The 288,358-nt window shown below is 37.8% G+C and overlaps 3 protein-coding genes across 5 annotated transcripts; 1 reads left to right on the top strand and 2 right to left on the bottom strand.

Annotated features, from left to right (window-relative positions):
- The first annotated feature begins 50,588 nt into the window (after positions 1-50,588).
- Positions 50,589-156,241, top strand: LOC131197194 (histone deacetylase 5-like). The gene is made up of 7 exons (XM_058180938.1): positions 50,589-50,915; positions 51,241-51,338; positions 86,117-86,235; positions 112,812-112,945; positions 120,469-120,553; positions 133,153-133,300; positions 154,258-156,241. The coding sequence occupies exons 2-7, from the start codon at positions 51,307-51,309 to the stop codon at positions 154,295-154,297; spliced, it is 558 nt and encodes a 185-aa protein (XP_058036921.1). The 5' UTR covers positions 50,589-50,915; positions 51,241-51,306; the 3' UTR covers positions 154,298-156,241.
- Positions 107,644-228,799, bottom strand: TWIST1 (twist family bHLH transcription factor 1). 3 transcript variants are annotated; one of them, XR_009154901.1, is made up of 3 exons: positions 227,824-228,799; positions 198,273-198,364; positions 107,644-111,854 (listed from the first exon to the last, which is right to left on the bottom strand). XR_009154901.1 is itself a non-coding variant. In XM_058180937.1 (2 exons), exon 1 carries the CDS (start codon positions 228,519-228,521, stop codon positions 227,859-227,861), a length of 663 nt encoding a protein of 220 aa, XP_058036920.1. In that variant the 5' UTR covers positions 228,522-228,798; the 3' UTR covers positions 223,037-224,260; positions 227,824-227,858. The 3 variants fall into 3 exon arrangements, 1 of the variants encoding a protein (XP_058036920.1); XR_009154902.1 differs by lacking the exon at positions 107,644-111,854 and adding an exon at positions 167,300-167,902; XM_058180937.1 differs by lacking the exons at positions 107,644-111,854; positions 198,273-198,364 and adding an exon at positions 223,037-224,260 and having other exon boundaries at positions 227,824-228,798.
- Positions 228,800-268,048: 39,249 nt separating this feature from the next.
- On the bottom strand, positions 268,049-268,522 carry FERD3L (Fer3 like bHLH transcription factor). The gene has a single exon (XM_058182741.1). The coding sequence runs from the start codon at positions 268,520-268,522 to the stop codon at positions 268,049-268,051; it is 474 nt and encodes a 157-aa protein (XP_058038724.1).
- Between the last annotated feature and the right edge of the window lie 19,836 nt (positions 268,523-288,358).

Raw genomic sequence — 288,358 nt, 5'->3', positions numbered from 1 at the left:
GATGGTGTCCCAGGACATAATGGTGATAGACGACCCCGTGTCGACTTCCATTTGGCACTGCACCCCTTCAATGTGGACCTTAGTGAATATTTTCTTCTCTAGTCGTGTCGATGCGTGGCCCACTCTTACAGTGGTTTGGTTTAACTTCGCGCCCTTTTTAAATGGACCAATCCCAGGCCGCTTCGCTGCTCCTGCGCTCTGATTGGTCGGTTTGAATTTTTGGCGGGAAGGTTGGGGGGCTCGGCAGGCCCTAGCGATATGTCCTTTTTCTCGCATCTCCGACAAACCGCGTCTTTAAATCTGCAGTTCTGCCGTTGGTGTTGACCCCCACAACTCACGCACTCGTCCCGGTCACCTCTTTCCAGCCTCCTGGTGTGGAATACCTCTTCCTCTTCCTCACCTTCCGATTCGGCCTGGACTTCCTCGCTGTGGACCAGTGTCGTCTTTGCTCCGGTACCCTGGGCGTTTGGCTTCTGTAGTGTTTCTGCCGCCTTGGTAGACATCTCATGAGCTCGGGCTTCGTCCAGAGCTATCGTCAGAGTCAGATTGCTCTTAGACAGCAGTCGCCTTTGCAGTCTAATGTCCCTGACCCCACAAATGAGTTGTTCGAGTAAGGAGTCCTCCAAGTCCCGGTACTCACAGTGGGTTGCGGCTTTCCTCAATGCTGCCATGTACATGCTTATCGATTCGCCCTCTCGCTGTACCCGTTGCCTCAACTCGAACCGTTGGACGAACTTCGAGGGTACCGGTGCGTAATGCGCCCGAAGGGTAGTTTGTAGGGTTTGCCACGGTACCGATTGTACTGGCGTTGGCTCAGAGAGTGACTCTGCAGTATCGAAAACTTCTGGACCGCAGTGGCTCAAGAAGTACGCTCGCTTTCAATTGTCCGAGACTCCCTGTAGTTCGTTCGCTTCGAGGAAACACTCGAAACGAGCCATGTACGACCCCCATTTCTCCTTGGCTGGGTCAAATGGCGCTGGCGGTGTGTAGCTGGACATCGCCTCTCGAAACGGCTGGGTTCGCTAATTCCTGGTTACTTCAGCTCTTTTTTCTTAGATCGCTGCCTCGAGATCCCATCCTCGTCGCCACTGTTAAGTTCGGGCAATAACGAGGCAGGAGACCAGTGACATGCAACAGCTCTTTAGTTTATTGCGACCCCAGCGGCCAACACCGGCAAAAACCCCTCTTTAAATACTCTTTTGGTTGAGGCTTCAACCAATCAGCAACGTGCAAGTTTCCCGCTTAAATTTCCCTCCCAAAGTTCAAATACATTACAAACATGGGCTGTTTTCAAGGCAAATATGTCTCTGAATGTATCCCACCTTTTGTAATGAAAACCTTATTTTAAAGTTCTGTTGTTGCTGCATTGAGAGATTTGATAAGGAAATATCTCTGAGAAGAGGCATCTAGTGTTGATTAAGAATGATGGACATTGCAGAATGAGATATCTGTAAAAGACTAATATTAAAAATATCAATTTGGACTTTTATCCAAGCCATTCTACTACCTCACTGCTGTATTTCTGAGGGGGGGAAAAGTTACTTTCAGAACATATTACATAGCCTTTTTATTTCCATAGGGAAAAACAGAAAACCTTTTGCATGCTGTAGGTAAAAATCCAGTAGCTTCCACAAAGAATAAATGCAAATTAATTTTTATTTAAGCCATCCAATCTCTTTAAATAACTCCACATACACTTCAGGGACAGGTAGTTTAATTTCTATCATCTGTGACTTTATTAAGGTCTAGTTTTGCTACACATGTCAGTGATTGAGCTATGCTGGAAGTATTTGCAAAAGCTTGCAAGTGCTATGTTCATTCAGGAAACTCTGAATGAAGTAAATCCATATGTGCCTTAAAAGTCTTAGACTTCAGAGTGGGATTGCATATTCTGGTTTGTAACATTGTCATGAATGATTCTGACTGTTTAAAGTGTTACTGAAACCTCAACAAGCTTGATGTCTCAACTGAGTGTACTTGCATTTCAAAACTTTCTGCTTTTAAAAAGCCTGTTGATGTTAATTATTTCATGGTTATTTATAGTATATATTATCTACTGCACCAAGCTACCATGTATATGTAATACTGATGAAGCTTCAAAAACCTCTCAGAAACAGAACAGAGTTGATGTCAACAGGTACATTTTCAGATAGTTACTGATGGCCAACAATTACTAACATTACAGTTTGAGGCATATGTGACATTAGAATTTCTTACAAGTCCAGAGTTTATCAGGCAAGTTAAAACTTTATATTAAAGCAAGCTTTTCCTGAATCTGTGGTCCCGGAATCTGTAGTCACTCAAGCCCTGGCCATCTCATGTTTGGACTACTGCAATATGCTATATTTAAAAAGTATTCAAAAACTACAACTGGTGCAGAATGCAATGGGTGGGCAGTTCTTAGGCTTTCTGCAGTGGCTCATGTTATTCCATTGCTCCATGATTTTGCACTGTCTGCCAGTTTGTTTCCAGATGCAGTTTAAGGTGTTGGTTATTATCTTTAAACCCTGCAGGGAATGGGTCCCCTGTGTCTCACTACAATGGGCCTAGCCTACCCCATCATGCTGGCAGAGGGCCCTGATAGAGCCTGTGGGCCCTATCAGTAAATGAAGTTCAGCTGGCATGGTCCAGAAGAAAAGCCTTCTATGTCCTGGCTTGGGACTTTTGGAACTTCTTATCCCTGATGAGAGATTGATTCCCACTCTTCTGACCTACCATAATGGCCTGAAGACTTGATTCTGCCAGTTGGCTTGGGGCCCAAACAGGAGAGTATCACGCTGGAAGTTGTGGTTGATGGATTAAGAGAAAATCCCACCTCCACCATCACCACCATACTCCCTGTCTCATCTTTTAACTGCAATCTTATTTTTGATTGTAATTTTATTTTTATTGTTTTTAGAAATATTTATCTTTTATGATTTTAATGCTGTAGTGTAAGCCTCTCCAAGTCATTTCAATAGATGGCAAACACATTTAATAATAATTAATAAATAAGGCCCAGATTCTAGTTGCCTTCTGAGCTCTTGATCCTAGCTGCGTCAGAAGAAGCTTTGTATCAAAGATACAGGACATTATCATTTCTCACTATTCTTCAGAGATAAGACTACACCTGCAGTACTGGGTAAGATTCTGAGTTGAAGATATTTGACAGGGAAGGTTCAAAGGAAGGCCACAAAGATGATGAAGAGATTTGAGGATATTTAACATTAAGGTTTCATCAAAGGCTAATAACATCCTTATGGGGCAATCAGTGATTTCTAATCAAGCCAGAGAATTTTTCCTCAGTATTTCAGCAGGAAGGGAAAGGGTTAAATCCTGTCTGACAGCAAACCAAAACATTATAATCACCATCTCTCTGTTGTGCTATTTGCATTTTTAAAAATGCACTTAACCTCATATCCAGTTTCCTTACAATTGTTCTGATCAGTGATTTCTTTTTTAACTCTGGCAACATGCAGTTTAAAAGAACACTTGCAGTAAGATGAAACAGTCTTCTTCACATGCCCTAGTCTTGTCCAACACCTTGCAGAAAAATATACCATGCACAATCCCTTCCAACTCTTTTATTTTGTTATCCAACAATAACGGCTGTGTAGTAACAGCTGTGTAGCACTGCGTATGTAGGTAGATTTGGTTGAGGAGGGGGAATCTAGGAGGGTTAGAAAAAGTTGACCATGTTATCGAAACCATTTCCTTCATTTCTAAGTGTTCAGGGTATAATGCACATTTAAAAGAATGGGACCCCAGTTATATAGTTGCAGCCATTATTTTGATAGCTTTGATTTCTCTTTGATTATACTAGTTTTGATATTTACATGGTGATGTTAGCGACTGAAACTTAGTTTTCTTGTTGTAGTCTAGCTTGTTAGGCACTGAACTATAATAACCTTCAAATAATTACAAGGAGGCCATGATATGCACCTGTGCATATGTGAATGTCCTGCCTTTCATTGTATCATCATTTCTCAATGATTTGCAGCATTCCTATCTTCCCATGCTTTTATTAAAACAAAAATAAATCACAAAAACCCACAACAACACTATAATGGGCCTTTTCCAGATTGCTGAATATAGATATCCTGGGGAAGCTTCAGAATGGTTAAAAAACATGTACTGGTAGTTGGAAACAGCAATGCCAACAACAGGTTCCTCCATCACTTCTGCCAGTTAGGCAAGCTCAAAAACAGCACAGAGTAATGCAAAGATAATCTTAAATAGTCTGAGAATAAGGAAAAAGAATGGAAGAAACTACCACAATTTGGCTGTGAAAATCCAGATGACAACCAGGTTGAGTGTTTCCAGTATGCCATGGTTTAAAATGTGTAGGCTGAATATGGTAGCTCTGTTCTGTAATCTGGGGGTGGGGGATAAAAATGCAAACAGATTTTGAATAGCACTGCTTACATCTCAGAAGCAAGAGCAGATATTAATTAGACTATTAATTCTATACTGCAAAATCTGAATAACTACTAGGCAACAATGAAGAAATGCAATTTCATGCTGATTCTAATGGTTATCTAGATTTATCCAGGCTTTTTAGTCTTATCACTAGCCACTATTTGATATGTGGACAATATAAAATTTCAGATTAAATGAAATGAAACTGTGTTTATTTGGTCAATGATCAGCAATATTTAAAATTGTACAAAAATATAGTCAGTAGGTAAAATAATATACTAGCATAACAAGGATCTCGGTAATAAAAATGTAACATATGCTACTATAATGGTTTGTTATAGTACCATAACATAGTTCCATACTGTGGAAGTAAAATATTACAGTCTATAAACTAAAAATACATGTCACCTAAAGTGAGATAGCTAACTTGTAGTAATTTTAAATTGATGAATAAAACAGAAGTGATTACACCTATGACCACTTATGCCTTATTTTCATTTTTGGTAACACAGAATTTGGGTACTGCATAAGAGATAAGGTATTTAGAATGTTTTAAAAGATGATTCACATAAAAATTGTCTGCCCTTCATGTAAATTTACATATTAGGGACAGAATGTAAACAGACCGAATATCTATCTAGAATTAAAACATAATAATACTTACGATATGGATTTGATATCCTTGTTATTATGTGCGCAGTTATGCTTAATTAAGGGTTTTTGGAATATTTGCCTTGCAGCAATGAGAGTGTAAGATGTTATGCCTAGCTTTGGAAAAATGTATCCTCAGTTTGGGAAACATTAGATTTTGTAGGTTCCTTGTTAGTTCCCTAGTGCCCTTATTTACTCAATTTTTGCGATCTTAGGACAAGCTATTAACTTTAGTGTAAAATTCCATATCATTTATTTTTGGATGAGCAGTTGTTTGCTTGGTAATACTCTAAAGAACAACCATATAATGCAGGGGCAGGTTTCAAAACCCGTTGCTACCGGTTCGCTTGTGTGTGCGTGCATGCTCACACGCATGTGACACTTCTGTACATGCTACCATTGCTACCGGCTTGCCTGATCCGGGGCAAACTGGTAGCAAACCACCACTGATATAATGCTAACATTTGCTCCTGTTTCCAAGGAGAAGGTAAATTATCTATTCAAACTATAGGAGCCAGGACAACTGGAAAGAATTGCATTTTCAGCTAGTAGTATATCATCTTCTTCCAAGCCCTGATCTAGATTGCAGGCATTCCTGTCTCAAGACATGTTCCATTAAGTGCAGCAAAGACTGAGCCACAAAATTTTGTCTGCACTGATTCCAGGGTATCCTTCTTCACATAAATTCCTACTTGTGTTCTGTAAAAGTATGGCCTCAAAAAGTTTTAAATGCTGTAGGGTTTAGATTAAATTCAGCACTGGTATATATTAGATTTCATTTAGTTCATTTGAAATGTTATGCCCCCTTGTTACTATGAAATAAAAAAAGTCTGAACATACCAAACTTTACAGTAAACTCACGTCTGATATTTGTTAAACTTCATGTCAATCAATTTTGGAAAGTGATTTTGATTTGCCTTTGTAGCTAGAGTTTTGCATTATTGATCTTGGACAATAAATTCCTTGTCATTTCCAAGGTTCAACATTCCTTGCTTATTTCCCACTTATAACCCCTTTATGCTGAGCAAACTTAGTTTCAGTTTGTGAGGAACAATCCTTGTATTCACCTCTGTTCTCTTTCATCTAAATCATAATATTCAGGACTGAAAGCAGTATGCGTTTTGTTGGAGGCCATGGTTGAGCCTGAATTGTTGCCCTTGTTCCTTTGGACTCTTCCCATCAGTTCTGAATCCAGGAGAAAGAAGGGTTCATTCAGACTTTGTATCTGCCTTTCTGCTTCATGCAAGAATACGTATTAAAAGTCCTGGCAGATAATTCTCTAGTCTAGGTCATGCTTGATTACATCCACTGAAGGTTGGCAACAGAATGAAAGGCCATTAACCTTATCTAGCAAAGTTGCTCCTATATTTCTGGTATATTGTACTTCATGGTTTGCCCCATGCATGACATACCACATAGATGTGTAGATCAGGGCCAACTATAATCAGAGGTCAAAAACTCTAGACAGTAGGTGCAGATCCATGTTTATACCTGTTATTTTTACTTTTTTGACCATGACCCATTCTTGGGAATGTGCCTAATGCAAATCTTTCAACTTAAAAATATTATATTATATTATATTATATTATATTATATTATATTATATTATATTATATTATATTATATTATATTATATTATATTATATTATATTATATTATGACTTTTTTGTTTAGTCAGGCATTGTAATTGTCTGTTTAAACTTAACCCTTTTATCTTAATTATGACATGTTTTCTTTATGTTATGTAAATGTTTTAATATGCATAACAATATAAGATGGTTTTGATATGTTTAAATATAATCAATAAATCTTTTGTGTTATATTTAATTTTAGGTATTTTCTGTAATAAGTATTTTTGTGCATGTACTCTTCATCACATCTTTTATCAAATATTAAACAGAAGAATAAAACCAGAAATGCATATACACACAGATTCATACATGAACAAAGAAAAGACATAAAAGGAAAAATACATTTGTTAGCAACATTAATAGTTGCCAGAAAAGTGTACACCACAAAGAGTAAAGGTTTGGGAGTTTTGTTTTGCCTCTGGCTCTGTTTTGATGTATGCCAGTTATATGCTGGTTTCTTGTGTGTTTTTAGTTCAATGCTGGATTCTTCATCAGATTTTATGGTCCTATTTCATAAGGTTCATGTATTAAGTTGCTGTTTAAACATTGCCTCCAGCAATTAAGATAAGATTTTATTTTTTAAAAAAAAAACATGCTGTGAAGAATTGTTCAGTAATTGAAAGTAGTGTTTTTTTTCTTTTCATTTTTCTTTTTTGTTCATAAACACAGTAGAATCATAAACTGAAAAAATTATATCATGAACTACAATAGAAAATGTAAATGTTTTCCATAAAAATGAATGAAATGTAGATTCCATTTGAAAATACCATACCTAATATTTCAGGAATTATTATACCCAAACACATTTTCTACATAAAACCATTTAAAATATCAGTATCATCTGAACTTGGCAATAATTACCTCTTAAGACATTCTAGGAAAGTTTCATAAGATGATTTCAGAAGCCACATCCCAATTTCAGAAAATGGATATTTTAGAATGTTTGCAATAAATTCACGAGAATATTAAGAGTATTTGCTCAAAAATCACCAAGCTAAACACGTTTGATTCCTTTATCATTCAAATGATGGGAAAAAATATTACAGGGGCATTAAGCTTTTGCCATAACAAAAGGAATGGGTAAACTTTTGTTTATGTTAATGCAAAACAGAGATTGCCAGAAGCAACACAGGGATTTGTAACATTGCTGGTGGCATCCATAGGTTCTTAAAAATAAAAATTAACATTCATTTAGTAGCAGTGGCTGAAATTTCAGATCACCCTATCCCATGATTTGATGTTCTAGCCTGAAAGGCTAGCAGAGTTTGATCTAGAATGCCAAGAGCTTGTTAGATGTTTAATAATATTTTTAAAAATAAGCTTAGATGGTACAATTTCAGGAGACTTTGGCCATTTGCTAATTTTTGTAACATCTTTGCTGTTATGAAAAATTGGAAGTAGTACATGGTCTTTATAAAGATTGCCAACATCTGGTGCTAAGTCAACATTTGGATTAACCTAGAATAGTCATTGTACGATGTTTTAAAAAAATTGCATTCAGGACTATATAATAATAGTATCAAAGTGACTCCTTTATCCTATAGTTTTTAATAAATGACTCACAATCACATACTGACAGTATATTAGAAATATTCAAGAAAATTATGTTAGCAAATGTATATGTCAGGTTCATCTGTTGTTGCTTCAGAAGAACAGGTACGAATACAGGAATGATAATTTAAGCATTTTATCATTAGTGCTTACAGAGTAATACGTTAATGATTTAAACTAATATCCTGAGGAAGGTAACACCCAAGGAATTTCTCTTCTTATTACGTAATTGTTTTATTGTCAAATTACCTGCATGAACTGATCATGCAATTCAATATAATACATTTGCCTTATCCTGCATGTTCTCAAGTGTTAAACTGCTGAAATTTTTTTTAAATCTTGGATTAAAAATATCCCTTATTTCAGGATCATGCTTTACAATTGCTTTTCCATCTTTTTTTTAAAAAAAATCCAAAAAAAACCCCTGAACTTATTCTGTAGTAACCTTTTTGACAGTCTATACATTGCACTATTTTGTTCTGCCTTTTGCAAGACCTTCAAAGGACAGACCAGATATGAATATGAATATAAATATGAATATGCCCATACACGCATGCACAACAGATATATTGCATTTCTGACTAAGGCCTACTATCTTCTAACAAATTCATATAACTAAACCAGATCTGGCCTATGTAATACCGTTTGTAATGAGAAATCTAAACAGGGAATGGCAGTGAGGCATGACAGGAATGTGTTTCCATTGGAGAACTCAGTATAGAGAAAAAGTATAAGCAAGCCCATGTCCAGAAGGCCTTTTCAGCTGGCCAAGACGGAAGACTAATGTTATTGTACATTTGTTGTCACTGTGCCAGCCCTCCCTCACTGTTTTCTCTTATTTTCTTTCTTTCTTTCTTTCTTTCTTTCTTTCTTTCTTTCTTTCTTTCTTTCTTTTTCTTTCTTTCTTTTCTTCTTTTCTTTTCCTTCTTCTCTCTCTCTCTGTCTCTTTCTCTCTCTCTCTCTCTCTTTCTCTTCACCCCCCTTCTGCTAACTGTTTGCTCAGGTGGACAGTGACACCATTTGGAATGAGCTGCATTCGTCCGGTGCTGCACGCATGGCTGTTGGCTGTGTCATCGAATTGGCTTCCAAAGTAGTCTCAGGAGAGCTGACGGTGAGGTCTGGGTTGCATTGTGTGTGGGAAAAGTAGGGGAGAAGCTGAAAGCAATGTTGTTCTGGGATTAGGAGGAGGGAAGGGAGAAAGAAGGATGGGGGAATATAGAAGGTCACTACAGAGAGATAATCAAAATGGCCTTGTTTGATGGAGGATTATTTTGTTACTTCACCAAAGACAACAGATTTTATTACATCAACTTTATCCTTATCATCATTATTATTGTTGATATTATTATTTGTTATCAAACCACATAATTGTTTACACAATCATTGTCCAAGTGAAAATGACTCAGAGGATGTACAGATCTGGCATGCAATTCCACAATTCCCTTTTGAACCTTTTTCTTTTAATCTTACAGTTTTTAAGTACAGCTTCAAAATGCCACCCAAAGCGAAGAAAAGTAAATAATATCTTGTAGGCTTTGAAGAAAGAATGATATTGTTGATTAGATGGTTAATGATGCGAAGTATGCCTTTGATAGAAATGGTCTCATAGCTCAATTTCTGAGCTTCCTTTTCACATGATTTGAAAAGAATGAGGTATAAATTCTGATTTATCGCCAGTCTAAACAATTTAGAAAAGCTATCTGACAGATATTAACTTATTACCTGATATTTAAAAAAAATCTATTTAGAAGTTTGACTGTCAATGTGTATAAACTGAATACTCAGATGCACCAAGCATTACAAAATTCAAATTTTTATTGTCAGTGCACAACATATGTACAATGAGATTGGTTGTGTTCGCTCAGTGCACCCCCCCCAACACAATACAACTCACAGTGAAGACAGAAAATCCCTAATCCAATAAATCATATTAACAAAACACCCAGTCCTATTGCACCAGTGTGAACATGTTACACGTTGCGCAGGCCCTGCAGTCTATCATTACATGGCACCATAATGGTTTATAAACATTTTAGCCAAGGAGATTGGATTTCTCATAGTAAATATATTCAAGAAATAAGGTTTACAACTTCCTCAAGGTACATAGTTTAGCTGGAAGGTTTTCCACATGGTATAAGGAGATTTTTAAATAGATCTGGTCCTTGTGTTCAGTTTTTGGCCATAAGAAATTGTTACAGGAGAGGTATAATTGCAACCAAAATAGCATTCTGTACTTCATGTGAAATGAATGTCTATTAGTGCCATTAGCCTATTGTAAATGTTGATGCTTCTATGATGAACATGTCTAGATGATTTACATTTACACTGCTATGGCTATATCAGTTTCTATTGTCTCCCACTGTATACTGTTACCTAAGAACCCTTCAGATGTTTGGACTTTAACTTCCAAGATACTTAACAGTGGCTCCAGTATTGGGGAATGTTGAAGTTCATATTTGTGAAAGGTACCCAAGTTTGGAAAAAGAAATCATGCTTACAATTCCAGGAGGTAGAAGAGGAAAAAGTAAAATAGCAACCATAGTTGCCAACCATGACACCATTTAAGAATCTAAAATGAACATATTTAAAATTATTTTAAATAATTTTAAATAATTTTAAATAAATGCAAATAGCACTTGCTTAAAAAAAATTAAATCCCTGCATTAGCTGTCTAGATGGAAATTCTGAATATAAGTAAAACTAAGAGCCATGGTTGAATAGATGCAATGCTAATCTTGAGGAAACCTTGGGCCTATTTCTGTCACAAATTTGGGCACCATCCAGCACACCCTGAACTATATAAAGTATTTGCTTAAATCTTTGTGATTTCAAAAAGACAAGCATGACTAGATTTTTCTTAACAGTGACTGTGCTGGCCTTGAGTGAATCATAATATTTCAAATTCAATGCACCATTTTTAAAAGACATGGTAATGTCATATTGTATTTTAAGAAAATAAAGTTCATAAAACAATAAAATACAAAACCATGTAGAACTTTCTTTTCAACCCATATAGAAATTGTTATGCTGGCTGGGGAATTCTGGGAATTGAAATCCATACATCTTAAAGTTTCCCAGTCTAAAATACATTGCTCTAAGTCATATAATCAGAAGGAAGGATAAGGTGGGTTATAATGGGGGATGTGGTTACATTCAGTTTAAAGGACTTGAAATGGAAAGTTCTTCTCTGCATCTCCTGTCTAATCCAACCTATTTTCAAAATCATTCTTTGTTGCCACAGTTTGTCTTCACCCTTCCCCACTTCCCAATCTTTGGCCCTATTCTGCTGTTAACCTATTGGCAATCATACATACAGAGAGAATTCCTTTATGTCACATCTTTCACATTTTATGCTGTTGTAAAGAATAAAAATTACACTGTAAGTATCAATTTGTAGTTTCATATATTAGCCATTATGCAAACCAACTTACAATAATTTCCTCTGAATATTTGCACATATATTGTACAATTATGTTTCTGTGGCTCTTGAAGAATTGCTTCCAAAGTAAGTTTCACTTCTGTGGGAAATTTGCTGTACAGTATATGCTCTGAATTGTTGCTGTTGCCAGGTCTTCCCCAAAAGTCTGAGATGCAGATCCTTGAGTCTTTTCAAAAGTTATGCCCAATATGATAGAATACACTTAAAGCAATTAGTTTCATCTCTTTTAATTTAAATTAAATGAGTAAGGAAATGAAATGAATATTCTGTTTTTGTTCTGACATTTCCCATTTCTTGGATCTACCCATTTTGTGGAATGCAGCACTGGCAAGGGCGCTCAGAGGCAAAATATAGCCTGAAGCAAAGGGGAAAAAAGTACTAAATTAAAAAATAAACACCTGATCTAAATAGTACCTAGTTACTGTTACCACAATATTTCTTTTTCAAGTTCTTCACTGGCTGAAGGAAACCATCATTTAATTGGAACCTAATAGAATGCTGAAGGCTTTAAGATAGATATGGGGGAAATATGCATATGCCTTTCTCTTCCCTTTAACCATCAAATTACGATGACATCATTTTATAATACTTTTTTAGGTTTATATGTCTACCAGAAATGCTTATTTATTTAGAAATTGTGTCTCCTGTGTTTTAATGGTTAGTATTTTTCAAAAAGTGAAAATAAATGAATGAATGAATGAAAAAGAAAATATAATATTGAAATATAAAAGGCAAAATAAACTCAATATAGTAGCATTACTTTAAAATGAAGTTAAGTAGTGCCAGGTATAAATTAATTCTATTAGTTGGCAATAAAGGCCAACTTTCTATTTAGACACTTAAAGTTTTGACTGGATCCTTATCAATTGCTTAAAAGCAGTAGAAGGAATAGACAGAAAGAAAGGCAGATAAAAAAATTGGTAGATATAACCAACCCTGGGAATTCTATTATCAGGACACAAGAAGGATGTCCTGATAAGGCCACTCCTAAAACCTCTGAAAATCTTACCAGTCTGAATATACATGAATCAAAACTGATATTTTGATGGCAATCTGATCCATGCTGTTTAAAAGAAGGCCCCCCCAACAAAGAGTATTTAAATTTTTATCTAGAATCACCAAAGAATCACATGCTTCATTTGAGTAATCCTGTCAAAAATTTGGTTGAGTATTTTATATAGCATGCAGAATGCTTGTTAATTTAACTTATTTACAATGTTTAAAAGAAAGATTTTATGTTTCTATATTTTTTTAAAAAATAGATTGAAGTTGGGAAGTCAAACATTGTCTGTCCTTACCTGTAATGACTACACCTTTCCTGATGTAACATAATTTGAAAGTGCAGCTAGATAACAGTTATTAGACATATTTTATGTACAATTGACACAGCCAGGATTTTCTGCAAGATCTTTAGTGCTTATCTTGGTAGATTTATGATGTCTTCTTATTGTGCTTTAGTAGTCTAGCTTTGTGTAATGAAAGTTTTAAAAACAAAGTTGTCAATCATTCTACTTTTGTATGGATGCTTGAAGTAGCTGCAGTAAAACAGCATATATGGCACGAATGGGGAATTGTCTTCACCTATATTTATTTGCAATCCATTTGAAGAAAATCTAAAAATGCTACGTAAAATATTGTGTAGAACTTTATTTTGTGGATGAAAGATTCTTTTCATTCTTTTAGGCTGCATTATCACATTAGGTTGCATTGCCACTATTCAATATCTATGTATGTATCTAGCTACTTGCTATATATGTTTCATACATGAAACATATATTTCATCTATGTTCTTCCTTCTCAGCTGCTTTCTTTCTTTTTCACTTTTCTCCCCTTTTCCAAATTTGAGTTGGATCACTAGTAGCAAAGTGAGAACTGAGAAACAACTTCTTTAAGAAAAAAGGTGCTAATTTCTTCAAGCAATTTTTGGAAGTATCACTAAGAGAGGGAAATTTTAGTCTTTTTCTGAATTCTTGTTCTCACTTTCTTGCATTCAGTGAATGAAAGGTTGAAATGTCTGTTGAAAACTTGATCATTATGAATATATTGCTTTCTATACATCCCAACTATTAAAAATGTACAGCAAACCTGAGCTATCTCTTTTCCAGTAAATGTATAGTGGTACCTTAGTACTGAACTGTTTTGAAACTCATCAAATTTGGGACTTAATACATTTTGATGCAAAAAAAATTGTCTCAGTACTATAGTTCGTTTGGTACTCAATACACAAACTAGAACTTGTCAGTATCGGCTGCCTTGTGACTCACTACATTATTTCTCATGAGAAAAATTTGTTTGGTACTCATCATTTTTGTACTCATTGCACTTTCTGGAGCCAAGTAAAAATGAGAACCAAGGTGCCACTGTGTGAGGAAACAATTTATTTAGATTCCTTATAGATTTATTAGAATAGAGGTAGCTCAGGTTTACTATATATATTAAATAATTGGGCCTTCTAGTTTTCAAGAATGCAATATATTCATAATGATAAAGTTTTTAACAGACATTTTACACTCTATTCCAGTGAGACCTGGGAGTTCAAGATTTTCTTTGTTTCTTAACTTTTAAAATAATCCTAAAAGAATGCATACTAATTTCCTGATTTTGTTTTTAAGAAATATTGAACATGGAAAAGGGGTGCTGAAAAAATAAAACATGTCATTCTCTTAAAAAAAAGATTAGCAATTAATTAATAGACTTGCAAATGTTAGATATACTCCAAAGTAATATTAATCTGATAACTGATAAAAACTCAGCTAGAAATTGATTGATTGCAATGAGATTTATATTAAGGGTTTAAGGCTGCAGCTAGATATTGGCTAGCTAGCTGGCTAGCTAGAACACTGATTTTCTTGTAAATTCATTTAGGTTTTTAGACTAGACTATAATAGAATAGAACAGAATACAATCGAACAGAATTCTTTATTGGCTAAGTGTGATTGGACACACAGGGAATTTGTAATCATGAATCTAGCTAAATCTGTATATAGTCATCTACCAATAATTTTACAGTCTACAGTTAACATAATTGTTCATCACAGGGCATGGGAAGATTTAGCTGTAGTCTCAAAAATCTGGCACAACTGACAAAAGGATTGACTAAATTTTGAGCTGTGTCTTGTACTACATACTCTGTAAAGCTATGCCATAATCCATAAAAATGACTTGAAAAATAGATTATTTTTAAAAAATCAGTTCATGAGTATACCCCTGCCAATTTATGTAAATGTCAATATAGTAACCAATTTGATAACTGATTCTAAAATATGCAAATATGATTGAAATACTGAATCTGTAGTTGTAATAAAACATCTTTACTTTCCATCTGGAATCTCTTGTGAACTCTTTATTCTTTTTATTGTTCCTGGCTAATGGACAAAATACCAGCTGTGAAATTGTAAAACAATATAGCCTACTTGAATCTCACTTTAAAAAGAGCTAGCAATTACTTATTTTTGTAACAAAAATGTCATCTCCATTTGAACACAAATATGGGCAAAATGATTAATCAAAGCTAAGCCTTTTCTCTTGTTTGGTAAAGGAAGTGAGCAGATCTTTAGTATAAAAAGGACATTTAAGCAAGACCCTAGATTATAGGGCAGAAATGGCTGTGGAAAGTGGTAAAATATTTAATGGGGTTATTTTATCTTCATTGTAACTTCAGTCTCTCTAGTGCAAGATGTTTATTTCATGTGATTTGCAATGATGCTGTAAATAATTTAATTCTGCATTACCAGTGATGTTTATATTTACATGGAAATTTCTGAGTTCAATCATTATGTATTAATACTGGATGGTCTTACAGAAAGCAAAAAAATTGAATTTTTCAAATTTCTTATTATTTTGTACTGAATACTTATCCTCTTCTCACTTTCATATAAAATTCAAATTGCTGAAAGATTTGGAGGAGCCAAAACATTATTTTACTATTTTGTGACATTTTGGTTGGCTCTTACAATATCTTGACTTATATTTTAAACTTTCAAGGCAGTGAAGCCAATCAGTTAAAATAAAATCCCCAACTCAGTATTTTTATTTTTATTTTTCGTTTTCCAAAGGCACATTTTCTGTTACTTTGGAAAAAAACAAAGCTATTAATTCACTGGATAAAAGAGAAGAAGAAAAGATACACTGGTATAAATTTCCATGAAAGGAAATTTGGGGTGGGGATTCTTCATCCAGGTCACTATGCAACGTCCCCAGATTTTATCTGCAGGAATGATTTAATCAATAAAAATAAAATATTTGCCTTATCTTCCATTTGTTGAGGTTGATAATCAGCATTATGAGAAAAGACTTCAGAATGAAATGGTTGTAGTAAAAATAATCTTATTTGTTTTTACTATAGAGGCATTTGCTATATAGGTTCATTACAGAAGGATATGTTTTATTTTGATTTTATTGATGTACATGCGAAAATCTCCCAAAAGTTATATTTATCCCAAGATTATGCACATAGATGGATGCGCGCACAGAAATACATATCTGTTAGTAGTCTACTAAGTGTCAACTAGCAATAGTTTTGAACAGAATTTGATGACCATGCTGTAGATCTCAAATGATCTGTCAACTAAGAGAAGAATATTTTACTTTTCTGTGTAATAGTTTAGTAAAGCATTATTATATCCAGCTGCATAAAAAGGTCAAACACAAGATAAGTAAAATTCATTCATGCATAGAAAGGTGGAGGACAATATATATTGATCCTCTTCTTCTTCTTCTGTGAAAAGAAATAATAAATAAAATAAATAAGGATTTCAGCCCTTTCATGGATTACTGCCTTGTCGTGGCAAAGGGGCTTGCATAGCTCAGTGAAAAAAAAAGGAAAAAAAGGGGAAAAAAGGAAAAAAGAACCCAAACACTAAGTACAGGCTAGATGGACATTACCTTACAGATGATCCCTACCCTGTTAAAGACCTTGGAGTTTTCATATCCAATGATCAAAGTGCCAAAGCCCACTGCAACTACATCGCAAAAAAGGCATTAAGAGTTGTAAACCTAATCTTATGTAGCTTTTTCTCCAGAAACACTACACTACTAACCAGAGCTTATAAAACATTTGCTAGACCAATTCTTGAATACAGCTCGCCTGTCTGGAACCCATACCACATTTCTGACATCAATACAATTGAACGTGTCGAGAAATATTTTACAAGAAGAGTTCTCCGCTCCTCTGAAAAAAACAAAATACCTTATACCTCCAGACTTGAAATCCTGGGATTAGAAAACTTAGAACTCCACCGACTCTGACAAGACCTGTGTTTAACACACAGAATCATCTACTTCAATGTCCTTCCTGTTAAAGACTACTTCAGCTTCAATCACAACAATACACAAGCACACAATAGATTTAAACTTAATGTTAACCGCTTCAATCTTGATTGCAGAAAATATGACTTTTGTAACAGAATTATAAGTGCTTGGAACACACTACCTGACTCTGTGGTCTCTTCTCAAACTCCCAAAAGCTTTAACCAAAAACTGTCTACTATTGACCTCACCCCATTCCTAAGAGGACTATAAGGGGCGTGCATAAGAGCACAAAAGTGCCTACCATTCCTGTTTCCTTTCATTATATATACGCTTATATGTTGTATAGTTGTTTCATGCTTATGCTTATATATACTGTTGTGACAAAATAAAATAAAAAAATAAAAAAGCTATGAGCTATGAGCTATGCTGTGCAGGGACACCCAAGATGGACAGGTCATAGCAGAGAGTTCTGACAAAACGTGATCCACTGGAGAAGGAAATGGCAACCCACTCCAGGATCTTTGCCATGAAAATCCCATGGACAGCACCAAAAGGAAAAAAGATATGATGCTGGTAGATGAGCCCCTCAGGTCAGAAGGTGTCCAATATGCTACTGGGGAAGAGTGGAAGGCTAGTACTAGTAGCGCCAGAAAGAATGAAGCAACCGGGCCAAAGCTGAAAGGACGCTCAGCTGTGGATGTATCTGGTGGTGAAAGGAAAGTCCAATGCTGTAAAGATTTTTTTCTCCATAGGAACCTGGAATGTAAGATCCATGAATCAAGGTAAGCTGGTTGTGATCAAAAAGAGATGAAAAGACTGAACTCAACATCTTAGGAATCAGCGAACTAAAATGGACAGGAATGGGTAAATTTAATTCAGATGACCATCTTGCCCAATGGGCAAGAGTCCCTCAGAAGAAATGGAGTAGCCTTTATAATCAATAAAAGAGTAGGAAAAGCAATACTGGGATATAATCCCCAAAACGAGAGAATGATCTCAGTTCGAATCCAAGGCAAACCATTCAATATCACAGTAATCCAAGTCTATGCCCCAACCACTGGTGCTGAAGAGGATGAAATTGACTGGTTCTATGAAGTCCTACAGCACCTTATAGAATTAACATCAAAAAATGATGTCCTTATCATCATGGGGGATTGGAATGCTAAAGTAGGAAGCCAAAAGATAACCGGAATAACAGGCAAGTTTGGCTTTGGAGTATGAAATGAAGCAGGGCACAGGCTGATAGAATTATGTCAAGGTAATACGATGGTCATAAGAAACACTCTTTTCCAACAACCCAAGAGATGACTCTACACATGGACATCACCAGACGGTCAACACAGAAATCAGATTGATTATGTGCTCTGTAGCCAAAGATGGAGAAGCTCTATACAGTTAGTAAAAACAAGACCAGGAGCTGACTGTGGCTCAGATCATGAGCTTCTTGCAAAATTTAGGCTTAAATTGAAGAAAGTAGGGAAAAGCCCCAGGCCACTCAGGTATGAACTAAATCATATCTCCAATGAATATACAGTAGAGATGACAAATAGATTTAAGGGATTAGACATGATAGACAGAGTGCCTGAAGAACTATGGATGGAAGTTCGCAACATTGTACAAGAGGTAGCAACTAAAACCATCCCAAAGAAAAAGAAATGCCAGAAAACAAAATGGCTGTCTAGGAAGCTTTGCAAATAGTTGAGGAAAGAAGGAAGGCAAAAGGCAAGGGAGAAAGAGAAAGATACACCCAGTTGAATGCAGAATTCCAGAAAATAGTTAGAAGAGATAAGAATACCTTCTTAAATAAACAGTGCAAAGAAATAGAAGAAAACAATAGAATAGGGAGGACCAGAGATCTATTCAAGAAAATTGGAGATACGAAGGGAGCATTTCATGCAAAGATGGGCATGATAAAGGACCAAAGTGGCAGGGACCTAACAGAGGCAGAAGAGATTAAGAAGAGGTGGCAAAATTACATAGAAGAACTATACAAGAACGAGCTTAACATCCCTGATAACCACGATCACTGACTTTGAGCCAGACATCCTAGAATGTGAAGTCAAATGGGCCTTAGGAAATCTGAGCAACAACAAAGCTAGTGGAGGACACAATATTCCAGCTGAGCTATTCAAAATCTTAAAAGACAATGCAGTAAAAATATTACACTCAGTTTGTCAGCAAATTTGGAAAACTTAGCAGTGGCCACAGGATTGGAAATGGTCAGTTTACATTCCAATTCCAAAGAAAGGCAATGCCAAAGAACGTTCAAACTATTGCACCATTGCACTCATTTCACATGCTAAAAATCCTGCTTAAAATCCTACAAGCTAGGCTCCAGCAGTATGTGAATTGAGAACTACAAGAAGTACAGGCAGGATTTCGAAGAGACAGAGGAACTAGAGATCAAATTAATAATAATAATAATACTAATAATGTTTTAATTTGTATACCGCCCTTCTCCCGAAGGACTCAGGGCGGTGAACAGGCAAATAAAATACAAACAGAAACATACACCATAATTAAAACAACCCTTAAAAAACTGATTCAAGTATGCCAGAAATTTAAAATAACATTACACCCCATACAAATTACAACAATTTAAAACCCACAATTAAAATTTAAAATTTAAAATCAGGCCAGTCCAGCCATATGGAATAAATAGGTTTTAAGTTCGCGGCGAAAGGTCCTAAGGTCAGGTAGTTGTCGAAGCCTGGGGGGAAGCTCGTTCCACAGGGTAGGAGCCCCCACAGAGAAGGTCCTCCCCCTGGGGGCCGCCAGTCGACATTGTTTGGCTGACGGCATCCTGAGGAGTCCCTCTCTGTGGGAACGCACTGGACGCTGGGAGATAGAGGCCGGCAGTAGGCGGTCCTGTAAGTAGCCCGGTCCTAAGCCATGGAGCGCTTTAAAGGTGGTAACCAATACCTTGAAGCGCACCCGGAAAACGACAGGTAGCCAGTGCAGTCTGCGCAGGATAGGTGTTACGTGGGAGCTCCGAACCGCTCCCTCAATAACCCGCGCAGCCGCATTCTGGACTAGCTGAAGTCTCCGGGTGCTCTTCAAGGGGAGCCCCATGTAGAGAGCATTGCAGTAGTCGAGACAAGAAGTAACGAGAGCATGAGTGACCGTGCATAGGGCATCCCGGTCCAGGAAGGGACTGGCGGATCAGGCAAACCTGATAAAAAGCTCTCCTGGAGATGGTCGCCAAATGATCTTCAAAGGACAACCGACCATCCAGGAGCACGCCCAAGTTGCGTACCTTCTCCATCGGGGCCAACAACTCGCCCCTGATAGACAGCCGCATCTGCAGCTGACTGTACCGAGGTGCCGGCATCCACAGCCACTCCGTCTTGGAGGGATTAAGTTTGAGCCTGTTCCTCCCCATCCAGACCCGTACGGCTTCCAAACACCGGGACAGCACTTCAACAGCTTCGCTGGGGTGACCCGGGGTGGAAAAGTACAGCTGGGTGTCATCAGCGTACAGTTGGTATCTCACCCCAAAGCCACTGATGATCTCACCCAGCGGCTTCATATAGATGTTGAACAGGAGGGGTGAGAGAATCGATCCCTGCGGCACCCCACATGTGAGGCGCCTCGGAATCGATCTCTGCCCCCTGTCAACACCGTCTGCCTCCGGTCAGAGAGGTAGGAGGAGAACCACCAATAAACGGTGCCTCCCACTCCCAACCCCTCCAACCGGCGCAGCAGGATACCATGGTCGATGGTATCAAAAGCCGCTGAGAGGTCTAATAGGACCAGGGTAGAGGAATAACCCCTATCCCTGGCCTTCCAGAGATCATCCACCAGCGCGACCAAAGCTGTCTCCGTACTGTATCCGGGCCGAAAGCCGGACTGGAACGCGTCTAGATAGACAGCTTCATCCAGGTACTCTCTACAACCACCACACTCTCTATGTTCTGTTTCCCTCCCCCCAATACTCCCAGCAAAGAGTCAGTCAGAGGCCTTCTTTTCTCCTTTTATTTACATAGATATATGTCCTGGCCACGTCTACCCACGGGCCTGCCAAGTTTCTGGAGATAACGAGGAAATTATAGATAAGGCCAGAATTACTCACGAATATATTCTTCCCTCCAGTTTGCCCGCGCAAATTCATTGCTTTGTCCAAGACAAAAAACCAGGAAGTCCCGCCTCCTATTTATAGTCTCTGCAGATGTCACTGCATGACAATTATGACTTGGCTTTATCCCAACACTGCTTCTGCTGCGCGCGCCGATCACGCCTGCACAGCCTTGCGTCACTCCAAAACTGTTCTTGGGGCGTTGCCAAATCAGAAGAAGGCTCCAGGGAATCAGGTCTTGCCGGCCTCTCCTCCTCCCTTTGAGTGGGTGCAAGGGAGGGAAAGGGCTCAAGAGAAGCAGGGCTTGCCAGGTCTTCTCCCTCACTTTCTGAATCATCCGAGTCCAGGAGTCCGGGTCCTGAAACCTGAGTCACAACACTCTACAACCTTCGCCGTAAGGCGAAGATTGGAGACTGGCCGGTAATTCCCTAAAACAGCTGGGTCCAGGGAAGGCTTCTTGAGGAGGGGTCTCACCACCGCCTCTTTCAAGGCAGCGGGAAAGACCCCCTCCCGCAAAGAAGCATTTGCAATCCCCCGGAGCCAGCCTTGTGTCACCTCCTGTGTAGCCAGTACTAACCAGGAGGGTCACGGATCCAGTAAACATGTGGTGGCACTCAGCCTACCCAGCAACCTGTCCATGTCCTCGGGAGTCACAGGGTCAAAATTATCCCAAACCACCTCAACAAGATGGGTCTCGGAACTCTCGTCTGGATCTACCCAATTTTGATCCAATCCGTCCCGAAGCTGAACGATTTTATCATATAGATAACCGTTAAACTCCTCGGCACGCCCTTGTAGGGGGTCCTCCTGCCCCTCCTGTTGAAGGAGAGAACGGGTCACCTGAAACAGGGCGGCCGGGCGGTTATCTGCCGACGCAATGAGGGAGGAAACGTAGGAATGTTTCGCATCCCTCAGTGCCACTAGATAGGTCCTGCTATAGGACCTAACTAGTGTCCGGTCAGCCTCCGAACGGCTGGATCTCCAGACACTCTCTAGGCGTCTTCTCCGGCGTTTCATCTCCCTCAGCTCCTCGGAGAACCAAGGAGCTGGTTGAGACCGACGCTGGGTCAGAGGCCGCAAAGGCACGACATGGTCCAAAGCTCCAGCCGCGGCCTGTTCCCAGGCCGCGACTAGTTCTTCAGTCATGCCGTGGGCCAGATTCTCAGGAAGCAGCCCAAGCTCCGTCAGGAACCTCTCAGGGTCCATCAGGCGCCTGGGACGGAACCAACGCATTGGTTCCGTCTCCCTGCGGCAGTGGGTAGCGGTCTGAAAGTCCAGACGAAGGAGAAAATGATCTGACCATGACAAAGGGTCGATAACTAAATCTTTTAAAATCAGATCATTCAACCACTGGCCAGAGATAAAAACCAAGTCTAGGGTGCCTCCCCCAATGTGAGTAGGGCCATCAATTAATTGAGTCAGGTCCATGGCCGTCATGGAAGCCATGAACTTCCGAGTGGTCGAGGATGCCGTGCCAGTTGATGGCAAGTTGAAATCCCCCATGACCAACAGTCTAGGGGTTTCAACTGCCAACCCAGCTAGCAACTCCAACAGCTCGGGCAGGGCTGTTGTCATGCAGCAAGGAGCCAGGTACGTGATCAACAAGCCCACCTGAGTCCTACGACCCCACTTCACATAGAGGGTTTCACACCCAGCTATCTGAGGCACAGTGGTCTTCCTCGGTTCCAGACTCTCCCTAATAATAACCGCCACCCCGCCACCCCTACCTTGGGCCCTCAGCTGATGGAATGCTCGGAAACCTGGTGGGCACATCTCTACTAGGGGAACCCCCCCTTCCGGCCCCAATCAGGTTTCCGTGATGCCCATAACGTCCGTGGTCCCTTCCTGAATTAGATCTAAAATCAGGGGAGCTTTATTAACCACGGATCTTGCATTACATAACATCAGCCGAAGGCCCAAGTCCCGGGTATTCTGGCCACTTGGGGAACGGGAAAATTCTGGGGGGCCGGAGCACGCAATCGCTCTTAAATAGCGAGGGCGTGCCCCCAAAACCTGATATGGCCCCCCCTTCCGCTATATCTGCCTCTCCCACATACCGTATTGATCGTAAAACCCTGGTGAACTGGAACGAGACCCTCCCCCACCACCTTCGGACCTATTAAATTATCGCCGTGAACATTTGCTGGACTCGTCACACACCCCAACGGGTTTCCCCCCTACCCACCCTTCCCCCACCCCCGCCCCAAACCCATCAATTTCCACCCTCCCCTTAAAATTCCCATTAAAACTCCCCTTAAAAAAACAATTAAAACAGTTAATTAAAAATCCCCTAAGTCTCCTATTTTTGGCATGCCACCTCTCGGGGTTCCAAAACCCATCCTCAAGATGGGCCCTCGATAGTGTGGGGGGCCAAACCCGCGAGAGAGGAGAATCTCGCAGGGCAAGAAAGTCAGCTGCTGTGAATGTCCGCATAGTAAGAGTCCGACAAGCAGGCCCATCCTGGACCAGTCAAGATGGTGACTGACAACACCCGCAAATCCGGGTGAGCCACAGTGAGGAATAGTTCTTAGGCGGTAGATGAATAAAACCGCCATGATTCAGTCAGTTCACCAACCCCTCATATACAGTCCCGAGGGGTCGGGATTAAGGGCCGTAATAGCTCAGGCTGTAAGGAGCCTGTTATTAGAACACAGCAGCCTGCAATTACTGCAGGTTCAAGCCCGGCCGAAGGTTGACTCAGCCTTCCATCCTTTATAAGGTAGGTAAAATGAGGACCCAGATTGTTGGGGGGGCAATAAGTTGACTTTGTAAATATACAAATAGAATGAGACTATTGCCTTATACACTGTAAGCCGCCCTGAGTCTTCGGAGAAGGGCGGGATATAAATGTAAATTAAAAAAGGGGGGGTGGTTTAAAGAGGAAGGGGAGGCCGTCACACCACCAGGCCACGGGCACCCACTAGGTCAAGCCACTCAACCGCCAAGCCATCTCTCTCCCAAAGTCCGGGGGGGAAACAAAGGTCTTAAAAAGGTCCCCCCCACAGGTGGCCCATAGACGTCCTCTGGATGGTAAAAATGATAAAGAGGGGGCGTCCCCTAGGCCTGTGGACGACCTTCAAGATGACACAAAGAAGGCGTCCATCGGGCCTGTTTGCGACCTCTAAGCCAGGCCGCCCAACCGGCCAAGGCCACTAGGCCGCTGGAATAGGCCACTGGAATAGGCCACTCGCCCGCTGGGCCTGCTGGGCCATGCCACCGGCTCCGACCACCAAGCCAGTTCGCCCGGCCCAGCCGCCCACCGTCAGGCCAGGCCATCGCCAGACTGGTCAAGCCAGGCCGCCGCCGCCACCGATGATACTGCCGCTGGGGGGAGAGAGCTCCAAGGCTCCTCCCGAAGCAACGCCAAAGCCAGGCCGCCGGCACCGCCACTGAAAGCCCGGCCGCTGCCGCTGGCAGCGGAAAAGGCCAGGCCAGGCCAGGTCGCCACCACCGCCGATGATACTGCCACTAAGGGGAGAGAACTCCGGGGCTCCTCCCGAAGCCACACGAAGCCCGACCGCCGCCACCGCCACCGGAGAATCCGAAGAAGCCCGACCGTGGCCGCCGCCGCTGAAAAAGGCCGGGCCATCGCCACCGGGGGGAGAGCGCTCCGGGGCTCCTCCTGAAGCAACTCGGAGCCGCCCAGCCTCAATCCAGCCATCCTCCGACTGCCAAAACTGCCCTCTACCCGGGCGGGGGGTCCAAGCTCTAAAAAAGACCCCCCAGCCCAGTCAGGTCCAAAAGAGGCCCACCGCCGCATCTCCCGTTCAGCGGCGTGGCGCCATCTTGAACATGCATACAAGAAGAGCCAACATCCCCTGGATCATGGGGAAAGCTAGGGAGTTCCAGAAAAACATCTATTTCTGCTTCATTGACTATGCTAAAGCCTTTGATTGTATGAATCACAACAAATTGTAGCAAGTTTTTAAAGAGATGTGTATACCAGACCATCTTATTTGTCTCTTGAGAAACCTGTATGTAGATCAAGAAGCAATAGTGAGAACTGGACACAGAACCACTGATTGGTTCAAAATTGGGAAAGCAATCCGGCAAGGCTGTATATTATCGACCTGCCTATTTAACTTATATGCAGAGCACATCATGAGAAAGGTGGGGCTAGATGAATCAAAAGTTGGAATTAAGATTGCCGGAGAAATATCAACAACCTCAGATATTTATTTTATTTATTTTTATTTATTTTAATCAAATTTTTATACCGCCCTATCTCCCGAAGGACTCAGGGCGGTTCACAGCCAGATAAAAATACAGAAATCATACACAATAAAAACTAATTAAAAAACTTATTAAATAGGCCAGAATTAAAATTATAGTTAAAATGATAAAACCCCATTATCTAAAAATTAATACTTAGCCCCGGTTAAAATTAAGTAAAACTTTTAGTCCAGTCCCGCTTGGATAAATAAATGCGTTTTCAGCTCACGGCGAAAGATCAGACACTTGGCATAAACCAGGGGGAAGTTTGTTCCAAAGCGTAGGAGCTCCCACAGAGAAGGCCCTACCCCTGGGGGCCGCCAGCCGACATTGTTTGGCGGACGGCACCCTGAGAAGACCCTCTCTGTGTGAGCATACGGGTCGGTGGGAGGCATGGGATAACAGCAGGCGGTCCCGTAAGTACCCGGGCCCTAGGCCATGAAGCGCTTTAAAGGTGGTAACCAAAATCTTAAAGCGCACCCGAAAGACCACAGGAAGCCAGTGCAGACTGCGTAGTAGTGGTGTTACATGGGAGCAACGAGTGGCTCCTGTTACTACTCGCGCAGCTGCATTCTGGACTAGCTGCAGCCTCCGGGTGCACTTCAAGGGCAGCCCCATGTAGAGAGCATTGCAATAGTCCAAACGAGATGTAACCAGAGCGTGAGTGACCGTGCATAAGGCATCCCGGTCAAGGAAGGGGCGCAACTAGCGGACCAAGCGTACTTGGTAAAAGGCCCTCCTGGAGACGGCCGCCAGATGATCATCGAACGACAGCCGCCCATCCAGGAGGACACCCAAGTTGCGCACCCTTTCCATTGGGGCCAATAACTCGCCCCCAACAGTCAGCCGCGGTTGCAGCTGACTGTATCGGGGTGCCGGCCTCCACAGCCACTCCGTCTTGGAGGGATTGAGCTTGAGTCTGTTTCTCCCCATCCAGACCTGTACGGCTTCCAAGCACCGGGACAGCACTTCGACAGCTTCGTTGGGGTGGTCCGGGGTGGAGAAGTACAGCTGAGTGTCATCAGCGTACAGATGATGACCCCGAATCCACTGATGACCTCACCCAGCGGCTTCATATAGATGTTGAACAGGAGAGGTGAGAGAATCGACCCCTGAGGCACCCCACACATAAGGTGCCTCGCGGACGATCTCTGCCCCCCTGTCAACACTGTCTGCGACTGGTCGGAGAGATAGGAGGAGAACCACCACCTCCCACTCCCAAACTCTCCAACCGGTGCAGCAGGATACCATGGTCGATGGTATCGAAAGCCGCTGTGAGGTCTAATAGGACCAGGACAGAGGAATAACCCCTATCCCTGGCCCTCCAGAAGTCATCCACCAACGCGTCCAAAGCTGTCTCCGTGCTATGACCGGGCCGGAAGCCGGACTGGAATGGGTCTAGATAGATAGCTTCATCCAGGTACTGGGGAAGCTGCCATGCGACTACACTCTCTACAACCTTCGCGACGAAGTGAAGGTTGGAGACTGGATGGTAATTCCCCAAAATAGCTGGGTCCAGGGAAGGCTTCTTGAGGAGGGGTCTCACCACCGCCTCTTTCAAGGCAGCGGGGAAAACCCCTTCCACCAATGAAGCATTTATAATTCCCCGGAGCCAGCCTCGTGTCACTTCCTGAGTAGCCAGTACTAACCAGGAGGGAACACGGGTCCAGTAAACATGTAGTTGCATGTAACCTCCCCAGCAACCTGTCCACATCCTCGATAGCCACAGAATCAAACTCATCCCAAACCACCTCAACAAGATGCAACTCCGTCATCTCGCCAGGAACATCGCAATTTTGGTCCAGACTATCCCGAAGCTGAACGATTTTATCGTATAGATAACCGTTAAACTCCTCAGCACGTCCCTGTAAGGGGTCATCCCGTCCCTCCTGATGAAGGAGGGAACGGGCCACCCAAAACAAGGCGGCCGGGCGGTTATCTGCCGATGCAATGAGGGTGGAAACGTAAGAACGTTTTGCCTCCCTCATTGCCACTAGGTAGGTCTTAGTAAAAGACCTCACTAGTGTCCGATCAGCCTCGGAACGGCTAGACCTCCAGGTGCTCTCTAGGCATCTTCTCCGGCGTTTCATCTCCCTCAGCTCCTCGGAAAACCAAGGAGCTAATTGAGATCTACGCCGGGTCAGAGGCCGCAAAGGCACGACATGGTCCAAAGCCCCAGCCGCGGCCCGTTCCCAGGCCGCAACTAGTTCTTCAGTCGTGCCGTGGGCAAGATCCTCGGGAAACGGCCCAAGCTCCGTCCGGAACCTCTCAGGGTCCATCAGGTGCCTGGGACGGAACCAACGCATTGGCTCCGTCTCCCTGCGGTGGTGAGCGGCGGTCCGAAGGTCTAGGCGAAGGAGAAAATGATCTGACCATGACACCGGTTCCGTCACTAAATCTCCTAATTCCAGATCATTAAACCACTGTCCAGAGATAAAAATAAAGTCTAGTGCACTTCCCCCAGTGTGTGAAGGGCCATCATTTACTTGAACCAGGTCCAAGGCCGTCATGGAAGCCTGGAACTCCTGGACCACTGTTGATGACAAGCCGTCCGATGGCAAGTTGAAATCCCCCATGACCAAAAGTCTGGGGATCTCAACCGCCATCCCGGCAAGCACATATAGCAGTTCAGGCAGGGCTGTAGTCACGCAGCAAGGAGCCAGGTACGTAATCAACAGACCCATCTGATTCCTATGGCCCCACTTCACAAGGAGGGATTCACAGCCAGCTATCTGAGACACAGTGGACTCCCTCGGCTCTAGGCTCTCTTTAATCACAACCGCCACCCCCCCACCCCTAGATATGCAGATGATACCACTCTACTGTCAGAAAGCAAAGAGGAACTAAAGAGCCTCTTGATGTGGGTGAAGGAGGAGAGTGCAAAAGTTGGCTTGAAACTCAACATTAAGAAAACTAAAATCATGGCATCCGGCCCTCTCAATTCTTGGCAGATAGATGGAGAAAAAATGGAGGTAGTGACAGATTTTATTTTCCTGGGCTCCAAGATCACCGCAGATGGGGACTGCAGCCAAGAAATTAAAAGACGCTTGCTCCTGGGGAGGAAGGCTATGGCAAATCTAGACAGCGTACTAAAAAGCAGAGACATAACCCTGCCAACAAAACTGTGTATAGTCCAGTGGTTCTCAACCTTTATAGTGCTGCGACCCCTTTAATACAATTCCCCATGATGTGGTGACCCCTTTAATACAATTCCCCACGATGTGGCGACCCCAACCGTAAAATTATTTTTGTTTTGAATTTATTGTGCCTGAAGCCGTATTGGCTAGCGATCTGAACTGCTTGCGATTGCCTTGAAGATGGACGCATTAAAGCGGAGACTCCTCCCCTATTAAGTTTATCGCGCCTGAAGCCAGATTAGGCTAGCGATTGGAAGTGATTGCAGCTGGCTTGAGTGGGAGACATCAGAGCAAAGATTTCTCTCTTTTTTAATTCATCGCGCCTGAAGCCGTATTCGGCTAACGATTTGAAAAGCCTGCAGCTGGCTTCTGGAGTCAACCATTGGAGTGAGATTTTTCGACTCGCAGTATACTTCCCATATTTCTGATGGTCTTAGGTGACCCCTGGCAAATCGTCATTCAACCCCCAATGAGGTCGCGACCCACAGGTTGAAACTACTGGTATAGTCAAAGCTATGGTTTTCCCAGTTGCAATGAAGGTTAGACCATAAGAAAGTCTGAGTGTCAAAGAATTGAGGCCTTTGAACTCTGGTGCTGGAGAAGATTCCTTGGACTGCAAGGTGGACAAACAAGTCAGTCCTAGAGGAGATCAACCCTGACTGCTCTTTAGAAGGCCAGATCCTGAAGATGAAACCTTGGCCACCCAATGAGAAGGAACGACTAAGGCTGGAGAAGAGCCTAATGCTGGGAAAGATCGAGGGCAAAAGAAGAGGGGACAACAGAGAATAAAGTGGCTGGTCCCTTAATGCATTGAAGCACTAGGTGTGAGCTTAAATGGACTCCAGAGGATGATAGAGGATAGGAAGGCCTGGAGGAACGTTGTCCATGGAGTCCCAGTTATGGGTCGGACATGACTTCGGAACTAACAACAAGGATTTCAGTGCATTAAGGGATTGTAAGATTGTTCTGAACTACCATCTAAAATTTAACAAAGTTGATTTGAGATGAACATCAAGCAGCATAGTGGCCGAGTGGTAAAGACGCTTGCCTCCTGCTCGAAAGGTTGATAGGTCTATCTTGGTAGCAGCAGATGTTTCTTTCTCAGGACGCAAAGGAAAAATATCTGTGTGGCATCAGAAAGGGCATCGAGCCAGTAAAGTTAGTTCCATTTAATTGCTCTGAATCTATCCTAAATACAGAATTGTAAAAAGAAAAAAAAATGAGATGAACATCCTAAGCATCGTTATATCTACCTAGTTTGCATTGTCTGATGGCTCCCAGAAAGACAAACCATACTTGGTAATGGATTATATGGTTTGCCTGAGGTTCCAACTTCCATGTTCAGCTTCTGGAGTGGAAGGTGCACTCACCATAGTAGTAGTCTACTCAAAAGTCCTGTTAAGCTAGATTTTAATATGCAGAGAGGATTGTTCTTATTGCTAACATAAGAAATCACTTAAGAATTTGAACTACTATCTGAGTTAAAAGAGCACAATTTATTGCCAGGCATGTTACATTATTGTTATTTCCAAACTGAAATAAAGGAGGCCCCATTAAAATTATCAGGACAAGTTTTCTGTGCATTATTTAAGCTTTCTGATATCATTGGCAAGTAAATTCATGTAATTTCATCTGAGCTCTCTTTTCTGTTTGATATTTTTATAAGAAATACCTGTATGGAAGACAGCCTCATACTTCCTGTGGAAGCTTTCTTTACAAAATCCCCGTAAAAATTCTATGCTGGAAATAAAGATGCAAAGTTTTCCTGTTCCTTTTTTGCATCTTGACTCATTTTCAACGTTGTATATCAACCCTGTACTGCTTCAAGCCTTCTCATGAAAGTTTACAACATATTAGCAAGCTAATATTTTGGAAATATTACTTGAATTAAAATATATATGAGAGAAAGGTGTTAAAAAATTCCAAAATTTTCAGGTTACAAAATTTTACTAGCTGATGGCCAAATAAAGATTGGGAAAGGAACAAAATCAGTCTCAGAATGACAGATTCTGACATTATCAGAAACATCCATTTGTGCTGAACAAAAACAAGCATAAATTTCTTCAACCCCCCTCTTCAAGCTGATATGAATGGGGTTGCGTTTTTGGTAGACAGGGATAATTTAACTAAATTAAAATAGTTTGAAATGAATATCCTTGAAAACTAAAACTGTAAGCTTTCCTAGGATGGTTCCTTTTGATATGTCAGTACTGATCAAAATCAACATGATTTTTTTTTTACTGCATCCAGTCATTGTATTCTGATATTTGCTATTTCAAGGAACCATGAATGTAACATACATTTGCTTTTTTCAAATACGCTTATCCATTTGAGTCAGTGAAGGCTTCAGAATAAAAGTCAAGTACCCAGAAAAGATCATTCAAAATATCTATTGATATTAAAAACATCCAAAATGAGCAGGAGAGACGATTTTTCCAAAATATAATATATATAATATTATTTTGCTATGAACAATTGGTTCCATGATGCTAGAATAAAGATTTGTATTTATATACAAATGTTAACTATACTGAAGTAGCTAAATAATTAAAAAGTTCAGACAAGCTAGTCCTACATTTATAATACTCACTTTTTTTCTTTTAGGTTCATGGAAGAAAACATAAAGTAATAGACTTTTTAACTGGCAGCTTTGGGCTAGGATGAGAAATCCTTAGACCTGAGTTGTAAAGTTGCAGGTAGTGTCTTAGTCCCTTCTATTTAACTCCAGAGGATCTCTGGATCTTTTGCTGAAAACTGGTGGTATAATTGTTCACTGGTTTTAAACTAGGAAGTACACCAAAATGCTAGTGTAAGTTCATAGTAGGCTTAACATTTGGAAATAAAGACCTCCTCCAGAATCCTCCTCCCACATATCAAAGAAAAACCAGACCCACCCATTTTTCAGTATTTCCCCTTTTTATTTTGAAGCTATAGTAGCTCAAAAAGGGTTAAATGCAGCTTTTGTAATCAAAAGTCATTGCCCAAATTCTAGAAACCATCCATCTGTAAAAGCAAAGACAAAAATGCAACTTTTTAATGACTTTATTTTACTAGCAGATCATAAGTAGAAGATATAGCTTGCTATCCACCCAAAGTTTGACTTGCCGTGACATTAACCTAGTGCATGTTCCATAGTGATTCTGACCAACCTTTTAAATATTTTAATTAGTTGGCTGAAGTGATTGTAAGTCTCCAGAGTTGTGAAGCGTATCTTATGGGCTTCTTTGTTAATTATCTGGACATTCTTGAACTTCATACAAAAGAAGAAAAGCAAGATGATATTTAAGATTCATATTCTTGGAAAAATAAATGATGTGTCATGCATTCAGCACATATCTAAGTAAATGAGCTCTTTTTGTTTCTTCCAATAGGCCAGTGATACGACATAAAATAATTCCTTTTCCTGTAGAATCAAGTCTTTAATAAAGCATTGATGTGCTGTTTTTTCTTTAAGCATATTTAGAGATTTTTGAAGCATTTCTTTTCAATTTGTTTAGAGCACACAAATTCAGACTTCTAATATAATGACAGAGGCATAGATGTTTCCTCTAATAGCATTACTGTCAGCTGGTTTAAAGTATGTTGATGTCTGTATCTTAGAATAAACAAGTGTCGGTGCAAAAATGCTCTGAATTTATATTTGTTAGCTAGATTTTCAACATATTCCTTGGTGTTAACTAGACAATCTCTTGGGTATATTTTTGTTTCTTTTTCTGACCTTCACCTACTGTTCTGAGATCATTGTCTGATATTTTCTATGGCCCAAATTCTCATTACCTTTGGCTAATATGGGACAACTCTACATTAAATTTGGTAGTCATGGAAAATGTTAGACTTCATTGAAAAATAAATAATTGTGATTAGAAAACACATTTAAAATTTGATGAAGGTGGCAATACCAGGTTCTAAAAATAATTATGTACTGGAATTGCATTCATCACTCTGTGCCCCACATTCTGACCTAGCAATTGCCAAATATTTTAAAAGATTAGACAACAAACAAAACACAGCGAGTGTTCTATTGTAGACTTTAATGTCTTCTCATGAAGGACTTTAAAAAAGAGGGACCATTTTAGGTATGGTTTATTTAACTATTTCCAAACTAATGGGAGACTAACAGTGTATATGCAAATAATTCCACATTTTCCAACATATTAACAAAATTAACGTGCCTACTAATTTACCTAACTTGCTAAATAACAAAAATAATTATTCAAAATTTTGGCTGCTACTCATCTAATCTCAAGAATCTAATGAATAAAGAACAAAGGCAATTCCACAAACTTGAATCATAAAATGTAGGCATTGTAAGGACTTTGGAAATCTAGTTCATTATTCTTCCAGTGCAGGAATCCACTACAATGCAGGAATCTTGTCTACTAGAATATAACATTGCTAACTATCCAGCTTGTTTCAGTGCTCCTAGCAAGTGAGATTCCACCACTTCCCAAGTCAGTCTTTCATTGTTGAGCAGCTTTTACAGTTGTTATTTTTTAAGGTCCAACTGATACAACTGTCATGTTTCAGATATCTCCCATTATATCACCTAGGAATTGTCTACTCTCTTGACATTTTTGACTTTCTCACCTGCAGACACCTCTGCTCCAGCCTCTAGAATTTCAATATTTCAACTGTTCCAATCTCCATAAGTTTTACTTCCAAAGGTACAGGCCTGGACTGAATAATATATTCTACATATGATCTGACCAATGCAGAACAAGAGGAATCACAACTGTTCCCTTGATGAAGGGAAAATAGTAAGTTTTGTCTTCAAGGAGTATTTTAAGATTCAGTGCCTGATGAATTATAACACCATGAGAAGATGAGTTTGAGAGAAAGGAAAATAAAGGACAAGGAAGAGTTAAGACAAGGAAGAACAATTGAAACTAGAGAGATGGCGAACAAAAGCTGACAGCAGAAATAAAGCGAAAGATTAAAGAACCTGCTGCTGGTCTTTGCTACACAGACCTGTAAATGCAGCCTGATTCCCCCAACCCTTTGTAGAGGTCTGGCTTTGAAACAGTTCTCTTCCCTGGCAGCAAATGGAGCTTTTGCTCAAACTGGAATGTCAAGTGGAGAGTAAAGGAGCTACTTTTTGCAAAAAAGGAAAGACTATTTAAACTTCTTCAGCTGACAGTTGCATTCCAGACTTGCTTATGGGTAGGATAGAGCCAAAGGACATAAAGTACTACTGCCAAAATGGCTTATCCCTGTAGTTGGATTTTATACCTTGATTTTATGGTTTGACGGACTAAAGCCTAAAGGGTTTGTCTATATTTGTCTTAAGCCTCCTTCCTTGAGAGCTTAAAAGGGGCAGGTGTAAACAAATTAATCTGCTCCCTATTTTTGATGTGTCCATTTCACTCTGACACTTGCATCACCTCATTGCAATGTTCTTGATCTTGACACTAGACATCTCTTGATGACGCCTAAAGTTTCTAAAGTTGCTTTGCAGTTCATCTTCAGTTTGTGACCTGGCAGACCCAAATCCTCCTTCTTTTATGTTTACTGATACCCATTATGTCCTTTCTTTTAAGAGTCTTTGATTCAAAATGTTTGTACTCTTGAAAATCCTCCTCCTAGTATCTGCCAATGTTCCAGCTTTATAAGATCCTGAACTTAGGTGACATTGTCACCTAAGGCTTTATCATTCGCCTATCTTTGTACATATTTGATCATTATATTTTCTAATCTCTCATCCAAATAATTTATAAACACAACAAACTATGCAATATCTAAATTGGAGCGTATTGAACCTCCCTCCCTTGAAGTAAAGCCACATTTCGGCACTCCTTGGGATACAATTGTTCAATGAAGCCTCATAGTTGATCCAAGATGATGTAATCTTGTTTGACAGAATCTTATGGGAGACTTTACTGAATATTTTGCTGAAATCAAGATATACTTCCCTTACAGTCTCTCTTGCACTAGTAGTCTGTCAACCCTGTCTATATGGGAATTGTGTCTTGATGGATATTCCTAGGCAACGATAATTTAAGTGTAGTATTTATATGCATGTACATATGCATAGAATATTATCTGAATTTATGTATATGCTAGTTCAAAACACAACAGAAACTTTTAAAAAACATTATTTTTATTTTCATGCTCCTCAAATAACTTGTAGACTATTTAGAAACTGGAGGGTGAAATTCTTCTGCTTCAGTGACTGCAAAAATTATAAAATGGTATGCTGCTAGATTTCAAAATAGTAACCTTCTTTTTAAAAGCACGTATTATAACCATTGTGCTATTACAGAATTCATGACAAAAGTATTTTTAAAATGTACCAGACACCATGATAAACAGCAACTCAGTTGAAGAGTCATACCTGTAAAGTAACCAATTAATAGTTGGGGTTAACCTGCAAAAAACTGGACTATACTATGCTAAATGGACAGGAATACTCACCAAAATATAACATGGATAATTTTGCTTGAGAATTAGGAATAGCAAAACAAATTAGCAGGTTGCTTTGAGTGTGAATGAAGGATTAATAAAGGGTGATGTGTTTCTGCCTGTCAGAAATGGTAGTTATACTGTTCTTGTGATGAGCCAACCAGACAGGGTGGATAAATATTAATAAAGGACAGTAGGAACTGTTAAGTTGCCATTCAGTACTAGCCCTATCTTCACAGAATGAATATGGCATCTTTAAACTATTTTATGTATTTGAAAATCACAGTATTTTAAAGTTGTCCATGCTTTACAAATGTTTAGGAAGCAGTGCTTTTGAATTTATAGATGTGAAAACATAGCACCTCCTTGATATCTTTAAAGCTAACTTCTATTTTTCATGATTCAATTAAGTCTGGAAAAAAGTGATGTTGCTTTAAGAATTTATTTGTAAAATTTTCCATGGAAGCCTACAAAAATATGTGGCTGTTTTAAAGAGTAGCAGAAAACTTGTTTTATGTGAGGTTTGGACCACATTTTCTGAACAATTTTCTACGTATCACTCCCCTATCCACAATAATTATCCATATATACAAATGCATACATATAAAGAACATGTGCAACTTTATTTATACTATATAAATAAGGTCAACATTTTTCTTTCTCACTTTTTCTGATGCAATTTCTTTATTTTTTATTGATGTGATACCAAAAAATGAGAAAAAATCTAGACAGTTCAGTATCATTTACTCTCTTAATATATTCAAGCGTTTACCTTAATCTGTAAGCACTTAGATCTGTATAAACAATGACATTTTCTGTATCACCGTGCTCCTTACTCACCCATGAATTTTTTCAGGCCTCCTGGATCTAGGCTTGGAGGATGGAAACAGACAGTTTTAAAATCCTGAAGTGAATGATAATATTTGTATAATTCTAATAATAGACATTACCACCATTAGGATTATTTAAAACCCAAAGAATACCAACTGAAGCTGAGTGCCAATCTGGATTTTTAATTTTGAAAGTGATTAAATTGGATAGAATACAATTGGATAGAATACACAAAGTAGTATTTATATTTTTGCACTGATCTACAATGTTTGCACTGTTTGCAATATTTTTTAATAAAGTGTTAACAGGTATAGTAAAAATAAATACAAATTAAATTAAAATATAAAAGAAAGAAATTTAAAGAGTGCAAGAGAAAGAACAAAGAGAAAAGAGAAAAAGTAAAGGAGAAAAGAAAGAAAAAGAAAGAAAAGCAATAACAATGAAGTGGCTTCCAACCTTCATCACACTGAGCATAATCTAACATCATGACTCTTCAACCTCTCTTAAAATTAAGAGCTAATTCACCTTCCTCCCATAATTTAACTCACATCTATACACAATCCAGAAATCATCTTTTCAGTGTTGGCTCAGGAAAAAGTCTATTAGAAGCTAACAGAAATGTCAAATTAATAATTTATCCCTAATCAAATAATCCAACTTCCACACACTTTCCTTTTGTGCTTCACAATTTTCATCTTTAATTTATTCCACTGATGTTTCAATACTAGGTCTTTCAGCAATTTTTGGCATTCCAAAAATTTTCAGTCTCATTTAACACAAAACATTATTCTCTCAATAATATTTATGTATAGAATCAGTGAATGATTAACAGTACATTTCTTATCAGCAAAAATCTTTAAATCTTTACTCTAAACCCTGGATTTCTGATCATCATTTAGGAGTGATTGAACTGTCCTTTGCTGCATAGTCTGCTGGGAGGGAATGAACAGTTCTGAGTGGTGTGTTACAGAAATTGTTTAAGGTATTTGTAGAAAATCAGATTTTTCTTTTCATAACGACTCTCTATGAAAACATACAAAATGTCCACCTTGTGTATTATAAACTGTCTTTAAAAAGTTCAATAAAGTTGCAAGCTTTGGCAGTCTTCTAAACTAGATTTATAGTATAGTGAAATATGGAATTTCCATCATTCTTCTTTTTTCTAATCTCCCCAATGACTTTTTTTGTATGTGAGAGTTTATTTTCATGCAAAAAGGAAAATTCTTATTTTCATGCAGCTGAATGTAAACAAAGGAACCTACATACCAAACAAAGGGGAAAAAAATTCAATTTATTTAAAGATCTAATGCTCACATATGCTTAATTTCTTGTCCTTTAGTTTATATGGACATATTGGATATATATATGATGCAGTCTTGATATGGATAAACTGTACAATTTTCTGGGACTTTAGGACATAACATAAATAATTTGCATATTTCCAGAATTTTCATATTTACAATATGCGGACTGAAAAAGATATCTCAAAAGTCAGCATGGGAGTTAGAGTTCAGGTATCTTAAATTGCTTAGTTTGAGAGACATGGGTTTAGAGCACAACAACCTACACATAGATAGAAACTTCATGTAATTATTACAATTCGTTCAAAGACAGGTCCTAGGAAATATGTAGGATTACAGTCTCTCTTGTGACTCTTTCCCTGGGTTGCTAGCTAAGTATTATATTTTATGTAATAGCTGTTTTTTGATATAGCCTTACTTAGTCAGTGACTTACTATGGAAATCGGCAATTATTCCTATGATTATCCCCCTTGTGTTTATACCTGAAATAAATATTCTTGTATTCTGGCACTACTAAAGATGGATACTACTAAAAACAAAGTTGGACTAGAAAGATTTTTGTATTTGTTTCTTTGGTATCAGTGTCTATCTATATATTCTACAGTCCAAGGGTGAAGAATGTATATCTCTCAAGGTATAGAATGTCTCCGTTTAAGCCAGCATGGTCTATAGTTAAGGGGAGGATAACAGATTATTTTATTATCTGGGAAAAAGAAAGAGAACAACAGTTTCACTCATCCCCTGTGCAAAAGGAATGAAACTGGCAATTAATTTGTTCTCTAGCACTGGTGTAATAGAATATCTATCACTATCTTGAGAGTATTACATTAGCTTCAGCATGACCTGGTGTGACACATTTCTTTCCTCCAGCAAGCTGTGATATTTATTTCCTGAAATGCCTAAAAGATGATAGAATGGTGGTTCAACAGCATTTGAAATGCCACAGGTTTTCCCTTCATCTTATACGAAAGTTTTAACACTGAAGAGTGAGGGTATTGCTTCAGCATATTCTATGAAAGGTTAACAAAGCCAGGAAAAGATGAGTATAAAGAAACAAAATCAGTTTGCTTGCTGTTTTTTGTTCCATAGAAATAAGGAGAATTTCTCTGCAGCTATCCCCTTCCCATTGCCTTATTCTTTTAAAATCTGGTAATTGAAAACCTATCTTGTTCTTACAGAATGGTTTTGCTATTGTGAGGCCCCCAGGCCATCATGCTGAAGAATCAACAGCCATGTAAGTACCAGGGAATATTGCCCATCTTGGAGTGCTAGGGTTACTGGCAATCACCTGTACTGTGGGTGTCTCAGTGGAGCTCTAATTGTTAGCAGATGACTGAAAAGGCTTTCGAGGTATCCCAGAAGGAGATTTATAATCTAAGAGATCATACAGCTTTTTTATAACACAAACACACACACACACACACACATGCACACACACACACGTTCCTAAACATTATTTATAGCTGTTTCCTGACCAATGTACTTTATAAAATTTCTGTTCTTCTCTATTCCACAGGGGGTTCTGCTTTTTTAATTCGGTTGCAATTACTGCCAAATACTTGCGAGACAAGCTAAATATAGGCAAGATATTGATTGTAGATCTGGTATGTATTCTTAACGAGCATCATCGTTTTAGTGCATTTAGATAAAGGGGGGAAGAGAGGAAGGGAGCAAGAACAAAACTGTTGCATTTTCTTCTTTACGTTAGTCTTTTCTGCTTTTACTACTTAAAAGTAATAAAGGTGTGCATTTTTTGTTTGAATTTGGGAACCCATTAAATTCAAGATTGCAGGTCTGAAACCATAAACATGTATGTTTCATTCTAATGGCGTTAACTGAAATTTTAAAGAGAAAAGGAGTAGAACAGAGTGACTTTTACTGTTTTTAAATGAGCAGATTCTTCCACTGTTGAAATGACCCAACAGGTACCCAAGTTTACTTTCCCATGTAGAATATCAATTTGAAATAGTTTAATTGCATGTTTTGGTTTGGTAGAAAGTTTGATTTTCTTCCTTAAACTGACAATAATTTGGCATGTTTTGCAACAGTCATATACTTGAATCAGAATACTATTTTTCTCTATCTTTCAAAACATGTATACCAATACATGATGGCTTTCATGCAGAAATATATTATTGAATGGCATTTATGTTTTAAAAGGCAATCATTGTGAATTAATTTTATCTATTAATAAAAACTCAAGTTGCAAACAAATGATTAAGTGAAATGCAGTTGTCATATGGCATCTTGTTTATATACTCTAGTCATGAATAATGAATTGGGCTTTGCCTTCGACTTAAGCACCAACTTTATCCACAGCCTAAAGGAAAATCCAAAGATTGATTTATGAAATACCATTTTTGTTTTGCCTGCCCTTTAGGAGGATCAATGCAATAAGACTGGAAAAGCATAGGCAGGAAATACATCTTGGCAACCAAATCTAACCAATTACATTTAATTAATTTTTGCAGGTAATAAACATTTAAATACACAGTATATGAAAACTATGAGGTTGTGATAATCTTACTGCTATCAGAACTCACAAAATAATTATAACTTTAAACTCATGGATTTAATATATAATAATCCAAAAGTAATTTACACAGTTAAAGACCGTACAAGAGAACTCAGACTAAAATTTAATTTTAGAGCTGTAACATGAGAATTTGAATTATACACAGGAGTTCTATTTCAACCATCAGTAACAAACCAGTAAATAGTGAGACCTTGAATGAATTGAAATTGATCAGTTAAGTTCTAGATAGTATAGTCACCGTCCTCCTATGTGTGCTTCCTTCCTTTTTGTCCCATAGAGATTTTCTTCTAATAATGCCAGTTTTAAACACCAGTACACCAGTACTGCTTTTGGAGGCTTCAAAAAGCTACTTACTTCATGACATCATCAGAAAGGGCCACAAGTGGTCTAGGAAGAACACTAAGGTCTACTGATAAAATAAAAGGGCCTTGCACAAAAGAGCAGCAGCATGCACCATATGGTCTATGAATGATGACTCCAGCAGGCTGAATGAATTGATGCTAAGAAGAATAAGGCCAGCTCTTGGGAGAAAGCTACGTGAAGTCAGTGAGATCCACCAGAATCAAGTAACTAGAAGAACTGAAGAGAACATAATTGTTATGCAAACAACTTAATTGTTAAAAATCCAGTCTAATCATTTGACATCCAATCTGTAAAATAAGACCAAAACTTCTTATGCAAAAAGTTTATATGTATACCCAGGTCTTTCTATGACAGATACATGAAACAACAAATGATAGGATCATAGATATCAATAGACATCTATAATTAAATATACTGTATTAAACTTCATAAGCAAAGCAAAAATATTAAATAATTGACAGCACCTTTACAGGCAGCCCCTGTGTCACAGCTAACAAATTAATATTGATTTTTATATCATTATTATATTATATAATAATGTGCCATTCCATTATTGATTGAAGAATCAGTGTGAATCCTATCTTCCAATTTCATCTGGGCTAAGAAAAGAAAAAGCAAGGTTAATATGCAGCAATAGAGTTCTTTTAGTATAAAAATAAATTCTTGGTTTCATGGATTTTGGTTTAATAAATTTCATATTTAAAAACCCTATTTGCTGAATAAGATTTGCCTCAATTTTAGAAATAATGGATTTAGTTCAGATAATCCTAATTTTTTTCCCCCAAAACTATATTCACTACTACTACTAGTAGAGAACAAGAAATGGTAGCTTTTCTGCTGAAAAGCTACCATTTATTGAATATTAGGGTTTAATGGACATCCATCCCCTTGTTAATCCATTCAATCAAGGATTAACTGAAATTTAGATTTGAATTACTGCTTTATTTTTAATTAGACAATTGCATTGTTCTTTAGATTGTCTTCTTCAGTGAAATACTCTGAATGTGCTTTAAGTCTCAAAAAATGGTGCAAAATAAAGAACAGACCAAACAGGTAATGCTAAAATTGATTTTAGAAAGCTATAGTTATATGACTATAGATATCCATTGTCCATATTTAAAAAATACAATGGTTGGGAGATATGCTGCATTACTTTTTATTTTTTATTTCAGAATTATTTTATTTTTATTTCATATACCAACACATATGAAATATTTGAGTTAGCCTTGACAATTCTTTTTCTGTCACTGTTTGTGATTATGAGCACAGGAAATAAGAAGCATAGTCAGATTACTTCCGTTTATTTTCCTCCTTTTGATCTCTTGGGATAGAAAATCCACGGCCCTTCGTATCTTCTTGGATGTTAATTCTTTAAGGCACAGCCAGCAAGGCCAATGGTCATGGATGTCTCAAATTATGATCCAACAACAGCTGGGAAGCCATAGATTCTCCCCTTCCCTTGAACTTTTTCCTGTTTCTTTAAAGATTGAGAGTAGGATTAAACTTTGAATAATAAATACTAGAAGGAACTAAGGAATTCTTATATTATAGCCTTTCTCAACTTAGTGTTTCTAGACTCATTGGACTATACCTTCCATTGTAAGCAGCCATGGCTACTGGAATTGGTAATCCAGTAGTTAATTAGTACTAGAGAACAATCCAGTGGTCAATTTGCTGTGGATGTTGTAATCCAATAACTCTGGAAAGTACCAGTTTTATAAAGAAATGACACAGTAATTTTGAATGTTAAAAAAGCTACATTAAGATAGAACTTTGTCTGATCTGTTATTATAGATATTTTTCAGCTTTGGCGTATGATCAAATTTATTGAAAACTTCAGGTCTTATCCTCACTCTTTAACTGTGATTTTAAAAAATGTTGTAGGTAGACTTTCTTAAATTAAGTAATACTGTTTCCTGTTATTTATTTATTTAAACAAATATTTTTATATATTTATCTTTCTTATCATTTTTAACCAGGTAGCTTACAAACAAAATTAAAACTAAAAGAAAATTCAATTTAAATAATATACAGGAGAAACCATAATACTCTATGTGCCTCTGATTGAAATGAAAAAAAGTTCTTTTTCGTCACAAAGACAATTACTAAAAACCAACCAACAGGGATCACTCAAATTCTGACACAAGTGCCTATGAGATCATCTAAGCCATTTCCAATCTATAAAGACAGCAGGGTGTGGGCCCACCATATTTCCAGGAGAATATTATTTAAGAAAGCAGGTACAATGGTGGATAGCAATGGTAAATTTGTTTGTAATAGTTATATCCCTATTATAGCTAAAACTTATGTTTTGTATTTTTAGCAGAATTTATTTTATTTATTTATTTGTCAAACACAACAGTATATATAAGCATAAGCATGAAATAACTATACGAATTGGATACAATCAAAGGGAACATTAGGACAGGAATGGTAGGCACGCTGGTGCTCTTATGCATGCCCCTTACAGACCTCTTAGGAATGGGGTGAGGTCAATAATAGATAGTCTTTGTTTAAAGCTTTGGGGATTTTGGGAAGAGACCACAGAGTCAGGCAGTGCATTCCAGGCATTAACAACTCTGTTACTGAAGTCATATTTTCTACAATCAAAATTGGAGTGGTTCACATTAAGTTTAAATCTATTGTGGGCTTGTGTATTGTTGCGATTGAAGCTGAAGTAGTCTTCGACAGGAAGGACATTGTAGTAGATGATTTTATGAGTCATGCCAAAGTGTGAAATGACACAGTGGATTTCCAAATCCGTCTTTTCTGTATCAGCTACCTTAATGTTCTTGAACAAGATGGATGTGTCAGTATGAAGCCAAAATTAGAAATATGTCTTATTTTTATATGAATTTATTTAATTTTATAAATCAATATGTGAAGTGAAATCTAGATGCAGTTTTCAAATTAAAAATAAATAAATATAATGTACACAAAATGTATGCATGAAAATGTTATTCAAAGTTGTAATGAAATAATATGCAACATTTTTAATTAGGATTTTTTTTTTTGCAGAAAACTTATATATCAAAATGCATTAAAAATTAACCTTTTTCAAAAAAAAATAATCATGCTTGAATCAAATTTAAATCTGGGGAAAAGAAAAATTGAGAGGAACTAAAAATGGCAGCTTTATTAATCTGTACAAGAATATAATAAAACTCTGCATAGTTACATGTTCAGAATAGAGTTCTAATTAAAATGTAATCAAATTTATTATCATCATTCCACAATCAATTAGAAGAGTTCAACACAAAGTAAAGCCTACAGGAACAAAATCCTCATATCCTAGTACACATGACTCCACCTATATGGAAATACCATCCACTATGGGAAGATCTATTAATCCTTTCACACTGGGATAGCATTTAGAGAATGCTAACCTTGGACATAATTTACTATCTGTGCATAAAGCATGAAATTGCAGTGAGGGACTTCTTGGGCCAGTATTGCTCTCTGCTGCTAAGAGTCTCTGCATTTAAATACTTCCATATAAAAATATGAAGACTTCAAGCCAATACAATGTCTTATGATAATAATAGATCACAGTAGGAAAGTTTAGTACAGGAACAAACTACTCTTTAGAATTAGCTTCATATTCTCTTGATAATACCTTGTAACAGTAGACTATAGCAAATTCCGACAAACCCTTATTAGATTATTTGTTGACAATTTTCCTGAAAACAGTATAATTTGTAGTAAAATTGTCTATACCTCAAATATGTCATTATTCTTCGGCATTTGATGAAAATGTAGATACAAATTGGGTAGAGTTTATAACAGGGCATAAATGAAGAAATTGGAACATAACTATAAATCAGGATCCAATGATTTGATATAATACCATCGAGAAATTGGTTGTTTCTGAGCCAGCAAAATAATAGAAAAGACAGGAAATCACAATTCTTTCTTTGGATGAAACTGAAGAAGCATTCCAAAAATTCATTCGCTGTGTCAGACAATGGAAATTTGTAACTCATAAGCTAAACAGCTTTCCCCAAATGAACTGTCTGCTATGGTGGCTATGGCTTAAGGAAATGCAGTCAGTTTATCTGAAATAGTGTATATTGTAAAGACTATATTATATGTCACCTCCTATATTGGCTAGATGAGTGATAGTGGTTTTTAAATTAGTAAAATAACAAATTAAATGAAGATTATGTATATTAACTGAAGCAGAAGATGTTCTTATCGAATCAAATAGTGTAGTATTTCTGAGTATTTATGCTATTAGCAGGTCCCAGGTAAACTCCATTAGTATTTTTCAACTAGCATACAGATAATAATATGTACCTAAAGCCATCTCTCTGTGAGGTAGATGTGTGGTTCATAAGTAATATTCTGCAAGATGGCCTTATGGTCAGAACACTATTTAATTACTTAGACTGATTTCTGTCTTTGACATAAAACTTTGATGGCCCATTTTGATTAGAAGTTGAAAGAACTCAGATTTTAAAGACTAGGTGGTCCACAAATTCCTACCAATGGTACAGCCAGACACCATTTGTCTTCCTTATATTTAAAAATTTTAAAACAACTTAAAACAATAATGATGGTTTCTTTAATTTAAATTAAACTGTATTTTGCTCTTTTACTCTTTCACATGAGTTGTTTTCCTAGAAATCACATAATCTTACATTATATTAGCATTACTATAAATTTATCTATTGCAACATTATACATTCATGAAACATCCCACAGGATTATTGAATATTTATTTATTTATTTATTTATTTATTTATTTTGTCACAACAATATATGTAACTATCATACAGAAAGGTTATATAGTATATAAAGGTATAGAAGAAAAGAAAAACAATAGGACAGGAACGGTAGGCACGTTTGTGCGCTTATGCACGCCCCTTATGGTCCTCTTAGGAATGGGGTGAGGTCAATAGTAGAAAGTTTTTGGTTAAAGCTTTTAGGATTATGAGAAGAGACCACAGAGTCAGGTAAAGTATTCCAAGCACTGATGATTCTGTTACAGAAGTCATATTTTCTGCAATCTAGATTAAAGCGGTTGACATTAAGTTTAAATCTATTGGTTGCTCTTGTATTATTGCAATTAAAGCTGAAGTAGTCTTTGACAGGAAGGACATTACAATAGATGATTCTATGAGTTAAACTTAGGTCTTGTCGAAGGCGACAGAGTTCCAAGTTTTCCAAGCCCAGGATTTCAAGTCTAGTGGGATAAGGTATTTTGTTGTTTACAGAGGAATGGAGAACTCTTCTTGTAAAATATTTCTGGACACGTTCAATTGTATTGATGTCAGAGATATGGTGAGGGTTCCAAACAGGTGAGCTGTATTCTAGAATTGGTCTAGCAAATGTTTTATATGCTCTGGTTAGTAGTGTAGTGTTTTTGGAAAAGAAGCTACGCAAGATTAGGTTTACAACTATTAAAGCCTTTTTTGCTATGTATTTGCAGTGGGCTTTGGCACTTAGATCATTTGACATGAAAACTCCAAGGTCTTTAACGGGATGGGGGTCATCTGTAAGGTAATGTCCATCTAGTATGTACTTAGTGTTTGGGTTCTTTTTTCCTATATGTAAGACTGAGCATTTGCTGGTTGAGATTTGGCGTTGCCAAGTTTTAGACCAAACGGTTAGATGATCAAGGTCTTTTTGAATGATAGATGTATTATCAGTGGTGTTAAATAGTTTGATATTGTCAGCAAAGAGAACACAATTACTTGAGATATGGTCACAAAGATCATTAATGTATATTATGAAGAGTGTTGGTCCAAGGACGCTGCCTTGAGGAACGCCACTCTTGACAGGAACAGGATTTGATACAGCATTGCCAATTTTGACCACTTGTTGTCTGTTAGACAGAAAAGCAGATATCCTTTTGTGAAGGGGTCCTGAAATGCCGTAGGATTTTAGTTTTAGGAGAAGTTTATCGTGTACTACTGAGTCAAAAGCTTTGCAGAAGTCTATGTAGATTGCATCTATTGTTTTGCCTTGATCAAGATTTGTAGTCCATATGTTTTTACAGTGGAGAAGTTGTAAGTTGCATGATAATTTTTTCCTGAAACCAAATTGTTTATTGGAGAGTAGGTTGTTTGCTTCTAAGTGTGAGGTAATGTATTGGTTGATGATTGATTCCATGACTTTGTAGGTGACGCAGCATAGAGAGATTGGTCTGTAATTTTCGACTAAGCTGGGCTCTCCTTTTTTGAAGATGGGGATGACTGTGGCCAGTGACCACAGTTTGGGAAGGGAACTGGTAGTGAAAGCCTTATCAAAGATTATGCTTAGGGGTTCTGCTATATTAGTGGAAAGTTTTTTTAAGAAGTAGGCACATAGTCCATCGGGTCCAATAGATAGCGATGGTTTTATGTTATGAAGAGCTTTTCCAACATTTTCTTCTGTGAAGTCTATATGAGTTAAGTCATCATGTTCATTGCTGGTACATTTGTGGAATGTCGGATATGTGTCATCGCTGTTAACAAAAACTGAGCCAAAGAATATGTTGAAGAGGTTAGCTTTAACTGTTTTGTCATTGCATTCTTTGTTGTTAGAATCTTTTAGTGGTGGGATGGATCTTGTGTCTTTAAGTTTATTGTTAACAAAATTATAAAAGGCACAATTGGAATTTGTGCGCAGAAGGTCCTCTTCTTGTTTGGTGTGATAATTTGTGCATTCAGTTTTTATTTGGTTGCATATATTTCTGTAGCGGTTTTTGAAATTTGCTACAAAGCCTTTTTTGTTTCTTTTCCAGAAGGATTTTTTTTTTGATTGAAGCTTTTTTATTGATATGGGGTAGTTTGCTTTTCCTGATCATGTTTGTCATTTGTGGTACATATAGTTTAATGATTCTATTGATTTCAAGTAGGAAAACTCTATAGTGGTCTTCAGCAGTTATGCAGTTTGCAAACAGATTTTGCCAGTCCAAAAATGAAAGATCGTTGTTTATAAGGTCGTAGTTGGCTTTTTTGAAGTTGTAGATGGGGATACTATTGTTATGACGATTTGAGTATGGATGTATATTGAGATGAAAATCAATCATGCAGTGGTCACTGTTGGAAAAAGGTTCTTTAATTTGTAGTCCATAAATTGAGTTTGGGTTGTTCACTCCACTTTGTATTGACCTATTAATTTCTGAACTTGAATATTGGCTTGGACTATCATTAAATAAATAGCATATGATAGCATATTCAGATTTCATTATTTGGAAGACTCATATCCTCATTAGAACAGAAGATATTTAATTACATCAAGAGAAAGACTGAATAATTCTAGGTCACTTACTCCTTTTTTTTTTTTTGCTTGGTGTGTGGCCATGTAAATCTATACAGCCACAAGTAAAGAAAAATGTTCTTGTTCTATAAGCTGATTAATTAAAATTCCAGACTATCAGCTTTAGAAAAATGAATATAGTTTTGCTGCCATTATAGACTGTGGCTTAGTTTATATTACTCAAATCTAGAAACAATATTTAGTTGAGAAGCTATTACCTGTCATCAATAACTATGACTATGAGAACCAGTTTGATATAATGGTTAAAATCCTGGCCTAGAAAGCAGGAGACTAGGAACTATAATCCTGCTTTTGGCATGAAAGTCAGCATGATATCAGTGGGACAGTCACTCTCTATCAGGATTGCAACTGTGGGGAAAATAGTAAGAGGAAAGACTAAGAGTATTAGATATGTTCACAGCTTTTAGTTACTTGCAATGTAATAAAAGTGGAATAAAAAACTACGGTAATAAATTAATTCGATTTTTTTCTTGTAATAAAAAATTAATAGTTTTAAGTTTCAGCAACTATTAGTGTTACAAGAAACAACCATCTTCTCCCCACTCCTGTTAAATCCACAATATTCACTATTGGCTTCATTTTATTTTTGTATACACAGAGACACACATACACACATATATCTGAAAATGCAAGTTACCACTCACTTAATAAATACTAGAATCATAACTAAAATAAAAAAGATTGTGTCATTTGTGATACATTATGTAGTGAATTCCTTAATCATTAGTATTTAATCATACTGAGTATGTTGTGTGAATGCAGAAGCAAGAATAAAGACGTTCTAAAGTGCTATTTGTAAATAGTAATTATTATATTATAATTTAAACTTTTGAGATTCTTTTTCTTAATCTCTTTGACATCTTTAAGTTAGTCCTCTCTCAAATGTTATTGTGTACAAGGATCTGGTATATTAAATTACCAGTCCTAGTCATAAATTACTATTCTAACTCAAGATCAGTCTGCCTTTTAAAGCAGCCCAGAAAAAAACATATGAACCTTATAGTTGGAGATGATAGGGCCATAATATCTCTGAAATGCAATACATACCTCAGTGAAGCTTTTCAGCAGAAATATGACCCTGTTCATGATTTTCTTCATCTATAAATGAAATTAAAGTATCTCAAAATGAATGAAGACAGTCTTTGGATGGATGGATGGATGGATGGATGGATGGATGGATGGATGGATGGATGGATGGACAAATCCCTGTATATCTCCTTATTTACATTATAGAATAGAATAGAATAGAATAGAATAGAATAGAATAGAATAGAATAGAATAGAATAGAATAGAATAGAATTTTATTGGCCAAGTTTGATTGGACACAAAAGGAATTTGTCTTGGTGCATATGCTCTCAGTGTACATAAAAAAAAAGATACGTTCATCAAGGTACAACATTTACATTTATTTACACAGATAGACACATACATACACATTTAAGCAAGAATAAAGATATTAGCATGGCAAAATAGCAAAGAGCCTTACAGGTATTTATCTGAGTTTTATAGAAAAAATTAAATTGATTCTGGCAGATTTCAGAAGCAGCTCTGTATTCATTTAATTACATAGTTGCCTAAGAGCACTACTCTGAATGTTGCACTACTCACTTCAATGATATGTTTTGGAACTCACATATTTAGAAGATGCGTTCATTCCACTTTCTATTTACTTACATGTGAGCCAGAGTGACTTTCAAACTCTTCTGAGAAAATCTTCTCTGAGTCTTGTCACTATCATCGGCCTATATGGAATGAATGCAAAAGAAAGACTTGTTGATAACTACACTGAGAACTCCATCAGCAAGCAAAAATATGTTCATTCATAATAGGTTTGGGGTATTTTAGTTGAATTATAAGTAAGTTTCCATTTCCTGAGAGCCCTTATATATTGCTTTGAAGTTTTTTAATCTATTGAGTGTTTAAGAGCATGACATTTTAATGTTTTAGTTTCATTTTAATTGCATTATAATTTAGCCAGCTAGAGTATAACTTTTGTGGAAAAGCAAAATATACAATTAATAAATAAAAGCAACAAAAATAAGAACAGCAATAGACTTATTCTAGTTTAGTAAGGAATTACATAGCAGGGACAAAACAAGTCTATGAAAGAAATCCATGACAATTAGCTTCTCTGACCAAAAGAATGGCCCCAACTTGATCTCCACTATTCTTACTGAATAATTGCTGTTAGAATGGGCAGCTCTCAGATATTTTATTGCCTAATGTTTTTCAGTGTGATGATAAATGATTTTTATGGTTTTTTTCAGTGTGATGATAAATGATGACTAAGGTTGTAGAGAGTACTATTCCTCAAAGTTTTGCAGCATGTACTCTATTCTTGAAGGAGCTTGTACCAACAACACTTCTGCCAGAACTTGTGGGCTATGTATGCAATGTATGCGGGATGAGAAGGGAAACATAGAAGAAACATGCTAAGCATTTTGGAGATAGTGATAGTCTCAATAATTTGAGGAGGAGAGCTGCTTATGCAGATTTATTTAATTGCAATATTAATATTGATGCAAGTAGTTTTATGCCCTCTACTTCATGGTAAATTTACTTCGAGTCTTTCAAGTTGGAAGTGGCAGACTTTGATATTTTGTTGGCAATGTTGTTTCCCAGATTTCCCTCAAATCAGGTAGCATATAGTTTCTAGTGGCCTCATTTCCAAAATTATTATGCTTAAAAACATTTCTTTTCTATACTTCCCTTAAGGGAGTCCCACACTTTTCCAATGAAAATTAATTTAAGGAAACATGATAAGCCTTACTATTTAAAAATGCTAAAAAAAATATTACTGAAATTATTTAGTACACATATAATAGCTGTATGTAAGGCACACAAAAGGTTAGGTATAATTAATTCTTGGTCAGAATATTAGTAAATTTAGTCGTTCATCAAGTGTCCTGCCAGCTCATATCATACAAAATGAATGGCATTTGTGGCCTTTGGAAGCTCGGTTTGCTTGAAACTAATGAGATCATATTCTTACACATCAACTGCACGTCAAGATTTTATGAAATGAAGTATAAAGTCCTTTCTGCATCTGGATTCCCTTTTGATGTGGGTCTTGCTGCTGAGGGACTGCTAACTGAACTGAATGTTTCAAGGAAACCAATTTACTCAGCTGGTTGCAAACCCTTTGACCTCAGTAGTAGAATTTGAAAAATCAGTGAATGCATGAACTTTTTAGTATTTGTCAAAAATTGCAAAAAAACAAAGATGGCTTGAGTTCTATAGATCCCTTTGTAAAATACTAGTTTATATTTTCAAGTTTTGCATATCCTCCCCTTTTAAAAGCCAGTGAAACCAAGTTAATTAAGCCTGAGGGGTTATGAACTGTTGGCAGTTAATAAGTCATAAAATTCCTCCATAAAACAGGATGCTAGATTCCATCACTGAGACAAGGAGTACAAAGGGCCGGTGTATAATATCTAATTGTACAAAAGGACTGGGATTTCTCAATGACTGCTCATCTGGAGTCTCAAGGGCATGCTCACTGTGGTTTCCTGATTTTTAGAAGCCAGTTTAAAAAATGAGTGTATTAAAGAGTAATTTGCCTGAAAGTTCAGGAAGTTTAGAGCGGTGAAGGGCGGGTGGAAAGGGGAGAGAGAAAGGGAAGGAAAGAATGAAGGAAGGAGGGAGAAAGACTAAGATTGAGACACAGGAGAAAGAGAAGAAGAGAAAGCAAAGAACTCTCACCACATTGGCTTGGACATGATTGCATTTGTCATCTGTTTTCTTTCCCCTTTAGGATGTTCACCATGGCAACGGTACACAGCAGGCTTTTTATTCTGACCCCAGCATCCTGTATGTCTCCCTCCATCGCTATGATGAAGGCAACTTCTTCCCTGGCAGCGGAGCCCCAAATGAGGTTAGGTTTATTTCTTTACAACCCCATTTTTTATTTGTATCTTTTCAGGTAATTGCATTGCATGATTACCCCTAATTTTCTCATCCTACATTGGTGCTCTAAATTGTATTAGATTACCAAATGGCCCACTGGGAGTGGGGACAGGGTGGAACAAGTGCATAACCCAGAACAGTCCTTGTCAAGTGGGGCCAGGTTGATTTGACATGCTGTTTGAAGTTGGTTTCAAAAGGACATTTTTGTGCATTTTCTTATTTTGATTCACTCTCTGCCTTTCCTCTCCATTTTCCCTCCGGCATTTCCCCCTCCTTCCCCCTCCTCCTCTTAGGTTGGAAGTGGCCCTGGTGAAGGTTATAATATAAATATTGCTTGGACAGGTGGCCTAGATCCCCCCATGGGAGATGTGGAGTACCTCACAGCATTCAGGTTGGTTCCTGTTTCTTTTTCAAAGTGCCAAATAGAAGTAACAGGCTGAAATCTACCAGCATTAGAATACAGCAGCCTTGACAATCAGAAAAATGACCCATGGTGGAACTGGCTTAAAGTAAACATCTCTTATTATATAGTATCTGGAGACCTCTTTTACTTTATGTTTAAAAAAAAAATCAGTGTTAATATGCTGGCCACCCACAAACAGAATATGTTTATTTGTTTCCTGAACCAGATTGCTGGAGCAGTGTGTTCCCCCTCCCACCGTAAACTGCTTAATAAGTTTTTCAAAGCCAAGAAACGAATAGACCCACAGAAAAACAGACAGAGAATCTATCAATGTAAATACATTTTATTGCAGATTCTGGTGATTTTCCAGCAATTTACTTCATTATTACCGCGTTTGGAAATCTATTCTTTCATAGTAATACTACTACTAACCAATGCATTCATGGTAACTTCATAACCAGAACCATGCATGTTTCCTGGAAAAAGTAAAGAAATATTGTTGCTGTGGGGTGGGGCTGTATTTTGTATTTGGGCTTTTATTCCTGTAAAGTGCCTGCAGTCACCAGTTGAGTTGGGTGGATATATATTATGTATATTGTTTGTCACTATAGTCTTCTGGGATATTTTTGACCCTCAAATCTAACCTGCAACCTTCCTGTTTCTGCAATCTTCAATTCTAATACTAAATAGGTTTACATTGCTCAGGCTCCCAATCCAGATTAAATCAGCTGCCACTTGTTGAGTAATAAGAAAAGGCATATGGAAGCAAATCTCTTTGATTTGCATTGACTTTTATTTAAGATTGAAATGCCAGGATTTGAAAAGAAATAGCTATAAAGATATAGAATGAAGAGATAGTTGGCTTTACTGATTGACTATCAGGTGCAAGTGTAAGTTTCTGCTTGTGCATTATATATTTGGAGAACTCGTAGTGAACTTGGTCACATATAAATGATTCCTCTGCATATTGATCTGTATTTGTTTGGGGTCTCACAGAGTCTTGTTGGACAGGACCTCTCTCAGGCAACAGGGTGTTCAGTGTGAGCAAGATTCTGCTCTGTTTCTGAATGTTTAATGCATTGCTGTGGATGTTATGACAATGCTATCGTAATGTAGCTAAAAGTCTTACTAAAAATATACATTTGGTAAATAGCACTTTCTTATTATTATAGTATATTTACTGCACTAACATCAGGGAGTAACTCACATCTTATACAGACTTTCCTGCTAATCACAAAAAGTGGGTCACAAGTGTGCCTTACATGATAATCTGGCAAGTGACTACAGTATAAAGCTAGTGCCTCTTCCATATCTAATGTGTTTCTCCGAAAATAAGACCCGGTCTTATTTTCTTTTGGGCCTCAAAATAAGTACTAGGCCTTCAGGTAAACATGATTTCAGGGTAATCAGGCCAGCTAGATGTCCCACCTCCAGCACACACACAAGAGCCGCAAGTGTGCGGGGACCGACGGTATCTAACAGTAGCTGCAGCCATCAGTCCCTTGGTTGGCACACTCTGGGGCTGCGCAGGGTGGAAGGCATGGAGTGGAGGCAGGCGATCACAACACATAGTGCAAGCTGAAGGCAAGCTGAGAGACATAAAGACAAGCCACCCTTGGGTGCTTGCTGCTCCAGCCCACCAGCACTCAGCTTTCCTGCGGCCCAAGCAGAATGTCCGGATTACCTGCACCTCTGCTTTTGTTTACTGCCAGTGTCACCGTGTGAAGATAAGCCTCATACATGCGGCTGCTGCTCTGGCCCACCCCTGTTTGACTTTCCCACAGCCTGCGGGGTGCATCCAGATCGCTTGCCTTCCCCCCACCTCTGGTTCTGCCTGCTGCTTGCACGGGTACTCAACTGCACGCTCACTGCCTCCTATGCTGGCCATACTCATCCCCTTCACTAGGGCTTATTTTGGGGATAGGTCCTTTTTTCAGAGAAACACGGTACATACAATAATTTAATTGACTTTTATATAGATTCTTTCATATCTTTAATACGGTAAATTAATTGAATTCTACATAGGTTCTTCACTTTGATCTCTTTGATTGAAACACATGGATTACATACTAGGACAACATGTTTACAGTCTTCCAGCCATGGATGCCCAAAACATGAAAACAGAGGATAGAAGACCTTTGTGTGGTCACAGGGGGACCCAGGTTCATTGTAGCCCCATTTCTTACCTCAACTTTTCAAAAAAGCTGTTGGAATATAGGGATCCAATAAACTTCATAAATAGTGTGTGTGTGTGTGTGTGTGTGTGAGAGAGAGAGAGAGAGAGAGAGCGTATTTGCATGTGTGTGCTGTTACTATGAATTTTCTCAGTAAAAGTAACTATTTTTATTAAGCAGAAACTAAAAGTAGCTTGTTACCTGATTGGCAGCTAATTTCTAGCAACTTCAATCATCTTTGGTCACCTTATGTGAGTCCATTCTACTGGCCAATCAGTAAAAGAATCAAGGGCCATAATAATGATGATAATGATAACAATGATGACTTATACCCTAGATTAAGATCTAGAAGTTGTATACTACACCGAGTTTTACATTTAACCCACTTCTTCTACTTGTACTTCTCTAAATTTCTCCTACTATCCCAACCAAAGGTTAGCAGCATCTTCCAATGCAGCATTCATATTGCTTTGTGACTAAGATCTCTTCTTCTCTTTGGAATCCTCTTATCCAAACAATAATTTCAAGCCTTCAGATGGCATCTTCAACCACAACATGTATTCTCCACTTATTTAGTTTGTTTACTAGCTGTATAAGCCCCTATGCCCCATGGTGGGATTCAGCCAGTTCACACCACTTCAGGAGAACCAGTTGTTAACTTTCTGAGCACTTTGGTGAACTGGTTGTTGGAAGAAGTTATTAGGGCAGAGAAACTGTTGTTAAATTATTTGAATCCTACCGCTGCCTATGGCTAATACATAAAGGGGCTTATAAAGCAGGTAGATTTTGTCTATTGTTCTCCACACTTACCATAATACCATGCTAACTTCTCAGTTATCTGTTAGAAGGCACTGTCAAATGGTTCATTTCATTATGCAGGAAATGGCAATTGAATTCTTAGCCCGTAGAGGATTCTGGAGATGGATGTATATGCATATAACCCATGTGTGGGAATTCAACACATAGGAAATCACCAAATTGTGGAACGTTTGCTTTAAACATTTCCTGTTTGTAAGCCTCACTGCACTTCCAATTCCACATTCAAGTAAACAAATTGTTTCTTCTCTTCGGCCCAGTTTTCTTAGGTATGGCAATATATCTCCGGTTTTGACTTATGTAATCCAGGTTTTTATGCAGTCATACTTGTCAAAGCTGGGCAAAATGGTCAGTTTAGGAATCTCAAGTTAAATTAGCAACAGTTAACTTTTCAACTTTTTCAACTAACAGTGAAACCTACAATTTTTGCTCTAACCACTATCATAACTTATATCTTCAAATGTTACATCTAACACATACCTTTTTGACATTACAAATATACCACAAAATCTATAAACCCTGCTTTCTCTCTCTCCCATCTCAACACTCTTGGGTGGTCTTTGAATACAGTGTTGAGATGGTTTTGCATTCAGACATAACACACCTGAAATTGACACTTAATGCCAAACATGGAATGGTGGAAGGAAGCATGAAGTCACAGTTTTGCACTGTTTCTGTGAAATGGGTTTTGATCTTATGTATGTCATTTGGCCATCATGGCAAACACCGAGTCAAAGATTCAATTTCTTAGAACTATGCTGTCAAAACTGGTAAACCTCAAATGCAAAACTCTTAATGCTTCCATTTATCCTTTGCCAAGATATTTGTATAGTTTTCAAAAGCATTTTTTTCAATGGTTTGGTTCTCTTATTAAGCTTCTCTCACCTCCTTTTATTTTTTAAAAAATTACAATCAGATACAGATATTGAATAAGGGTATAATATTAAACATATTTGACTGAGTAAACATACAACTATGCCACTATCAGAAAAGGACTCACAGTTACTAATGGTATATCACTATAAAGAAGCAGAATTATATTTTGAGGTGATTTAACACAAGCTATTTTATTTATTTGTTTGTTTGTTTGTTTGTTTGTTTGTTTGTTTATTTGTCAAACACAACAGTATATATAAGTATAAGCATGAAATAACCATACAAATTGGATACAATCAAAGGGAATATTAGGACAGGAACGGTAGGCACGCTGGTGCTCTTATGCACGCCCCTTACAAACCTCTTAGGAATGAATTATTTTGAATGCAATCTGAAATTTATTAATCTAGGAATACTTAAATGTTTGCAGTACTTTGTTAGGTTAAATGATATTTTATCTTTTTTCTATTACCTCAAGGGGCCATACAAGGTAGTTAAGAATGTTATGTGTCCAAAGTCACACAGTCACTGAAGGGAGATTTCAAAGAATGGAAATAGAGTCTCTGCTTTAGGCCAACACTATAACCACTATACCTGTGATGGCGAACCTATGGCATTTGTGCCAGAAGTGGCATGCAGAGCTGTCATCCGTTGCTCTTCTAGGTTCCGGCACATGGGCCACCTGGTCTTCATACACACAGGAGTGCTGGAAACCGGAAAAGCAGCATGCACGCACCAGGAAGATGACCTTTCAGTTTCTAGCACATGCATGCGCACCAGTCACCTGATCTGGCATGCATGAAAAGATCATCTTCCTAGCGCATGCTTATGTACCAAGTGGCTGCTCTTCCAGTTTCTTCCCTGAGCATGCCCACCAATCAGTTGGTTTTCGTGCATGCATGCGCACCAGAAACCAGAAGAACAGGTGGCCAGCATGTACATAGGCACCAGGTGGCTGTTGTTCCAGTTTTTGCCATGCACATGTGTATGCTCCCATTTTGGCACTTGGTGCTAAAAACGTTCACCAACACTGCACTATACCATATTGGCTCTTGAATTGTGTACTGTTATTCTTCAGCCAGCATCTCTGTATAAAAGGACATTCAGAACCCTTCTTATTTGTGGAAAAGGAAATTACAGTGGGGAGAATACAAATTAATCATATCTGAATTCTAGGAGAAGAAAAAAATACTCCATCTATTTCTTCATTTCTTCAAGAATTTGCTTTCCCCCCTTAAAAGTAGTTTATCTACTTTATTGCTATGCCTGATTGCAGCACCACAATTCTCACAATATCCACAGTGACTGTCTTTCCATGACAATGGAGAATATTCTTAGAAAAATCTATGGTCACTTTATGTGGAAAAAAAGAATGGGGAAGAGTGAAGAAAACAAGTATCTTCTTTTTTCCTGATATATACATTTTTCTCTCCAAATTCCATCCTGTCTACTGACAAATAAGTGTGTTGTGTGCATTTAGGAAGATAGATTTATTCTATTTGCAGAGAAGTCCTAGGGGCGTGCATAAGAGCACAAATGTGCCTACCGTTCCTGTCCTATTGTTCCCTTCATTATATCCAATTAATATAGTTGATGCATAATTTTATATATATATATATATATATATATGTTTTCTGAGGTTTTCACGGGTGTTTGTATATAGGTCTTTGGTTGTTCGGGTTTTCTCCCGTGTAAAATTGGAAGTGTCTTGGCGACGTTTCGACGAAGTCTCATTCGTCATCTTCAGGCTTCAGCCACTATGAAGATGTAGCACGACCACAAAGCCAAACAACAGCTATGCAGCTCACCAGCTCAAATCCCCCTGCAGCACAGACTAGACTGAGCACAACCAAGCCCCCACCAACACAGGACACACCCCCAGCCAATCAGAGCACAGAAAAACCCCCATCCAATCAGAGCACAGCCAAGCTCCCACCCAATCAGTTCAAACCCCCACTAGCAGTTAAAAGGAAGAAACAGCTGCGATCACACATTGCTCCCAGAAGCACGGCTGAAGCCTGAAGATGACGAATGAGACTTCGTCGAAACGTCGACAAGACACTTCCAATTTTACACGGGAGAAAACCCGAATAACCAAAGATCTACATATATATATATATATATATATATATGTATATATATATATATATATATATATATATATATATATATTTGTTTTCTGAGGTTTTCACGGGTGTTTGTATGTAGGTCTTTGGTTGTTCGGGTTTTTTCCCGTGTAAAATCCAATCCGTGTAACCCTCCAATCCATACATGCAGCAGACTGATACCCACTATGAAGATGTAGCACCACCACAAAGCCAAACAACAGCTATGCAGCTCACCAGCTCAAATCCCCCTGCAACACAGACTAAATTGAGCACAACCAAGCCCCCACCCAAACAGGACACACCCCCAGCCAATCAGAGCACAAAAAAACCTCCATCCAATCAGAGCACAGCCAAGCTCCCACCCAATCAGTTCAAACCCCCACTAGCAGTTAAAAGGAAGAAACAGCTGCGATCACACATTGCTCCCAGAAGCACGAAGCTGAAGCCTGAAGATGACGAATGAGACTTCGTCGAAACATTGCCAAGACATTTCCAATTTTACACGGGAGAAAACCCGAACAACCAAAGACCTATATATATTTTATTTTTATTTTTATTTTTTCATATTTATTTTCATATTTAAAAGACTTCGTCAACTTCCGGACCTCCGAACCTTTCGTCGCGAGCTTAAAACACACTTATTCATCTGCGCGGGACTGGATTAGACTTTAAATTTACTGGTTTTAATGGGTTTTTATTATTTATACTGTTTTTAATAATTTGGCTATAGAATAAGTTTTTTAATCGTTGTTTTAGTCTGTATTTATATGTATTTTAATTGCCTGTGAACCGCCCTGAGTCCCTAGGGAGATAGGGCGGTATATAAATATGAAAAATAAAAATAAAATAAAATAAAATAAAATAAAATTATATATATATATATATATATATATATATATATATATATATATATATATATATATATATATATATATATTCTTCAAGATATGCTGTTTTATCTATGACATTTGTTTGTGTATACTGTTGTGACAAAAATAAATAAATAAATAAATAAATTATGTTCTAGCATCTCTGGATGTTCTTATTCTTTCTTTCTCTCTCCAACCTCAGAATTTCAGATCTAAAATGAAACAACTTCAAAGGCTTGCAGAAGCTTTGAAAATGGTTTCTTACTCAGAATGTACTAAAGAGGTATTAGTCAAACTGCTCTCAAACAGGGATATTTAACATATTTAGTGACCCTAGGATGTCATTAGAAATCAGCCTACTTTGTTGATAGTTTGAATCAAATGTTTTTGGAAGCATGTAAAAAAATAATCCTACACCCATATCAGTTATAATTTACATTGCTTAGTCCATTTTGGTTAAAGTGACTACAAATTTTTTCTCCTTTCATTTTAAGCCAATTATAGTCTCCCCAAATTTGAAGAAATATCTCAAATTACTCAGGGAATATTGGGCAAACAAGAGTAAATGATTAAGATTATAGGTGTGGTTGAAATATATATAAAATCTCAAATAATCGATTAGAATTTTTTTATGATTTTTTTTTACAGGAGGAAGTCCTCTTCATTGAAAATTATGGACCCTATTATACGATGCTGGTCCATTGACAGATAATGGGTTTTTTTAAAAAAACTTTCTAATGTAGAGCTGAGAAATAATGATTGGCCAAAGTAGCCCAGATAACTTCTATCAGGGAATACTACAGCCTATATACTAGCACCATAACATAGCACCATACTTGGGTCTCATGTGAAACAGAAAGTAGATGTGCAGAGGAATGGTTGAAAATTAGTCTTAGTTTTAGCCAGATACGTAGATGGGCATATGGTCCTCTTTAGGTCAATATCCAGAAATCCCTGGATATTGCTTTGTTAAAGAAGAAGAATGTGATAATAAATTAGTGGAAAATAATCGACAGCTGAGCTGCCTTTTCAAGCTTCTCTCAAGTTTATAAAGGGATAAGTTATTTTTGGTTTCATATCAGAAATAATAGAATTTGTTATCATGAAATATATTTTCATTTTGATTATTAAACTTTTCCAGTCTGAATGTTTTAAAAAAGAAAAAGCTAATACTGAAATCAATTACTACTATAGATGTACTTACATAATTTACTACCACATTTGATATGATGTGTCAACACATAAACACATCTCAAACCGGGAAGTACTATTAATTCAATTTAAAACTATGCTCCCCGTCCTTCTCTTCCTGTTCTTTTTTATATAATGATTGGAAGTTTCTAAACCTAACTAAAACCATAATTTTACAGCCTACCAAATGGCAACAAACCATGTGAAATAGTAATAAATCATTGTCTATTGAAAAAGATGCACGGGAAAGTTCTAAAGATGGCAAAGGTAAAAGTTCCCCTTGCACATATGTGCTAGTCATTCCCAACTCTAGGGGGTAGTGTTCATCTCCGTTGCATAGCCAAAAAGCCAGTGCTGTCTAAAGACGTCTCCATGGTCATGTGGCCGGTATGACTAAATACCAAAGGCACATGGAACGCTGTTACCTTCCCACCAAAGATGGTCCCTATTTTTCTACTTGCTTTTTTTACATCCTTTCAAACTGCTAGGTTGGCAGAAGCTGGGACAAGTAACGGGAGCTTACCCCGTTACGTGGCTCTAGAGATTAGAACTGCTGAACTGCCGACCTTGTATCCCATATTTGTCGATTGACAAATATGGGATACAATATAGCAAAGGGGAAAAACTGATAGAAGGAAATTTACAGGATTAGCATTCATACTTTTTAAATATTTCACCTAGAAATTGATCTCTTGTTTGAAGTGCTAATGTTTAGGGAAAAGAAAAAGTATTGGAGAAAAAGTAGTTTATAAATCTGGGCTCCTGTCTGCAAATTCTTATAAAACTATATCATGAGTTTAAGTTTATATCAGTATAACCCTAGTGAAAAAATGATTGTACTGAAATATCTGTGAGTCTGAATTTGAAAAAAACAATTGAAAACATAAAGGTTGGAGGCTCAAATGGAATTTAGCTTTGGGCAATGGATTTTCTGTATAATCCTTTCTGGGGAGGCAGGAAAACAAAATTATCAATGAAATTTCTTTAATGAGCTTCACACATTCCTAATTTTAATCTTTTAATAAAATATCAAAATGATAGTTATTACTTTAAATATCCTTGATTTGGGAAGGATAGATATGCTAACTTCAGTAATTATCAATGTCTCATTTTTTATAGTGTCCAACTGAATTCACTGAAATTAAAGTCTTTTGCTTTAAAGTCCTCAATATATGCTTTAAGGTAAATTTCCCAAGCAATTTTTGTGGTTCTTTTTCTAATATATAACTTCTGTAATTCTCCCTCATATCATGCATTTTTGTATATAATTTTCACATGTATTTTTAAACTGAATAAAATTGGCTAATTGCATTGCAAAATTTGGAACAGCTTAGATATTGAATAACAATTGCTATTCAAGATATGACTTTAAAATGCACAATAAAAGAATGTCATATTCTAAAACAAAGTAAATCCAATTACTGTATCTCTCAAATTCAGCAAGGCTTCATAAATATTCCACCAAAAAATAATGTCACAGCATTTAAATAAGCATTAGCTAAATCTTGTAGAATACTATTTCCACATCAGGATTCTAGACTTGGTTCCTATCTTGGTTCGTATCTGCTTATTTTTTCTTTCTTTTAGGCCCAAAGATAAATTCTTAACTTTGGAACTAGGACTGGAAAATGGGAACAAAGCTACTCTCACAAGGGCATCTCACAAATACAAGGCACACCAATGTTTTTGCCCAAACATAATTGATAGTGACGGTTTGAATTTACAGCTTGCCCCAGAATTAACACAATAGCCAAACTTTGGCATTGAATAACATTTTCTTAAAATAAACAAAATAATGATCTATGTGCAAGGTATAAAAACATCGATAGTAATCTACTAATAATCTTACCTAACTTGGGTAATAAAATATCCGCAAGAAAACAACCAAACTCAGAAAGTCTCAAGAAGTCCACAGTACAGGTAATGCTTGACTAGAACACAGTTTGGACCAGAATTTTCTCTGCTAGGCAAAACAATTGTTAACTGAGCCATGCTTGATTTTGTGACCATTTGTGTCATGGTTGTTAAGCAAATCAGTACAGCTATTAAGTGATCATCTGTTAATTAAACAAATCTGACCTCCCTTATTGACTATTCAACCGAAGCTGCCTGGAAAGTTCATAAATGTGATCACATGATCCTAGGACCCTGCAACCATTATGAATACATGACAGTTGCCAAAAACTTGAATTTTGATCATGTAGCCAGGGGGATATAGTAATGGTTGTAAGTGCAAGGACCAGTCATGTCACATGTCAGTGCCATAATTGTGCTTAATTTGATTTTGAAAACTTATCAAAATTGGCAACTTTCTTAAAATGAAAGACATTGAAGTTTGGGAAAATGAGGCTAATAGATATGTCCATGTATGCATCCTTTGGATGATTAATTCTTCCAAGCCTACATTTAAATTCAAACAGAGAAGGGACATCTATGTGAATGTGGTGTGGTGTGGTGTGTAAATGGAGTAGAGTCAAAAAGTCAGGAGGTAGATGTATAGTTGGCACCATATCCATTTTTACATGCACAACAGTACCATTTTTAAACTTGTCCTGCTGTGGGATAAGCACATTCAATATAACAGAACAATAGAGTTGGAAGGGACCTTGTAGGTCATCTAGTCCAATCATCTGCTCAAGCAGGAGACCCTGTATTCTTTCAGACAAATGGTTGTCCAATCTTTTTTTAAAGTCTGGTATTGGAGTACCCACAACTTCTGGATGCAAGTCATTCCATTGAATAGAATAGAATAGAATAGAATAGAATAGAATAGAATAGAATAGAATAGAATAGAATAGAATAGAATTTTTATTGGCCAAGTGTGATTGGACATACAAGGAATTTGTCTTGGTGCATATGCTCTCAGTGTACATAAAAGAAAAGATACGTTCATCAAGGTACAACATTTACAACACAATTGATGGTCAATATATCAATATAAATCATAAGGATTGCCAGCAACAAGTTATAGTCATACAGTCATAAATGGAAAGAGATTGGTGATGGGAACTATGAGAAGATTAATAGTAATGCAGATTCAGTAAATAGTTTGACAGTGTTGATGGAATTATTTGTTTAGAGTGATGGCCTTCGGGAAAAAACTGTTCTTGTGTCTAGTTGTTCTGGTGTGCAATGCTCTATAGCGTCGTTTTGAGGGTAGTAGTTGAAACAGTTTATGTCCAGGATGCGAGGGGTCTGTAAATATTTTCACGGTCCTCGTGCAGTATACAGGTCCTCAATGGAAGGCAGGTTGGTAGCAATTATTTTTTCTGCAGTTCTAATTATCCTCTGAAGTCTGTGTCTTTCTTGTTGGGTTGCAGAACCGAACCAGACAGTTATAGAGGTGCAAATGACAGACTCAATAATTCCTCTGTAGAACTGAATCAGCAGCTCCTTGGGCAGTTTGAGCTTACTGAGTTGTCCTTTTTTAATGATGTTTTTGATGTTAGCTGTCCATTTTAGATCTTGCGATATGATAGAACCTAGAAATTTGAAGGTTTCTACTGTTGATACTGTGTTGTCTAGTATTGTGAGAGGTGGAAGTATGGAAGGGTTTCTCCTAAAGTCTACCACCATTTCTACGGTTTTGAGTGTGTTCAGTTGCAGATTGTTTTGGTTGCACCACAAGGCTAGTCGTTCGACCTCTCGTCTATATGCGGATTCGTCATTGTCTCGAATGAGACCAATCACTGTTGTGTCATCTGCGAACTTCAGTAGCTTAACAGATGGATCATTGGAGATGCAGTCATTGGTATACAGAGAGAAGAGAAGTGAGGAGAGCACACAGCCTTGGGGGGGGCCCTGTGCTAATTGTACAGGTATTTGATGTGATCTTGCTTAGCTTCACCTGCTGCTTCCTGTTTGTTAGGAAGCTTGTGATCCACTTACAAGTCTGTTCCGGTACCTGTAGCTGGTTTAACTTAGTTAGAAGAATGTCTGGAATGATGGTATTGAATGCTGAACTAAAGTCTACAAAAAGGACCCTTGCATAGGTCTTTGGAGACTCAAGATGCTGTAGGATGTAGTGCAGAGCCATATTAACAGCATCATGTGTTGATCTGTTTGCTCGGTATGCAAATTGCAAGGGGTCTAACAGCGGATCCGTGATGGTTTTCAAGTAGGAAAGCACTAGCCTTTCAAAGATTTTCATGACTACAGATGTTAGAACAACTGGTCTGTAGTCATTCAGTTCCTTGATGGTGGGCTTCTTCGGCACTGGGATGATAGTAGAGCGTTTGAAGCAAGAAGGAACATAACACATCTCTAGTGATTTATTGAAAATATGGGTGAAGATTAATTGATTAATTGTTCTGTCAGGAAATTTTTCCTTATTTCTAGGTTGAATCTTTCCTTGATCAGTTTCCATACATTGTTCCTTGTCTGGCCTTTGAGTGTTTTGGAAAATAGGTTGTCCCCCTCCTCTCTTGACAGCCCCTCAAATATTGGAACACTGCTATCATGTCATCTCTGGTCCTTCTCTTCACTATATTAGCCATGCCTAGTCCTTGCAACCGTTCTTCATATTTTTGTTCTTCCAAGAGCTCTTTCTAAAGTCTCAACATCTTTTTTATAGTGTGGTGACCAAAACTGGATGCAGTATTCTAGGTGTGGCTTTACTAAGGTTTTATAGAGTGATACTAGTACCTTACCTGATCTTGATTCGATCTCTCTGTTAATTCAATTTAAGATTGCATTGGGTTTTGTTTTTTTTGCTGCTGTTGCACACAACTGGTTCATATTTAGTTGATTGTCCATTAGGAGTGCAAGATCCCTCTCACAAGTTACTGCTATTAAGCCTGGTTTCACCCAATCTATATGTGTACTTTTGGTTTTTCTTACCTAAGTGTAAGACTTTACCTACACTTTACCTAAGTGTAGGACTTTACTTTTCTCTACATTGAATTTCATTTTGTTAGATAGGGCCTAGTGTTCAAGGCTGTTGAAATCCATCTGGATCTTGAGCCTATCATCTAGGGTGTTGGCTATTCCTGCCAGCTTAATATCATGTGCAAAATTGATAAGTTCCCCTTCTATTCCCTCATCTAAGTCATTTATGAAGATATTGGGATAATAGATAGATAGATAGATAGATAGACAGACAGACAGACAGACAGATAGATAGATACGGGCTATATATAGATATTTGAACTACATCTACACAATTGAATCTAGCTAGTACAGGTTTTTGTCAAAGAAAAAGGATATATTTTCCTGTAATTATATGAGAGAAAAGATCTGTCAGACTCAGGACTCCATAGGAAGGATCTGGTATAAATAAATAAAACTTGCTAGATTTAGTGGTGATTAAATCAGCTTATAAAGAAATACACACACAAACAAAAATTACTAATCAGTTTGCTCTTTATCACAGTTTTCTGTCAGAATATTTCTAATTTATATTTAACATGATTACTATAGATTACTATAGTAATCTAATCTAACCACTGTGTTACCGTGGTGACACAGTGATTAGAATACAGAATTGCAGGCTAAGTCTGCCGACTGCTAGCAGTTCAATTCTCATGGCTCAAGGTTGACTCAGCTTTTCATTCTTCCAAGAATGGAACATGAGGCCCCAGATTGTTGGGGGTAGTAGGCTGACTCTGTAAACCGCTTAGAGGGCTGTAAAGTACTATGAAGCAGCATACAAGTAAGTGTTATTGCTAATGTAATAGAAACTCTTTATGACATTAATAATTTATTTTCCAAATTAGGAATTTTTATTTTTATTATTAATGTTTATATTTTATATACTCTAGGCTTCAACCAAAATTTTACAGGGTGGCAGTTACCTCTGCTATAAGGAAATGACAATTCTGAATAATTTGAAATAATTGAGAAATCTAATTCCAACATTTTAAAGTTTTTATTTGAAGATCTGAAAGACAAATTTATATCAAAATAATCTAGCCTGATGTTTCCTAGTTTCACAACTTCAACTCCCAGAATTTCCAATCAAGATATTCACTATAGAGAATTATGAAAGTTGAACTCCACATATCTAGTGTTTGCCAAGGCTGGCAAAAAAGTGGTTTACTATTTCGCTTCAGCATTAGTATCTGTTCTTTCCCATTGCCCAAGGGAACAATCTCCTGAACACTAAGTGAAGAAATTAGTTCATTTTTTTCCTCCAAAATGTGGTCCAGAAGAATATATAGTTTGAGATTAGTCATGGATAGTCCTAATCTTTTTTTTATGCCATAATCCACTCTGTGGATTTTTAATTATTTTCTAGGAATAAATTAATCTTGATATGACCATACATAAAAATACCATTGAGCAAGTTGCTGGTGGAAGAAACAGAAAATAAATGCCGATTTTACAAACATGATTGCCTTCTGGGTGAAATAAAAGAGCCCAAGCTGTTGGCTCACAGTTCATTTGGAATGCATAAATAATGGCTTGAGCAGAAGAAACCTAATGGGTATGGACCTGCTCCTGTTTTTTTTGCTTGCAAATTACTAGTTAAAACAGTTTGTTGCATTATGAAATTATACATTAATTTTCTGATTCCTTAGCTATTTTTTAATTAGATACTAACATGTTCATGCCACAAAGAACTGGCTCAATGTCTAATAATTCAGTGTTGTTCAGGCCTTTGCATTCCAATTCTTGCTTATTAATTCTTCCCCACTTCCTGGATTTCTCCAAGGGATATGTTCCTGAAATTGCACATTCCTCATTCTGCTTGTTTTAAATTCTATTTTCATATCTTCATGATAGTTTTTATTTATTTATTTATTTATTTTGTCAAACACAACAATATACATATAAGTATAAGCATGAAATAACCATACGAATTGGATACAACCAAAGGGAACATTAAGACAGGAACGTTAGGCACGCTGGTGCTCTTATGCACGCCCCTTACAGACCTCTTAAGAATGGGGTGAGGTCAACAGTAGATAGTCTTTGGTTAAAGCTTTGGGAATTTTGGGAAGAGACCACAGAGTCAGTAGTGCATTCCAGGCATTGACAACTCTGTTACTATTTTCTACAATCAAGATTGGAGCGGTTCACTTTAAGTTTAAATCTATTGTGTGCTCGTATATTGTTGTGGTTGAAGCTGAAGTAGTCTTCAACAGGAAGGACATTGTAGCAGATGATTTTATGAGTTATACTCAGGTCATGCCGAAGGTGGCGGAGTTCTAAATTTTCTAAACCCAGGATTTCAAGTCTGGTGGCATAAGGTATTTTGTTGTGATCAGAGGAGTGGAGAACTCTTGTAAAATATTTCTGGACACTCTCAATTGTATTTATGTCTGAAATGAGGTGTGGGTTCCAGACAGGCGAGCTGTAATCAAGAATTGGTCTAGCAAATGTTTTATATGCTCTGGTTAGTAGTGTAATCTTTCTGGAGAAGAAGCTACCCAAGATTAAGTTTACAACTCTTAAAGCCTTTTTGGCGATGTAGTTGCAGTGGGCTTTCACACTTAGATCGTTTGATGTGAAAATTCCAAGGTCTTTGACGAACTGAGGGTCATCTACAAGATCATGTCCATAAAGCTTGTATTTAGTGTTCTGATTCTTTTTTCCAATGTGTAAGACAGAGCATTTGTTGGTTGAGATTTGGAGTTGCCAAATTTTTGACCATTCTGACACAAAGTCAAGGTCTTTTTGAAGGGTAGCTGCATTGTTGGTAGTGTTAAATAATTTAACATCATCGGTGAAGAGAACACAATTACTTATAATATGGTCACAGAGGACGTTAATGTATAATATGAAGAGTGTTGGTCCTAGAACGCTGCCTTGGGGGACACCACTTTTGACAAGAGCAGGATTTGATAGGGGACTGCCTATTTTGACCACTTGTTGCCTGTTTGACAGGAACGCAGTTATCCAATTATGGAAGGGTCCGGAGATGCCATAGGATTTTAGTTTTAGAAGACGTTTGTCATGTACCACTGAGTCAAAAGCTTTACAGAAGTCTATGTAAATTGCATCTATTGCTTTGCCCTGATCAAGATTTTTAGTCCATATGTTTTTGCAGTGGAGAAGTTGTAAATTACAGGATAATTTTTTTCTGAAACCAAATTGTTTATTAGAGAGTAGGTTGTTTGCTTCTAAGTGTGAGGTAATGTGTTGGTTGATGATTGATTCCATGACTTTGCAGGTGACGCAGCATAGAGAGATTGGTCTGTAATTTTCGACTAGGCGGGGGTCTCCTTTTTTGAAGACAGGGATGACCATGGCTAGTGACCATAGTTTGGGAAGGGAGCTGGTCCTGAAAGATTTTTCAAAGATTATGCTTAGGGGTTCTGCTATAACAGTGGAAAGCTTTTTTAAGAAGTATGCACATAGACCATCAGGTCCAATAGATAGTTGTTTACAAAATTATAGAAAGCGCGATTGTATTTTGTACGCAGAAGGTCTTCTTCTTGTTTGATGTGGTAATTGATGCATTCAATTTTTATTTGGTGGCATATATTTTTGTAGTGGTTTTTAAAGTTGGCTACATAGCCAGTTTTGTTTTTTCGCCAGAGGGATTTTTTTGGGATTGGAGCTTTTTTATTGATATGGGTAATTTGTTTTTCCTGATTTTGGTGGTGGTTTGTGGTACGTATAGTTTAATGACTCTATTGACTTCAAGTAGGAAAACACTATAGTGGTCTTCAGCAGTGATACAGTTAGAGAATAGAATTTGCCAGTCAAGAGATGAGAGGTCGGTGTCTATAAGATCATAGTTGGCTTTTTTGAAATTGTAGTTTGGTATACTATTATTATGGAGATTATTGTAAGGGCATATACTGAAACAAAAGTCTATCGTGCTATGGTTACTGTTGGAAAAGGGTTCTTTTATTTGTAGTCCATAAATTGAGTTTGCGTTGTTGCAGAAGATGAGGTCAAGGCAGTTGTTGAGTCTTGTATTGTTGGTTACTAGTTGATCAAGACCTAGATTTGTAACAGCATTGTACAGGGTAGTATGGATGAGTTCAGTTGTACATTTGTTTGCTTTCCAATTAATAAGAGTTAGGTTGAGGTCACCCAGGAAGATGAGAGGATAAGGGCAAGAGCCAACCCATGTTAGTAGTGTGGTTAACTTGTTCGCATGTGCGATGTTGTAGTCGGGGGCATTGTAGCATTGCAAGAAGCGAAGTATGATGTTAAAGGACAATTCGCAGGCAATAGTTTCAGGAAGAGCAAGTTTATGTGCAACTTGAATATTTTTTAGATTCAGTGACTTTTTGTAAAAGATAGCCACTCCACCTCTCCTCCGGGTTTTGCGATTGGACCGGAAAACATGATATGCTCTGTCTGAAATGATGGAGTCAGGGAGGGATGAGTTCAGCCATGTTTCACATAAATATAATGTTGAATGTGCCAGTATTTAACAAGAGGAGAAATTCAGGCATTTTGTTTACAATGCTTCTTGCATTTATCAGTTTGCATTTAAGTTCGGCAGTGGCTGATATAGAGGAAATAAGGGGCGTGCCTATCTAGTTTTGGATGATGGCTGGTTGAAAGTTCTGTACCACGGATGGTTGGATGTTTTGGGTGATAGAGGTTGGATGTTGGGCAATTGATTGTAGGTTTGTTCTGCCCCTTCCACCTCGAAGAATGTCTGCCAGGATTTATTTACAAGTTGGTCTGGTTTCCTTTGGCAGGGAACATTCTGGCAGCAATTCCCCAAGTGCCTGCCAAGTTCTTATCAAGAGTCAGCGTGTTTACAGTCCGTCGCTGGAGCAACCAGGAGTCTAAAGAATGATCAAGAGTTACTCACGAAAATCCAAGCCTTAAATCCAAAAACTGTCTGAAGCTCACACGATGCAGTTCACCCTTAGTGTCGTGTCCCACTCCTCCGCTGACGGCCGGGTCAGGGAAATCCGAATCAGGTTTGCCTCTTCAGCTCTGCCCAAAGTCCTAGCAAAGTCCTCAGAGCAGGCAGACCAGTAAGTGACTTCAGCAAGATAAGTTCGACTTTTGCCTGACTCAGAGACTGCCAGAAAGTAGATCCTTTATATAGGCCATGGGGTGTGGCTCCATGACTCAGCACTCATTAAGGCCTGCCCCTCCCTTCCCTCTGTTGCCTCCACCTATCCAATCTTCTGATGCGAGGGTCACACCAATCAACTGTTGGTAATAAACCCTCCTCAGGCTCACATGCTGTGGAGGAGGGGGAGGGGTCTAGCTGCTCCGTTTGCCTGGGCATGGAGTCAGGGCTGGGGCAGGGAGATGCTCCTTCTTCTGCAGTTTGTGTGGGCATGGAGCCAGGACTTGGGCCGGGAGGCATACATTCCTCAGTGTTGGGGAGCAGGTAAGAAGGCCCCGGCTGCTCTGAGGGCGGGCAAGACACAACACTTAGTAGCTTTTGTCCATCACAAGCTAGGGCCAGATGGCAACCCCCACCCGCTTTTATCCCCTGTGGGGTGTGGCTCAATGACTTAACACTCTCTGGGCCTGCCACTCCTCTTCCTTTGCTGCGCATGCCTCTTTGCCGACGGCACCTAGGGTCTATCCAAGATTGATCCTCCTCGTCCTCTATCTGTGGAGATTCTGACATGCCTTCTTCCTGGCCTTCTGCCGGCACTTGAGGCATTGCCAAGAAGGAGGGACTGGAGAGGGAGGCCTTGTCGGCTCCTTTCCCTCACTCCCCGAGTCCTCCTCCTCCATGAGGACAGGCTCGGGAGCCAGAGTCATTACAAGGTTTTTCTTTTTATGCAGTCATCACGGTAATCAGTGTATAGGTTGGATTTGCCTTCGTCTTGCCGTCGTTTGAGTTCTGTGCTGAGTTCGCGGGAGCGGATCCATTGCAGAAATGACATGTAAAACATGTATCCTTCCCTAGAATTAAAATCCTATTGGGGGGAGGGGAGATGAGAATAGGCAATAAATAATTTAAGTCTTCTTCATATCTTTGTCATCTTACAAAGATTAACTTTTTCATATATAAAGGCCTACCGGAAAATCTATTGCTAATTCCATAATGACTAATCTCGATCTATTAATGATCAGCAAATATAAAAAATGTTACATGTTTTAAGGAAATTATTGTGTTTCTTTTTTTCTGTTTTCTACCAGTGGATAAAAAAGGTATTCTGGAAAACTGTAAAAATGAATTGGAGAATTTTGAGAAACATAATATCTTGGGGCTATATAGCAAAAGTGACAATTGTAAGCCAGAAGAACTTTGTGAAACACAGAATACTGTGTTTGAAAATGAACAGAAGGCAGCAATTGCCAGAATATATTTCCCAGAACTCCAGAATCATCATTGTTCTCATTTGGTGAAACATGGGTGGAAGAACGATGAGATAAACTTACAATTTATTGGCTTTTTTGCATTGCATATCAATTTCTTTTGCTTGTATGATTTAAAAACAGATTTTACAGCACCGTTTATTTTCTAAATATTCATTGCCAAAGGCTTGATACTATACTGTACCCTAAAGTCAATAATATGCTGGAGCTGGGTTGTAATAACTCACCAGAGCTAATCATTACATTTTCAGGAATTTGGGGAGCTGGTGGAGAGCAGACCTAAGCCACAATACGTAGCTCACCAATCAGTTTTTGGGGGCTAATGGCTAAGCATGGCAGTGAAAAGGAGCTGGCAGAGCCAGTTGTTAAACTTTACCAACACACCCCTGCCTAAGGTCATAAATGAGAGGCACATTGCTGAAAAATTATCTCTTGCATTTTTTTCACTTTAGAGCACCATCAACTCCAGTGACTTGTCTGAAGCCATGAAAAGCTCCAGCTGCTTTATAGTAGCTAGTCAGAAACTTTGAAAGAGGGTTTTAAGAAGAAAAAAAATTTGCCCCAGAAAAATAGATTTATGTGGCACTTCCATGATAACAATTGGTTTATTTAATTCAGCTGAACAGGAATATCTCTCTCTCTGAATATTTTGGCAGCACAAGCAGCTACATGCTATCAATGCATGTCTTAATTTTGGACATTTTTTATAACAGTGTCTGAGGGATTAAAGATATTTCTGTTTGGAAGAAAAATCTGAAATGGGAAGAAAGAGGAGAACTTTATTCAGAATGCAACAACTAAAAGTATTCTGAACATCTTACACTCCAATGTTTATAAATAAATAAACCAGCAGCTCTTTTTTATGCACGTGATACAAACTTGTACTTCCTTTTCTTATGTATTTGGAAATTCAAACTTTCTCTTACCAAAAAGGGGGGGGGGGAAAACCACACCTTCAATTCCCTTTCTTGCTTCTCTAAAATAATTTTAAAACAGCACATGAAAATTATTTAATCCTCTCTGACACAAAATCTTTTCTTTATAGAAATTAGTGTGCACCAAATGCTCTGAGATGCACCATTTCTTTTATTGACATGACTGCAGACAGGCAAAAGAGAGGACAATAAACAGATCACTTACCTACTTTAGATAAGTTAAAAGCCGTTTGATTAAACTCCTATCACCAGGATCCCTAAAAAAACAACTGACTTTATCACTAATTCTTATAAAGTTGGTAAATAATTTTCAAATAAACAGATGTTATATTTTCTTTCTTCAAATATTTTATATGAGATACAAAATTTACTTGCCATAATGCTGGCACAAAAAGAAATCTGATTTGTTTTCTGTAAATCTATTTTCTATAAAATGGGTTGCATAAACATATCTGATATCATAAGTTTTTTTGATATATTATTATATCTAGGTAAGTCAATATCTAAGTTGACTCCAAACTATCCAACACAATGATATAAAATAGGTGGAGGCTTATGGAATTATGTATTTAGGGCATGTGTTTTGTTGGAAGATGAGAAAAATGTTCTATTGTGAATTTGGTTAGGAAAAAATTTGGATATTTTGTTCCTCCAAATATCAAATCAGCATTCATCTTTACATAAATAAAAAATCTGCTTTTCCAAGGCATCTGAAAGTATCTTATTTTTTTCAAAAAAGCTTAGAGAAAAGGAATTTGTATCTTAGTAAGCACAAAAAAATGTGCCAAAGAATGAAAATGGAGATTTTTTAAAAATAGATGAGGGAGAGTGTTAAAGAGCAATTATATGTACATAATTTTGGAATTATGATCATTTTAAAACATACACATGCAAGCAAAGCCTATCCTAAAAATAAGGAGGAAGACCTATTTCCACATATCTTGAATTTCAATTCTCATAATCCCCAAACACCATGTTGTCTTTGAAGCCCAACACACTTAGAGGGAACAAAGTTAGTGAAGGCTCATATTTAGTTTAAAGAAATACAAATGATGGAAACATTCTAGGTTTTGCATATTCTGAATATAGATATAGTGACCAAGGAGAAGGATGCAAAATATGCACTTTTTTTTGCAGACTGCTTAGAATACTTGAATACTTGATAGAGCCTGCGATACTGCTGAATATATCACATACTTGTGCAGATAATTAGAGGCTTGCCAATTTTTAAAAATATTCAATATATTGTATTGTCTCTTTCTTGGGCTACCTCTTTCTACATAATCATGCCACATGGCACTGTTTTTATTTATTTTATTTCCAAATGGTGTTTCTTCTCATGAAATATCCTTTTGTGGCATCCAATTTGCACACCAGCTTATGATAGGTCTAGATGGATCCAAATTTTCCCCATTTTGTAATATATTCTATAATTTGTAGGATATTTTGATTGCACTGAATTTATGTATAGTATGTATAGTGACTCAGGACAAGAATGCACGAAGCTGCCCTTTTTATTTCATTAAACCATTGTTCCCCTGCAAATGGGTCTTTTCCTCCCGCATACTTTTATAGCACAATACTGAAGATTTCAACAAAGCACAAAATGAATAGACATTGTAGCAAGTCACATATGTAGTTAAAGAATTGAAGCAGAAATAGTTTCATGTATTCCTTTCATTAGGTACAGGCTGGTTTCTAAAAGTTGCTTTTAAACTCAGCAGCATATTCCTTCACTAATCCAAGTTTTTAAATAGGCTCTGATAAATATTTTCTGGCTTCATACTATTGTAGTTTAAAATAGGGTTTTGCTATGTGTTAAATACTTATGTAATTTTATAAATTGTAAATTCTAATGAGGTAGCAGGAAATTAAGATTATACAAAGAATTTAGTGATGCAGGCCCATTATTGCTCAACTCAAATGTTGTGAACTTCAGGAATGGGTAAATACAAATATAATAAATAAATAATAAATTCAATTATTTTGATTATTATTGTTTCTGAATTGAAGCTGTATTTATTTCATAAATATATTCATTTATATTTATTGTACTTGCTCATTTTAAACAATCAAAAATGGATATTTAATAGAGGTGATATTGATAATTTTCACCAGAATTTGTTTCCTTAATTAGAAATATAATAAGGAGGAATTCTAATAAAATTACATAGTGGACTGATATTGTTCCATTTTATACTCAGCATATTATTCAGCAAGGATTTCCAGGTATTCCATTCTGCCTCTGCCTTGTTTTTCAAAAATCAAACATTTACCCTGGGATTTTTGGGCCTACTCTACTTAGCTACATATTTCTAAATCTTTGGGAGTTAATGTGCATATGTGTATAATACGTAGAATTGGATCAAGCTTTCCTTTTGTGCACTGAGAGTGTTTTGTTTCCTTAATGATCCATTTATAATCTATGATTTTAAACTTGTTTTAATTTTAGTTATACTGTTTAATTGTTAAGTTTAGTCACTGGTAATTTTAATTGCTCTGAACATCTTGAGTGATAGATCAACAGAAAGACAAGCTATACATTTTAATAATAATAATAATAATAATAATAATAATAATAATAATAATAATAATAATAATAATAATAATAATAATAATAATAATGATAATGATAATGATAATGAAGAAGAAGAAGAAGTTTTGCCTTTGACTTGCAAAACCTTTTGTTCCTGAAGCTATTCACTGTGTTCAGACATTATGTCTGAACACAGTGAATAGCTTCACATTTCCACATATAAAAATGTTTCCAAAAAAGTGATATGAATATCCTTATCAGGGAAGATGAACTGCTGAAATGCAAATTCTTCTTCATTTGGGCAATGATTTGGGGGAAGTAAAATTCTCCATTTGGGCAATGATTTGGGGGAAGTTTTTGATTATCATTATGCTTATATTCTTTAGCTTTATTTTGCTCAAATTACAGATCTCTTCAAATTAAGATGGCTAATGTATCCTACCTTAAAAAGCTCCAAGATTTTTACTGTTAAGCCTCATACAATCCATTACAATTTTGGGAGATAATGGATGGGTAACTGTAATATTCAATTCATCATTTCAAACAAAAATAGAACATAATACAAGAAATGTACTGAATATCATTCTCAGAAGGTAAGGATAAATCTCAACGTTTCCCCTCCATTTCTCTTGTAGCCTTCTTTCTCACACTATTTTCCAACACACCGAATAAATTGACGTACGTATTGGACCTTTGCGGCTTGGGGCAAAGAATGGAAAAATTATTTACAAAAGCTTGAAAATATTTAATCACAAGAGGCAGGGGGCAACAATGTTTTAATTATCAGTACCTTAGGCATTGGCTGACTGGAGGCTTTCTCAAACAACCAAATGCACTGAATAGCTGTTTGCCAGCCTTAGGGTCAGGCTGAGATGAAACAGATAAGATAATTGGCTCTAATGAAATCCAGAAGGCCTTGGCTTTCTTCTTTGAGCTTGGATTTGAAAAGTGCTGTGGAAGTGAGCCTTAATTCAAACCAGTCCTGAACTAGGCCCATTTCTCAATGACTTTGATATTGTTTGAAGTTCTAAAAGTGTTCGCCACACCACTGGCCTGCTGGGCCGGGCCTCCCCGGTCACCTTAATTACTAAGCTTTATTGCTGACTTTACTACACAGGAAAGGAGCCATTATATGTTCCATCAACATCAGCTCTCCTCAGATTGGAGGAAAGGGCAGGGTGAAAGGCCACTGTAGGAAGGCAAAAACTTCACTTTGAGGTAGTCAGATCATTTACCAGTGTTAAATTTCACTGGACTATGTGTGGACATTCCTAACAACACAGAAGTCAAATTTCTATTATTTTTTTTAAGTGATTACATTTCAAAACATTTTGTTTGCCTGTGATTTGTGAAGAAAGCCTTTGTTTTTAGAAGTGGATCCCAAAAAAAGAGCTAATTAATCAGATACCACATGTTAAACTGGATTTAAAAAGAAATTTCTATCAATATATATATTTTTTTGAATAGGAAATTAAGACAACATTATGGCCTGGGGAACCACCTCTACCCCAAAATCAGTTCTCTTATATCTACCATGATATCTTTGAGTCTAATAGAGTAAAAGCAGGGTGTTTTGTGAAAATTAAATTCTGTAAGTTTCTGTAGTACATATACGCTATATCTACCAATATTTTAAAAAAGGATTAGTGCATAAGCTCTATCAATAACAATGCTCATGTTTTAATCCCAGATTCATTCTTTTTATAATCTTGCAAACCTTTCAGTTACTACTTCAATCTAGAGCTAATTAAATAAAGGGTTTAAAAATAGAAGTGCAGAGAAACCTCAAAGTAAAACAGGAAACAATGCAGTTGTTGTCATTTTGAGGAGCAAAAAACGGGGGCTGCATCCAGATTTCGCTGTTCTGCTACAGGTTGTATGCAGAAGTAGTAACTCTATTTCCAATTCTGGAATTCAAACAACTTTATGTAGGCAAGAGGAAAACTTCTTTCCCTGTTTCAACACCTAAATATTGTGAGTGTCTTTCTTTAAATTTGTTTAATAACATTATAGTATAGTTAGAATGGGAGAAAAAAGATAATATAGTTTTCCCTGACTACCCCTCCCTTGGCTGCAATTCAAAGACAAGGGGTGGGGGGAAGGAGAGGAAATGACTATTAAAGCAATGTTCTCATATTTTAAAAGTTTGAGTTAAAGCGATTGTGTAGATTTTCAGAACGAGTGATATGTAAAGAAAGAAATTGTAATTTTTGTAAACCCATTCCCGTTGAAAATGGCATTAAAGAGATTTATATGCTTGAATCGGGATTCCATTTTGTTTAATCCTTGAATTTGGAGGGTGGGGGTTGAGAATAGATGAAAAAGCAAGGCATAGGGAGAAAATTTCTTATTCATAATTCCCTATAAGAATGGAGGAAATCAAAGGTTATTGTATCATGGCCATTCCTAGAGTAGAGGTATTCTAAAACTGGTGCTGTGAGTAATAGAAATCCTTAGATGGTTTGCTTTATAAATCAATCAATCAATCAGTTTCTAATTACTTTTATAGGTAGATTTCATTGTGCAGCTAGTCTGTCTTCTTCATAAAAAATTATAGTGTAAACATAAATGCTTTCAAAAGGTGTCTATCTTTTCACACACACACCATTGTCATCCATTAAGAGGACAATGGAATAGCTGATAAAAATATCATGTTCTGTTCCTTCCCAAAAACTGACTTATTTATTCTGACAAAAGGTGGGGGAGAGAGATATAATTGGAAATATGTTGGCTTCAGTTGTACTGTGATTTGTGTTAATTAGTTTCATGAGGAAGGAGCAAGTTTAAAAAATATTCAGGTCTCAGAAGAAGACTAAGCAGGGCTAAGCCACCTGTGCTATTGGCTGCATGCACCTGCAGCATTTGCAGTGCCTGAAGGACCTTGAGATCACATCATCAACACTTGGGGCAAAATGCCCAAATTTTAAAGGGATGAGAATGGAAGCCTAAGGTCTGTTCCAATTCTTATCCTTGATCTTTCCTCAAAATCTATTTTAAAATGCTGTGGAGTCATTTACTGGCAGATTGGCAGGTTGAGAAGTTTAGCTAACTAATTGAGAAATTGCTAATCATGAACTAAAATATTTTATTTTATATGCTGAAGTAAAAATATAACCAAACAATCTTAAGGGTTATTGTGGTTGGAGTGAACTGATGTAGAAATATATAATTATAGGACATTTTCATTATTAGGAACTTACTGTATCAGAGTTTAAATGCAAATGCAAAGAATATAAATGGGTAATTTCATGTTAGGGTAACAATCCAAGGCTTAAGACGAAGACATAATTATTTTTTCTGTGAGAATAATTTTGGTACGGTTAATTAGTGATTCAGGGTGTTGTGATCCCAAGGAAGATACCAGACTGGGGAAGGCTTTTGGTGATATTTTACAAAGCAACTTCTTTTTTATATCACATATTTGGTAGGATTTTGATACATATGATTTGGGCTTCCTATACGGTTATCTCACTTAGTTTAACATTCCTATTATTTTGAGATGAGAAATAGATTTTGAGATGAGAATAAGATTTAAAAATATTAATATGATGCTAAATTTTATACACTGAAAACTTAGTATTTATCAAACATGGAACAGTTTCTGTGGGAATGCAATAACCACATTGTTTTAGACTGAGATTCTCTAACTACTCTTTCTAAAGAGTTTACAATTTACATGTGAGACAAAGCATTTTATAACAAGTTTCAAACTCAATCTATCAGTCTACTAAACCAAAATGAGAAAGAAGGAGGGAGGGAGAGACAGAGAGAGGGAGAGAGAGAGATCAAACCTACACAATTTTCTTTGGAAAATTGCTCAGTTACTGATATACTAAACTACAATATCAGTTGATCAGTTTAACTCCGATAAATTAAACCAGTGTTTAGAACGATTATAGAATTCCATTTTTTAGCTTAATTCATTCTTTTTTAGCTTAATTCAGTCATTTTCAGCACTGAAATTCATTTATTAGCAGAGATTCTGAAAATATGAGCGGAGGAAATGACTGCATCTCCAATGATCCATCTGTTAAGCTACTGAAGTTCGCAGATGACACAACAGTGATTGGTCTGATTCGAGACAATGATGAATCCGCATATAGACGAGGGGTCGAACGACTAGCCTTGTGGTGCAACCAAAACAATCTGCAACTGAACACACTCAAAACCGTAGAAATGGTGGTAGACTTTAGGAGAAACCCTTCCATACTTCCACCTCTCACAATACTAGACAACACAGTATCAACAGTAGAAACCTTCAGATTTCTAGGTTCTATCATATCGCAAGATCTAAAATGAACAGCTAACATCAAAAACATCATCAAAAAAGGACAACAAAGAATGTTCTTTCTGCGCCAACTCAGTAAGCTCAAACTGCTCAAGGAGCTGCTGATTCAGTTCTACAGAGGAATTATTGAGTCTGTCATTTGCACCTCTATAACTGTCTGGTTCGGTTCTGCAACCCAACAAGAAAAACACAGACTTCAGAGGATAACTAGAACTGCAGAAAAAATAATTGCTACCAACCTGCCTTCCATTCAGGACCTGTATACTGCACGAATCAAGAAGAGGGCTGTGAAAATATTTACAGACCCCTCGCATCCTGGACATAAACTGTTTCAACCACTACCCTCAAAACGACGCTATAGAGCACTGCCCACCAGAACAACTAGACACAAGAACAGTTTTTCCCCGAAGACCATCACTCTGCTAAACAAATAATTCCATCAACACTGTCAAACTATTTACTGAATCTGCACTATTATTAATCTTCTCATAGTTTCCATCACCAATCTCTTTCCATTTATGACTGTATGACTATAACTTGTTGCTGGCAATCCTTATGATTTATATTGATATATTGACCATCAATTGTGTTGTAAATGTTGTACCTTGATGAACGTATCTTTTCTTTTATGTACACTGAGAGCATATGCACCAAGACAAATTCTTTGTGTGTCCAATCACACTTGGCCAATAAAAAATTCTATTCTAAAAAAAAAAATCTATTCTAAAAAAGTACTAATAAAATAATCATTTCAAAGTCCCATAACTTTTTTTTGCAAATAATATATGTACTCTCAAAGATTACTTTATGTGAGTGAGAGATCTCTCTGTGTCTGTCAGTCTGCCTACCTGCCTGCCTATCTATTGTTCACTACAGTGAACATGAAATAATAAGAGGTAATGCGGACACTGCTTACAAAACAAATGGTAGCTAATATGGCTTAGGTACCGCAGGTAATAAAACAAGAACTAGCATTAGCACATGTCTTTATTCATTTGACTTTCTGTGTGAAGAATCACACATACTTGTTAATATGGACAAAACTAGCATTAAGAACTTAAGAAGAACTATCTCAGCAACATATCTTGCTTTTTATTGGGATGTCATTCCTATGAACCTGCCTGTTCTGATTGGAATCACATGAACGTTATTTCAAGGACAAGAATAAAAGAAAGCACAGCCTAAAATAAAAAAATGGCTTGGGAAGTAACTTCTAAAAGTAAGTATAAAACAAAATATTGTTTGGGAAAGAACTAGCTCTTTCTATTTGTGTTTCTAATATAAAGAATAAAAAAAAAAACAACAACAACAATCACCAATATTTAAATGTACTTTTCTAAAGTCCAGAAGATAACAAAAATAGGAAAATAAAAGTTTGATTTATCTATTTGTGGCAGAGTGACATTGATAAGGCAACTAAGGCAACATTTATCATTTGAATAGAAATCTACTTACATTTTGTCTTAAGGGACAGTGAATTAACTTCTGCCCATGCTTTTATTTCTTTATATTCTATATATTTTAACTGAAGTTGGACTGAGAAATTTTTTAAATATAAAATGTATTCAAAACAGAAAAAGTGTCCTTTAACAGCTTTTCACTGGACAAGAATTTATAACTTTAGGAGCTGAGAGCTCTATTAATTTGATCTTTGAATGACCTAGTTCAAAGGTAGGAGCCTAGTTCCGTAAGCAATGGTTTGGGCCACTATAATAAAAACTGGATCAGAAAAAAAATGGAATTTGATTTAATTTAATCTGAATGTAATCTATTTTAAATAGCTCACAGAACTGAAGTTTTTCCTGTATTTATTAAATGAAACAATCCTAACAGCTGGCCCAGTCCTTCATTACTTTTTTTCAGTTGATTTCTAAAATCTGGTTCCCCAAAATGCTTTTAAAGATAGTTGTGCCAGTTGAAACATTGAACATGAACCTGTTTTTACATTTTTATACGGGATTAAGAATGATGAATCATAACAAATAACAAATTGCAGTAGTAATGGCCACCAATTTAGATGTTTTTAAAAAGGAACTTAGCAAATTCACAAAAGGCTATTGCTTTGGATAGATCAGGGGTGTCAAACGCATGTCGTCACGGCATTGTCACATGACGTGTTGTGACTTTTTCCCCCTTCACTTAACCGGGCATGGGCGTGGCCAGTGCGAGTTTCACAACCCTCAAATAGATGTTTACTATTTATGGAATTATAGGCAACAATGTTTTAAATGCCATCTGGTAGGGTACAGTGGTAGAGAAGGGCTCTTCACTTTTGCAATCTTGTAAGCATTCCAAATGCATCCATTCACCATTCAAGGATTCAGATTAATGCAATGGGTCATGTGCTTGCCTAGAAACCTGGCAATTGTAAGTTCTAGGCCTCTCTTAGGCATGAAAGCTGGTCAGATGTCTTTTGACCAGTCATTGTCTTTCAGGCCAAACCATCTCACAGATTTGTTGGCAAAATTGGTGGCAGGAGCATTAGGCACATTTACTGCTTTGAGTTATATATAAAATGGTGGGATAAATAATCATAATCATCTTTGTGACCCTATTTTGCACAAAATGAGTTCTTGATCTAATTGAACAAAATATTGTTTGCTAGCTACACATATGTCAGTCTTCAGACATATGGTTTTAGCTCAGATTTTACCTTCTATTAATGTGTGGCTACATATTTCTCAGAAATTCATAAGATTGTCCACAAAATGCATATACTCTTCTGCCTTATATTTCAAATACATTGAACCTGGCAACATAATGTTTTAGGACTCGCTTATGTTTATTCTGTGAACATGTTTCATTGTTTTTAGATCATCAGATGTCTTTCAGGAGACATCAAGAAGCTTAGTTGTCTGGTATACAGGAGAAAGCCTTCACTTGTGGCTTTCAGGTCCAGAAGTGAGTTATATCTAAACATCTCAGCATTTAGGAAAAAGCCAAAAATACCTCTTTTCCACTGAGAAAACTAGTTGGATACTACAGAATATCCAATAGGCTGAGACTTGTGCTGTAACATCCTGGGTGGTTGGTTGTCTTGTGTTGTCTTGTGTTACAGCACAAGATTCAGGAGGTCACATTCCCAGAACTCAGGACGTTTCCACACAGCCCATTACCATTACAGGAGGTCACATTCCCAGAACTCAGGATGTTTCCACACAGCCCATTACCCAGGTCATTACAACACAGAAGACTAATAGGCACACAACTAGGACCACACCCACACAGGATGCTACGAAACAGCTGACTAATCTGCAAACATCCACTCCACCTACCAATCAAGATGCAACCACACAGCCAACCAACTCGCTTACAGCAACAAAGCCAACACTCCACAACTCCCCATCGCTATTTATTGAGAGACAGCAGCAGCTCCGACCACGCTTTGCTCGCACAAGCACGAAGCCTGAAGATGACGAGTGAGACCTCGTCGAAATGTTGCCAAGATACTCTCAACCTTACACGGGAAGACCCAAATATGCCAAGACCTACACACACACACACACACACACACACACACACACATATGGGTCTTTGTTTATTCGAGTTTTCTCCCGCGTAAAATTGGAAGTGTCTTGGCGACATTTATATATCTATATCTATATCTATATCTATCTATATATAATTTTTTATAATCTTCTAACAATCCCAAGCCATTTTTCATTACAAGTATTGAGCTATCTTATAAATCCTAAGTGATATACAGTTATCAAATGGAGGCTGTATTTATAACTGAAAAGACATATAATAACTATATTCAACTGTTCCATCAATGAGAGCAAAGACTGGGAGTGAGAGCTTATCATTGAGAGCTGTGTGCTTCATTTCCAAAATGTTCATGTCTGCAATTACTATTGTATTTCTTTACGTTTGCCCTGAAGAATTTAGCACTTCAGCTCTACTGGCACTTGGACTACAGCATTTTGTCATCTTGGTCTGTTTTTGGCTAGTGCATTGTGTCCTGATGGCTTTTCAAACTGGTTCCTTTTGAGAAAAACAATGTTTTTATTTTGAGAAAAATGTGTCATAGTTTCACAGAGGTATTTGTAATACCACTGAGACTCACAAAGGACAATATTGCTGGATGTGGCTGCCATATATAATCTTTATAGTGTCAAAATGTTCCTGTTCTAGATTAGTGACATTCCTTTGTATGTGGAAATAAATGTCTATGCTATTATTTTCTACTTTTTTATTTTGCCTTACATAGAAGAAAACAAAATATGCAACCATCAATTCTTCTTAGAAACTACGAGTTCAAAAGAATCAATCTATGATCTTTTTCACAATTTCCATGTGAAAAAAGCAAAGAGCAACAAGGATATACTATCTAATATAGTTATGAAATAATAAAACCAAAAAAAGGTCAAAAGCTAGCCAGATGAAAGTATATGTCATTATCTCTCTGTTATGGTCAGATCATGCCCTGGTGGCTATGAGACTTTCCAGTATTTCGGGGAGACAGGATCTATTTGAATGGTCTGCCCTTGGTGACTAAGAAGGAGCTGAGGGATAACCTGGGGGTTCTGTTGCAGGGCTCTATGGAGGTTTTGACTACAATCTGGAATCAGAAAGCTGCCAAGGCCCTGAACAAGGTAATATTTGTGCACCTTTCTTGGTCCATCAGTCTGGAAACTCCCCATGATTTATAGAGGACCTGAATTTTCTAAGCATCTGACAGATAAAATTACTAGGACCCATTCTCAGTTTAAAGCTAAGCCTAGAACAAGTCCATTGGAGATGCCTGTGGAACAGACTTGCCAGATTATTTGGGAACAGTTTGATCCTGTTGGATGGAAAGAAGTGCATAAAATCCTTGGGGTTGTTAAGTCAATTACTTTCTTATTAGATCCTTGCTCGTCCTGACTGGTGAAAACCTCAAGTATGGTGACATGCAGATGGGTCATTGCTGCAGGAGGGGGTATTTCTGGTACCATTTAAGGAAATCCAGGTCATTTTAAATAATGTTTCTAGTTGTAAATAAATGGTATTTTTCTCCCCCGCCCCGCCCCTCCAAAAAAGAAACCTTCAAAGTTGTCTGGACAATTTTCATCTAGTGTCCCACCTCCCTTTTCTAGGGAAGGTGGTGGAAAAAGTGGTTGCTTTTTTGCAGGGCCCTGAATGAAATGGATTATCTGGATGTCTTTCAGTTTGGGTTTCAGGCTGGGTTATGGGATAAAAGCAGCATTGGCCTTGCTTGTAGATTATTTCTGATGAGGGAAGGATGGAGATAGTATAACCATCCTTGCTCTCTTTGATCCCTCAGCAGCTTTTAATACCATTGACCATGTATCATTTTGGATTGGCTACAGGATTTTGGTGTTGGGTGGCACAGTATTGCACTGGTTCATCATCATCTAATGTCAGTAGCAATCAGTATCAATAGGGATCAATAAACCCAGCCCACAGCCACTTGTTATGTGCTGCCGCAGGGGTTGGTACATTCTCTGTTTCTTTCATCTACATGAAATCACTGGGTGATTACCTAACATCATGGGATGAGATATCATCAGTATGCTGATAATGCATGGTTTACATCTCCATCCCTGGTGAGCCAAGTATGCTGTAGCTGCCCTTTCTCAGTGCCAAGGAGCTATAGGAATCTGGATGGGGGACAATAGGCTTCAGTTGAACCCAAGCAAGCCAGAGTAGCTGAGGGGGGAGGGAGCTCAGGATCTGTTGTTTATCATTGTTAACTCTGGAGGGGTTGCACTACCCTAGACAGACCCAATGGGCAACTTGGGGGTCACCTGGACTCACCACTACTGCTCAAAGTGCAGGTGGCAGTCGTTCCTGGGAAGACTAGGAACTGGGAATTGGATTCTTGGGGAATATAAAGTAACCTTGAAATTATCTAAATAATATTGGTAATCAACCAGTAACACATCTGGCTTTTGTATGTTGAACAAATCTGCAGCACAGCAAAAACAAGGCTCAGTTCAATGAATAATAGATTGAAATATAGGCAGTTAGTTAGAGGACCCATGTATGTTATATATTTTGGAAAGGAGGCTGATTTATTACTTTATATTGATATATTTTATCACAAATTTATTAATTTAAACTGTTCCTGGGAAGCCATTGTGTGTGTTTGTGTGTGTGCATGCATGTGCATTCACACACATGTAGAATAAGTGTAGTTACAGTATTTGAAATATCAGACTAGTTTTAGAAATCCCGTTTGTAAACCAAACAAGTGCTTGATGGAAATCACTGGCTTTCAGCCTAATCTATTAAGGAAGGGTAATGGGTTGAACTTCTCTCTTAAATATAATTTGAAAAGAATAAATCTTCAAGAAATAACAGTCTGAAATAGGAAGGAAACACTAAACACTAAATTAATAAATGTTGCTTTTTTTTTGAAAAAAAAGGCTCACATGAATACCATTTGGAGAAAATCATATGCTTGATATGCTGGAAATCATCCCATAACTATTTTCTAGATGACAACATTATCTAGACTGGACTCTTTAATCATATTCATTGGAAAGGTTATCTGTCTGTCTGTCTGTCTGTCTGTCTGTCTGTCTGTCTGTCTCTCTCTCTCTCTCTCTCTCTCTCTCCCATTCTCTTCCCCCACTGTCTCTGTGTGAATGTATGTAGTATGTCTTATCAGATTCCCAGGAACATGCTAGAGGGTTGAGGGTTATTAGTTTATTTGCTTTGAAAGAAGGAAGCAGTTCCAGAATAGCTTTGAGGAAGTAAAACAAAGGCTATTAGATGGATAAATGGAATAAGGTGTTCCTGTTCATAATTTTAAATAATAAAAATGTAAAGAAACATAATATATATCAGATCAAAAATATTTAAAATAGATTAATTGAAACTACACCTACACACACACACAAATTTTATATAAACACACACATACACACACATAGTAACAAATGACTTATATGTTCTTGTTTCTGTTGTCAAAATTTTAAGAGCCAAATTCTCAACAATGTCTTCTACAAATAAGAAGAAATATTAAAACATTTATAGTTAATCAAAGTCATTCTTTGAAATAGCATTAAATGAAACCCAGGTGAAAATTCAGCTCACACAACAAAACCTTATTGTTTCAAATACATTTTGAAAGAGGGTAGAAACTGTACACAGATAAATCTGTATCACATCCAACCCTTAATATAAAAAACACTGGAAAAGGAAGAGTTAATAGATTCACTAAATGTAGAAACCATGGAAATGTCTTCCTAAAACCAGCAGGGGGCATTGTTACTGGGTTGTGGTTGTCAAATTCCCGCAAGGCATGACCTTGGAAAAATTCTGACAATCTTGCCTGGCTTTGATTACATGATTTTAGGTTCTCCCCTTTTTTTCTTTCTTTCCTTACTAAGACAGTCACCCCGCTTCATACTTTTTAAAATATGAAGAACAGAGGGGGAGAAGCTTGAAATACAAACATCCCGCCCCCAAGAATTTTATAGTTCCAATTTACACCAAGTTCTCACTACCTGGAGCAATCTTGGTTTCCACTAAGACTTCAGAGTTCTCCTTGTAATCCATTAGTCACTTCCCTTAAGAATCAATCTTTATAGCCAATGGAGTAAAATAGGCCCAGATGTGTGTGTAATGTTAGATGCTCTCACATATACCTGGAAATCATTCTTTTTCTCTTTTAAAAATTCTTAGAAAGGGCAGAATTAGAGGGAGGGGGAAAGACTTGATCATGGAAATGGTTATATAACATGTAGCTAATGTATAATTGTGGTATTGTTCTAATTGATACATTCAATAAAATAACCTAACTGCTTGCTTGTTTTATCTCCAGGACAGTGATTATGCCAATCACTTCTGAGTTCAACCCTGACTTTGTATTAGTATCAGCTGGCTTTGATGTTGTGGAAGGACATGAACCTCCTCTAGGCGGGTACAAGGTGACAGCTCAATGTATGTATTATTTTTTTCTTGTTTTTAAAAAAAATCCCTGTTATTTTAGGCAGTCTCATATAGTCCATTCTTATTTTGACCAGATTGCCTGTCACATGTGTGAATTCAACAAGCCACACTGAGCCAATTCGAACAAATGTGTTCCACTGTATTACATAATACATTAAATATATGTCAACAATTAACTTCTATTTTCTCCAAAGTTTCCTTCCCCTAGAAAATAAGTTTTGTTTTTCCATCTCATTTAAATGTCTCTAAATTTTGTTATCAAGGATATTTTATTGCTGCTGAAAGTGTTTCTGTTGCACCTGCAACCTCCTATACAAACAGCATTTTTCCTAGCTTTCTTGATCCAAGCACCATGGATGCCTACCAGGTTGTCTTCTCTTGCGTTGCAGTTGAAATATAAGAAACTAAGAAGGGTTCAGACAGCTGAAAATATTTTTGCACACTGGAAAACAGGATGTTCATACACATGCTTAATACCAGGTTTTTGTTAGTAGCACGAATGCAGAAAATGAAAACAGGCAAATGCACTTAAAAGCAAATGTGGAATATGACAGGCCAGATTAGTATTCCAGAGAAAAACATGGGAAAAGAACATGCTTCATCTGAACCCAAGAGAAATATCAATTTGGGAATCAATTTCAAAAGCCAGAGACTTTAAACTTTAGTCTATCTATTTTCTGGCAGGGATGATCTTGCTCTCCATCCCTGCTTTGGGGGATTCTGACATATGACCAAATTAAAAAAAATATGATGAAGTTTTGATCATACCATCATGGCTATTATCTTTTGAACACACCTTACAGATACTGCTGGAAAAGGTCCAAATTCTGTCACCTGAATTTAACACTCAATTGTGCTTCAGCCATATTTATTGACAGAACCTTATATGAACCCTAAACTTCAGTTGTCCTTCAAATGGTGTTCCTGAAGACATATTGTCAAAAGTAGTAAGCAGAGCAAAACCTAAATTTGATTTCATTTTACATTTGATTACATACCAATTTAGTTACTGTTAACTTTCGGTGATATATTTAATAACATCCTCCTGCTGTCATAGCAAACATTTCAATTTGGTAACAATATGAGGAGTTTTTGAGGGCTACACCGAAAGATTTGTGTATGGTCCTGGGCATCAGTTTATATGCCACTGAGGTAGGGCTGATTTACTTAGGATGGAATTATGGAGAGGAAATTTTTGGCACTTTTAGAGTTGCAAGCATGTACATATCATTTTTTTCAATAGTCTGCCATTTGTTAAACAAATATATAAACAGTAAAGTAATTTTGATCTATTTTTTCTGATCACGATATCCCAATTGTTTTCTTTTTGTCACCTCTTTGAACATAGCAGAGAATGTTTAAAATACCTTAATCGCTCTAGTTGTCTTATCCTTAAATGTTTAGACCACTCATCCACGGCAGAATTAATTGATGAGGGGATTTTTGTTGCTGTTATTCCTCCATGCCCTAACTTATAGCACTCTCTTCATTTGAATCTGACTCATAAATCTTATTCCAGGATCAGAACACTTGTGTTTTTTATTAACTCACATTGTCATCTTGCTGCCAGGAAAATACTTCTTTCTATTGGTTTTAAAAATGCCCCTTTAATTTGAAAAAGAGATGACCGAATCCACAGCATGGTTCAGTGTTTAACAATATTTTCTTCCAATTGCAAGACAAAAAAAATTGCAGAAAAATGCAGAAGAAATGTTTGGCATGATGTTATTTGTAAGAAAAACTATATAAAAACTACTAAAACAGCAATGAAAAGAAAAAAGCAATAATTAGAAACAAACTTTGTTGCCGAACATAAGACTCTTTGGGATCCGCAAAAGAAGTGTGACAGTGTTATGAAGTTAAATAAACAGATTTCATAAGATTAATATCTAACTGACCATTGTCATTTTATTTTAGTAAGCTGCATCATATGCACTGCAACAGATATCACCTCTGAAAACACTTGCTAAAGTTCCGGATTAGACTCAAAGCAGTTTTTATTCCATACGCAGCAATAGTTGATGTCAGTGGGAATGTTGCTTAGAGTCATGGCCACAGTTCTTTTTTTCCACATTATATTCTTTATTCAGTACTAATTAGAACATTTCCTTTCTACTGCCAGATACTATTATTATTTTCTTCACTGTTGTTTTTTTAAAAGCAGAAACAAAGAAGTGATGTTCAGAATGTTGTGAATTATGTCATTTGAGAAGGAAGATGCTCTGTTACTTGTATACAGTTTAATGCATTCCATCACATATGTAGATTCTTGGCTGTGGAACTGAAAGAGAGGTTTGGCACAAGAAATATAGAATATGCCAGTGTTTGGCCATATTCTATATTTCTTTTTAAAATTCTGTTTGCAATATTTGTGATCACCTATATTTATATCACAAAACTATTTATTTTCAGTTAGAATGTTTAATATTGCATAATTGATTTGTCTCTGTGCCTACTTACTTTTTTCTTCATTTGTGTTTCATTCTCACAGTTTCTCATTGATATTGGTTTATTCCTATTTATGCTACCATATTTATTACTACTGTAATTTTTAATTAAAAAAATATATTTGTATTTCTAGATCCTTCCCCCATTATGCAAATGCTTTAGGAGATAATGAAGTAATTAAAATATTTTAAGATAAAACAATAACATTTCATACAGGAAATAGTAGGCATAAAATAAAATATTATTTTATGGTGTTCCAGTTTTATATACTGATGGAAAAAAGTATAGAAAAATGTAAATATAAAGAAATATTACTAATAATATTAACTATAAAAATAATTTTATGTTAATCTATTTATTGGTTTTTATCCAAAGCATACAGGGAAAAATTGCAAAGTGAAGCTGTTTTCTGGGGCAGCATATCTGAATAAATTTAAGATGTATATGCAGCACATTTTTTTATGACAGGAGAGCAGAATTGCTTTTAGGAGTTTCTGCCTCAGATGTCAAAAAAACTATCACTTAAATAAAATGTTCAAGACATCATTTGCTGCTATGGATGGGGAGAAAGTGTTTAATTTAAATGTTAATTTAAACATGAAAAATATGCTTTCAAACCAAAATTAAGCTATATTTCAAATTTTAGGTAAAGATGAGGGCAACAGTATGGATATTAGAGAAAATGACAAAAGGCTTTATGTTACTGGAAATTGCATGCAGAGTGTACATTAAGTGAGGTTATGTTAAAAATAATGCTTAAAAAAACATGTATACAAAGAATTGAACAACTTTTAAAGCAAAGTTGAACTGATGTAGAAATGAGAAAAACTAAAATTAAGATTTGGACCAAGTTGTGAAAATAGGATGGAGAAGAAGCAATATATTTAGGATGGAGAAGAAGCAGTATATATATTTGCTGCCTTACTTATAAAAATAATAAATGTGAGATTTAATTTTTTTTAAATCAAATAAAAAAATTGTGATGTATCTATAATGTACTAAAGCATGAAACTGTTTTGGAAAGGCTTTCTCATAGCAACATTTTTAAAATTTGTAATTATTAATGTATATATTCAATGTTATAAAATAATAGAAAAAGGATTTCTGTTCTCTTTTAATTTTTAAAAATTGTTTCTTATTGTCATATATGTGATAAAGGACTTTTCCTTTCTAACTCAAGAAATATTTTCATTCCCAGTTTTTTTTATGTTTTAATATCCTTGATTTCTGGGAAATGCAAGCATGTACTGATGAACATGAACATTTTAGAGTCTGTGACCTTTGCTAGATTGGTCAATTTTTAATTGGTTTCTCATAAAACTGTCCAGATAAAGTGCACAATCCTTAAACAGTGATACAACTTTATTAACCCAGGTAGTTACCAAGCCGTCAGGTGGCAATTGTATTGATGGTAAACAATAAAGCGTCAAACAAAACATTAAAATTTGGGGCTTTCTGTTTTTCATGGAAGATTGAACTTAGTGATCTGTTAAAACTTAGCTCTTGTTTCTTTCTTATCTTAAAGAAACTATTTGGCATTAGGTCAAAATGGAATAATAATTTGTGGTAAAGAAAGATTGCCTTGAAGTATTTATATTGAGAAAATAACATTCAGAGTGATACTTGGTATTTCCTTACTGCAATATCATTAATGACATTACTAATGTATTAACCAATGAATATAGATACTGAATATTTAGACATTGATATCAATTTTTAGAGGTATCCATTATTATTTTTAGAAGTAACTTGCAAAATTATTTTTTCCAAAGAATTTTTGTTTTAATTGAACTATAAATCAAGAAATATATATGTGTGTGTGTGTGTGTGTGTGTGTGTGTGTCTGTGTCTGTGTCTGTCTGTCTTTGGTTATTCGGGCTTTATCCCGCGTAAAATTGGAAGTGTCTTGGCGACATTTCGACGAAGTCTCATTCGTCATCTTCAGGCTGGTGTCTTCAGCTTGTGCTCGATATATATACATATATATATATATATATCAAAGAAATGGGTGCAGATGGAAAAGTACAAGAGGACAAGTTGACTCACAAGGGTGGGGGAATGAAAATCAGCAGTGCAATATTTATTAGGATCAATTAAAATGTCACAGAATATTGTATCAGCTTCCATTTTTTTAGATCCCTTTTCCTACTGGATGATGCAAGAAATAGAAAAACCTAGCAATTGTACATCTTCTAGTCGATTTCTAAATTGGAGTTTAAAATAATTTATCAGAAATAACCAGATAAATTTCTGATGTGCTATAAAATATTGTTAAAAGCAGCTGGGGTAATTGGGATTCCAAAGTAAAAATAAATGCTTTCCCATGTTTAACAATACAAAATCAAGTTGTTATTTGATTCTGTTTCAAGTAGTAGTCATTTGAATAGAAGGGAAATAAAGTGGCAGAATATGGGAAAAGTAATAGCTAAAGTTTTAGACGATGCAGTAAGTAAACAAGGTAATAAATAATGTAATATATGGATGCACTTTATTTACTTATCATGTGAATCATCACAATTTATTATGATAGGCCTAATAGAAGTTGCTCTAATACTTACCAACGTTTTAAAATAGCAGAATTATTTTTAGGGAAGAAAGTAAAAGAAATGCAAATTTGCATTGGCAGTTCTTTGGAGGTGGGGGAATGCAATTTCTTGTTTGCTTGTTCAGCAGCTGCATTTCAAGCTGTGACAAGCTGTTGACACTTCTAATCTTCCGACTCTGTGTAGTGGACACTGAAAGCCCAAGAGACAAAGGAAAGACAGAATTTTTCATTAAGGTACTGATCCATCCTTTTTGTCTTGTAAGTAAGAGCTGATAAGACAAGTAACGCCAACGATAGCCATTCCAAACACACTTTTGTTTAAATAAAATTATACTGAAAATTATAAAATTATATTGAAAGCAATGTATCTGACAAGTCTTTATTCTTAAGAAGTTCACGTTATTATAGTATTAGAAGAAAATTCTGAGATTATTTTTATAGATCTTTAAATAAGAACACAGCAAATAAATAGTTTCTTATGCTATTTACTCCGTGGCAGTTTCCTGGTGAACTTTTAAAGGTGCCAAGAATTGTTACCTCAAATGTTTTACCAAACAAACACCTCTTATCAGTAGCAATAATCTCACAACACCTCCTTGGCCATGGACTTCAAAAAACAAAGGTACAATAATCCTTAGTCTACCAGACATCATTCTGGGGAAGACAGACATATTTAAGAGTCTGAATTCTGTTCTGGTTTGTCACGTAAAGCCATTAGAAGCTATCTGTGACCTAATCAGTGAGTTCATCTTTTTCGTACTCTTTTCCTGATACATAGCCTTTGAAAGCCTTTATATCATCATAGCCTTTATATCATCATTGGGAATTCTACATTAGTCCACACATATATTAGCTTAACTTTTAGCAATTAGAAAAATTAATTTTTAATCTGTATTAATTTTGAAATTTATGAAATAAGGAAAATCAGAAGAAAATGTAAAATATTGTAGAAATAATCCCCTTTTAAAAGCATTTTTTTCAATCTGTGCATCGTGGGCCACACACATCTTCTGCTCCAAATAAAAACCTTATTTTATAAAGATGAGAATTTTACTTTATAGTAAGAAGAGTAATTATAAATCCTGTATTTCCAAGGTGCTAGGAACTGGAACAGCACCTAGTTCCTTAAATATTTTTCAGGACTTTAGGTAAGTCTCCTTAGTTTTGTATGTGATTTAGCTGTAGTTAATTATGAAAAATTAAAGGCTAATGAGCATTAAAGAAAATGATTCAAGGAAATCTATTTCTAAGTATACAGTTTAGAACATCTTTTCCCACTCTGAACTCCCTTTGTAATTGTTAACTTCAGCTCCCAAAATTCTAAGATAATTTAAGGAGGAATAAATTACTTAGTCCTTTCTCCTACTCAATTCTAGGATCCGAATTAAAGCATCACAGACATGTTTGTGTAGATCTTTTGAACACATCTAACAAAAGACAGCCCACCATTTCTATGGACACTAAATTCATATTAAGTGCTGAAATCTAAGATATTTTATAATTTTATCAGTTTTTGAAATTTAATATTCGCATACGGTAAGTCTTTAGGAGTAAGTCTTTAGCGGAACTCAAATCAAAATACAGTGATCAGAGATTAGATATGTATAGGAAAACAAAATCTATTCCCAATCTATACCATTCTTTCTATTTTCATAACAATTTTTTAATTAAAAATAGTGAAATCATTATAAAGGTAGTTCTTTATAATATCTATTTTCTTTTTAAAAGAAAATTGTATTTCATATATTTTAATGTAAGTTATTCTTTGTATTCATTCTATCTTCCACCGTAGGTTGTGTTTCAGCCAGTGAACAGGCCTTTGGAGTGCAAAATACCATTAGATAATAAAAAGTGGTTGTTAGTCAATTGATTTACTCTTAGTTTCAGTCTAAAATCCAATTCAGCTGCAGATTGATGGTTCTGTTATTAGACCACACCTTCCCATTCCAGTAGTTTACAGATTTTAAAAGAGATTATTATAGGATAATAACTATAGTCCTATTCAAACTGGGCAAGAACAAATTGTAATAATGCCAGTCTCCTGAAGGAGGGAGGGAGGGAGAAAGGGAGGGAGGGAGGACGAGAAAGAGAAAGAGAGAGAATGGGGCTGAGGAAAATTAAGAAGATACTTTGTTGTTATTTCTCTGGATTGAGAAATACAGGAAAAGGAAAGCTCATTTTGCAGCAAATTATTTTGTTCTTTTGTGCATTTCTGACAACATTTTGAACCATAAATCAGGAAATGAAATGCTATAAATAAGGACCCTCAAGCAGAGTTTAGGAATAAATTAATGTGTAACTTAAGCATAAAAATGCAAGAATGTCAGCCTGTGTGCCTAAATATAATTAGGATATACAATGGCTTTTTAAAAAAATCACTATTATTCAGCCCCTAATTTGCCTTTAAATAAAAAGCCTGCATAATACATTAAAGATTTTTTGTTTACTCTTTGTCTGAGGAGAAATGCAATTCATGTATACATTTGGTCTGTCCTTCACTTGTCAGTCTTGCAATCCAGGCAGGCATCATATCAAAACTACAGATTCATTGAGTCATTCTATCACTGTCAGAGACATTTATGGAAACTGTGTATCAAAATTGTCAAGATGGTGGCTGTGCAATTTAAGTCCCAACCCGTTTTATATATGTTGCCCATATCAATAGGGAGGGAGGTTTAAGTATGTAGACTTCTTTAGGAATTGAAATGTAAGGCATGTTGATATGGTATTTCAATTCATTAATCCTCAAGCAAACGATAAACAATTCAAATGATTTAAAAAGAAAATAGAATCTAACTGGGACCAGTGGGAATTAGAGAAATATTTGAGAACCCTGAAATATAGTCAAATTAGAAACCTAGATTAAAATAAAAAACTCTAAAGGAACACAACTAAAGAAAACAACCCCACCCCTCAAAGCCATCCAGAGTATGTTCTGTAGTCATAAAATGTTAGGTATTGTTTGAAAAAGAAAAAAAGAAAAAAGAAAAAAAGAACAAATCTGGACAAGGAAATGGAATATTCTGTTTGAACTCCTTAAAACCTTAGGTGTTGGGGATGAGGGCAAGGCTGGCTAATCAGCTTTTTCTATTTCTTTCAATTTCACTATATGTCTGATCTTAGTGCATGGACAGAAGACAGCTGCAGAAACTGGAAGCTCAAACCAAACAAGAGAAGCTATGTATTAGAATAGAACAGAACAGAACAGAACAGAACAGAACAGAACAGAACAGAACAGAACAGAACAGAACAGAACAGAATAGAATAGAATAGAATAGAATAGAATAGAATAGAATAGAATAGAATAGAATAGAATTTTTATTGGCCAAGTGTGATTAGACACACAAGGAATTTATCTTGGTGCATATGCTCTCAGTGTACATAAAAGAAAAGATACCTTCATCAAGGTACAACACTTACAACACTTTATGATGGTCATAGGCTACAAATAAGCAATCAGGAAAAAATATCAATATAAATCATAAGGATTATCAGCAACAAACTTACAGTCAAACAGTCATAAGTGGAAGGAGATGGGTGATGGGAACGATGAGAAGATTAATAGTGTAGATTTAGTAACTAGTTTGACAGTGTTGAGGGAATTATTTGTTTAGCAGAGTGAAGGCGTTTGGGAAAAAACTGTTCTTGTGTCTAGTTGTTCTGGTGTGCAGTGCTCTATAGCATCATTTTGAGGGTAGGAGTTGAAACAGTTTATGTCCAGGATGTGAGGGATCTGTAAATATTTTCACGGCCCTCTTCTTGATTCATGCAGTATACAGGTCCTCAATGGAAGGCAGGTTGGTAGCAATAGTTTTTTCTGCAGTTCTAATTATCCTCTGAAGTCTGTGTCTGTCTTGTTGGGTTGCAGAACCAAACGAGACAGTTATAGACGTGCAAATGACAGACTCAATAATTCCTCTGTAGAACTGGATCAGAAGCTCCTTGGGCAGTTTGAGCTTTCTGAGTTGTTGTCCTTTTTTGAGGATGTTTTTGATGTTAGCTGTCCATTTTAGATCTTGCGATATGGTAGAGCCTAGAAATTTGAAGGTTTCTACTGTTGATACTGTGTTGTCTAATATTGTGAGAGGTGGAAGTATGGAAGGGTTTCTCCTAAAGTCTACCACCATTTCTACAGTTCTGAGTGTGTTCAGTTCCAGATTGTTCCGGTTGCATCACGAGGCTACTTGTTCAACCTCCCGTCTGTATGCGGATTCATCATTGTCTCGAATGAGATCGATCACTGTTGTGCCATCTGCGAACTTCAGTTCAGTTCAGTTCAGTTCAGTAGTTTAACAGATGGATCATTGGAGATGCAGTCATTGGTACACAGAGAGAAGAGAAATGGGGAGAGCACACAGCCTTGGGGGGGCCCTGTGCTAATTGTACAAGTATCTGATGTGATCCTGCTTAGCTTCACCTGCTGCTTCCTGTTTGTTAGGAAGCTTGTGATCCACTTACACGTCTGTTCGGGTATCTGTAGCTTATCAGCAGCAATTCCTGCCATTGCAGAAAAATAGTTAAGATATTTAGTTCTTGGTAATCACTAAGATGTGGTTAATTATTTCATTTAAGGATAGCTGTTTAAACTGATTTCAGTCATTGTTCCTGAAGATAAGTTTACACCCCATTGGTTTGGGGTGATTAATAATATCTTTTATGCTACACTGGCTACAGTCTTGAAAAACAAGGCTGAACATTCATTTCTTAATATGATGATATGATCATCAATGGATAGAAGTAATCTTCCCAAAGCAGGTTTTCCAAATAAATTGGATTACACATCCTATCATTTGTAGCACTTCCATCTTTAGAAATAAAAGAGTAAGAGGGAAAAGAAACTGAGAAGAAGGAGGAGTCAACTGAACTTTGAGAATAACCTGAGCTTAAATAAAAGCCTTGGCACATATTAAAAATAACTATTTGATGGAAAGAGTTTATTTTGTTTTCTAAGGCTCTGGGGACTAAAATACTTTTCCAAAACCAAAATAGCAATATGTAAATTAAGAGTACAAAAGCCTAGTTTTATGATTTAGGCTGCAGTATAATTCATTTCTATCTTTCTTGCCATTGTTTTTTTAAAAAACACACAACATCAAAGGAAAATGGCATGTGTTCTAAATCAGAGCTCCAGTGCTGAAGTATGACAGCACAAAAAATTAAAACTAAATAAATGTGCTGTTTTAGCTCTCATATTTTCCTCAGAATTGCTGCTTATGAAACCAGTTGCCTGAAAGACATGGAGTTTGGTTGGTTATTGGTTTAGTTCCCCTTCTAAATTCCTTTATTTGTTTGATCTTACTTTATAAACTCTGATGCTGGTGCCATGGTAAAAACATATTCCGTCTCCTCTCAAGAAATACAATAATAAAATCTGTTTGATCTTACTTTACAAATTCAGATGTTAGTACTGATATGGTAAAAGACGTTTCCTCTCTTCCTAAAAAGTTTAATAACAAAATCAGTAGTTACTGAATGTTTGAACACCTGATCCAGTTCTTTAAAAATTTCTCAAAAATATATGGAATAAAATAAATATTTGTGTTCAAAAAGATACCACAATATGTGTTAGTAGAAAAGTATGAAATTCTCCCCTCCAATCTACACTGTAATAATGTTTTAGGTTACATCAGGGCAATGGCATCCATTGAGAAGCACAAATCAATAAGGTGGCAGATGGAGTATCATCTGGGACCACTTATCTCTAATTATTTCTACCAACCCAGTATGTTTGGGCAGACTGGATGTGCACCAAATCCCTTTCATTAAATGCTGCCATCTTGTGGGATCAAGGAAGTTTGCCTTCTCTGTCGTGGTCTGCCCCCTCTGGAACATTAGCCTCCCCTCCAAAGAAATAAATGGCATCTTCTATGCTGGGGTTCTGATAAGCCCCTAAAACCTGATTCTGATCCCAGACCTAAAATTAAAGTAATTGTTATCTACTAATGGAGTCCCTATCATAATGTTTATTGTTTGTTGTTCTAGTTGCTTTAGTCAAGGTTCCCTGTTTACATGTTTAATTAATTATCTTTGTAAAGGGCAGTCATACCAAATCTTTTTATTTTAATTTAATGAATCTGAACCATAGGTTCCTGGACATGCACTAGAGAAATGCCTCCAAAATTTCTGTATGTTAGGATTAGGGTTTCTTTTTCTTCTTTTGCACACTATTAGAACAACGGTAGGCACAAGGTATCCCTTTGTTTCTTCTCCAATTCGTAGTATCCTAACAGAAATGGGAACTGCTATAACATAACAGAGTTGGAAGGGACATTGGAGGTCTTCTAGTCCAACCCCCTGCCCAAGCAGGAAACTCTACACCATTTCAGACAAATGGCTATCCAACATTTTCTTAAAAATTTCCAGTGTTGGAGCATTCACAACTTCTGCAGGCAAATTGTTCCACTTATTGATTGATTTAACTGTCAGGAAATTTCTCCTTAGTTCTAAGTTGCTTCTCTCCTTGATTAGTTTCCACCCATTGCTTCTTGTTCTACACTCAGGTGCTTTGGAGAATAGTTTGACTCCCTCTTCTTTGTGGCAACCCCTGAGATATTGGAACACTGCTATCGTGTCTCCCCTAGTCCTTCTTTTCATTAAACTAGACATACCCAGTTCCTGCAACCGTTCTTTATATGTTTTAGCTTCCAGTCCCCTAATCATCTTTGTTGTTCTTCTCTGCACTCTTTCTAGAGTCTCAACATCTTTTTTACATCGTGGCGACCAAAACTGAATGCAATATTCCAAGTGTGGCCTTACCAAGGCATTATAAAGTGGTATTAACACTTCACGTGATCTTGATTCTATCCCTCTGTTTATGCAGCCCAGAACTGTGTTGGCTTTTTTGACAGCTGCTGCACACTGCTGGCTCATATCTAAATGGTTGTCCACTAGTACTCCAAGATCCCTCTCACAGTTACTACTATTGAGCAAGGTACCACATATAAAGTACTTGTGCATTTTTTTTTGCCTAAATGTAGAATCTTACTTTTTTCACTGTTGAATTTCATTTTGTTAGTTAGCGCCCAATGTTCAAGTCTGTCAAGATCCTTCTGTATCTTGAGCCTATTTTCTGGAGTGTTGGCTATTCCACCAGCTTGGTGTCATCTGCAAATTTGATGAGTTCCCCATCTATCCCCTTGTCCAAGTCATTGATGAAGATGTTGAAGAATACTGGGCCTAAAACAGAGCCTTGGGGTACTCCACTGCATACTTCCCTCCATGTGGATGTAGTTCCATTGATGACTACACGTTGAGTGCGGTTGGTCAGCCAGTTACGAATCCATCTGGTGGTGGTGCTAACCCACATTTTTCTACTTTATCTAGTAGTAGGTTATGGTCTACTTTATCAAATGCTTTGCTGAAGTCCAAGTAAATTATATCGACAGCATTCCCCTGGTCCACTAATTTTGTCATTATGTCAAAGAATGCAATGAGATTAGTCTGGCATGATCTGTTTTTGACAAACCCATGTTGGCTTTTGGTTATTACTTTGTTTGCTTCTAGGTGTTCAATGATTCGTTGCTTGATTATCTTTTCCAGAATCTTCCCTGGTATTGAGGTCAAGCTGATAGGTCTGTAGTTTCCTGGATCTGGTTTTTTTTTCCTTTTTTGAAGATGGGAACTACATCAGTTCTTTTCCTCTCGCAGTTCCCCTGTGCTCCAGGATCTTTGAAAGATATAGTTCAGTGGTTCTGAGATCTCGTCTGCCAGTTCCTTCAGAACCTTGGGGTGTAATCAATCAGATCCTGGTGATTTAAACTCGTCTAGGGTAGACAGATGTTCACTTACCATTTCCCCCCCCTATTTTAACTATTAGCATCAAATCCATCCTTGAACTAAGCTTGACTTTATATTTCTGTGAAAGGTATTTATAATTATAGAAGTAAGAACTCCCTTAGTTGTGATACTCTCATTGTGTAATTCTGCCTTTGAAGGTATGTCAGGCATTTTCAATACTCCAACACTGTCAACTGTTTTATACTGGTTATATCATTTTCTGATTGTCAACCTTTTATTTGGTGAAGGGAGTTTCAATTTAGGAGAAGATTTGTATCAGAATAATAGAGTTGTAAGGGACTTTGGAAGCCTTCAGTCCACCCCTCTAGCTTTGTAATGCTTTTGATTTCTGTTCTCTGATATATATGGTTTTACACCATCATTTTTACACTATTGTTTTAATTTATTTCTGTAAGCCACGTTCAGTGAATAGCATTGCAATTATCATCATCATCATCATCATCATGATATCATCATCATGATATGACGGTGGCAGCTTATTTTATACAAACAACAAAGTATTGGGTAGAACACAATGGAAAATATACAATACAGTACAGTTAAACTGCTTGGATTTTGGCTGAAATCTAGCTTTTTAAAAAGCTTCTTTCGAAGTTCCCAATCTAATTCAACAACATAAAGTGTCTCAAATCTTTGTTATGAAGTTCTATCCAAAGTTTCCCTTTAAGTTATTTCTGATGAGGAAACTCAATATTTCTGAATTCATAAAGTTAAACAACAATCTCAATCATTAGACAGTCACATAACATTGGCACATAACATTGAAAGATGTAATATTTCATATTATAAAATAAAAAATATCCACACACTCTTTCCATTTTTTTGAACCTAATCTTCCTTGAACATTCAGGAGTTGGTTGTATGTTGCTCTGGAAAACTGGCACAAGCAATGGCCGTTCTATTCTCATCATATAAAATAGCAGCTTCATATGCACCACAATAGCCGAAAAAATATAGAGATAATTTTCCAACTTAGTGATTACATGAATCTCATCCCGCATAAGCTATCCATCAACGGGGAGAAAAGGGAAGATGACCCTGTTATTTTAAAAAAATGATAGAATAGTAACAAGCGAGAATTTTTTTTTATTTCCACTTTTCTTTGGTCTTTTCCTCAGAGACATTTTTTTTTCAAATGAATCTAAGCACAACAGCTAACACAAAGAGTACAGATAGTTCTAGTTTAATGTCCATTCATTCAGCAACTATTCAAAGTTATGACAATGCTGAACAAAACATACTTATGACAAGTTTTAATAGTTTCAGCCATTATATTGTCCCTGCAGTCCCATGATTGCCATTTGTGATCTTCACTGTTAGCTTCCAAAAAATAAAATCAATGGGGAAACTGCGAGAAGATCACAAATGCTAATCATGTCACCACAGAATATCACTAGCAATAGCTTTTAGACTTATATACCGCTTTTCTCTTACAACCTTCTCTGAGCGGTTTACAAAATCTGCCTATTGCTCCCAACAATCTGGGTCCTCATTTTACCGACCTTGGAAGGATAGAAGGCTGAGAATGCTACAACAGCAAAGAATTCACCTAACAGTGGCATATGGGGTTGATTGACATCGTAGTTTGGTGCAGTCATGCAACATTGCATCGTACAACTGGGTCACTTAGCAATGGACTTCCCAGTCCCAATTATTTAGGTACCAAAGGATTGCCTGTGAAGAGATAGCTAAGGACTATTTGGTTACCGTAAATGAATTTAAATGTCCAAGACCAGTCCAATCACATTTATAAATCCTCTAACAGTTCCAGTTGCAATTGTTAACCATGTGAATCCAAATGGTTGTTAAATGCAGGGGTGAAATGCTACTGGATTGGAGGGGATCGCGCGATCCGGTAGCAATGGCAGCTGCTGGTTCGGAGGACCGGTAGCAAAAATCCCTGGCCCCGCCCTCTCCGCCTCTGCTGAGCCGCATCATCTGCAGAGGTTTGGTTTTTTTTACTTTTAAAAGCCAGTTTTGCTTCAGCAGAAACAGGCCTTTAAAAGTAAAAAACAGCAGAACCTTAGTTATACTCTTACTTGTAGAAAACAAGTAAGTAGAGATTTTAAGGCACTTACCTGATTACTAAAGAATGCATGGCTCTCTTTCCAGCCCAAAAGCTCTAGTTTCAGTTTCAGCCCAGACAGAATCAATCTATTCTGCTAATCTATTTCCTCGGTGATCAACTGGCTGGCTTTGCTGAGGAACTCTGGGATTTGAAGTCCACAATAAAATAAAATAAAATATTTGTGCAGCTTTCTGAGATTTGGTGTGTTTCTGTAGTGTTTCACTCTAACTACACAAACACACAAAATATCAGAAAGGTGTATGTGGCATATTGTGTGTGTGTGTGTGTGTGTGTGTGTTAGTTGTGTGTGTGTAAAGTGTGAAAGTTGGTTTTTGAGCTTTTTGTGGCTATGTGAAGTGTGAAGTGCAACTGCTTTTACATTGTGTGTGAGTCAGTTGTGTTGTGTGTGTGTAAAGTGTGAAAGTTGGTTTTTGGTACCTCATTGTTTTTTATACTTTGTTTATTATTTTTATTATTTATTGTTATTGGCCACACCCACCAAGTCATCTGACCACCAAGCCACGCCCACCAATTAAACCACGCCCACAGAACCGGTAGGGAAAAATTTTTAGATTTCACCCCTGGTTAAATGTGATGTCATGTGGTTGTCATTTGCCAACTCCTGCCAGTTTCCCCATGGAATATATTTATTGGAAGCCAATTTTGTAATTGCATCACATGACCTGAGAACACTGCAACTCTTATAGTTGTGAGCCAATTGCCAAGTGCCTAAATCATTATCATGTGACTTTGAGGGCTTTGTGAGGTCCATAGCTTTGAACACCAACTAAAATACAGCGCCATTTGAATGGTTGCTGAATGAATGGTAGTTAACTAAGGAATAAAAGCCTGGATAGGTGGCTCAGTGGCTAAGACACTGAGTTTGTTGATCAGAAAGGTCAGTGGTTCGAATCTCTAGTACAGGTCTCCTGTGTGAGCAAGGGGTTATACTAGATGACCTCCAAGGTCCCTTCCAACTCTGTTACTGTTACTGTTAAAGAACAACCTGTATTATACTGAATACTGCATTCAGTTTTGGTCGCCGCGATGTAAAAAAGATGCTGACACTCTAGAAAGAGTGCAGAGAAGAGCAACAAAGATGATTAGGGGACTGGAGGCTAAAACATATGAAGAACGGTTGCAGGAACTGGGTATGTCTAGTTTAATGAAAAGAAGGACTAGGAGAGACATGATAGCAGTGTTCCAATATCTCAGGGGCTGCCACAAAGAAGAGGGAGTCGGGCTGTTCTCCAAAGCACCTGAGGGTAGAACAAGAAGCAATGGTGGAAACTGATCAAGGAAAGAAGCAACTTAGAACTAAGGAGAAATTTCCTGACAGTTAGAACAATCAATAAGTGGAACAACTTGCTGCAGAAGTTGTGAATGCTCTAACACTGGAAATTTTTAAGAAAATGTTGGATAACCATCTGACTGAGATGGTGTAGGGTTTCCTGCCTGGGCAGGGGGTTGGACTAGAAGGCCTCCAAGGTCCCTTCCAATTCTGTTGTTATATTATATTATATATATTAAATCAATACCATGAACATCAAATCCCCTTCCCTAAAAAGCAGATACAAAAGTTTGTTTTTAAAAAAAATGTTTACCATCTTTGTGTTATGTTTAAAATAGAGCTCTACTTTGAAAAAAACATTTTTTTTCTTTTCAGATTCACATTGTGTGAATGTATATGTGTGCTGCTGAATCACAATTGGAAATAAACTCTGAATGTAAACTGTATGCACTCACTGTGTCCTTTTCTGGATAATTTCCAGGTTGTGTAAGGCCATGTTGGATATACAAAAAATTATCTTGCATATTGTATATTCACTGTATCTTTTTGGCTCAAATATATAATCATCTGTTACATTCATTGTCTTATTCATTCACCAACACACCATAGATAGTTTATTCTTTTGCTGACACACCCTAAGCAATTAGTATAAAGCATATTTTTTGATAGCCAGTATCCACCCACATATATTCACTTAGGAACTATATCAGAATAAAGAAAAAACTCATTTGTGTTGTTTGGATCAAAATACATTGTGGAGTTTGGATTTAGAATGTAAGATAATTTGTGTCTTACTCATAGAGGAAAACTATATTTAATGCCTGGAATTAAGAAGGAGAGATTAATAATAATACATGGAATACATGGAATTATACAACCTTAGAACATTAACAAATCTGTAGCTATGTTTCAGGCTCATAACTTTTACTATGATCACATCTATAGAAAATAAAATGCTGCTGGCAAATCTCTTGTACAAATTAATTTAAGTTTATAGTTTCCTATTCACATTTTTATGTTGCAAAAGTATTTTAAAAGTAGTTCTGTCTCTTAACAATATAATAAAGGAAAACTATTTGTGTGCCTATACATCAGTTCTTCCATGGAATGTTTTAAAGTCTTGGTGCCTTAATGTATGGATGGAAGACCAAAGTATTCTATGTAACATGCTTTGACTCAGCTGTGCCTAGCAGCCTTCTGCTTCACTCGCACAGCAGAGCGAAAGGCTAGCCCACCCATATAGGTTATTTCCTCCAGTCCATTGGGGCATCAGGAAAGAAACAGCAGCATCTTGCAGACCACTCCTGGAACTTCAATATCACACACATTCATTTGTTTTTAGGAAACATGCACAGGGAAGAATATTGCAACAGTGAAGTTGCTGGTATTTTAAGCAACTCATCATTTATTTTCATCATTATTACTTCTATGGAATGATAACAGGTCTATCTTACTATGATAACCAAAGCTTCAAATGATACGTAGGTATGTAAATTGCATGGATTAATCAAAGCATCTGCCAAGATTCAGTACTAATTTGAACACCAAAAATATTTTTTTAAAAAAGCCAAAATGTTTTTATCCCCGCACTGATTATAGCTCAGAGGAGCACAGGAAGAAGGAAACTCTAAATGAAACTAGAGGTGTAAATAATGTAAATCTTTATTTAGCAGAATACTTCCTCTCACCTCATGTCTTGCTTTCTGAGTGCATATCCTAGCATCCTTAAATAGTCCTTCCTCTGACTGTGTTTGAGGTTTTAGGAGTTATTAGCAGCAACTATGAAAAACCTATTAGCACTGAAAAGCCGAAATATGCCCTTTTAATTGGTAAAAATAAATTTATTGCTTGGAGAATATTATTTTGATGTCTCTTAAAAGCAGTTTATAAGGGACGTGGTGGCTCAGGGGCTAGGACATTGAGCTTGTCGATCGAAAGGTCGGCAGCTCAGCGGTTCGAATCCCCAGTGCTGCAGTTTAATGGTGTGAGCTCCGGTTACTTGTCCCAGCTTCTGCCAACCTAGCAGTTTCAAAAGCACATACAAATGCAAGTAGAAAAAATAGGGACTACCTTTGATGGGAAGCTAACAGCGTTCCGTGTGCTTTTGGCATTGAGTCATGCCAATCATATGACCACGGAAACATCTTTGGACAGCGCTGGCTCTTCGGTTTTGAAACGGAGGTGAGCACTGCCCCCTAGAATCAGCAATGACTAGCACGTATGTGCAAGGGGAACCTTTACCTTTACCTTTAAGAGCAGTTTACTTTTAAAATCTCATATTCCTACATTGGTTCTAGTAATTCATCCTTTAAAAGAGAAATCTTCTCTTTGAAAAGAATTACTGAAAAATCTTTTGACAATAACAATTTCAACAAATTGATCACATTTCCTGAACACCCAGTCAGTTGCACTTGTATCTTTGCTTTATGAAGTCCATGATGATTGATAACAGAAGGTTACTGCAATACCCTGTACTTGGAAAATTCAAAGTGGTAGAGCCAGATGTTACATCTGAATAACAATTATAGTTTTCTGGGTATCAAGAGGATTTATAATGTTAAGTCAGAATAGCTTCCCCGATCAAATTCCAATGAGCTATATTGGTTGGCAAGACTTCAGGTTTCCTTTGACACATTTTTGTAATAGAAAAGAAAGTTGCTCAAAATATAAGATTTGGAAATTACAATTAATCACAAGGCTTTGTGGGCCAAATTTCAGTTTCAACACAATTTCTTCAGTTTTGTTGAATTTCAGCCATTACTTCTGAAATAAAAATGAAAACAATTTAATTTCTGGCAGTTTATGCCATATGTCAGATGGATCCTGAGGGTCCAAACCAAAAGACAAAGTGACTAATTCCTCAAGGTGTGCTGTAATTCCTAAGAAAGGTAGCATGTTTCAGAGTCCCTCTGCTATCACAAAATGGAATTGATTAAACATGGTGGCTCACATCCAGAAGTTCTTGCAAACTACATTTAAGGGCCAATGCTAATCAGTGCCAAGAGAGTTTTTCCCCAAAGAGAAAATGTGTATCTGTTTTATGAATGAATAATGCTTTAGGATAGAGTTTGTTTGCATGCATAATTCATGCATAATTCATCATTGATGTCCTTTTGTTTTGTGAGTCAGGAAATTTAGGTACAAGGTTTCAACCAATTTCAAATGTTCAGCAGAATCCTATGACCAAATCAGATTAAGTCATATTTTATCACTTAATTAAATGATTTTCATGAAATCTGATAACATGAAGAAATTCCTTGCCTCTTTATCCTTTTCAGAAGATATCATTTTAGAATACAAGCTCATTTATGACTTCTGAGCTTGGGGATTGCAATATAGTGGCAATTTTGAAGGGTCATAAATAAATCTGTAGGAAGCAATACCAGGGCAATTGAGTTTTCTACTTTTGAAAAATATCTCTGATTAGAAATGTTCAGAAAAATCTGACCTGCAAGTAATCTTTATTTATAAAGTAAATAAATCTTTCTTAATACATATAGTTATAGAAGGAAAAAAAATGAACGTAACATAAATTATTGTGATGGATACTAGGATGCTATAATGTGGTAATAACTACAAAATAGGTTAGTTATGGCCAGCTGAGAAATTTTGTGAGCATTTCCAAAATACATAACTATGTAAGCATCTCCATCTTGAGAAATACTGCTTGAAATCTTGCAGATTACCAGCAGGTTAGGATAGCTCAAGGAACTCAACCTTTCCAGACCTATTTTGAGAACATGATTGTCAGTTGTCTCATAAAACATCTGCCTCAGAAGGATTTTTTATTTTTATCTTATTTTGTGCCTTTGAGTCAGTCTTGATTCTTGGCCACTGCTGAAGCTCTTGGCAAGTCCTAAAGTTTTCCTGGCAACATTTTCAGAAGTGGTTTGTCATTACCTCCTTCTAAGCCTGACAGAGAGAGAGAGAGAGAGAGAGAGAGAGAGAGAGAGAGAGAGAGAGAGAGAGAGAGAGACTAGCCCAGAGTCACACAGCTGGCTTTGTGCCAAAAACAGAACTCAGTTTTCTGGTTTCTATCCTGGGTCTTTAACCACCAGAAGCTGGTTCTGCTGGTGCAATTCACAAAAGATCCATATCTATAAAAAAAGGAATGAAACCCTTTGGTGTAGTCATCTACCACTTTAATTTCTTAGGCTGTCTTAGAGCTGATGGTGAAGCCCAGAGAAATATAGAGAATGGCAGATCATGTCTGATCCTGATGCTTTGCAGCGTGCTAACTTCCTATTCATTTTCTTTAATTAAAAGAATGTCAAAGTAAAATAGTTGGGTAACAAAATCCTTTTACTGACACCAAACAACATGATCTTATTTGGTAGGTGCATTTTTGCCATAAGAACTAAGTTTGGGACTAGATGATAGATCCTTACCCTTATTCAGTATAAAGTAGCTATTAATATATAATAATTATTTTCAAACATATATGCAATTCGAGGCATTGAAAAATAAAGCCTGTGGCAAATTGCTGAGATTCTAATGTTGCCATTTTTATCTATTTATTTTTCTATTTTATTTATATGACCAATTTATAGTTCTTCATGTTTTAAAGTATCATGATACAACTGAAGTAAAGTGATTTATATTACAATTAACATAAATAATATAAAAATGATTAAGCATTCTCAATCCTACATCTTTAAATATGAGTGAGATTAAATAGAATGATTTGCCTCCAAATAAACACTTAGGCTGATTATATGTTCACCTGGTTCATTTTTATAAGTACTTGAATCAATTGGTTATTGCACATTTAGAAGACAATCATGGATGCTACTGTATACTATTAGTTAACTATAAGATCAGTCAAGTTTGGTTAATGAGGTATTGCCATGGTTTAAACAGATTCTAATTAAGCAATTATAGATTAATTCTTGCCAACAATTATTGTGAGATCAACACCCACATAATGAAAAGTCTAATTATTTAAAAGGTTATTTCATGAAAAGTAAATATTAAAACTATTCCTATTTATTTAACACACAATTACAATCTAACCCAATAAAAAGTCATACAGTAGAATTTTTTTCCTAATGACTTTTTAAGGTAATGATTCTTTACTACTTTATTATTTTTAAAAAATTAAATGGTTTGAAAATCCTAGCCATTGCCTAGAAGAAAATTACCTTTTATAATGACATGTTTAAATTAAAATCTGCAGAAATTTTTTTCAAAGAAATATTTTTATATGACATTCTTGTGATGGTATTTGTTTTCACGTTATTCCATTATCCTATTCAGGTATTGTAACACTTGAACTTTGATTAAGTTTCATTTCACCAGTGTAATTTAAATGATACGTTTTAATATAAATGTACAGGAAAGAAGATTTCTATATACAAATGAATGTGTATTGATTTCTTAGCAGGCTATCATCTTGCAGTACTGTGGTGAGTATTTGGATTTGGAGTATCTGAGTAGGATTATTAAATAATTACAAGTATTACAAATATTCTGATTCTTTTTTCCATGGACTATTTGCTGAAGATCCTTCGTTTCTCTACATCTGCTAAATTTTGGAAATTTGAGTTGCGAAAGATTAAGTATTGGGTAGGTGAAGGATGGTAATTGTTCTTTAGGTCCTTCATTATTTTTTCCCAGTTGCTAGCAGCTCATTGGAGACAACCTAATTGCCAGGTTTCAAGGTGTTATAACTGCAACCATGAGCAGTTATCAAGGCCTATCATTCCAGTTTATGGGAAGTGGTTGTTGAGTTGATAGCCTGAAATGGAAGACATCTCCTTCAGAGATAGCTAGCTGTCCCAATGCAGTCTGGCTTACCTTGGGTAAGTGTGCTCTGGTTTACCTTGGACTTGGCAATGCTTGTTCTTCCAGCCCACCCGGAAGTATATATCATGGTATCAAAGGAATATGGAGTGGAAAGCCAGGGCCAGTGGAAGGAGTTCAAAGTCAGTGAAATGAGAACCAGGACTAGCTGCTTTCTTCAGGGCACTTTGCACAAATGAGTTCAGTGTGCTATTGTGCACCTGGAAGATATGCACCAAACTGGCTGGGATCTGGGACTTCCATAAGATATTCAGTGTATAAAGCTGATTATATTTTCTGTCTGTCAATATAATTTTAGTCTATTGTGAAGTATTGACCAAACCACTTGTTGACTAATTCAGGTAATACCCTTGCATGTCACTTTGAATTCTACAAGGAAGATAAGCAATGAGAAAATGTAATAAATAAATTGGTAATAATAAATAGAGGAGAAATAGCACCATTTTTTTCAATGCTCACAGCCTGATTCTAGAAGAGTGAACTATTATTTTATTCTTGTATGGATGTATTTATTTAGGACACCAAGCTTGATGACTCAGGAAGTTGTATTTTTTTAAAAATGACCCGGTTAATTTTAGATGCTATTGTTGGAAGCATATCAATGAAAATTAATCAAGAGGTCATAAAAGAACCACAAGGATAAAGTGCAGAACACTGGTGGGTGGGAAAACTCTTGGCAACAGCCACTACAAAGGCTTTAATGAGAGGAAAATACATTCTTAAGCAAATTAAAGAGAAGTGGGATGATTAAATGGTAAATAATGGTTATGTACTCTCTAAAAGACAGAACAATAGAACATCTGAAAAGTAATATATTGTCTATTTGCTTTGTATATCAGTTTGTTTCTGAGAAACTCAATTTATCCTTTTGGCAAAAATAAATAGATCTCAATGGACCTTCAGTAGTAAAAATTGGTAGTTGGATTTATGGGCAAAAGGATCTTGTCCACTTCCTTAGGCATTACTGAATCAAATGCAATTCAGAAATCATCACAAGACAACTCTTTAGGACTTACCCAATCATGGTCCAACTCCAAGCAAATCTGAGTAACTTTATCTGCCACATGAATATTTCTCATTAGAACCCTGGAGATGAGGTGCAAGCCACGGCAATAAAGAGTGGGTCATCCTAAAGATTATCGGCAAATGGAATAAGAATGTATGAACCAATGTTTCATGACCCTCACCACCATATTATGTGCCCAAATATGTTCAATGTAATTTGCTCTTTGCCTTTCTCAATTGTGCTCTGGATGTCATTTCTGGCACTTCATTTCCCAGAACTCATTAGAAAACCAGGGAGCATATGGAATTGATGCATAGAGAAAGCTGCAGAAGAGCAATCTACTCAAGGTCTCCATCATATGTTTATTCCAGGCTGCAGCCAAGGCCTTGGCCAAAGTGCCTCACTGGTCCTCAGAAAAAACTGAAGTCCCTCTGGAATCCAACCACATCCATGAGGTCCCTAACTCCCGTGCCTTGGCCCACTACTGGGCCTTGAGTGGATTGGAACCAGGCTGCAGAAGTAGTGGGCGAGCACATGTATCCACGCATCCCCAGTGGCACAAGGAGTGGGGAACGTGTGCACATGCTCCATTTGTGTGAGCAGTAGGTGCACGTGTCCACCACTTGCGTGCGTGCATGTGTGCTTGCCTACTACTCATACTACTCACCTCTCCCCCCAAATCCTCAAAACTGGAAAGATTGGGCAACTCTGGCCTAGGACAGGACAGGACAGACTGCAGAAGTGGCTGCCCAGAGAATTAGACAGAATCAAAGAGGGAGCTATCCAGCGGTGAAATGCACTTACTTCACTACTGGTTCAGCAATGTGAGCACACATGCTTTTTCTGCGCATGCACAGAGCCTTCTGCGCATAGGCAGAGGGTCAAAAATGGGACATAATGATGTCCCGGCGGGAGGGTGGAGCCTCCCGCTGCTGGCACTATTGGTTCACACGAGCCAGATAGATAGATCCAGCCGGATTTCACCGCTGGAGCTATTTCAAAAAAACAGATCACATTGCAACTGTCCCAAGATAAGAATCAGTTCTAGTCTGTGACTTCCTGAATAAATAGGACCTTCTATCATTTGGGACAGATCCATCCAGAATCCATGAATTCCTGATCTCACTTACTCAACATCACCTGGTGACAAGTTAAAGTTCCCAAAGATTATCAATTTCAGCCCTAAGAGTCCACTGCTAACCATGCAATGAAATAAATCAGCTCAAGTAGGGATAATGCTGGGCAGCAGGGATATATCTTATATAGGATATAATTAACTTTCATCAGAGTACGTACTGAACTCCAAACTAGTACGCTGACCTCACGTAATTGTTGAACAGGAGAAGAGAAAGCATCAAACTGTGGCACTGAAGTGGATTTAGATAATCTACTTCCTCCAGAGTTCTCATCAGCTTCACAACTGAGTTATCCCTGAGTTATCTCTGATGTATTTTATAGGAAGACTTTGCTTCAGTGCAAATATTTTAAAATAGCTCAGTCAAGTAAATGGAACTCCATTTTGTGAAGAAACAGTTGGAACTGAATTGACAAATGTTGGTGGCCACCAAGTTGTTGGTTCTAAAAAATTGTCTATTTAAGGCTCAACAAAAATCTTGATTTTTTTCATTAAAAAAAAGACTTTCCATTCCAAAATTTCCCCTGAATGGTTGCAGTTCACAGAAAATGCCACACAAGTATAAATCTTTCATACCACAGGAAAAAAAAAGCCTCCTTTATAGCACATTCTGCCCAAAATGGAAATGGCTTGAGAAACCATGGTCACAACTGGCACAATAGTCCATGGTAACTTTTGGAAAGCCTGTGCCAAGATCTGTAGCTGGATTCTTGAGGTTTTATGTGATTCAGAAGGTGAAATCTAAAGGAATGCTCTTTCCGATTTCCATACCTTTTCTAAACCCAACTGGAGTATGTTTTGGAAAGTTTATTATTCTGTGATAGAAAAGAACAGGGCCTCTTCTCTAAAGCTAGTGCCCCAATAGTTGGTTTTGCTTTGACTTTTCTTTTTTCCTTAATTATTTCTAGAATTTTGGTTTCACTGTTCTGATGTTTGATCACTGCAGGGGATTTCCTTTAGGAAATTAACTTCTCTTGAAAATTCTTGGAATACGCAAGATCCAAATTTGTACTAAGTTTTTCCATAATTCAGCTGCCATGGTGCTGTTTGCTAAAACATTGGCATTCCCTACAACAAAGTCACCTGGATAATTGTGTATAATTAGGTTGACAAAGTGTAATGATATTTTGTTGGCTATAAGCATTAGTAACAGTTTTTGTAGATATACAAGTATGTTTTCCCTATTGAGAAATTGGACCGCTAAGAGGTATGAGCATTGTCCTGGATTTTTTCTGAAATGGAGTTTTCCAGAATTATGGTATTCCAGTTCCTGACTAGACCAGTTGCCAGGACTATGTGAAAATAGTTTCTCTGAGTGTAACCAGAGTGTATTTTCTCCATCACTGATTATGCTTAGACCATTTCTGAAGAACAAGGGCTTCCTCTTCTGATGCTATGACTTCCAGTAGACATGAATGCTGGCAGCTCTCCTTGTAAAATTAACATCTGGCATCATCTTCTGAGTTAACAGTCAATATTCCATGCTGATATTTCCTGTAAGCCTCAAGGAGAGTGCTTCTGCAAAAAAACAAAAAGCAAAAGAAAGAAAAAAAGAAAGATCTGTGACTTGCTGCTGAGGAATTCTTAACACTTTTCACAGAAGAAATTTCTGTTGGATGTTGCTGAGTACCTATTCATTTTTTAAAAATATTCTTTTTACTCATCTGCTACAAATATACTTTCTTTATCTCTTTTTCATTAATGTCATTAGAACAATTATGTCAGATAATGTACAGAATATACCTCTGAAGAATTTCACAGGGTTCTATGCTATGGGCTAATTGCAAGAGTGTGGTTAGCCCCTTTATTGTACAGCAAATTCTTGTGGCACAAAAGCATAAAATGTTTTGGCTTTAGTGCTATGCATTTACTTGGATTAAGGCAATCCTTTGCTGTAGATATGCCCAAAATTATACTGTAAGTTTTTTGAGTGCATGAATCTTTAGATAGTTCTCATTACTTGTTGGGATTCCATTCCAACTTAACCACCACAGATAACAAAACAATGGGTAATAAGACCTTGAAAAAAAGGTCTTATGGATACATAAATGCATACATACCATATACGTATGCATATAATTCCTTCCAAATTCCCAAAAGTCCAGAATCACATGCTTAAAACTACAGATATGAAGGACTTTATTGCAGATAGCAAGATATTGTTTGATATTGATTGAAAACAATATTTTACAAACCATGAATTGATTGCTAATAAAACTAGTTAATAAGGGTCATTTCTGTCAATATCTGTCCCCAATTTCATGAAGTTTTCTTTAGTTAAAAAAAGCTTCTGTTTTTCTACATTATTTTCATGGTATTCGTAGATGGGTTAGTGGTTCTGAATCCAAATTATTGTTTAAAAATGAAGGTGGTATCACTTTAATTTTTTATGTTTCCAATACATCCTAATATGCAGTGATTATTTAATACAGATATTTCTAATATATTGATTTGTACATTTTATTGAAATGGCAGGTTTTGGTCACCTCATCAAACAGTTGTTGACACTGGCAGGTGGTCGCATGGTGCTAGCCCTGGAAGGAGGACATGATCTTACTGCCATCTGTGATGCATCAGAAGCTTGTCTAAATGTTTTACTGGGAAACGAGGTAACCAGCATATTCAAAGTTAATAAAACAATGTAAAATTCCTGGATATTTGTCATACTATACTGAATTTATAACCTATTATAGAAATAGGGGTAAAGGTCAGTAGAATTACTTTGCCTTTGTAAGTACTTATAAAAACCGTTTGTGGGGAAATTTAATATGGTGATAGTGGAAAACCTGTTTCATCAGCTATTCATAAAATGGAAAGTCTAAGTATTTTTTTGAAAAATGATGCTTGTTTTTAACAGAAGTCATTGCTGCCTACATGGATCCAGCCCAACTGACAAAGATTAAGCAGTGTGTTATCCATCCCTAAGACATTTTTTTAGACATCTGATGTTCCAGTGATTAATTTCCTTTATTTAAAGGAAGATATGCCAAATTATTGCAGTTGAGAATTTCATTCATTAGTGAGTAATGAATTAGCTACTTAGCTATTTACCCCATAGTCAGCTAAAAAGCTGATTTCAGCCTGTAGGATCAATAACAAAGTGCCAAAAGATAGGACTAAGTCCCAGTTTTCATAATTTGGAGATACAATTCTTTATAGGCTATTAATGTGGCAATTAGGACCTTTTTTGGGGGAAGCTCCATTTTCCAAATTGCATAAACATTGCACTCACTTTCATTAAAAAAAAAACACAAACCTGGCAAGGCCAGCACTGACTTCTCTTGATGGCACATGCAACTGAACTCAAATTAGAAAGGTCAGAAAGGCACTCTGCAGTTTGTCAAATGTATTTATTCATGTGCTGAGGATTAGAATTCATAAACATGAATGCAGCAGGCTTTGAAATACTTTTGTATTGCTATTGTTGTTCTTGGCTTCTCTGTCCATGCCACAGTATGCTATTCCATCTACACAACTTTTCAGTAGATGCACACACACAAACACACACACACACACACACACACACACACACACACACACATGCAGATATATAGATATACATATGAAATAAGCCACTGTAAGCAAAACAGTTACTTCCAACTTTCACAATGAGCAAATCACGCTTGAAGATACAGACTAATTATAAAAAGAAGTGCTTCACAATAATTTGCTTTTTAATCTTTGAAAGAAAATATCCCAGAAAAACAAAACATACACTTACAAAAAATAATCAGTTGAGAAGCTATGTTGTGCTCTACTTAGCTACTTCTATTTATTTTATGCAATAATGAAAGGTGGCTTATAATTTAAACATTTAAGGATATAATTATACAAATATAATCTTATTTGTATTATTTATTACATTTATATGGTATCTGATTCAAGAGTGAAATCTACTTACCTTCCTTACCGGTTCGGAAGTGCATGCGCCACATGCACTTGCTTCAATTGCGTGTGTGTGTGTCACATGCACACACAGACCTTCTGCGCATGCGCAAAAGATTCTGCGCATATGCAGAAGGTAAAAAACAGGAAGTTTTTTAAGACCAGGAAGTAATGACACCCGGGCAGATCCACCGGGGTGGATCGCCAAACCACCGGGCACAATTGCTATTGGATCACGTGATCTAGTCCGAACTGGGAGCATTTCACCCCTGATCTGATTCCAGCTGACTCTGAGTAGTTTACCAATGATTTAAACATGAAAAACATGGCAATAATAACAAGAAGTAAAACAGTGTGGATATTGCAAAATGAAAATTGGGTAGAAACAAAAAAAAAACCTTCAAAGGATAAAAAATTAAAATTACAGGTAGTTGTCAACTTACAACTATTCACCAAAGATATAATAGCATTGAAAAATGTGATTTATGGCAATCATTGCACTTATGACTGTCACCACATCCCCATGATCATGTGATTAAAATTTGGGTGCTTGACAAACAATTAATTGTAAAATGGTTGTAGCATCCTGCAGTCATATGATAATACTTTAGGACCTTTCCAACTGATATCAGGCAAGCAACATCAATGGGGAAAGTCAGATTCACTTAACAACCACCTGATTCAGTTAACAACTGTGGTGATTTACTTAATAACCATAGCATGAAACCAATCATGAAATTGAGCGTAATTTATTTAACTACCTAGTACCGTGTTTCCCCAAAAATAAGACCCTGTCTTATATTTTTTTGAACCCTGAAATAAGCACTTGGCCTTATTGCCACACTCTCAAAAGCCCGATTGGGCTTATTATCAGGGGATGTCTTATTTTGGGGAAAACAGGATATTAGAATTAGCATTTATATATACTTTCACACTGCTTTACAGCCTTTTCTAAGCAGTTTACAAAGTCAGCATCTTGCCCCCAACAATCTGGGTCCTCAGCTTAGCAATAGAAATTCTAGTTCCAGCTGTGGTCATTAAGTCAAGGTATACCTATAGTAGAATATGAGGCCTATCACTGCATAATTTACAAATTAATTGAATGAATTTTTAACTGTGCTGCACTTAGTTATAAGTTAAATCATGGAAAACAATGCAACCAGCTTTTCTTGATTGTCAGAGTTTTTGCACTTCAGATAACCCTTTCATAAACATTGTAAACTCACGGTTTCTAGCATAAGCAGATTTAAAACTTTCTCTGTTACATGAAAGTGCTCTCTCAACCTTCTGCTTCAGGCCACTCATAGGATCTCAGAACTATTTGCTTATGAAATTCATCATGCTATAAAATAGTATTAGCTTCCAGTTCATCTCTGACTGTTCTGGTTTGATGGATACCCTTTGAGTTGGTGTAGCCAAACCAGTATCAGTTGTGTATTGTTTTTATTCATCCATTTAACATAATTTATGATCTTGTATTATTACTTGATTACCATATGCTACCCATACATAGTGTAGTCCTTGCACACTCATTTGGATTAGCTCTTCTAAAATTTCATGAAAGCAAGCAACAAAACAATCTATTTCTAAATTCTTTTTGTTTGATCAGTAGAAAAGACACAACAAGAACCAATTCTGCTGCCCTGGAATATTATGCCTCAGTTATAATGCATTTAACTTGGAAGGGAGTCCCATTAATTTCAATGTATTTGATTTCCAAGTATGTGTGCTTTGGACTACAGCCCAAATTTGGAAATTATACAGAAACCTAACTTGGATCTAAATCACACTTACTTACATTCCTATGAAGCCAGTGGGACCAACTTCTAAATGTAAACTTGTAAGGTTACAGTATTACACTGAGAATCAGTTTGCTTTTTCCCAAGAGTATTTATGTCAGTTTATCATCACTTTTTAAAGCTAGAAAGGAGATAGATTGAGTCTGTATGGATGTCCAAAATCCCAGGTTTTCAGAGGTTTATTTGAAGTAGGAGAAGGACAACATCCATGGGTGCTGACTCCATTCCTGACCATGTTAAGTGAAAAAGTCCAAGGTGAAATTGTTCATTGGTTTGATAAACTATGCTTAGAATATTGTCATGGTGTGGAATCCTGTGAAGATATTTCCAGTTGAAAGAATGCCATTCCAAATGTATAAAGGATCTCACTTCATATATTAACATCTGATGTGGAAACGTCAGGAGTAAAGCTGATTTGAACAGGGATTCTGGAGTACAGTAAAAGCAGACCTCGACCTCCTTTACTACTTCAATTATATGACTGCTCAGGAGAACTAGGGTGAAACCAAATTTGGCAGCAACTAGTGGTTGTTTCTCTTTAAAATCTCTTTCTAAACTTCCCTAGGGAGCCACTAAGAGGGATATTCTTTTGAGAAGTGTGAAAAGATTAAGCAGTTAGCTCCCTTCTAAAATCTGAAGTAAAAATACTGAATCCTTAATTGAGGTATTTGGAATAAGGAAGATTAAGCTACTTCAAGATATTCATGACACACTCAGTTGGTGATTTGAAAGCAACTATCAAAACAAAGAAACCTGTTGTTCCAACTAATAGAACTGCAAAGGATAAATTGTTTAGATCACTAATTGCTTGAGATAATAGCATGAGATCAGTATTTTAAAGGCAAGGATTTTTTTTCTAATAATCTCTTACTTATTTTACCAGAAATTATAACTGAAGGAAAGCTCTTTGTGATTAAGAAATACATAGCACTTGACTTGAACGGAACTTTTGCTAAAGAAAGCTGCAGTTAGGTTGACTTTTAAATTCTCATCCTAAAGCTGATACTTGGGGCCAATCCTGCCTTTAGATAAAATGAGACAAGCCACCTCTGAGAGCTGATTTGGGATGTCATGCAATTGAAAGAGCAGAACATGTGACAGTTATTAAATTTATTTTTGTGTTTTTCCTGCTAAAGAAAAGTAGAACATGAAATTTTCTCCCTCAGGTGCCAGAATAACTTGATTGCTTTTAGTCTTTTGAACCTTGACTTGGGGAGACAGGAAGGAAACACCTGCTGCCCAGAGGCTGCAGAATGCTGACCATGGTGAGACTCTAACTTTGCATCTTCAAGTTACTGAATAAAGGCAGTGGAAGTGACACTGGAAAATATCCTTTTAAAGGAATAGATTTAATCCATCCAATTGAGACTTATATCTTCGTAGAATTGAGAATGCATCAAATATCAACACACAGGGTACATGTGAGTGCAAGATCTCAAATCTCAGAGCAGGAATAAGAATTTTTTGAAACATTGGAACAGAAAAGTGCTGAGTCATGAACAAACGGACCCGTTCTTTACAAAGTATTTTCTTCCCTCTCAAATTTCCCATTTTTATATAAAACTGAGCAACTGCATGATTGTGAGCTCACATTTCTTTATAAAGGCTCAGTAAACCTTGGCTCCCTTCACCCAGTGTGCTTATAGATGCCATTTCTTTGAAAATGACTTTTCTCATACAGTACATACCCAAATTTAAAAGCAAAAAAACATAGGAGAGGCCAAATGGGTTAGCTTCAACTGTTTAAAAAATATCTCTTGGTGTATCTTTTCAAGCATATCTGTCAACTGGTTCTGCTGCTCCTGCACTGACCTTAGTCAGTTGTTTATGTAAAATTATTTTATAAAGATGTATTTCCACTCTTTCAGTTTTTGTGCTCTTTGGCTCCAGCACTAATAGAATGCCAAGAAGCGTAGGAGTGAAGGTGATGTTGCAATGTCTGTCAGCTATAGATTCCTTTTGTTCACTGCTAGGTCTCATGATATTTTCCACCCTCTTGTCTATTTAGTTTAATGATTTTTAAAAATGGATCATTGCCACCAGAAATTATTCTCTGAAATACAGATTCTCTCCCTCTCAGAGAAAACATGATTTGTTACAATCCCTGGTGTTTTATTTTTTTTACAAAAAAACCCTACAAGAATGCATCTGGGTCACAAAAGCGGAGAGTATAATGATTCTCTGGATTCTGATGAAGTTTTACTGAGATGGTGGAGAAGCTGACAGAGGAACTGAGGCCAAAATTCTAAAATCAATTGTTAGCTATTTGCCAAAGCTGTTAAGGTGACACAAAGGAAGAATGATTAAATATATGACAATAATTATATTATTATTTACTATATTTGCTCAGGTTCAATTTGCATTTCCATTAAGTTATAAATTGTATCTATTATACAGTAAAAGTAAAGGTTCCCCTTGCACATATATGCTAGTCATTCCTGACTCTAGGGGGTGGTGCTTATCTCCATTTTAAAGCCGAAGAGCCAGCTCTGTGCAAAGATGTCTCTGTGGTCATGTGGCTGGCATGACTAAATGCCAAAGGTGCACAGAATGCTATTACTTTCCCACCAAAGGTGGTCCTTATTTTCTACTTGCATTTTTTACGTGCTTTCGAACTGCTAGGTTGGCAGAAGCTGGGACAAGTAATGGGAGCTCACCCCATTACGCGGCACTAGGGATTTGAACCGTTGAACTACCAATCTTTCAATTGACAAATTCAGTGTCTTAGCCTCTGAGCCACCACATCCCTTTTTAATATTTTTAATATTAATAATAATTAATATTTAATAATATTTTAATATTAATATTATTAGAACCACCAGTATGCATATATGATCCATAGTAACATTAGTTTCCCAAGCTGGATTTGCATTCCTGATGCTTTAGGAACTAACTTTATTAGCCTTTTGGTGAAGAGTTATCAACAATATGTCTCCCGTTTCAATAATAATAATAATAATAATAATATAATATCAGAGTTGGAAGGGACCTTGGAGGTCTTCTAGTCCAACCCCCTGCCCAGACAGGAAACCCTACACCATTTCAGACAAATGGCTATCCAACATTTTCTTAAAAATTTCCAGTGTTGGAACATTTACAACTTCTGCAGGCATGCATGTTCCATTGATTAATTGTTCTAACTGTCAGGAAATTTCTCCTTAGTTCTAGGTTGCTTCCCTCCTTGATTAGTTTCCACCCATTGCTTCTTGTTCTTCCCTCAGGTGCTTTGGAGAATAGTTTGACTCCCTCTTCTTTGTGGAAACCCCTGAGGCATTGGAACACTGCTATCATGTCTCCCCTAGTCCTTCTTTTCATTAAACTAGGCATACCGAGTTCCTGCAACCGTTCTTCATATGTTTCAGCCTCCAGTCCCCTAATCATCTTCATTGCTCTTCTCTGCAATAAATATATTCATTTGATTAAAGTATTACTTATTGCAATTATAGCTCTATAAATAATGTCATTCCAATAAACCTACAATTTTTATTGAGAATGAATTATATCAATCGGGAATTTGAAAAATAAATATGTTAAAGCTAATATAAGGAAAATAATTATTTTAGTTAACACCCAATTAATCTCTAGAATTGGGGACAGGGCAATTGGGATAACATTAAACATGATTACTGGACTTTTATCTTCCCAATTTAAGTAGTTGCGAACACTGCAAATATCAAACTCTCCTTAATTTTGTTAGTATTCTTTACTTACTTACTTACTTACTTACTTACTTACTTACTTACTTACTTACTTATTTACTTACAAAATAATTGTACCACATTACAAAGTTGTCTACTCGGATGACAAGCCTATGTAAACAGTAACAAATTTTCCATAGTCTAAGTAAATACATCTACCCATGCCAAATGGTTATACAAGAATATGAAGGCAAATTTCAACATTACAAGCCATAACTGCACTGTATTTACAATGCTACATTAATATAATACTATGTTTTACTCCCAGGTATTGTGTATGCACATCAAATTAATGTGTGAATTTTTCATTTTTTATTTTAGTCATGTGAATTATGGAATGGATTTTGATATTGTATTATCTTTTCAATTCTAAAGCAGCTTCAGTAATGTTTTGGTGTACAGCTGCACATAGACACAATGGAATTTGATTTGTGAGTAGCTTACCAAAATTACCGAAATAACTAACATTTTTAAATGGCTATTACATAGACATGCACCTGCTCAAGAGTCTCTGTAAATTAGTCTTGCAGTCATTGGAAAGCCCCCTTGGAATTCAATTACATGGTTGAAATATAGACAGTAAAAAACTCTTTCTCTCCAAGGAAGAGTCACAAGAAGTTATTGGTATCTCTCTGACTTATCGTTTCAGATCTTCAATATCATCAATATTTTTGATGTGCTGTTGCTTCCACTGAATTTTCAGTATATTCATACCCTTTTCTATTTGATTTCTTCTACTTTTTTTTTTAGTTGGAACCCATCTCTGAAGACATCCTTCATCAAACACCTAATGTGAATGCAACGTTTTCTTTGCAAAAATCCACTGCAATTCATAGTAAGTTTCAGAGATTACTCATTCCAAAATATTTAGTATTGCTGTTATTAACTGAACTGCTTTTTAGGATATGTAAACAATCCATTTTTTCTGACTAGTCATGGCATAATAACATTATGTAGTCATCTGGTGGATTTCGTCTTTCTCCCTTCATTAATAGAAGTTTCCAGATACTTTTTTTTTTAATTGGACTATTGGCAGCTCTCTCATAAACTGAAACTTTTCAATACCTGGGCAACTGTTTCTATTGAAAGACATGATTGTTTGTAGTTCAAAATATATTGAGGAACCTTATAGATGGATGATAGGGCTCATTTTAGAGCTCATAATCTTTAGAGCTGGTGGCATATTTGAATTTTGAAAGATTTTTTTTTTTTTTGCATTTATATCCCGTCCTTTTCCGAAGACTCAGGGCAGCTTACACTATGTTAGCAATAGTCTTCATCCTATTTGTATATTTATATATAAAGTCAACTTATTGCCCCCAACAATCTGAGTCCTCATTTTACCTACCTTATAAAGGATGGAAGGATGGAAGGCTGTAAAGCCTTTGATTCAGTGGTACATGATAAACTACTTCTAAAACTAAAATCCTATGGCATCTCTGGACTCCTCCTTAATTGGATAACTGTGTTCCTTTCAAACAGACAACAAGTAGTCAAAATAGGGAGTGCCCTATCAAATCCTGCACCTGTTAATAGCAGTGTCCCCCAAGGAAGCGTTCTAGGACCAACACTCTTCATACTACATACAAAGGTATAATATGATACCTTTGTGATCATATTATAAGTAACTGCATTCTCTTCACCGATGATGTTAAACTATTTAACACTACCAACAATGCTGCAACCTTTCAAAAAGACCTTGACTTTGTGTCAGAATGGTCAAAAAATTTACAACTCCAAATCTCAAGTCTAAATTTCAATCAACAAATGCTCTGTCTTACACATTGGCAAAAAAAAATCAGAACACAAAATACAAGCTAAGTGGACATGACTTTGTAGATGACCCTCACTCTGTCAAGGACCTTAAAGTACTCACATCAAATGATCTAAATTCCAAAGCCCACTGTAACAATATCACCAAAAAGTCATTAAGAGTTGTAAACCTAATCTTGTGTAGCTTCTTCTCCGGTAATATTACACTACTAACTAGAGCTTACAAAACATTTGCTAGACCAATTCTAAAATACAGCTCATCTGTCTGGAACCCGCACTGCATAACAGACATTAATACAATTGAGCGCATCCAGAAATATTTCACAAGAAGAGTCCTCAATTCCTCTGCTTGCAACAAAATACCTTATGCCACCAGACTTGAAATTCTGGGTTTAGAAAATTTAGAACTACGGCACCTTTGGTATGACCTAAGCATAGCTCATAAAATTATCTGCTACAATGTCCTACCTGTCAATGACTACTTTAGATTCAACCACAACAATACCCAAGCACACAATAAATACAAACTTAAAGTGAATCACTCCAAACTTGATTGCAGAAAATATGACTTCAGTAACAGAGTTGTTAATGCCTGGTATGCACTACCAGACTCTGTGGTCTTATCCCAAAACCCCAAAAACTTTAACCTTAAGACTGTTTACTGTAGATCTCACCTCATTCCTAAGAGGTCTGTAAGGGGCGTGCATAAGAGCACAAGTGTGTCCACCATCCCTGTCCTAATGTTTCCTTTAATTTTATTCATTTTATGTATTCAATTCATGCCTATACATATATATATATATATATATATATATGTTTTCTGAGGTTTTCACGGGTGTTTGTATATAGGTCTTTGGTTGTTCGGGTTTTCTCCCGTGTAAAATTGGAAGTGTCTTGGCGACAGAAAGCAGATCCAAACCCACACTGATCATGAAGCACGACCAAGGACCAGAAGCCAGACCGCAGCTGCAACATTAGCCATTTCAAACCCCTCCAATCCATTCATGCAGCAGACTGACACCCACTATGAAGATGTAGCACGACCACAAAGCCAAACAACAGCTATGCAGCTCACCAGCTCAAATCCCCCTGCAGCACAGACTAGATTGAGCACAACCAAGCCCCCACCAACACAGGACACACCCCCAGCCAATCAGAGCACAGAAAAACCCCCATCCAATCAGAGCACAGCCAAGCTCCCACCCAATCAGTTCAAACCCCCACTAGCAGTTAAAAGGAAGAAACAGCTGCGATCACACATTGCTCCCAGAAGCACGAAGCTGAAGCCTGAAGATGACGAATGAGACTTCGTCGAAACGTCGCCAAGACACTTCAATTTTACGGAGAAAACCGAACAACCAAAGACCTATATATATGTGTATATATATATATATATATATATATATATATATATATATATATATATATATATATATATATATATATATGTTTTCTGAGGTTTTCACGGGTGTTTGTATATAGGTCTTTGGTTGTTCGGGTTTTCTCCCGTGTAAAATTGGAAGTGTCTTGGCGACGTTTCGACGAAGTCTCATTCGTCATCTTCACGACCAAGGACCAGAAGCCAGACCGCAGCTGCAACATTAGCCACTTCAAACCCCTCCAATCCATACATGCAGCAGACTGACACCCACTACGAAGATGTAGCACGACCACGAACACGAAGCCAAACAGCAGCAGTGCAGCTCACCAGCTCAAATCCCCCTGCAGCACAGATTAGACTGAGCACAACCAAGCCCCCACCAACACAGGACACACCCCCAGCCAATCAGAGCACAGAAAAACCCCCATCCAATCAGAGCACAGCCAAGCTCCCACCCAATCAGTTCAAACCCCCACTAGCAGTTAAAAGGAAGAAACAGCTGTGATCACACATTGCTCCCAGAAGCACGAAGCTGAAGCCTGAAGATGACGAATGAGACTTCGTCGAAACGTCGCCAAGACACTTCCAATTTTACACGGGAGAAAACCCGAACAACCAAAGACCTATATATATATATATATATATTATTTAATATGTATTTGACAAAATAAATAAATATATATAGATAAATAAATACTGTTTCCTTCTTGATGGATCCAATATAAAGCCACTGTCCATATTTTGCCACTATCCATATTTTCCTCAGTTTTTTTTAGATATTAACCAGAATTGCAAATGCTTATTTTTCCAATTTCTCATTTGCTGGTTTAACTGGGGAAAAGAGTCATGTTATTTATATATGTGTTATTTATGGTTTATAATAATTAGGTATAATACAATAAATGTATTAGTATTACAATTTTAATGTCAATAATTTCTTAGAAAATAAAGACAGGTGGATCAGGATTCTTTATGTGAAACGTTGTTCAGAAGAGTGATGATAACCTTCATATTGGAGTTTACAGACCCATGTTTCTATTATGTCTAGAATATACCATCTTTTTGGATCAAGGGCTACAGTTAGAGGAATTTAAATTGTTTAAAATAAACAGACCAAATAAAAGAGGAGGTGGAGTTGCACTATATATAAGGAATAATTACATTTCTACAAAAATAGTAGACAACAATGATGAAAACTGTCTTGAATGCATTTGGGTCAATGTAAAAGGGGAGGGCATGACATTGCTATAGGATTATATTATAGGCCACCCAACCAAACAGAGGAAATAGATGAACTTTTTGCTAGTCAGTTAATTAAGGTATGTAGGAAGTACTTCACAATAGTAATGTAGGTCTTTAACTACCCTGACATCAACTGAGAGAAACTTGGCACCAAACGGAAGATCAAACAGGTTCCTGACAAACTTAGCAGACAACTTTGTCTCCCAAAAGGTAGAGAAGGCAACTAGGGGATCAGCCATATTGAACTTAATTCTCACTAATAGAGATGAAATGATAGAAGATGTTGAAGCGATGGAGCCTTGGAATATTGGAATTAAACATTATGCAAGCATAAGCAATAGAACAAAGTCAAACTAGAGACTTGGACTTTAAGAGAGCTAATTTAGAGCATGGAAAGGATTCCATGGATAGAAATCCTCAAGGGGAAAACTTGGAAAACTTTAAAAGGTGGGGTTATATATTTTTTTAAAAGCTTGGGAAATGTTAAAAAGTGAGATTATAAAAGCACAGACTAGCACAATACTACTGAAGAAGGGAAAAAACAGTTTCTCAAAAGAAACCAATATGGCTGTATAAAGAACTGTCTGATAAATTGAAAGACAAAAGGGACAAGTATAAAAAGTGGAAGGAGGGGCACATAACTAAGGTCACCCAACCAAACAATCAGCAATTAGCCTGAATGTGCAAAGATGAAGTGAGGAAAGCTAAGGCTCAAAATTAACTAAGGCTTGCAATAATAGTAAAAATAACAACAAAAGAAGCTTCTTTCATCATATAAAAAACAAGAAAAAAGTCAAGGTCCATTAGTGGGAGAAAGTGGAAAGAAGGTGACAAGCAACAGGGAGAAAGCAGAACTGCTTAAATCATTTTCTGCTGATTTATACAAAAGGAAAAAAACAGCTCAATCTATTAAAAACAGTATCATAAAAAGCAGATTAGGAATATAAATTAAAATAGGTAAGAAAATGGTAAATGAGCACCAGTCTACCCTAGACGTATTCAACTCAATGGGCCAGATGGATTACACTCCAAGGTTCTGTAAAAACTGGCAGACAAGATCTCAGAACCATTGAACTATATTTTTCAAAGATAGCATCAGGGAATCAGATGCTATCTTTGGGAACTACCAGAGTACTTTGGGAACTACCAGAGCATCAGGGAACTACCAGAGTACTGGAAAAGAGCTGATGTAGTCCCATCTTCAAAAAAGGGGGGAAAATAAATCCAGGAAACTACAGACCTATCAGCCTGTCCTCAATACCTGGGAAGATTCTAGAAAAGATAATCAAGCAAAGAATCAGTGACCATCTAGAGCAGGACTGTGAAACCCACGTCATCACAGCATCATCACGTGACATATCAGGATTTTTTCCCCCTTTGCTAAACTGGGCGTAGGCGTGGACAGCTTGTCCTGCAGGCCGCAAGTTTGACAGCCTGATCTACAGGCAAACAAAGTCGTAACCAAAAGCCAACATGGGTTCGTCAAAAACAGTTCATGGCAGACAAATCTTACTGCATTCTTCAACAAAGTGACAAAATTAGTGGACTAGAGGAATGCTGAAAATTTTTAAGAAGAAATTGGACAACCATTTGTCAGAAATGGTATAGATTTTTCTACCTGAGCAGGGGGTTAGACTAGAAGACATCCAAGGTCCCTTCCAATTCTTCTACTCTACTCTACTCTACTCTACTCTACTCTACTCTACTCTACTCTACTCTACTCTATTCTATTCTATTCTATTCTAAAGGCCACCAATGCATCTTTGTGGAATTTATGGGGAAGAAAATAGGCATTGTCAAAGCTGAACATGAATAATTCCTGAATTATATTAATATTTTGATTAATATCCTCTCCTCTTATGGATGGTATGGGTCTTCAATCTTGAGTCTTCTACCAGAGTTCTGGGAATTTGAGGCTACTGCACAGGATCTTAGCAGTTCATAGCCCTGCACACTTCTGGACAGAGTTCTGATGTCATTCCTGGGATCTCATAGAGCCACTTTCCCAGTTTAGCAATCACAGCTTCAAGTGCTCCTACCACCACTTGGAACACTTTATTTCCCATATCCTGTCCAATTCTCCTTCAAGTCCTTGTGCTTCTTTTGATTCTCATACTCTTTCTTTCTGATTTGCTATCAGTTGGCACCACTACATCTATCACATGACTGTCTTTTGGTCTGTTATCATAATGCCTGGTAGATTGGTTAGTACTCACCTGTCTGTCAGATCGGGAAGTCTCATCGAATCTTAGTTTCCTTATTCTCCAATCTTCTGTGGGATGGCCATCTGGATTTAGGAAGGTCTAGCCCATATTCTGTGCAAATGTTCTTGTACACAATGCCAGCTGCCATTATGTGTTGAACTGTCTCTGAGGCTGTCTGTATAGTCTGCACTTTGGGTCCTGTCTAGTGTGGTGGAACTGCTGTTTAGTGACTGTTTTTGTGTTGCTATGATCATTATGGTGTTGAATTCTAGTCCAATTTATGAATGCATAAATTACCACACCAAGCAAGAAGAGGATCTTCTGCGCACAAATTTCAGTCGTGCCTTCTATAATTTTGTTAACAATAAGCTTAAAGACTCTAGATCCATCCCACCACTAAAAGATTCTAACGGCAATGAATACAATAACGAAACTGATAGGATTTCCCAATGTCTGCCATCTTAGCTATCTGTTAATGGTACACCTCATGCTGAATCTTGTAAGCTTCGGAAAGGTGCTTTCTTTTGGAGAAAATTTATGCAAACACGTCTTCAAGCTGCTTGTTGGCCTCTTCCACTTCTAAAACAAAGTAAAGCTCTTGCATTGCTTCATATTAAGGTTTTTCAAACTTTCGTTTGATAGTACCAATAACCAGAAGGGGTTTTTGCAACTGCATGGAAAATATTCGTTCAAAACTAAACTTCCCAAACAAGGTTTTTGTATAACACAAAGGCAATCCTACCACTTCAGCAAGAAAACTGCATTGCCTCCCACCAAGCAAAACACAAGACTTTTGCAAAGACAAAGAAAAAGGAATAAGAAAAAAGAAAAAAAATCTTATTTCCACAACTGACAGGGAAATATTTGGGATAGTTTACATTTTTGTTAACAACAAAGAACTGAATACAATTTTGTGAGTGTTATAATACATTTTCATTCTGTCTGCTTAGAAAAATGATCAAAGCAAACATGAGAACATTGAGTGTTGTGCTGATTTCATTGAAAGGAATAGGGAAGGTGAAAGTGTCTCTACCTTGGTCAGTTGTTATTGGCACATTTGTGAGATTTTGAGTCAGATGAAATTTGAAGGATGCAGTTATAGAAGGCCAAGATTCTAGCTGTGGGCTATTATTATTTGAAATGTTAATGCCCTGACAGAAGCTCAAAAATGAACCATGGATTATTTATTTATTTATTTATTTATTTATTTATTTATTTATTTATTTATTTATTTATTTATTTATTTAGTCACACAGTATATATAAGTATGAAATAACTGTACAATATATAAGCATATATATGAGTATGAGTATGTAATAACTGTATTAATTGGATATAACTAAAAGAAACAATAGGACAGGAATGGGAGGCAGGTTTGCGCTTTTATGCATGCCCCTTACAGACCTTTAGGAATGGGGTGAGGTCAATAGTAGACAGTTTTTGGTTGAAGTTTTGGGGATTTGGGGAAGAGACCACAGAATCAGGTAGTATATTCCAAGCATTAACAATTCTATTACTGAAGTCATATTTTCTGCAATCAAGATTGGAGCGGTTAACATTAAGATTAAATCTATTGTGTGCTTGTGTATTGTTGCAATTGAAGCTGAAGTAGTCTTCGACAGGAAGGACTTTGTAATAGATGATTCTATGAGTTAAACTCAGGTCATGTCGAAGGCGGCGTAGTTCTAAATTTTCTAAACCCAGGATTTCAAGCCTGGTGGCATAAGGTATTTTGTTGTATTCAGAGGAATGGAGAACTCTTCTTGTAAAATATTTCTGGACAAATTCAATTGTATTGATGCCTGAAATGTGATATGGGTTCCAAACAGTCGAGCTGTATTCAAGAATTGGTCTAGCAAATGTTTTATATGCTTTGGTTAGTAGTGTAGTGTTTTTGGAGAAAAAGCTACGCAAGATTAGGTTTACAATTCTTAAGGCCTTTTTTGCAATGTAGTTGCAGTGGGCTTTGGCACTTAGATCACTTGATATGAAAACTCCAAGATCTTTAACAGGGTGGGCGTCATCAGTAAGGTAATGTCCATCAAGCTTGTACTTAGTGTTTAGGTTCTTTTTTTCAATATGTAAGACTGAGCATTTGCTGGTTGAGATTTGGAGTTGCCAAGTTTTAGACCATTCAGATATGAAGTCAAGGTCTTTTTGGAGGATAGCTGTATTGTTGATGGTGTTAAATAGTTTGACATTGTCAGCAAAGAGAACACAATTACTTGTAATATGGTCACAGAGATTATTAATGTATAATATGAAGAGTGTTGGTCCAAGAATGCTGCCTTGTGGAACACCACTTTTGACAGGAACAGGATTTGATATAGCATTGCCAATTTTGACTACTTGTCTGTTTGATAGAAAAGCTGTTATCCAATTGTGGAGGGGTCCTGAGATGCCGTAGGATTTTAGTTTTAGGAGAAGTTTATCATGTACTACTGAGTCGAAAGCTTTAAAGAAGTCTATGTAGATTGCATCTATGGCTTTGCCCTGATCAAGATTTGTAGTCCATATGTTTTTGCAGTTGTAAATTACATGATAATTTTTTAAATTACATGATAATTTTTTTCTGAAACCAAATTGTTTATTAGAGAGTAGGTTGTTTGTTTCTAGGTGGAGGGTGATGGATTGGTTGATGATAGATTCCATTACTTTGCAGGTGACACAGCAAAGAGAGATAGGTCTGTAATTTTCAACTAGGCTGGGGTCTCCTTTTTTGAAGACAGGGATGACCGTGGCAAGTGACCAAAGTTTGGGAAGGGAACTGGTCATGAAAGCTTTTTCAAAAATTTAGGGGTGCTTAGGGGTTCTGCTATATTAGTAGAAATCTTTTTTAAGTATGAAGTATGCACATAGTCCATCAGGTCCAATAGATAGGGATGGTTTCAGTTTGCGAAGAGCTTTTTCAACGTTATCTTCTGTGAAATCTATATGTGTTAGGTCATTGTACTCATTGTTGGTACGATTGGGGAATGTCGGGTATAAGTCATTACTGTTAACAAAGACTGTGCCAAAGAATGTGTTGAAGAGGTTTGATTGATTATTTACAAAATAGAAATCAGATTAAGAGATATCAGATTGCCTTTGAATAATAAGGATGTATTATCTTAGAATGTTATGGGGGAGGTTAGGAAGTGAAAAGACTTGGATGAGGTTAATTGAGTTGCAAGGGAAAATTTTAGTCTATGTTTGGCTTATGTATAATAGTACCTTGTGATTGACCCGGGAAGCCGGGGGGATGGGTGGGTGGGATGGGGGGACGGGAGGGGGAAGGGGGGTTTTGAGGGGGGGAGGGGAGGAAAGGGTGAAAAATGTTTTTTTCCTAAAACTTTTTCAATAAAAAAAAGAGGTTTGCTTTAACAGTTTCATCATTATATTCTTTGCCGTTAGAATCTTTTAGTGGTGGGATGGATCTCGAGTCTTTAAGTTTGCTGTTCACAAAATTATAAAAAGCATGATTGGAGTTTGTGCGCAGAAGGTCTTCTTCTTGCTTGGTGTGGTAATTGGTGCATTCAGTTTTTATTTGATTGCATATATTTCTTTAACGGTTTTTGAAACATAATTTCATTCATAGCAAAGTAGAATATTATTCCTATGTCAATATATTTCGATTGCTTACCCATATGCTTTTTCTTGAATCACCCACTCACCCACTTTGTGAACACTGAAATCCATAAATAAATGGGATTGAATACTTTGTTCCCTGAAAATGGTAAAATGGTCTGTGAGAACATTGTGGAATGTCTCTTTAACTTGGTTTGTTTGTTTTATTGTAGTTTCTAAGTAGTTTGATAACAATGTTATTTTTGTATTTGTACATGCTATTTTTCCAGATCTAACAATTATAGTGCCTTAAATACAGGAGGACATGGGGAATGTCAAGCATTTTACAAGTTGGAAAAAAGCCAATTTTCTGATGCTTTTAGTGCATTTTCATACATTACTCAGAAGCAAGTCCTATTGAGTTCAGATGGGACTTAGTCTAAGTTAAGTGGGTATAGGGTTGCAGCTGGGAATCTTAATTTTGTAATGTATTTCAGACTTTATCCCCATAAAATCCTCCATCATATATAGATCCTAGTAACAACTTAAGGAGTTCTGGTAATTTTTTTCAAAGGAACTGTCTCCCTATCATGTTACATAAGTTGATCAAGCTAGTTTTCTTTTACCTTCTCCTCAGCCATTTTACCACTTCTAATAAGAATACCTATTTGGAAAATAGATAGATGAAAGAAACCCTGTCTCTTGATTTAGACCTTATTGCAGCAAAAAGAAAGTTGCTTCCAGTTTAGTTCCAAGTCATTGTATTTACAGCTGGAGTATAATAACTGACCTTCTCCTTGCTGGAAATCTAGCACAGACTTCTCATATATGTGACTACCTTTGCTTGCAGTCTCCTAGCAAAGTATGGGCTGATAGAATGGTAGAGGACCCAACTCCAGAACTAAATATACTACAACTAGATGTCTGCTGAGATTCATTGACTATTTTTGACTTGGAAAAAAGAAGCCAAAAGAGCTTTCCCACCCAACTTCCCTAGTATCATACCAAGGTTTGATATGATACAACCATACCAGTTTATGTGATGCAAGACACTTTTAAAGGTAACCTTATTTAGAGACATACGACATAGTGTAGCAGGGGGGAAAAAATCAGCATTTTCAGGCTAAACTGAAAATTCTGAATTTATTCTAACATGGTCAACAAAAACAGTTCACTATCAAAGATGCTTTTCATATATGTTTACAGCATACAGGAATTTAATTGAACCAGTTAAATCTGAAAATTTTGAATTAATGCACACTTTCATTTCAGTTTTAGGTTTTCCTAACTTACTTTCTTTTAAGTAGAATTTTCAAAAGCCTAAGCTGCATTCAATGTTCTAATCTTCAAAATGACACAACACCCTTTGTTGCTTCATATGCAGATTGCAAGTTCTAGCCTTTAGGGATCTGAAAAGGTTCAAAGTCATTACACCAATGATTTTGAAAACTATATGGGTATTCTATGAAAAACTGTCCTCTCCATTAAGTCTACTTTAAATTCCCAGGAATATTCTTGAATTTATCTGTAGCAGATCTTTGGAAGAAATACAAGCCTAGTCAGACTCATGTATTTCACACTCCCAAATAGAAAGCAGGAAGTCAGATTTCATTAAATTGGTTCCTTCCCTCAATGTTCTGGGAACCCAACTCCTAAAATTGTTCTGTGGAATTGTAGAGGTGTCAATTCTAGCACATCGGGAGGACACACCAAAGAGAAATTATGATACCAAAAAAATAGGTGTGTGCTATTCATAATGTTATTCATAATTAATAATATTTTTGTCTATTTATTTATCTTGTCTGTTTCTTTTTTAATAAAATATTATTACCAGCAGGATTTAAATTTTTTTTAAACAAATCCAAAGATTATATTATTGTTGTTATTATTTTATCTTGCATTTTAAAGAGATATTTTAATAATCTCATGGCACAGCTAATGCTCCTATTTTCTCTATAATAGCAACTTTGTGAGGTGCTTGGTCTGAAAAACATCTGACTGGTCCTAAGCTATCCAGCCATCATTCATGCCTAAGGGAGACCTAGAATTCACAGTTTCCTAGTTTCTATCCACTGTTCCTTTCCTGCTTTCTATCCACTGTTCCTTGGTTCGTACCAAACTGGTTCATGAACAACTATTTCTTTTCCTATCTCTTTTGAAAGCTTTCCTATAATATATGACCCTATATCAAAGAGAGATAAATTGGTATAATAATTAAAGCATTGAGTTAGAAATTGGAAGACCACCAATTCTAATCCTAACTTAGGCACAAAGCCAGCAAGTGACCTTGGGCTAGTCCAGGGGTCGTAACCTTAAACACCCAAAGAGCCACAAAGGTCCTAACCAGAAGCTCCCGTTCAATTCTGGAGCTGACCGGAAATCCAGTTCCCCCACCATAGTGTCTCCTCCTAGCCTTTTTCCTCTGCCGACTGGAAGTCCGATTCTTCCACCGTAGAGTCTCCTCCTAGCCAGCGTCCTTTTTCCTCTACTTGTCCTAATTGGAAGCCCTATCAATTGTGGAGCCGACTAGCAACAGGGAGCCACAGTGTAGGGATGAAAGAGCCATATGCGGCTCCAGAGCTGCGGGTTGCCAACCCCTGGGCTAGTCCCTGTCCCTCAACCCTAAGAGGAGGCAAAAGGAAGCCACTTCTGAAATCTAGCCAAGAAAACTTCAGGGACTTATCAAGGCAGTCATTAAGAATAAACATTGATTCAAAGACATCCCAGTGCGTATAATCATGTCAAATAAATTATTGCTCTAGTACATCTCCCAATGTTTGTAGATGCAAGAGCATCCAGAACTAACAAATCTGTTTTTTCTGATGGCATAATTATTAGAAAGATCTGTTCTGGGCTTTCTAGTTTCTGCTCCTGTCATAGTCATTTCTGGATTGCTTTTTAGCTTCACCAACCCCATTTCCTGCTTACTGTTGTGAGAAATGTATTTTCCAGTTCTAAGAAATCCCAGATCTTTAAAATATTGATAATGTAGTAAATACTCATTCTACAGCAAAAAAAAATCCTCAGTGGTTCCTTCTCAGAGTTCATTAAATTCTGTGCTGATCTTTTCAGTGTATTACTTTCTCAGAAGGCTGTGACATAGACCTTGGAAAGACAGAGAACTTTCCAGCTTGGCACTGAGAGCCATAACTTCAACACAGTCATTTGGAATCCCAGTTACTCATACTCATATACTTAGAAGCTCTCTGTGTTGGACTTAAGCAACTACTTGGGTTTATACCACCATGCTAGTGAAATTTCCCATAAATTATGGTGTGTTTTCTTTAGGGAAGTACTGGAAGTCTGTGAAGCCTTACATCGTGCCAGTTAGCTGTAAGCTGGCTGAAACCCAAGAGAGAGAGGAGACAGAGGCAGTCTCAGCCATGGCCTTACTTTCAGTGGATGTTGAGCAGTCTTTTCTATCAGGACATGACAGGTAAGTCCAAAATTGTAGACACTAAAAGTGTCAAATAAATTAGTGGCATGACTAGAAAATACATTAAAAGCACCATTTTCTTTCTCTTTGTTTTAAAGCCCAGGGTCTTTTGTGTAACTAATCAGTGGAATGGCTTGCCTACAGAATTTGTGTCTGCTCTAAAACTAGAGGTTTTTAAGAAGAAATTGGACAACTATTTGTCTAAAATGTTATAGAATTTCCTGCTTGAGGGGGTTGGACTAGAAGACCTCCAAGGTCCCTTCCAACACTGTTATCCTGTTAAACTTTTTAAAAACTGGAAATGCAGAGAAAAATACTACATGGGTTTGGGATTCTTGTTTCAGGTTCTTGGGAACTGGCTCACCTTTATGACTGATTGCAATATCCCACAGTCATGTGATCACAATTTGTGATATTTTTGCCAGTTTCAAGCAAAACCACCCATGGTAAGAATGTGGTTAGTTATGAACGCAGCATTGGCTTAATGCAGATTTGCTTTATAACCATGGTGATTAATGACTGTCACAAAAATTGTTACAAAATCTGGTTCAATCAAGTGGATGGATACCTCTACTTATGACTGGGAAGACCTAAGAAAACATGAAATCTACTCCCAGTTGCAATCATAAATTGAGTATTATCTGTAGCTTATTTCTTACAGTTGTATCTTATTACCACACACGCAACATTATTATTGTTTATTACTCGAGTTTTGTTAAAAGAATTGAAGATCCTGAAAAAAGAACAATTGCTATGTTACTGTTCCTAAAGTTAAATAAAGCACGTCCCCTTTAAAGCTTTTGAAAACAACAGCTAAGAGAATCATCATACATTATTTTTTTAAAAAAGAAATCTTTGCTGCACCTGGAATGTAACACTAATGTCCACTAATGTTGTAATAACTGGGTCAAAAGTTCACCAAGTAATATCTTTAGTATCAGAAGCACAAAGCAAGACAAAGCTTCATGAAAAAAGATGAACAAGTCATTCCCAGGGCTCGCTTTATTAATGTGCCAAATAATAATCCCAAATCCCAATCCAATTGGATTTTCTGTTTGGATTCTCACTATACTCTTTATGATATAGTCATACAATCCTGCAAACTTTCAATCCCTCCTTCCTCTACCCTTTATACATTTCCCCATACATTCCTTCTATGTGATATATCTAGACCTCATAAATATTAAATATTCATTGAGTAAACCATGCTCAGGCAGCAATTTTGTTACATTAATGAAGATTAATAAGATAGTTGTAAGAGGGAAGTGGAATATTTCTACTCAAGGCATGCTCAGATATTGTGTAGTCTCCTAACATGTTGCAGAAATGAATTTTAAATGAAATATTGGGTTTCACTAGGGAGTCTCCCAATGCTTTCTGAGAAATAAAAGCAGGCAAACAGTATTTGAATCTCCATTCAGAACCTTGTCGATTCACCTTATCAGTTTCAAGTCAGGGAATCTTCAGGAGTGGAACCGCAAGTGAAATCAGTGTGACTGAAGCATATGATGAAATAATCCTGCTGAATCTGTGCATGTATTGATCTTGTTAATAGCTGCATGAAAAGACATCTGGGAACCCTAATGTGTGCTTCCTTGAATTTCATGATGAAATAAAGATGAAATATAAATACATAATTATATGTAGTTATGTGCTTTTCAGCCAAAAAGGCCCCTAGAGGAATTTGCAAAAATCAATAGGATAATTTATATCCTCAGGATTGCACACAATAATTGCATTTGACATAATTTCATTTTCATTTAGAGATAATACAATTAATGAAATATACTATGATTTCCTTATGTATACATAAGGTAAAGGTAAAGGTTCCCCTCGCACATACGTGCTAGTCGTTGTCGAATCTAGGGGGCGGTGCTCATCTCCGTTTCAAAGCCGAAGAGCCAGCGCTGTCCAAAGACGTCTCCGTGGTCATGTGCCTGTCAATGCCAAAGGCGCACGGAACGTTGTTACCTTCCCACCAAAGGTGGTCCCTATTTTTTCTACTTGCATTATTATGTGCTTTCGAAATTGCTAGGTTGGCAGAAGCTGGGACAAGTAATGGGAGCGCACCCCATTACACAGCAGCACTAGGGATTCGAACTGCCGAGCGGCCAACCTTTCGATCAACAAGCTCAACGTCCTAGCCCCTGAGCCCTTAGTGTATACATATTTCTTAGCAAATTTTAGTAAGAGTTTTTGTTTAGCTTTTATGGACGTATGTGACTTGAGATTTTCTTATTTGTCATCTCTGACTTAAGTCATTTACAAAATAAACTAAACCTATGATAAGAACCAAAAATATGGCAGACATTTTTGACAGTTTTTTTTTAAGTAGACAAGTATCTTTAGTAACTAAGTAATTAAGTAGATAAGAGCAGGATAAAAGTGGCACTGTAACTTATGATGTTGTCCTATACAAAAAGAAAAAAAGAAAAAGGAGGAAGTTCCAGGATTATTTTACACTGATCAAAAATATTAATGCTTGTGCAATATATTGGCCAAAACCAGGAGTTGTCTTTCTATGAATAAGGCAAATAATTCCTTTTTTAAAATGAAATGGGATTAATGAATAACAAAGGAGAGTTCATTTCCCCTGCTTGTCAGCTGTTGTTTCACATTGACCAAATGTGGGCTGACTTGGACATGAATTTAACAATTCTATAAAATGAAAGAAAAACTGCCAACTCACTTTGCCAATCAAGTATTTCCACATGATGTGTGAATAGTTCAATGCACAGAGCAGTCTCTCTTTCTCTGTCTCTGTCTCTACTTCTATCTCTCTCCCATCCATCCCTTTGTTTCTCTTTCTTTCTCTCTCTTCCCCTCCTTCCCTCCTCCCTTTTTCTTGTTCTCTAATCACTCAGAAAAGTTTTACAGTGTCTCTGTAAAAAAAGAAAAAAGACATTATACACTTCTTACTTTTATTCAAGCCAAATGCTTTTGGCAGTTCTGCAGAACAAGGAAGAGTCCAAATGGAATAGAATTGGACTGAATCCATTGAGTGAAAGAAAGGAGAATAAGGAGTCAAAAACAACAAAATCCTTTACAAATGATTTGCTTTGAATGTTATGAAAAGAAAGGTGTGGATCTATTGAAAAAAACTTTTTGTGTAAGACACCTAGCAGAGTGGCTTTCTGATCCTAATTACTTGGACAGATAAATTTGGCTGCAAATGGCACATAAACCAACTGTTATCTTTAATCCCCAAGATCCAGCAAGTTTTTTGCCCTAGTCTAAGTATGTTCATCATGAGCTTGCAACAGTAGAATTTGCTTGTAAAGTATTGAGTTGCCAAAGTTTTAAATGAATTTAAAATGAATTTAAAATGAATTCCATAAAAGATTCTGTTGGAATAAATTTGAATGTTTCATTCCCAGAGAGTCTATGCCAAAATGGATGTTAGAAAATAAATAAATTTCTGCAAGTATAATCCTTCCCTGGGGTGGGGTATGGGAGAATGGAGAAATCCACATCAGGCTGACACACTTCTATGAGTTGTCAGAAAATTTCTTCCATACTGATAGAAGAGAATAGTTGAATAGTGGGGTCCTTGGTACTCTCTGAGCTTGGTACTCTCTGAGAGACTAATGCAATGCCCAGAATCTGTAGCATTTCCGTGCATGCAACTTAAAGTATGGATTGGGTACATTGATGGCACCTTTGTTATAATAAAAAAGGACAAACTCGAGAACACACAAAAAACCATCAGCAGCATCTTCAAAGAAATAAAATTCTATAGGAAAAAAGAAAACAATAACATACTACCCTTCCTTATAGGCTCATCCCAGAGGCATTGAGAGCAAATTCGAAAGACAAATCTATCATAAAACTACCCACACCAACCAAGTGCTCCACTACGAAAGCAACAATTCAGTCTTCCATAAGAGCATTACATGAACACCAGAAAAAGGAAACAGATCATCTACATATCTTCCAATAAAATGGATATTCATGCAACTCCATTAAAAAGTGCCTGACCACTCAACCCAGTAGAGTACAACTAACATAAGCTGTGAAAAGGATAACACTGCCATACCTCAAAACATCTCAGAAACCACCAACAGACTATTACAACCACATGGCATTATCATAGCACCCAAACAAAAGCATCCTAAGTCAATGTAAAGACCCAGCAAGCCTACAAGAAAAAACCAGGAGTCATTTACAACATACAGTGTAACAATTCCCACAGCTACCATGTGGGAGAAATAGACTAAAGACTAGAAATGCACATCCATGCAGACCAGTCAGAAGATCTGATTAACTCCTTAATTTCATAATAAATGGACAGACTTATCCAAAGTTTCAACTGGGAAATTGAAAAATCTAGACCAAACCAAGCTCCAAAAGGCTAGAGAATTCTGGAAAGACTGGCACCCAGACAAATCAACAGGCACTCAGAGATTTATTTTATTTATTTTTATTTTTGTCAAGCATTTATTTTATGACAGATATAAGTGTAAACATAATTATAAATACATAAAAAGGATAAGAATAAAAGAAAACATTAGGATAGGATGGTAAGCATGCTGGTGCGCTTATGTATGCCCCTTCAGACCTCTGAGGAATGGGGTGAAGTAGACAGTAGGGGATTTGGGGAAGAAACCATAGAGTCAGGTAGTGTAGTCTATGTTATTCTAGGCGTTGACAACTTTGTTACTGAAATTGTATTTTTGGCAGTCTAGTTTGGATTGGTTTAGCATGAGTTTGTGTGCTCTTGTATTGTTTTGATTGAAACTGAAATATTCATTGGCTGGTAGGTCATTGTAGCAGATGATTTTATGTACTATGCTTAGGTCAGACGGAAGACAGTGAAGTTCTAAGTTGTCTAAGCCCAAAATTTCGAGTCTGATGGCATAAGGTATTTTATTGCGAGCAGAGAAGTGGAGGACTCTTCTCTTGAAATATCTCTGGACTCTTTCTATTGTATTAATGTTTGATATGCAGTACGGGTTCCATACAGATGAGCTGTATTTAAGAATTGGTCTGGCAAAAGTTTTGTATTCCCTAGTTTGCAGTTCAATATTACGAGAGAAGAAGCTATGCAAGATTAGGTTAACAACTCTTAATGCTTTTTTAGCAATGCTGTTACAGTGAGCTCTGGCATTTAGATCATTTGAAATGAGTACTCCAAGGTCTTTGACAGACCTTGTCATCTGACAAGGGTCATCTGACAAGGGTCATCTGTTAGGTAGTCTGTATCCATTCAGCTTGCATTTTGTGTTCTGATTTTTTTTGCCAATGTGTAAGACAGAGCATTTGTTGGTTGAGATTTGGAGTTGCCAATTGTTTGACCATTATAACACATAAAAGGTAAAGGTAAAGGTTCCCCTTGCACATATGTGCTAGTCGTTGCTGACTCTAGGGTGCGGTGCTCATCTCCGTTTCAAAGCTGAAGAGCCAGCGCTACCTGAAGACGTTTCCATGGTCATGTGGCCGGCATGACTCAACGCCAAAGGCGCACAGAACGCTGTTACCTTCCCACCAAAGGCAGTCCCTATTTTTTCTACTTGCATTTTTATGTGCTTTCGAAACTGCTAGGTTGGCAGAAGCTGGGATAAGTAATGGGAGCTGACCCCGTTTCATGGCAGCACTGGGGATTCGAACCGCTGAGCTGCCGACCTTTCAATCGACAAGCTCAACATCCTAGCCCCTGAGCCACCGCATCCCAGATTATAACACATAGTTAAATTCTTTTTGTAGAGTAGCAGCATTGTCAGTGGTGTTGAATAGTTTTACATCATCCACAAACAGAACGCAGTTGCTTATAATATGATTGCAAAGGTCATATAAAGTATAAAGGGTGTGGGTCCTAAAATGCTGCCTTGGGGGACACCACTATTAACAGGTGCAGGGTTAGATAAGGCATTCCCTATTTTGACTACTATCGCAGTCTAAGTGGAACGCAGCTATCCACTTATGCAGGATTAAGTGGAACACAGCTATCCACTTATGCAGGAATCCAGAAATGCCATAAGATTTTAATTTTAGAATTAGCTTGGCGTGTACTACTGAATCGAAGGCTTTACAGAAGTCTATATAAATTGCATCTATTGATTTACCCTGGTCGAGTTTTGAAGTCCATATGTTTTTGCAATATAATAGTTGCAGATTGCAGAACAAATTTTTTCTAAAGCCAAATCATTTGTTAGAGAGTAGGTTGTTAGTCTCTAAGTAGAGGGTAATGGATTGGTTTATAATTGATTCCATGACTTTGCAGGTGACACAACATAATGAGATTGGTTTGTAATTATCAAGTAGGCTGGGGTAAACAACATCTTTATCATTTCAAAGAAACAACCAAAAAGGAAAAAGGAAAAAAACATACCTAAACACTATTCACCAGTAATCAACACCCAGATGAGCAGAAATTAACATCTAAGATTAACATTAGAACAACAATCAGAAGCAAACAATATGCCAATCAAAGAACTATCAACTCAGACAAACAAACTAATAGTAAATAACGGTCCAGTCAAGGAATCATCAAAACTACTGCCACCAACACTGACAGAGCAAGCCACTAGTATATAAAATGAGAGAAAATCTCACTCATTGATGAGGTTACCTAGTTTGGTAATGAAAGCTCTTCAAGAAAACAACCAAGGTCAGAGAACACCAAGAATCATGATTTCTTCCATATTTCCATATTTAAAATGTCTTTCTCTTTTAAAAAGCTTTAATTCTTTAGAGAGGATTCTAATTTTTATAGGCTTGGGAGTGGGCCCAGTTTTGATATTTTGTATGTATTTTTAATTCTGGAAGATAGTAAAAAAATTGCAGAAAGGATATCTGCTTCTAGAAATATATATTTCTCTGGTGATTAAATGATCTATTCATTCCCACTTAAGAGCTTCCATTTCAATAATATTATGTAGCTTTAACAGTAAACAATAAGATGGGAAGATGTTAGTTTGTTTAAGAATATTATGTAAACCTATGATGGAATATATTTAGACCATTCAGTAATATTTTATATTGGAAATTTTGATCGTACTTCTACTCATATAAATTAAAATTCTACATAATTTTTCCTGGTCTTACTGGAAAATATAAATATATTGCACATGTGGGAATGTATATTTGAAGTACTAAATGTCACCTTAGCCCTCAGTTTTCTTACTGAAAATTAACTGCAAAGGAGTACATTTATGAAAACACAATTCAGTAAAATCTCTCTTAATTTTTAAATACTCTAGAAATCTCTTACAAGACACACAAATACATGTCATTTTACAGAACTCTATAAATTTGATTAATTTTTCCTATTCCCTATATTGATATTGTAAACATGTCAGTATTCTGAAAATGTGGTCTGAAGACCCAAGATCCACTGAAGGATCTGCAAAAATATCATTTGCCAGATATTGAAAATATATGCAAACTTTAAAACCATATAACTGTTCTCATTATTATTTTTTATTTGTTAAAAATATAGTGATTTTTATGAAAATCTTTTTATTCATGATAATAGCTAATAGTTTAATAGTTATTTTACATGATTTAATAAACATCTAATGGATGCATTAAATTTAATATTTAATAGAAGTATCAATAAATATAACCCATACAAACGAAAGCCGTTTGCATGCTGCATAATTTTTTTAAAATAGGAAGAAGTTTTGAGAGCAAAAAGTTTAAGAAACATTGATGAACATGATACTGAATCTGAAATCATTGATAATGATAAAGTGTGAAGATGAATTGGAAATGTGTACAAAAATTTTCACAGGATAGACTTCCATGACAGATCATTTGTGAGTGCCTATCCCTTTCTCAACACCATAAATCATCTTATTTAGCTTTTATTTTTTCATCCAAGTTCAACAATAAGATTATGTTGCAATAAATGATACATTAAAATTAATACTAAACAGCATTCAAACTAAACGGGGACAATATTTTTATACAAATGGTACAAAGTGATTTATATCCTTTAAATAAAAGACATTTTTTTCTTGGAACAGAATTTACACAAGGAGGAGAATTTTAATCCAGGTTGTAAGTAATCATAAGAAAGGAAGACAAAAATAGCAATTGTAAGGTTTTTTGAATTTAGATTCAGACATGAAACATCTTTAATTGTGTTCTTTTAGAATGCAATGCTTACTATAATTTAGGGCTCAGTAAACCTAATTTTTCTGGTGAAATAAAGCCAAATTTTGGAATAGCAAAAATAAAATGTAATTAGCTTGGCATATCAAATTACAGGATTTAAACTAATTAGTGGCTGACATATTTTGAGAGTGTCCTAATCAGCTATCCTTTCCACTTAACTTGATTTGCTAAGATTTTAAATAAAGCTGCTACCTCCCTCATCCTATTAACAGAGTGGGCTTATTTGTTTGTTGTTTTGCTTTATTTATATAATAGAGCAGAAAGGAAGGAAGGAAGGAAGGAAGGAAGGAAGGAAGGAAGGAAGGAAGGAAGGAAGGAAGGAAGGAAGGAAGGAAGACAAAAATATTAAAGAATAACCAAAAAAATTACTGTTTCTCCTTTTTCTCGGCTTGTCATGCATATATAGATGCATATTTTATATGAAATTTTATATAATATTTAAAAAATGTTTACATTTCCTTGACAATATCCATATATAATTTAAACTGATGGACAATTTACCCACAAATTGCTAATAATTGCTAATAAATAATTGCTAATAATCACATCAAATACCTGTACAATTAGCACAGGGGCCCCCCAAGGCTGTGTGCTCTCCCCACTTCTCTTCTCTCTGTATACCAATGACTGCATCTCCAATGATCCATTTGTTAAGCTACTGAAGTTCGCAGATGACACAACAGTGATTGGTCTCATTCGAGACAATGACGAATCCGCATATAGACGAGAGGTCGAACGACTAGCCTTGTGGTGCAACCAAAACAATCTGGAACTGAACACACTCAAAACCGTAGAAATGGTGGTAGACTTTAGGAAAAACCCTTCCATACTTCCACCTCTCACAATACTTGACAACACAGTATCAACAGTAGAAACCTTCAAATTTCTGGGTTCTATCATATCGCAAGATCTCAAATGGACAGCTAACATCAAAAACATCATTAAAAAAGGACAACAAAGAATGTTCTTTCTGCGCCAACTCAGTAAGCTCAAACTGCCCAAGGAGCTGCTGATCCAGTTCTACAGAGGAATTATTGAGTCTGTCATTTGCACCTCTATAACTGTCTGGTTCGGTTCTGCAACCCAACAAGAAAAACACAGACTTCAGAGGATAATTAGAACTGCAGAAAAAATAATTGCTACCAACTTGCCTTCCATTGAGGACCTGTATACTGCACGAATCAAGAAGAGAGCCGTGAAAATATTTGCAGATCCCTCGCATCCTGGACATAAACTGTTTCAACTCCTACCCTCAAAACGACGCTATAGAGCACTGCACACCAGAACAACTAGACACAAGAACAGTTTTTTCCCGAAGGCCATCACTCTGCTAAACAAATAATTCCCTCAACACTGTCAGACTATTTACTGAATCTGCACTACTATTAATCGTTTCATAGTTCCCATCACCAATCTCTTTCCACTTATGACTGTATGACTATAACTTGTTGCTGGCAATCCTTATGATTTATATTGATATATTGATCATCAATTGTGTTGTAAATGTTGTACCTTGATGAACGTATCTTTTCTTTTATGTACACTGAGAGCATATGCACCAAGACAAATTCCTTGTGTGTCCAATCACACTTGGCCAATAAAATTCTATTCTATTCTATAATAACAATTACTATTGCTGTTGGGTTCATGGGTTCTTTCAGTTGCTGTAATCAGTGTGTGTCCTGGCATAAATATGTTGGTCAAGCTGGTAGAAATTCAGATTGATTATTTCATTTCCCCACCTTATTTATTCATTATATTTACAAAAACTGAATGGTGGATTACAGTTGAGAGGACACATTTGAATCAGGTAACATGGAATTCAGAAAAATCAATAAATTCTCACACCTGGAGTAAAAGATTTATTCATCATGTTGAATTAGTCAGCAGAAACAAAGTGGCCTGAGTTTTGAATGATCTATTGCTGTAGTCTGATGTCTGCTATCAAGTCTCCCCTAATCCTTCTTTTCATTAAACTAGACATACCGGATTCCTTCGTCATATGTTTTAGTCTCCAGTCCCCTAATCATCTTTGTTGACCTTCTCTGCACTCTTTCTAGAGTCTCAGCATCTTTTTTACACCGTGGCAACCAAAACTGAATATGGCCTTACATAAAGTGGTATTAACACTTCACGTGATCTTGATTCTATCCCTCTGTTTATGCAGCCCAGAACTGTGTTGGCTTTTTTGGCAGCTGCTGCACACTGCTGGCTCATATCTAAATGGTTGTCCACTAGGACTCCAAGATCCCTTTCACAGGTACTACTATTGAGTGAGGTACCACATATACTTTATCTGTGCATTTTGTTTTTCTTGCCTAAATGTTACTTTTTTCACCATTGAATTTTATTTTGTTAGATAGCGCCCAATATTCAAGTCTGTCAAGATCCTTCTGTATCTTAAACCTATCTTCTGGAGTGTTCTCTATACCTGCCAGCTTGGTGTCATCTGCAAATTTGATGAGTTCCCCATCTATCCCCTCATCCAAGTCATTGATGAAGATGTTGAAGAGTACTGGGCCTAAAATAGAGGCTTTGGGTACTCTCAAGGTGACTGGATTCTGAAAGTAAAACTGAGACAAATAAATTTGTATATGTTTAGTAATGTTAATGCAAAACTCAATTTCCTGAGAAATTAATTTTTCTTGAAATTACCCACACACACACACACTACACACACACACACACTACACACACACACACACACACACACACACACACACACACACACACACACACACACACACACCCTGGGTAGACCAGGATGCTTTAATAGGGGAAAAAAACCACTTGATCTTTCCCCTGGTGCAGCTGACAAAGAGGAGAACCTGTGGCTTAGTGGTTAATACATCTGTCTAATATATAAGTAAGCCCATGTTCAAATCCCAGAAGCAGGGGTGAAATGCTCCCGGTGTGGACCGGATTTCCCAATCCGGTAGCAATGGCAGTGGGTAGTTCGTAGAACCAGTAGCAAAAATCCCTGCCCCCCGCCCACCCTGTCCATGCCCAGCTGAGCCATGCGATCATCAGAGGTGGTTTGTTTGTTTTTTACTTTTAAAAGCATTTTTTCTTCGGCCGAAAAATGCTTTTAAAAGTAAAAAGAAAAGGCTCTGATGGTCGCGTGGCTCAACTGGGCTCATCAGAACCCTTTAAAAGCATTTTTTACAACCTCTTCAGGCAACTCAGCTGGAATCATCAGAACCCTTTAAAGGAATTTTTTTACAACCTCTACGAAGAGGTTGTAGAAAAAATGCTTTTAAAAGGCTCTTCTGGCAATCCCAGCTGAATTGCCTGATCATCAGAGGCTTTTAAAAGCATTTTTTTACAAACTCTTCAGCCAAAGAGGTTGTAGAAAAAATGGTTTTAAAAGTAAAAAAAAAATAAGTTGGCAATGCCCACCCAGTCACATTACTCCCTCCCACCAAGCCACGCTCACGGAACCGGTAGTAACAAATTTTACATTTCATCCCTGCCCAGAAGGGTATGGCTAGCTGATGCAAGCTAAATAGCTTGAAAAAGATCTATACTAGTCTCCCTTTATTTCTTTGTCAGTAAATTTAACATATCTATATCTAGATATATAGATATTTGGAGGGCTTCTCTATATTGAAGCACTTTCCAAAAAATTTCTATTCCATTATTGTGCTCTCAAGTTGTGTGGAGAATGATTTCTGGATCAACCTGTCAAAGCAACTTAATATAGGAGCAAAAAGTAATAGATACCTTTTCCCATGAGGAAATGGATAGATTTTGTATTTCATCCTGAATTCTCATTCTATCAGAAAGTTGTTGTTCATTACTTCAATCACTTTCCATTCTTTATGACCTAATAGATATAATTTCCCAAGACTGTCTGTCAGTAACTACTTCTTTAAGTTTTGTAATTTCATGTGTGTGTCATCGGGGGTAGTAACTCCCCTTCCTTTTTTTCTGACAGCCTCTTTTTTGATTGCCTTTGATGTTTCACAAACAACTTTTGCCAGAATATTCTGGTTTTGCTTTGTCCAATACCAAATCATGTTGCCTCTTTGTACTCCAAAGAATTCTCAATCATGTTCTCCAGCATCACTGTCAAAATGCATATATATATTTTTTACTTGTTCAGTCTTTCTGAACTTTCACACCCATATATTGTAACTAGGAAAATGATGTCTTTGCCAATAGTACCTTTATGGTTAACATGATTTTTCTACAATTATTCTTTTGTCCAAGGTTTGTCATTATCTTTCTGCCAAGTTGCATGGCTAAAGTTATTATCCCTGTGAAGATTTGTGCCTAGGAAAATTAAGGTTATTACAGGTTCAGATTCTCCTCAATCTTTTTTCATGGAGTTGACATTGTAGACACAATTTTTTAAAGATAAAATATTGAGCAACAGATTAGCTTTTCCTTTTTTCTTTTTCGAACTTAACAAGAGATTCCTCAAGTTTGCCTTGCTTCCCAGAAGGTATCCCAAAGTAAACCCAGTCAGGACCAAGGATGCTTGTTTAACTGATACCATTTCTATTAATATTGCTTCAGATTCTACTCATTTTGTATTGAAGTATTCAATAGATGCAATGATTAGCAAATCTGAACTTGTTTTCCCTGCTGTTGATCCCATTAAGAAGGTCTCTTGCTGCTTACCTAAGTGAGCCAATGTTGATACTCCTGCTATCTAGCTGTCTGTTGATGGGTTTCCAGAAGTCAGAACATTTTCCTGGTTTTCCTGGGGCATAATTTAGAGATAGTGGCAATGGTAATGATGATGATGATATTGAAAATAAAAATATTGAGACCCTAAGGTGTCAAAATAAATAAATAAATAAATAAATAAATAAATAAAATGAGTATCATAGCTGAGACAGACATTTGAATTTTGGCTTTCTCAATCCTACTTTGATGGTAAGCCTACCCTTTATATTGACATGTAGAACCGTTTCCAAATAAATATGAGCTTGCTGTGCAATTCATTATGTTTGTTGCAGCCATAAGAAAACTTGAGTATTGAACATAAGACAATTTATCTAGGGTTTTGCAATGCTCTAGGTAAATCTAGGTAAATCTTGAAAGAAACACTAGCAATACTAGAAACACTCCAGAAAACCATTTAATACCTAGAGAGTTCAGAACAATGTGTTACATTCCAAAAATGTTCTGAACTACAACTCGGAGCATTATTTATTATTGTGCAGTCTGGGACCACAAGAGATATTGTTCAGCAACATCACAGAATCATGGAATCTTAAATTTATACAATTGGAATGGGTCATTAAGTCACAAGATCATGTATTGTAGTCCATGCAGAAATCCAGGTTAAAACAACCTTGATGGACAATTATTTAGGCTCTACAGTACATATGCATGCCCAATAACACTGAACAACAAAGATTTTGCTTCTGTATACTATATTTAAGAGATTTTTGATTGCCACTCACAAAAATCATCTGTAATTTAATCTAGCACATACCAGTTTATAGAAATCTATTTTTACACAGTCGCAATATATACCCATCAGTAAGATAAAGGTAAAGGTTCCCCTCGCACATAAGTGCTAGTCGTTGCCGACTCTAGGGGGGCGGTGCTCATCTCCGTTTCAAAGCCGAAGAGCCAGCGCTGTCCGAAAACGTCTCCGTGGTCATGTGGCCAGCATGACTCAACACCAAAGGCGCACGGAACACTGTTACCTTCCCGCCAAAGGCGGTCCCTATTTTTTCTACTTGCATTTTTACGTGCTTTCGAAACTGCTAGGTTGGCAGAAGCTGGGACAAGTAACGGGAGCTCATCCTGTTACACGGCAGCACTAGGGATTCAAACTGCTTAGCTGCCGACCTTTCAATCGACAAGCTCAACGTCCTAGCCCTTGAGTCACCGCATCCCTTCCTACCCATCAGTACCTGTTGACTATGTTGTTCACATGAAATAAACATACAAAATATGGAACTGTTGTTGAAGCATGTCCAGCACAGTAAGGACAACTGGATTATTTGTGGAGATCTAAAAACAGTGGCTTTACTGCATGGAAGGCAGCCTGTATATACCAAGCACTGTTATATATGTCTATGGGATTGGAACAGCCATGCAAGAGAGTTGCTTTAAATTAAAAAGAATAACCACTCCAAAAGAATTTGGTTTCAGCACAGAAAAATGTGGCACATGAATGAACCACTTGTTGGCCTAAGATAGATATTTTTACCTCCACTTCACATAAAACTCAGATTGATTAAAATTTTATGAAAGTGATGAACAAGGAAGGTGATGGTTTTCATTATTTGAGACAGATGTTTCCAAGAATAACTGATGCCAAAATGAAGGAAGGAATTTTTGTTGGTCCATAGATCAGATATATCATCAATTACAAGGAGTTTGAAGATCCATTAGTGGTACCAGAGAAAATCACCTGCAAAACATTCAAGAATGTTGTTGAGAATTTTCCTAGCAATTACAGAGCACCAAACTACACTTAGCTGATTTAAACTTCTTTCAGCACACATGAAGTGCAAATGTAACTAAAGATTCACTTTCTGCATTCACACTTAGATTTCTACCCCAAAAATCTGGGTGCAGTCAGTGACAAACATGATAACAAGTTTTCACCAGGATATTGTTTCAATGGAAAAAGGGAATTAGGCCAACTGGAATCCATCAATGGTGGCTGGTTATTGTTGAACACTATAGCGAGATCATCAGACAAATGAAAATCAGCAGCAAAATATTTTTAGCCCTGTGGAACCTATGCAACATTTTGGAAATATGTGATTAAATACATTATAGTAATTAAAATTTATTTAATATTTCTCAAAATTGATGATACATGATACAGTCATTTTGAAATTATATTTGTATTTGGTTTTAAGTATTCTATCATAATCATGTTTGAAAAAAATTGTTGTCTAGTATAATGAAGACTCCACCACCCATCTGAATAATTGTTTCCACTGTGAAGCTATCTTTCTTTCCGGAAAGTTTTCCTAATGGTAAAAATGCATTCTAAATGGACTCCATTAGTATGACTCATTCAGGTACTTGAAGGGTGCTGAAATATTTCTCTTTCTATCCTTAAGACTAAATGTATCCAGTTTCTTCTGTATTTTGTTCAGGAATATATCTAATCTTCAAGAGGCATATAATATAAATCAAAAACTTCTCATAAGTGCTTGTTTAATTCTCTACACAGATTTCTAATAACAGAATAACAGTCTTTGAGGTCTTTTAATCCAACCCCCGTTCAAGCAAGAGATCCTATACCATTCTAGACAAGTAGCTATACACAGTCTCTTCTTAAAAGCCTCCTGTGATGGAGTACCCACAACTTCTGAAGGCAAGCTGTTCCACTGCTTAATTGTTCTCACTGTTAGGAAATTTCTCCTAAATTTCAGGTTGCTTCTCTTCTTATCTAGTTTCCATCCATTGTTTCTTGTCTTGCCTTCTGGTCCTTTGACAAATAGGGTTTTATTTATTAAATAGGAAAATAAGAAAATATGGATTTATTTATAAAATAGGGACTTCCCCATCCATTTTTAATCCACCACCACACCCCATTGAGACTTTTGGGAGTATGATAAATTCATTTTTTTATGCTAGCTAGGGCTTTCTATAATTCTCAGGACTTTCCCAATTTTTGACCAAGTGAAAATGTTCGAAGTGACTTATGGGGAAAAGCAACTGAAAGATGGATATTAATTAAATTTCCGGTTTCTAAATCATTACATTAAACCTAAATTTAATCTGGATCCCATTCCCCTTTCCCCCTTCCACTTTCTTAAAATTTATAACTTTAGATGTGTCATTAAAATTACTACTTCTAATGTAAAAATATTGTAAATCTTTTAATCAGATTAACTACTCTGTGCAAGTCAGGAAGCTGACTTCTACATTCTAGTTAGATTGGTCTAACTTGGAACAATCCAGCAACTCCCATAGCAAATACAATCCATCATAGCTGGAAAGTAGCACCAGGTTTCTAACTGTTGCATTGATTTCTGTTATATAAAATCAGATATTAGTGTGTGTGTGTATTGTGTGTGTGTGAGAGAGAGAGAGAGAAAGAGAAAGGGAGGGAGGGAGGGGGGGGAGGGAGGGGGGAGAGAGAGATAGAAAGAGAGAATGGTTGAGTGTCAGTGTGTGTATGAGAAAGAAGGAAGAGAGGGTTTTTTTTTTTTATTCAAAAAGTTTTTATTGGTCAAAAAAGGTTTATACAAATACATATCAGGTATGGTAAATTTTCATTTTTCTTATACAAGATAAGAATTTTACTCAAATTTTTTAACACATACAACAGCCATATGGCAAGCAGGTGACACGAAGTAGCTAAGTTTACAAATCTTAAATACGTAATAAAGAAGGGTCAAGAATAAACAGAATATCGTACAAAAGAGAATAAGGAAAACCAACACAATCCCAAATATCTTTATCACTTCCTAGTTTTGGATCTCAGAACTCTGGGTTCAGCCTGACCCAACTCCAGGGCCGCAACAGCGGCAGCCGCCTCCGCCCCATGGTCTATAACCTCCCCTTCTTCAATTCCTGGGTCATCTGATTCCAGGAGGGCTTTGTGTTCCTCCACGTAGGCCGTAGCCTCCGCAATTGTACTAATTTTTTTCGTAATGCCCTCCCGGAAAATCATCAATCCCTCTGGCATCAGCCATCTGAAGCCCACTCCCTTCTGGTACAATTTGCTTGACAAAAAGTAATATTTCTTTCTCATTTCACGTACCTGTCTGGGAATCTGCCTCAGAATGGCTATCTCCCTGCCCCTGTAAATCAGTGCCCCACTCCTATGTTTTTTAAGAATTTCATCTCTCGTCTCTCTTCTCACAAATTTGACATGAACCTCTCGGAAGAGAGGGTTTTTTATGTACTTGTCAGTTATGTTGGGGATTACATACTTGCTCAGAGTAAGATGAGTCATTTCCAGCTCAGAATTTGAATAACACTGTTATTTCCCTGGCCAAGTAATTTCTGACTCATTTACCACCAAAAGAAGAATGAGAAAACAGTCATGCCCAAGCATCATGCTTAAAGTTCTCCTTCCCTTGTTTTTTCCCCCTGTTCTCTTCTTAAAATGATATTATCATGTAAACAGTTATTTCTCGTGATTCATCCTGACATGATGAGTGGATCAGACTTCAGGGGAAATGTTGTGATCAGGGTTCTAATGTTTGACTTGTTAAAATAGAGTTCTGTCTGTATCCATGTGAAACAGATTTAATTGAAATTATCAAGACAAAAAAAAACCAGATAAGAGAGATGAAATTAATGGTAGTTAAAAGAAAAGAAGAGAAAATGACACTACTATGAATTTAAATAAAAAAGTTTACATAAATAGCGGCCATAGTCCTAGAATGTCCTGTACATCACATTAATGGTAATGATCTTTTACAAATGAGATCACACAGAGTTTATTGGAGCTTTGTGTTGGACAGAAACAATATCCATCATCTTTTAAACATACTCAAAAGAGGATCTTCCCTCTGAATGTTTCAGAATTAGGCAAATTTGTGAGAGAAATAGGATGATGTAATTTTAAAAATTATTATATGTAATTTCTGCTGCAGTTCTTTAACTCTTGTGTAGTAGTTCTGTTCAGCAAGGCATTCAACAAAGTAGACCACAACCCACTTCTTGGTAAGCTAGAAAAATGTGGGATAAACAGCATCACTATCAGATGGATTTGTAACTGGTTGACAAACTATTCTCAGTGAGTAGTCCTTAATAGTACTAAATCTACAGGAAGGGAAGTAAACCACAAGGTTCCATCTCAGGCCCGGTACTCTTCAATATCTTCATCAATGATTTAGATGAGGGAATAGAAGGGAAACTGGTCAAATTTGCAGATGACATTAAACTGGCAACACCACAGAGGACAAACTCAAGATATTAAAAAAAATCTTGGCAGATTTGATCAATGAGCTCTATTCAGCAACACGAAATTTAATGTGGAGGAAACCAGGGTTTTACACTTAGGCAGGAAAAACCAAAAGTATAAGTACAGATTAGGGAAAACCTGGTTCCAAAAGTAACTGTAAGAGGGACCTTGGAGTCCTAGCATATGATCATTTAAAAATGAGCCAGCAGTGTGCAGCAGCAGCCAAAAAAAGCTAATATAGTCCTTGATTGTATAAAGAGGGGCATAGAATCAAAATCAGGTGAAGTATTAGTACTGTTTTATAAAGCCTTAGTAGACCACACCTGGAATACTGCATCCAGTTTTGGTCACCACATTATAAAAAAGATGCTGAGACTTCAGAAAAAATGCAAAGAGCAACTAAGATGTTTGAAGGCAGGGGTGAAATTTACTTACCTTCCTTACCGGCTCAAAAATGCACACCCCTGCGTGCATGTGCTCACCTGCGCATGCGCAGAAGGTAAAAAAACATATTACTTCCTGGTTAAAACCAGGAAGTAATGACACCATCGCTACCAGATCGCCGAACTACTGGCCATGATCCGCTACCGGATCACGCAATCTGGTCTGATCTGGTAGCATTTCACCCCTGATTAAAGGCCTGGAGGCTAAAACATATGAAGAATGGTTGCAGGATTTGGGTTTGGCTAGTCTAGAGAAAAGAAGGATTAGTGAGGACATGATAGCAGTATTTCATATTTGAGAGGCTGCCAAAATGAGGAAGTCAACTTATTTTCCAGAGCACCTGGGGGCAGGACAAGAAACAATGGATGGAAACTAATCAAGGAGAGAAGCAACCTAAAATTAAGGAGAAAATTCCTAACAGGAAGAATAATTAACCAGTGGAACAGTTTGCCTTCAGAAGTTGTGGGGCTTCATCACTGGAGATTTTTAAGAAGGCACTGGACAATTACTTGCCTGATATGGTATAGGGTTTCCTGCTTGGACTAAAAGACCTCCAAGGTCCCTTCCAGCTCTAGTCTGATTCATAGTTTGTCAGCAGTCAAGGAAGATAAATGAAGCCTCCCTATACAGATGCAGTTTATGCTATAATATGGTTACTTTCTTGAGCGCTTGTTGAAATTGGCAGTTAAGAAATTAAGTTTAAGAATATATCCAAATCACCTTCAATTAGATATTCTAGGTGTCAAAATTGGCAGAAGCCATGCTGGTTCTCAATAAAATATAAGAATAAATATGCTTTTCTAAAACAAAGGTGCTAAGTCAAGGTAAATTATGTGCCCCCCCCCAAATAAATGCTAAAAGGCTAACAGCAAGTATATTATACAATATTTTATAATTGTTACAGAGATTTTGATATTATAATTTTATTTGCTGGTAAGGTAAATCAGATAAGGTAAATTTGGACTGTGTAGTTAGTTTTATTAACTGAGTTGTTAATATGTGATAATAGTACTATAAACTTTTTTGAATTTGTTAATTATCCGGCATGCATTCATGGATATATATGCCCTTCTGCCCAAGCAAATCTCCTATTAATTTTTTCCTTGTGTGACTTTCTCAGTATCACTGTAAACTGGAACAGGCTATACCTCATTAGCTCCTCATACGCAATAAAAATTGACATACTATGTTACATTTTTAAAATAAATTTCTTTTCCTTTTGTTTTTACAAGCTCTAAGCTTTTTTGCAAGCTCTAAGCTTTTTTGCAAGCTCTAAGAATTTAAAATGATGATACCTTTTTTATATTAGTAGCAATTTCCCACATCAGCAGAGGCCCATGTGAATGACCTGAATTACACTTTAGCTGCAAATATCCACAAGAGATTAGTCAGTACAACTATGTTTTTCTTCTGCTAATATTGAATCTGTATTTGTGTGTGCATGCATATGTGCACACACAAATACAGAGACCTCCCCAACTAATATTTAACCTACTAATGCATTTTCACCTTCAACTAATTTCACTGATGAAAATATATTAAACCATCAAAAATGAAATGATACATGCAATTTTGTTGAAAATTTTGGAAATCAGTGTAGGTTTAGAAATCAACCAATCCTGATGACAATTGATTTTTTAAAAATAATGTTTAGATCATTACCCTTCTAAGGCATTTATATGTGGAAGGGGTGTCCATTGGTTATGGTCCAAAAAAAAAAAAATAAAGACAGCAGTCAAATCTTAATTGCACATTTAAAAAAAAAACAGGTGGACCTTCAATCATATTTTTGTAGCTGCTTGTGGATATCCCTGTATTAAGTCTATAAGTCTATAACTTTAACTTTATTTTTAACACTCCCAAACCTAATTTAGTTCTGTTTACTAAGCTATCTTGCAGGTGATAAAGGCAGTATGGATAATCAGATTATTATTAATTAATTTATTATTATTATTATTATTATTATTATTATTATTATTATTATTATTATTATTATTATTTATTAGGTCCCAGATTATTTATTATTGTTAGGTCCCTACTTCATGGCAGTGGTCTGTTAACCAAATTCAGAATTGGAGTGCGGAAGTTTTAGGCAGGCAAGTTGCCAACAAAATCTCAAAGCAGTGCAACTGAGATTTAAATTCCTTGCATGTTACCTGATTTTGAAGAGGGTATTTCATTGTTAAACTGGATAAATTGAATCCATAAATATTTCTTTTGAGCAGAGAAGGGCGCTTGCACCTTTCCCCCCATTTAACAATTTGATTTTGCTGACACAAAGCATGTGCATTTCTAAACTTAACATTATAAAATATTCTGACAATTTTAATATAAACAGGAACCTTTTGCAGTGATTGCTTGGATCGAAAATGTTTTTCCACTTGACATTTGTTTATACATCCAAGGAAAGAAACTTTATTTATGGCTAGCTGAAGAACACAAATAAACATGGGGGAGAACTGAAAAATCAGCTTTGATTATGCATGAAAATCTACAATGTCATTGTGTACTCTGGTTCCATATTCTGATTGCCTGTTTATTTTTCTAGAGCTGCTGGCGAGCCTATGGAAGAAGAGTCAGCCTTGTGAAGTGCCAAGTCCTCCCCTGACATTTCCTGTGTGTGACATCATTGTGTATCCCCCCCTCAAAAAAGCACCCTTAGACATGTCTTGTCTGCTGCTTGGGTGGCAGAGATCAGTTGGAACATAAACATTGGGCATAGAATTCTGAACAGCAGCTTCACTTGTTCGTGGGAGAGACTTAAAAGAGCCTAAAATTCCTTCAATATAACCACTAGAATTCTAACAGTAGAGTGAACCAGACTTGGAAGGAAAGGCAGAATCTTGTGCCGGTTTTTATATGTTCTCTGATCCACTCCCCAATTCAGTGGTAGAATAGAAACGTTAAAGTCATTCTACATTCTTGTCTATGGTTGTCTATGAAAATCAAAACAACCTGTGAAGCCGCTAGGGGAAAAAACTAGACAGAATCACAAATCTTCCTCCTGCTTCTGACATGTTAAAATACATTTTACAGGGACTTTTTCCCTCACTGATCATTTGAAATGGTTCATATGATTGATTGGATGTAATGAAATTATGAGTTGTTCTTCTGTAGTGCCACTTTAAAGGTGCTAGAGCGATTTCATGAGAGAGGCATTAATTTCTAAAGGGAAACTGGGTAGCAAGAGATGTCCATTCTGCTCTTTTTAGCTATCCCAAATGCAAGTGTGTTAAATGGGTCTCTTCCTTAAGCTTTTTTTTGTTGATGATGGTGGTCTCTGTATTTCTGTTGCTAATGATAATTAGAAGCCAAATGAACAAAATTTGCTCGGCAAAAAAAGACTAATGGTTTGTCTTTGGCATAATCCTGCATAGATTACAGATGGCATTAGCGAAGTGATTGACTGCAAACTGATTCAAACTGATTTCAAAACTGATTCAGCTTTCAGAAATCAACAGGTTTTCCCTATCTGACTTAATCTTGTTTCAGACCAATTGTGTGCTACACTTTTAAGAGAGATAAGCAAAAGAGACCTTCCTGAGTTTGCTGGAAAATCTAGTACTTTTGCAGATTATTTTTTCTTTTGGAGTTGGCATGTCAGTTATTCTCTTCCACTGAATCCCAACAAAGCTTGGAACTCAGTAGCAACTTTCTCAGAAGTATCTCCTGTTATTTATTTTCTTCTCTGATGAATAGTAAGATTATGCCACAAGTCCATGTGGATTCATGAGTGTTACTGAAGAGTTGTGCCTTTTGCTGATAATGAATGCTTAAACTTTTACACATGTTGCCTTATTGTCACAGAAAAGGAAGGCGTCTGGGATGTTCTTTTGGGGTTTGCAAATAATGACAAAAAAATTATCTCACTAAAATCTTTCTCTCAAGACACACATAAATGCTTTCTTTTGTTGTTGACATAGACATACACATCTGTACTACAAACCTATACATAAAGAGAAAATTGTGTATTATTTACTGTTCCCCATTCTATTTTACACTATCTGATATCTGACATTCCTTTGATCGGCAAGCAACAATATTCTTTTATAAATTTTCCAAGCTCAAAGAAGATATTAAAGCCATAAGTGAACATTGTCATGCTTTTTATTCAGAAATCTGAAAGAGATTTTAATTAAAACAAGGTTCAGAGAAAGCCAGAATATGAAAGATATAAAAAAATGTGGTTTCAGTTATAGCAGATGCAAACCTGTAAATCAAAGATGAAAGATTTCACTCAAATAGAATTATATAATTTTCTTTTGTTATACAGATGGATTGCATTTTCCCCCCAAAGTGTTTTCGTTTGTTTACAATTAATATTTTAATGTGAAAGACTTTTTACTATTCATATGGAAATTGTCTGATATAATTTGGAAATCTGAGTAGTATTTCAAGTAGGAAACTGAAGGAGAAATTCACTAGATTCATTATCAAATTATATTTTGTTATGGAAGTGTTACATGAGATGGATACCTACTATTAATTATTGGAAAGATAATTTATCATTCAGTTCCTGTTTTCATGGCTAATTCTGAAGACATTAAACTGTCCAAGTCTCAATACAGAATTTTATCCTTTGATGCAAATAAGATTACATTTGTTGAAAAGGTAATATATTATGAACATTTTTCTAAAGAATCCTGCATGAAAAATTATTTTGCCTAATAGTTATCCCATTAATTATGTTTCATGAAAAAAATCACTGCATCTGAAGTTGTTGTTTATGTCACTTTTGATTTTTTCATGCCATATTTTAAATGGGAGTACTAGAAATGACCTGCTTTCTAATATTAACATTGTTAATATTTCAATTTCAAGACTGTATAAAAATTAATAACTGGAAGAATGAGCAATCAAGATTTGATTGATTTCTTTCTGAATTTATAGTAAGAAAAAATATATATTTCAGAAACATCACATTTAAACTGAATACAAATGGTTTTGAAAATTTGAACGTGAAAGCTTGCACAGCATTATTTGGAATTATATCTTATTAAGCTCAATAGATATTCCTTTTGAGCAAACATGCATTTAACATGTTTAACATGAAATTAAATTTATCTTTTAATTTATTGCAAGGTTTACACGATACAACCTTATTTTCTGGTATAAACAGAGCAAAACTAAAATGACAGTTTCAATCATCTACCAAGAAGAGTGGAAAGCTTTGTGATTATCCTTATATAGAGAAGATACAATAGCTGATAATAAGTATTTCAACTAATTTTACATGCTCTCACTTCTTCATAGAGCTTATATATATCACCCAATTTGTTAGAGAACAATATGTTAATTAAAATGGGAACAAAAAAGACACTCATATAAAAGCTTTCTTTTTCTTTTTTGCTGTTAAAATCTTGTAATAAATTTAGTACCTTTAAAGATTGAGACAGGGATAACTCATTCAGAGAGGTTGTGTATGTGCCTCTGTGTGTGTGTGTGTGTGTGTGTGTGAAAGAAAGAGACAGGTATCCTAATAGAAAGGTCTAATAATATATAACATTATTGATGATCATCAGTAATTAACCTTCGATTTGACGTTTCAATGTCAATGATGATTCAATTAAACCATCCCTTAAAACTTAGTTTTACTAAGGACCTTTGAATTTATTTGGAAATTCAAGTCTTCTGCTTGGACACTCATACAGTTTTACCAAGTAAAAGCTTTAAACTAACTTGATTCAATTAGTTTTTGCCTGATTTATAGGCATCTAATCACTAGGATGAACCTAGGATACAGCTGGCAGAAGTCTAGAAAAGTCACTGAGATCAAGATGTGCTGGCAGTAATTTGAAAGCTAATGTATGCATTTCCACTTCTTATTTATGATGCACTAAATACTTCACAGTAGTTTGCCAAACTATAAGAATAGAATTCTATACAACTTAAATGCTGATCTCTATAAATATGACATTCCAAGTTAATGCATTTGGCACAGAAAAAATTAGAATGATAATAATTGCCATAGAGTATTGTATGGATTTCCTTTGAGCAGAATGGGGATCCAACATCCAAAAAAGAATGGAAATGGTTTGATTTAATTTATTTTTAATTAGACTATTTAATTATAGTTGGTGAAACATTCTCCATGTATTTAATTATTTTTTCCATCTGCCACCTTAAACAAATTAGTTTGATGATAATTCCTGGATAAGTTAAAGGGCACATTCCAAACTTTTGAAGAGCCCATACAATGATGGTGTCTTAACTACATCCATATGTTTTTTATTATTTTCTCCTAAATCGTGCAAGAATTAAAATGTTTAGAGGACTAGATTACAAATATGATTAATCTGTCTGTAAATATAAGATTTGAGAGTCTAGAATGGAATTATGATGGAGAAAAAAAAATCAACATTATCCCCTGTCACTACAATTTCTCCTTCATATCTTTGTATTATTGCAAGTTGTATGAGATAGAAGCTACAAGTGGAAAGAAATTATAATTTCACATATTTATCACAAAATCTAGAAAAATGGTGAATACTAGGAAAGAAATACTAGTCTTGGAGATGAGGAATTTAGCAGAAAATGATTTGTAGTTTGGCCCTATAATCATTCAATTTCAAAGTAACTTATTGTGATTTTGAGACAGATGTTCAGCGCTCCTAAAGGAACTAAGTCAAACCAATTTTGCTGTGCACTGGCTACTATATGACATTCTTATCACTTCACAGGTACCGATTCATTGATCCATTCAGATAATAATGAAGAGAATTAAGCAAGTCTTTAGTCTTTGTTCCTTGTTCATGCACAAACAGACATGAAATATGAACCCATTTTAGGCAAGAAAGGAAAACTCATGCAGTAATCAGATAAAATTGATGCACCAGGTCCCCGCTGTCACCAGAATTAGATGAATTCCTGATGCTTTCATTCAAGCACATTCCTATATTCAGTTAATCTACATTCATCTGTTACCTCTTTAAATAAGTGCAAAAGCATATGCACATTTATATATTGCAAATGTATTTCATCATGTCAAAGTAGGCATTTCTGAATATGGTTTGGCTAAAATTAGATAACATTATTTTAATCTGAAAAGTGCTTCACAATACAACAATGTGAAATTTGAATCGTAAATAAAAAATACAGAAATACAAAATACTTATAATTAAATACAAAACCAATAAATCCTTCATGATAAGTTACTGGCTTGGGAAGCTGTTCCCTCATCAAAAATGCATATGTCTTTAAATGAGAGAAAACTATATTAAAGTTCTGCCATAACATTTAGTGGCAGAACAATCTTAAAGGAAATAATGTTTCATATCCAAATACACAGATAAAACTTCTTTTAACTTATCAGATTCTTTAAAATGTCAATAATACAATTTTGGCAGAATGAAATCTAAATGTAACAAATATTGTTAATGATGGAAATCAACAAGGTTTTAAAGCACTTTGAAGTGATGCGGAGGGGATACATGAGTTCCTTTGTGTTACTTGATTGTTTTCAAATAAGTCTAATTTGTCCTTTTGAAAATTCCCATCCACCCAAAATCAAGCAAAACTGGGATGAGATGGCAGAACACAATTTTGTGTCAGTTCTGAAAATAAAGTTAGCACTTATTCCAGACATAAAAATGTAACATTGAAATTGAATACTGTGAAGAACCTCCTAAAAGTTTGCTTTTTATTTTAAAATAAATGTTCTTCATCTAAAATCAGTTGATCTGCTTTTTCCCAGCAGTTTGACTAATTTTGAAACACAGATGCCTTCATTAAAGTCTTTCTGCATCACAATATCCCTTCTGGCCACAAACTGAAATTAAAACATCAAGAAATCCAAATAACTGCTCTTGAGAATAGAATCTGTTTAAACCACCAAACATAGAGCTTTAATACTCTATGATGTAATGGCTAAGAATCTCTAAAATGACACAAGTGGTCTTAAAAATTGGAACTCTAGAAAATTCCAAATTTGTACCAAATTTAATGTGGTTAAAAACTCATCTATCACTGACCATCTTTCCATAGACTTTCATTATTTGTACCCTATGACCATCATTAAGTGTTGTACCTTGATGAAGGTATCTTTTCTTTAATGTACACTGAGAGCATATGCACCAAGACAAATTCCTTGTGTATCCAATCACACTTGGCCAATAAAAATTCTATTCTGTTCTATTCTATTCTATTCTATTCTATTCTATTCTATTCTATTCTATTCTAAAGTTGCAACGTTTTTAAAAAGGTATCTTTGTCCTTGTTGCAATTCAATCTGTTGCAATACTGTTTTAAAATACAATGCCACATAAAAAGAAAAATATCCATATATTATGTGAAAGTTACAACATTTCTGCTTGAAAGTGATCCTATTTTACTTCATAATTATTTTTTCTCCCATTTCAGGAATAATATTTAAAGAGCTCCTATGCAGTTGATTATTTGCAACATAGTAGAAAGGTATTTCAGCCTGTATTTCTCTTCAAAGCTGTCATTTGTGTTAATGGCAGGTTTCTCTTCAAGCGCCATTACTCCAGCCTTGGTCAGTCAACTGCAGTTACGATTTTGACAGTAAAATCAGGATTCATTCAATGTCTCCATATTTTATTGTCTAATTGGTTGGAACTTTTTCAGTGCCAGTAGAAACATTCTGATCATACAAGTCAAGGAACATGCAAAAGAATCAGGTTGATACTGACTGAAGACTATAAGCTTTGTTCTGCATTTAGGTTTCTTCCAAAATCCCAAACAATCTGAGAATACAGAGGTGTAGTTCCAGAACATCTGGATGATACCAGATTGGGGTAGAGTGTATCATGTTGATATGAAGAAGAAAATTCATGATAAGTACCTGAATGCATCCAGAAAATAATTTAAAGTGTTCATAAACTTTTTACATTGGAAGTATGTAAGGTCTGGAATTGCTTGAAGTTGCCTTCAAACAGTTGTTTTTTTTTTAAAGTTCCTTTGGTCTTGTGTTTTCTATAATTATTTGGCTCTGCTCTCATTCTTGTGTGCAGTAAAATGCCTGTTTGAAATAAGATCAGTGTGTGTGTGTGTGTGTATGTGTGTGTGTGTGTGTGTGTTGAAATAGACGTTTCGGAAGTAGTATCTGAACATGCCACCCTAGTTGAATCAAAGGAATTTGGCTATTAAAACATGAAGACACTAAGCACTAAAGTGCTAGAGTGCACTGAAAAAAGAATAAGCCACAAGCATTAATATGAAAATAATGACACATGTCATCCTGAAACCACAGAACAATTCAGAGTAACTTCAAGCTGATTCTATACTTAACTTTGTTCATTTGCCAGTGTGTTGTTTCCAAGCCTATTTTCTTTTTCTTCATTTAAAAAAGGGGGACACATCAGGGGATCATCTTGCACGCAATAACCTAAATTTTCAAATGTTTGGTGAGGAACTACAAAAATTTGTTAAAGCTAACTCCCTAATCTGGCAGTGGTTCCTTCTAATCTCAGACTGTAACTGTACGCAGTTACTCAATAGAGAAAAATATTATTTCAATGACAAGAAAGGATTCTACAGAACAGGAGAAGTACTGTCATTGAGATATCTCAAACAGAACTGTGTATCTTTCCTTCTAAAAAAATCTCACAAAATCTCAAAAACTCATGAGATATGATCAAATTCATAGAAAATCTTACGATTCCATGCATGGCACAAGATCTTATATGAACATATAAATTTCTCATGAATTCGTAAGGTAAGAATGGTCATAAAAATCACATCAAGTTTTAGCAGTTCATGTGTATGTGAGTGTGAGTGTGTGTGTGTATGTGTGCATTGCTAACATATATGTATATATGTGTTGTGTTCACATTCGAGAACCAACAGAGAGAAATGATTAAAAAATAATTTCACAACATTTGGAAGATTTTATTTTATTTTTATTAATGAGGGTTTGTTTGGGGCTAGAGAGCGGATAAGACTAAGCAGGAAATGAAGAACACAAACTCCAGTAAAACAAGGTCTCTGCAAGCTATGAAACTAAATTAAATGAATCACTGGAATTTCACAACATCACTATTCTTAGATTTGATTTTGTGTGTGTGTGTGTGTTCTTTGTCTTAAAAAGGGAAATAATGCCATCATGTTCCAACAGAGCAGAAAGAGAAATGTGTGGGCATTCAAATGTTGCTTGTCTATTAATTTCATCATCCTTTACCACTTACCATGAGGAACTTCCACAACTATTATAGACGCCATCCTTGTACAGAAGATCAATAGCAAATAGGTTTGTTAGATTTCTCATTTATTGTCATTAACCACATTGTTGGTTGGCTATTATTTTACTATGCTAATTATTGCCAAATATTACCTGAAGCTAAGTATGCCCTTGTGTAAGTAGTAGTTAATTTTATTTTTAACCCGTATATCATTAGCTAAGAGCAAGGATCAGAATGAGAATGCATTTCTCTTAACTCTGCAGGAATCAGATTTACAGAAATACATTTCAGTTTACTACAACCATATCCTGCCTGTAAGCCTCTATAGATACATGACTTTTCTGTTCTTTCACCTATGGCACATGTCAAAACTTCAATTAACCTGTTATATCTTATAATATTCACAAGTCTTAGCTTCTGATCAATACTTTAAAATAAACATCCATTGGTATCCTTAAATAGTAGCCTTCCAATTCCCTTCTATTCCAGCCAACAAAGCTTTTATATATAGTACTATCATTTTTGTTTTTATATTATTACTATAGTGTAATTTTGCTTCTATCGATCTGTATCAAAGTGGTAAACATACATAAGACTCCTGTCTCCTACTTTCCCCAAAACAATAACCCTGTGAAGTAGGTTTTCCAGAGAGAGAATGAGTGCCCAAAGCTAACCAGCTGTCTTTTCTGCCCAAGGCAGACCTAGGAGCATCAACAGCCATTTTGGTTCAGGTCCTGGCCTAGAAATCAGGAGACTGATTTCTAGGCCAGGACCTGAACCAGAGTGGCTGTTGATGCTCCTATTGTCAAAGGTGTATAATTTACTCATATCTATTACTAGTTTTTCATATAAAAATACAAAAAAAACTTGTCTGGATAATTTAGGTACATAGCAAAATCTCTGCAAATGTTATTGAGATCATTGGAACAACTTCGTAAATTGGAACAGTATTATAGCTTAACTTTCTTCTTAGTCTCATTGTATATCTGCAAACTAAATCTGCAATCATATGTTTTTCATTATTCTTGGTGCACCCTGCATGCTAAATGTGCATTTCCTAAAATAAACCTCTTTGATAAGTCCCTAATGAAAATGAATGATTTGATTTGTGCTCCATTGATTTGTTCATGCATTTTGTGTATAGCCAAAACAATCTTTTTTGTTTTTTCCTGGAGGTTGTTCTAAAAAGGAGGTGTATCTAATAAACAAGAAAATGTCAGGATATGATTCATTAAGAAGAAACCCACATCATGCTTTCTTCAAGAATTCTTCTTTAAGAAACAATTTTAAAACAGTTAGTTGGTAAACTATAGTAAATAGAAAATTGCTCTGTCATTGTTAAGTTCGGGTATTGACGAGGCAGGAGACCAGGTTAGTGACAACAGCTCTTTAATATAGTGTGACCCAGCAAAACTCTGGAGAAAAACCTCTCCTTATATACACTTCAGCCTGAGGCTGCAACCAATCAGGAACGAGATATTTCCCGCCTAAAACTCCCGCCAAAACTTACAGTAATACATTACACTCCTTCCCTCCCAGAAGGCACTTTGCCAATATTTGCATATTACTTCTCTACGTAGTCCTGCAGGTACGTGGGGCGTCTCCTGACTCTCCCGGACCTGCGCAGTTCACTTTCTGGAGTTGAGTCGAGCTTGCCGGAGGGACTTTTCGTCCCTCTGAGCTCCTCCTCCCGGCCATCCGGCCCTGGATTATTCGCCGGCTCGGACCTGCTGTCCTCTCGAGGGGCCTGAGGGTGTCGCTGGACCTCGCCTGGCTCAGATAAGTCTCTGTTTGGTTCTATGCTTTCTGTTTGTTCTCGGCTCCAGTCAGCTGTGGGGTTAATTAAATCATAGTCAGGGCTCGTCTCGCCTAATTCTGCCTTATCGCTCAATCTGTTTCTTAGCTGATCTATGTGGCGCCTCCAAACTCTGCCATCGTCTATTTCCACTAGATACGATTTGGGGCCCGTTTTGTCTATGACTATCCCCCTCTTCCAGTTTGGGCCGTCGCTATAATTATGGGCCCACACTGGGTCTCCTATGTTTAATTCCGGAGTCTATCTGGTTTTGTTTTGAACCCGTCCTGCACGTAGTTGGTGTAGCCGGTCTAGCGGGCACCTTAGCTTCCGCCCATTAATAGCTCGGCTGGGCTGCGGCCGGTGGCCACACAGGGGGTCCTGTGTTGGACGGTTAGGAATGCGTCGATTTGTGCCTGCCAGTCTCCGGGGCTGCTTCGTGATAGCGCTTCTTTTGCACTCCGAACAAAACGTTCAGCAAGGCCGTTCGACGCGGGGTGGAGCGGCGCTGAGAGGGCATGTCGGATGCCCTCTTCAGCCAGGTACCCTTCAAATAATGCTGCGGTGAACTGTGGGCGTTATCGGACACGAGGGTGTCCGTAGCCCGTGCGTGGCGAATAGGTGTTTTAGTGCTGAAATGACGGCTCCGCGGTTGTGGATTTCATTAGGATGATCTCCAGCCATTTGGAGAATGCATCCACCACAATTAGAAATGTTTGGCCGTGGAAGGGCGGCAAAATCAATGTGAATGCGGGACCAAGGGCCTTGGGGTTTCTCCCACTCCAACACTGGGGCCGTGGGTGGTAGTGGTCTGGATTCCTGACATACCTGGCATCGCCAACCCTGTCACCGATTTCCTGTCCATTAGGGGCCACCAGACATAGCTCCTGGCTAGCCCTTCATCCTTACAATTCCTGGGTGACCCTCATGCAGTAGTTCCAGGACTTTTTCTCAGCTTCTCTGGAACTACCACCCTATCCCCCAGAGCAGGCACCCCTTGCACAGACAATTCCCTCTTTTCTTTACAAATTCTCTAAACGGTCGCCCGCGAGCGGCCATCCCTTTGAACCCAACCGATTACAGTTCTTAAGACAACGTCGGTAGGAGGCCGAGCCACTTCCTGCGATGTGACTGGCCCAGAGTCCCAAGAGTCAATTAGTAGAACGGGGTGCCCGGAGTAGGGTCCTCGATTTCCCGGTAATGGGCATCTGCTCAGTGCGTCCGCATGCCCCAGCTCTTTCCAGGTCGATGCTGTAGTTTGTAAGAGTAGGCGGCCAAAAGATAGTCCATCTGGTCAGCCGGGTGATAGTGCCACTGGCGTTGGGCGGTCGCCAGCCAGTAAGCCCAATAGTGGTCTGTGGTCAGTGATAATGTCAAAGTCTCTCCCAAAACGTATTCGTGGAATTTTTCACCCTGACACTATTGCGAGAGCCTCCTATCTAGCTGGCTGTAATTTCTCTCAGCCGGGACATCGTTCGTGAATAGAACGCTATAGGGGCTTCAGTGCCGTTTGGGAGTCTGTGGCTGGCACAGCTCCTACTCCATAGGGGACGATCACAAACCAATACTAACGGCAGTCTGTTGTTGTATTGTATTAACAGGCTATCGCTTGATAGCAAACTTTTTACTGCCTCAAATGCCCTATTCTCTGACTTCCCCCACGACCAAACTGTGTTTTTTCCAAGCAATTTATGCAACGGTTCAGCAACGGTTGCCTTGTCTTTTAAAAACACGGCGTAAAGTTTACCAGACCCAGGAAAGCCTGGAGTTCTGTCTTGTTTTTGGGTGCTGGGGCTCTCTTTATCGCCTTGACTTTGCTCTCAGTGGGGTGAATCCCTTTTTTGTCTATTCTATAACCCAGAAATTCAACAGATTCGACCCCTATCTGACACTTGCTTGCTTTAACTTTTAATCCTGCCGTCCTAAAAATTGCCAAAACTTTCCTTAATCGCTTCCCCAGTTCTCTTAAATCTTCCCCTGATACCAACACATCATCGAAATAGGGCACGACTCCCGGTAACCCTTGTAGGAGTCGCTCCATCAAATTTTGGAATAGCCCCGGGGCCACACTCACCCCAAACTGTAACCGGGTGCACTTAAAGGCACCCCGGTGCGTTACAATGGTCTGGGCTTCCGCTGTGCTAGCATCTACGGGTAGCTGTTGGTAGCTTGTGCCAAGTCTAATTTGGCGAAAACTTGTCCGTGCCTAGTGAGTGCAATAAGTGTTGCACTACTGGAACTGGGTAGGCGCTCTTTGCAATGCTTTGTTCAAGGTAGCCTTGTAATCAGCGCAAATTCTTATGGACCCGTCTGGTTTTATAGGGGTGACGATTGGCGTCTCCCATTTGGCATGGTCAACTGGCACTAGTATCCCCTGGCTGACTAATTTATCTAACTCTTTGTCGATTTTAGGTTTGAGTGCAAAGGAACCCTCCTTGCCTTTAGCCTAATGGGAGCTATTTGGGGTCTAAACTGAAGGATATAGGGGTCCCCTTATACTTGCCTAAACGGTCCTCGAATCGTCTGCGAATTCCTCCATTAGGGCGTTTGCAGGTTGCATCCGCTCGGTGGGCGCCAGTCACCCCATTCCCAACGCCCGGAACCAGTCTAGCCCCAGCAAACTTGGCAAGGTTCCTCGACTAACGTGATGGGCAGGGTCTTTTCGTATGTTCCGTACTTGACCTCGACGGTCGTTGTCCCTCGAACAGGGATGCGGTTGCCCTGGTAATCCTGCACCCGGGCCGTTGTTTCTGTAGCTTGCGCTTTGCGATGTCGGCAAGGCTTTCACAAAAGTGTCCCAGGACATGATTGTGATGGCGGATCCTGTGTCTACTTCCAGCCGGCACGGTACGCCTTCAATTGTCGGGTTTGTGAAGATCTTTTCTTGATGCGGGTAGCTGCGTGGTCTATGGTAACAGTCATTCGGTTTGACTTCGCTCTTTCTTTCCTGGCCAATCGCGGGTCGCCTTGCCGATTTCGCGCTCTGATTGGCTGGTTTGAAATTTCGGCGGAATGTGGGGTTTGCATCTCTGACTCAGAGCCGCTCTGATTGGCGATTTGAATTTTCGCGGAAGGTTGGGGTGCTCGGCAGACTTGGGCCAGGTGCCCTTTCTCTCACACCGCCGGCAAATGGCGTCCCTGAACTTACATCTTTGGCGCTGATGTCGCCCGCAGCTTCCGCATTCCTCCGGGTCTTCCTTGTCGATTTTCGGTGTAGTGGACTTCTTCCTCCTCTTCGCTGGTTGACTCACGATAGGTTTCTTCGTGGTGGACTGTGCTCGGCTTTGCGCCCGCCATCGGCGTGAGTCGCTTTTGCAAGGTGTCTGCTGCATGGTTGGACATCTCATGGGCTCTGGCTTCGTCCAGAGCGTTTGCCAATGTCAGGTTGCTCTTTGCTAGCAACCGTCTCCTCAAACGGATGTCTCTGACCCCCCGTATAAGTTGTTCCAGCAGCTCTTCGTCCAGATCGCGGTACTCGCAATGCTTGGAGGCTTGTCTCAGGGCTGCCATGTAGTCGCTGATAGACTCGCCTTCTTGTTGCCTGCGCTCCCCAAACTCGTACCGTCGAGCGTGTTTGGACGGGGCGGTGCGAGTGATTCTTCAGGAGGGTCTGAAGGGTCTGCCACGACACGGAGTGTAGCGGTGTTAGCTCCGCCAGGGCTTCTGCGACGGCGATGACTGCGGACCCACAGTGGCTTATGAAGTAAGCCCGTTTGCGGTTGTCGGAGACTCCCTGTAACTCGTTTGCCTCCAGGAAACTTTCGAAACGGGTCATATATATTCCCCATGTTTCCTGGGCAGGGTCAAACGGAGTGGGTGGCGTGTAGCCGGTCATCGCTGCATTCGCTATCACCTTGCTGGGTTTGATTCTCGTAGTGAGTTCAGCTCTGTTCTGGTGCTCTGCCTCAAGATCCCACCTTCGTCGCCAATGTTAAGTTCGGGTATTGACGAGGCAGGAGACCAGGTTAGTGACAACAGCTCTTTAATATAGTGTGACCCAGCAAAACTCTGGAGAAAAACCTCTCCTTATATACACTTCAGCCTGAGGCTGCAACCAATCAGGAACGAGATATTTCCCGCCTAAAACTCCCGCCAAAACTTACAGTAATACATTACAGTCATCAACTCTTGTTGATGACAAATAGCAGAAATGAAACTGGAAGAAGAATAAGATTTGCATCTTCTTCTTATTTTCCTTTAATGTGTTCTCTTTTTCTGTAGTGTTTGGGAAGCACTGACTGAAGCAGCTTGCAATTTGGCTGTAAAAAAGCAAGGGAACAAAGGATGGTGAAGATTAAACATGAGAAGGACCGAATTGTGATGGGAATGTTCATGGTTAAAAAGAAATCTAAATATAAGTAAACACTAGGCAAAATTAGATCTTGTGCCTATTTGCTGTTGAATTAAGATAACAGAAGAATCTGATTTCAGTGCTGGGAAAATGGAAACTTAGTATGGAGCTCCTGGACCATGGGCAAAGGGTAGGAAGAAGAAATAGAAGTGACTCTATATACTGTTTTCTGTTTTGCCTAGGTATCATCTAAATAAATTTGGGTTCCAACTGCCTCTTTATGTTGCTATTATTTTTAACTGACTGCACATTTTCTTGTTGATTGTATGAATTACAAGTTGGGAAGCCATATAAATGTCTTAAACAAATGAACCTTATATATCTTTAATGATAACATTTGTCCAGAACATTTAATGATAACATTTGTCCAGGAGATCATATGTTTAACTTAAAACATGCAGAAACTTAAATATGCAGAACTTAAACATCAGCAGAAAGCAGATGGTTATGAGATAGAACTTTTACTCTTCTTTCTAGCTCTTTAGGCCTAATCCAATCTAGACAATACATGCTGATATCGAAATGCCATAACATATTATATTCCCAGAATTGCAGAATTAAGTGAGGCAAAAGACCTCCAAAATAGAAAAAGAATAATCTTAGAGTAAAAAATGATGAATGAAGAAGAAAATTCTCTGCAACTGTTGGTTTAACCCAGAATTATGTTTAGATTCACAGCATAGATTTAATATTATTCATCTGTTAACCAGCTGTTAGTTAAATTTCATGCATGCATCTATGAATATCTTAATCTTGTGAATGGTTCAAGATGTGTTCTGATCTTAGGACAGCCTTTTCAAACTCTCAGACTTCTGAATCTGGATTTCTCAATGTTTGTATAATTCACACAATCAACTTAATCTGTATGCATCCAATATGACATGCAAATAATCAAAAGAAAATGAATTCATCTTGTATTTTTCATGTATATATCCCCACACGCATACACAACATACAAACATATAAAGAGAAAGGCTGGAATGATTCAATCTGTGAAATCCATTGTGTGCACCAATTGGTATGCAAATCATATTTCTGCAACTGATAATTCACAGGAAGCAAGAATAATGTGGCTTTCTTATCCATTGTGAATGAATAATTTAGGGGAAAGATTTATAATAATTAAAATTAGAAAAGGATTTATTTTTCTTTTATATCTGAATTAAATATTCTCTATTATTCTAAGGAGTTCTTCGATCACCATCATTTAAAATCATGATCGTCCTTTGTCTAGCTTGTGCTCTTCCTATATCATGATCAGCAGCAATTAAGCTGCAGCACCTCAGACCTGATCCAGTTTGATTTTTGATCATATCCCAGAAAATGCATTTTTTTGCCATCATGCTGAATGGAAAACATTTTCACCATTGTTTAGATACTGCTTGTATGGAAATACAAACTAGGTGATAATTATTTTCTCAGAGAGGAAAATGTCCATATACAATTTCCTGATTAGGTTTAGGTCCAATTTAACTTATCCTGGTATTTCTCTAAAGATTTTATTTTACCAACAACTGTTGAGATACTTAAGCCTGAAAAATTACTTTAAAATATAAAATATAACTGTTGAATAGGATGTAATCAATGGAGCATAATTTTCCAGTCCTTAGGGTGTTAATTTAGTTTTAAGTACCAGTACAGACATATAACTACAATAGTGATAAATGAGGAAGGAAAATAATTTCCATTTTCTATCATGAAAGGTTTATAAATGCCCACACTAGACTCACATCTTTGTTTTTAAAGAACTTGTCAAAAAGAAAACTGAACAAAGAAGTTCCAGATGCCGTCAAATGTCATATGAAAATCTTATGAAGGGAAGACATCATTTAACAATCAAGACTGTTTTTACTTCACACTGAAGTTCAGAGGGAGAATCGGTTATCCCACTTTTTTCACTATTCCCATAGCTTATTCCCATTTGACTTTATTTTCCACTCTAAACATTGGCTTCCTTGAACTATTATTTCCCACAATCTATACACTGACTCCATAAAAAGGACTTCTGTTCAAATTTACAAACACATACATATACATGTACATATGTGCAAACTAATCATTGTACATTCTTGTAATCATTCAACATTAAATTACTATAATGATATAAATGCTCATAATTTGAGATTATGATGCCTCTCAATTGCAGTGTAAATATAGCTAAATTAAAGAACCTCTCTTCATCAAGGAGATTTTTTCAGTGGAGAGGAAAGTTCCACATTCAAATGGAAAACGAAGGAACAGAAAGGGAGAAGGCATTTTTCTAGCATCATCCTTGCAATAATTTTGTAGAAACTAGTTCAAAACAACGAGGAAGATGGCTTTGCGAATTGTTTCAAGACATCAGCTTTTGTTTTTAAAATAGTTAAATGATGATGATGTGAGACAAGCTTAACATTTTCCTAGTTTTCTGTGCTTTCAACAGAAACGTAGGATTTGGTGCTGGCATGATATTCCTGTCTTGGAGATTATAGCACTGAATCAATGAATTTCTTAACTTTCATCTTTAAAATGAGCATGTGGCTAAGAGGGGGTTAAGGGGTTTTTTAAAGGGTTTTTTAGATAAATTTTTAAATAATTTAAATAAGGGGTTTTTAGGGGGTGGGAGGGCTGAGAGGGATTTGGGGGAAATCCCATCAGATCCAAGGCTAGACCACGGCGGGGACTTTTTAGAATCGGAGGTGGAAGAAGAGGCAGGAGTTCTATGCCATGAGGGCGATGTTATTTGCACAGTAACTGGGAGGGGCAGATGTGGCAGGAGTGGGGGCCCATATTATGTTCCGAGGGTGCACGCTCGCTATTTGCGAGCGATCGCGCGTTCCGGTCCCCCTGACTCTTCCCATTCCCCGAGTGGTCTAAGTCCTCAGAGTCTGGGCTTTCGGTTGATGTTGTGCAATGCCAGGTCCGTGGTAAATAAAGCCCCCCTTGTTTGTGATCTTACTCAAGAGGGGGGTGCGGACCTGATGGGCATTACGGAGACCTGGTTGGGCACAGAAGGGGGAGTGCCCCTGGTGGAAATGTGCACACCAGGTTTCCGTGCATTTCATCAGACGAGGGCCCAGGGTAGGGGTGGGGGGGTGGCGGTTGTTATTAACGAGAGTTTAGAGCCAAGGGAGACCACTGTACCACAGATAGCCAGATGTGAATCCCTCTTTGTGAAGTGGGGCCTGGGGAGGCAGGTGGGCTTGCTGATCATGTACCTGGCTCCTTGCTACGTGACAGCAGCCCTGCCCAAGCTGCTGGATATAATCGCCAAGATGACGTTTGAGACCCCCAGACTTATGTCATGGGGGATTTCAATCTGCCATCAGTGGGGGAGGAGTCCATGGCAGCTCGGGAGTTCATGGCTTCCATGACAGCCCTGGACCTGACCCAGTTAGTGATGGGTCCCACTCACATCGGGGGAAACACTCTGGACTCGATTTTCATCTCTGGACAGTGGTTGAATGATCTGGAATTAGGGGATATAGCTACTAAACCCTTGTCATGATCGGATCATTCTCTCCTTCAACTCGACTTTCGAACCGCCGACCCTCACCGCAGGGAGATGGGACCGGTTTGCTGGTTCCGTCCCAGGTGCCTGATGGACCCGGAGAGGTTCCGCTACCTGAGGAGTTGGCCTGCGGCTCAACTGGGCACCTTGTCGCTGCCTGGGAAGGGGCAGCGGCCGGGACCTTGGATCGGGTCATGCTTTTGCAGCCTCTGACCCGGCGCCGCTCTCGATTAGCTCCTTGGTATTCCGAGGAGCTGAGAGAGATGAAGCGCCAGAGAAGACACGTGGAGAGTAATTGGAGGGCCACCCGCTCTGAATCTGACCGGACACTAGTGCGGTCTCAAATTCAGACCTATCATTGCATCCGCAGATAACTGCCCAGCCACCCTGTTTCAGGTAACCCGCTCCCTGACTCATCAAGGAGCATTGGAAGACCCCCTGCAGGGACAAGCTGAGGAATTTGCACAGTATCTGCAAGATAAAATCGCTCAGATTCCGGAAGGGTTGGACGTAGATTGGGTAGGGCCGGGTGAGATGGCGGAGGCTGGTCTTGATGTCTCCATCTGGGATGAGTTTGATTCTGTGACTCCTGAGGACATGGACAGGATACTGGGGGGGCTAAATGTGACCACATGTTTATTGAACCCGTGTCCCTTCTGGTTGGTGCTGGCCACCCAGGAGGTTATACGTGGCTGGCTTCAGGGAATTGTTAACACTTCTTGATGGAGGGTATCTTCCTTCTGCCTTGAAAGAGGCGGTGTTGAGGCCCCTCCTCAAGAAGCCCTCTCTGGATCCAGCTATTTTATCGAATTATCGTCCTGTCTTCAACCTTCACTTCACGGAGAAGGTTGTTGAGAGTGTGGTCGCACAACAGTTCCCTCAGTACCTGGATGAAACTGTCTATCTAGACCCATTCCAGTCTGGCTTCCGGCCCGGTTACAGTACAGAAACGGCCTTGGTCGCATTGGTTGATGATCTCTGGAGGGCTCAGGACAGGGGTTGTTCCTCTGTCCTATTCCTATTAAATCTCTTGGCGGCTTTCGATACCATCGACCATGGTATCCTGCTGCGACGGCTTGGGGGGCTGGGAGTGGGAGGCACCGTTTAACGGTGGTTCTCCTCCTATCTCTCCGACCGGTCGCAGACGGTGTTGGCAGGAGGGCAGAGGTCGACTCCAAGGCGCCTCCTATGTGGGGTGCCCAGGGGTCGGTCCTCTCACCTCTTCTGTTCAACATCTATATGAAGCCGCTGAGTGAGATCATCCGTGGCTTTGGGGTGCGATGTCATCTGTACGCTGATGACACCCAGCTGTATATATCCACCCCAGACCACCCCAACGAGGCCATTGACGTCATGTCCTGGTGTCTTGAAGCCGTAGGGTCTGGATGGGGAAAAACAGACTTCAGCTCAATCCCTCGAAGACCGAGTGGCTGTGGATGCCGGCTTCCTGGTACAGCCAGCTTACTCCATTGCTGACTGTTGGGGGCGAGTCGTTGACCCACACGGAGAGGGTACACAACTTAGGCATCCTCCTGGATGCGCGGCTGTCTTTTGAAGTTCATCTGATGGCCGTCACCAGGGGGGCTTTTTATCAGGTCCGCCTGATCCGCCAGTTGCGTCCCTTTCTGGACCGGGTTGCGCTGCGCACAGTCACCCATGCCCTCGTCACATCTCGCCTGGACTACTGCAATGCTCTCTACATGGAGCTCCCCTTGAAGAGCACCCGGAAGCTCCAACTGGTCCAGAATCGGCCGTGCAGGTGATAGAGGGAGCACCTCGTGGCTCCCATATAACACCTATCCTGCGCGGGCTGCACTGGCTCCCGGTGGTCTTTCGGGTGCAATTCAAGGTGTTGATTACCATCTTCAAAGCGCTCCATGGCTTAGGACCGGGCTATTTACGGGACCGCCTACTGCCACAAACAGCCTCCCACCGACCTGTGCGCTCCCACAGGGAGGGCCTCCTTGGGGTACCGTCAGTGAAACAATGTCATCTGGTGACCCACAAGGGTAGGGCCATCTCTGTGGGGGCTCCTGCCCTCTGGGACGAGCTGCCTCCGGGGCTTCACCAACTCCCCGACCTTCGGACTTTCTGCCGTGAACTGAAGACTCTTTTATTCCGTCGAGCTGGGCTAGCCTGATTAAGTAATTTTAAATGGGGTTTTAGTTTTTATATTACTTAGTTTTTAATTTTGGCCACTATTTATATAAATTTTAGTTTTGTTTTTATTGTATATTTATTGTATCTTTTAAATTGGCTGTTAACCGCCCTGAGTCCTTCGGGAGAGAGGCGGTATACAAATGCAAATAATAATAATAATAATAATAATAATAACAACAACAACAACAACAACACAAGAAAGAATCCTTGCAGTTTCGACTTAAACATTGCATAGTTACTCAGAGACATAAAACTATTTTATCTTCATTTCTTCCATTATATTTATTTTTTATTGAGGTAAGGAACTAATAGTTATATTAGCACATCAAGTGGGGGCTGTAATAAACTAAAATCCATAGTTGAATAATATAATTGGCAAAGCAGAATACCAGTTTTTGAGCTCTCCAGATTTCTTTATCAAGCAATTTGTTCAAATAGGGCTAGATGCGGGTTAGATGCAGAAGAACCAACAAAGAACCAGATGTAGCCAACATCTCAACCATAAAGTCTACAATTCAAAGTCAATGAATCTCTGATCTAAATGTTTTCAAAGAAAGATATATTGAACAGAAAAGCATCCTCTATTCATAAAAGAGTTTATCACCCATGTTGCATTAAACACTTGCAGTCTGCATTTGTACAATTGTTTCTGACTGAATCAGTTCTGAGGTGACCAGCTATCCTAATATTTAGCAAGGCATAATTACCAATGGTCTGACTGGGGTGTTTCTATCTGACTTCGGTTTCACATCTTAATCTCTTTTTTTCCTTAAACAGGGGAAAATATTAAGAAGAGAATGTGTACTAACTGGGTAGAATGTATTGTGAGTAAGAATTTACTCTCCCCTAACTCTATGTTGCACCTTCTTCCATGAAGATCAAATATACCATGATTAGTGAAGTGGCATTCTAGAGTAGCCCAGTTTACAGGACCATTTTAGGACTTGCTGAGTATAGGTGATCAAAGAAGTTAGTTTAACCTCAAACAGATCCATGGTTATTTGGGACTAAAAGAAACTAATCTCCCAGCTGACTGGATTTTGTTATCTTCATGGCACGTTAGTTCCTGCTGGATGACGTGAGGCATATCATGAGAAGGTCCCTAAAAACATTGCTTTTTTGAGATAATTTTTAAAATTAATCAGTCAGTTCAAATTATAAGAGTAGCATGGAGAATTCTGGTAAAAATAACTCTCATATTCTACATAAGATAGGCTATAAACAATATACTCACAGCTGTATGTAATATATAATTATATAAGACAATATGTAGGACAAGGATGCTCAACTCAAGGCATCATAATAAAAGCTATCTATTTAGCCTTCGCCTATAACCTCTTTTATCATGAATTTGTAACAGTGTAAGAAAAAATTACTGAAAATGATAAATTGAAACAAGACTAAAAAGATGAAGGCTCCCCCAATTGTAGGTTGAGCAAATTATGTCTTTCTTTGAAAAGATTATTCTACTTTGGACCTCAACCTTTCCCTTGCTAACTAATCATCTGTATTTCATGTTTTTTTTTTCATTGTAACACATATGACAGTGTGTGTATGAAGAATGTGTATATGCATATTTGCTTGTTCAGACATTAGCAACGTCAATACATTATAAGATACATTATTAAAAAGTGAACCTAGACATCAGTAAAAGGGACTATAATTGTGTAATCCAATAAGATCATTGTAGAGCTTATTAGAAGGACCCACAGGGGAACAGAAAAAAGGCAGTATCTTGTACTTGAATTAGTGCCCAGGAAATGATTTAGTTTTTATTTAAAACATACAATACATGCACAGAAATTAAGGAGTGATTGTGTGTACCTATCTGTCTCCCAGTCAAACAGATGGATTAAAAGAAACAAACATAGTGACAACTGCTGTCTATAACTGTCATGCTATTCGTCATCAAAAACTTTTGACTTTTCTAGCATCTTCTCTTGCATTTTACTGGACTGGGTATGTACTTACTTCACAACTGAAGAGAAGAGTTGCTGCATTATCTACTATATGTTTACCGAGAAGCCACTGAAGGTTCTTTGAGGGCCACATCTAAGATTTAGGGTTAAAGAGGAGTCCTTATAGCCAGTGGTGGGATTCAAGTAATTTAACAACCGGTTCTCTGCCCTAATGAGTTCTTCCAACAACCAGTTTGCCAAACTGCTCAGAAAGTTAACAACCAGTTCTCCTGAAGTGGTGAGAACTGGCTGAATCCCACCACTGCTTATAGCCTGGACATGTAGACTATTTACCCTGATACTAAACATTTATAATTAATTTGTCAGTATATTTGAAAAGTCATAATTGATCAATATGATAATTATATAGTATGAAATGACCATCATAAAAGAGATAGTCATGCATTTTTAAAAGGTCCTTAGAAAATATAGAGATCATCTGTCATTGCAATAATATCATACTGAACATTAGGAAAACCTTCCTGATAAAATAATTGAAAAGCTGGGATGTTACCTTGACAAACTTTGTATACTGATAGTTAATTGCCAGACTTTCAACTGCATGTCATTTTATTTATGGGAAGTACTTCATTCATTTTACAGATTCCTGAATTGGTAGGGGGGAGTTAAATATAACCATCTTGAATATTTAAGGAATTGCTGAAATAAATTCAAGATTTCACAACCCAGCTCAGCTGGTCAGAAAATTTTGTGCAAAATTTTGTGCAAAAATACTACCTATTGGATTTTGTTGTGCTGATATGTACCTTGTGTTCCTCATATCCATCAGCCATACAAGCAAAAGAAAGCAGCTGACACCATGTTGTCATCAGATCTTTATTTTCAAGATGTCATTCTAACAGATTCAATCATATACTAAATCACTGGATATGTTTCAAAGTGTTAGGCTACAGAACTGAACTCATGAGATGCTTCAGTTTTGCACCTTTGACTACTTACTAGTCTTCCTGATGCCTGTGTTCCTATCTCAAATCAAGCTCTGCAGAAGTTAACACAAGCAGAATCAATAACATGTAAATTGGAATCTTGTCTCATTAAACTTTTGTTTTCATAGTCTAATATCTGATACTGACTGCAAAGGTCATATATTCAAGAGTTTTATACGATTTTGAATAACTGTTTAGCAAATCAGTTTGATAAGTTTCTTTGCTACGAGGTATATATTTATAAAATATTAAAAGTGAAGTCTCTTGCAATCTATCATGTGGTCTTTTGTGTTCTCCACCCACAAACTATGAATCCTATTGTCATGTAAATATCTCATGTGAAGCTTCTCTGCTATTGCTATCTCTTTATTAATTGAATTTGGTAAATTAGAACTTAATGGATGACTCAGAAAACATTTTGAGATGTTAACACCAAAATTCAGTTCAAAATCCAAAAATATATAATTATTGCAGATATTAAATATACAAATAAAAATTAAGTGTGGTATGTCTGTGTGGGTGTTAATAGGACCAACAACACAATAATGAAATTCACAGAAACCCACAACCGTATATTTTTGCACATACTCCGTACATTCCTCCTGATTTCTAGAGGATTTGTTTTTTGTTTTGGTCTTATTTGAGATAGAAGAAAGGGAGTGTTGTATTTCTATAAATGAAATGAGGAGTTTTATTATACCTTATTTTGTAAATAAAACTATTCCATGAAGATATATTACTCTAATAACTCTTAGTACTATCAACAAGTATGATTTTCCTGGAAAGTACCAAGATTGAGGAAACTGCATTAGCAATGATGAAATTATATAGTTTTATATAAATGCATAATGGAAAAAAATATTTGATAATGTCTTTTGGGTTTTGTTTTGTTTTGTTTTGTTTTTGTTTGTTTGTTTGTTTTTTGCTTTAGATTTTATTTATTTATTTATTTATTTATTTATTATTTGGATTTATATACCGCCCTTCCCCGAAGGACTCAGGGCGGTTTACAGCCTGATAAAAACAAGAATCACAAAAATTAAAAACATTTTTAAAAGACTAATATAATTAGGCCCAGAAAAACTAAAACTAAAATAAAACCCCTATTAAAACTAAATTGAGCCAGCCCTGCGCAATGAAACAAAAATGTCTTTAGCTCGCGTCGAAAGGTCCAGAGGTCGGGGAGTTGTCGTATCCCCGGAGGCAGCTCATTCCAGAGGGCAGGAGCCCCCACAGAGAAGGCCCTCCCCCTGGGAGCGCACGGGTTGATATTGTTTGATTGACGGCACCCTGAGGAGACCCTCCCCATGGGAGTGCATGGGTCGATGGGAGGCAATTGGTAGCAGCAGGTGGTCCCATAAATAACCTGGTCCTATGCCATGGAGCGCTTTAAAGGTAGTAACCAGCACCTTGAATTGCACCCGGAAGACCACCGGAAGCCAGTGCAGCTTGCGCAGGAGAGGTGTTATATGGGAGCCTCGGGTTACTCCCTCTATTACCTGTGCAGCCACATTCTGGACCAGTTGGAGCCTCCGGGTGCTCCTCAAGGGGAGCCCCATGTAGAGAGCGTTACAGTAGTCCAGGCGGGAGGTGACGAGGGCATGAATGACTGTACTTAGGAAATCCCGGTCTAAGAAGGGACGCAACTGGAATATCAGGCGAACCTGATAAAAAGCTCCCCTGGCGACAGCCATCATATGCTCTTCTAAAGACAGCCGTCCGTCCAGGAGGACGCCTAGATTGCGAACTCTCTCCATGGGGGCCAGTGACTTGCCCCCAACAGTCAGCGATGGAGTCAGCTGGCTGTACCGGGATGCTGGCATCCACAGCCACTCAGTCTTGGAAGAGTTGAGTCGAAGCCTGTTTTTCCCCATCCAAACCTGCATGGCCTCCAGACACCGGGACATCACTTCAACGGCCTTATTGGGGTGGTTAGGGGTGGAAATGTACAGCTGTGTATCATTGGTGTACAGATGACATCTCACCCTAAAACCATGGATAATCTCACCTAGTGGCTTCATATAGATGTTGAACAGAAGAGGTGAGAGAACCGACCCCTGTGGAACCCCGCACATGAAGCGCCTCGCAGTCGATTTCTGCTCTCCTGCCAACACCATCTGTGACCGGTCAGAAAGATAGGAGGAGAACCACCGATAAACAGTGCCCCCCACTCCTTACCCCTTCAGCCGTCGCAGCAAGATACCATGGTCGATGGTATGAAAAGCCGCTGAGAGATCTAATAGGACCAGGGCAGAGGAACAATCCCTGTCCCGAGCCCTCCAGAGATCATCTACCAACACGACCAATGCTGTCTCCGTGCTATACCCAGGCCAGAAGCCAGACTGGAATGGGTCAAGATAGACAGTTTCATCCAGGTACTGGGGAAGCTGTCGCGCCACCACACTCTCAACAACCTTTGCCACAAAACGAAGGTTGGAGATGGGACGATAATTCACTAAAACAGCTGGATCCAGAGAGGGCTTTTTGAGAAGGGGCCTCACCACCGCCTCTTTCAAGGCGGTAGGGAAGACACCCTCCATCAAGGAAGCGTTGACAATTCCCTGAAGCCAGCCTCGTGTAACCTCCAGGGTGGCCAGTACCAGCCAGGAGGGACACAGGTCCAATAAACATGTGGTCACGTTCAGCCTCCCCAGTATCCTTTCCATGATGCCAAATGCCATAAATAGTGATTTTCTGGGTTGGTTATTGTTGCTGCCCTTCGACTTACGATTTAGCCATACAAATAGAATATTTTTACATTAAATTGGAACCTATTTGAAGAAAGATTTCCTTGTTGGTATTGGAAAACTGACATGGAAAGAGTGCTTCACTAAAAATGGAGATTATTCTTCATCTCTCTTCAAAAGCATATAGAATTTATATATTATGATTGGCCAACACTTGTAGCTACTTTTGATTCCAGAGTCGTATAGAAGACATTAAAGTGTTTTTGTTCATGTGTGTGTATATTCACACCCACTATGCACACAAAATGTGTATAAACAATGGCAAATCACTTCCATATTATTGTCAAGAATGTACATATCCATGAAGTCACCCAAAGCTAGCTCAAAATCTGCATATTGCCTAAAAGGAGAGTGTGTATGTGTTTAGGAATATACTCAGAAGGAAAGATGTATGTTCAGTAATATGTTCATATGGGTAGTGTTCCTTTCTTTCTCCCTCCCTCCTTCCCTCCCTGGATTATGAAACATATAGAAAACAGTTTAGATGCTGAAAAATGACATGTCACTTTCAGTTAACCAAGTTAATTTTTTAAAGAAAAAAAATAGAATTAATTTTGGCATTACATTATTCTATTAAATACATAATCTAGATTTTTGCATTAAACTGCAAGTCAAATATGTGTATGATTGCATCTCCTTGCAATATTTCTAACCATTCACAAATATCCATATGGAATGTTTTGCTTTCTGATTCACTGAGTATTTGAAATATTCTTCAAAACAAGATACTTAGAGAAAAATAAAACATAGTATTTTATTTCTTTATGGACCCTCTATCCTTACTACAATGGAGCCTGTTTTAATTTTTTTAATCCATTCCAATAAATATTTTTTCAATTACCCTAAGGCTCAATTTGTTTTGTTTTTTTCTTGTTTTCCTTAATAGCTGTGTCAATAACACAGGAGAAACTTCTCTTCCCTTCTGAAATATCTGTTGCTAGTATAGAATAAATGTAAAATCTGATAACTGAGTTATAGATAGATAGAGAGATCCTTTTCCTACTGCTATGAAAGTTACAGGATTATTCTCTGATTAAAAAATCCAAACAGAGAAGAACTCAGGGACATTCCTTGAAAATGAGCATTCCACATCTTTAAGGTTCAGGCTATTGCTAAGAGATTGGATCTTCATGACATCACTACCTGTTATTAGAGATGAGCTGAATATTCTTAGAAGGCATTTTATATGGACATTTGAGATTTCAAAGGAAGAAATTAATAAAAGAAAAAGAAATTGGCTGAGATTTGTGGTCAGTCACAACTACCCACATCATGAAAACTTGTAATGAGGGTCATTTTGATACTGATACTTATAATAACAGTTTCTTATGTTTTGTTTTAAAATCCAAAGTTAAAGGAAACTGTCATTAGTGATGGTGAACCTTGTCCACAAGAAACCATTTCAAACATGTCTTCCTTTTGGAGTTACTCGGGGAAAAAGCCTATTATATTTGTCAGCCCCACAAATAAAGCAAAATTTCAGACAGATGTTTTGGGTATAATACTCCTCAGTTAACTTAGAAATACTAAGAACACCAAACAAAGAATTCAAGATAGTGGCTGATAGATGTACATGGAATAACATGATCTTTCCTACAAAAACTATGAAGTTTAAGGAGAAAAACATATACTCCATAATATATGCTCTGTTTAAGAAAACAGGGATAAAATCACCATGATCCATTGTTGAGCTGCTAGAATATGACAGGGAAGGACTAGATACAAGACCACCCACAGTCATGAGAGTTCTCTGGGTGATTTTGACACTGTTTCCTAGACCAACTACCTGATGGGTTGTTTTGTGAGGATAAAATGAGAATGACTGTTCTAGATATAATGCCTTTGGCTCCTGGAGGGGAAAAAAAGCGTCTTTTAAACAAATTAATACATTTAAAAGTATGGCTTCTAGTTATTCAGAGGCAAACCAACTCCTTATTCATAATATTTAGGGTTTGCTAAATAATAAAGATGGGGAGGGAAAGATGATGAAGTAAAAAGTTAAAACCCTAAAAGGAATAAAATAAAAACATGACTTAAAATAGAATACAAGCAACAGCAAAAAATCTAAAATAAATTCTGTAAGAGGAGATAAACTCAGAGCAAGGAAGTTTAAAACAATTTTTAAAAATTTCAAGATTGACACATCTCTCTTCAGCATGATCCAAAATCATTATGGGATAAATATGAATTCTAGAAACAAAAAAGGAGAGATATACCAAGTCGTCCTAATTTTTTTTACAGCTCAGCTTTTCTACTTATTGCTGTGAGAGGTCTGCAAAAAAGAAAGAGAGCATGCTAATAATTTATAAAATGTAAATGTGGTTCTAGCATTATGATTACAAACATTTGCCAGGTATAAGATTTCCTCCAATCTGGAGAAAGAGAACCTTCTGCAGATGATGATGATGCTGTCTGTCTGTCTGTCATTGTGTCTGTCTGTCTGTCAAGGAAGAAAGTTCTTTGTTCTTAATGAGTAGAACCGCTTGTCCCCCAAGATATGAAGATAACAGAACAGCAATGCCACATTTACCCACAAACATTCCGTGTTTCTAAGAAAATAACCATTGGGGACACAGAGCCAGGTGTTGTAGGATGGAACACAAATAAATACAAGAGACAGAGGTCAAGGCTGTCAGAGTGCAGCTCAGTGGGGAGGTGGGGTAAAATAATATTCTGGCAATAAAGCACACTTGTCAAATAGCATATCGTTGTCAAACGTGTAATATTTCCAGACATCATCAGTTATCACTTCCTCGCTGCATTTATTTTCTCGTTGGTAATTGAAATGAAAGCAAGAGAGAGAATCTTCTCAAGTAGGGCAGACATTCCAGGTTCCACCTCCACATCTGTTGCTTCTGCTTAAATCCATCAGCTAAATTATTAGCTGAAGTTCAACAGCATCCATAAGTTTTCCCTCAATTAATCCATCAACTAGCAATTCCCACAGGAATGTGCAGTTGGAGGATGAAAAGCCCGTGTTTTTTTTAAAAGAAAATAATAACAATAATCCATTATAACTTATTATATTTGATTGTGAATGCTGATATGTATTAAATGAACTGAGAAGGTGCCCTCTTTGCAATTATTTGCACACAAGAAGTAGAGGTATGTTTTAATACTTTGGCCAACAATTCTATTCTTTTCTTCCCCATTACCCACTGGAATAATGTCCATTACCTCCTTGAATTCTCCTGCGGGCCTTGATTGCCTTATAGACTCTGATCAAAAGGCTCCTTGAAACATGCTTGCTCTCTTCAACAGCAATTTATTTAAATATGATACTCTGCAGGGGGAACCCATTCAAAGTGAAGGCCCAGCAAACAGTTTATCATTTCCATCCGATTGTGCCATCTTGAAAGCTTTATAAAGAAAAAAGAAAGAAAGAATCGAAATAAAAGCAAAGAACCAAGGGGGTTAACAAGGTGATGTGATCTTATGGGCTGTTATCTGTAACACAAGGCAGATATACTTGCACATGAATGCATCCACATGCACCCTTGGAGGCTTGGTAGCAAGTGCATCTATAACACAGAATAATTTCCTAAGCGTGCTACAGTTTGGTATTTACATTAATATAAGTTTCTGCAGTAGATGGATACTTCTTGAAGAAAAGAAGCTTCAACAAAGAATTGGTACGTGTTATTTAAACACTATGTCCCTTCAGATATTTTTTATAAGTATAGATCAGGGATGAAATGCTCCCGGTTTGGACTGGATTGCCTGATCCGGTAGTGATGGTGGTGGGTGGTTTGAAGAACCGGTAGCAAAAATCCCTCACCCCCCATGACCAGCTGAACCACACAATCATCAGAGGTGGGGGTTTTTTTTAACTTTTAAAAGCATTTTTTCTTCGGCCAAAAAAAATGCTTTTAAAAGTAAAAAAAAAAAAAAGTTGGCCACACCCACCCAGTCACATTACCCCGCCCAGCCACACCCACAAAACCGGTAGTTACAAATTTTACATTTCACCCCGGTATAGATATATCATTTTATGGCTGCAAGACCCAAAGAAAAGTGATACTCTTTTATAATCAATTAGTTCTGAAAGTTGCTATCAAAAGATGCATTCTCTTTACTGAGTTTTCTTATTGTAGTCACCACATGATCCAACACTTGCCAGAACTCCTACCTTTCACACATGTTGATATTCTCTTTCTTTCAACTACTCATGCCCTGGGCATCTCTATATTAATTGCGGCAATGGAATACATGGAACTATATTTGAGGAATATATAGTAGCTGCAGTTCATGCAGACTATAGCAGTGTGAGAAGTTTTGGATGACCTAGAGTTTCTTTTTCTTTCTTTTTTCTCAAGTTAATAGGTTATAGATATCAAAGATTATCACTTGGGCAGTTATCCAACTTGTTGTTGTTGTTAGTTGTGAAGTCTTGTTCGACCCATCACGACCCCATGGACAACGTTCCTCCAGCCTTCCTGTCCTCTACCACCCTCTGGAGTCCATTTAAGCTCACACCTACTGCTTCAGTGACTCCATCCAGCCACCTCGTTCTCTGTCATCCCCTTCTTCTTTTCCCCTCAATCTTTCCCAACATTAGGCTCTTCTCCAGTGAGTCCTTCCTTCTCATTAGGTGGCCAAAGTATTTGAGTTTCATCTTTAGGATCTGGCCGTCTAAAGAGCAGTCATGGTTAATCTCCTCTAGGACTGACCGGTTTGATTGCCTTGCAGTCCAAGGGACTCGCAGGCATCTTCTCCAGCACCAGAGTTCAAAGGCCTCAATTTTTTGGCGCTCAGCCTTTCTTATGATCCAACTTCACAGCCATACATTGCAATTGGGAAAACCATAGCCTTGACTATATGCCCTTTTGTTGGCAGGGTGATGTCTCTGCTTTTTAGTATGCTGTCTGTATAGGTTTCCTCCCCAGGAGCAAGCATCTTTTAATTTCTTGGCTGCAGTCCCCATCTGCAGTGATCTTGGAGCCCAGGAAAATAAAATCTGTCACTACCTCCATTTCTTCCCCATCTATCTGCCAGGAATTGAGAGGGCTGGATGCCATGATCTTAGTTTTCTTAATGTTGAGTTTCAAGACAACTTTTGCACTCTCCTCCTTCACCTGCATCAAGAGGCTCTTCAGTTCCTCTTTAGTTCCAACTCATACTGCCCCCCAAATGCCAGCATGCCCAATGAAATTCCCCAGAATATTCCCCAGAATATTTCCCAATAGCAATAGCATTTAGACTTATATATTGCTTTACAGTGCTTTACAGCCCTCTCTAAGCAGTTTACAAAGTCAGCATATTCATCATCCCAATGCTCCTGATGTCAATTTTCCTTCCTTGCATAGGATTATGCAAATTCTTAAATCACTTTAGTCAAAAGAATATTTCCTTCTGTAGCAGATTTTAGTAGTAAATATCAAAGCAGGAGAAATTGTTTAAATATGTTTGGTGATTTTGTTTCTTCAGGAGCCATGCTTCTTAAATTATGTTTTTTTCCCCTAGGGTTTTAAGCCATATGTCTAGGGACACAAATTCATTACCAAGGCGGGTGGGTAAAAGTAAAACCATTAGCCAGATTTCTAAAACATATTAAACCCATAGGGAAAAAATGTACCACTGAAAATCAGCAGTTTGCAAAAATGAGACAATAGGTTATACTTGGCCCATTATCCATGGATTGCCATTTAGAGTCAAAAGAAATCTCATCTTCGTAGGTGCAAGGAAGCAAAATTATTTTGATACTGAACTTGTTTGCCCTCAAGCTATTATTTACAAAAAGTTTGATCAAGAAAATTTTCCCTTTACAACATTTTTTGTCTAATCCATCCATGTATTATCCGGGAAAGGAGGGAATTCAACTGAAAAATATTTTCTCCATTCCTAGAAAATGTTTCAAATATATATCCTATAGTATCATCCACCTTGTATCCCGGGAAATCAGGCCAGCCAAAGTATTCCAATACAAGCTGCATTAAGGATAGAGTGACAGACCTGTATTACAGCTTTAACTCTCAATTTCCTGGCTCTTTGTGGGTTTTAGGCAGACCCTTCACATTACTTTAATGTCTTTTGTGTGTGTGTGTGGTTTAATATTTCTAAGAGCAGTAAATTATTTCCAGCATACATTTAGAAGGGGGAAAAAAAGACAAATTTCTCCTGTGGTTAGTGACCACAAAACGAAATAAGAAGCAGAAGTAGAGGAGAAGATACTTAAGGAAGGGTTGCAGAATTTTAAAAACTTGACTTTGATGTCTTAGGAAAGTAAGCTAAGTTCTGCTCAAGCTTCTGAAGAAAAGGAACAAATAAATATAAAGTTTACCATGCCCGCAATCCATTCTGTTTCTTGATACATACAAGTATTTCAAATGGGAGATGCACCATACTTCCACATGTTCCCTTTCCCCATAATAAAAATGAATTATCAAAAAACAAATCAGATAAATGACCTAAGAACAATTTCTGTCAAACAAAAATGGAAACAAGATGAAACTAAGCCAGCCTTCTATTTCACATTGTTGTATCTATGCATGGAAAATGTTACCATTATGATACAACTTCCAATTGTGAGCAGCTGCAGTCAGTGATAGTCAGTTGTTGTGTATACAGTATGGCTCAGTTATCCATAGTCCTTTACTTTTGACCCTCTGATGTCATCAGCCTAGCTTGTGATGAGCCATTATCACTGTAATCCAATAAACAACCACCCATATTCTCAAATTGACAAAGTTCAGAAACAAAAAGATGCCTCACACATTCTCCTATCAGCAGGATGTTTTGGACAAAAATGATTTAATCTTAGAACATACTGTGGAGAGAGAGACAGAGTGACAATTACGAGTCTCCAAAAATGCTTGTAATCAGAAATGTGTTGAAGGTAGAAAGCTTCAAAGGGAAGACATCTCTGCATATTACTTCTATCAGAAAAGTAGGAAGCCATTGGAGATTGATGATTTGAGAGAAGTAGGTGACTGCCTACTTTCTTGATTTATTCCATAGCTTCAGAAATCACATCACTGAATTTCAACAATGGATCAGCAAAAAATGATGTATTTTTCAAAGTGGAGCATTGTGATAATTCTCTATACATGCTTTTCTGTATCAGTCTACAAAGAGAGCAAAAGCTTACTTTTTTAAAACTAGAAATTTGAAGAAAGTAGTCTCGCTCTTTCCTTGACCTCCAATGATGAAAATCTGTGGAGATTAAGAGGCAATCAGACAAAATGCTTGATTGTTTCAACAAAAATGCATGTCATTGGCTTCTTCCACATAAAAAATAATTGGGGTGCCCAGACAAGAAAAGAGACATTTGTATGTCTATTTATCTATGTGTGTTGAATCTTAAAGTTTGTGATTGCTGTATACTGTGTATTGTTCCTGGGTTGTCTCAAAATAGTAGTCACACTGTGCACACTCTGATAGTTTTCTATTCTATTTATAGTAGATGTATGCCTTGCAATTGTTCCCCTGTAGCAAATGAAAGGTAGCAAGAGTGAGCACAAAAACTACAAGGGGATTGAATAAATTTGGAAATGAACAAAAAAAAATGAGCAATCAAAAAGACAAATAAATTGTGCTGGTTTATTAATATGGATGAAAATTGAATCAAAAATTCAAAATCTGAAGGCAGAGTGAATGAATGGAGTGGAAAGGAATAACTAAGAAAGTAATGCTTGGATATAGTTGATAAGATCATCAAAAATGGATGACACTTTAAAGAAGAAAATGCAGTTATGTTTGGACCAAATAATAATTTACAAGGGTAGAAATAAGTGGAAAGATAGAATGAATGGAAGGCATGTATTTCCTTTTTATACATCATGTATTTAACTTCTTTAGCTTACTATTTCCTACTCCTGAGCTTTATACGGCAGACTTGACATGGCATGGGATCAGGTTATTTGAGGAACCATCTCATCCAATGGAATTGGCCCATCCTACTCATTCCAGCAGAGGTAGCCTCCTTCGGATCCTGTCAGACAAAAAATTTCAGCTAGCAGGGTCATGGAAAAGAGCCTTCTGTTCTGTCACAGCCACTGTCCTCTACACAACATCTTGTATCCAAAGATGAGATCTGCCTCCACCATTCTGCCCTTCTGAAAGTGCCTTAAAACCTGGCTCTTCCAGTTGGGTTGAGGCCAGGGGTGAAATGCTCCCGGTTCGGACCAGATCGTCCGATCTGGTAGCGATGGCAGCAGGTGGTTCGGAGAACCGGTAGCAAAATCCCTGCCCACCCACCCCCCATGCCCAGCTGAGCCGTGCGATCATCAGAGGCTTTTCTTTTACTTTTAAAAGCATTTTTACTACAAACTTTTCGACTGAAGAAATGCTTTTAAAAGTAAAAAAAGAAATTGTCCACACCCACCCAGCCACATTACACCCTCCACGAAGCCACGCCCTCAGAACCGGTAGTAACAAATTTTACATTTCACCCCTGGTTGAGGCCACAATGGGGATACACTATGCTGGACATGGCTGACAAAGTGAGAGGCAAAAGCCCAGTGCTGTATCACACATGGTCCTGGTTTATAATCTTTTATTTAACTGTTGCTAATTTTAACACTTTTAATGCTTTTATGTTTATGCTTTATCCTATGTAAGTCTCCCAGAGCCACTCTGAATAGTGAGAAAAGGAAATATAGCTTTAATAAATAAATGAAACTTTTAACTGACATATTGGCCTGTCTCCTAAAATCAAATACTATATTTTTAGGTCTATAAGACACTCTGAAGTATAAGATGCGCCTAGCTTTGGGGGAGGAAAACAAAGGGGGAAAATCTGCCTCCCAGCAATTTACCTCCTTGCAACAAACAGCAAACATGCTAGTCTGCCTGGTTTAGCACAAGCAGCTGATTGGCAGTTGGATTGGCCTCCTGGAGTACTGCCTATCACCTGTTCTAGACTTCAGGGATCTCCGCCGTCACTGCCCATCACTACCACCATCTATCACAACCTCTGCATGCCCCATTTTTGGCCTCCGCATGTCCTGTTTTTAGTCTCCGTGTACCCCATTTTTTGCCTCTTCGCATCCCATTTTTGGCCCATTCCAGACAGCAGGCATCATTGCTGCCTATCCTCGCCACCTGGAATGGGCGAAAAACTGGATGCATGGAGGCTGAGAATGGGGTGTGTGGAAGCGGCAATAGGCGGCAGCAGCGATGGGCGGCAATGGCAGCAATCCCCACAGCCAGGAACAGCTGATAGGTACTATTCTGGGAGGCAGATCCAACCATCAATCAGCTGCTTGTGCTAAATCAGGCTGTGCTGAAGCTGACCAGGGTGTTTGCTGTTTGCTGCAAGGAGGTAAATTGCTGAGAGGCAGAGGCCAAAGATTGGGGGCTGGCAGGTGGGTGGGGCTCCAGCAACATTCACTGTATAAGACACACAGACATTTCCATCCTTTTTTTTGGGGGGAGTGCATCTTATACACCAAAAAATATGATACCCTTCTCAGGTACCATATTAAACATTTGATAAACTTGACATTTGGGGAAACTGTCCTTTCCAAAAAAAGAAATTTCAAAACTGTTTTAATTATTGAGATATATATGGAAGAATTCTGAAATAGAATGGACAAAATAATATATTGGATGTTATATCATTTCACACACACACCTAAAAAAAGTGATTCAAAGAATTACTCAGCTTTCTGAAATATCTAGCCAACTTCATTTTAAGAACACGGAATAAAATTCATTTCACCAATTAAAATAATTAGAATCAATCTTCTTTGAACACAGGAAAGACCCTTCTGGAATAAGCTGTTGTGAAATTCCATGGATGGGAAAAAAATACCGTGAGATACATGAAACTCTCACAATATCTAAGGGCCAGATGGACTGTACAATGAAAACACTTGAAACAAAGTAGAGATATAACTTATTTAAAGGAAGAAAGAAGTTGTATAATCTTCTTCATTCGAACAAAAGTATTCTGAAAGATTGTGGTTATCTGTGAAAGGAAGGGAAAGGAGCATAAACAAAAGCAGAGAAGAGATAGAAGATGAGTCATAGGTAGATTATCTCATAAATGGCACTCAGCCCAGGTAGCTAGAAGTCAATAAACAATTGGTTAAATTACTGAGAGGCTGTATCACACTTTGTACCTCTGGAACATTTCTTTGTAGGAAAAGCTCTCCCATACTTTCTACCACTTGAGTCTTGCTAACGTAGCTCAATGTTTTATCATAATAAATCTCACACCCCAACTCTTCACAATTGGCACTTTTCAAGAGTACCACCTATCAGTGACCCTCAAATTTCTGCACTCCCATTCCCATCATCTATGTAATAATCACACTGCAACTCCTGGATATTCTCCCTGTATCTACCATGGCTAAGCCAGCTGGCTCTGTCTTCACTTTTACTGTGTTAATTAAATTCCAGCCAAATGAGCTTCAGCAGAATTAATTCAGAAACTGTATTTTATCGGCCAAATTCCTTTTGATTTTATTCTGGAAAGATTTTATTCCAGATGGCAATCTAAAAGACATTGTTGTAGCAAATTAATGGACTTATCTGGGGATCTTGCATCCTCTCTAAATGTTACGCCACCCAGTATTTTATTCAAAACTGTACTAATAAATTGCCAGCCATTTATTTCTCCAATCCTAACAATTTCAGGCTCCCTTCAAAGGCAAATCACTTAATTGTTATTTCTTCATTTTTACAATAGATGTTTAAGAGTTGAATTTGCCATTGCTGACAATTCTGTGAGCTGAATATTGTTTTAAGAGTAAGTGAGACTGATGGTGGATTTGAATTTGGATATGAATCCAAATTTGAATTTGGATCCTGGAATTGGTACAAGATAGTTACAGAGAGATTATTTGCATGCTGGAAACCTAGGAGGAATCCACTAAGATCTAGAAAGTGAAAGAACCTCATCTAAACCTGGAAGTAGTAAATGATGATTCTGTTTCTACTTGTGAAGTCCATATGTTGCATAATCAAGTGAATATTATTGCTATGCAAGAACAAAGCAATGCAGGTATAGGGAGGAATTAGCATTTTGCCTATAAATGGTCATTATCTTCAGTTTACCCTTGACATTATAAAGGGTACAGTTATGACAGACATGTGCTCACAAGCTTGGGTGGCTCTGACAAAGTTCCCTACCATCTTCTCACTTTCATAGTCTTTATGGCTCTTGTTTATTTGTAAGTTTATTTATAAGTAAGTTGTTTTAAAAAATAAACAATGCAACAAAAATTATTGTGCTCCAAATGGAATGGCAAACTGGATTTGGAACTGTCCTACACATGAAGTGGGTAATACCAGAGCAAAGTCTACAGTATTTGGTCCAAATATCACATATACCTAATCTGCTGCTGTATTGTTATAACTTGTCTAATGTAACCCAGTAGCTGAGTGCAAACTAGGAAATCCTCAGTTTTGCAGCAATGTAAACTATTCCCTTGTGCTTGAAATGTCTGCTGTCTTCCATACTTAGCAAAAGACAGCTGGAATGAAGACTGAATCCATGCAGGTGGAATTGATAAAATCTTTGCACTATTCATTTCTCAATGTCTGCAGTCATCCAATGTAATTTTGCATTAAGCTGTGGAATGTTCTTCCTACCAAAGTCACTTTGCACCCACCTTTTCAATATTGTTTAATTTTATTTTCACATTTCCTTAATCCAGCACAATCATAGCAAATATGCAATTAATGGATAGGTTAATGTTTAATTTGTACTTTAAAAATGTGTACAATCTATTTAAGTGTGAAATTATCAATGTTCCCAATACAATTCATTAAATCTAGGTTGAATTCAAAAGATTTTTCTAAAAGATTCTTTTACTCTACAGCAAGCAATGAGGAATCTATCCAGGAATAATTCAAGACCTGAGATATGATTGTCATGTAAAGACTAGAGAGTTAGTGAAATAAAATACAATATAGTGGTTAAGTTGGTCAGGGTCCATAAAAAACTAGGTTCTAGCCTTGCGTTAGTTTGGAAGCTCAGGTAACATTAGGCTAATCAGTCCAACCTATTTTTTTGACAAAGGAAAAAATGGTAATATCAGGGTTCCAAATAATACTTCCAAATAAGTGTTAAACTGCTTTTAACTATCAGGATAAACATACGTTTATATACTTTTCATATCTTTCTCTGCAATAAATACAATCATATTGTGAAGATACTAGCCTTTTGCTCCATTCTTAGTTATAGAGTAACACTCTGTTTTCATGAAAAGAACCCTGTATGTAGCCATTTTACATACTAGCTTATCTGAAAGTGATTTTGATTTTTGTTGAACTGGGTGGTATAGCCAAGCACAGATGAAGTTTTTGAAAACAGGTCCAATCATCCAAACCTTAGAGAGTTCTTGCACCTTTGATACTTAATGATATAAAATGGGTCTTGAATGACTGAGCAAAAATACCCAGATCATACTATGTACAGTAGTGCTCTAAACAACTAACCTTCTACTCCTAGACAATGTACTGTAATATTATTAAACTAACAGGTATTTGGACACTCATCACTTCTCCCTTTTTTTTTTTTTCACTAAAACCAGGAAAGTAAATTAGGTCAATATATAACAACTACTCATGGACACTGAGTTGCAAAGTAAAATTTTGTCAGTCATTTCTCAGCCTAAAAGAGACAACGTGGCATTGTGATGGAGCTCTTGGATTGTGACTGAAAAATTCTTGCTCTAGAGCACCTTCCCATTCTATCTCTGCTACAGCTGTATGAGATAGGATGGACTGGGCAGAGGAGCCACCCTGAATTCACTATCTCAGCTGAGGATGAGTGTGAACCTGGATCACATTTACAGCATAGCCCTTTCTAATTCTAACTTTCCCTACCGTAACACATTTTAATATTAATCTTCAATATTTCTGTTTGAACACTATTTGGGCTCTTGAAAATGGTCAACAGTCAAATTTCTTTTAACATTTGAGCTATTTTAATGTTAAGCACTCTTTAGAATAGAATAGAATAGAATAGAATTTTTTATTGGCCAAGTGTGATTGGACACACAAGGAATTTGTCTTGGTGCATATGCTCTCAGTGTATATAAAAGAAAAGATACGTTCATCAAGGTTTACAACACAATTACATTTAGAACTCCGCTCTCCATTTTACAAGAAGGATCATAACTGTGCTGGATTCCAAAGTATCAAGAGTCTGGACAAGCATCCTAAAGACATTGAATTCCACTCACTGGACTATTTCATGCTGCAGTCAAAGCACGGCCTGGTTCAAGTAACACCGTAATGCGGGTGGTTTGCAAATAACAGTTTATAACTCATTTTATTCTATGAACACAGCCAACTAATTATGGTTCATCAAGCCTTAGCTCAGTGTGTTGAATAACACAGCCCTTGGCTACATGAGTCTGACCACTGAATACAGGCAGGTTTACTTCTGTAAGCACAAAAGTCAGGAAGAAGCCAAAACAGGCTGACATGGAAGAAAATGTACATGGATTCCTGCTTTCTTTCTTTCTTTCTTTTTTCTAATTTTTTTTCAAAAGGATACGATGTTCTACATCTGGCAATGTCAGAAAAGAGTTTTGCTCATAAATCATAGCCAAAATGTACTCCTATCAAACCACCACTACCGCCTTGGGACCCGTCATATGTTTCACTCTTCCAGGATTGAAGATCAAAGGACTGTTCTTTATGTCTAAGACACCTAGGAGAAGCAGCAGCCCCTTCATCTACGCAGAGGATGTCCTGGATCCAAAGACAATCCTTTTAGAAGCCTCCTCTCCACCCTGTCATCAGTTTTGTTGCCGAAAACAATCCTTGCAAGTGAAATTCCAAGAAAGTAATTGCCTTTGTTTTGGAGAATGGCCATAACAATAATAAGAGTGATTTGGTGCAACATGAAAAGGGAAAAACACTTTTATTATTTCATATATTATTATCTGCAGAGAGATAAAAAGCTAAACTAAGTGACTCAGCCTCAGGTGTTAGGTGAGGAGGAGGAGGAAGAGGAAGAGCAGGAGGAGGAGGAGGAGGGAGAGGAGGAGAAAAATGCATGCTGTTAAATATATGCAACCTATCCGATCAATATTTTAATCAACTTTTATAAAAGCCATTTCTGTTCTGCTCTCTATTTTGATTTTAAAAAAACTTTGTCCTTTGTTAGTCACTGGATGAATTAGTGTAAAAATATCTTCTTTTCTCCCTCCTTTAAAAGTAGCCTATCATTAGCTAGATAAGTTAATAATTATGCATATGATATCCACAATATGCTAAATGATAAATCAAAATACTGCATTATGATTTAGTCTGATGAACGGATCTCATTGGAGGACCCTATTAATTTAAGCAAAATCTAAAAAGTTATTTATTCACAAACTGGTTGATTCTTCGTGATAACTCTTTCTAAGCAGCAATAGAATTTGTAAATTCTAGTCAACACACAAAAGCAAAGACAACGCAGGGAGATAGGTCAAAAGAAGGAGGTAATGATCAATTTTTCACCATGGCTCCCCAAGAAGTCATATCTAAAACATGCTGTTTGTAAATAAGAGGTAGAGGATAACATGCTTTTGGATTTTAGATAGCCAAAAAATAGGAGTATGCAGGTGTGTTGGTCTAATTTGAATAAATGATCAGAGTTGGAAAATTGATTTATTTATGCCCAAATCAGATTATTGAAATGAATCAATAATGAACAATGAACAATGAATTCAACCCGATCTTTGAAAGAGGTTTTTGCATGAAAGCCATCTCAATTGTCTAAAACAGCTCAAAAGGATCTCTTTGATTCTGGATAAGAGCTTCAATTTATTTCATTACCTCATTTCAGAAAGTTAGTTTGATTTAGAGATTCAATTAAATGTTATTCAAAATGAAATCAAAACTTTGCACAATCTTCCCAGAGAAGAAAAGCAAAATAAGGATTCCATCTATAGTTGAAGTAGGTATTGGGGCAGTGAATGCCTCCTTTGGTTTCAGTGACCAGCATCAAGAGATCCATGAACCTTATGCCATCGATTCTATGATCCATTAAATCATCTCTTAGTGGGATTGACAAAAATCTTTCCTTTGTGTCTCCTGTCAGTGAGAGATGTATGGAGAAGAAACGTGGTCTGTCTCTTCTTCCCTCACTCTACTTTTCTAGGAAATAAATCTCTTTATAATGGGAAGTGTTGCCAGATGATAAACTGTATCCCTTCATGAGTTGACTCCATGGTGGAGCCACCCAGATGTTTACTGCCCTGGACTAGCTGCTGGCTGCTATGCCTCATTCAGTGTGTGTGGGGGGGGACAGGAAGAGAGAAAATAGCAATGGACTTGTATACCGCTTCACAGTTCTTTAAAGCCCTCTCTAAGTGGTTTACAGAGTCAGCATATTGCCCCCAATAATCTGGCTCCTCATTTTAACCAACTCAGAAGGATGGAAGGTTGAGTCAATCTTGAGCCGGTGAGACTTGAACTGCCGAATTGCAGGCAACCACCAGTCAGCAGAAGTACCCTGCAGTACTGCATTCTAACCACTGCACCACCACATTTCTTTGGTACCAGTTCCTAATACTACAGAATGTTCTGTTGCCCCAGTAAAACTATCTTTCCCAATGGATTAGGCCCTTGTTGATTGGAGCTGGCTTGTCATACTTGTTCATCAGGCTTAAGGAAGTCATGGTGAAACATATCAAAAACTATACCTTATTCACTCTACTGCTGTGCCTGCTCTGTTAGGGCTACTTAGTCAGTTTTATCTGGAGGAGAGGGGTGATTAAAATATCCCCTCCTCTCCCTTTCCTGATACTTTCTGTTTCTGATTCATACCACATAGTTCTGTTGCCATTCTTCCAAGAAGAATGCAAGAGAAGTAGAAGAAAAGCTCTTGAGGACATCCCCTCTCTTCCACTGCCAAAAAGTGACTGGCCTTGAACAGTCAGTTACTGTGGACTGTGGACTAGAGTGATGCTCACAATAGCCTTAGGTGACCAATAGGAACATGGAGCCTTTGTCTCTAACCTAATCTTGGTAAAATGTGCAGCACATGAGTGTCAGCACAACTTTAAGCTATAAATGCTACTTCAGAAGTAGAGCAAGAAAACACGATCAATGCTCAAAGCTTTTAAATCTTTGAGAAACTGTGTAGAGGTGGTTCTAAAGAGGAGAGGAAGGAGCCGTAGTTCTTTGCTGGATCTAGCAAATACTTCTTTTTGACATTAAAAATGATAGCGCTTATCCTATTCACGAAAGAATACAAATTTAAGTTTATTTTACCTATCTGGATGAACCTTTTCAAGATCCAATTATTATATACAGAAAGGATCTTTCCATATCTGCTATGCAGGATATTGCCAAGAAAAGGAACTCTAAATCACCATCATAATTCAAGCTAAATATACACTGAACATTTATGTATCTATATGTAAGATTCATGCTTTTCACCTTCATTCTTCCACCTCTTCTTTGGTGTCTTCTCTGGAATAAAATGCATCTGTCCTCTTAAGAAGCCTATTTGCTACTCAAGTGCTTCATCGTGTAACCATAATAATTTAAATGTTGAGGAAGTGAATCCTCCTAATGTCTCTAGCAAGTATGTAGCAATATACGAAAATTTAACTGGAAACTTTGCATATTTTCTTTGTTAGGCATGTCAGCAGTTCTCAGTCAAATGCAATGAATTTCTGGAAACTGACAATCACTTCCAGTCCAAAATAGACATTTGTTCATGGGAATAAAAATCCTAGATGGTCATTAATGCAAATAGCAGTCTGACAAAAGGGGCACTCTGGTTTTGGTTTAAATTGAGCCCCTGGCTTCTAAAGGTGTGTGTGTGTGTGTGTGTGTGTGTGTGTGTGTGTGTGTGTGTGTGTGTGTGAGAGAGAGAGAGAGAGAGAGAGAGAGAGAGAGAGAGAGAGAGAGAGAGAGAGAGAGAGAGAGAAATAAAGACAGATGGAGGGAGAGGGAGAGAGAAGGAGTCAGAGAGTTAGAGGAGCGGGGGAAATAGCAATAGCAATAGATTTATATACCGCTTCACAGTGCTTTATAGCCTCTCTAAGTGGTTTACAAAGTCAGCATATTGCCCCCAACAATCTCAGTCCTTATTTTACCAATCTTAGAGGGATGGGAGGTTTGGGCCAGTGAGACTCAAAATGCTAAACTGCTGGCAGTTGGCAATCAGCAGAATTAATCTCTAATACTGCATTCTAAGCACTGCACCACCACAGCAATCCCACTGATGGCAAGAGAGTCAAGTAATTTGCCATTTCTCAAGGAAAGGAAAGCAGAACTTGCTGTTCAACCTGCCCATAGCAAACTCAGCCTTTGACTGATTGTTCTTGCTCCACTTCAAAAATAGTGTCTTCAGGTTCTTGCAGCAAAAGCCATGTGTTCTGCTCCATCGGAAATGCATCCTAGCAAGTAAAGGCTGGGCATAGGAGTCTAATCTGATCCTTTTGGCCTTTATAGCTGCTGTGGGCACATTTGGTTCTTGGTAATTGATTCACATAGTTACTTGCCTTTTGGCAGCAGGGATGCCAAAGTTCTTCCTATAGGCCCCAAATCTATCCCTTGGAGGACAGGGAAGCTTTTAATAGACTATCTGACATGTCTGTTAACTTAAAACTTAAAGCACCTACGATGGGGTACAAGAGAAGGTGTCAATCCTGATGGCTGAAGCCATCTTGGAGCTTCAGTGCTGCCACACTGGAGCAAGGGATAGGGAGAGGGGATTAGAGATAGCTGGGGTTGTGAAGTCAAAATAAATAAAATACTTTCTCTTGGGAACTAAGGACATTCTCACACCTGGCCGGAGGAAGGAGGAGTGATGTCACCAGACAAGTGGACACTGCCTTGATTGGCCCATGTGACTGATTTGTTTGGGGCTTAGGAAAAAACTTTTACTTTTAATTACCGTATTTTTCAGAGTATAAGACACACCTTTTCCCCAAAAAGAAGAGGGTGAAAATCTGGGTGCATCTTATACTTCGAATGTAGCCCCGCCCAGCTTCTAAAACTGGGGTTTCAGAGGCTGAAAAAAGCATTAGAAACGGAGCTTCAGAAAAAAAGCCCCAGATGGAGCTTAGAAAAAAAGCGCCAAACAGAGCTTCAGAGGCTTTTTTCTGAAGCTCTGTTTCAGAGGCTTTCAGAGGCAGCAAAAAAAAAGAAGAAAAAAAAGAAAAAAGCAAGGCACAGAGGAAGGCACAAGGAACCTGTTGCTAAAATTCACCTCTGGGAATAGCTGATTGGGAATATTCCGGGAGGCCAATCCACCTGCCAATCAGCTTTTTTCTTATTTTTCTTCCCAAAAACTAAGGTGTGTCTTATACTCCGTTGCATCTTATACTCCAGAAAATACAGTAGGTGAAAACCAAGGGGCCCTTCAGAGTTGGTTTTCATCAGATATGTGCCAATATGATATTTCCAATAAAGCTATCCTTTGAGGAATTCATCTGCTTCAGAGTTCTTGCTTGCAATGGATCTATTACTTGGAACCCTGTATTCTGGGGCTGGAATCCCATAATGTTGCCCACTGCTTTAACCCAGGAGTGCCATCTGTTTGTCATCGCCATATGGTCATAATCTTCCTTCTGCTTTTTTTGTCAAGACAGAGTATGGTTAGAAATGTGGTCACTAGTATTTCTTTTAAAGTCAGCATACTTTTTTGCCAAGTCCTTTGGTGGCTTATAAACCTTTGCTGTTGCTATCAAGAACAGTCCTAGATTGAAGAATTTCAAAGATGGGATTGTAAAACAGTTATTGTAGAATTCATATCAGCAAGCTTTGAATCCATGTATTTGGGAGACAACTGAGACCAAGGGCTTTTTTTCCTTACAAGTTAAGATATCATTGGGGAAAGATGACCTATATTTTCTCACCAGACTTCATAGCTAGCAATGTAAACTTTAAGTATCTGATAATATTTTTAACAATGTTAAATTCCCTGGCCATTTAATCAGATTATTCATCATCCTTTTAAAAAATACTATTCCTTTACATATTAAGAGAAGGAGAAAGGAATCTGTCCTCCAGACTGAAATAAACATAGATTTGACAAAAAATTATATCTCCTAAAGCAGGAAATTTATACCTGTGGCTACTGAGAAATGTCCCACGGAGTCTCATTCAGCAATCCTGTATGTATTTTCTTGGAATCAGCTAAATGATGCTCAGAGTAGGTGGCTGTGGAAGTGCAGGTTTAATCCATTAATATATCACATGTCTCATTGTTACATTTTCTATGACAAGCAAATGCTGTTACTTTTCTAAAATACTAATTATAATGTAGGTTGGATTAAAATATGGTCATATTCTCACAGATGCTAAAGAGTTTAAAATAGTTATTCTTAAAACTGATTTAAGTCCCACTTTAATTAACAAAATTAATGAAGACAAAGTATGGATCTATCCCAATAAACAAAAATAAGACACATCACAATATGGAAAGTAAGCTAAATGAGAAGACTGGGGCTAACATTTTTACATTTGCCTAGATTTGGAAGCTACAGCATCATCAGGAACATCTGTGCCATAAGCTAGACTGGGAGGTTGAAAAACCCTCCATAAAAAAGGCTGTGGCAGATCTTTTAAAAAAATCCTGCCAAGAAAACAATATGAAAATGTCCATGAAGTCATCAGGAATCAAGCTCAGGTTGAAGGAGATTTTACCTTAGCCTATAAATATTAAGGAAAACATAAAATTGTACTGGGCCCCATGAAAAATCCTCCACGTTCCCTCATTTATTTTTTTCCATGGATACTTTTTCTTGTGCTGGGAAAAGGATTTTATTGTTTTTGTCCCAAAATCAAAGCAAGTTTCCCCCCCCCCTCCTTTCTTATCCTAACTGTTTTAAAAAGGGGAGAGGAAAAAATCTGTCATTACCCCCATTTCCAGATTCCTGTTTGAAATTCGTGATTCAAGCCCGAGGACATTTAATAGCTGGCTGGATTAAATATAGCAGACTCCAGCCTCCACTCTCTTTGAAAAGACAGGTCTCGGGGTTGTGCCTAAATTCACAGGATGAAAACTGATCTACGATACATGTTTTAAGTTTAGATCTTGGGGGGGGGGTGGCGCGGGGAGGAAAAGCCGCTCTGCTCTGGATCTGGTTTATATTGGTGTAAAGCCCTTGAAGTTGAAAGGTGCTTCAGGAAGCTCATGAAGAAGAAGAAAAGAAAAAAGGGGGAGGTGGTATGTTTGCTGGGGGAGAGATGCACCAGAGCAGCATAGCTGAAATATTTCATTAACTTGCATTAACACATGGCTCAACATCTCCCCTCCCCTCAAAAAGGAATGGGGGGGTGCAGAAGGAACCCAACATACCTGCCTATAGCCAGCTTTCCTCCCCCCCCCGCCACAATAGTTAACCCTTTCTGGATTCAGCTACATTGTATGCCCCAAGATTCTGCTGGCTCATTGAAGGATACAAAATACATGGCACGACTTTTTTAAAAATTTGAAGTGAAAGAAAAGTGATTTCCCTTTAGAAAAATATTTTGAGGTGCCCCCTTCTTTATTTCATTTGTATAACAACACTGAGAGAAATGGTCAGATTGAGAAAGAGTTGGGTGTGAGCCTATCCCAGTGTTTAGATTTGCATCACATTAAACTACAGAGCCAACTTGATGTAGTGGTTAAAGGCATCAGCTAGAAACAGAGAGACCCTGGCTGTGAATACAGATGGGTGACCATGGACTAATCATTCTCTCATAAGAAGGAAGAATCACAAACCACTTCAGAAAAACCTTGCCAAGAAAACTCCACAGATTGATCCAGGCAGTTTCTGAAAAGCTAACATGGTTGAACAAAGAAAGAAACTCCCTTCCCACACACACTATGATTTACTAAGCTCACCCAATTTAGAGATGGCATCTAGCTCAGCCCATACTTTGACTACATGGGCTGAATTCAACCAATAGGCTAAGGTAAAATTGTGGTCAAAATGTGGTTCAATTCCAACATAACCAATGAGATTTTCTGCCTAAAGGAGAATGTTAGGTTGAAAATTCTAGAATTTTGGAATCCTCCAAATATATTTGACATTATCTCTCATAGCAGACTGACAAACCAGTATTTAATTATGCTGGCTTGTGATATGGGCACTGAAATTTAATGAAACTGGAAGGCAAGCTGAGCCAAAATAATCTGATTCAAAATGTGTAAATATTTAAAAACCATTGTTTAAAAGTTAGATCTTTGAAATTTTGCAAAATTGGATAATAACAAATATAGAATACTTTTTTAAAACTTAAAATTGCCTATCACTTATCTAAATGCTTGCATTTTTCTCGCAAAAATAGAATGGCAACTGAGGAAAGTGGAAGCAGTGGGGAGGGATATCTCTCTTGTGGTAGGTGGGATTAGTAGCAGTTTTAATCCAACACATCTGGACAGCACCAACTTTGGGAGGGCTCCTTAGTTTCTATTTTATCCCCCCTCACCAAAAAGTTGTTCACATCTGTTGCCATGATCAAAGGACAATAGAAAAAAACCTATTTTTAAAAGGAAAAATGTGAAATACATGCTTGTTCAGAAAGCAATGCTTCTGAATGAACCCTTAATTACATTGGCATGGGTATGCAGAAATCTGACAGCAAGTATGCCTATATAAACTGGATTCATACAACTCTGTGAGCTATGGTCTACATCAGGGGTGTCCAAACTTGGTCCCTTTAAGACTTTTGGACTTCAACTCCCAGAGTTCCTCAGCCAGCTTTAAAGGGACCAAGTTTGGACACCCCTGGTCTACATAATCATTTTTACAGACTAAACCAAGACTGGTTGAATTCACTCAACATCCAAATCATAAACAAGCAAACTATATTTTGGTTTAGATTAATATCTACATTAAGTTATAGTGCTATGACACTTTAAAGGTTACTGATACATTTGTATTAAAACAGAATGGGGATTTAAGAAAAATGCTGTAATCAGTGGAACTGTTGTATTTCCATTGATGCACTGGATGACAATTGTGTTCCTTGAGTTTACCATTATTAACCATGAAAAAATATGTGATGCAAAACCAGAAATTATGCTGCAAATCTTTCAGATACCACAAGGTTCTTGAATATCCTTATGATATCCATATTTAAGTTGGGGGGACTAAAAAAGGAATCATTTTTCTTTCCTGGACAAGATACATAGAAATGATTGCTCCTGCTATAGCCAATTCTAGAATGAAATTGTATCAAGGCATTTTGAAAATCTGGGTACTTTTAATAGCTCTTATCCAAAAACTTGGTTGCATAATATGAAAGTGAAATACTGCATGGCCACTTGAGGGCTCAGAATAAACCAACCTTATTTTTGATCCAATGAGCTATGATTCAGAAAGTTTATGATCATTTATTTTTTATTTATTTATTTATTTTGTCACAACATCATACAAAAAGATTATATAGTATAAACATATATATGAGTAAATGTTAGGAGGTATAAACATATATATATATAGGAAGAAGAAAAGAAAAACAATAGGACAGGAACGGTAGGCACGTTTGTGCTCTTATGCACGCCCCTTATGGTCCTCTTAGGAATGAGGTGAGGTCAATAGTAGAAAGTTTTTGGTTAAAGCTTTTAGGGTTATGGGAAGAGACCACAGAGTCAGGTAAAGCATTCCAAGCACTGATGATTCTGTTACAGAAGTCATATTTTCTGCAATCTAGATTAAAGCAGTTGACATTAAGTTTAATGTTATCATGTTATCATGAGCTTTGACATCCTGGACTCAGTTAATTCAGCATCCTATATTCAAATAACCATAAATACACCTGGCCAACATCATTTCAAGAGTAGGATCGCACCCCTGAAAACAATAAATTCAAAAGAAGAAAAGAAATAAAAACTTCAGTCCCCGATCCTTCCTGCACACTGAAAAATCGAGTTTTGACTAGACTTTTGACTTCAGTGACTGAGAGGTGGTGGTGGAGGAGATTATTCCCAATATACCGGCCTCAAATTTAAAGTCAAGGGGTTGAAAAGGAAAAAAAAAAGGAAAAGAACTGGAAACCCAACGTAGGGCTACAAAATAAGCGCTGCACAAATAAGAACGACCATGAGATGGCAGCAACGAAATACAAAATATTTCAACTCTGTGCACCTCCTGATAGTTTCCAGATCTCGAGACCGAGTTCCTCTTGAAAGAGATCCACAAGGAGAGGGCAGTTAGTTCTGCTCTTTCTTAGCGAGCGTTGCCCCCACACGCCTGCGGTCGCCACGCTTATTCCTTGAAAAATTAGCCTATTAATAGTTTAGGCAACGCAGCGCTAATTTCTAAATACCCTGAAACTCGAAAATGGGATTAATGCTAGATAAAACCTGCTGTAAACGAACTAATCGAAAAAGCTACGAGGCGGGCGACTCCGAGTTGTACTCACTCTTTGTTTCCAACTCAGTGTGGTGGAAATTGAAGAGCGATTCAGCGGGAGACTAGGAAAAGTTGATAGAATTTAAGCAAAGGGTGCGATCAAGTAGGGATTGACAGAATCCAGTTTCTCTTGCGCTGCTTTGCGAAAGGGCAGGATAATCGCTCTTTTTACGCCCACCTCACTCATTTTGCCGGGTCTTTCAACATTATTCCCCTTGTGGATCACTCATAAAACATCCGTGTGCAGTTTTAGTAATCCTCGGGGTTGATCATACCGGGAATCGAGAAAAACAAAAATGGGACCTATTTGTACTGGAATGTCAGTGATCCAACAGCAATTATACAGTGCTAAGGACATCAGAAGGTCCCTGCACTGTATATACCACCTCCTTTTCTAACCCTGAACCAACAGGTTTTATTAGAACTTGGGAGCACATCGGACAGGAAAACCATCCTTCTCCTTTTTGGTTAATAGACAAAAAAACTTCTACCTCTTCCCAGAATAGAAAAGCTTGTCAGGTCCCCTCATAAAGCCAGAAGGCCGCATTTCTCTCAGGAGTAAGACTCGCTGGTTTTGAGGGAGTTAAACTTTGGGGAAAGCATTTTAAGGATTAGGGCTACTTTTAATTTCCTGATACGGTATCAATTATAATTTGTGTGTGAAAGTGCCTTTCTGTCAACCGCAGGAATTTATGAGAAGAGGGAGCAGAGGCGACGTCGTGGGGGAGGGGGTCGCTTAAGCCTCTAAATACTGGATGTCCCGACTTCTCTACTGGGAAGTATCCAGATAGTTGCCTCGGGTGGCGGGGCTGTTCCGAAAAGCCACCTCCCCCAAGGGTTTCAAGGCGTCTCTTAACTTCCTAAGAACCAGCAAAAAAACAGCCGAGTGAGTGTGTGGTTGCTTCCAGGCCCGCCCGTTGATTTCCCGGAGGGACTGAAGCGTGGACTTTCTATCGCCAAGGTCAACAATCTGGAACCCCTAGAATACAAGAAATCTATGGGGGGTCCACGCAAATCCCTGCTCCTTCCTTACTCATTCAAAAAGCTGCTGAACCTTAAAAGGGATTAAGGTGCTGATTGATTGATTAGGAGTTTTCAACTTCTAGCGACCACATGGATAGATTTTCTCCATGATGATCTATCCCTATCCTGTTTTTTCAGGTGCACTCATCACCACTGTAACTGAGTCCACCTTGCTGCTGGTCATTCTTTCTTTCCACCTTTCCCAACATTACAGCCTTTTCCAAAGTGTCTTTGCATAATGTGTTTGAAGCAGGATAATTTAAACCAGATTATTTACACCTCAAAAGGGAACTCTGGGTTGATTTGTTCTATATTCTTAAGACACACTGGGAGAAGTTGCTCCTATTTTATAAATGGAGAACTTAGAATGATGCTGATACCAAGGAAGAAGAAAGGGTTCAGCAAAGTCAAGGCTCTTTCTTATCATCATCCAGCAAAATGAAGCTTTGAAGAATAACACTGCAATGATCCATAGAATAAGTAATGTAACAAACATACTATAGGCATTTACTATACGATAATTATAAAATCAAAATATTTGATTGCTAACATTTTTTTTGCTAATTACAATAAAAATTGTAAATTTAAGACTTTAAACATAAAAGAAAATGTAGCAAAAATATACAGAATTTGCATGAAAGAGCCCGTCATCACTATCTTAAGGTTAAACCTCCATATTTAAACACCCTGTGAAGCGTAAGTTGTAATGCAGATAAAGCAGACTTCCTTAGCCTGTTCTCTGCTGACAATACTGGAGTTACATCCTTATTCTGCAATGTCTTGGAATTCCAGTAAACTAAACTATAACATAACTTGGTTCTGGCTTAGTGGATGCCTTGTAATTTGTTCATTACAGTGTGCTGGACTGATACCAGAAACCTAGCCATGTTAAAGTCTAACCTACCTTTCAAGTTATTGTGTGGAAAATGGGAAGAGGGATGCCACTGAAAAAAAGAAAGGGTCCCCATCCTATTCAGTCTCCAGTTAATGAGCTCCAAGAAATTTCAGTAATGCTCTCTTTGGCTATGAAATTTGGGGAAATTAGTTTAATTTAGCAGCTAAGACAGAGCAACATATGAAGGCAATCAGCTGCAACTCACAAGCTATAGTTAAATTATACTTCAGCAGCATGTGCAAATTCAATTTATCTTCACATAATTCATCCTAATTTAAATGTTCCTTGGTCCCATTGTTTTTATCAGGAAAATTAAGTGCCTGTGTAAGACTGCAAAATTGTGCTGAGAGCATTTGTATAAATACACTACTGAAATCAAGAGTAGTTAAAAATGCTTGACTTAAATATACATGTTCTTCATGTTCTATATTTTGACAACTTTGCTGAAATTATTGAGGCATGAATCCGGATGAGGTTCTCCAGAGGTGGATTGAAGGTTAATGTATGATTATTCAGAAGTTAAGTCCTCTTTTCTCTAGTGGGCTGCTTCTTGAGTGAATGTTTATAGAATGGTGCAGTGAAATATATTTCAAAAGTAACTTTTCAAAGAGACCCGAACTATACAAAAGCTGTGATCTTTATAAACTTGGGAAGAAGAGTTCTAATTTCTATTGCAATTTATTCCAAGTGAGTCTGTTGCAGATGATAGATTGACTCTGCAGTTTTAATACTTACTATATTGACAGGTCTTGTTTTCAAATGCAATGCAATATACTGTACTGAGATACTAGCAATAATTCAGTTTCCTTTAATTTCCAGTGGCAGAATAGTGAGACTGTCAATTTACAGGACATTTGTTAGTTTGGTAAAAAGACAGTATGGTATACTTTCCCCCAAATATATGAATCTTTAACCTTAATCTGTAGAATGGGCACAGTGGTTACCCTGAAATACAGGGTATATATGCTATAAACTATACAAACAGGGTAATGTGGTACGATTAAAGTTAACACAATTATTATGGTAACCAAAACCAATCACATAGTCCATTTGTATGAGACTTTAGATGCCGTAACATTTTTTTTGCTTCGTGGTTTTTACAGCAGTCACAGCAACAGTACACAGATTAAATTGGAAATTAAAACACTAAGCAAAGACATTGCTTTAAATCTATTTATTTGAATTCCTGGTCTCATTTATTCATTGACTTTTCTTCAAGAATCAATTCACTTGATTCTTTCATAGCCATTTCATACATATACATAACATACATACATAACATCAGAGTTGGAAGGGACCTTGGAGGCCTTCTAGTCCAACCCCCTGCCCAGGCAGGAAACCCTACACCATCTCAGTCAGATGGTTATCCAACATTTTCTTAAAAATTTCCAGTGTTGGAGCATTCACAACTTCTGAAGGCAAGTTGTTCCACTTATTAATTGTTCTAACTGTCAGGAAATTTCTCCTTAGTTCTAAGTTGCTTCTTTCCTTGATCAGTTTCCACCCATTGCTTCTTGTTCTACCCTCAGGTGCTCTGGAGAACAGCCCGACTCCCACTTCTCTGTGGCAGCCCCTGAGATATTGGAACACTGCTATCATGTCTCCCCTGGTCCTTCTTTTTGTTAAACTAGACATACCCAGTTCCTGCAACCGTTCTTCATATGTTTTATCCTCCAGTCCCCTAATCATCTTTGTTGCTCTTCTCTGCACTCTTTCTAGAGTCTCAACATCTTTTTTACATCGTGGCGACCAAAACTGGATGCAATATTCCAAGTGTGGCCTTACCAAGGCATTATAAAGTGGTACTAGCACTTCACGTGATCTTGATTCTATCCTCTGTTTATGCAGCCCAGAACTGTGTTGGCTTTTTAACAGCTGCTGCACACTGCTGGCTCATATCTAGATGGTTATCCACTAGGACTCCAAGATCCCTCTCACAGGTACTACTATTGAGCAAGGTACCACATATACGGTACTGGTGCATTTTGTTTTTGGCCTAAATGTAGAACCTTACTTTTTCACTGTTGAATTTCATTTTGTTAGATAGCGCCCAATGTTCAAGTCTGTCAAGATCTTTCTGTAACTTGAGCCTATCTTCTGGAGTGTTGGCTATTCCTGCCAGCTTGGTGTCATCTGCAAATTTGATGAGTTCCCCATCTATCCCTCGTCCAAGTCATTGATGAAGATGTTGAAGAGTACTGGGCCTAAAACAGAGCCTTGGGGTACTCCACTGCATACTTCCCTCCATGTGGATGTAGTTCCGTTGAGGACTACACGTTGAGTGCGGTTGGTCAGCCAGTTACGAATCCATCTGGTGGTGGTGCTGTCTAACCCACATTTTTCTACTTTATCTAGTAGTAGGTTATGGTCTACTTTATCAAATGCTTTACTGAAGTCCAAGTAAATTATATCAACAGCATTCCTCTGGTCTACTAATTTTGTCATTTTGTCAAAGAATGCGATAAGATTAGTCTGGCATGATCTGTTTTTGACAAACCCATGTTGGCTTTTGGTTATTACTTTGTTTGCTTCTAGGTGTTCGGTGATTCGTTGCTTGATTATCTTTTCCAGAATCTTCCCCGGTTTCACCTCTCATTTTATTCCTACCACAATAATCCTATTGGATGGAGATTAGAACAATTGACCCCAAATCAGTTAGTTTTCATAGTTCTTGATAGATTTACACTTTATGTTTCCATAGTGCTCGACATATAGATTACCCTAGCTCTCATAGATAGTTGATTGATTGATTAGTCTTATGACTGTATCAAAATATAAAACAGAAATAAAATGCAGAATACAAATCTAGGATAAAATAGATTAAAGGAAAATACAATAATAAAACACATATGCATTTAATACAAAGAATTAGCATTCAGGTAAATACATCACCTTTATGGATGCTCCAATCTGTTCAATATAATGGTTCCTTTGGTCAATTGCCTTAGTTTATAAACTTAGTAGTTGTATTCATGATGTATAGATTAGAAGAGGACATACAATAATCAGTGATTCACAACCTAGTTGGCTGCTCTTTCAATTTGGAATGGTAAGTATCTAAGCCTAAGAAGGTATATAGTTGACAGTCAAACAAATCATGAACAATATCTTCCGATGACTGGGACAGACTGCATATATTCATTCTGTCATACCCATATTTGGCCATGGAGTCCAACAACACAAATCTGGCCCTAGTATAGGTCCTTCTTGAGAATTGGATTAAACGCAATGTAAGTATTTTTCAAATGGGAAAATAGTTTTGTTCTTAGCCAACCAACTTAAGGATTTATTTGTCACCAATAACTCCATGCCAATTTGAGTGTTGAAGTTAGGACTCTCTGTTTAAAAATTCCCCTTGCCGTGGAGGCAGTTGAAAATAAAAAACAACAACCTGTGAAATAATTTTGGTAAGTCAACTTACCCAGGAATTGGGGTGAGCCATACTTACCTGTATTTTAAAGTTATTTTGGGCAGCCTCTCAGGGTCCATTGAATAGATCCTCTGCTAGTATGTGAATATTTTAACTGTTAATTGGCTATATACAAAGTGGGTACCTGTTTCTGCTCTGACCCAAGGGGCTGACATATTTTTATCATCTCAGTGTGCTTCTTGAAAAATAGGTCTAGATTTACTCAAGTGAGCTGATTTTTGCAAGACCCAATAATTCTGCACCAGAAGTCAGGATTGGAACTATTTTTACCCTGAATACTTCCAGTATAGGAGTCAGGGTACTGGGCTAATTAGAATTGGATAATTTATATAATATTTTAATACTTGCTTCAACCTTGGTGAGCTTCTTTTATGATTTACCTATAGCCCTGTGTTGGTAAAAAAAAATACTCTTTAATAAATTTTTAAATATCACTTGATCAATAGACTCCCATTTGTCTGCCAATTATATATATATATATATATTTGCTAAATACATGATTTGATTTTACTGATGTTTAGAAAATTAATATCATAGTAGCTATTTAGTTTTTGCAACAATCTTCTCAGGCGTATTTGAAAGTGCACCATTAGCACCATATCATCAGTATATAAAAGGATATTAATGAAGTTATCATAGACCTTTGGTATATGAGTGTCTGAAGCATAAAGGGATCCTGTCTAAAATCATTGTGGATAGGTACTTTATATTCTTGTTAAAGAACCATTTACACCTGGATGGATTTTCAAATGAGTTTTTGGCTATAGGGCCTTAACCAAAATAGCAATCTGGGTTTCATATTTAAGTTGACAAATTTCTTCACAAAATGTTTCTGTTTATAGAGTCAAAAACCACCCTTTCTATAAATGTATTAAATAGTTTTCTCCTATTAGTTAGTTGTTTTGTTATGACATGGTGTAAAATAAAATAATTGCCTATTGTGGAATGCACCAGTCTTAATTCTGTTTGTTCCTTCCATAAGAGATTTCTTTCTATTACCCAATCTTCTATTTTGTTCAAAAGATATTTTGAATACATTTTAGTCACAATTCCAATAAGTCCTATTGGTCTATAATTTTGGATCACCTTTGCTTCTCTTTAAATATATATACAAATGGTATAAGAGAAACACTGGCCAAGCCAGGGAAAGAAGTCAGAGAATTAGGATCTAGAGATCTTAAATGTGCACAAGAGGGCAAAGTCCAATCCTTCTTGAATGGCTTTGAACCTTATCTAGTTTCATTCAGGTGCAAACCATCATACTGAAGAGATTCCTGTATATAGGCTTGAACAGTAAAAAAATTAATTGAACTCTTCCCATGTGTATCTAGTTGTTTTTGCCTGGCAAATGGCATGACAGTCCCATCTGACTGGGATTCAACTTGTATTATTAATATGAGAAAATAGCCCGGCTAACAATGTGGCCCATCAATCAATATGTATCTTGAAGAGTTCTAGGAGATCTTTTCCATGTAACTTTACTGGGTTTCAGAGATTGGATAATAAATTTGATTTCTGATATTGACATTGGACACCAGGGCAGAAGGCTTTCAATGGCTAGAAAATCAATAATTTGTTAAGTAGGAGATATTGGTTAGGATTAATAAATTTGATAAAAATCCTCCCAAACTGAAGCTGGAATAAGAATGTTAAATTCATATTTACATTCCTTCAACAAAATACAATATTCCAGTAAAAAAAATTAATGGAACATTTTGCTGAAAATTCTGTTTGTTGTTCAATCACTGAGTGGTCCCCAACCCTCCATGGATCATAATATGCCAGACCTTCCTATCCTCCACTATCTCTAAGTCTGCCCAAACCCATACCCACTGCACGAATGACACTATCTAACCATCTCATCCACTTCTGTTCCGGTCTCCCTTTGCCTTCAATCTTTCCCATCAGGGTCTTCTCATTTGGTAAACAAAGTGTTTGAGCTTCAGCTTCAGTATCTGTCCATATTTTAGCCTTACAGGAACAGTTTTAGAAATTACCATTTCTTGTAATCATATTTTAATTTTAATATTTTAGAATGGTTTTCTTTCTTAGTATGTCCCTGGACCACTGCTGTCCTGAGTAACTTTCTAGAATGTAAACAGTCTGAATCAACCCACTCTGAACCTATTTGGTCTTGATTTCTGGTATGACACATATCAGTTAAAATGTTCTCAATGAAAAACACAGATCAGTGGGTCAAGACTTTATCTGGGCCTTGGATAGAGAAAGAAAATGAATTATTCCAAGTCTCTTATGCAATCTAAAAAACTATTAGAATTTCTTGAATGATGTAAAACATATATAAAACCAGGTTATTTTCTTCCTGAAACATGGAGGTTACATTTATAAGTCAGAGACATTAGTTATGAGTCAGTAGTATTTCATTTGGCTCTCAGGAGAGCCAGGGTGGAACATTTACAAAATAATCCCAAGGATAACATTTATTAATGAGGATTCTTCTCTGGCATTAAAGTGTCCTGCTGACACTACAGTAGCTTTAGGGCAGTGGTTCTCAACCTTTATCGTGCTGCGACCCCTTTAATACAATTCCCCATGATGTGGCGACCCCAACCATAGAATTATTTTCGTTTTGAATTTATCGCGCCTGAAGCCGTATTGGCTAGCAATCTGAACTGCTTGCAATTGCCTTGAGGACGGAGGCATTAAAGCAGAGACTCCTCCCCTATTAAGTTTATCGCACCTGAAGCCAGATTAGGCTAGTGATTGGGAGTGATTGCAGCTGGCTTGAGAGGGAGACATCAGAGCAAAGATTTCTCTCTTTTTTAATTCATCGCGCCTGAAGCCAAATTCAGCTAGCGATTTGAAGAGCCTGCAGCTGGCTTATGAAGTCAACCATTGGAGCGCGATTCTTCGACTCGCAAGTATACTTCCCATATTTCCGATGGTATTAGACGATCCCTGGCAAATTGTCATTTGACCCCCACAGGTTGAGAACCGCTGCTTTAGGGTAATTTTAGTTTATCTTTAGCACTGTCTTTTCTAGAGCAGGGGTCTCCAACCTTGGCAACTTGGGGCTTTCTGGGAGTTGAAGTCCGCCAGGCTTAAAGTTGCCAAGGTTGGGGACCCCTGTTCTAGAGTCACCCAATATAAGGAGAAAATTGATAAGATGTGTGTGGTAATAAATATAAATTCAATAGAACTATTTCAGAAAATTTATTTGAACATGTTATGGCTAAATAATGGGGAGTGTCAACTCCAAGGACCAATTCATGTTCTTGCCACCCCAGCTCTACCTTGGCAATGATAGTCAGTCCTCCTGATGCCCACCTTTTAGTTTTATATTTCCTTGTAGTCCAGGATCTAAAGCCTGCTAAACAAATCTTTTCCTTGTCTGAAGTCTCTTGGAGTGCTGCCAGAGCAAATTTAGAGAGGAGTTGCATTATCCATTACTCTGTTCTTCTACCCAGCAATATTCCAAGTCACTGACTTAATAGAACCCTTAACATAGTTGGAATGATTGGAAAGTTATTGGAATTTTGGATTGAATCACATGGCTTTTCCAGTCACTCAGTGGGAATGATGTCCATAATTCCTTCAGTGTCAAAAAAAAACCAGTTTGGAGTTTACATCCTTTCATCACTCCTTTGCTGTTGTATAAGCTTGGGCAGGTTTTGAGGTGAGCAGAAATTTGGATGAGGTACTTTTGCAGGTTGACAACTCAGAATACTATAAAAGTCTAGGAGGGATAGCTTACTTCTAAGTGAGGATTATTTTCTTACCTCAGATTGTCTCCTTATCCCATTTTGAACTGCTTCATGAGATATAGCCTTACCTTGTGATTTGGGGCTGGTATTTATTTTTTGAAGCGTTGAGCTAAAGTGACCTCCTTATAACTCTGTTCTACTCTAAGATCAACCTTGGTTAGTAACTCACCAAGATTTGTGCTGCATCTTACTTCTTACATGTTGACCTCCATTTTTTCCCCCTGTTACTTACATTTTCTGCGTCTGATGATGTTTTATCAGGGAGTAGTGGGAGTAAAATAGAAATTTCTCCCAAGGACTCTGTTGTTCTCTTCCATATCCATATTTCATGTTGAAATAGAGGATCAACCAGCAGATGGTTTCTCAAAATGGATCTTATTTTCGTGGCAGTTGGGGTGAGCAGATTTACTAGAGGTTTAGCAGCTCTATGCATAATAGCTAATAATTCCCTCTGATCATCACACTTTTTATAATATTGATATGTTCAGCATTTAGCAGGATACTTAAAAAGTTTGTCTCTAAGAGTTCTTTGACTTGCTGTGGGAGGTACAGATTGTTTATTCAGTCAGTCTCTTCCCAAGGATAGTGGTGATACAGCATCCTTGGAGTTATCAACCTTTATGTTGCCACAATTAAACTTTAAAGTAGAAGCACTCTTATTGTCAACATGTGTTATTAATGAGCTAACTCCCTCTGTTTGAAACACATAATGGGAAGATCTCAAACATGCTATTTAAAAAAAGGCTTCATTTTGTTTTGAGTTTTTCCTGGGTGGGAAGCATTCAACCTTTTTCAAATCATCCAGCTGCCTTTCTTTTTATCTGTAGTCAGAAGCAAAATTGACAGTATTGTTTGATTCATCATTTTAGTTATGAAGTCAACAGCATGTTTTGGTTTTTAAGTCCTCATCCCCTTGTTGCATAAGCTTTGCAGCTGTGATCTGAGAAGGGGAAGCTGTAGAGGAAGATCTTAACAATAGATGCTACCTCTGCACCATCTTTCTGGCTTCCTCATACCTAATTCATTCGGGACCAATTTATTTGATGAGAATTTTGTACATAAAAATACAGGAAGCTGCCTTAACTCAAGATTGAATAATATATATCCATAATGAATAACAGCCATTTTTATAAAGATTACCATTCTATCTCCTGTTCTTAATGGGTAAGAATTTAAACTTTGAAAAGCATAAAACAATTTGCTGTTTTGTTTTAATGTGTTGCATTCATTCATGATCTCTAACCTCTTATGTGAATAGAGCAATAATGTGTTGTATTATGTTTGCACAATGTCATTAAAAGGTAAAGGTAAAGGTTCCCCTCCACATATGTGCTAGTCATTCCCAACTCTTGGGGGCGATGCTCATCTCCGTTTCAAAGCTGAAGAGTCAGCACTGTCTCAAGACGTCTCCAAGGTCATGTGGCTGGCATAACTCAACACCAAAGGCACACAGAACACTGTTACCTTTCCACCAAAGGTGGTCCCAATTTTTCTACTTGCATTGCTTTCAAACTGCTAGGTTGGCAGAAGCTGGGATAAGTCACAGGAGCTCAGCTCACCCCAGTACACAGCACTAGGGATTCAAACTGCCAAACTGCAGACCTTTCAATCAACAAGCTTAGCACCTTAACCACTGAGCCACTGCGTCCCTTTACATAACTATAAATATCCAAGAGAAGTCATAACTTTATATGTATCATAACATTACACATACAGGTGAATAAATACACTTCCAGGATTCATTTGTTACAATCCTACACAGCTGTTAAATTTGGAGGCTCTGGTGTGTGAGTAGACACAACTAAGTTTTCAGTTAACAGTGAAGTGGTATTACATACTATGGCAGTCCCAACTTGGAATATTGCATAATCCTACCTTAATAACACTACTCTTCCCATTTATTTGCCATAGGAACCTATGTATGACTAAAATATGTGCAAAGTATTGCAACAAGTGTGAAAAAGCCTCAACATAGTATCAACATAGTATCAAGGTGCGTTAGATTTGATATCTTCATCTTGATGAAGTCAGCTGAGCCATTTAGGGTATAATCAAAGATACATTTGGGAGGCACAAGCACAGTGTCCCTCTGGTCAATAGCCAGATTTATTTCTAAGATTTCGCTCCCTTTAGTTATACAAATCCCCCTCTTAAAGCATCTGACAAAATAGAGGAGAAGGCAACTTTAGTTAGAGAAGAGGACAGCATATTTATGCTGTTGTGTTTTAAGCGTAGGCTGTCTCTTTATCTTCATCTCAGCATTCTGATAATGTTAGAAGTGCCTATATTTCTCTGCCTATTTTAATCACCAATAAATTAAGATACAGTATTACCCAATAGCTAGTCAGTTTTACTTCTGCTACCAAGGACTCAGCCGAGGGAGGGAGGGAGGGAGGCTTCCCTCCCTTCTCTGGGGGGCTATTTTCACCTAAGTATTCCTATATGTTTTGATTTCACCTAGGTTTGCCCTAAGAACTCTCTTGATACTTCAGCCATATATCCATCTTCTTGCCATCTTCACTTTAGTTTTTCTGTTACAAATCCCTGATGCTAGTTTCTTAAAGTAAATGGTCCATATACAGTACTCAAACTTTTGAAAACCAATTAAAAACTCTCTGCCCTGAATGCTTCCTATGACTAATGCCAAATTAAAGTGAGCAGAGGCATTTATTCATGTGATTATAAAGCAGTTTGTACTTGGTGAGAAATAATCCAGGCGCCAAGATTTAGGTGCAGCATTCACAGGTCTATCTTCAGGCCTAAGACCTACAAAGCTAAGGCAACATTGATAGAAGAGAAAGAAGTGGAGGTTTTTCAACCTTCTCCCACTAAGATTTTTATTCATTTTTTTAGTATTATGGAATTCTTAAAAAGAGAACGAGAGAAAGAGTATTTTATTTGCCTGTTCACCGCCCTGAGTCCTTCGGGAGAAGGGCAGTATACAAATTAAAACATCATCATCATCATCATCATCATCATTATTATTATTATTATTATTAGAACAAATTAATCACAAAGGATGTTAGTAACTATGGATCTATCTGTGTTTATATGGCACACTTATTCATACTTAATCCAAGCATGGTTTATTCAATTTATCTAATTTTATGAGTTAGCAAAACATGCCAAGCTAAAGTGGATGGGTAGCTCAGCATGTAACATGAATCATCAACCCATCCTAATATATAGGTTAATTTTCTTGAAAGATGCCCTGTTTTGCTGGCAATGATTGGAGAAGTGGGGTGGAGGGTCAGCTGGCAGTGGCCACATCTTCTAGCTGTGCCAGTCAGTTCCAACATACTATATGCTTAAAAACTGGGTTCTCTTATAGTTCCAACTCTTTTCCATAGCAAAGCTCCCCTCCTTCACTTACTTAGATACATAAAATATATCCTGAACAAATTAGGGAGGCTTATAGACAAAACATTGGATATCTATTTACTGCCATTAAATCTCATGGATTACAACAAACAACACACTCCACATCTTCTAAGGAATAACTCACATTGAGATAAATGGGTTGGACTTTATTTGCAACAGATGGCAGCAGCTAGCCAGCTTTTTCCAAGCCAACCTGGAAGCTATGTAGGATAAGGTTGGGTTGTACAGGGATGTGAGATAGTGAGGAAATCCCAGGAATATAAGCTACACTGGAACAGGAAGAAACATTCTGGAATGAAGGTGATGGTAAGGTTCCATCCAACAGAAATCAAGTTGAGCAAGTTTGAGGTGTGCAACCATAATTTCAGGATTAAAAAAAAAAAGCAGAACCAACATTTACTCAGCCCAATTTTAAACTCAATATGTTTAAAAGGAAAATCCACCACGAAGTAAAAAGCAAGACCATATCTGGAAAATCTTTTAACTTTTGGACCTTTTTGTATTCCGACCTTCCTTCTCCACCACTATATTGTTATTTCTCAGCAGTGCTAAAGACTTATCAGATTTATTGTGACATCATAAATATTTTTTAATGAAATTTCAGCTGAGTTTAGGACAAGCTTCTTTGTGAATAAGCCATAGTACTTTTTGAAACCTTAAGAGAAGGTTCACTCTACATCTGCCAGATTTTAAGAAATCATACCTTCGTTTGCTGACCTGGTAGATACTTTTGAAACTGTATTGTAAAAACAAAACAGTTGAACTTGACTATATTTTTGTGGCATCATTAAACCATGGTTTCCTTATTCAATAAACCACAGTAACTAAGTCTTGATAATTCCTGGTTTATACAATGGTTGGAGTCACACAACATAACTCAATAAAAATTTCTTTGGGTTGGGTAATGTGAAAACTCTTCAAGAAGATTTTTGACACAACTGTGGTAAATTCATCTGAAAAAGGGTACAATTCAAAGTCCGTGAAAGATTTCTTTCTAGGATTGCTGCAGATTACTGATTCTTCAAGTTGAATGCTGAAAAAAAATAATTAAGGCACTTCTCTTTCTCTGCTTTCTTTAAATCAATGAATCAAAGAAACACCTCTTTCTTTGCTTTTTTAAAATTATTGAGGAAGAAATTTGAATATTACAGAATTTGTAGGAATTTAGACTAGTCCCAGTAAGAAGCTGCACTCCTTGAACTGAGTTGTCTGTCCATCCATGAAATGCTATTCACTCCATTAGAGTGTAATCTTTAAGATATCATTTTGATTGTTACAGAAAAATAACTTGCTTCTAGTAAATAAATACAACATTGTGTTATTTGTGCAACTGCAATAATTTCCTTCAGTTTTTGAAACTCAGTATTAGGTGAGTGCTGATGAAAAACATGATTAACTAATTAGTAGAGAATGCTTTTGCAGTACCATAGCAAATTTGTGCAGTATAAAACATTAAGAAAACATAAGACATACATTTTCATGTGAAGAAGACCAATTTACAAAGTTTATATCAAACTACATGGCTTAGACTGATCAGGACTGGTCTCCACTTAGATGAACATGAATTCCATTGAAGTCAATGGTGCTTACTTCAGTGTAATAAGCATAGGATTGCCCTGAAAACAGCAACCACCTGAGTTAGTAAAGATTGACATTCTTTTCAATTAAATAATTTTTAAAAATCAGTAATATTAAGACATTAAGTGAGAAGCTAATCCTATTGAGTCTTGACCTCAAATAATTTATTTTCAATAAATACACTGGTTTCAAATGCCCCCTAGAAGTTTTTTCCTCAAAAGCATCTGTATTAAGCAGCATTTCCAAATTTGATTACAATTAAGTTCTTCTATTAATCCACAGATCCCAATAATTAATTGGAAACATTTTTGGAAGTGATGATTTTTACTTAAAACAATAGCCTTTTAGGCATCTTTTAAAACAAGTAATTGATTATTCCCTTTGGATAGTAGCCCTTTCCAGAATCTAACACAGTCTGATTTCCTAAAGTGGAAACAGGGCATTCTGTTGAGGCAGGGTTGCTTATGCTAGTGATTTTAACCTGCTCCACCCTGAAATGACCTGCCAAATGCACTCTCTTATTTTATAGACATCTGGGAATTCCATACATGCCTTAAACGCCAATTACACACCTTCTTCAAAGGACACGTGCTTTGATTTGCCAAGACCATTTAAGTCCACCAAAGAAAGTCCTAAGAGCAGAGAGTGTAAAAATTTTTTCTTAATTTGTCTTAAATAGCAGGTAAAGGATTCTGTGTAGAAATAATTAGTCCAGTTGTTGTTGAGTGATTGAATCTATTCAACCTGCATTGGCCTTAACTTCTGTACCCTTAAAGGGTACAGAAAATGGTCTAAGATGCAATCCTATACACCCTTGGGCAATTATGCATAGGATTGCATGAGTTACACCATCCTATACACACCATTGAATTTAACAATTGCATTTGCATAATGTACTAAAAATGGGCTAGGCAGCTTATTGTTCAGCAGATTATGGTAACCTTTGTTTCAGCATATAATTTGTTGCCTGGCTCTTCCAAGAGACACTACTTGGAAGGATTTGGTTGTACAGGATCAGAAATGTATCCACAATGAAATTAAAGGGTTAAAATGTAATCCCAGTGCATTTTCCCAGGATTTTAAATTCCTCTACTGAGACATGAAAATTAACAAGCACAGAATAGTAGATAAAGAACAACCCTGAGGTAGGGTGCAATCTTGATTAAAAAGACAAGGAAGGGATCAATAAAGTCTAAGCATTACATAGTTCCCTCCCTTCCAGCACACTCCCTTGATCTCCAAGGCCAAAGAAGAGTGTGGGGTCTGAGCAGGCTGATGAAACTGAAAAATTTTCCATGAAAGCACATCAAAATGAAGGGGTAATTTAAAAAGGTTCAAAAATAGTAGGCAGTAAATAGAATTCTAGCTGTTTTTCAACAGAGGCATAAGAAGTGAGGATTAGTACCTTGATGAACGTATCTTTTCTTTTATGTACACTGAGAACATATGCACCAAGACAAATTCCTTGTGTGTCCAATCACACTTGGCCAATAAAAAAAAAATCTATTCTATTCTATTCTATTCTATTCTATTCTATTCTATTCTATTCTATTCTATTCTATTCTATTCTATTCTATTCTATTCTATTCTATTCTGGGCTCCTCACTAGATTTTGTCTTGGGGATGCCTCTTAATAGATCAACTAGCATATTAGTAGCTTCCAAATAGAGTTGGCTGTGTGGGTTTTAATAACATTTAATAACAACAAATGTGAGCAAGGCTAGGAGGAGTCAGAAACCAAAAGCTCAATACTTGCTTGGCTTACAAACAAGAGATGTGATTGTCCAGATGTTAAGTTTCCTTTAGACCTGATGATCATTTAGAAGTTCTAAGCAGTTCCTGAAGAGGGAGGGCGGAGGGAAATGCTACTTCCAATGAAGCAGACAATAGTATTACAATGTACAACTTCAGACTGTTCAGACTGTAAATTAGACCCTAATTTAGATCTTAATTATCTCAAAATATAATTTTCTGTGGTTCATCTCAGAATAAGACAGCTTACTCCTGTATTCTTTTCCTAGACACCACCCTGAAATTAAACCTCACACTTTAATAGTATTTACTTGGAAAGGTGGTTCTTTTAAGTGATGGAGCTTTTCAGATTATACTCCCTCTTTAATAAGGTCTACATTGCTTTGAAAAGTATGCCCTCATTTCGCCCCGGTTTTCTTTGGTTTTGGTTTAAGTGGGTTTCCTGAAGAAAATGTTTCCTGCGATTCTGAAACCAATGGCTAAGAGGCAGGTGATTCGAAAGTAAGTCTCCTCGGAAACAAGTCCATTAAATTCAAATGAATTTACTGCTAATAACGGTATACCCTGTTAAGGAGGGATGTTTTCCTGGAAATAACTTCACAAATATACCGATCTGCACAAATTGCGGCATAATCAACTTCCAATCCTTAAATTTAGCAGTTTTATGATGACTATGCCTCCAATGAAGACGGTTCCGACCACGAGAAATTCCAGGCATAGCAGCCATTTTGATTTCGTGGATCCAGGAACCATCCTTTTGCTCAGAAGAGCATTTTAATTTCCTGCACGTGTTGCCGATCGGGGCTGGGGTCCAACCGCCTGAGATCCAGATAACTTCCCACGAAATGAAGGAAGCGGCTTTCGGGAGTTTTAAATTTGGAATTACAGCGTGTTTCGGGCTGCAGTTGGCAGAGCGCTTCCCTGGAAGGCCACTTCAAAAATCTCGGGGAAGTTACTCCGCAGTGAATATGCCGAGATCGCCCGGCAACTCTCTCTCGCTACGGTTCAAACCAAATGCCTGCATTACTCCATCCTTGAATGGTCCTTCCCTTTATCCGTTTCTCTCAAGGGCACCGAATCCTAGTTCGATTTCCCACACGCTTCAATTTGATCCCCCCCCCCCACTTTTTAAAGACATTAAAAAGTTTCATGGGGAAACCGCCTGACATCATTGGAGCAGAGACAAACGCTCACTTTGAAGGATGCCCGGGCAAGACTTCAAATGAAACTGTATGCCTGAGAAGAATTTGATACTGGACTCGGGAAAATAACTAGGTCGGCCTTTGCCAAACCATGGAATGTGCAAGAAAGCTCCGCAGACTTGCCAAGTTCCAACCCGGGTTTCTCCGGCGGCTGTTCACCCTCCACCTCCCGGGTTAGGCGAGGAACCCACCCACCCGAGCAGGGAGGGCTCGAGTCGCTTTGAAGTTGATTGACACAGAACCTTCCCAGGAGACCTTACAAGGTGAACAGAAGAATGTAACTTTCCAGAGTGACTTGGGTCTCTTTCAAGAGTTCTGGCGGGGCAGAGCTGCAGAGACCCTGCTTCTTGCTGCTCGTCCCAGCACTCGCTGCTGCTGAGACCCGGGTCCCGAAAGAGGGAAACCGAGAGCCAGCAATCCCGACTCTTTGGAAAGACGGCCGATGCCGTTGTCGGCCAGGTTTCCAAGCAAGACCCTAAGTCCGGGAATTTGGGAAGGCGACTTGATGCCTTCCCCGCCTTCAAAGAGGCACGAGAGCTGCTGCGCAGTTTCAGTGCTTGCGTGGCTGTTCTCTTCCACGTCGAGACTTTTCAGGCGTCTTGGACTACAACGGCCATCCCCGCCCGATACAACTGGGCCTCGGGTGAAGATGGAGTTGTAAGTCCATACATGTGGGAGCGCCAGATGGAGAAAAGTTGTCTCTCCTCCTGATCCGCCCGGCCACCTTCCTTTGATCTTTCCAAACGCCTGTATTTCTAAACGTTCTTGAGGGCAAGGGAGGAGGAGAGCCTGTGGCCTCAAAATCTTTGCCGCCGGTTATCTGGGCAGGCTTTAATTGCGGTTCCCAATGTCAGTTTGGAAAAAACAAGGGAGAAAGGTATCGATCCAGTTCCATGCAGGTTTCCTGAGTTCAGTAGTACAGGAAATCGGGCATAGATTCTGAGAACACTTCTGAGGGTTGTATTCACTGCCTTCAAAAGAACTGGGGCTGATGGTGGGCTAAACCCATCGCAAGCATCCAGTCCTGCTTAGAGGTAACTCCATCCTCAATATGAAGCCTAATGACCTCAGGCACGGACAAACTGTCTAGTCTTCTGCCAAGAATAGGAAGTGGTTTCCTTTTGCCTTTTTCTGGGATGTTTTTCCCCCCCACTGGAATTCCTTGGAAGTGTCCCCTTCAAATAGTAACCAAAGCCAACCCTGCTTCGTTTCCCAATTCAAACAAGCCCAGCCAGGTGCTGCTTGGATCTGAAACAAAACCTGCTACTGATTGCAGGCGCTTACCCTATCAGTTGTTTCACTTTCATTTCAGCTACAAATCAAAACAAGCTGCGTTGGAAATCAGCGGCTGTTTCTTCCAGTTAAGCCGCCGTTTGTTTAGCAGAGACTGCAGGGCAGGCATCCTATTTAGTATGCACATTACAGATGCATTGCGTATGCATATGTACATTAAAGTGCAATCTTAAGCATGTTTTTTTTATTCTCGAACTCAGCTCTGCGGTGTTCAGCGGGGCTTGTTCCATAATAGGCACGTTTAGTATGACAGTCCTAAATAGCAATTCTAAACTCATTTAGTTAGGTAGAAAACCTGCTGAAAAATCAAAGGGACACGCAATGGTAAATCAGGCTGTTTCTTTAGAAGTGCGCTGGCTGGTTCAACATAAATTGATTCTAAAAGGAGATGCACAAGGTCGATCAACTTTTTGCCTTCTTGACTTGTCTTGTCACTTTAGTTAAATAGGAATACTCTTTGCAAACTGTTAAAGTCTAATGAATTAGAGTAAAACTGATTTGTCTATATTTAAAATGCAATAAAAATAAGAGAATCGAGATGTATGAAGACAGTGATTTTTTACCCTAGAAATCAACCTTGATAGAAACTATTGTGGCATTTATCCCAACTCTACCCCAAATGTAATAAAAGCTGATAGCCACTATAACTTAGATTAACATTTTAATTATGGTCATTATAACAAGAGCAATCCAAGAAAGAGCAAAGAACATGCAGATGTCCTACCTTTCCACATTGCCCAGAAAAGGATCTTGTTTGGGTCTCTAGGTTCACATTTGAAGGTTTTCCTTAAATATCTCCATTCTTAAACCATTGGCCCTTAGGAAACCAAAGTACCATCTTCATTTTTTCTTGACGATGCCCTCTGCCCAAATATATTTCTTCTTTCTAAGCTAGCGAAAACTTTCCAAAGTCCTGGATAATCAGCTTTAATATACCTAGGTTCTGCCACTTCAAACGTGTGTTTTTGCATGCAGAACTATACACACATACACATATTGAAAGTGTAGAGAGTCAATATATCTTCTGTCGAGAGGTAGATAAGAAGCTTAAGCTCGCTCGGAGTTGTTAATAGGTAGATAAGGAAAGACAAACAAGCAAGACAAGAATGCCAGCACAATCTAGGCTAAGTAAACATCACTTGGTTTGGAGGAAACCCGCCACTTTAACATTTCTCTTAGACTTCTCTGGAAGTTAGAAAGGAGCAAATAACAGTTACAGGCTGGGGAGCCTCCAAAACCTGAAGCGACCTGAATAGAATTCCTTCATAAATCGGCATGGAAGGAAGACGTCAAAGTCTATTTTTGATGCTTTCCTCCTGTAGCTGCTAGTTCCGAAATCTGATATAGACCAACGCTGATGTTTCAGCTAGATCTCCAGCCCACGTGAGCAAAAAGGCAAGCTGATGGGCAGCAGCAGGGTCTTCTTATTCAAAGCAACCCCCACCTCAAGAAAGGACTAACTGCATAGAGTCTCAGGCTCAGGCTCTTGTTGCCATTGGCCCTTACTTGTATAAATGGTCCATTGGGATTCTTCCCTTGACTTCAGCCCAAAAAAGGGAACGTGCCTTTGGATCTTTAGGCTGTGGATTGAGGGGTTACGCAGAAATCTGCAAAGAGATATAAGGGAACCTAATCTGGCATTTGCTAGTGAAAGTGTTGCATGAACATGCATCCTTTTCCCAATGAACCGTCAGAAGACAGACCTTTCCTATATCAGGAAAGCAGCAACAGGGATATTTTTTCTTTTAAAAAGGAAGTGTTGCTTTGAAATCATAACTGGGAATATTCCTTGGCAATTTGGTGGAAATGAATGGGATTTGTTGCATGTTATTTTGAGCTTACCGGATCTATTTAGTCTGAACCAACCTCCCGCCTGACGTTTTCCAGATGTAATTGGACTCTGACTCCCATCACTTCTAAACCACGCTTACATTAGCTGGGCATGATGGGAACTATATGTAACACATTGAGAGTGCCAGTTTGAAGTTTGGGTGATATAAATATTCTAAAACTTATAACAAATCAATTATTTCCAAGTTACTCTATATCCTCATTTATTAGTTTCCCAGTTATTAAGTCTCTGTGTCTATGCTAATTAAATGTTAATATAAAATCAACGGAGCTCTTGAGTGTCCTTTAGAGTAAATCTAACCAATCCCTTGTCATTGTCTTCCCAAAAAAAAAAAAAAGTATGCACTTGAAGTGTAATTGTGGATGTTCTGTTTATTTAGCACTGCAACAAAACTTAACATAGATTTCCAAGATAGCAAAAGCCTCTACATTAATGAAGATACTAGATACAGAGTGGGCAATGGTGTTTCATTAATAGAATGGAGGGAAGAAGTCCTCCCCACCCGCACATTTCACTGCTTTTGAACCTGTCAAGTACTTGGTTGTTTTGACTGAAAGAGAGTTAATATCTGAAGCTCAATAAACCCACAAACAGAATCATAAAGCTGTCTCAATAATTAACACCCCTATGTCTGTCAGTAGCTGGTTTATTTGCGCTTTCCCCCCCATTTGTTTATATTTCCCCCCTCTCTATTACCCTCACCCACTATGTTTCTGGGTACTATCTGCGCCAGTATTATTTACCGTGAGTTTCAAGTCTATTTTTTTCAGTACAGATCAAACTGTTAACTTTCTTTAACAGTTCAATTTATTTATTGCAGAAAAATATACAATGATATTTACAAAACAATCATCAAAATAGGAATGCATTTAGACACCGGATCTATTTGCATTTTAACAAGGGTGATCAATAAATAAATAGAATGATTCATTTTTGTCCCCCGCACCTCCCCATTTTTTTATTTTTTCCAGGAACAATTCCAAAACAAAGCAAAACTAATAAGGAACCTGAAATATTTTGCTCATGAGAGTTTGAGCCAGTAAGGTTTTGCTGCTGAAATGGTTTTTGGGCGATGGGTGGGAGAATTTCCTTTTCTCACTCCTTAAAAAAGGGGGGCTCGTTGTCATTAAATCTGTTCAAAAAGAAGGGTGGGGGACTCCAGTAACATATTTCCTTTCATGAGTGGCTCATAAGCTCTCTAGGGAATGCATGCATGCAAAAAAGAGGGAAAGGAAGTAGGGGGAAAAAATTCCAACATTCTTCGTCAAAATGGTAAGGGGGGGGAGCTGGTTCAGATTTCGATCAGAATGCAGAGATGTTTGGTAGATCATCCAGCCTTCACTCTGGATCAGCCACCTCACCGTCTGAGGGGCTCTAGGTCTCTTGCCTCAATTGCTCTCCCCACGCCCTGCTCTTTGCAACCTGGACCAAGAACGGGTCTACATTTCCAAGAAAATCCTTGGCGTGCTATAGTCTGAGAAGGGGGAAAATAACCCCGGGAGGTGGAGTGAGGGCGAATCCAAGTGCAGAGTCTCTACTTTGTCCATTTTCTCTCCTTCCCTTTGAGAACAATGTTATCTGGGAGGAAAAAAGAGAGAGACAAGAAGGGAAGGGGAGAAGGGAGAAAACTGTTACTAGAAAAAAAGAAAAACATTAACCCTCTTAGAAAGAGAGGGCAAAGCGAGAAGAAAAAGCTTCTTTTCGCGACCCTCCTTAGAACTATGACTCTGCTCACTTCAAGCCGCGGTTTGCAAGGCTGTGTGAGGTTGTGAGTGCGCGCGTGTGTAGGGGGGAATTAAAGCACAAAGGAAGGCGGATTGGGGGGGGGGGACATTGGCAAGGCATGAAATCAGGAACGCGCCGAAGGAAGCGTCACGGAGATCTATCTCGGGCGAATCTAGTAAAGGGGGATACATTATCCCCCTGGAGCTTAACTAAATTCTCCTTTAAATAAATCCTCGCTCCTTTTTGGAGTAACTTGCTTCCAAGGAAGTCTGTTTCTGGAGCTGGAATTCCTGAGTTCTCCAGTCGCCCCGTGGGAAGCCAGCCACCTAGTGTATTGTGAGAACTGGATGGGGTTAGGAAGAATGAAAATAATCCGAGTTGATGTGTACTAGCCTGCTGGCATCCTGGATCAAGCATCGGGTCCAAGAAAACCGAAGGAGAACGCGCGTAGAATTGTACAGATATTGTACAAGTCTACACGTCCATCACATGTCTTTGGTCTTTCCAGCGGGCTAGACCTCAAGCTTTGGGTCCCGCTCTTTGAATAATTTGACAGAGAGACATTTGGCATTTAGCCAGCTTTTCCCATCGATGGAAGTTCTACAGAAATGGCCCCCTCCTATCGCCTTCCATCCCTTAACTAAGAAGTTTAGCCTCTTTGACTTTCGATCCCAGTTTAGTTCTCTCCAATCCCCCAGAACACCTCCAGTTCAGCCCTTCTAGGCTGCTGTTAGGGAAAGGAGGGGACTAAGAGGGGGATCAACTAGTGTCTTTTTCTCCCAATCTGGTATCTTTTGGGCACCTTGGACTTCAACACCCCCAATTCCAGCCAAATGGGAGACGGACTGATCTGGCAAAGGAAGCAACTGCGGAACGGCTGATCTAACCTGATAAGATTTACCCAGACATAAATCCAAATAGCTTCAGAGTTGAGTTTATAAAAGAAGGATTTCTGGATAATTATAAGGATTTTTGCAGTTGACCCTACCATCAACTCCAGTTGGTGAGATTTTCTCCAAAAGAATTCTAGTTAATGGATAGGAAGAGCTGATTTTTTTTCCCCCGTGGGCCTAAGGCTGCAGATAAAGCTACAATGCTATGTGTGAAGAATTGAACTCAGTAGGACTTCTGAGTAAACAGGCACAGGTTCAGGCTTGAAGCCCCTTTTCTTCTGTCTCTCCAATCCACCTTTTTAATTTTTGAGGTAGTGTTTCCATGTGCTCATATTTTTTTTACACCATAGCCTGATTTAACAAGTTGCCCCCTCCCCAGCTCCCCCAAGTTGGCAGTGCTAAACTGCAGTACAGGCACCAGCTTACCTGGGAGTAAGACATGTTGTGTTCAGTAGGATAAGGATCATATACTCTACTTACAATGGTACCTACAACTCAGTTCCAACAAAGTAGTGTGACTTGCCTCAGAACAAATGTACTGTTACCAAGTAATTCTAGATGCATTTACTCTGGAATATGTAATAGGACTTAATCTCCAGTTCTTCCTGAAGAAAAATAAAATGGCCAAAATAGAACAATTCATTTTTTTAAAAGAAGATTTGTAGCTTTATTCAGACATCCTGCTACTTTTATGCAAGTGAATAAAGCTCCCCATAGGTAAAAGAACTTGGCTCCAAAAATGAGGCTCCAGTTGCCATTATGAGTTTAAAAAATCCTTTGATTCTGAATTAGCAGATTTAACTATATGATCCCATGTACAGTTTATCCTGATGAATTTTCTAGCAGGAAAGTATGCAAAAAAAAAATTGTTAGAAGAGCTAAAGCTTAAAAAACACATTAGGCTTTAGGCTATAAATGCCATCAATACTACAAGTGGAGATAATCTAACCTATGACTATTTACATCATAGGTTGCATTTCTACCAAAAATTATGGGCCTTTATCAGCTATAATCTGGGGCAAACCAGGGACAGTAATTCTTGCATGTTTGCTTTTGTATTTATTTATTTATTTATTTATTTGGTAACATAAAATTAAATTTCTACTCAAGCACTCCTTATTGCCATTCTCAAAATAACTAGTAGACCTTTGGTAATATAACTGGCTTTAATTGAGATAGTTAGCCAAAGAAGTCTAAACAAGACTTTTAGCTTGGAATCTACAACCTTCACCCAATTTTTGGTAAGTTGAACCCATTCTGTGATTTTTCTGATTTTTCTCATGAAAGGGAAAGAGGAGGAGGAGGGAGGGAGGGGGAGGAAGAGGAGACATGCAATTAAGCACTCAGCTTCTTACAACCACCACCCCTTCCTGAATTTGGGAATGTGTGGAAAATCCAAGAGGTGCTAGCAGGACTATAAACATTCCCAATGTCACATAGCTCCCAGGAGAATTTTGGAAAGAGATTCTTCCATGCTGCTCATTTACAGGTATTGGTGGACTTCACTCTGCATAAAGCAAGAAGGTGCACAAGAAGATGAGTGTGGATATATTTAAATGTTCTGAAGAGGAAAAAAATGCAAGAAAAGCTTATTTTTCCTCAAGTATATGTTCCTTCCAAGGGGAAATCTTGAAATATAATAAGTGGAAATAAAATAGACAAAAATAAAAACACCTCTGAAGGCAAAAGATGCAGAACAGGGAGAAGTTGTGCTTAGGAAGTGTAGCCTAACAGCTGGATTTTAAAGAAAGCTTCCTTCCCTTGCCTAAATTTCTATAGGATTTTCTACTAAGGCGAAGGGATGAGCCGATGTCTCCTGTTAAAAATCAAGAACAATTTTGGAATATGGGTGGAAGATAATGAGGTGAGTAAGGCTGGGTCAGACACATGTGTGGAATGAGAGAAAGATGAGTGCTTGAGCTGGGAAAGTCCCTCTGAAAACACCTCTGGAATCAAGAGTAAAGGCTTGCTCAAGGATTAGCTACCCTGGTCCTTAATTTTCGTGCCAAAGGAAACAGGGCTGCTAAAGTGGGATGATAAGACGTTCAACTCCTTCTACTCCCCACTCAGCTACCCCCACCTTGTGGTGGCACAGCTCAAGAGGAGAGGAAGACTGTGTTGGCACCCAGAAGGGCTTCCAAAAGAGGATTAAGATAATGAACTCTCAACCCTCTCTGAAGTTGCAGAGAATTCCTCGCAACCCCTCTATCTTTCTGAAAAAGACACCACTACCCCATTTCTGCTGTTCTGCAAATCAAGGGACTCCAAGATCGAGAACCCTGCTGAGGGGAGAAAAGTCCTTGAAAGCTTGGCCTCGGAAGCCTGACTAAATTCCTTGTAGGAGTAGTCAATTGTTTTCCAAGGTCTTTGAATTTCGGAGATTTCCAGGCAGGATATCCACGGGAAGCGCTTTCTCGGCACTCCCCCGGGACAGCCAGTCCCTCGGAGGTCCGTAGGCGGTTTCCTCGCGAGGGTCCCTCACTTCCCCAGCCCAGCCCCCTTCACCGAATTCTGCGCTCTTACCTAAAGTCTCCGGGCACGCCAGGCTGCACAGGACGCTAGTGGGAGGCGGACATGGACCAGGCGCCTTCCATGCGCCAAACGGAGAAGGCGTAGCTGAGACGCTCATGGGCCACATAGCTGCAGCTGGCCATCTTGGAGTCGAGCTCGTCACTCTGCAGAACCTGGTAGAGGAAGTCGATGTAGCGGGCAGCCAGCTTGAGGGTCTGGATCTTGCTCAGCTTGTCCGACGGCAGCGTCGGGATGATCTTGCGCAGAGCCGCGAAGGCTTCGTTCAGCGACTGCGTGCGCTGGCGCTCGCGGACGTTGGCCATCACCCGCTGCGTTTGAAGCTCTTCGTACGACTGAGGGCTGCCCCCGCCGCTGCTGCTGCCCCCTCCGCCGCCGCCGCCGCCGCCGCCGCCCGACTTCTTGCCTCTTTTGCCTTGCGCTGGGCTACACGGCTCCTCTGCCGAGCCGAGTCCCCCGCCGGTCACTCCGCCGCCGCCTCCGGGGCCTCCGCCGCCGCCTCCTGCAGCTGCCCTACGGCTCGAGCGCCTCTTCCGTCCTCCTCGTTTGCCGGCGCCTTGAAGCTGCTGCTGTTGCTGCTGCTGCTGTTGCTGCTGCTGCTGCTGGCGATCGGGCTCCTCTTCGCTGTTGCTCAAGCTTTCGTCGGCGGGCGAGACTGGAGAATTGGACTCGTCCTGCTGCTGCTGCATCATCTCTAGGGCCAACCTGCGGCACACCGAGCAGCCCTTTAGAAGGGGCGAGGGGGGCGGGCGGGCGACCGATGCTTAGCCAGCCAGCTCCCCGCGGCTAGATCCTTGGCTTGCGAGAGTCCAGATGAAGTCGGCAGCAACGTTCAGTTGGATGGGACGGTGGAGGCCATTGAGATCCGAAAAGAAAGGCAACGGAGGAAGGAGAATCTCTGGCGCTGTCAGCTCCCCTCCCGAGGGCTCCTCGGAGCTGGCTGGGAGTTGGGCGAAAGTTGCAGCCTGGGACGCTCTTATAGCTCCTGCTGGCGGAAAGTTTGGGGGCAGCGGTGTCATTGGCTTGACGTGGAGAAGGAGGGACTTTGTAGAGGCCGAGGCGAAAGTTTCCGCTTCCCCCTCCCTCCTCTTCGCTGCCTTTCCCAGACTGTTAGCCAGAGAACTGAGGGAGCCCCTTCCCCAAGCCGCCGGCTGCTCTCAGAGCCTGTAACATTTCTGCCTCCCTTCCCCCTCCCAAGGACACCAGCCTTTGAAGGGCTTAGGAGAAACGGGCTGTAAGGACCCCGATTCCTCCGGTTATCCTCTCTTGGGATCCTCAAACATTTTCCTTCCGAGGCGATCCGCTTATGCACTTCCTTGAAAGCCATTTCAGCTCCGTCGAAGCAAGATGCATTGCTTTCCATGCTATCATCGTCTGCTTGGAAGGAGGGCCGATTTCTGTCATAAGATTTACTTCCGAGTCATTTCTATCTGGCTGCGCGATGAGGGTCGATTTAGGGTCGTCGGAATTGGTTGCGTTCACTGGCCACCAAGTTCTGAAGAAGATAGTGCCCAGCTCTTCGGTTTGAGGTCCATTTTCAGGCAGGAGCCCCACCACCAATTAACCAATTCTGTCCATCACCTCATGTCAAACAAAGTCTTAGAAAAAGTTGAACTGTAGGCGCAGTTTTCCGCATTGAAATCAAGTGATATATGTTTTACTTCCAAATAAGGGTCATTTGTATCTGTAGATCCCAGACCGTCCAGCAAGAACAGTTTAATGAAACCCCCATTTCATTAATGACCCCTAATTACAAGTAGAGTTGAAGTGGTTTTGAGGAGAGGGATTCCGCTTCTGTTGGGAGTGAATTCCAAGAATATCAAATGGGATGATAATTTCACGTTCAGAATGTGAATTAATTCGGGGCCATATTACATTCCAGGGAGCCTGTTCAAATGCATGCGGGATCGAATTGCGTGTTAAACTCTGACTGGATCTCCCCAGGCGCGACTTGGGGGAATGTCTCGATCGTGGCGTCCCGTTGGCCATCCAGAGGACAAGAGGTGCACTTTCCAAGGATGTCACTACAGCCCTGCTCGCTTCCCTAAGTGCCTCAGCGCCCGCTTCGGGCAGCCCGCCCAAAGCGTTGATTTCACGCAGTTCTTGGACGCTGGATCAGATGCTGAGTGATTTCATGAGCGGGAGGGGGGAGCTGAGGGGGGGATGAGAGAGAGGTTACACTGTCAGAAATCAGAATTAGGGTGCCGTCTAGCTTTACTTCTGACTTCTAAAGGCAGGGATTCCAGGTGATTTTCGACAGATGCAACGTTTATTGGAACACTTCTTCCCTTCCACCCTCCAAAAGGACAATTGCTTCTTACTAGCCGACGAGCAAAACAAGAGGGACCGAAGAGGTCCTTGCTTCTGAACTGGGCCGGGGAGAAAATGCGTCTGTTTCTAAAGGTGTCCGAATAATCCACAGACTCGAGGTGGTATTCGCATTTAGATGCTGTTTGGATTGCTTCCTTCCACAGCGGAAGGAGAGCGGGTTCTTCTCCAAAATAAACTGGACCAGGATCCCTCTGTTAGCCAAATAGCATTAGGGATATGTTTTAAAAGACATTCCATTGCCGGCAGTGAAAGCTTTGCCACAATGGCGAAGGCATCTCCCTTTTTTCTCAAGTATCTTTGCTCTGCCTTGATTTATAAATAACGTTGCGTTATGTGCTAAGGCTGAGAGCGAGGGTCTTTGGAAGCGGATCCAATCTTCTGCGTCCTTCAATACATTAATATAATAACTATCACGGCATAAAAATTCAAACAAACTATTCTGGTGTTGCTTTATAGTTTTTTTCCTTCCTTCCTCCCTTCCTTCCTCCCCACCCTCTTTCTTTCTTTCTCTCCAAACCTTTTAGTCTGCAAAGTGCGAAGATTGGGGGAAAAGTGTGTTGCTTAAAAAGAAAAACTAGAGAATTGAAAAGATTTCGTTGGTTTCCCAAGAACTGCCCGCTGGATGCTCAGAACTAAAAGCGCAGTTCTAGCCGCGCCTCTGCCCCGCGGCCGCTACTGTCGCTTTTGCAAATAAATCAATCAGATCAGACTGAAGTAGCGAAGTGAGTTATCAGAGCAACCGCGGTGCTGCCTCTAAACTGAGAAAAATCCACCTGGCCCACGTGTCCTGAAAGGCAGAGAGAATTTTTCTGGCAGCCGCTGGATCCACGTTTGGGGCAGAGTGGCCTGTCGATCTCCAAATGATGCTGAACTACAAAACCCAGCGTCCGCTGCTTTTGGATCGATGTCGTTTATTAAACGGGCCAAAAAGATCCTGGAAAAAGTCTTAATGCAGAGGTTAACCCAAAGGTTGGATTTAGTAAAGGAAGGATGGGTTCTCTCCGTTAAGGCAGATAGCACGTCTAGGGGGCAGCAGGTTGAAGAAAACCTGTTTAGGCCTAGCTGAAGATAGTTCGACAAAATTTTATTCATTTTTTTTTCCTAGTAAAAACGCAGCGTTGGGAAAGGGAAACGCTAAGTGAAGAATTTAACAGTCTCTTGTGGCCCCTCCGCTTTAAACCCGTCGTAGCGCTGAACCCGCGTTTTCCTCCAGTGGTTCGGGCAGTGCCTTTACTTCTTCAGCCTCGTTTCATTTCCAAAACGACAATTATTTTAACCACCCACAGGAGATCCAAACTCGGAAGACCCTTACTCTCTTCAGATGTTCCTCAAAACCTTATAAAAGAAGGACTTCTGACCAGAGAAAGGGAAGCCCTCAGCGTTTCAAGTCTGATGGTAGAACGTGGCGCTTGCTTTCTAGAATCTTAGCCGTGTAAGAAGGGGTTATGTCGGCCAGAGTCGCTCTGAATAGGGAGATGGATAAATAAATAAATAAATAAATAAATAAATAAATAAATAATTTTTTGCATGATTAGAAAACCACCTGGTCTTAGAAGGGACTGGAGAAGATGGGGCAGAAACGGAGGCACACTTATAAAACTTGCTTGCTTAAACATTTGGCACAGTGGTCCTCTTATTGGACTCACAACAATCCTGTGAGGTAGGTCAAGCTTGAAACAATAAATGACCAAAATGATTCAGTTGGGGATTGTTTTAAGCAAGGACTGTTCAGCTCACAAATCCTGCTATTTCTTGAATGTCACTGTGGCTTTCATAGAAAAACAGGAGTTTATAGTGATTCAAACTCGTTATGCTTAATTTCCTAGCCAGGAAGAGGCCAGGAACTGAAGTCAAAAGCTTTGATGTTCTTAATCCTGTCACTGAATTAAGGACCAAGTCTTCTTTAAGGTAATAATATACCCTGATAATCTGGAACTTTTGCTTATCTCTTCCCACATTCCAAAATCGTTGCTTAAAGTCTAATCAGCCTTTATCTTCCAGGTCCATGTAAGCGTTGGAAAGCTTTGGGACAACCACAGTTCAGTTATGAAAATGAACTGAGAAGTCATCTTCCCATTTTGCTGTAGAAGATTACTCAGAATTTGCCAATGAAATTGATTTCCTTCTTGGTGTCTCTAGTCAAGTGGTTTAAAGTGCTCCAGATTTGTTGCTTTTCCAAACTTTACCCCTCCCTTTCAGCTAAAGTGATTGCATTATCACTTCTAATCTAACAGAAACATCCCACAAAATGCATCAGATGAAGCTTTTAATAAGCTACAAGTAAGATGCTGGAAAAAAGGCATAAACACAAGCCCTTCAAGTGCTGCCAATAAATATTAAACTTAGTGGATAATTTAAAAAGAGAGGTGGGGGTGGACAAGCTATGAAAAAAGGATTCTGTTCTGATCTACTGCAGCCTGAATTAAAAATAGTAGCCTAAAATAAGAAAGTCAGGAAAACTGGCTTCTATCAGACAGTGGTATCTATAGGTCAAAGAATAAAAATGACAGCAATAACAATGAGATCTGCCTGGTTTATGTTTGTGTCATGATCACACCATCAAGGCTGCCATTTTGTTTTTTTAACTATACCCCGCAGGCACCTCTGATATCAAGAATCAAACATGCTGTTCATTCAAAATTCAGCCAGGTGCATACTAAATAAAGATGAGTCGCCAGTCCAACACAAAGAACCATCTAAGAAAACACGTCCAGTATTGCTACTAATATTAGAAGTTATAATAAATAGACATCATGGTTGGCAGCTAAGGGATTTTTTTCCCCATGACTGAATTGTATCCATAGATCTACAGAAAACAGATCTTGGCCGTAACATTGGTTTTTCTTAGTGTCCATTCTTATCCCTAGTTCCCAGTTACCTAACTTTCCTACAAGGTAATGAGTGATAAAATGATAAAATACCTCAAGGTATTTTAAGAAAAAATTGAGATATTTTTTTAACATCAGTACATCTGTGGATCAAAGCTGATGGCTGGTGGACTAGAAGTTGAGAAGAAACTGATGCCATGGAAAGAAAAAAAAGATGGCCAAAGTTGGTTTGTGCCATGTAATGGAGGAGCAGCCCCCTGTATGTTTAAAGCCACCACAACATTATGGAATAACAAATACTCCCCCCATCAAAAAAAAAAAAGAATGAAAAAAATATTTTGCATTTGTCTTGATCTGGAACACTTTAGCAGCAGGAACACCCCCTACATTAAGAATTCTCAAATTCTCAAATATTCATTTGATAAATGAATAAATAAATAAGTAAATAAGACTAAGGAACCACATACAAGATCACATCCTAAGCCCAATAAAATTTTGAATGCTGTTTTGCTTTGATGATATTTTGTGTGAAGTCCCCCTCCCCCATGGCTGCTTTGTAGAATAGAATAGAATAGAATAGAATAGAATAGAATAGAATAGAATAGAATAGAATAGAATAGAATAGAATAGAATAGAATAGAATAGAATTGAATTTTATTGGCCAAGTGTGATTGGACACACAAGGAATTTGTCTTGATGCATATGCTCTCAGTGTACATAAAAGAAAAGATACCTTCATCAAGATACAACATTTACAACACAATTGATGGTCAATATATCAATATAAATCATAAGGATCACTTTCTTCTAAAGAACAAAACAAGGCTGCCGCATTATTTCATTTTGAGCTATCTAACATCCCTATTCCTTAATAAGGTAAATAGAATAATCCTCTGTGGCACAGGGTGACTCATGGTGACAAATTATAGCTGTATCATATCGTAATTTATAGACTGCCACATTTTTTTTAGTTTTTCTTTAGTTATACATTTTCAAAGATGTTTTTTTTTCTCACAGTCTACTTGATCTTTTTCTTCACTTTTCTTCCTAATAACATACTTTGAGATAGAGTAACTAGAATTGTACCTAATCATCGTTGATAGGATTATGATACTTGTATGTTTATTTCCTTCTGGGAAATCTCTGGATTTTGCATTTTTCACAGCTGTTATTATTAATATGACCAACCAATAAGCAATGAATTGTTTTGAGCAGCCTCTCTGTATCATATACCTCTGTACCTCTATACCTTACCCATTTATTCATTATTTTATTTCAAGTCATATGGGATTGGCAGGCATTAAATGTTCCTGTGTATGAGACTGTTTATTTCTCATATATACATGTATCTATTACTCATTTTTTCTATCATGAACACAATATCCTGACATTATAAAGCACAGGTACCATATATGTGGTACCTTGCTCAATAGTAGTACCTGTGAGAGGGATCTTGGAGTCCTAGTGGATAACCATTTAGATATGAGCCAGCAGTGTGCAGCAGCTGCTAAAAAAGCTAACACAATTCTGGGGTGCATAAACAGAGGGATAGAATCAAGATCACGTGAAGTGTTAGCGCCACTTTATAATGCCTTGGTAAGGCCACACTTGGAATACTGCATTCAGTTTTGGTCGCCACGATGTAAAAAAGATGCTGAGGCTCTAGAAAGAGTGCAGAGAAGAGCAACAAAGATGATTAGGGGACTGGAGGCTAAAACATATGAAGAACGGTTGCAGGAACTCGGTATGTAAAAAGAAGGACTAGGGGAGACATGATAGCAGTGTTCCCATATCTCAGGGGCTGCCACAAAGAAGGAGTTGGGCTGTTCTCCAAAGCACCTGAGGGTAAAACAAAAAGCAATGGGTGGAAATTGATCAAAGAAAGAAGCAACTTAGAACTAAGGAGAAATTTCCTGACAGAACAATTAATAAGTGGAACAACTTGCCTACAGAAGTTGTGAATGCTCCAACACTGGAAATTCTTAAGAAAATGTTGGATAACCATCTGACTGAGATGGTGTAGGGTTTCCTGCCTGGGCAGGGGGTTGGACTAGAAGGCCTCCAAGATCCCTTCCAAATCTGTTGTTATATAATATTATGTAATGAAGTCACCGGATGGTTATCCAACATTTTCTTTTTTTTGCTTCCAATTTTCTATCCAGGACACCTGTCTTGTTCAAATGTTTTTGGCTAATGATAAAAATCATAGGAAGTCCAAGAAGATCTAGTGGACTAAAATCCCCATTGCATCCTACTTTGCAAGCACTGCAAGTTCCATCTGCAATATAATTATATGAATGGTTAATCAGGAGCAAGCTCTAAATGCCCAAAGGGAATTATTTATTTTATTTATTTATTTATTATTCGAATTTATATACCGCCCTATCTCCCAAAGGACTCAGGGCGGTTCACAGGCATATAAAACATCAATATCAATATACAAATTAAAAGAATCCTTAAAAAACTTATTCTATCGCCCGAATTATTAAAAATAGAAATATAAATATCAAATATAAATATTAAAATCAATTTAAAACCCCTCTAAATTTAAAAATCTAAGCCAGTCCTGCACAGATGAATAAATGTGTCTTGAGCTCGCGACGGAAGGTTCGAAGGTCAGGAAGTTGACGGAGTCCTGGGGAGTTCGTTCCAGAGGGGGGGACCCCCCACAGAGAAGGCCCTCCCCCTGGGCGCCGCCAAACGACACTGCCTAGCTGACGGCACCCTGAGGAGTCCCTCTCTGTGAGAGCGCACGGGTCGGTGAGAGGTATCTGGTCGCAGTAGGCGGTCCCGTAGATAACCCGGCCCTATGCCATGGAGCGCTTTAAAGGTGGTCACCAAAACCTTGAAGCGCACCCCGGAGGCCACAGGTAGCCAGTGCAGCCTGCGCAGGATGGGTGTTATCACGGGAGCCACGAGGGCTCCCTCTATCACCCGCAGCCGCATTCTGAACTAACTGCAGCCTCCGGATGCCCTTCAAGGGAAGCCCCATGTAGAGAGCGTTGCAGTAATCCAGGCGAGACGTCACAAGGGCGTGAGTGACCGTGCAAAGGGCCTCCCGGTCCAGAAAGGGGCGCAACTGGCGCACCAGGCGAACCTGGTAGAACGCTCTCCTGGAGACGGCCGTCAAATGATCTTCTAGAGACAGCCGTTCATCCAGGAGGACGCTGTTGCGCACCCTCTCCATCGGGGCCAATGACTCGCCACCGATGGTCAGCCGGATTTAGCTGACTGTACCGGGATGCCGCATCCACAGCCACTCTGTCTTGGAGGGATTGAGCTTGAGCCTGTTTCTCCCCATCCAGACCCGTCGGCCTCCAGGCACCGGGACAGCACTTGATAACCGTTGGGGTGGTCCGGTGTGGAAAAGTACAGCTGGGTGTCATCCGCGTACAGCTGGTACCTCACACCGAACCCACTGATGATCTCACCCAGCGGCTTCATGTAGATGTTGAACAGAAGGGGCGAGAATTATTCCTTAGGATGTATAATGAGATAGCCAGTTTAGTATAGTGCACCAGGCTAGAAAGTAGAGGCCATGAGTTCTAGTCCTGCCTTAGACACAAAGTAATATTGAGCCAGTTATCCTCATTCAGCCTTAAGAACCTGGCAACGTGTTCAGTCAATAAGTCAATTCAAGTCAATACTGACTTGTATCAAGTCAATACTGACTTGATATGAGCGTACATAGAGATAAACAGATACAGCTGGACACATATACACCCAAGTACACACAAAGGACTACAGCCCTAGATATTGTTAGTGTCCCCAATAAACTATCTGAAGACAAAATGAGCATTCTTTTCCCTCATTAGTGTTACAACTAATGAACAATTTATCTCAGACTCTCAGAAATTGAAATATATATACAAGAAAATACATATTTTCTATATATATACAGACTCACTGAAGAAGAGCCTAATGCTAGGAAAGATTGAGGGCAAAAGAAGAAGGGGACAACATAGAATGAGGTGGCTGGATGGAGTCACTGAAGCAGTAGACGTGAGCTTAAATGGACTCCAGATGATTGTAGAAGATAAGAAGGCCTGGAGGAATGTTGTCCATGGGGTCGCGATGGGTTGGACAGGACTTCACAACTAACAACAATAACAATACAAGAAAAGCTGTTTAAAATTCTCCTCCCCAATCTCTCTTCTCCCTCTGCATAATGTTTCTTAAAGCAAACTAAGCAGTATACTTAAGTAAATTTAAAAAATAGAAATAAAAGAAAAGGATACTAAAATCACTAAAAAGAGATAAAAAAATCTGTGTTATATATTACACTTGTCAATAGTCATTTATTTATTAAACAGTACCATATAGTACTATAATATAATCAGTCTCAAATATTATTGTACAATATCCTAATGTCTCTGCCAACATAGTACATATTGCTACATCCTTTGATTAGTAGAAAATATTGCTTTTATATATGGCTTATAGATGGATATGGCTTAAGGATGGATACATTACACATTTTCAAAAACCATAATATCTTACCGTTGTTTCAATTTTTCAGTATTTTAGCCATTCCCCATGCTCATTATAATTGTAATTCTTAATAAGCAGTCAGGTGAAGCTGAAGATATCATTAACTTTGACTTTACTTTGGGTGGGGAAAACCCAGAGGCTTTCAGATTCAGGTTTTCCCAGATGTGCCAATCTGACACCTCTAATAAATTCAAGCTTTGAGGAAAATGCCTGCCTTGGAGTTTTGATTCTGTTGGGGTGTTACTTGGAACCCTGACATTTAAGAAATTTAAGATTTTCTCATAAAACCTCATATATATTAAAACATCATTCCAAAAGGATAATCAGCTTATCATATTGACTATATTGTATGGGTCAATAAATTCTCATATTTTTTATACATCCAACAAAGGGAGTCTGATGTCCCCTCTTTCATTGGGGAGCAAATACACTCAAATATGTTGATACAATTTAAACATTTTAAGGACTTAAAGTCATTTATGGGACATTATCAGAGTTACTAGTTCTTTAGTCCATGTTTGGAATGCCCCAAATTTTCACTTTAAAAATATTCTGGTACTATAAATAAAGATATGCAATGGTTTTTACATGCAATAAGGAAATGGCTTCTCAATCTGTTATAGTTCAACACTGAGCTATTGTGGATGTTGAGAAATGCTGTTTGAGAAACACAAATCAAAGTTCCCTGGAAAACTGAAATGATCCGAATACTGGTTATTCTTTCAAAGTGAATTTCAGGGAAGCCACTGGATTTTGCTTTGAACTCAAAGATTTTTGTAGCAGTACAAAAGATGGTCAAATCAAAAGATCAAATCCTAAGTACATGTAACTGGAAATAAATACTACTCGTAGCATTGGGATTTCTTTCCAGACTCATTCTAGAACTGCTCTGTCTGGCTTCACTTTACTAAAAGTTTACTTTTGGTCACAGATGATTCTATGATGTTTGTCAATGTGAAGAAGTGACACAGGGTCATTATTTGATACTTCATCTAGCACTTCCTGGAGTTGGAAGAGATTTTGAACAAAGAACAGTTGGATAACTTGAAAGTGAGGTAAAATGAATTACAGTAACTCACTGACTTCCTTTTACCTCTAGAAGTGGGTGGAGGATAAATGGCTTGCTGGATATGCTTCAGTCAAGTCATCTTAAGACTGTAATGAGCAGGCTCCATTACGATTGTAAGTTGAGGACTACCTGTAATCAGGAACTCAAATTAGATTTAAATCCTTTAGACAGGAACTCTAATCATCCTAACCCAAACATTGAGGCAGATTTTCACTGCTTTTCTAAAAGCCTGCAGGGTCAAGGCCAGTGGTGTGTACATGTGTGTTTTGTTGAAGAAGGAAGGAATAAATAAGTCTTTCATATTAGAAAGAGGGAATTCATAGTAGAAAGAAGGAATAAAGTCCTTTGGTCAACCCTTTAAGCCCTTTTGGTCCACCAGGCTGTTAATGAATTTGGGACTTTTCCAGAGCAATCAGTATGCACCAAATCCCCTTGTTACTGATCTTTTCAGAAAGTCATCTGGATTGTTCTCAGCAAAGCCATAAAATGAAAAGTAGCTTTGTAAAATTGCATTTTAGGGTGTTTGGTGGGCTTCAACCATAAAATGAGGTAATAACCAGCTGTGCCTATGAAACAGTGAATTTGACCTTGGTCAATTTGACCCAGGTTGTAATTTTCTTAATTAATTTCCAAGCCTACATCCAGCCAAGTCTTGGGAGTAAACCTGAAGAATAAAATAGTTTGTTGAAGCAGGACATCTCATGCATGGCAATTGAATTAAAGCACCACCAAATGGCATTGAGGTGCATCTTCTCTTTATTTGACATTTTGATGGCATGGGTAATTATACAAGATTGAGTTGTATACCCTGAAATATTTAAATGGATTATTTAATGACCAAGGAATCAGCCTAAAGTGTTAAGAATGCAGATGTAACCAAAAAATGTTCAGAAATTTTGAGAGAGTCATTAGGATGCTCATTATGAACTATAGAATTCAATATGCATATTTGTTTAGAATAGATTACTCACATCAATGGGACATATTGCAGTTACAATCCTATGTCTTTTTACCTTTGTTATATTATTTTTTCCTGATACTCAAGTTAGTTGAGAAAAAGGGACAGATGCATGCATTCATATAAAAAAATCCAACTTGATTTAACTACCATAGAGTGCTGGTACTGTTATGGTACTTTGAGGATAACCCAAAATTCAATAACTTGGTTACTGGTAGATATTACCCACAAAAAACACATAATATTTGAATTGTGTGTTCTACATTGGTCATCAGTGGGATTCTGGGGGCAACTGGTGCTATTTTTAACCTATAAATTCATATATGGCTTGGTATCTAGATACTGCTAAGATTGCCTTTACCTACCAGAATTCCATGTATTCTTCCCAGGAGAAGTGATAGATCATATTTCATTTTGATAAAGCAAGGAGAAATCAAGACCAGGAGGTACTATTTATAATATTTCTTCCCTTAGAATTAAAGCTATACCTTCTAATATTACAGAAGTTACAAAAATAGAGCCTTTTCCAAGGAACACTTGGCTGAATAATTTATTATTTCCTTTGAATTTTTTTTAATTTGAATAATTGTATTATTTTGCTTATATTTGTTTATTTATATGATTTGTTTTATTTATTTTTCATTATCACTATTAGTATAATTTATATTGTATTATTCTAAGTTGGATTTGGTATTTGCTGTTTTGTTTGTATTCGCTGTGGATGGTTTTTGTTAATTGTTTAGTAAACTATTGTATTTTGATTCAAGATGTTGGTTACCACCTTTAAAGCGCTCAATGGCTTAGGACCGGGTTATCTATGAGACCGCCTTCTGTCACCGATAGCCTCCCAACGACCTGTGTGCTCCCACAGAGCGGGCCTCCTCACGGTGCCGTTGACCAAACAATGTCGGTTGGCGGCCCCCAGGGGGAGGGCCTTCTCTGTGGCAGCACCGGCCATATGGAACAAGCTGCCTCCGGGGTTACGACAACTCCCCGACCTCCGGGCCTTCAAACGTGAACTGAAGACTCTACTGTTTCATCGTGCGGGACTAGCCTAAGAAATATTTTATTGTCATTTTAAATCGGTTTTAAATCGGTCTTAGACCATTTTAATCGATTTGGCTATTAATATATTTGGTTTTAATTTGTTTTTAAACAATATTTAAATATTGTTACTTATATCTGTATTTTAATATGGCTGTAAACTGCCCTGAGTTCTTCGGAAGAAGGGCGGTATAGAAATTAAATTTATATAATTATATAAAAAAAAATAAAAAATTATAAAATTCAGAAGCAAAGTAAAACAGACAAATAGAAAAAGTATAAGCATACCAAAGTCCAGAGAAATAAATTCAAACCTTGAGGATATGAAGTTGAGGATTCAAATGGCAAAGATTTGGACAAAGATTTTAGCACTCTAATTAAAAAAAAATTAATTATACCTTTTAGATCTTCTTTAGGTAAATAGGACTGGACTGAATTGTTCTACTTAGATAAGATTTTTTTTTCAAACACACCAAACAGATACAAAATGTACTTATTTATGATAAATTTCAGGGTACCAGAATTCATAAATCAAACCTGCATGCATACATGAATTAAAGGCTATTTGATACTTTTTGAGGAGTATCAATGCTACTTCATCCCATGTAAATACTATTCCACAGAATTATTATTCTTTTTCCCCATTTAGGCTGTTCATTCAGGGAAAATGTATTTTTGTATATAAAAAAATCCTAAATTCTAAAGAAATTATTTGAGAAGCACATTACAAACAGAAGTGTAATGTATCTTTCCATAAAGAACTGCTGCTTTCTCTTGTCTGTCTGCATATTTAACTATCTATATACATTTTAGTAGAAACAAGCCAGTATATAATAATTATATGAGAATGTATTCATAAAAAGAAATCAGGTGTGATTTCCTTTGGCAAGTAGAAAAATGAGCTTTTAAAACTACATTAGCTTCACTACATTAGAAATATCAGACAATTCAGGTGGCATGAAAGAGAATATGCTGTATTACTAATGGCCACAAGAGGACACAATTTCCCAGAGAACCCTTCTTTAATTAATTTTTTTTTTAAGAAGACCTTAGTAAGGCTATCAGTTTGGTAAATCATAACATTTTCTCAACCTAACTCTTCAGTAGAAACATGTCTGAACCACATTTTTCACTCTCTTGGATCAGCCAGGCTTAAATGATTCTTTAAACCTCTGTGGGGTTATTTGGAATTTAAAATATATTTCTAGCAGTTGAGTACATTAATATGCTCACCTGAATTTTGACAAAACTATTCAAATAATAAGACTTTATTTATTCTAGCATCCAAAGCAAATATGGAAATTCTATCATATCATTTGTAATTCTATCATACATTGATTTACAAAGATACTGACTTGTTAATAAAATGATGAGCAGGCACAAGAATACAGGATCCTATCTGAGTTGGCCATTGGAACCAGAGGTTTAGTCTTCAGAGCTCTCAGACACGTGATAGAGCCCATCCTCAGGGAACTTTTTTTTTAACTCAGGGAACAACATACTATACAATGCTATACAATGCTGTTACAAACCTAGGTCTTGAACAACTAGTAACTAACAATACAAGACTCAACAACTGCCTTGACCTCATCTTTTGCAATAACACAAACTCAATTTATGGACTACAAATAAAAGAACCCTTTTCCAACAGCAACCATTGCATGATAGACTTTCGTCTCAATATACGCGCCCACATAAATTGTCATAATAATAGTACTCCTAACTACAACTTCAAAAAAGCCAACTATGACCTTATAAACAATGACCTCTCATCTCTTGACTGGCAAAATCTGTTCTCAGCCTGTATCACTGCCGATGACCACTATAGAGTTTTCCTACTTGAAATCAATAGAATCATTAAACTATACGTACCACAAATCACCACCAAAATCAAAAAAAGCAAATTACCCATATCAATAAAAAAGTTTCAATCCCAAAAAAAATCCTTCTGGAGAAGAAACAAAAAGGGGTATATAGCTAATTTCAAAAACCGCTACAGAAATATTTGCAACCAAATAAAAACTGAATGCACCAATTACCACACCAAGCAAGAAGAAGACCTTCTGTGCACAAATTCCAGTTGTGCTTTTTATAATTTTGTGAACAATAAACTTAAAGAATCAAGATCCATCCCACCACTAAAAGAATCTAACGGCAAAGAATGTAACGATGAGACAGTTAAAGCAAACCTCTTTAACACATTCTTTGGCTCAGTCTTTGTTAACAGTGATGGCTCATATCCGACATTCTCCAATCGTACCAACAATGAGTACAACGACTTAACACATATAGACTTCACAGAAGATAATGTTGAAAAAGCTCTTCACAAACTGAAACCATCTTTATCTATTGGGCCTGATGGACTATGTGCATACTTCTTAAAAAAACTTTCCAGTTACATAGCAAAACCCCTAAGCATAATCTTTGATAAAGTTTTCATGACTAGTTCCCTTCCCAAACTTTGGTCTCTAGCCACAGTCTTCCCTATTTTCAAAAAAGGAGATCCCAGCCTAGTTTGGAATTGAAAATTACAGACCAATCTCTCTATGCTGCATCACCTGCAAAGTAATGGAATCTATCATCAACCAATCCATTACCCTCTACCTAGAAACAAACAACCTACTCTCTAATAAACAATTTGGTTTCAGAAAAAAATTATCATGTAACTTACAACTTCTCCACTGCAAAAACATATGGACTACTAATCTTGATCAAGGCAAAGCAATAGATGCAGTCAACATAGACTTCTGCAAAGCTTTTGACTTAGTAGTACATGATAAACTTTTCATAAAACTAAAATCCTACGGCATTTCAGGACCTCTTTACAAATTGGATAATTGCTTTCCTGTCAAACAGACAACAAGTTGTCAAAATTGGCAATGCTCTATCAAATCCTGTTCCTGTCAAGAGTGGCGTTCCTCAAGGCAGCGTTCTTGGACCAACGTTCTCCATACTATATATAAATGATCTCTGTGACCATATCTCGAGTTATTGTGTTCTCTTTGCTGACGATGTCAAACTATTTAATACCACCAACAATACTACTACCCTTCAAAAAGACCTTGACTTTGTATCTGATTGGTCTAAAACTTGGCAACTCCAAATCTCAACCAGCAAATGCTCAGTATTACATATTGAAAAAAAGAACCTAAACACTAAGTACAAGCTTGATGGACATTACCTTACAGATGACCTCCACCCAATAAAGACCTTGGAGATTTCATATCAAATGATCTAAGTGCCAAAGCCCACTGCAATTACATAGCAAAAAAGGGTCTAAGAGTTGTAAACCTAATTTTGCATAGCTTCTTTTCCAAAAAACTCTACACTACTAACCAGAGCATACAAAACATTTGCTAGACCTATTCTTGAATACGGCTCACCTGTCTGGAACCCATACCACATTTCTGACATCAACACAATTGAACGTGTCCAGAAATATTTTACAAGAAGAGTTCTCCATTCCTCTGAAAACAACAAAATACTTTATCCCACCAGGCTTGAAATCCTAGGTATAGAAAACTTAGAACTCTACCGATTCCAACAAGACCTGTGTTTAACTCATAGAATCATCTATTGCAATGTCCTTCCTGTTGAAGTCTACTTCAGCTTCAATTGCAATAGTACAAGAGCAAACAATAGATTTAAACTTAATGTTAACTGCTTCAATCTTGATTGCAGAAAATATGCAACGAAGTTATTAACACTTGGAACACACTACCTGACTCTGTGGTCTCTTCTCAAAATCCCAAAAGCTTTAACCAAAAACTGTCTACTATTGACCTCACCCCATTCCTAAGAGGACTATAAGGGGCGTGCATAAGAGCACCAAAGTGCCTTCCATTCCTGTCCTATTGTTTCTTTCATTATATCAAATTAATATAGTTATTGCATACTTTTGTTCATATATATGCTTATATGATATGTAGTTATTTTAAATTGATGCTTGTGTATATTGTTGTGACAAAATAAAAAAACTCTCTAGCAGAGTGTGGCTCCAGCATGAATTCGAAAGCTCAGAAGACTAAACCTCTGGCCCCAGTGGCTGACCCAAATTGGATCCTGCAACATTATCTGAGACACATATATTCACCTTCATTCATGAGGCATAAGAATGGTTAGAATCCAGTCTCAAGTAAGGTTATAATGCTTGCAAGTACATGTATGTTACTTAAATGTTAACAGACATATCTGCAGGAAGGCATGGGGGGCTGGCTTTGATCACAGAACCATGACTGCCATTTTCATTTTTTTGGACATCTCTTCCAGACACTGCTGGATTTCTGTGCCTCATTTCCAAAGTGTTTAGAATTTCTTTCAGTTTGTTTTTAAGCTGACTAAATTATTGCCATACAGCAATGAAAGATATTGGGTTGTTTCTATGTGCTTTCATTGCTTTTCTCCATTATTCTGTAGAATAACAGAGAATGCTCTTCAGTTGCACAGAATGGGGATAATGTGTTTTCTCAAGTAACACCTAAAGAGATTTCCATGCTCAGCATAGAACATCTCTATTGAAAGATCTTTCTTTGAGAAAAATCGACCTGTTCCTTGCAATAATTGAAAAACAATAAAGAATCCAACACTTGAAAATACAATAATTATTTATCTGCCGATGCAATAAGGGCAGAGATATATTCACGTTTCGCCGCTCTTATCGCCACTAGGTAGGTCTGAATAGGAGACCTTACTAGTGTTCGATCAGATTCAGAATGGCTGGTCCTCCAACCACTCTCTAGGCATCTTTTCCGGCGCTTCATCTCTCTCAGCTCCTCAGAATACCAAGGAGCCAGTTGAGATCGGCACCGGGTCAGAGGCCGCAAAGGCACGATGCAGTCCAAGGCCCCCACCCCCGCCCTTTCCCAGGCGGCGACCAGTTCTTCAGCCGAGCTGTGAGCCAGGTCCTCAGGAAATGGCCCAAGCTCCATCAGAAACCTCTCCGGGTCCATCAGGCGCCTGGGACGGAACCAACGGGTCGGTTCCGTCTCTCTGCCGTGTGGATTGGCGGTTCAAAAGTCCAGCTGAAGGAGCAAATGATCTGACCATGACAAGGGTTGAATAACTAAATCCCCTAATTCTAGATCATTCAACCACTGTCCAGAGACAAAAATCAAGTCCAGAGTGTTTCCCCCAGTGTGAGTGGGACCATCAACTAACTGGGTCAGGTCCAAGGCCATCATGGAAGCCATGAACTCCCGAGCAGATGCTTCACCAACCGATGGCAGGTTGAAATCCCCCATAACCATAAGTCTAGGGGTATCAACCGCCATCCCGGCTATCACATCCAGCAGCTCGGGCAGGGCTGCTGTCATGCCACAAGGAGCCAGGTACGTAATCAGCAAACCCACCTGTATCCCCTGACCCCACTTCACAAAGAGGGATTCACATCCGGCTATCTGTGGTACAGTGACCTCCCTCGGTCCCAGACCCTCGTTAATAATAACCACCACCCCTCCACCCCTACCCTGGGCCCTTAGCTGATGAAATGCACGGAAGCCTGGTGGGCACATTTCAACAAGGGGCACTCCCCCTTCTGTGCCCAACTAGGTCTCCGAGATGCCCATCAGGTCCGTACCCCCCTCTTGTATGAGATCGAAAATAAGGGGGGCTTTATTCACATTGGACCTGGAATTACACAACATCAGCCGAAGGTCCAGGCTCTGAGGATCCCGGCCACCTGGGGAATGGGAAGAGTCAGAGGGACCGGAGTGCGGGATCGTTCGTAAATAATGCTCGTGCACTCCCCGAACATGATACGGTCCCCCGCTACCGCCATATCTGCCCCTCCCAATTACTGTGCTGATGGAATGGGCCTCATGGAATCAAGCATCAGCCTCCACCTTCGCCTCCGAACCTATAATGTCTACGCCGCGAGCCCTCACAGGGTCTGGCCATGTCCCTATCCCTATCCCTATCCCTGGTGGGTTTTCCCCCAAACCCATCTTCCTTCCTCCCCTTAAAAACTCTTTAAAAAATGATTTTAAAAAGCCCCTGAATTCCTTCTTTGCCCCATGCCAGGGATGTGCTGAGGATTTTGGACAATATCTGCACGATAAAGTCGCTCAGATCCGGGATGGGCTGGACTCAAATTGGGTAGATTCGGGCGGGTTGACGGAGGTGGATCTTGAGGATGTCATCTGGGAGGAGTTTGATACTGTGGCTCCCGAGGACATGGACAGGATACTGAGGAGGCTGAATGCAACCACATGTTTATTGGACCCGTGTCCCTCCTGGTTGGTACTGGCTACCCAGGAGGTTACACGAGGCTGGCTTCATGGAATTGTTAACGCTTCTTTGAGGGAGGGTGTCTTTCCTACTGCCTTGAAAGAGGCGGTGGTGAGAGCCCTCCTCAAGAAGCCCTCTTGAACTACCGTCCGGTCTCCAACCTTCGTTTTGTGGAGAAGGTTGTCGAGAGTGTGGTGGCGCATCAGCTCCCTCAGCACCTGGATGAAACTGTCTATCTGGACCCGTTCCAGTCCGGTTTCCGGCCTGGGTACAGCACAGAGATGGCATTGGTCGCGTTGGTGGATGATCTTTGAAGGGCCCGGGATAAGAGTTGTTCCTCTGTCCCGGTCCTATTAGATCTCTCAGTGGCTTTTGATACCATTGACCATGGTATTTTGCTGCGACGGCTGGAGGAGTTAGGAGTGGAGGGCACCATCTTTTGGTGGTTCTCCTCCTTCCTTTCTGACCGGTCGCAGACGGTGTTGGCAGGGGGGGCAGAGATCGACCGTGAGGCGCATCTTATGTGGGGTGCCACAGGGGTCAGTTCTCTTGCCTCTCCTGTTCAACATCTATATGAAGCCGCTGAGTGAGATCATCCGTTCTTTTGGGGTGCAGTGTCACCTGTACGCTGATGATATACAGCTGTACTTTTCCACTCCTAACCAACCCAATGAAGCCGTTGAAGTGATGTCCCGGTGTCTAGAGGCCGTGTGGGTCTGGATGGGAAAAAACAGGCTCAGACTCAACCCCTCCAAGACTGAGTGATTGTGGATGCTGGCATCCCGGTATAGTCAGCTGATTCCATAGCTGACCGTAGGGGTGAGTCATTGGCCCCCACGGAGAGGGTCCACAATCTGGGCATCCTTCTGGATGTACGGCTGTCATTTGAAGAACATATGATGGCCGTCACCAGAGGAGCTTTTTATCAGTTTCGCCTGATACGTCAGTTGTGTCCATTTTTAGACCGGGATTCCCTATGCACAGTCACTCATGCCTTCGTCACTTCCCACCTGGACTACTGCAACACTCTCTACATGGGGCTCCCCTTGAAGAGCACCCGGAGGCTCCAACTGGTTCAGAATGCGGCCGCGCAGGTGATAGAGGGAGCAACTCAAGGCTCCCATATAATACCTCTCCTGCGCAGGCTGCACTGGCTTTCGGTGGTCTTCCGGGTGCAATTCAAGGTGTTGGTTACCACCTTTAAAGCGCTCCATGGCATAGGACCGGGTTATTTACGGGACCGCCTGCTGCTACCAGTAGCCTCCCATCGACCAGTACGCTCCCATAGGGAGGGTCTCCTCAGGGTGCCGTCGGCCAGACAATGTCGGCTGGCGACCCCCAGGGTGAGGGCCTTCTCTGTGGGGACTCCAGCCCTCTGGAATGAGCTACCTCCAGGGATTTGCCAACTCCCTGACCTCCGGACCTTCCAACACGAGCTGAAGATGTTTTTGTTCCATTGCGCAGGACTGGCCTAATAGTTTTAATGGGGGTTTTTATTGGATTTTTTTATAGTTCTTAGCCAAATTTTGAATTAGTCTTTTAAATACGTTTTTCATTTTTGCATCTATTGTTTTATTCTGGCTGTAAACCTCCCTGAGTCCTTTGGGAGAAGGGCAGTATAGAAATTAAAATAATAAATAAATAAATAAATAAAATTATTTGGAAAGGACATTGTGATCAGGTACTTACATACTTACTCTTATTTTCTGGTGCACATCTTGGTTAAAAATTATTGCTGTAATATGGGTGTCTGTATGTATTTATTTATTATTTATATATCAGAATATTATGTATGAGTTACAAAAGCCAATGTTTCTCAACCTTGGCAATTATCTCTGTGTGGACTTCATCTCCCAGCAAGTCTGGCTAGAAAATACTGGGAGTTCCATCTGGAAATGGAACTCAAGAAACACTGATATATTCTTAACACAGTTAAGAAACAGTGATATAAAAAATAAATGGATTTTAACAGCAAAAAGGTAGGTTGTCCTGATCTTACTGGATGGGTGTGAAAGAATGACTAAGCATTGAGAGGAGCCTATGAAGGGAAGGGCTAGGTAAGTGATCAGTAATCAAAGGCTGGTGTGAATGAAATGGAACAGACATTTGTTTTCCCAATAGGCATATATGCTCTTCAGGATAAATGGAAATATTTTCATCTAGCTCAGGGCTAAAACAATTTCATCTCCCTCCCTACCCCTACCCAGTACAGTCAGGGACCACACAAGCAGATCAGTTTGGACCTTAGGAAATGGGGATCATCTGGTATCATCTGGTAAATTTATGCAATAAAGATCTATCTCATACTTTTGTGATGATCATGCCTTCTTTTTAGATGTGGAATGAATACATTTATCACAGCAGCTCACCCATTTTCTAAACTTATACTTCATTTTTAAGTAGTTTGTAGTTGCACATCCTTTCTATCATTGCATCTATGAGATTTGATCATCTGAGGATTTTAGGAATGGTGAAATGTACCATAATTGTAGAAAATCCTGTTTCTTTCTGTAGATAGAAAAACCCCAAAGTGGAACAATTGGTTTAATAATGATTTGCAGCAGGACATGAAAATAGTCCTGCTATAGGATTTTTCAATTTTTCAATTTTTCCAATTTTTCTCTTCTCTTGTATGTCTTATATAATTTTAAGATATTAGATATACAGTTTATGCCCTACAGTCTGCTTCTTTTCTTCTAATCCATTATTTATTTAAGCACATGAAAGGCCGTATTGCTATTGTTATTATTGACATTTTGCCAGAAGTGTATTTTTGCAATTTTCAAGAGTGGCATAGGTTTCTATCTTGAGAAGTGTATACCTTGGTGTTTGACATCACAGAAACACAGAGGAAAATGTGGAAGCAGAGGAAGTTATAAATTCAGATAGGAATAACTAGATTCACACAATATGCTAAACCAAGATTTATTTATTTATTTATTTATTTATTTATTTATTTATTTATTTATTCATATTTTTATACCGCCCTATCTCCCTAGGGACTCAGGGCGGTGTACAGCCATCTAAAAACAACATAAATATACAAAGTAAAACATTAGTCTAAAAAACTTATTAAATCGGCCGAATATTTAAAATAGACATATAAATAATAAAACTCCAATTTAAAACCAAATCTAAAATTTAAACAATTAAAATTTAAAAAATCTAGTCCAGTCCTGCGCAAATAAATAGATGTGTCTTAAGCTCGCGGCGGAAGGTCCGAAGGTCGGGAAGTTGACGAAGTCCTGGGGGAAGCTCGTTCCAGAGGGTGGGAGCCCCCACAGAAAAGGCCCTTCCCCTGGGCGTCGCCAGTCGGCACTGCCTAGCTGACGGCACCCTGAGGAGTCCCTCCCTGTGGGAGCGCACGGGTCGGTGGGAGGCATTCAGTGGCAGCAGACGGTCCCGTAAGTAACCCGGTCCTATGCCATGGAGCGCTTTAAAGATCATTACCAAAACCTTGAAGCGCACCCGGAAAACCACAGGCACGAGGGGCTCCCTCTATCACCCGTGCAGCCGCATTCTGAACTACCTGGAGTCTCCGGGTGCTCCTCAAGGGGAGCCCCATGTAGAGAGCATTGCAGTAGTCCAGACGAGATGTCACGAGAGCATGAGTGACCGTGCATAAGGCATCCCGGTCTAGAAAGGGGTGCAACTGGTGGACCAGGCAGACCTGGTAAAAAGCTCTCCTGGAGACGGCCGTCAAATGATCTTCGAAAGACAGCCATCCATCCAGGAGAATGCCCAAGTTGCGTACCCTCTCCATTGGGGCCAATGACTCGCCCCCAACAGTCAGCCGAGGCTGCAGCTGACTGTACCGGGATGCCGGCATCCACAGCCACTCCGTCTTGGAGGGATTGAGCTTGAGCCTGTTTCTCCCCATCCAGACCCGTATGGCTTCCAGACACCGGGACAACACCTCGATAGCTTGTTGGGATACATTGTTGGGATTACAAATTATAGTTAGGATATAGTATCCCCTTTTGTAGGCCAAGAATGGCAGTGGGTATCCCATCCTCTTTTTCTTTAATAACCATGTTCTTTTTCTTAATAAATTTGTCAGCTGGGATAAGATTCCAGCAGAATGTCAACCCTTTGAGGCAGGCCAGGTTGGAAAATAAATAACTACTGGAATTCTATTATATTGATATACGTTACAATAATAGAATGTTGAAAATCTATCTGAGTTTCCCACTCCCCCCTCTTACATCATACAGAATCAAAGCAGGAATAGCCTGAGTTTCTTTTTCAACCCCTTTTCCTTTGCAAGAAGAGTTGTGTATTCCTAAATGATTCCTGCATTTCTTTCTCAAGAATATCTCAGACATCAATAAGAAATAAGAGAAATAAGAATAAAAAAATTAGAGACACATTTTGGTTTAGTGGCTAAGGAACCAGCTAGAAAGCAGGAAACCAAGAGTTCGTCTTCAGCTTCCCACCTACTCTATTTAAGCCATCTTTGTGACTTTGGACAGTTACTTTCTCTCTCAGGCCAAACCACCTCACAGGGTTATTTTTGTGAGAAAAATTAGAGGGTAGTGTGTGGGATATATTTGTCAGATGGATTTAAAACTAGTAGAGGCAAGATACAAACAAATAAATTAACAAACAAACAAATGTCAGCCCTTTGATGTGGATAAGGTCAGCCATTGTCAGGATTACAAGAATGCTACTTTATTGTTACAGGAATGAAAAACAGAATCCAGAAAACATGACAGAGTTTGTGCCCAATTATACAAAACAGAATCAGGGCAGGCTGACTTGAGTATCTTTTACACACTTTACCCTTTCCCAGGGCTAAGTTGTCTTTTTTACACCCTGTATACTGGTACTACAGGTGGGTTTCAGCAGGTTCTGACCAGTTCTGGAGAACCGGTAGTGAAAATTTTGAGTAGTTTGGAGAATGGTAAATACCACCTCTGATTGGCCCTGCCCCTATCTATTCTCTGCCTCCCAAGTCCCAGCTGATCGGAGGAAATGGGGATTTTGCAGTGACCTTCCCCTGGAGTGGGAAGGGAATGGAGATTTTACAGTATCCTTCCCCTGTCACGCTCACCAAGCCATGCCCACCAAGCCATGCAATGCCCATGAAGCCACACCCACAGAACCAATAGCAAAAAAATTTGAAACCTACCACTGACTGGTACCTTTATTGAAGTTATTTCTGCATTCCTATCTAAGCAATGAACTGCTATGGTAAGAAAGCTACTAGACAACTGAATGATTCACTTATTCAGATAATTAGACCATAATAGTGTAATAGAAATTAGATGATATTACAAGCCAATATTTTTTCTTCTCTTGATTACCTGCAGAGCTGGCCCTCACATGGCAGCCCTGGTGTCCAAGGAGAGGGGATCGAAAAAGACAAAATATTGTTTATAACCATGGATCAAAGCCCACTCCTTTTGAGCATAAATGAACTTTGCTTATAAAGGAGTGGAGCTTCAATCACACAGTTGAAACTACTCTTTCGTTGTTGTTTTTAGAAATCCCCTGAAGATGTAACAAAATGCTTAAACAAGTTATTATTATATTATTATTATTATTATAACAGGTTTATTATTAAACCTGTTATTATTGTTACTTTACTCACTAATACTGTATATAGGGCCAAATGTGTTCCTTGGGACCAGCAGATGTTTTAAATAGTTGAAAAACATAATTAATACTGCAACATACTAAGGATCATGATATAAAGTTCTTCAATTTATACCACCAATGCATAATTGAGATTAATCCCAACTAAAGAAGTAACACACACACACACACACAAACACACATATGAAGGGACACATTCCAAGTAAACAATAGAAAGGGCTTGAAATACTTTGGAAAACACCAATTGTAATGTTGATTCATTTTATGATTTTCAAATAAGATTTGTAACCTATAAAACAGGGATAAAAGAAAACTATTCATGACAGATGGACAGAAAAAAGTGCATTTTTTTTTACTATTTTTAGATTTCAGATATGAAAAAGGCTGTTATAGTATTCATTTTTGCCACACTTATCATTCAGACTCAATCACTTACATTATTTGTCAGGTGAAATGAATTCTCAATTTACAAATTTATTCAGCATTTAAAATCCAACCACCAAATATTCATGTGTGTGTTTTTCCTCACTAGTTAGTATAACTTAGTTCTAGCTATATGAATTATATGTTGCCCTCACTCTTGTTCCTGGCCAATGTAACTAATTGCCCCATTGGTTATTTTGCTCCCTTGGGGTGAAGAGAAAAAGAAAACACAGTATTTTGAAGATATCACTGACTAATAGGCAGTGATGTTTATTTCCTATCCCCTCCCTTAAGAAACAACTATAACCCTTAGAGATCTACCAACAACAGATCAAGGTTGGCCAAAACCAGTATTTCTCAAATTCAATAATTTTAGGATATATGGAATTCAACTCCCAGAATTCCTGAATTAGACATCCATACATCTTAAAGTTGCTGAAGTTGGGAAACGTTGATTGAGACATATAGTGATTAATGGAACAGTTTCATGAAGTTCATGGTCCATTGTCAATTTAAGTAAGGAAAACTGTTTAGATTGGTTTTGTTTTTATTTTACCAAGAAAGATTAGCATAAGATTATTTAAAACATGAGTTTTATTTATTTATTTATTTGATTTGATTTGATTTTTATACCGCCCTTCTCCCGAAGGACTCAGGGCGGTGTACAGGCATAATAAAAAACCGGCAATACAATATACAAATTTAAAATACGATTTAAAAAACTTATTTAAATTAGTTGAGAATAAGATGAGATCTATTTCAAATGGTCAAAAGCAACATTAGGATTGCTAGGTGATTCTAGTACCAAAATAAACTGTAAGGAGAAAAGGTCATAACAAAAATCTATGAATCTGAATCTCAAGGTTTGTTGTGGTTTTAAATCAATTGGTATTCAAGGCGGGCTTTACAATTACTCTGCTTGCAAAATGAGCATAGGATTGTTTTCTTAGCAACATACTTTACTAACCTCGGCCATATAGGCAGATTTCAGATCTTAGCAATGGTGAAGCTGGCTGGGGAATTCTGGAACTTGGTCCATTTATTTAGAGGGCACCCAGACTGGGTGTACAATTTACTACTTTGGCACAAAAGAATTGCCCTTTGTCTCTGTACTCTGGGAAAGCATTGGGCATATTTTGTTATAATGGTTTAATGCTGCTATAGGGTGTTAGGTATTGAACTGTCTGGTTGATCTAACCCGGGTTTTTTTCTTGTTGCTGTTGGGTTGTAAGGAGCAAAGAAAATATTTCTTGGCTAATGGCAATTCCACATCCATTCATGATTAACAGTTGTTTTCTGTGTACAGAAAATATTAAGAACAGCTAAAATATCATCTTAATGATCACTTGGCAAGGTTTCTAGAGATCTGATAACATTATGTGGAAATTCAATACCATCACCAATGTAGAATAAAATTAATTCCATACAAACGGGAATTTAAAAAATAAAAAGGGGAAAACTTTCCATAAATTCTCTCTTTCCATCAGAAAAACATCTCTCTTTGTTTCATTGTTTGTCTTTATTTTTAGATATTTGATTCTTTTCTTTTTATAGCCTAAGTAATGATCAAAATCAGACAATTTAGTCACTTCTAATATATTTTAGAATCACCACTTCTACATTCACTTTTGCTTTACCCCAGGGGTGAAATCTAAAAATTTTCCCTACCGGTTCTGTGGGCATGGTTTAATTGGTGAGCATGGCTTGGTGGTCAGATGATTGGGTGGCCGTGGCCAATAACAATAAATAATAAAAATAATAAAGTATACAAAACAATAAGAGGCACCAAAAACCAACTTTCACACTTTACACACACACACAAACAACACAACTGACTCACACACAATGTAAAAGCAGCTGCACTTCACCCAAAATGGCCCCTGCAACAAGCAGGAACCTCACACTTTCACACTTTACACACACACAACACAACTGACTCTCTCTCTCTCTCTCTCACACACACACACAATGCCACATACAGCTTTGTGAGATTTTGTGTGTTTGTGTAGTTAGAGTGAAACACCACAGAAACACACCAAATCTCAGAAAGCTGCACAAATATTTTATTTTATTATTTTATTTATTTATTGTTTTAGATCAGGAGTTTCCAACCTTAGTAAATTTAAGGTTTGTGGACTTCAGCTCCCAGAGTTCCTCACCCAGCAAAGCAGGCAGATTCAGTTGCTCATGAAGAGATGGATTTTAGGCAGACGGATTCAGTTGCTAGCTGATGCAACTGATTACAGTAACTAAAGTAAGTATGGCTTTGCCAGTCCGAAAGGAACAATAATTATAGGTAAGTGAAGAGGGGGTATTGGGTGGGCATGGGTGGTGGCTCTTGTAAGTGGGGGCTGTTAAAAATGATTTTAAAAGCCTGTGAGGATCAGGAAACTCATCTGGGGTCGCCAGAGGAAAAAAAGATTTTAAAAGCTCCTCTGACAATCTCAGATGAAGTTCCCTCATAGTAGCCCAGAACCTCTTAAAATAATTGTTTTAACAAGCTCTTCGGCTAAAGAGCTTGTAGAAAACATGTTTTTAAAGGTTCTGGTGATGAGGAACTCATCTGGGATTGCCAGAGGAGCTTTTTAAAACATTTTTTTCCAACCTCTTCAGCTGAAGAGGTTGTTAAAAAAAAGAGTTTAAAGGCTCTGTCGATCTCAGCTGAGCCGCCGGATCCTCCAAGGCTTTTTTTTTACTTTTAAAGGCATGTTTTCGGCTGAAGAAAAACTGCTTTTAAAAGTTAAAAAAAACCTCTGCTGATGGTAGTGCTCAGCAGAGCCAGGGGGTGGGGCCAGGGATTTTTGCTACCGGTCCTCCAAACCACCTGCCATGATCGCTACCGGATCGGGTGAGCTGGTCCAAACCGAGAGCATTTCACCCTTGTTTTACTCTTATTAAAAGGAGATAATCCATTTTAGACAAGGTGTAATGACTCTTTTAATGCTATTTATTAAATTTATATGCTGCTCATCTCAATGATAAAATAAACTATATTCATAGGAAAGGCCAGCCTTATCTTTTAGCAAAATGAAACAATTGTTTTCAATCATAGAGCAAGAGTGGTCATGAATCATGTTCAAGCCCCCATATAATGCTTTGCTTATCTGCTCTTTCAACCATTCTTCATTGCGTATGAATTTCATACCTTTTACCATGCATGTAATTGATATCTCTTGTCCAGAGTCTGAACAGGATCTGTAGCCGATGCTGATACAATTCATGGAGGCTCATTAGGTTAGCTTTCAGACTTAATGTTTGATACACAAAACGTATGCTTGCCTACTTGGGTCTTAGAACTTACTTTCTAATTAACTGTGTAGAGGGCTGCATTTTAAGAATTGCCAATCAGGCTATAAAGTTCTTCATCAATATTTTTTAGTAGCAGGTGCCACTGAAAAGTGCAGGCTTTATTGCCAAGCAAATATCTTTTAGAAATAAATTGGAAGAATCCATCAACTTAGTTTGCATGCACAATGTAATTTTAGTATCAGCTGAGAATTCAACACACAAACACACACACACACACACACACACACACACACACACACGGTGAGTAGTTTCCCTTAAAATATGCCATTTTGAGATGTTTGAGCCAGGAACTGCTTGACAAAAATCTATTGAAGTATGCGGTCCAAAGAATAACTGTCATCTGATTCATGTATATTAGTCTGTGGACTGTGGTTCAGTTGAAAATGCAGACCAATCAAAGTTGTTCTCTCTCTCTCTCTCTCTCTCTTTCTCTCTGCAAAAGCTCGCATTTGTGCTGATTTTTTTTATTTTAATGTAACAAGTTAGATTGTCACGTTAACTCCAAATCCTAAACATATGGTACAGAAACAACTAATGGAATAAAATGATTCTTTTGTTCCATTGATATTGTATCTACAGATAAGAATATGAAGCAAAGGTTGAATTTCTTAGTAAATAAATAAAAATATATAATTAAAGCCCAAATTTGTATTTTTTTTTTCAAGTTTTCTGCAGTTTTAAAAAATGACTTGTGGTTTATCAAGCTTGTAAAATAAGCGTTCTGCCTGAAGGCCTTACATATCAGATTTCCTCTTTATAAGAATGTTTACAACTGTTTATAAGAATGTTTATATGACTTCTCTATGTTCTCAATATTAGTAGGTTTATTATCATGAAAAGAGCAACAAACCTGGTAATAAACAACAATCATTATCTGTGCAATAATTTTTCTTTTGACTCTTCTTTGGCAAACTAGATAAAAGTTTGTACTTAAAGGTCTTTCTTTCTATGAAAAGGAGTTATTTGATTAAAAGAAATATGTTCTATCTGAAAGAGAATTTTGGGATCCAATTCAATTTATTCCTTAAAGATATAGGATTTGATTTATAGTTTGGCTCCTTTCAATAATATCTTTGAATGGGGCAGGTGTCAGGTTCCGCAGAAACCCTCCCCCCCAACCAAACATTGTTTAGGTTTGAAGCTTTTATCTTCTCCGACACTCACTGACCATCCAAGCAATAAACAATGTGAAGAAAGGATTGACAGAGCTAACATCTGGTGCTCCCCACCACCTTTAAACAGTTCCCGCCACCACACTCCCTCTCCTGTGCCTGGCCCATCACCCAGTGCTCCTGGAAATGCTGAATCACTCTGAGTTGTCTCGCAGTTGTAAGTTGTGCTTCTGAGGCTCGCCTGCCACTGGAGGCATTCTGAGGCAGTTCTGGAGGCCCTGTAAGGGGCTTGACAATGTCCAGCTGTTTGCAGCAAGGCTGTCTCCCCTGGGATCAGCCCCGATAATCTTTTATCCCCCTCCCCAAATGGCAGCTCCAAGCTGAGCATCCCAGAGCTGACATGCGACCCCTCTACCACGGAGACAGCATCTGGAAGAGAGAAAACATGGTCAGGAGGGATATGGATGGTTAGTGCCCCCCAGCTTATCTAGATATTGTGGTGGAACCGGGATACCAGTTGAGGTGCCCTAACATTTGTATCAGGGACCCTGTGACAAAGGGTAGCTTTCCATAGGATGAGGTATTGTAGTCGCCTCCTATGCCCCCTGGCATCTAGAAGGTCTTCCACCTACTAGTGCTGTTCCCTGTCTATGTTCATTGGTAGAGATGGCTGTATGGGATCCCCCACCCCAGCCTTATGTGTGATGTCTGAACTGGCTGGATCAAGCTGCAGTGGAAGACCAGATGCGTTTTACCTAATAATCGAGGCAATTTTAATTGCACTGTGACAGGGTTAATAATCTTCACAATAGGAAATGGTTCAATGAATTTAGGGCCAAGTTTTCTACAGGGCACAGATAACTTTAGGTATTTGATAGAAAGGAATACCACCTGCCCTACAAAGAATGGCATTTGTGGCCTTTGCTTTTTGTCTGCCTGCTGTTTATATTTCACAGCTGCATGGTGTAATGCCATTTTCACCCCCCCCATACTTTTGCATCTGGGCTATTCACTCCTGCATACCCAAGTTGGCAGTAGCCCGCTGGGGACACTCCGGAATCGGAACGAAGTCCTCCCCAGTGGCTACCTGGAAAGAGGGGAACCCTGTACTTCAATGAAGTGTGTTGTTGTATGTGATCTCTGCGAATGGGAGTAGATAAGCCCAATCAGTCTGCTGATACTTAGCATAACACATTAAATAGCACTCCACCATTGCATTGGCTATTTCTGCAGCTCAATTGGTTGTGGGCTGGAAGGCTGAGCTAAGGCCTTATCATGTTTACAACATTCCGCCAGAAGCGAGCAGTAAATTGCACCCCCCGGTCTGATATTATCCATCTGGATACACCATGGAACCAATAGATGTGGATGATAAACAGTTTGGCCAATCATTTAATGGACAGGAGGCCAGTACATACTACAAAATAAGCCTGTTTAGAAAACATGTCTACAACTGTCCATATCACTTTGTTACTCTGGCTCTCTGGTAGGTCCACAATGAAGTCCATTGCTATTTGTTCCCATGGGCGTACAGGGTCTGTCTTGGGTTGTAACAGCCTGGGAGGGCATCCTGGCCTGGATATCATGGTCGTGCCTATGTACTCCTTTATGTCCTTCTTCATATGGGACCACCAGAACTGGTGATTGGTTAAATGCAATGTTTTGAGAAACCTAAAATGCCCAGCTGAGCAGACATCATAATATCAACATAACACTAGCAAACAGACAGCACTGGGTACATATATTTTGGCTCCCTTCTAGGCAAGACCATCTCTCTGAGTCAATAACAGGTGATTCTCCTGGAACCATTGATATGTGTGTAGGGCTGCCTAGATGGTCCTGGATATGTCCTCAATTTGGGCGCATGCACGGAGTGTGGATGATGTATGTTGGGTAGCTAACACCTTAGTGGGTGGTGTTGAGATTATAGCTTGTATTGAGACCTCCCTCTTGCTGTCATATTGTGGTTTATGAGAGAGGGTGTCCGTAAGGAAGTTCTTTCCCCCGGGATATACTTCAGTGTAGTTGAACCTCCTAAAATATAATGCCTAATCACCTGTTTCAGCAATAGTTGCATGGGGATTGGAAGGCTTCCAGGTTCTTATGGTATGTCCATACCTCAAATGCCAACCCTCCCCCTTCTAATAAGTGCCACCATATTAACAAGGCCTACCAGATTGTGAACACTTCCTTTTCCCATATGGGCCTATTACGTTCAGTCTTGGTCAATTTTCTGGAGATATAAGCACACAGCTGGAGGCCCTGTCATTGTTCGTCTGTAGGAGAACAGCGGCCACTGCCACGTCACTAGCATCGGCCTGGACTACAAATGGCTTTTCTGTTTCTGAGTGTTTAAGCACCGGCTCATTTGCAAACAGGGCTTTCAATTGCTCAAATGCCCGCTGACATTCAATTGCCCATACCACCAGACAACCAGGACGTGGGGACTTTTTGAGATGTTTTGTTTTCAAGAGATCAGTCAGTGGGAGTGCTACTTGGGCAAAGGATGGACTGAACTAACAATAGAAATTAGAGAACCCCAAAAAACTCTGTAGCTGTTTGTGAGTTTTTGGGGCTTGGTGTTTGGGTCCAACACCACCTTTACCTTCACAGGATCCATTTCAACACCTTAGGTAAGATACTGAACCCAAGGTAATCCAGCTGTGACCGGTGGAACTTACATTTTGATAATTTTACATATAATTGTGCTGCTAGTAGCTTTTTCAGGACCTGACGCTCTAGAGTGACATGTTCTTCCATGGTCCTGATATATATCAAGGTATCATCTAGATAGATAGCACCCTTTTGTATAAATGTTCATGCAACACCATGGCGACTATCGCTGAAACAGGTGATGTAGGCATTATATTTTAGGAGGTTCAACTACACTGAAGTACATCCGGGGGGGGGGGGAAGAACTTCCTTGCGGACACCCTCTCTCATAAACCACAATATGACAGCAAGAGAGGGGACTCAATACAAGCTATAATCCCTCAGAGTCTCTCAATGTTGCCCTATCTCCAATACCACCTTCTCTGTGACATGCATGGCTGGTCAACCCCCCCACAATGACCCATCCATTTGCTCAAAGTGTATTGGCTTTGCCAATAACCTAAGGCCTACCCCCAAAAGGCGGCTACAGTAGCACTCATCAAACAACAAATACACCCTGAATCAATCAGGGCTGTACAGTTCCATCATTTGCTTGCCTCTACCACCACTGGTATGACAAATGGTTTCACTGGTCTACATACCATTATATTGGAGTCTTCTTCTTCATTGCTTCCACTGGCATCAGGGTTCCCTGGGTTGCCCTCAGTGATTTCTCTGGCCTGTCCTCGATGTTCTTCTTGGCCATTTTCTTCTTTGTGCTGGATGAACTACTGGACCCCTTTGGAGCACTGTCATAGCAGTCAGATTCCCTGTGACCCTGACACCCACACAGGAAACATGTGATCAGTGGCCTGACTAATGGAGGCTTTCCAAGCCTAGGTGCCAGAGGAAGAGGGGCCATTGCTGATGGCAGGGGGGCCCATGGCCCAAGGCTAGTGATCTGGATTGGAGATGACAATGGCCTTTGTCCTTGGGTTCCCCACTCTCTTTTTGGTTTGTCCTTCCGGAATTCCATATTGAGTTCCATTGTAGGCAATTGCCATGCTGGCAATCTTGGAGTCAGCCCTTGGCACATATGGGTGCTGCATAGAGCACGGTCAAAGCAGACCTTGAAGTGATGCACAATCAGCCACTCTGGCCAACCCAGACCTTGCCAGCTAGGTGCTGAAATTCCTAATGTATTCTCATACAGGCCGCCCCCATTTTTTAACTGTGAGCAGTTCACCCTCCACTTCCTGGGTCCTTATACTGTCCTTGAATCTTTCTTGCAATGCTGCTAAGAACAGACCAACTTCACCTAGTTTGGCAGAATGTTCCCTGTAGAGGTCCACCACCCAATCAGTGGCCTCTCCATCCATTACTGTTGCCACTGCCCTTATCATGTCCCATTGGATGTGTATAAATGCCTGTAATGGTCCAGGTGGTTTAATTCCTGGCCCATGAAAAGAGCTACTTTCCCTGGGCTGCTGTCAAACATGTTCACACTGGCAGTGGATCCCAACATCCCAATGTTCCATGGCCATGGCTAACAGACACCCCTCCATGGCTTAGAGGGGGGAGGTAGTTATCATATCCTAATGATGTCTCCTCTAGTACACACTGACCTCCAGGGAACTGAGGTGTCTGGTGACTAGCCAACCTGGGTGGCTGTCGATCTGTCCCTGCGGGCTTCTACTGGGGTTCATCCAAGATGTCACTGCTGGGAACCCAAAACCCACCAGCCACTGGGGGGGGGTCTGTGTGGTGGGTGGCCTGTTGCAGCCAGGTCCCACCATCCACTGCCACATCCTGTCTCATGAAACCCCACCGCCCTGAATATCTCCTGCAGCACATCTATGGTCTGGCTGCTGACTGTGGTGGAGTAGCTCCAATTGTCATCTGATATCCTCCTTTCCTGCCACTGGGCAAAATGGGGTCAGTGGAGGAACAGATGGCAGAGTCGCCCTATGGTCCAGACCCCACTCCCCACTGGGGCCTGGTGGCCTTTGTCCAGCTTTTGGCTCCCCATGCTCCATGGGAATCTCCCTTGTGCTGTAGTGGTCTTTGGGTCTAACATCCAGAGATGCCTGTCCTGCCAGGTCTAGTATGGCTTCCAGTACAGTGACTTTGGTTGCCACTGCAGAATCCTCCAAATCAGTTCCCTCTAACCCAGACACTGTACCTTCAGCCAATTCAATATACCTTAAAGATATAGGATTTGATTTACAATTTGGCCCCTTTCAATAATATCTTTGAATGGGGCAAGTTAAATAAAGCATAACTATAAGGCAAGGGTAAAGAGTGTTTTCTCTTAATATGATTTAGAAATTGATATAAATATTGGCTTTTAGCATCTATTGACCTTTGCAGGGTATTTTTTTCCTTGAGTTGAGACATTATGAATTTCATTGGGTATCAAAATGCAGCTGGAATACATAAAAGAAATCAGTCATGTCCTACATTTGTTAGAAAAGTGGGGCTACTTAGCAGTTTAGAGGACTACTTACATCCATCTATTACTAGCTGTCAACCTGATATGATATTTGCTCTATGAGCAAATGGAGATATTAAAGAAAATGCACTGGCTGCCTTTAGTAACAAATTTTGGCTGTTCAGAAGCTCTATCTAAACTAAAAAATATAAGCCAATCGTAAATGTTTACATAGGATGATTTTTCAGGTAAGTAACTTTGGAAGTTGAAATTTAAGACATAAAAGTATCTATTAAAGATTCTTGATGATTGCAGAAAGCTAAAGCTGTTTTTCCTTCATGTTTCTTTCTTTCATGCAGAAGAAAAACTTCATTTATTATGTTCCTTCTAAGTAGCTTATCAAGCATTTACAAAATTACAGCAAAGAATACACATGCAGTGAACAGGTAGAAAAGTAATAAATAGACAAAACGAAAAACAACGGAACTAGCTTGCTGACAATGCAAATTTTGAAGGTGAGTTTAAAAATAGAGATATTTAATCTTTCTGAAAATTTAAACGTTCAAAACATTCTGTTTTGTCTTCCGGGTGGCTCCGCTTCGTTAATGGCGGGCGATCTCAGTCCGCCAGTTCTGTGTGATTCTGTAGAGCTGTTTAGACAGCGTTAATCTGCTGTCAACAGCTCGTAAATCTCTGCCCTCGGGCAAAGAGGGGGAGATGAGCATTTGAGCTGAAGTAGAGCCCCCAAGGAAAGCCCCAGAATGATTTCTGGTGGTTTGTTGGGAACGCTCCTTCTATAGCTCGAAAAAAGCTCCAGAATCCAGAACGCTTCTGCAAATGCAGAACAAAACGCAGCGTCCATCTCCGTGACTGAAAAGGATTATTGATAGATTGCCAACACGGAAAGAGCCGAAAACAGGAGGGCTGGCATTTGATTGTAAGATGATTTTAACTCCCTGACAGAGAAGGTATTTGTATTCAAGAGTGGAGATGATGAAAGATGGCGTTTTGTGTCTTGAAAGTGAAAGCTAAGATAAGCGAAAGCTAAGGAAATGCTGATTACAATTGCTGGCGTGGAACCTTTAAGAAGAATATAACAAGATATTTTTTTTAATGGAATTCTTTTTTTTTTAAATCTCTTCTTTTTTTTATTATCTTTTTCTTACAGTGTTTAAGAAGAAAAGTTTATTGAATTTTTTTTTCTTTTTATTCCTTTTTTTTCTTCTTCTTGGTATTATTTAGTTTAAAAATGGCCTTTAAGCAAAGAGATTTAACCACTTCTAAAATATTGGAAATTTCTTCACTTCAGGTACGGAAATTGAGAGAGGATATTAAAGAAAGTCTAAGGAATTTTTTACAGGAGCTTATGGAGGCTCATCTTTCAGAAATAGATCAAAAATTTAATGAAATGGAGAAAGAAATACTGGATTTTAAAGATTTGGTGGAAGAGCAGAGGAGGGAGATGAAAAAATTAAAGGAATCAATTACCCCATTATTGTTATCTAGCACACAGACAGAAGAAAGACTGGATGAATTTAACCAAATTAATTTAGATTTGCAAAGGAAAATAGATGAAGTTCAAATTAATCTGAATTTAGAAAATAAAATAGATGATATTCAGGTTAAGGTTGATAAGGCAGATGAAGAAAGGGTTATATTACAATATAAATTAATGGAATATGCTATAAGGGTGAGAGGATTAAAAGAGTGTAAGGAAGAAAATTTGAAAGAGATTTTTATTCAGGCCTTTGCTCAGATAGAGGGAGTGGAACCAGAAGATTTTGAAGTTAATATTGAAAAAATTTATCGTGTTAATTCTTGGTGGGCAAGGCAGAAGTGTTTACCGAGAGATGTGGTTATTTATTTTACAAATAAGAAGATTAGGTATGGAATTTTGCAAGCATTTTATAAAAATAAATTTCAAATATTAGGACAAGATATAATAATGATGAAGGAAATTCCTCCTAAAATGTTAAGAAAGAGAAAAGAATTTGCCTTTTTAGTGGATGAATTTAAGAAACATCAGATATATTTTAGATGGGAGGTTCCAGCTGGTTTAACAGTGAATTATAAAGGAAGAAAGTATTTTCTCAATACAATTTGTAAAGCACGAGATTTTTACACTAATGTATTAAAGATTGGGAATTCTTTTGGAAAATGTGTAAGACAGAAGAAGGGGAGGGAGGATGTTTAACTCTATTATATATGATTATGGTTAATTTTTGTAAATGATTTATTTTGGATATAAATGTGTAATTTTAGGGGTACTATTTGATATATTTAAGGTATAAAGGAATAGGAAGATGGAATATTGTTTAACTTTGGAGGATAGATAGTAAAATTTAGGAATTTGGATTAAATATTATATTTAAGAGATGGATGTAATGTTGTTATATGGCTAATTAGAATGTAATTGTTATAATAGATATATTTTGGATAAGTTATAGGTGTAATTTTAATAATGTTATTTGATATAAGTAAGGTAAAGTGAAGATTTTAATTATTACAATTGATATATTGGATATTTGTAATATTATTTGTTGTATATAAATGTTAAAGATGTGAAAAGATGGACTATTGTTTACCCTTGAAGGTTGGACAGAAAAATTAAAGAAATTAAGTTGGAAATATGAACTATTCTTGAGAGACTGCTTAAGGAAGAAAGACATTTTAGAAGAACCCTTGGTGAATATTGGAAGATGGAACGTTGTTTTGATATTGATTGATGAAGGTTGGATATTAAAAACTATGTACTTTATTCAAGAACAAACACTAACTCAATCGGAAATTTCTGAGAACTCTAGGAGTGGAATGGTCTGATATATAATGGATTGGAAGAAAAGTATCCTCTTTGTCTCTGGAAGGGGAGTGGAGGTTTTAAGGAGTGATTATGGATTATGATTTGTGCTATATTTTAATTTTTGTTGTTAGTTTTATACCCTGTATTCAGTTCTCGAAGTCCTGGGGGTGGGGAGGAGGGGAGAGGGGGGGGGGAGGGGGGAGGAGGGTAGAAAATGGATTGATAGTTAATGTACAAAGATGATTGAAGATGTATAATTAATGTAAGATCGGAGCTGCCTGGCTACCACTTCAGAATGATGGGAAAGAAGGAAGTAGAAGAGAGAAGGAGGTAGGAAAGAGAAGGGGAGGAAGAGGAAAGGAAGGAAGAGGAATAGAAGAGGGAGAAGAAAGGAGTAGGGAGGAAGGAGGAGAGGATGTAGATAAGAGAGGGGGAGGATGGTTGTGGAAAGTAGAAGAAGGCAGAGAAGGAGCGTAAAAGGAAGGGGGTGGTGACCGGGCAGATCCGATTAATTGTATATGATGGTACATTAAATATGTTATTGGATATGTTATTGGATAAGAATGTTAAAATAAAACTTTTTTAAACAAAACATTCTGTTTTGAAATGAATTCCAAAGCTGCTTATAATATAAATATTGCTTTATTATAAGATGCATATGGAAACTGACTGCAAAATCTAGTCAAACTCTCTCAAATTCTGCTTTGTAGCATTGGTTAACAATCATCAACTTACTTGTGTTAATGTTCTTGATCCTACTGAGCTAAATTATATTGCTAAGGTCTGAATGAACCCTTTAAACAACAAATGTTAAAATAGATATCTATTAAATCGCCAGTGGACTACTCTAATTTGACACCCCAAAACTCAAAGTCTTCAATCACACACAAAGTCTCCAAAACACAGACCCAAACACTCCAAAAATTGGGGCATGATCCACCTGGCTGATAAATGTCTTCTTCAGACAGTGAATGAAAACACAAGAGGCTCAACTATATTCTATTTGATTTTAATCAGTATGGAAAATTTAGGAGGTGAAGTTGAAGTAGTAGAACATTTGGGGAAAGTACTTTGCATTCAAAAAAGTAGATTTTAATAAGTGGACACTTTTAAAGTCATTTTTTCAGGTCTACCTTCCCTTCCCTTGTTGCCTATTCTTCTTGTTGCCTCAATTTTCAATGCTTCTTATGACATTTTTTTCTCTCTGCTTCACCTTCAAACACACACATTCACCAACCTCCTCCTCATACTTCCCAGTTAGAGAATAGATACTGAGAAGCAAAATGGTTTTGATATTTTTAGAGTAATACAAGTAGCCATGATCTACTCTTTGTAGAATTCTCCAAATCAGAGACGAAAGAAAATTCCATAGTTTGAATATGTATTATTATGCAGTACTGTATGAAGGAACTTTAATGCTGTCATTTCTGGGACTCCCATCCTTCATTTCAAAAGATGAGACAGGACTCAATTCCATGATAGTTAGAGGGGCAAAAATGTTTAATTTCACTTTTAGTCACTTTCCCTCTTCACTTCAAGCTAAATCTCCCAAAAGAACAATGTTTTCTCAGATGGAGAATGCTCTGGTCCCTCAGTCATTTGGCAGCCTCTTCAAAGATTATCTTGTTCATTGAAAGCAAATAGCAAATGGAAAGGCAATCAGAATTACAATGAGCAAACTGCCCAATTGAGGCATAGTACTTAGAAACACATCTAAAGTCCAAGGTACCATCTCGTGTGCTGGAGAATGTACATACTATAAATATAGTTGTACACACTATGTATACATTTACAGTGTGAGAATAATTCTGCTTTGGATTGGACACACATGGAAACCTGATGTAAAAAAATGTTCTTGACCCATGAATAACCAAGGGAGATGGGAAGGGAGAGAAGAGGGGAAGAAGACAAGTCTTCATTTATCATGCCAAGTGCTTGATGTTATATATTCAACCCCTCAGTTTTCACACTCTCAAATGAAAATCTGGATCTTCCTTAATGTGTGTGTGTGTGTGTGTGTGTGTGTGTGTGTGTGTGTGTGTGAGAGAGAGAGAGAGAGAGAGAGAGAGAGAGAGAGAGAGAACAGTTTTTAAAAATCTTTATAGTTGTAAAAAAATTCTGTTCTTCAATTAAAAAGAAAAACCTCACAATGAAAAAGAAAGGTTTTCCTCTGTAAGTATGCAGTGCATAGACATGCACACACAGAAAATTTTTTGAAATTGCATATAACTTTATCCCCAAATCATTTTTATTCTGTTACTGAATAGAAGGGAAGTCAACATTCTATCCTTATCTCCTCTGATCCCATTAATTATCCCCATCTTTCAGCTACATTTTTAAAGACCTGCTGGTTAGACGGAAAGAAGCATTTAACGTCTCATAAAACCTTGATCAGCAGAGGACAATCTCTCTTCTTCATTCAATCCCTGAATCTATGAGGTGAATATTTCCACCTAAACACGATGAAGAGAAATTCAGAAGTTCCCGCCTTATTCCAAGTCTTCTCTTTTCCTCAACCAAGACTGTCCAATTTTTTTCGTTCTCATCCAGACCCCACTCCTTTGCTTTTGAAAGACCTCTCCACGTCTTTAATTCCACCCTTTATGTTTCCTGAACCCTGAAAGTAGTTGTCTGTTCGTCCTACCAACCTCTTTAAAAAGCGTCTGAAGTGCTCCATTGTCGTCTCTCACCCTAAAATTACACCTCAGTAGAACCACTTCTCGCCACTCAATCCACTGGTATCGCCTCGAATTCAGTACTAAAGCTCTAAGGCAATTTCTCAACCTGGCAAGCATTACAATATGCATCAACCGCAGCCTTATTAGAGATGACAAACACCATAGTCCACTTCCTCCGAAGGGATACGAGATCCGGGAAATGAGAATAAGAAAAGAGGAGAGGACGCCCTAACCGCTCTTCTCAGTCGCAGCGCTCGTGTCAGGTGTCCCTTTTCTCCATCCTTGGATGCAACAATTTGTCCCACCAGCTGCCTTGTTTAGCCCGGCATTTTAGCTAGCTTGGTCGCCTTCCAGAAGCTCCGTCATAAAGGAAATGTAGACGATCGCCAGGCGCAAGGTCTCGATCCTAGAGAGACGCTTCTCGTAGGCAAATGTAGGGACCTTCCTCCTCAGCTGCTCAAAGGCTTCGTTGAGGTTGAACATCCTCTTCCTCTCCCGGACGTTGGCTGCCTGCCGCTGCGTGGAGGTGATGATCCGTTTTCTTTTGGGCCTGCCCAGGAAAGCAGCTCGTCTCACCACCCGTTCCTCTTCTTCCTCCTCCTCTTCCTCCATCTCGGCTTCTCTTCCTTCCAAAGCCAGCAGTCCTTCCGCAGGGGACAAAGGTCTTTGACTCAAGGATGCCACAGAGGTAGAACAAGTGTAGAGATCCACGCAAGGAATCTCCCCGGCGGACTGGTCTTCAGTCAAATTGGCCAGCAAATCGAGCATGGACTGGGGCACAGATATCGCTTGGTGTTGGGCCATTTGCTGGCATTGGTATAGAAGAAGCTCATGCATGAATGAGAGACGCTGGCTGGGGTTGGCGATCCCTTACCCCACACGCGTTCCTTTGGTGCCCATCTCAATCCGAAATGCGGTGGGGCCATTTATATTTATTCCTTCCCCTCCCCCTCTCCATATCGCGGTGTGGATGTGGGAGAGGTTGCCTAATTCGGAAAAGGAGAAGCGATAAGTCAGGCTATCAGAGAGGCCGGCCTGGGGCCAGGAGAATCGTCGGCGAGGACATCTCCTTGGCCAACAGGATTAGGGCCAGGTCCTTCTTGGCAAGCCGCTGCGCTGCCACCTGTGGTGCGACATTTTTCTTTGCATCTGCGGCCGCGACCAAAAGATTTTCTAGCCTGGATGGAGCTGGGCATGGGGTAGGGTGGCGGCGGGGGTGGGAAGAGAAGCTTTTTCAATTGATGTCAGACAAGCGCAGGGATGATTTTAATGATGTCTTGAAGAGGGACCCCGCATGCCAAAGGTCGCGGTGGAATGTTTGTCCCGTATCCCAGCGCAATGGGAGATGAATGACAAGGGCCTCCGCTGTCTAAGTAAGCACTGGGGCGGGCGGCATGGGGGCGGGGGGCGGGCGCGGGAGGACAGAAGCGACGCGAACTTCCATTCCTAAGAGTAACTCTTGGAATCATCTACATCCAAACCGATTTTCTGTCAGGAGTGTGCAAATATCTACCCAGCGGGGCAGGCAAACACCGCTTTGCAAAGGAAGAGGGACAAAAAAATTGCTTGAGGCTCCCCCCCCCCCCGCGCCTTCCAGACTCTCATGGCTGGGAGATGGCATTTAGGAGTCAACCCTGTACAAAAAGAATGGCGATAGCAATAAAACAAAGACAAGTAAATATCTAAGGCAACTTTTTGCAGGTCGGCCGCGTTTTTCTTCATTTTAATAGCAGAGCTTCACACACACACACACACAGAGAGAGAGAGAGAGAGAGGGAGGGAGGGAGAGGGAGAGAGAGAGAGAGAGAGAGGATTGATGTTGCGTTTTTCATTTCGACTGCAAATTAATATTGAAGACTTTTAAATGTTTTTGGATTTTCTGAGATTAAAAAATGACCTTTAGGAATACAATTCTTTAATAATACCAGTTAATTAAAGTTATAACTTGTCTTTCTTGCAGGTACAGTGTGGCTTACATAGCACTCAACTTCAAGAAAATGGGAGAACTGGTACTGAATAGGAAAGTTGAAGTCCCATTACACCAGGGGAAGCCTGATTCATTGGGTGCCTGCCCCCTTTAAATTACTGCAAGATATTTACACAGTACCATTATAATTGTATTTTAATTTCCCCCCCAATTAATCTCAAATTAGGATCATGGTAAAATACATTTGAAGCTTGCTGGTCCATACAGGTGTTTTTGAGCAAACTTTCAGCTTTCTTTTAAAGCATGAATCCTTTTAGGTTGCATATTAAGTCTCTTGTTTCCTCCTGTTAAAAAGAAAAGGAAAAGGAAAAGCAGTTTTCTCTGCCTCTACATCCAAACATCATAATTGGCATGGCTCTTATTTGGCTCTAGGTCAGTAAACATTCCCCTCTCTATTTGTTATACACATTTGCAACAGCTGCTGCAAATCAATCAGTCTTGGCTGTGGAAAACGAAGTGTGATTATTAGTTCTCGATGCCTTTTAAAGGACAAGTCAGACCTCTCTTTCTTCACTCCTGTTCTTATTCTTTGAAAATCAAGCAATCCGGTTCAAGTCGGACACAGAAAATCTGAGGGCATGGAGAATAATCGTATAAACGGGAGTTAGCATCTTTTATGAAACCAGGGGATACAATGTTTAAGCACATTGGACAGCTCCCGGAACTCAGCATCACCCAAGGCGGATGCTTCAGGTAAACAACAGTTGTACCGCAACAGGGTTCATTATTTTGTCTCCCTGTCTTCCTTCTTTCGTTAATCTTGCAGGCAGAACCATAGCTTTTGCAGCATTTCGTTGGCACAGATATCAAAAAAGAAAATGTAATCAGATCAGGTCATATATATTGTTGAGTTGAATTTATAGCTATAAGGGTTGTATTCATTAAAATTTATGCCATTAATTTTGTAGCACAGATTTATAAAGATTCATTTATCTGTCACTCATTTTGCATCATGAGGCACAATCCATATTAAGTTTAGAACAAAACTTCACTGTATTTAATGGTATTTTCTTCCCTGTAAATATATATATGGGGCAGGAAGTTGATTTCTGTAAAACAGGCAGCTAGGTAGATAGTGTGCTGGCAGACTGGAGGATCACATCTAGGGAAAGACTGAAGTATGGAATTGTTTACAATCTTCTTCCTTTTTCTAAATTCTTTTTTAAAAACAATGCAACAAATTGTTTTAATTATTTCTAAATCACATTGGAAATTAATTCAATAGAAAATAGAGCATGAATATTTTAAACTAATAAATATTTGCTTCATTGACTGATTTCAGTGATCTACAGGTAATCACCATCCATGGTTTTATATGCTATTTGCTATTTTCCTATCTAATTTGTACAGCTGATATCATAAGACAGGATATTATTCCATCCTTAGTTATTTCACCAAACTAAAGATTGTTCTAAGGCAGTTGCAATAATGTTGAAATGAATGGATTGTAACATAATCCTACACAGAAATAGTTTGCAAAGTAAATTGAGAATGAATTGATTTACGATGTTTTAATCATGTTTGTTGGAATCTTGCAGATATTAACTGTTAGATCTACAAAGGCTATCCATTATTATTTATTTAAAACATTTGTATGCTGCTTCCCATTAAAAATATCAATCAAGTTTTCACATTTGTATTTATAGAATGTTCTTTATAGTAGTTGATAGCTAAAATTCTTGGTAATAGTTGATAGCTACAGTTTATTCATCAAGCAAAAGCAATTCTATCTTCTGAAAAGAATTGAATTATCTCTATTCCCAGTAGCTACAATGCAGAATGGCATTTTAATAGAAATTCTAGATGCCCTATACTATTGATACTATTGATTTAGTTTGAATATTCAGAAATTCAAAGAAAAAAAGATCTGTGTTAGGGTTTGTATCCAAATAAGGATATATATTAACTCTGATCACCAGTAATATATGGTCTCAGTCCAGTGAATGAGAAACTTGAGTGGTATGTGTTTTAATTCCACTGACTAGGAAAAATGGATAATATTATATTTTTGTATCTATGTCTTTCTTGTGGGTTTTCCTTAGATACTAGTTAATCAATTTGGAACTGAGATGTATTTTATTACTCTCCTGGATGACTTTTATGAGGACCAGGTTGAGGGCAGTTTAGATCTGCTGGTCATTTTAGATCACTTAACAGCTTTTGATACCATTGGTTTGGACTGGCATCTGCATGTTTGGACTTTTTTCTCCAGTCTTTGTCACCTCAGATTGCAAATTTTTGAATGTAAAAACTCTTTGGGCTCTCATAAAGGTAAAAATCTTTATGGTCTCTTCATCTCAGGAAGATAGGAAAATCAAGATGCTTCAAGTGGCAGTGCTGCAGAATGGTCTCCGGACAAAGATTAGATTAGTTTACTTCCTGATCACTTTGAGAAGGATACTAAACCTTGATTTTCTTGGAGAATGTTCCAGTGATTTTCACTGACTGTGCCATTTTTAGTTTTTATTTTGCTTTTGTATTCATTATTGTCAACTGTTTAAATAAAGATTAGTCTCTCTTTTATGTTTTTTGCATCGTAATCTTATTATAATTATTTTAATATTTTTCATTTCATATTTTGTCTGAAAATCATGAGATTATGGTAAGATATAAATTCATGAATGATAAATGGATAAATGAATAAATAAATGTAGCATAGCCCTTGACTTGATTTTTTCTCGTACATTTTTTTCTCGTTTTTAGTATCTTTCAAGATGATCAAGTCTAGTTTTTACCATCTACTTAACAAAGCAACAATTTAAACCCTTTTTAAAATAAAGTCCACTGTGGAGGATATATTTCTAAAAGTATAGAGGACTATCTCAAAGAAATGGATAAAGTGACAACAGAGGTTGAGTAGGGTTTAGATTAATTTGATTTATTCTATTACATTACATGTAAGCAGCATCAAACCTATTGTGACTTTTTTCAGAATAAATACGTATAGAAATTTTCTGCCAAGTTTGAATTTGACTTTGAAAGAATTGTCACCTCTGATTACAGTTGTGCATTTCTATTCTGTTTTCTGAGTAAAAGCATAATTTTGTATAATAGTTGTGCAAAACACTGACATAAATTTTTGATGTATCTATATCTTTATATCAAATGCAGTTTTAGCATCAAACCTGCTTAATATTTTCGTATTAGCCAAGAAAAGCTATTTTCTTGGCAAGGAGATTAATTGCAAATATGCTTACTCTACATGGACCTATTAAAGAAATATATCATTTTTGAATTAGTGCCAAAGAGGAAGCATTGAATCTGAATGCAAGTACAAAATGCAGCCAATTCCCTCCACCTCGCAATTCCTTCCACCTCAGCACAATCTTTTCAGATTTATCAAGTGGAACAGGAATGGCTCTTGAGTTTTCTGCTTTGTTTTTCCATTTTATCTCCCTGTCAAACTTTTCTTTTAAGTTTTATCTTTTAAATGTTAAGATTGGCTCGCTGTTTTTCTCTCTCCACAGATTGAAAGGCTGGAGGAAAGGGATGTCTCAATTTCTTTCATTCTTAACATTCTCCCAAGCTGAGGTTAAATTATGTAATGGATGTTTTGTTTATTTATATAACAAGAGATACAAATGTGTGTGTGTTTTGTGTGTGTGTGTGTGTGTGTGTGTGTGTGTGTGTGTGTGTGTGTGTGTGTACATGTGCATAACTGAGTGAAAAACAGACAAGAGACAGCTTGGAGGTAGATGGACGAATTATCTAATATTATATAAAGCAGCTTCCATGTGCAAGTTTGAGGAAGGAGACAGAAATAAATAGAGAAAGAATTTCAATTTAAATTGAGCAATGTTAAGCAGAATTTCCAAACAATAAGAACTCTTTTTTGCTGGATGTATTTAAGCAGAACTGAATTCAGCTGTCAAGGCAAGGCTGTATTAAGTCAGGGGCTCTCTAACTTGTGACCATGGGCAGGAGGTGGTCCTCCAGGTCATGATTTCAGTTGAATGTTCTATATTTGTCTTTTAGACTGAAAAGAAAGTGCTGATGGGACATGCCAGGAAACAGCTACCTTCCCACACCAATATTCCTACACCAAAACTCAGCCGCAGCCTGGACTAGAACTTGGCCAAGGCTGGTGAGCAACAGTGGCAGCTGTGGGGAAGGCTCTGGCCTGTTTGGGGTAGCCTAAGTCCTTCGCTCTTTCTTAGCCTCTTAGCAGGTGAAGGGGTGGTTCTGCATAGGGGCAAAATCCACACGCTCAGGCTCCAGGCAGTTTTTAGCTTAAATGTTTCTGGTCACTTTCCACACATTACCACATGCCCAATTCCTTTATCAGTAGCAACCTAAACCATCACTGAGTAGCCATCACAGGAACTAAAGTGAAATGGTAAAGAATGGCTAAGTTCAAAAGTAAATTGTTTTTATTTAATACATGTATATTTTAAAGGATATCATGATGTCCTTTATTATCTTCACATTGGATACTGTCTCCAACTCTGTCTTCTTCCTTTTTAAAAAAATACTCTTTTTGTGTAATTTTCTGAATATCTGTATTAGACAGAAAGTTTCCTATAAACATATGCTGGAATCAAATAGATGGCTGACCATAAATTTTAACTTGCTGGCATGGCAATTACATAGCAATGCATGATTGCAGCATTGTTAATTACTGATATGTCCATGTGAGTATGTGCTTTAGATACATGAATTGGCTAGTTGCCTCATTTATTCATATTTTGATGTTGGCAATATAGTTGTGTTATTTAGCAGTGGCATAGTTGTGTTATTTAGTAGTGGCATAGGAATAAAAACAACAAATAATTTTGAGGGGTTTATTATGCATTCATTATAAGGCTGATATTAGATAGTCTAGACAGTGATTGGATACTAATTCCCTGGAAACTTTCAAATATGCAATCTTGAATATCATATATATCATGCTGCGTCCCTTTTGGTATGCTTTTCTTGGTTTAAGAAAACATGTTTGCCAAGCCAAGAAAAAACTAAACATGTCCCAAAATCAGTATTCCTACTGAAAAATTCTTATGAGCATAGAGGTGCATTGGATTTGGTTTGCCTGAGTTGGCAGCTCTTTCATCTTTTGCTAGAAAGATTCTTGTTCAAAGATTTGATGCTCTCATGCAGATAAAACTAAGTCTTTCTGGGTGCAATAACTTTCCAAATGAATGACTCTATTTCTTTCAGACATCTGAAAGAAATACAGTACCACAGATTGTTCCACTTAATGTGAATAAGGTGCAGCATATCACTTTTATGGCAATGTTGAGTGATGATATTCCAGGTACCTCCCATTGTGATACTAAGGACAATCCATAATCATAAACCCATAATATGTCTATATTTATATTACTTTTATATTTATATTACTTTTATATTCTTAATTGTTAAAAATCCCAGGGCAGTCATAATGTTTGTTTATTTATTTATTTATTTATTTATTTATTTATTTATTTATTTATTTATTTATTTATTTTGTCACAACAATATATAGGAAGAAGAAAAGAAGGGGGAAAAAAACACAATAGGACAGGAACGGTAGGCACGTTTGTGCGCTTATGCACGCCCCTTATGGTCCTCTTAGGAATGGGGTGAGGTCAATAGTAGAAAGTTTTTGGTTAAAGCTTTTAGGATTATGAGAAGAGACCACAGAGTCAGGTAAAGTATTCCAAGCACTGATGATTCTGTTACAGAAGTCATATTTTCTGCAATCTAGATTAAAGCGATTGACATTAAGTTTAAATCTATTGGTTGCTCTAGTATTATTGTAATTAAAGCTGAAGTAGTCTTTGACAGGAAGGACATTACAATAGATGATTCTATGAGTTAAACTTAGGTCTTGTCGAAGGCGACGGAGTTCCAAGTTTTCCAAGCCCAGGATTTCAAGTCTAGTGGGATAAGGTATTTTGCTGTTTACAGAGGAATGGAGAACTCTTCTTGTAAAATATTTCTGGACACGTTCAATTGTATTGATGTCAGAGATATGGTGAGGGTTCCAAACAGGTGAGCTGTATTCTAGAATTGGTCTAGTAAATGTTTTATATGCTCTGGTTAGTAGTGTAGTGTTTTTGGAAAAGAAGCTACGCAAGATTAGGTTTACAACTCTTAGAGCCTTTTTTGCTATGTATTTGCAGTGGGCTTTGGCACTGAGATCATTTGACATGAAAACTCCAGTATAACAACCATAATTATAAAATCCAGGAAAAACACACAGTAACTAGTAATTTATTTTAATATACACTGCTCTTAACCATTTCATCCTAATATATAGCTCAAATTACTGATGAAATAATGTCTAGAAAAAAAATATTTCTATCTGATGTAAAAAAGCAGTGAACATTGGAGGAACACATTCATGGAAACAGATTCTGCATCTAAGAAATCTCACAGAGTGTTCCCAATTTATTGTTCAGCTTGGCTCTAATTAATACAGCCCGGCCCACTGTTTCAAGCCACAAAAGGAATACCATGGTTTCTCTTTTTTTCTAAGAAGTTAAACTCTGGGCAAAAATTCCATTATAAAATTCAACTATCTCAAAGTAATTGGTAATAAAAATTCTGGAATACATCTGAAATACTATACATAGTTCACTTTGAATAAGCTCCATTAGACACATTTAATATTAATAAAACATCTTAAACTAGTTCATATGATATTAGATTCTTGTTAGAAATTTAAAAACACAACAAAGCATTGTGATCAAAATTAATAATACAAACCACAGACTTTTTTAATGCAGAGGAAAGAGTTATCTAATTTTTATTTAATTATTTTCCAAATTCTGCAAGCTTTTCTGTACCAATTTAGAAAAAATAATAATTTGGGATATTTGGAAAGCCGAATTTCCAAATATCCCAAACCTAATTTCCATTCAGCTAATTATTTAGTGATTTATAAATGTTGCAGCAGCCTCTTTTGCTAGGATATGTATTTTTTTTAACAGCAGTGAGCAGGTGCAGGTACATCTATGGCTATGCCTCTCCATGGGCTCAGCCTTGTGCATTGGCACAAGGATTTCATTTCACAGCTTCAGAGAAGCTGAAGATATGACCTTATCATTCCCATTTGTCACACATTTTTTATGCTCTTTTATCCTACTGTAGTCTTGTCTCCCACCCTCTTGTACTGGAGTGATAGCCAAGAACAAAGCTCAATGTCAATCTTCAATAAGCAGAGGTGAAATCCCATAGGGAAAATCACATATGCATTAAAGACATTGACAGCCTAAGCACTCTCAGCTGTGCAAGAATTATGGTGCTTGAGAAAGCTGACTGGGCATTATTGGCAATACATCTATTTGTTCATCTTAGCTTTAGATTTAGATTGCAGATCTTTTTGTTTGAAATCCAAAATGGATATGCTTGTGACATGTATACATATTTCTAAGGTATATACATAATACACTGAATTATGGAGCTCCCAACAGCAGATTTCCCCCTAATTCTTTTAGATAGATAGTTGAGTATGAATTTCAGTTTGTTATAGAACATATAATTTGAAAATTAAACAAAGAAATTAGGAAAAGCTACAGTCCTATAAATGAATAAGGAAGCAAACAAGGAAAGACTATAATTCTGTAAACATTTGCAGTGCAGGAAGTGCCACTGAATTTAATGGACTTTATTATTAAATTTAGAAGGCTCCACTTCATGTTGTTATTCTATATGTCTCTAATCAAAGTTAATTCCTGGTATGTACTGTGAGGATTATTTTTTAATAAATGTACATGGGATTGAAGTTAATTCTTACATTTTCTATTACCTACATTCAGTTGAGAACCAAGTAATGTTAAAACCAAATGCTATTATTTGCTCTGTTGCCAAATAATAGGTTGCTGCATAAAAAGTAGTTACTAATAGAGACTCCTGGTGAAATGATATCTCTCTGACAATGAAGAGTCAGAAGTGACCAAATGAAGATGAAGTTATTGTTACATGTATAGGCCTCTTGCAAGCCTCGTCCAGATTTTGCAATATGTAGTAAATGTTTTGTGTGGTATAATGTTAATCTCATAGTCTCATAAAATATTTTATTCTGAGCCAAACCATTGGTCAATCCAGTCAGGCAGAGTCAACATAAGCAGCAATGGCTCTTTACATTTTCAAGAGGTCATTTTATGGAGATGGAAGATTTAAGAGTAACAATTTGCAAAGAGAATTCACCATTTTTCCATTGAACTGTGGTTACCCATGACTAAAAGTAGCTTTGGAAAATTTTCAAAATTTTTATTAGGCAGCACAGAATTTGCTATGATTGACATAGAATGATTGACGTAAAAACAGTAATTTCAGTAGGATTCAATTTCAAATTAGAGTACTAGGCTCATAGTTGAATGCAGACAGGTGTATAGAAAATGATACAATGCTATCACTTCTTCATCAAAAGTTTTGCAACAGTTTAATAAATGCTTTGCCATGATTCTTTTATACATAATCTGATTTTTCATTTCATTCAGCTTCAATTTGATATGATGTAAAGTTATAATCTGCAGTAATTTAAGCAAATTTTATTTACCCAAATATCAGAATGTAAAGATAAATTAGTTTCTCTAGGAGGTAATGGTTTTGTTTGTTTTTAGCTTTAATACAATACAGAAGAGTCATACTATAAAAAGGACATTGTTTCAAAATGAATGATAATGATATAATGGAAACGTGGTATTTTGTCTCTAGATCATGCTATCATTTCTAATCTATCAATACAAAAATTTTCTATCTAGCCATTCATCCAGATGGTTGACGTTATATATGATTGCATGAAAGCTCTGATATAAAATGCCTATGGCTTACTGGATTACTCTGTGGCCACATGTTTTAAATTATTATTTTTTTTCTTTAAAAAAAAAGAACATTGCAATCTTGCAACAAAGGAACAAGACTTTATTGTATAACAAAGTTGCAGATGTGGAAAGGTGCTCACAACAAAGTCAAAATATTTTTTTTCTTTCTGCATCTGGAATGTCAAAAGAACCTCTGAAGTCACCAGAAACTAATGCTAGACAGTCTATAGTTTGTGATTAATTTAATATTCAAGAGGAAAAAAGGGTCTTTTTCAAAATTCTATGCCATTCATCATCATATTGTCATTTATATAATACCCAAATGATTTACAAGTCAAGTTTTTTTTTTAATTTCTAAAACAATGTTAAGACATCAAAGAGTTTCTGATGCAAACATCAAAGAGACAGTCCAAATCAGAGATTTCTGGCTAAGACAGTTTAGTTCATTTAATATCCTCTGGTTTTCTCAGGCTTAAGTTACAGCATATAAAATTCTTGGAATCTGGTTAAGGAAGCAGTGCTTTTATATTTATTGTTTTTAGCAGTACAGTTCTTTTATGAGGAAAAATATTTTACGGTGGAAGTAATGAATTTTTTTTAAAAAAAATCAGATTGAAAATTGGGTTCTTCTGGAGATGTAATTACAGTGTTATCATAGAATGTATTCAGTGACGTGATAAGTAGAGATAGAGAAAAATGTTTGATCTTACTTCTTTAAAGGTGAAGTTACAACAAGGTTGTATTTTTCTGGACTTAAATTTTTCATGTTTTGGAACTCTGAGTTTTGCAATTCCTTGTCCTTCTCCACACATGAAAAAAAAGAAAAGATCTGCACATAAAATGAGCAACACTTTTAGAAGCATACAAAAGAGCATACAAATATCAAGATAAATATGTACACATATATATATGTCTTCTCATATGTCTCCCACTCCTTTCTCCTGGCTGGTTTTTAGCTAATGTATCAATAGGCTATAACAACTTGAATGGAAGAAAATAGAAATGTGAATGTAAGTATATTTGGGCAAATTTAACCACCCTAATGTTTATAGAGGAATATTTTAAAATGTTTACAAGATAATATTTAGCAGGAAATATTAAAATCAAAACCAACATTTTAAAAGTATGAATACTGAGATTAAAATCCACATAATCAGTAAACTATTTTCAGTTCATATGCCTCAGGTTATCAAGTTTGTGAAATAAGTTAATGGATTATTGTATTGTTTGGAAGTGTGAAAGCCAATATGATGCTCTCCAGACAGTGTTCTATCAGCCCCAGCCACAAACATTGGCAAAATATTGGGGGGCTGGAAACTGGATAACCTGGTTTTAATTTACTAGAAAATTCAGGAGTCCAAGGACTTTGAATTGATTTAATATGCCAGTTGAAGTTGTCAGATGCCCAAGAAGAGTGAAAAATATAAAAAAAGATTCAAGTTTTCAAACCTGTAAATCTCACCATGAATCTGATGTTATCATTGGGAGAATATGTCCTGTTGAGAGTTGGAGGAATGTCAGGAAAATCATTTTGATGCTAAATTCACATACAAGGCTAGTGAAAAGTATTATAACTATTTGATCTAGACAAGATGGGAGAATATTACATATGGCCCCAAAAGATGTTTTATATTAGTTAAAAATTATTTGTTGAAGGATTTTATCTCCTGATTTAAATGGCTGTACTATTCTTATGGAATATATTAATATCATCTCTAGATTGCTTTCAGTGTAAAATTACAGTATAGTTTCAGTATTGATGGTCTGTGTCCTTTAGGATAATAAATTCTGCTAATTTCCATGGGGAATAGCAGGAAGGACAAATTCATTCCTTGATAGATATAATGATCTAAGCATCAGTTTTAATACTGTATTCTAGGATTAATACTAGAAAGTTTTATGCTTCCTGATATAAACTTCCATTATGATAGAAGGCAGCTAACTAATCAACCCTGGAACTAAATTGTAATGGTTGTACAAATAGAACAACTTGTTTAATCATTTGTATTACATATTTTGAATTTACTTTTGGATTACAATTTAAATATGACTTAATTTAATAAAAAGAATTATTCTTTTGACAGTTATTTTTTTATAAGCTGGTATTTTCTGCATGTATTGGACTATGAATTCAAAAATTCCCATATAGCTTGGCCAGTTGTAGATTTTAGGAACTTGCAACATGTAGCAGATAACAAACCTATTCTTCCTCTTCTGCTTTCATTATAACAATAGAAAGATGATTGTCCCCATACTAATGCATCTACTGGATGATAAGTCTCACATTGTAATATGAATGTGGTTTGTTTTCCTCTTCCCAAAGTCATGGCAAATTCACTCTATTCACTGCAAATAACACACAGATTTAATTTAAGGAGTGTCTTTCAGATCATGTAATTTGAGTAAAGAGTTTATTATATCACTGACACAACTGATGCCATAAGGAAGCTCTACCCCTGCTTTCTGCTTCTATTATTTAGTTGTCTCAGAGACTCTGTCGGGATTGCTGTGGCCTCATTATTTGTTATACATTAGTTTGGGACATGAGCTTAAGGATTCCCCTGACAATTGCCTGTTGTACTACCATTAGTCTGCCAGACTTTTCATCTGGTAAATGTGTTTATGTGAGCTCACTCTGATCCTATAAATCTCAGGCTTCTTACCACAAGAGACTAACAAGCATTTAAAACTAGCTTGTTTGCTGCGATAATTATGTCATTATTCAGAAAGATAAACATAGTTTTGGAGATATTGACGGAAAGAATATTGATAAAAGTATGGAGAAAGACTACAATACAATAGTGTTGCAAGGACATATTGAAGACTTTTTTAAAAAAAATAATCTTTAATCAAGGAAGCAATTTTAAATTGCACAGCATACAGAATATATTTTAATAGCAATTTCAAGCTATTGGAAGATGAAGGTGGTATATTTCACATGTTTTTGGTTAATACAAAGTGGTACAAAATTTTATTATTAAAAAAATCTTTATTAAAGAAAAAAGCTGAAAGAGAATATAGATCTCTTAAAAAGTGGTTGGAAATTTAACTGAGCTTTAATACATCCTTTCTTGAATATCTCTTCATGCAGCTGTATATGCAATATAATAATAATATATAGTATAAAGCTAAAGAATGAAGAATGCAGGAAAGATACTTGGGGAATAGAAACAGAGTTCTCCGAAGAAAGAAAAAGAATTGAAACTTTTATAGTGATCCTTTCACATACAAGTCTGAACAGATTATTGAGTTTTGAGAAAAGAAAATTCAGATGGAATCAAATAGATTTGTTTAACCCCTCCCCTTTCCCCAATGTTATGCGGGAGAAAAAGGCAATACTAATTGTCTTTATCCTAATATAAGAACAGTTCTGATAAAAGACAATATTTGCACACAGAATAGAACTGTGGGGTCGTTGATGCTCTCTGATGGTTGTTTTCTAGCAGATGTTTTACTTATCCAATTAGGTAACATCATCAGTGTTAGAAGGGAATGGAGTCTTCTCTCTATTTATATAGTAGGGGCTTTTCCTGCCAGTACTGGAAAGAAGATTCTTGGTGGATCCTCAAATAGGCTATTGTTTATTGTTAGCTTGTCTGAATTCCTTGAAGTATTGCTTACTGCTTGATCTTGATCTAGTATTGGTCTAGTTGATCTAGTATTAATCTTGGAGTTAATCTCTGTTTACCTGATTACTGGCGAGAATGTTTCCTTTTGTTTCCTTGTTGGCTTTTTGAGTGTCTCTTTTGAATGGTATGTAGATATTGTTTATCTGAATGTGCCTGCTAAGAGCTGATTTGTCTGTGTGCTAGGCTCCCAAGAATTCTGTAGTATTTTTGAACTTAACTTGGTCTATGATGCTCACAATTTCTCAGCTGAAACTATGATTAAGTCTGGTCATGTGTTGTAAAATTAAGAAGTTTTCACCAGTCTTCTGACTGGTGTTCATAGATGTGTTCTTCTAGTCTTCTGCCTGTTTGTCGCGAGATAAGATAAGATGATAAGTTAGATAACCTTTATTGTAAAGGTTATTTTCTGTGTAAACAATGGCATACATTAAAATGAAATTCTGATGCCTGCTGTAAAAACAAGATATTTTATGTCCAGATAGGCTGAAGAGAGACTAATTATTTTGCTAGTTTTCCAATGGTTACATTTAAGCACATATAACAAGGAAACTGGTTTATTATAGTGAAAAAATTTATTTGATTCTCTTACTTTATTATATTGGCATTTCTGATGTGTTATAGAACAGCAGGCTATTAAAATCAGACAATTAACTTTCGTATAATGCATACTAATAATCTGTAAGAAAGTGGGATACCAAACTCTTAAAATAAATCAACTACATGAGAGAAATATTTAGTTAGATGGAGAACAATTCTTTTTAAAAAAACAATTTAAGTAAATATGGCAGGGCTTTGAAGGATTTCCCCTCATTTTGTGGATTTTCTGGCATTGTATTTTATTATTTGATTTTAGATTAATTAAACTAGACAAAGAGTTCACACATATTTCTTTTATTTCTCCTAATATTATTTTCCAATGTTCTGTCATTTGTTGGTAGTATAATCCATTGGGATTTATAATATCCTATATAAATAAATCAAATAATCTACCTCCAAAATTAAATGTCAGTGCATACAGACATACAAATAATGAATCATGAAGATCGAGAATTTGGTACCATTCTTTTTGTTTCAAGCAGTGCAACGTTATAGCTGTAAATCTGTTGATAGTCATTCTGGAATACAATTAATGGTACTTCTATTTGCCTTCATAGGATTTATATTGCATAACAACTTTAGTAATGACTGTTTTGATCATTTTTGTGTATTTTTTTAAAATAGTCTGCTTCAGTGACACATAGGGAAAAACATTTATTTTTTCTCAGAATTTCTTTTTACTTTTTAAAGCATTTCTATAACATTTGCCATTAAAAGAAATCTCAATATAGTTAAAAAATATATTTACAACTAAAATAATAGGTTAAAATGTTTAATGAAAACATACATTAAGATATTGTATATACTGCACAAGTATAGGGTTTAAAATCAGCAAGCTAAACACTAAAATAAAAATAGAAAATAAAGAAATGTTCTACAATATGCAAAATTAATGGCAAACAGCTAGTTTATTAAAGTCCCAGAGATGTAGATAAAACTTTGTTTTTTGTTTTGTTTTGCTTGGGTTACTGCATTTCTTTTAACAGAGAGGTATAGTCTCTGTGTGATTTTTTTAAAAAATGTGCATGTTTTACCAGTTAATTAAATGGAAGAAAATCAAAATTCCAGTAGTGCACCCATTTATTTCTTCACATGCACGATCATCTTTGATTCCGTGATGAGATCTACAAATGAATCTGATGCAGAATCTAAAGTTAGCATCTAGTTGGTAGAGACAAAGACATCACAGTTAATTAAGGTCAAAGTCTTGTGTTTATTATAAAATTCACCCAGAGCTATCTGCCCAGCTGACATAGTAGTTATCATTCATCTGCTTAGTTTTCTTACTTTTTTTACTGGCATGAAAAAGAAACTAGTTGTACTGGATAATACAAAACATTTTTTGGTCATTTTATTACTTTGAAGCGTCTGCATGTAAGCATTGAGAAAGAAAGTTCAAATTTTTATAAAGTCCAATATGCCAGATTCCATTTTTGCCTATATTTGTTGCAGCATGATATTTTTTGCAACCTCCAACATTATTTAAATAAAATTATTTAGGCACGTAATATATAGTCTTAAAATGTAGCTAACTTAAAATACTAACATACCAGATATATAACCAGCAATTGTAATATATATTGCAAATAAGAAAAATGAATACAATTTCAGATCTTATCCTTTATTTAAGTATTGTATGTCTTTTGAATAATATTTGAATAACCCAACTGATCTTCATCCATCAGAAAAAAATGACAGTATGCTTCCACATTTTAAAGATCATTCATTGCTTGCCACAAAAGAGGAATAGTGCCTATTGTTATTAATTGTAAAAATACCATATTAAGGTAATTTTATTTTAATCAAGAAACTCTAGCATGCTACTTTTCCTTCATTCTCCTGCCTTTTAAAAGTGACTAAAGCTATTGTCCCCTACTCTTTACATATCTATATACAGTTGTTTTTAATATTGTTCAGTTCATTTTCTTGAAATGAAATGAATCTTCTAAACACACAAGGAGTGCATAAAGAACTATGCAGAACTATATTTCCCTAGCAGTTCAAATAGCTTTTCTTTTCTCTCTTTTCTCTTTTTTTCTTTTCTTTTTTCTTTTCATGTTACAACCCCCCACCCTTTTAAATGGATCTTGGCTAACTCAAAATGCCCGAATGGTTTGTTGAATTACATCAATATATCTAAGATCTCCAGTCATTTTTCAAAGATTAGGTTTCTTGTGGCTTTCTGTAGTTTTTGCAAACATTGCTTAATTAGTATAATTTAGATAAACAGAACTGAATACATGACTTGATGACATTCGTATATTTCCTATCATGATCTGGCTGCTGCTCGTTGATATGGCAAAGTCCTCTCTTCCCAAAATCATGTTTAGTTTTCAACCTAATCATGTCAATGCAACTTTTAAATTCTTAGTTTCAGTTGCTTAGAAAGGCACTCACTCCTCACTCCTGCTTCCATAGCTGGCGACTTTAGTTTTACTTATTTTCTTAACAGAAAGGGAAACACAATGCTTACATTCCAGGCATTACTATGGTGACAGCAAGAAACTGCAGCTGTAGACCTGAAGCAAAAAACCTGAGGTAATGTTGGGCCCTGGAGACTCGGTAAATATTAACTGTGTCGAAGACAGCTAAGAAGAGTAGCCAAAAATATACTCCCTCAATATTGATGAGTCAGTTTCTTCAGGGGCTAAAAAGAAAACACTATCTTGAGATTAACTCTGACTTTTCTGTGATTTTTATGGGTGTTTCACAATTTGACAATCTGGCAGTTCTTTTCTTGTGTGCCAGTATTTTAATATTTGGCTTCAGTGCTGTTTTTTTGCTGAAGTCTAATCTTTCAGATTTCTTCTCAGAGCCAAAAGAATAATAACTGAGAGACCCTAAAAAGGCTTTCTAAATCTTGGGACTTGATTGTGTTCAAGGCAGATCTTGATACCAAATGAACAACTTAGTAGAAAGCAAACACTTTCCAAAGCAGATCTCTACGATGTGAATATTTAAGCTTGCCTTTACATCTGCCAGGAAGATCCTAAACTATTGGCCAAGATGGTGCCCTATCCTCCTTGCTTCCATGTACAGAATCCAACTGGCCTGGCTATTGTGAATTAATTTCAAGTAAGGAAAAGAACGCGGTGGTTCAGGGGCTAGGACTTGTTGAGCTTGTTGATTGAAAGGTCGGCAGTTCAGCGGTTCAAATCCCTAGTGCTGCTGTGTAACGGGGTGAGCTCCTGTGTTGTGTCTTGCCCGCCCTCAGAGCAGCCGGGGCCTTCTTACCTGCTCCCGAACACTGAGGAATGTATGCCTCCCGGCCCAAGTCCTGGCTCCATGCCCACACAAACTGCAGAAGAAGGAGCATCTCCCTGCCCCAGCCCTGACTCCATGCCCAGGCAAACGGAGCAGCTAGACCCCTCCCCCTCCTCCACAGCATGTGAGCCTGAGGAGGGTTTATTACCAACAGCTGATTGGTGTGACCCTCGCATCAGAAGATTGGATAGGCGGAGGCAACAGAGGGAAGGGAGGGGCAGGCCTTAATGAGTGCTGAGTCATGGAGCCACACCCCATGGCCTATATAAAGGATCTACTTTCTGGCAGTCTCTGAGTCAGGCAAAAGTCGAACTTATCTTGCTGAAGTCACTTACTGGTCTCCTGCCTGCTCTGAGGACTTTGCTAGGACTTTGGGCAGAGCTGCAGAGGCAAGCCTGATTCGGATTTCCCTGACCCGGCCGTCAGCGGAGGAGTGGGACACGACATCCTGTTACTTGTCCCAGCTTCTGCCAACATAAAAATGCAAGTAGAAAAAATAGGGACCATCTTTGGTGGGAAGATAACAGTGTTCCGTGCGCCTTTGGCATTGAGTCATGCCGGCCACATGACCATGGAGATGTCTTCGGACAGCGCTGGTTCTTCGGCTTTGAAACGGAGATGAGCACTGCCCCCTAAAGTAGGCAATGACTAGCACGTATGTGCGAGGGGAACCTTTACCTTTACCTTTTTAAGGAAAAGGAGAAGCATTCAACTGTGGGCATGAGGCAGAAGTTTCACGTTAAGAATGCAGGTAATCTTTAATGGGCCTGAAGTGATTTTATCTCAACTCCCAACTTACATCTGAAACAACAATTTCAGCCATAGGATTGGTTCTACATTTTAGTTACTACTTCATGTTAATAAGGCCAGTGGTGGGTTTCTATTGGTTTGCCCCAGTTCAGGTGAACCAGTAGCGGTGGCGGTGGGAGCCTCCACCCACCCACCCAGACGTCATCATGGATGCTCTGTGCATGCGCAGAAGGTTCTGCACATGTGCAGAAGTGCCACATGCACTCTCAATTTTGAACTGGTAGCGAAGGTAAGTGAAAGCCACTACTGAACAAGGCCATATAAAGTGCCATTAATTGATCAATCAGTTATCATGATACCAGCAAATTAAAGCACAACAACCACTGAAGAGCGAAGCCTTTACCTGTAACTCCGAATGCGCAGGTCTGGGAGAATGAAAAAGTGATCCCTTCTTCTTGTGGAAATCTTGTGTCAGAGCTTTACCTAAGGAACAGAAATAAATACCTGTATGTCTTTAGAAATTCAAACATTCTAGCTTCTTACAAAGCTAGATTCGGAAATACCTTTCATTCTCATTTTCTATAATTAAGCTTGAAAGTCTTGGAACTTTTATCAATTTTGAAACTTGAAAAATTGCTTTAGATTAGATAATTTTCATATCAGCAAGAAAGGTGCAATGATTTCTCTGTGTTCTCATTGCTTTTATTCACTCTCTAGAAGAAATCTGATTTGGCTTCTAAGTAAAATATCTTTTTTTCTATATGAGAAAAGTTGGTATATGTGTGAAAGGAATGTAGATGGGAGATGCAGATTTGAGTTTATGTGCATGAAAAACTAAGTGACAGGATTTTTATGCAAGGACATATGTGCACATATGTAGGCGAATAAATGTATATGCATGTAAGTGGGTACAAATATACATTTCATGCTCATATATACAATATATTTCCTCATATATCATTATACAAACCCCATGGATATAAGGAAATATTTATATGTGTTATGTATATTTACATATTATCTACTTATCTGATGTGTATTATGCACATCTAAGGTAGACCAATATATATGAGTGTGAGATATAAGTTTGTAAAAGTGCATCTTTCTAGGTACATGGATCTGTTCATGTATTCATTCTGTCAGATCAATGTATTAGTTGTTTCCTGTGTTTCCAGTTTGATAAATATAATTTTGAAAAAGTCACAACCTTCAAAAGAAGTTAATATGCCATAATAATAATAACAGTAGGTTATTGGCTGCTAGACCATAAAAGAATAGGTGGTTGAATAGTGTTGTTGCCAGTACTTGGAAACTAGGTGTAAGAATCTGTAAATCCTGAGAGAGAGGTCTGCATCTGCCTAGCAGAATGAAGACTTTTCAAATACAATGCAGTTCAAGCTTATCTAAGAACTAACTAACATTGTAGTCAGATCCTTTCATCGATCAGTTTTGGTCTAAAAGGAAGACTAAAATATAACAGAATTGTGGAGTAATCAGCTGTGAAGAGTTTGTAGAAGCAAATACAAATCTTTTATTAGTCCAACTATGATGTTAAACAAAGAGTTAAAAAAAGGATGGGACTAATACTATCTTGCCACCTAAATGCCTGTTCCCCGAATTGCTACCCCCGCTATCTACTGCCTTAGATTGTTAGTTTAGTCAACAG

The sequence above is a fragment of the Ahaetulla prasina genome, chromosome 4, assembly GCF_028640845.1.
Source record: "Ahaetulla prasina isolate Xishuangbanna chromosome 4, ASM2864084v1, whole genome shotgun sequence".
NCBI classification, from domain to species: Eukaryota; Metazoa; Chordata; class Lepidosauria; order Squamata; family Colubridae; genus Ahaetulla; species Ahaetulla prasina.
This window is presented reverse-complemented; position numbering and strand designations above follow the sequence as displayed.

Coding starts and splice junctions, on each gene's coding strand:
- LOC131197194 (XM_058180938.1), top strand. CDS start 51,307: ATGGGAGATGTGGAGTACCTCACAGCATTCAG. Junction 51,339..86,116: donor GAGTACCTCACAGCATTCAG/GTTGGTTCCTGT, acceptor TTTTATCTCCAG/GACAGTGATTATGCCAATCA. Junction 112,946..120,468: donor ATGTTTTACTGGGAAACGAG/GTAACCAGCATA, acceptor TTTTTTTTTTAG/TTGGAACCCATCTCTGAAGA.
- TWIST1 (XM_058180937.1), bottom strand. CDS start 228,521: ATGATGCAGCAGCAGCAGGACGAGTCCAATTCTCCAGTCTCGCCCGCC.
- FERD3L (XM_058182741.1), bottom strand. CDS start 268,522: ATGGCCCAACACCAAGCGATATCTGTGCCCCAGTCCATGCTCGATTTG.